At 45.1% G+C, this 288,358-nt stretch overlaps 1 protein-coding gene across 1 annotated transcript; it reads left to right on the top strand.

Moving 5' to 3' along the window:
- The first annotated feature begins 106,134 nt into the window (after positions 1–106,134).
- Positions 106,135–271,454, top strand: RMDN2 (regulator of microtubule dynamics 2). The gene is made up of 11 exons (XM_088477642.1): positions 106,135–106,235; positions 116,988–117,764; positions 142,173–142,371; positions 142,907–143,009; positions 149,158–149,218; positions 209,855–209,930; positions 218,023–218,100; positions 229,992–230,090; positions 236,288–236,341; positions 236,446–236,526; positions 271,030–271,454. Exons 2-11 carry the CDS (start codon positions 117,331–117,333, stop codon positions 271,078–271,080), a joined length of 1,236 nt encoding a protein of 411 aa, XP_088333768.1. The 5' UTR covers positions 106,135–106,235; positions 116,988–117,330; the 3' UTR covers positions 271,081–271,454.
- Positions 271,455–288,358: the final 16,904 nt, after the last annotated feature.

The following is a 288,358-nucleotide window of genomic DNA, read 5'->3' as shown; positions in this document are numbered from 1 at the left end:
AGTGGACACAGTATTGGGTGCTGGGTTAGGGGATAAGTGTAGGGTTAGGGGATAAGGACACAGTATTGGGTGCAGGGTTAGGGGGGTAAGGACACAGTATTGGGTGCAAGGTTAAGGCGATAAGGACACAGTATTGGGTGTAGGGTTAGGGGAATAAGGACACAGTATTGGGTGCAGGGTTAGGGAGATAAGGACACAGTATTGGGTGCAGGGTTAGGGGGATAAGGATTTAGTATTGGGTGCAGGGTTAGGGGGATAAGGACACAGGGGGATAAGGATTTAGTTTTGGGTGCAGGGTTAGGGGGATAAGGACACAGTATTGGGTGCTGGATTAGGGGGATAAGGACACAGTATTGGGTGCTGGGTTAGGGGGATAAGGACACAGTATTGGGTGCAGGGTTAGGGGGATAAGGACTAGGGGGATAAGGACACAGTATTGGGTGCTGGGTTAGGGGGATAAGGACACAGTATTGGGTGCTGGGTTAGGGGGATAAGGACACAGTATTGGGTGCATGGTTAGGAGGATAAGGACACAGTATTGGGTGCTGGGTTAGGGGGATAAGGACACAGAATTGGGTGCAGGGTTAGGGGGATAAGGACACAGTATTGGGTGCTGGGTTAGGGGGATAAGGACACAGAATTGGGTGCAGGGTTAGGGGGATAAGGACACAGTACTGGGTGCAGGGTTAGGGGGATAAGGATTTAGTATTGGGTGCAGGGTTAGGGGGATAAGGACACAGTATTGGGTGCTGGGTTAGGGGGATAAGGACACAGTATTGGGTGCAGGGTTAGGGGGATAAGGACACAGTATTGGGTGCTGGATTAGGGGGATACGGACTTAGTATTGGGTGCTGGGTTAGGGGGATAAGGACACAGTATTGGGTGCTGGGTTTGGGGGATAAGGACACAGTACTGGGTGCATGGTTAGGAGGATAAGGACACAGTATTGGGTGCTGTGTTACGGGGATAAGGACACAGTATTGGGTGCTGGGTTAGGGGGATAAGGACACAGTATTGGGTGCTGGATTAGGGGGATAAGGACACAGTATTGGGTGCAGGGTTAGGGGGATAAGGACACAGTATTGGGTGCAGGGTTAGGGGGATAAGGACACAGTATTGGGTGCTGGATTAGGGTGTTAAGGACACAGTATTGGGTGCTGGGTTAGGGGGATAAGGACACAGTATTGGGTGCAGGGTTAGGGGGATAAGGACTTAGTATTGGGTGCTTGGTTAGGGGGATAAGGACACAGTATTGGGTGCTGGGTTAGGGGGATAAGGACACAGTACTGGGTGCATGGTTAGGAGGATAAGGACACAGTATTGGGTGCTGTGTTACGGGGATAAGGACACAGTATTGGGTGCTGTGTTAGGGGGATAAGGATGCAGTATTGGGTGCTGGGTTAGGGGGATAAGGACACAGTATTGGGTGCTGGGTTAGGGGGATAAGGACACAGTATTGGGTGCACCTAATACAGTGTCCTTATCCCCCACACTGGTGGTATGGCAGAAATAATAAGACTTTCCTGTGATTGTGATGTGCTAAGCAGCTCAATATTTTTAGGATGAGATAATAAATGTGTAAAATGAGCGCTAATATTACGTGGACGCAATCATTATTTAAAAACAACAAATACACATGCATACATTGATAACAACATTGAATATATGTTTATATCTCTTATTAGAATATGTGGAAGGGTGGGTCCCTGGTGGTATGGCAGAGTACTTGTATATACCAGCGGATGCCCTAAGTCAACGAACAGTCCAATACTTGTCCAGTACTTGTAATAATTGTCCAATAAGTGGGATGGTTTATACAGCAGTAATGTGATTTGTAGGTCAGTACTCGGTTATGCATGCACACACTTTCTAACATGAAGCGGATCTTGAGCGGATGCAAGTCAACAACTAATGACTGTATATGGGTAGCAATGCAGGTTGCAAGCGGTTCTTACTGGCTGTAACAAGATGGGCTAGCAGGGTCTCTCTGGAGCCAAGCAGGACATGTCCGTGTCCCACCGCGGCTCTCCAACATAGTAAGGAACCACAAGATGGTGCCTCGCATGCACAGAGCTATGGCCATCTTGGTTAGGGATTGAAGCTTCCCTGAAGGAGCCAAATTGGAGTGTGCACAGTAGCGCTGTCCAGCTTCAAGAAGGATGAAAGCTGGAAGGCTTTGATACAGAAGTGGATCTTGAGAGCCTGTTTAAAGCTTTGTAGAGAGGAGGATAGTCTGATAGGGAGAGGGAGAGAGTTCCAATGGTAGAAAGCAAATTGGGCAAAATCAAGCTTACAATCGACCATTTCCAACTTTTTTTTCAGAATTTCTGAAACTGCTGGCACCATGTTGCCAACATTGTTCAAACAGGCTCTCAAGACCCACTTCTTCATCAAAGCTTTCCAGCTCCCATCCTTACCTTCTGCTCCTTGCTTCTTCCTCACTCCCCATCTGTGTCACCCCTGTCTGTCTGCCCCTCCCCTCAAGAATGTAAGCTCTCACGAGCAGGGCCCTCTTCCCTCCTGAGCTTCTCCTTCCCTTACTTATACTATAATTTACTCCTAAATCCTCACAACAGCACCAAACACTTGGTTGCTGGCACCCTGCTGCGTATTTATGTGTTATGATCACTGATGTACCAATGTTTGCAAACCATGTCCTTGTTCTGCATTGTTTTGTACTGTTAATAACTCATTTGTTTATGTAAAGGATAATAATAATAATTGTGGACATTATAATGCAGTAGGGTCTGCAAGTCTCATGTAGCATTTAATTTTATTTCAGCCATAGTTTGGAAAGATGGGCAAACAGATTCTTTTTTTTTGGTCCATCTGTTTATTCTATGTGGTCTTTTAACAATCGCTGTCCTTCAATTTGCATGCGGAATGCTGGTGCTGACCACTGTAACCTAATCAGAATGTCTGAAATGATGTAATTTGCTGCTATAGTGATGCTAAATTTGGGAAGGCTATCTGTGTCTGGCTCATTCTGGACAGATTGCATGACCATCCGTGGCTGTAAAATAAGTCTGTTATGTGTGCATTGAGGCTGTCTATGTAGCTAAGGCCTTTTCTTGGTCACTTTCATAAGCTAAGTTCAGCCAGGAGACAGCTCTGCAGGGCCTCATTAATAATACCACAAACCAGACAATCTCTGCATATCATGAAGGAATTCTCCAAAATTGCAATGCTGTGTTATATCCCTTAGCCCTGCTATTTATAAAAATCAGCCTCATTCGTGTTTCAATTTCATTTATGGAACCAAATTATTTGCATTATTTTTTATTAGACTATTGGAAAATAGCCCTTAGTATGGCAAGCAGTTCCCCATAATTGGATTTATTTTTCTTTCTGGTGTAACCAATGAGCGTATAATTATACCACTCAGGAATTTCAATTGTACATTCCTTTTCTGATTATGGTTGTAAAGAGATCCATGATGCTAATTATTATAACATAAAGCCACGTGTGTGTGTTATGGTAGCCATGCTGTAGCACAGGTTTCAGTAAACAATTTTTCATCAGAGAACCCATAGTGAATGTATTGTTTGCACTTTCCAGTCATCCTGCTTTGTTCCTAACTAAACAGAAGGATCTCATTCTCGTCGCCAGAAATAATTGTTGTATATTATGTGTAGTGTGCTGGAGAATCAGATTTACATACAATATGTAGTTCACTTGCAGAATATTTTAGGTGCAACTCCCTGGCACCTGCCTCAGGATTAGACACCTTCAGGCAAGTATAATAGCAAGTTAGTTGGTAATCAGACATAGGTATAGTAGCGCAGTACACTCACAGTTGTTGAAAGGAATGGACACCAGGCCAACACACTTGATGAAATATATGCACACCTTTATTACATTGAATTTTCCTGTTTTGAAGTAAGCATAGACACTGTGGCTCATAAGGTGGTCACAAGAGCTGTCGTTGTCTCTAAAACTGTCTTCTATACTACCAGTCTCTGCAGTGTTATGCATGCCTAGATCACCACTCGACTCCTGAAGGTTTTCACCTATAAAAGCCACCTTTCCCAGGTGAAGTAAGTTTACCCGATACTAGGATGCCACTAGGACTTAACACAGATACACAGGGGGCGATTCAATAGTTTTTTATGTTGTAGTAATTAATGGGCACCCAATGTTGCAATTCATTTGATTTGGGCACTCATTAATTATCAAGCTTAATTAGACCAGGTTTAGCTGTGTAAAATGGCTAAACTGGTCTAAAGTCCAGGTTAGGGCCCAAAACCAGGATTTATCACACATTTCTGCTGGCCTCCTCTGGGGGGGGCAGGCAGAAATGCCGGAGGTCAAATGGAGCAACAATTGAATTGTTCTGTTGGACACCAAGTAGTTAAAGCCGCCGGAGCAAACAATTGAATCGCCCCCAAAAGGTCAATGTGAAAACTAAACAGAACAAGGAATGGGCTGAGGAGGGAACAGAAATAAAGCAGGAGAGAATCCAGGTCCAGAAAAAAAGTAGATTACCAGGCAGATGCAGGACTGGCAAAGACAGAGTGCAAGCAGGTATTCCTACAAGCAGGGACCAGTAGAATGTAAGAATTACTGGCAAGATCTAGCAGAAAACTACTAGAATACTACAGCAGGGCAGGTGATTTCTGGCAGGACAGAAGCTATAAATGGAAATGCACCAAGGCTCTGACTGTGCTTTAACTATTCATGGAGCCAATCAGAACCCCAGAACAGAGACAGGCCCCTTGCAATTCATTACACTGCAGCTCAGTAGCTACAGGTACAAATAAAGCAAGCCGGCTGTTAGTAAGAGCAGGACCAACAAGCAGTGTGGCCACAGAGATTCCCAGTTGCCTAGTAACCGTCAGGACCATCGGCATTTGCGGCTGGCATGATGTGGTGTCCCAGTCGACCCGCCGGACCTGTGAGCCACTGCAGCGGCTCCTAACATGCAGGTCTACCCAGCTCCCTTTGAATATTGGACCTCAAAACTGGATAGACCAGAGAGCAGCTCCACAAGCTCCCCTCTTTCTGATGTATTGACAGATATTTCCAAAACAACATTGGATACAAGCCGCACCACATCTGAGACAATATCAAAGATACACAGAGATGGAATCAGTAGGGCTTGAATATTTGACTTCAGCAGTGTAACCCTAAGTCATTTAGCATAAACAACCTGTCTATAGTTCTAAAGCAGATGAATAAAAGGAATAAGCCAAAGGTCCATAAGTTGGTGTGTTAAAAATTTTGGGCCAAATGTAATAGGGTGAGAGTTTAGAAAATGTGAGAGTTTAGCAGTAAACTCTCACATTGGAAGACTTTTATCTTCAAAATGGGAAAACATCTGGATGTGAGTTTAAATTGTGAGAGTTTTTGAGTATAAAAACATGGGAGTTTGCATGTTCTCGGACTCTATTACATTGGCCGAGTTTAAAAAGTGTGAGAGTTTACTGCTAAACTCTCACATTTTCTAAACTCTCACCCTATTGCATTTGGCTCTTTGTATATACCTTATAAATTGCCAAACTACTCACTCTCAAGCTGGGTACACACTAGACGACCTAGCAATCTTGCCGATGGTCGGGACGATTTACCTTTGCCCGGACCATGCAAGATTTAATGTACAACAGAACGATATGTCGTTCCGTCCTTCATTAATATGCACTGCAACACATTAAGATGAAAGACGCACAGGAGCATGCAATAGTGCATACAAAGTTAAACTGGACGATGTGGACGATTTGTAGTTCTGACTCACCTCAAAATGACAAATCGTCCAATATATCGTCTAGTGTGTACCTAGGTAAATTTGTACTGTTTACTGCATTTACAGCAGAGGTGGCCAAAGCATTGATCATGATCGACTGGTCGACTGCAGACACTCGACCAGTTGATTGTGTTGGCCTGTCCAGCAGCAGTTAGCAGCATCAAATAAGAATCAGTGTGTGGATGAGAGATTTGTATTGCAGCATTATCAGCAGCATGTCCCCGGGGCTGGGGCTCCTGTATATATTTCCGCAGCCTCCATCCGCATCCCTCCCAAGCTACCAAACATGGCGGTGAGCAATGTCCTCTTTGCACACTGTAGCCTGAATTTTCTGCTCTTCCTTTTGAGCTTCCATGCCGTGGTGCCCCTGTCCGAGAACAGCACTAACTTCCATAGGAAGTTCCTCCTGCTCTCCAAGGGTGTATGGCTGAGTAGAACATCATGCTGGAGAGGGAGCACAGTGGAGTAGTGGTGTCCTAAGTCCATCTACAGGTTCAGCAGTGGACATTGGCATCCTATGGTTACTAACTATCAATATTTTTTTCCAAGGGTTGTGTTTTTGTCATTTGATCATTTGATGGAGGCGGTTTGATGTTTGCTACATATAATGGAAATCATTTGATGGTGTTCAGATGTGTGTTTTTTTATTCCTGACAGCTTGCCTCCCCTGGCTCCTTCCTGGCTACTGTGTCCACTCTCTCTGTATTCATAGATGGCAAGGCGACTACTTGAGTCTTGCTCTGCCTCTGTTGGCTTGTGGGCAGCCTCATGGAGGAAGTCACTGGGTTCATTGGAGGCTATCTCTCACTCTCTGTCTGCCTGAGATATGACCCTGCTCAGTCCTTGACTCCCTCCCCTCTCTACTGCTAAGGAACAGGGTATATTGCTATCTCTGTCTGGCGCTCACTGTCGCTTGCTGTTTCAGCACACATGCCAGCTCCTATACTACAGCTTGGTGCAAGATTGTTTTCGGTGACCTTGCTTCACTAAAATCGTCAGTGCCCGGCTCCCATTTGTCACCGAACCTTTCTCGACCAATGCTGTATAGAATAGTGAAAACCCCATCAAAATCTGTCCAGTGGTTCAAGAGAGTAGTCCGAATGATCACGCAAACTAAACCGGTGACTTTATTTATATATAGAGAGAGATAATAGTCATTGTTATATATAGAGAGAGATAATAGTCATTGTTAATCTTTGAGCCTGCTACCATTTCTCTGTATTTATACTCCCCCTCCTGTATTTTGCCCTTTCCTTCTTTTTTGTACCCAAATGTTCTTTTGAAAAAATCAATAAAAATTCATAACTAAACAAAAAAGAAAAGTGCTTTGCAGTATGCCCATTTATGGAGATGAAACTAACGTGAATTTCCTGTCTTTTTCTGTTAGATAATTTATAGGGAGCAGCAGCAATCTATTATATATATTTTTAATTAAACATAACACTCACACTGTAAACCAGCTAGTGACCTATTTTAATTTGCTTCTGGGTGTTACATCTCACAGCAGGAGGTAGTCAGTCACATGGAATGGTGGGAGTCCACTTCAATAAATAGAAACTTCATACATTCATATTACAAGCAACATGCTAGTAGAGAGGGACCTTGTGACAGCAGTAAAAAAGACTGATGAATCTGTATCCTCTTACAATAAACACCCCTATTATGACACATTTAATGAAATACACATATAAAACAAATTAAATCATACATCCTTAGTGTCTACTGTGTTTAATTTAATTATCTCCAATGAGTAATATACTTTCATAGGTGTAAACAGATTTACACATTAAATAAGAGAATAAGAGGAAATGTCTCACTGTCCAGCATCTCTTGATTTATTGCAACAAATTGGAGCCACAATACACAAACTGCATTCCCAATTCATAGACCGGATGCTGTCCTGTCCAGGTTACAGAGCCTTTGTTGCCCTGACTTACCGACCATACCTGCTTACCATAGCCAAAACGTAAATTGCAACCTTTATCATCTCCCCCTAATATCCAGAGGTGTCTGCACCTCAATGACCAGGCAATGTTTTACCGTATCAAGTCAAAAGTGAGAAACAAACCGCATATACTAGTGTTAAAGCATATATAAGACAATCAATAAAAAATAGTTTATCTTTAAATTCATCTGTTCAAGAATATCTCATAAGTCCAATTGGACATTTTTTATTGCGGCACGCATTTCTATTATAAGAAAAATATCTTATTATATGTTCTTCTGCATTCCGCACAGTTGCGCTGTCGAAGTGACGTCAGTGCTAAATCTACATTCCGCTGAGCCGCGAGAATGGAAGTGGCTAACGCTCGATCGCCGTGTCACCTGCATTTACACAGAGGAAATCTAACTGTGTCTATATTTTATGAAGTGTTACAGTATGTTTAATTCCTTGCCATCTGGAATACTGGATTGAATGAGCCCTGTGGACAACAGTATATACAGTAGTTGTTTTTTTCATTAGTGATCAGGGCGACGTCACCAGAAGTGATGTACAGCAACGCCAAATTCCTTTTGTTGTCTTATTATTACCCCTATAAATAACAGTTAAATACCAGTCATGGTTATCCCCTTGGTGAAGTCTGACCTGCAGACGAAACGCGTTTGGGCGGATCTATTGCCTGGAATCCTTGATTGGACAGATAAGCGCTACTATTGTACTTTCTTGTACATTTGAAACCTACCATTTGTCCTGTGGGCCTGATTCAGAGATGGACGATGATGCGATTGCACGCAACGGATATGCATTCACAAACACAAAACCGTAACATACAGAAAGCCAAACCCAAAGAATGCACAAACAACCAACAAATGTGAATTTTCTGGTAAACACACCCACTATGTGTAAGTGCGTATGTACACCAATCCAATTACGCATGGTTTCGATTTTCCTTCAGTTTAATATGTATATGGAAATGCAAATGTTGTAAGGTGATAATTTTTTATATGTGTAGACAGGTATCCACATTTAACTAGATTATTTGATGTATTTTGCTTACGCAGATGCATTTAAATGTGCTTATAAGTTGTATGAAAAACAATGTGGGCAGCAATTAAATAAATTGTGCTAGAACAAATGTAGTGTTTCCAGTAAATAATTCTATTACACTGCTTTAAATGTCAAGCATTATTTATGTTACTAATATACAAAGTTGTTTAGTGGAGTCCAGGTATACATTGTTTGCTGCAACGTAATCAGGACTAATAATGATGAGTTTAGTTGCAAACACCTGCTATAGTCCTTGTTATATACAGAACATCGATGTGTGGGAAAGGTAAACACTTTCAGTTAAGGCCCCCATATATCAGCAATTGTGCAATTTGCCATCGATTGTGTATAAAAATCTTTCTCTTTTTCAATCGATTGTAGCAATTCTGCAATCGATTGAAAAAGGAAAAGATTTTTATACACAATCGATTGCAGGGCAGTTTCTAGGGTCTGAGGCTCCCAGTGCGAGCAGTCAAAATGCGCCCCCCCCCCCCCGAAGCAATAATATTGTGGAGTGAGTGTGGCGTCATCGTGAGGGGGTGTGGTATCACAGTAAGGGAGCGTGATCTAGAAAGACCACAGAATGACAGCCACCGTGACTACTGAGTACAGGGATGTCTAACCTGTCAGAGGCAAAGCGCTGAAAAATATATGTAGCTAAACAAAAGATAGACAGCATGCACTGGGGTGTGGCCTAGCTGTCACAAGCCCACGCCGCATTTCTGTGTGCATGCCTTTGGTGTGACATTTGCAGAAGTATGACCTTGCATCACACCCGGTTTTAGTCGCGTTGGGAGCGAGCCCAGCCAGATCCACATAAAATACACTGCAACAAACCACTTCCACATAAAATATATTGGAAAAGCCAGAGGCACATAAACTACGTTTTAAAACCACATCCACCTCAAATACATTATTAAATCCAGAACCACATAAAACACATTGAAAAAACATGATTCACATAATACACACTTCATTCCAGCCCCCTCCCTTGCCATTCCATCCCGACAGGTCTTAGGCTCCCCCCCCACTGGCTCTCAGGCAAAAGTGCCCATTATGCAGTGCCCCCTGTAGTTGTCCCCATATGCAGTGTCCCCTGTATTTATGCCCCTTATGCAGTGCCCACAGTGGTAGTGTAACTTATGCAGAGCCCCCATTAGTAGTGCCCCCTGTAGTCATGTCCCCTGTAGTCATGCCCCCATCAGTAATGCCCCCAATAGTAATGGTCCCTGTTGTAGTGCCCCAGTAGTAGTGTCCCCAGTTGTATTGCCCCCAATAGTAATGCCCCCTGTAGTAGTGTCCCCTTTATAAATTCCGCAGTATTAATGCCCCTGTATTAGTGCCCCCAATAGTAATGCTCCCTTTGTAGTAGTGCCCCAAGTAGAAAAGCCCCAAGTAGTAGTGCCCCCAGTAGAAGTGCCCCTGGCCCCTGAGTAATGCACCCAGTAGTGGTGCCTCCTAAGCAATAACCCCAGTAGAAGTGCCCCCCGAGTAATGTCCCCAGTAGTAGTGCCCGGGTGCCCCCAGTAGTGGTGTCTCCCCCAGCAGAAGTGCCCCCAGAGTAATGTCCCCAGTAGTAGTGCCCGGGTGCCCCCAGTGGTAGTGCCTCCGCCAGTAGAAGTGCCCCCTTATAATGTCCCTAGTAGTAGTGCCCGGTTGCCCCCAGTAGTAGTGTCTCCCCAGTAGAAGTGCCCCCCTTGTATTTACCCTAGTAGTAGTGCCCGGGTGCCCCCAGTAGTGGTGTCTCCCCCAGTAGAAGTGCCCCCAGAGTAATGTCCCTAGTAGCTGTGCCCAGGTGCCCCCAGTAGTGGTGGCTCCCCCAGCAGAAGTGCCCCCAGTAGTAGTGCCCGGGTGCCCCCAGTGGTAGTGCCTCCCCCCAAGTATTGTCCAGGCTGCCTGCACACAAAAAAAAAAAAAAACAGTACTACTTACCTTCAGCCCCGCTCTGGCGTCCGCTCCGCTCGGCTGCTCCTCTCTCTGCACTATGGGAAAGACGTCATGACGTCCTCCCATAGTGCACATTGTGGGAGCCGGAAGCAGGAGCCTCCGTCTCCATCTCCGGCTGCTCTGCCGGGTGCCCGCTGGTAACTGAATCTCAGCGGGCGCCCGGCAGTTAACAGGCTGTTTCTGCAGCAGGGGTAGGAGGCAGAGCGCCCCGTGCGATTGCACGGGTCGCCTGCCCCTAGAAACGGCCCTGATCGATTGTAAATTGCACAATTGCTGCAATCAATTGCTGATGTATTGGGGCCTTAAGCTGTGCTGTCACGCTGTGCGTAAGTTCATCCTTACTCTATAAAGTCTTGAGCATTGCACTTTTCAGCAGGGCTATAGCTAGGGTAGTGCGGCTGGTGCCATCGCACAGGGCACCACAGGGCAGGGGGCACTGTTTGGACCTGTCAAATTTCTGTTTATTATCATTCTTGCTTGTAGCTTCCTCTTATTTCATCCCCAGGCCTCTCCTATCTCTTCCCTGGCCCTTCCCCATGAGGCAATTCCCCTTTATTTGGGTGCATCATGTCCCTTTGAAAAATGAGGGGGCGCCAATGCTCTTTCTGGCACAGGGCACCAAAAAGTCTAGTTATGGCTCTGCTTTTCTGTGTGCGAGTTCGCATGGTTCTTTCTGCAACCGACATGAATGCTGACGCCCCGTTCACTCCCCTTCACTCCCTTTTCTCGCAAGCTCTGCGTGTGCTGTGCGTACACACACACACCCCAACCCACCTACTGTTTGTATATCTGTGCGTGATGTCCTGTGCACTGTCGTTGATTGACATACGATTGTGTAGGTAGTGTAAAGTGAAAGTATGGGCCTTCGCGGTAGCTTAATTGTGTGCCAGACGCATTCGTAATTTTCCAATAATCGCCCGCTATGTGCGCATACGCATTTGCATTTTGCAAACAACTTTGAATCAGGCCCTCTGTCCTATCCTTGTATTTTTATTGTTTAATAAATTCTTGTGTTTTATTTATAAATATACCTGTACTGGGTGAAACATTTATTGAACCCTTGGGGCAAAATTTACTAAGCAGCGGTTTGGCGGCGGTTTCTATTATATTCTAAACCCCGACGGTTTGGAGGTGGGTTCTATTCTGTTCTAAACCCCGGGGGTTTGGTGGCGGTTTTGTAGCAGTTTCTAAATGACAGCCCTGGTCTATTCTATTCTAAAATGTGTTTTAACTGTGGTTTGGCGGCGGTTTTGCTATCTGCAGATTTACTAAGACCAAAACCACCACAAAACTGCCATCAAAATACATTTTAGAGTAGAATAGAACAGGGCTGTCATTTAGAAACCGCTGCAAAACCACCACCAAAAGCCCGGGGTTTAGAACAGAATAGAACCAGGCACCAAACCGCCGGGGTTTAGAATAGAATAGAAACCGCCGTCAAACCGCCACTTAGTAAATTTTGCCCTTGGTGTGTTATATCGCCTTTTGTTAGTAATATTTCTTGTGTATAAAGGAATACATTTTAAATAAATACACACAATGTTGTGATTATTCTAATTTATTTTTCTTTTCTTTTTGTTTCACACAATTCTATAAATGTACAATTGGAATCATAAAATAATCAGCAACAGACAAATTTAAAGATAAGCTATTTGTTTCACACAATTCTGTAAATGTCCAATTGGACTCATGAGATATTCCGGAACAGACAAATTTAAAGTTAAGCTATTTTTCTATTGTTTGCACATTGCACAGTGTTATGCATGTTTTAGCACTGGTAGGTGCTGTTTGCTTCTCACTTTTCACTTGATTCATTTATGAGTGTGGTTCACTACTCCACGATTCAGCAACCACCTATTAAAGTAGGGAGTGTCCATTTATTAATTTATTATATGCCATTTTATTAAGGCGTGGGGTAGCAGCAGAGGCAGATTTAGACCTCATGGGGCACAAAGCGAGACACAGACTTGGGGCGCCCCTTTCTCTGCCCCCCTTCCCCCATTATAGCAAGCAGGGCCAGGCTCTGGCACAGTCAGTGACAGTGTATGCCCTACCATTTGTAGCAAGCAGGGCCAGGCTCAGTCAGTGTATACCCACCCCCACTTGTAGCAATCAGGGCCAGGCTCAGTCAGCAACAGCCCCCAATCTATTTCAAGCAGAGCCAGGCTCTGTCAGCAACAGCCCCCAATCTATTTCAAGCAGGGCCAGGCTCAATCTGTGTATACCACTCCTCTCCCCTAATTGTAGCAGTCAGGGCCAGGCTGGCTCAGTCAGATTATGTGCCCCCTCCTCCCCTACTCGCACCCCCCATTTGTAGCTGGCAGCTGAAAAGCACTCAAAGAATTCAGGAAGGCGCAGCTTGGCAACCGCTGCACCAAGCACATACCTAAGGGCTCAGATGCACTCTCTCTACTCGGTTGCACCGTTGCAGACAGTTCTCCTTCGAAAGATGTATCCTGACTTCTCTCTACTCTTCTGGGCACGTCCCGGGCCGGCTCCTCTCAATGAGCGTGTGATGTCATACGCGTGTGCGTAATGACGGCTCCTACACACAACACAATGATCGGGATGCAGGCATGCGCTGGAGCTAGTCCCCCCAGTAGTAGGCCCCCCACAGTAGTAGCCCCCCCATAGTATGGCCCCCCAGTAGTATGGCCCCCCCCAGTAGTATGGCCCCCCCAGTAGTAGGCCCCCCCAATAGCAGGCCCCTCAGTAGTATGCCCCCCAGTAGTGTGGCCCCCCAGTAGTATGGCCCCCCCGCACCCCCAGTAGCAGACCCCCCCCAGTAGCGCCCCCAGCCCTTACACAAGTAAAAAAAAAAATAAACTTACTTGTATTCCCGCTCCCGCACCGTCCGCTCTGCATCCACGCGCTGAGGAGGGACCCGGAAGACGGAGCTTCTGAGTGACCTCCAGCCGTGCAGCAGCCAATGAGAGTCTGTGTGACTCTCATTGGCTGCTGTAACAAACACACAGCTGCCGCTGGCGGCTGTGTGTTTGTTCTGTGTAGGGCAGACCGCTATCACAGCGGTCTGCCCTACACAATAGGAGCCCTGATGTCGGATTCTCTAGCGAGAATCTGACATCAGGCGGCCGCCGTTCAGCCCCGAAAGGGGATCCGAGTCAGGCGGTGAACACCCGAAAAGTTGTTGCCCCAGGGCCCACTCAAACCTTAATCCGGCCCTGTGCTCGTGCGTATGCATTGCAGTGTGCATGCGCATACCTTAGCAAAAGTTCACAATGCATTTGCTCGCTGCGCATAGACAGCCCAGCAGAGTGAGTGACAGGGGAATCCGTTTGTAGGTGATAACAAGGGCTGGCCATTAAAAATGGGGGAGTGGAGGTGCACACAGGCGTGCCTGAGCATCTCAATGGCGTTTTAGAGGTGTGCATAATTAAAAGACAGCATCATAGTATACGTCACCTGGCTTGTTTTTACAATGCTTGCGGCAGGGTATGGTCAACCTCAAGCGCTGCAATAGTGATGTTACCCGATGTACCAATGGTTGCATACACTTCCTGGTCATGACGTGCACAAGTGGGCGTCTTAAAACAGGCTGGTGGGTGTCTGCAAACACTATGTGATTGCTCTCTAAGAAATACTGGGCATGCTAATGCATTGCTGTGTGGTAGCACTGCCTACGCAATTTGCATACACATCATGCGAGTGGCTCTGAATCAGGCCCTTAGTTCCACCAAATTTGGGATGGTGGTGTAGTTTGACCAGGATTAAGTTTTTGCCTATGTTTAAACTTCGTCACTGTCGCTAAAAATGGGGACACTCTTAAATTACACAAGTTCCGGGACTGGCTCCAGTGGAAATTGGCACACTGATGAAAAAGCTACAGAAGTATACTTTTAACCTGTTTGAGCAAACTTGATGACTCATGCAAGTTCATATTAAATCCAGAGCCTCTGTCTTTGCATGCAAGGGCGTAACTACAATTTTGTGGGCCACATTGGAAGATCTTAAAAGGGACTCCCAGAGGTAAAAAACAACAACATGTAAAATAATACCAGACAAAGCTTTGCAAAAATAACGCCATCTACAGATGGCATATGCAGGCTACCCTCCATTTCCCCTGCCCCTGCTCTGCCCTTCCTGCATGTTGATAGAGAGAGCAGAGTCTGGAGCCAGCTTCTGTGACCAGTCAGTGTGTCTATAGACAACAGGCTGATCACAGAGAAAATAATTAGTTATAATAGAAAATAAATAAAACTTACTGGCACCCAGAGATCGCTGATCTCCCTCTGTGACCCGGTCAGCTGATCTGTGTGATCAGTTGATTTGCAGCAAAAGTCCCGTGCGGCATCTAGTCTGACTACACAGATCAGCTGACCGAGTTAAAGAAGGAGTTCACTGATCACTGTTCCCTAGGTGCAGGTACGTTTTATTTCATTATTTTCTATTACAGATGGGATAGGGGTAGGAGAGGAGGCTGGGAGCCGGACAGCAGCACAGGGGAGATCCCGAGGGCCAAGGCAGATTCCAGGAGCACAGTGGAGTGTAAGCCAGCACATGCGCATACACATTGTATTTTTTGCAAAAACTACCCGAGAAGTGCGGGGGGAGCTTTCTGGATAACTATGCAAATTAGAAGTAAATGACAGTGCAGACAGGCATATTCTCATACTGTTTGGAATGGGGTACAGGTAGATCAGGAGCAGACTGACTTACATAACAGAGGTGGTGATTCAACTACGGACGGATATGCTATCGCAGCTACTAACATTTTAGCAGCTGCGATACCTGTAATATAGTAATGCAGTAGGAGGCATTATGATTCCTGCATGCATTACTGATCCGAGCTGCATCCAAGGACGCAGAATTGGATCATCTGCGATCCCTTCGGCCAGCTGAGTGACCACCGCAGATGAGTAAAAGAGGCCAGGAATGCTCAATCAGCCAAAACGGAGGCCGTCGACTCACTGCCCAGAACTAGCAGGAGATTGTCAATCCTTGACTGTCTGCTGCCAGAATGCATGCGAGATTGCAGGCCATACTGCACATACGCAGTACAAATCCCTGTCACTGCGTCTGCAGCTGAATCATCACCTGATATCACTCTGAAGACCAACATTGAAGACTATGTCAAGCAGGGCTGCCATCAAAGGGGGAATGCAGCGACTGGAGTCCCATTCCCGGACAGAAGGGGGCCCGTCTGCAGTGGCACTGTGTTGCTGCGATCAATCTCCCCTGCTGTTTTTAATCTCTGTATGCTAATCTTTTCCAGGATCAAAGATTGTGGATTGATTATGCTGTCTGCCACAGTCTGTTTGTACAGAGTGATGAGCTGCTCATGAGCCTGCTGGAGTGTGACAGTGTGTGTATGAAGCCAGCCCCTCAGCCCAGAACCTGTGTAGATTAAGAGTGTGACAGTGTGTGGACCTGACAAAGTTCAAACCTAGGTGAAAACCTAATCCTGGTCAAACTACACCACCATGCCAAATTTGGTGGAGCTACAGTACAGTAGGTCAAAAACTTTGGCCGTGCATAAAGAACAAAAAGACTGACAGACAGACACGCTTTCTCAATTATTATATATATTTGATTTTAATAAATCTGAAATTATTACATGTATGGGAAATGTGATCTACATTTGGTGGAGCTAGGTACAAAACTCTGGCTGTACATATAAGACAAACAGACAGACACACTTTCTCGCTTATTATATAGATATCATGCATTCCATTTGAAATGCATTGGTCAGCTAGGTATGCCTATCATCTTAAGCAAATAACTTATCTTCCTAGGTTAAACACCATGACCTAATGCTAAGGCATATACTGTGTACTACAGGTTAGTGAAATAACATGTTGAAAACCGAGGTAAACATTCTTATATAAATGACCTCCTATGCAACATCTGTAACTATGTAAATAAATAATGTATCTGCAGTACAATAATGTACAATAATGTTAAATAGGCAAAATAATTTTTGAGTGGTGGTACCGTTAAAAACGTTTATTATTCTCGGTAACAAAAATGGCATTAGCACTGCATTGAAGCCGGTACCACAGCTGTTTGCAGAGACGCCTGGGCTGGCACCCCTGCCCTTGCACCTTGGGCAGTAACATCGGTCCAGTCATTTTCTGCATTAACAAATTAACCCTAATAACAAACTTTTTTTATGTAGCTAATTAATCACTATTGTGAATAGTGAATACGATTAATCAATCATGTTACTGACAAACCAGTGCTTAACCAATTACTGCATCCATTACAATTACTCAAATTTGCACACTGTTCTAAATCATGCAAGAAAAGAAGGCTTACCATCTTTGATCTTTGAGCAAATCTCATACTGAACTGGGGACTTCGGGCAAAATTTACTAAGTGGCGGGTTCTATACACCGGCGGTTTGGTAGCGATTTGACAGCGGGTTCTAAACCTCGGGGGTATGGTGGCGGTTTTGCAGCAGTTTCTAAATGACAGCCGTGTTCTATTCTATTCTAAAATGTGTTTTGACGGCAGTTTTGGCCTTAGTAAATCTGCAGATAGCAAAACCGCCGCAAAACCGCCACCAAACCGCCGGTGTTTAGAACCCGCCGCTTAGTAAATTTTGCATTTTATTCAGGACTACATATCACAAGAGTTAAAAAAAAAAACAAAGAAGGTGGCGTCGCTATTTTCAAGATGTGTCTGGTAATAATTGCATAAATATGAAGGTCATTGTATGAGCTCCTTATTCTTTTATATAGCATGTCCCAGTTTGTTTGTGAATAGTAAAGACAGAACATGTACATATTTCGGTATCTTTAGATATATCTTGTCTGTCACTCTGCTGACATCTAGTGGTATAATATAGTAATTCTAAATTAGCAATTGCATCTCTGAAGAGCAAAAAAAGTATTCTGGTACAGTATATCCTGCAAATAGGGTTGCCATCTGAACAGTAATATGGGACTCTGTAGCAATCTTTCTATTTGGGACGATTCATAACTGAGATCAAGATATACTATAATAAAAAAAGCTGCAACCAGACCTCCTCGGTGACATCACACAGATATGGCCAACTGCTTTTACTCTGCTTGTTATGTGACATAGCGATACCACATTTCTGTGGAAATAAAACTCTCAGAAAAGTGAATACTAACATTAGCAGAACTTAATGCTTCCTTTCTAAAATATTAGTTTTTTTTATTTTAGGGCAAAGTTTTTCTGGTGCAGGGTATTTTTTATCTGGAAAGATCACTTATTTGAGCATGTAAATGAAGCAAAAGGTAGAGAAAGATGTGGGTCATTTGATAGATCTCCAGAAGCACTAACTATAATTTTTATCCTCTTTATTGCAAGTTTTCAAGGGAAGGGGTTATAGAGTGAAGGAATTGGAGGGAGGGAGGGGAACATATCACACTTATTATATTTTTAACTCTACCTGCACAATTGTAATCCATATACATGCCCTGTCCTCTTACAATGTTACATTAGTGTTCATTCTACCATCCTACACCCTGCAATTATGTTCTCATTTAGAGAAAATAGGAAAGAATTTTTGGAAGATTTGTTTGGCACTAATCAGGGTGATGATAACATTTGTGATGAAGATTTAACCTCAGTTTTGAATAAATTAGAAAATGCAGTGTTAAAGGAAAATCGTGTATGGTGGGAGATGATAACTTTGGAAAAATATGCAGCTGACCAGTTAATTCCAAAGGGTCTGAAATTCACCAAGAACCCCTCCTTTAATAAAGCAAATGATGAGTTCAAAAAAGAATGGGAAATCATTTTAAATCAGTGTTCATTTAAATTAATGGAATTCAATTTTAAAGAAATTAGGAAATTATTACTTTACAAGTCATGGTAGAACCTTTTTGTGAGTTGGGGGATTTTAAAGAGACAGAAATTGAAATTGTTAGAAAACTAAACAAAGAGACAAGGGAAATTAAAGAAAGAAAATAGAAAAAATACTATAGAGATGGATACCAGATAGATGATGGTAAGAAGATAAGGATTTAATAACAACGCCAGCGGACAAGTGTGGAGGGGTGGTCCTTATGGATAAAGAGCAGTATATGGCAGAGATAAATAGACAACTAGAGGAAGGAGGTACAAATAAGAAACTAAAAAAATTATACAACAATGAGAATCTCGAAAGTTACTGGAGATAACAAGTAAAGCCTTAGAAAAAGGTATTCTTAATAAATCAGAATATGATTATATTAATATCAAATATCCTTCAGTGCCTACTATATATGTCCTAACTAAAATCCATAAGGACCCCCTCCACCCACCAGTCAGTGGCACAAATAGTATCACTTCTAATCTATCAGCCCTAATAGATTTTTATCTGCAACTGCTACTTAGAAAAACCAAAGCTTATTTAAAAGATACAGGTGATGTCCCTAGAAAGTTAGAAAATGGAATGAAAAGAAAATGTTATTCTTATAAGTGCTGATGTCTCAACTCTTTATACAATCATCAATATGGACAAGGGCCTGCAGGCAGTCTTATTTCTAGAGACCTCTGATTACCCTGTTGAATTGAGATAATTTATTTTAGAAGGGATAAGATTCATTTTAACCAATAATTATATTATTTTTATTACAATGGATTTTACTATATGCAGGTAGTTGGGACTGCCATGGGGACTATGTTTGCTCCCAGCTATGCCAATGTATTCATGGTGTTTTGGGAAGATCTCATGATTTGGCAAGATGAACAACTGGGAGTGAACCTAGTCTCATGGTTTAATTTTATATATGACATATTTTTTGTTTGGATGGGAACAGAAGAAGAACTACAGAGTTTCTGCCAAAAGTTAAATTGTAACGATTTTAATATAAAATAGTTTTTTACTGTGAGTACTCAAGAGGTTGTGTTTTTAAATGTATGTATATATATTAAGGAAGGGAGGTTACATACTAAAACCCACATACTAAAACCCACAGAAAAGAAACCTATTCCAATGGTTATATTGAAAAAAACAGCCAGCACCACAAAAATTGGCTCCAGCAGTGGTTCCCAAACTTTTTTGACTCATGGCACCCTAGAGTATCAGAATTGTTTTCACGGCACCCCTAAGTTTAAGTTTGTTATTGAGAAATTCAGAAAAAATGTAGTAAAGTAGTAAAGTGAAATAAATTGTGCTTACCTGTCATTCCTAGGTTCAGTTATGTGGTGATACACAGGTTTGTGCTTCTGTTTGTTTACATATTTACATTACATTGACTATAAATATTTTTATTTGGTGCTGGACCCCTGTAAGTTTCCCAAGGCACCCCAGGGTGCCACAGCACACAGTTTGGGAACCACTGGGCTGGATGGAATTCCTTTCAGCCAATTTATGTGTATTAAATGCAACTGTACAGAAACTGAGATCTGTGAGACTCAAATTGAAGAAATGGGAAACCGTTTTAGAGAAAAATTATATCAGAACTCATTGATAAAAAAGGCACAACAGAGGTTTAGAAATATGGAAAGAAAAGAGTTACTGGGTGAAAAAACAGTGAAGGAATCAACCAGTAATAGTCTTCAATGGTCATTTATTAGTAAATATAACTCAAAACATAAGGAAATAGAATCTATATTTAGAAAGCATTGGAAAATTAAAAAAATTACCCTGTAATTGGAAATGTAATACAAGAGAAACCACGCTTCATATATAAAAGGGCTTCATCCTTAAATGATAAATTAGTTAGAAGCTCTATTGAAGTAAATAAAAAAGTGAGTAGTAGGAGTTTGGGTTTCCATAGGTGTGGAATGTGGCTGATGTGCAGAACAGTAAAGGGTTGTAGTAGAATAAAAGAATTTGTGGTGGGCGGAGTAAGTTACCCGATAAAAGATTTTATAACTTGTAATTTTAAAAATGTTATATATGTATTGCAGTGCGATTGTGAATTGTTATATATAAAAAAAACTTCACGAAACTTGAAAATCCATTTATCGGAACACATACTATATATAACATAAAAAAACATACTGTTTCATCCCATTTTATACTGAAGCATAAGTGCAATCCATGTAATTTAAAATCATTTTGGGGTATCCAAACATTGAACTCCACTTGGAGATGTAAAAATGTAGAAATTAAACTTGCTCAAGCTGAAATGGGTTGGATTTATAAATTAAAAACTTTAGTCCTGAAAGGTCTTAATGGCTAATCTGAAATCAAGTGTTTTTTTATGAATATATATTTTTTTATTTTAATATGGATACTATATATAATGGACAATATGGACCACATGACCTATGCCAATGCACTTTGTACACCCACTGGAACGCAAGCTAAACCAAAGTAATGTGAGTTCCGGGTTGGCGCCAATCTTCTTCTGGTCCCACAACATCCGGCCACTGTCTTCCGGTCTGATGAGTGACAACCTCTGGCCGGATAGACGGCCTCTCCTAATGGTCTAGAACACAGGTTCTCAAACTTGGTCCTCGGGGACCCCAAACAGTGCATGTTTTCCAGTTCTCTTGAAGAATCATGAGTGAAATAATTAGCTCCATCTGTGGATCTTTTAAAATGTGTCAGTGAGTAATGAATACACCTGTGCTCCTGCTGGGTGACCTGGAAAACATGAACTGTGTGGGGTCCTGAGGACCGAGTTTGAGAACCACTGGTCTAGAATATGACATGATGTGACTACTTCCAGCCAAGATGGCTGGAACGCATAGGAAGTTCCGATTTCATCACTTCCTCCATGCGGCTGAGTAAGTTTGGCTGGAAAAACGGAGGTCAACTGGTGGGCATTATCCTAAGTATCCTTATTGATTTAGGTATAAGTAGGTGGACTAGGTGAGAATGTCATCAAGCTTTTGATGAAGGACATTTGTTCCAAAACACATTAAGCTCATGACACAAGGACGTCAGGGAACCACCATAACCATCTATTTGGATCCTTAAGGGAGTTTGGAGAACAGAGATCCAGAACTCTAAATGCCCCATTGTTCCTTATACCATCTGGGAGGGTAACTAAGTGTGTGGACATCCCTTGATACACCTTGTTGGTATTGTATGCCTGTTTTTAATTTTTTAAATGTAAGTGAGATGTGGACACTATTGTACTTTCGTTGACTGTGATATGCGCCATTGTGAATTTTTAATCTAGTATATAAATTACCACCCTGCACCTGTCACAACCTGTGCAGTACCTCTTTCCTGCCTGGGGTGTCACTCTCTGCTCTGGTGCTTCTAGGAGGCAAGTGTATGTGATGTATACAATAGCACACGAGTGTGCATAGGCAAAACTAGAGATCTGGTAATGGGTGGTCCCAGTTTTAGCATATTATGTATATATATTCTAGAGTTACATGGGACAGGGAGCCTGTTAGTGAAAAGGGACCTTTTGCATGCACTGGCGGAATTTCAAACATTGCGTTGGCTGCAAGCCAATCACAGTTCATGAAACAGCAGCCAATCAGGAGTGGTCACTGTTATTGGCTCGCGGCCAGCGCCATGTTTGAAATGCCTGCGGCGCTGTTTAATTGTGCCATGATGATGACGAGTATCAAACCAAGTGTATGGCTAGAGGGAGGATGTACTTCAGAAAAACGTACAATCTGTGTGCTACCCCGCCTTCCGGATCTCACAGGTTTTGGATTATATAAAAGGTCCCCGCGTTGGCGCCATTTCTCACTCCGGCTATGAACAGTGAAGAGGGAGGGTGGGAGCTAGGGCTGGCTGGGCTGTGTTGTGCTGCTGTTGTCCATAGGGGCTGGCTGGGCTGTGTTGTGCTGCTGTCATAGGGGCTGGCTGGGCTGTGTTGTGCAGTCAGTTGTCCATAGGGGCAGTGTCCACTCCAAAGTCTATAGGGGCTGGCTGGACTGTGTTATGCAGTGTCCCATAAAGGCTGTAGTCCTAGAGGGGTGCTGTAGTGTTGTCTAGGGGGTGATCTGTGCATCAGGGGTGCTCCCCCAAAGTGCACTCCAAAAAAAAAATATATTTTTTAATGTGTTTGTGAATTGTGTGCGCAGTATCCGCACGTGCATCAACAAAGTAGCGCCAAGTGTGCACCTGTGTCATAAGTAAAGGGCCGGCTGGCTCATCTGTTAAAGGGTGGTGTAACCCCCAAAGTGCACTCAAAACAAAATTAAAAAAAAAATTCTGTGTTTGCGAATTGTGTGCACTGTGGCTGCATGTGCATCCACAAAGGAGCAGCGCCAAGCATGCGCCTGTGTCATAAGTAAAGGGCCGGCTGACTTGTCCACTAAAGTGTGCTGTAACCCCCAAAGTGCACTCCAAAAAAAATATATATTTTTTTTGTGTTTGTGAATTGTGTGCGCAGCAGCCGCACGTGCATCAACAAAGTAGTGCCAAGCGTGCACCTGTGTCATAAGTAAAGGGCCGGCTGGCTCATCTATTAAAGGGTGGTGTAACCCCCAAAGTGCACTCCAAACAAAATAAAAAAATATTATCTGTGTTTGTGAATTGTGTGCACTGTGGCTGCACGTGCATCAACAAAGGAGCAGTGCCAAGTGTGCGCCTGTGTCCCATAAGTAAAGGGCCGGCTGGCTTGTCCGTTAAAGGGTGCTGTAACCCCCAAAGTGCACTCCAAAAAAAATATTTTTTTGTGTTTGTGAATTGTGTGCACAGTAGCCGCACGTGCATCAACAAAGTAGCGTCAAGCGTGCGCCTGTGTCATAAGTAAAGGGCCGGCTGGCTCATCTGTTAAAGGGTGGTGTAACCCCCAAAGTGCACTCCAAACAAAATTAAAAAAAAATTTCTGTGTTTGCGAATTGTGTGCACTGTGGCTGCATGTGCATCAACAAAGGAGCAGCGCCAAGCATGCGCCTGTGTCATAAGTAAAGGGCCGGCTGACTTGTCCGCTAAAGGGTGCTGTAACCCCCAAAGTGCACTCCAAAAAATATATATATTTTTTTTGTGTTTGTGAATTGTGTGCGCAGCAGCCGCACGTGCATCAACAAAGTAGTGCCAAGCGTGCGCCTGTGTCATAAGTAAAGGGCCGGCTGGCTCATCTGTTAAAGGGTGGTGTAACCCCCAAAGTGCACTCCAAACAAAATAAAAAATTATTTTCTGTGTTTGTGAATTGTGTGCACTGTGGCCGCACGTGCATCAACAAAGGAGCAGCGCCAAGCGTGCGCCTCTGTCCCATTAGTAAAGGGCCGGCTGGCTTGTCCGTTAAAGGGTGCTGTAACCCCCAAAGTACACTCCAAACAAAATAAAAAAATATTTTCTGTGTTTGTGAATTGTGTGCACTGTGGCTGCACGTGCATCAACAAAGGAGCAGTGCCAAGTGTGCGCCTGTGTCCCATAAGAAAAGGGCTGGCTGGCTTGTCCATTAACGGGTGCTGTAACCCCCAAAGTGCACTCCAAAAAAAATATACTTTTTTGTGTTTGTGAACTGTGTGCACAGTAGACGCACGTGCATCAACAAAGTAGCATAAAGCGTGCGCCTGTGTCATAAGTAAAGGGCCGGCTAGCTTGACCATTAAAGGGTGCAGTAACCCCCAAAGTGCACTCCAAACAAAATAAAAAAATATTTTCTGTGTTTGTGAATTGTGTGAACTGTGGCCGCACGTGCATCAACAAAGTAGCACCAAGCGTGCGCCTGTGTCATAAGTAAAGGGCCGCCTGGCTTGACCGTTAAAGGGTGCTGTAACCCCCAAAGAGCACTCCAAACAAAATAACTAATTATTTTCTGCTTGTGAATTGTGTGCACTGTGGCCGCACGTGCATCACAAAGTAGCGCCAAGCGTGCGCCTGTGTCCCATAAGTAAAGGGCCGGCTGGCTCATCTCTTAAAGGGTGGTGTAAGCCCCCAAAGTGCACTCCAATAAAAATAAAAAAATATTTTCTGTGTTTGTGAATTGTGTGCGCTGTAGCCGCACGTCCATCAACAAAGGAGCAGCACCAAGCATGCGCCTGTGTCATAAGTAAAGGGACGGTTGGCTCATCCATTAAAGGGTGCTGTAACCCCCAAAGTGCACTCCAAAAAATATATTTTTTTTCTGTGTTTGTGAATTGTCTGCACTGTACGTGCATCTTCAAAGCAGCAGCGCCAAGCGTGCGCCTGTGTCCCATAAGTAAAGAACCGGCTTGCTCATTTCTTAAAGGGTGGTGTAACCCACAAAGTGCACTAGTCTCCAACAAAAATAAAAAATTATTTTCTGTGTTTGTGTGTGCCTTAGCCGCACGTATATATCAATATAACATAAATGGAGAACCAAACTTTCTCCGATAAAAATAAAATAGGGAAAGATCAAGAACCACTTCCTCCTAGTGCTGAAGCTGCTGCCACTAGTCATGACATAGACGATAACATACCATCAACGTCGTCTGCCAAGACCGATGCCCAATGTCATAGTAGAGGGCATATACAATCCCAAATGACAAATTTCAGGAAAATGACCTTAAAAAAACATTTAAATCATCTGAGGAGAAACATAAACTTGCCAATATGCCATTTACGACACGGAGTGGCAAGAAACGGCTAAGGTATTTCCCTATGTTCATGACTAGTGGTTCAGCTTCACATGACGGTGGAAGCCCTCATTCCGCTAAAAAAATGAAACGAGTTAAGCTGGCTAAAGCACAGCAAATAACTGTGCGTTCTAAGAAGATATCACAAATCCCCAAGGAGAGTCCAAGTGTGGTGGCGGTTGCGATGCCTGACCTTCCCAGCACTGGATGGGAAGAGGTGGCTCTTTCCACCATTTGCATGCCCTCTGCAAGTGCTGAATGGAGCACCCACAGTCCACTTGCTGATATGCAAATTGAAGATGTCACTGTTGAAGTACAACAGGATGAGGATCTGGTGTAGCTGGCGCTGAGGAGGAAGTTGGTGACGAGGATTCTGATGGTGATGTGGTTTGTTTAAATCAGGCTCTGGGGGACACAGTTGTTGTCCGTGGGATGAAAAAGCCCATCCCGGTCATGCCTGGGCAGAAGACCAAACATTCCACCTCTTTGGTCTGGCAATATTTCTATCCAAATCCGGACAACAACTGTCTTGCCATATGTACCATATGTAAAGGTGAAATAAGTAGGGGTAGGGACGTTAACCACCTAGGAACATCCTCCCTTATACGTCACCTGCAGCGCGTTCATAAAAAGTTACTGTCAAGTTCAGAAACTTTGGCTAAGACCGTAAGCATTCCAGGGACACCTAAATCTCTTTGTCCTGTTGTATCCAAGTGCCTGCAAACCACACAGTCAACTCCCTCCTCGTCAATTTCCTCTTTAGGATTGGAAGTAGTCCTGCAGGCCATGTCACTGGCATGACTGACTCTCCTATCCGGGATTCCTCCGGAGGATCCTGCATTGCTACGCCTACTGCTGCCGCTGCTGTTGCTGTTGGGAGTCGTTCATCATCCCAGAGAGGAAGCAGGAACACCACTACTTTTACTAAACAATTGACCCTCAAACAGTCCTTAGCGAGGAGGATGAAGTACGACAGCAGTCATCCTGAAGCAAAACGTATAACTGAGGCCTTGACTGCTATGTTGGTGTCAGACGTGCATCCAGTATCCGCCATTAGTGCAGTGGGATTTAGACAATTGATGGAGGTAGTGTGTCCCCGGTTCCAAATCCTGTCTAGATTCCACTTCACTAGGCAGGCGATACCGAGACTGTATAGAGACGACACAAAAAGTGTCCTCAGTGTCCTGAAAAATGCAGTTGTACCCAATGTCCACTTAACCACGGACATGTGGACAAGTGGAACAGGGCAGACTAAGGACTATATGACTGTGACAGCCCACTGGGTAGATGTATCACCTTATGCAGCAACAACAGCAGTGTCACCAGTAGCAGCATCTCAGAAATGCCAGCTCGTTCCAAGGCAGGCTACGCTGTGTATCACCGGTAAGAGGCACACCGCCGACAACCTCTTAAAGAAACTGAGGGAAATCATCGCCCAGTGGCTTACCCCACTTAGACTCTCCTGGGCATTTGTGATATCTGATAACACCACCAATATTTTGCGGGCATTACATCTGGGCAAATTCCAGCACGTCCCATGTTTTGCTCACACAATAAATTTGGTGGTGCAGAATTTTCTGAAATGCGACAGGGGCGTGCAGGAGACGCTTTGGGTGGCCCGAAAAATTTCTGGCCACTTTTGCCATTCAGCGACTGTGTGTCGAAGACTGGAGCGCCAGCAAACACTCTTGAACCTGCCCCGCCATCAACTGAAGCAAGAGGTTCAAGCCTATACATCCACCTATGACATAGGCAAAGGAGGGGGTATGCACCTGACTCAAGCACAGTGGAGAATGATTTCTGTGTTGTGCAAGGTTCTCCAGCCCCTCGAACTTACCACACGTGAAGTCAGTTCAGACACTGCCAGCTTGAGTCAGGTCATTCCCCCTCATCAGGCTTTTACAGAAGCAGCTGAAGAAAGTGAAGGAGGAGCTAAGATGGAGCGATTCCGCTCGGCATGTGGGACTTGTGGATGAAGCCCTTCATTCGCTTTGCCAGGATTCCAGGGTGGTCAATCTGTTGAAATCAGACCACTACATTTTGGCCAACATGCTCAATCCTAGGTTTAAAGCCTATGTGGTGTCTCTCTTTCCGGCCGACACAAGCCTGCAGAGGTGCAAAGACCTGCTGGCGAAAACACTGTCAGCTGAAGCGGAACGTGACATGTCAACAGCTCCTTCTTCATTTTCTCCCGCAACTGGGGCTGCCAGGAAAAAACTTAGGTATCCTAAGCAACCGGCTGGCGGTGATGCAGAGCAGGCAGGACCAAGTTTGGACATCTGGTCCGGACTGAAGGACCTGGCAACAATTTCTGACATGTCTACTGTCACTGCATATGATACTGTCACCATTGACAGAATGGTGGAGGATTACATCGGTGACAGCATCCAAGTAGGCATGTTAGACAGTCCGTACCTGTATTGGCAAGAAAAAGAGGCAATTTGGAGGCCCCTGTACAAACTGGCTCTATTTTACCTGAGTTGCCCCCCCTCCAGTGTGTACTCCGAAAGAGTGTTTAGTGCAGCCGGGAACCTTGTCAGCGAAAGGCGTAGGAGGTTGCTTCCACAAAATGTGGAGAAGATGATGTTCATAAAAATGAATTATCAACTCTTCCAGGGAGACTAGCCTCCAGAACGTACAGAGAGACCTGTGGTGGTGGATTCCAGCGGGGACAAATTAATACTCTGTGAGGATGAGGATGTACACAACACTGAAGAGGGTGAGGAATCGGTGGATGAGGAGGATGAGGACGACATCTTGCCTCCATAGAGCCAGTTTGTGCAGGGACAGATTCATTGCCAGCTTGTTTTGTGGGGGCCCAAACGAACCAATCATTTCACCCACAGTCGTGTGGCAGACCCTGGCGCTGAAATGATTGGTTTGTTAAAGTGTGCATGTCCTGTTTAAACAACATAAAGGTGGGTGGGAGGGCCCAAGGACAATTCCATCTTGCACCTCTTTTTGTTCTTTGTATTATGTACTGTTTGGGGCCTAGTTTTTCAAACTGCCATCCTGTCTGCCACTGCAGTGTCACTCCTAGATGGGCCACGTGTTTGTGTCGCCCACTTGTGTCGCTTAGCATAGTCATCCAGCTACCTCGGTGCAACCTTTTGGACTAAAAACAATATTGTGGGGTGTGAGGTGTTATTGAGGTTAATAATAGCATAGGAGCAGAAAAACCCACAAATTCTGTGATTGTAGCTGTTTTTATGCTTTTTTTTAAAAAAATACAGATCCAAAACACAAACCCAGACCCAAAACACGGAAGGGTGGTTTTGGCAAAACCAATCCAGATCCAAAACATGAAGAAAGATCCAGATCCAAAACCAAAACACGAAAAGTAGCCGATGCACACCCCCAAATATAATCATGGAAAACAGCATTTGTGCCAACTTTACTAGTTTATATTTATGCATATTCTCTGTAACCACTAGAGGTCACTATTAGGAAGCTGCCAGTGTAACACAATCCACATTCCTCACATAAAATGCAACTGGAAGATGCAAAAGATATCCTATTTAAAATATACAACAATGAAAGCATCACACCTCCTAAAATTAGATCCAAATGCTCTGTACCCCTAACCCCGTGCCCCTTCTTTTGCAAGGAAACATGTTGCGGCCACCCGTGCTACTCTGGGCCCTCTCCCTTCTGTGAGATATGCTGCAGGGCTCAGAGAAGAATACTGATGTGATCCCCACAAGACGTTTGGAGCTCCAGAATAATGTGCACAGTAAAAATCTAATCCTGGAGATTAGAAAGTGTAGAGACATTGAGCAGAGGCAAGAAACTGAGGGGAGGGTGTCCTGTTCCTACTTAGAAACTTTATAAGCCCTTTCTAATGTTTATAGGGGCTTCACAAATTTCTGGTTACATCCTTGCACATATCTTATAAAAGTCACTATTATGCTAACAACGGTTGGGTACGGGATGCCGGCACTCAGGATCCCAGAGGTCAGAATCCTGACGGTGGCTTCCCTACAGGGTTAGGAAACTGACACTTGTCGGTAAGTATCCTAACTCTACCATAACCCTCCCCACAGCCTCACAGCATTCATCTAACTCTCTCACCCTAGTGCCTAAACCTAACCTCCCCTTTGCCACCCCCCCCGCTGCCTAAACCTAGCCCGTCCCCCCCTAGTGCCTAACCCAGCCCTAACCCTCCCAACAGCCAACACCTAACTCTCTCTCCCTAGTGCCTAAACCTAACCTCCCCTTCCCCCCACAACCTAAACCTAACCCTTCCCCCTATTGCCTAATCCGAACCTTACCCCTTCCCACAGCCTACGCCTAACTCTCTTTCCCTACTGCCTAAACCTAACCTCCCCTTCCCCCCCAGCAGCCTAAACCTAACCTCCCCTTCCCCCCCAGCAGCCTAAACCTAACCTCCCCTTCCCCCCCAGCAGCCTGAACCTAACCCTTCCCCCTAGTGACTAACCCTACCCTAACCCTCTCCACAGCCTACACCTAACTCTCTCTCCCTACTGCCTAAACCTAACCTCCTCTCCCCACAGCCTAAACCTAACCCCTCCCCCCTAGTGCCTAACCCAACCCTTACCCCTTCCCACAGCCTACACCTAACTCTCTCTCCCTAGTGCCTAAACCTAACCCCCCCACAGATTAAACCCAACCCTTCCCCCCTAGTGCCTAATCCTAACCTTCCCCTTAGTGCCTAACCCGGCCCTAACCCTCCCCCTAAGCCCACTACTTACCGTTGGGATGGCGGAGGTCTGGATGCCGGTGACGGGATTCTGACTGGTGTCGGGATTCTAGTGCTGGCATTCTTAGCGCTGGCATCCCAACAGTTGGGATTGAAATTACATCTCACTAAAAATATGACTTATTAGTGTTAAGAGGGCAGTGCACCAAGCGCTGCATTACCCTCTGTCTGTGGTCGCCAGGTCCCCCTAGTGCTCCATATCCTGGAGACAAAGGTGTGTCTCAGACACGAACTCCAGCCCTGACCAAAGTGAGGTACTGCACATTCGTGGCTTCTTTGCGCTTCTTCTCACCTCTGTCCTCCATTACATACGTTCATCTGACTGTGGGGCTGATTCAGACCCGGTCACTAAGCTGTGCGAACCAGTCATTGCGTCTGGGAATCGTGCACTCGTAGTACACAAACTGGACGCAACTTTGAGTGACAGAATGTGCCATTTGTGGGTGATGACAGGGGAAGGTGCTTGTGAACGGGGGAGTGGATGTGTGAACGCAGGCGTGTCTGAGCGTCAAAACGGAGTTTAATGTGTATGCATAATTAGCAAAGTAGCGTCATTGAACACGTCACTTAGTTGTATTTTAGCCGGAGCCGATCGCAGTGCTTGTGGTGGGGTAGGGTCTTCCGCAAGCGCTGCGTGCAACTCCGATGGCACTCAATGTTCCCGATTAATCACACACTTCCTTGAGATGACGTGTGCTAAGAGAGAAAGGTGGGCGGCTTTATACTCCTGCGTATGCTCACTGCCGTCGCTCTCTAAGACGTTGGATGTGCGTAAGCCACTGCCACTACAGAGTATACTTGATTAGTCTGTGCTACACTACATCTGTATTAACCCCATACATTGCTTGCTGCATCTGAGTCCCTGTCACACCTGCATAAACTAGGGGTGAGCGGGTTCGGATTTCTGAAATCCGAACCCCCCCGAGCCCCCCCGATCCGAGTCCGATCCGAGTCAGGCTCGACTTTTCCCGCCTGACTCGGATCTGAAATCGAGGCAAAACGTCATCATCCCGCCTTCCGAGTCTCGCGGGTTTTGGATCCTATATAAGGTACCCGCGTCGGCGCCATTTTCTCACTCGGCTGTGGACAGTGAAGAGGGAGGGTGGGAGTTAGGGCTGTGTAGTGTAGTGTAGTGTAGTGTAGTGTAGTGCTGCTGTTGTCCACTACTTCAAAGTCCATAGGGGCTGGCTGTGTTGTGCTGTGCTGCTGTTGTTAATAGGGGCTGTGTCCACTACTTCAAAGTCCATAGGGGCTGGCTGGACTGTGTTGTGCAGTCAGTTCTCCATAGGGGCTGTGTCCACTCCAAAGTCCTGTGCAGTGTCCCAGTCCTAAAGGAGTGCTGTAGTGTTGTCCAGGGGGTGCTCTGTCCATCAGGGGTGCTCCCCCCAAGTGCTAAAAAAATAATATATTTTCTGTGTTTGTGAATTGTGTGCGCAGTAGCCGCACGTGCATCAACAAAGTAGTGCCAAGCGTGCGCCTGTGTCATAAGTAAAGGGCCGGCTGGCTTGACCGTTAAAGGGTGCTGTAACCCCCGAAAGTACACTCCAGTCCAAACCAAAAAAAAATTATTTTCCGTGTTTGTGAATTGTGTGCGCAGTAGCTGCACGTGCATCAACAAAGTAGTGCCAAGCGTGCGCCTGTGTCATAAGTAAAGGGCCGGCTGGCTTGACCGTTAAGGGTGCTGTAACCCCCGAAAGTACACTCCAGTCCAAACCAAAAAAAAAATTATTTTCTGTGTTTGTGAATTGTGTGCGCAGTAGCCGCACGTGCATCAACAAAGTAGTGCCAAGCGTGCGCCTGTGTCATAAGTAAAGGGCCGGCTGGCTTGACCGTTAAGGGTGCTGTAACCCCCGAAAGTACACTCCAGTCCAAACCAAAAAAAAAATTATTTTCTGTGTTTGTGAATTGTGTGCGCAGTAGCCGCACGTGCATCAACAAAGTAGTGCCAAGCGTGCACCTGTGTCATAAGTAAAGGGCCGGCTGGCTTGACCGTTAAGGGTGCTGTAACCCCCGAAAGTACACTCCAGTCCAAACCAAAAAAAAAATTATTTTCTGTGTTTGTGAATTGTGTGCGCAGTAGCCGCACGTGCATCAACAAAGTAGTGCCAAGCGTGCGCCTGTGTCATAAGTAAAGGGCCGGCTGGCTTGACCGTTAAAGGGTGCTGTAACCCCCGAAAGTACACTCCAGTCCAAACCAAAAAAAAATTATTTTCTGTGTTTGTGAATTGTGTGCGCAGTAGCTGCACGTGCATCAACAAAGTAGTGCCAAGCGTGCGCCTGTGTCATAAGTAAAGGGCCGGCTGGCTTGACCGTTAAGGGTGCTGTAACCCCCGAAAGTACACTCCAGTCCAAACCAAAAAAAAAATTATTTTCTGTGTTTGTGAATTGTGTGCGCAGTAGCCGCACGTGCATCAACAAAGTAGTGCCAAGCGTGCGCCTGTGTCATAAGTAAAGGGCCGGCTGGCTTGACCGTTAAGGGTGCTGTAACCCCCGAAAGTACACTCCAGTCCAAACCAAAAAAAAAATTATTTTCTGTGTTTGTGAATTGTGTGCGCAGTAGCCGCACGTGCATCAACAAAGTAGTGCCAAGCGTGCGCCTGTGTCATAAGTAAAGGGCCGGCTGGCTTGACCGTTAAGGGTGCTGTAACCCCCGAAAGTACACTCCAGTCCAAACCAAAAAAAAAATTATTTTCTGTGTTTGTGAATTGTGTGCGCAGTAGCCGCACGTGCATCAACAAAGTAGTGCCAAGCGTGCACCTGTGTCATAAGTAAAGGGCCGGCTGGCTTGACCGTTAAGGGTGCTGTAACCCCCGAAAGTACACTCCAGTCCAAACCAAAAAAAAAATTATTTTCTGTGTTTGTGAATTGTGTGCGCAGTAGCCGCACGTGCATCAACAAAGTAGTGCCAAGCGTGCGCCTGTGTCATAAGTAAAGGGCCGGCTGGCTTGACCGTTAAAGGGTGCTGTAACCCCCGAAAGTACACTCCAGTCCAAACCAAAAAAAAATTATTTTCTGTGTTTGTGAATTGTGTGCGCAGTAGCTGCACGTGCATCAACAAAGTAGTGCCAAGCGTGCGCCTGTGTCATAAGTAAAGGGCCGGCTGGCTTGACCGTTAAGGGTGCTGTAACCCCCGAAAGTACACTCCAGTCCAAACCAAAAAAAAAATTATTTTCTGTGTTTGTGAATTGTGTGCGCAGTAGCCGCACGTGCATCAACAAAGTAGTGCCAAGCGTGCGCCTGTGTCATAAGTAAAGGGCCGGCTGGCTTGACCGTTAAGGGTGCTGTAACCCCCGAAAGTACACTCCAGTCCAAACCAAAAAAAAAATTATTTTCTGTGTTTGTGAATTGTGTGCGCAGTAGCCGCACGTGCATCAACAAAGTAGTGCCAAGCGTGCACCTGTGTCATAAGTAAAGGGCCGGCTGGCTTGACCGTTAAGGGTGCTGTAACCCCCGAAAGTACACTCCAGTCCAAACCAAAAAAAAAATTATTTTCTGTGTTTGTGAATTGTGTGCGCAGTAGCCGCACGTGCATCAACAAAGTAGTGCCAAGCGTGCGCCTGTGTCATAAGTAAAGGGCCGGCTGGCTTGACCGTTAAAGGGTGCTGTAACCCCCGAAAGTACACTCCAGTCCAAACCAAAAAAAAATTATTTTCTGTGTTTGTGAATTGTGTGCGCAGTAGCCGCACGTGCATCAACAAAGTAGTGCCAAGCGTGCGCCTGTGTCATAAGTAAAGGGCCGGCTGGCTTGACCGTTAAGGGTGCTGTAACCCCCGAAAGTACACTCCAGTCCAAACCAAAAAAAAAATTATTTTCTGTGTTTGTGAATTGTGTGCGCAGTAGCCGCACGTGCATCAACAAAGTAGTGCCAAGCGTGCGCCTGTGTCATAAGTAAAGGGCCGGCTGGCTTGACCGTTAAAGGGTGCTGTAACCCCCGAAAGTACACTCCAGTCCAAACCAAAAAAAAATTATTTTCTGTGTTTGTGAATTGTGTGCGCAGTAGCCGCACGTGCATCAACAAAGTAGTGCCAAGCGTGTGCCTGTGTCATAAGTAAAGGGCCGGCTGGCTTGACCGTTAAGGGTGCTGTAACCCCCGAAAGTACACTCCAGTCCAAACCAAAAAAAAAATTATTTTCTGTGTTTGTGAATTGTGTGCGCAGTAGCCGCACGTGCATCAACAAAGTAGTGCCAAGCGTGCGCCTGTGTCATAAGTAAAGGGCCGGCTGGCTTGACCGTTAAAGGGTGCTGTAACCTCCGAAAGTACACTCCAGTCCAAACCAAAAAAAAATTATTTTCTGTGTTTGTGAATTGTGTGCGCAGTAGCCGCACGTGCATCAACAAAGTAGTGCCAAGCGTGCGCCTGTGTCATAAGTAAAGGGCCGGCTGGCTTGACCGTTAAAGGGTGCTGTAACCCACAAAGTACACTCCAGTCCAAACCAAAAAAAAAATTATTTTCTGTGTTTAGCCGCACGTATATATCAAATCGATATAACATAAATGGAGGACCAAACTTTCTCCGATAAAAATAAAATAGAGAAAGATCAAGAACCACTTCCTCCTAGTGCTGAAGCTGCTGCCACTAGTCATGACATAGACGATAACATGCCATCAACGTCGTCTGCCAAGGCCGATGCCCAATGTCATAGTAGAGGGCACATACAATCCCAAATGGCAAAGTTCAGGAAAATGACCTTGAAAAAGACATTTAAATCAGCTGAAGAGAAACGTAAACTTGCCAATATGCCATTTACGACACGGAGTGGCAAGGAACGGCTAAGGTCGATCCCTAGTATGTTCATGACTAGTGGTTCAGCTTCACATGACGATGGAAGCCCTCCTCCCACTAAAAAAATCAAAAGAGTTAAGCTGGCAAAAGCACAGCGAAGAACTGTGCTTTCTAAGAAGATATCACAAATCCCCAAGGAGAGTCCAAGTGTGGTGGTGGTTGCGATGCCTGACCTTCCCAGCACTGGACGGGAAGAGGTGGCTCTTTCCACCATTTGCACGCCCCCTGCAAGTGCTGAAAGGAGCACCCACAGTCCACTTGCTGATATGCAAATTGAAGATGTCACTGTTGAAGTACAACAGGATGAGGATACTGGTGTAGCTGGCGCTGAGGAGGAAGTTGGCGAGGAGGATTCTGATGGTGATGTGGTTTGTTTAAATCAGGCTCCGGGGGAGACAGTTGTTGTCCGTGGGATGAAAAAGCCCATCACGGTCATGCCTGGGCAGAAGACCAAACATTCCACCTCTTTGGTCTGGCAATATTTCTATCCAAATCCGGACAACAACTGTCTTGCCATATGTACCATATGTAAAGGTGAAATAAGTAGGGGTAGGGACGTCAACCACCTAGGAACATCCTCCCTTATACGGCACCTGCAGCGCGTTCATAAAAAGTTACTGTCAAGTTCAGAAACTTTGGCTAAGACCGTAAGCAGTCCAGGGACACCTAAATCCCGTTGTCCTGTTGTATCCAAGCGCCTGCAAACCACACCGTCAACTCCCTCCTCGTCAATTTCCTCCTTAGTTAGGATCGGAAGTAGTCCTGCAGGCCATGTCACTGGCATGACTGACTCTCCTATCCGGGATTCCTCCGGAGGATCCTGCATTGCTACGCCTACTGCTGCCGCTGCTGCTGTTGCTGCTGCTGGGAGTCGTTCATCATCCCAGAGAGGAAGTAGGAACACCACTACTTTTACTAAACAATTGACCCTCCAACAGTCCTTAGCGAGGAGGATGAAGTACGACAGCAGTCATCCTGAAGCAAAACGTATAACTGAGGCCTTGACTGCTATGTTGGTGTTAGACGTGCGTCCGGTATCCGCCATTAGTGCAGTGGGATTTAGACAATTGATGGAGGTAGTGTGTCCACGGTTCCAAATCCCGTCTAGATTCCACTTCACTAGGCAGGCGATACCGAGACTGTACAGAAACGTCAGAAAAAGTGTCCTCAGTGTCCTGAAAAATGCCGTTGTACACAATGTCCACTTAACCACGGACATGTGGACAAGTGGAACAGGGCAGACTAAGGACTATATGACTGTGACAGCCCACTGGGTAGATGTATCACCTTACGCAGCAACAGCAGCAGCGTCACCAGTAGCAGCATCTCAGAAATGCCAGCTCGTTACAAGGCAGGCTACGCTGTGTATCACCGGTTTCAGTAAGAGGCACACCGCCGACAACCTCTTAGAGAAACTGAGGGAAATCATCGCCCAGTGGCTTACCCCACTTAGACTCTCCTGGGGATTTGTGATATCTGACAACGCCACCAATATTGTGCGGGCATTACATCTGGGCAAATTCCAGCACGTCCCATGTTTTGCTCACACAATAAACTTGGTGGTGCAGAATTTTCTGAAAAGCGACAGGGGCGTGCAGGAGACGCTTTGGGTGGCCCGAAAAATTTCTGGCCACTTTCGCCATTCAGCGACTGCGTGCCGAAGACTGGAGCGCCAGCAAACACTCTTGAACCTGCCCCGCCATCACCTGAAGCAAGAGGTTGTGACGCGGTGGAACTCAACCCTCTATATGCTTCAGAGGATGGAGGAGCAGCAAAAGGCCATACAAGCCTATACATCCACCTATGACATAGGCAAAGGAGGGGGTATGCACCTGACTCAAGCGCAGTGGAGAATGATTTCCGTGTTGTGCAAGGTTCTCCAGCCCTTCGAACTTGCCACACGTGAAGTCAGTTCAGACACTGCCAGCTTGAGTCAGGTCATTCCCCTCATCAGGCTTTTGCAGAAGCAGCTGGAGAAAGTGAAGGAGGAGCTAAGACGGAGCGATTCCGCTCGGCATGTGGGACTTGTGGATGAAGCCCTTCATTCGCTTTGCCAGGATTCCAGGGTGGTCAATCTGTTGAAATCAGACCACTACGTTTTGGCCACCGTGCTCGATCCTAGGTTTAAAGCCTATGTGGTGTCTCTCTTTCCGGCCGACACAAGCCTGCAGAGGTGCAAAGACCTGCTGGTGAACACACTGTCAGCTGAAGCGGAACGTGACACGTCAACGGCTCCTTCTTCATTTTCTCCTGCAACTGGGGCTGCCAGGAAAAACTTAGGTATCCTAAGCAACCCGCTGGCGGTGATGCAGGGCAGGCAGGACCATGTTTGGACATCTGGTCCGGACTGAAGGACCTGGCAACAATTTCTGACATGTCTACTGTCACTGCATATGATACTGTCACCATTGACAGAATGGTGGAGGATTACATCGGTGACAGCATCCAAGTAGGCATGGCAGACAGTCCATACCTGTACTGGCAGGAAAAAGAGGCAATTTGGAGGCCCCTGTACAAACTGGCTCTATTTTACCTGAGTTGCCCCCCCTCCAGTGTGTACTCCGAAAGAGTGTTTAGTGCAGCCGGGAACCTTGTCAGCGAAAGGCGTAGGAGGTTGCTTCCACAGAATGTGGAGAAGATGATGTTCATCAAAATGAATTATCAGCTCTTCCAGGGAGACCAGCCTCCAGAAGGTACAGAGGGACCTGTGGTGGTGGATTCAAGTGGGGACGAGTTAATACTTTGTGAGGATGAGGATGTACACACTGAAGAGGGTGAGGAATCGGTGGATGAGGAGGATGAGGATGACATCTTGCCTCCATAGAGCCAGTTTGTGCAGGGACACATTAATTGCCAGCTTGTTTTGTGGGGGCCCAAACGAACCAATCATTTCAGCCACAGTTGTGTGGCAGACCCTGGCGCTGAAATGATTGGTTTGTTAAAGTGTGCATGTCCTGTTTATACAACATAAGGGTGGGTGGGAGGGCCCAAGGACAATTCCATCTTGCACCTCTTTTTTTTCTTTGCATTATGTACAGTTTGGGGCCTAGTTTTTCAAACTGCCATCCTGTCTGCCACTGCAGTTTCACGCCTAGATGGGTCACGTGTTTGTGCCGCCCACTCGTGTCGCTTAGCATAGTCATCCAGCTACCTCGGTGCAACGTTTTGGACATAAAAACACTATTGTGAGGTGTGAGGTGTTCAGAATAGACTGGAAATGAGTGGAAATTAAGGTTATTGAGGTTAATAATAGCATAGGAGCAGAAAAACCTACAAATTCTGTGATTTTAGCTGTTTTTATGCTTTTTTAAAAAAAAATACAGATCCAAAACACAAAACCCAGAACCCAAAACACGGAAGGGTGGTTTTGGCAAAACCAATCCAGATCCAAAACACGAAGAAAGATCCAGATCCAAAACCAAAACACAAAACACGAAAAGTGGCCGGTGCACACCCCTAGCATAAACCCTGTGTTACCTGCATCCTGTGTGGACTGACTTCCACACTGCTGACACTTATACCATAGGTTCTGCCAATAATTAGCCAGAAAAAGTCAGAAAAATTAGTTGTAGCATTATAGAAAATTGAATAAAAAGTAAACCAATTTTGTATAGAATATCTTTCATAACATACCATAAGACATAAGAGATTATATTTTATATATAATATATATATATATATATATATATATATATATAAAGAAGAAACCAATGTCTTTATCTTGTGCTAAAACAAGCAGTTGTAAAAACCTGCACCTCTCAGTAAATCCCGTTAGTAAGGATCAAACAGTAATACACAAATGCAAAAGCCAGAGGGCGCTAAACAAGAAATATTAAAATATTTGCGTGATGAAATCATATGATAAGAACAGTAGGTCGTCTTTGCAGTGTCTACAAGTCCTTTCCACTAGGATACCTCAAGGTGTGAAACCTTGGAGGCTGATATGTCCTGGGTGTCCCTAAAAGTACTCTCTTACCAAAGTTCATCCGACAAGACAAAAAAGGGCAAATAGGCGATCAGTAAACAGTTGGCAATTTTTCACATTTTGATAGAATACAATGCATGATTTATAAATAAAGAACGTGACAAAGTATCCACAATCACTATAGAGTTGAGGTGATGATATATTCCTGCCACCACCCTTACGTGTGTGAGCTTGATTGGCAGGATCCTCCAGCTTAGTGTATGGACACGGCACCAGAAACCCTATGTTTTTCGTCCATAAATGAACTTCTTTAGGGGTAAAAAATCTAGAATTATAATGCATTGTCATGATTGATATACTGGAAATTGTTTCTAAATCATTCATAACTATAGGAAAAAATAGTTTGCATGATCACACAAAAATATGAATTCAAATCCAGTGAATAAGTGGATCCCAAAAAATGGACTGGACATTTGTCTGTTCTCCAAGTGCAGTGAAAGTTTTCAATGCATTTGGAGAACAGACATATGTTTGAAGTACACTTTCACATTGTTCTAAATCACTCCTTGAATCCAGACCAAATTCTGGTGAAAGTTTAAATAATGCGACCGATGGTGCTGGCTAAAAACGCACAAAGCTTGAATACTGCATCTGTAGACACTGACTACTTAATTCAGAGGCGGCCGTGCGGACTACGACCGCACGGCCGCCTCGATGTTTGGCCAGTGCGCATGCGTGAGACTCACTACGACCGACAGCGCCGGTCGTAGCGGGTCTCTTTCCAAAGGGGGCGAGCTGTCGATGTTGATTGACAGCTCGCCCCGTTTGGAAGGCGGGCTGGGGGGGTGGCAGGCCAAACGGAGGCGTTCCCATGGGAACGCCTACCGTTTGGGGGAGGCCCCACTGACATCACTAGTGATGTCAGTGGAGAGCTTCCGGCTCTGACAGAGCCAGAAGCTCTCCGGGGCTTACGACAAGTGAGACCCTACCCTAGGGTCTCGTCGTAAGCCCCGATGGTCGCGATGGTCTCTGACAATCGCGACAATCACCCGAGCGGTCGTTAGAGCTGTGGGTGTAAACCCACAGCCTAACGACCGAAACAGAGGCGGGCGGTCAGGATGCAAGCGGCCACCCAGTTTCTGAGCGACCGCTTGCATCCTCCGACCGCCTCTGAATGAGGCCCTAACATCCCAAATGTAAATTTGGAATGTCCAGATGATCATTATTCTGATATATTGTTGGTCGATATTTGAAAAGTATAAAAGTTATGTGTTTAGTGTTTACATTTTTTTTTTAATAAAATCGTGTTGGATACATTTTAAATAGGTGTTCTTGACTTAGTACAATAAAACAAAAAATTCTGTGCGGTTTTTTGAAAAAATTCTAGCCAGTTAAGATAACCAGTTTTAATGGCCACATGCAAAATAATGTAAGACAGGGATGGGGAACCTCAGGCCCGGGGGTCGTATAAGGTCCCCGGAATCATTTGGTCTGGCCCCCTGAGCTTTTTTATGCTAGCCTCATCCGGCTATCAGGGTGCCTAGAATGGCATCCTGCAGCCAGAATCTTTGCAGCAGTGCTGCCTGGAGTGTCCTTAGGGCGCTTCATGTGGTCACACCACTGCCCTTACAGCTCCCCCAAGCCTCCTCAGGATGCTCCAGGCATTGCTGTAATCACCGCTGATTGTGGCCCCGCCCCCGTGTGTTGTCACACGGGGCGTGGCCTGCACCATGCCCGCAAATAATGTTATATATGTCAAAATGGCACTCGGCAGAAAAAAGGTTCCCCACTCCTGATGTAAGACATGGTTCTTATAAAACTGAGCATAGAAACTTATGTATAAAAATGTATACAAGCGATCCATGGTGGATGTACTTACCTAGTCTGATGAAAATATTGTTTTTTTCTGAAAACCGTGCCCACCCGAACGTCCCCGATCTGAGTAAATCCGAGTGGCGGCCGGGTGTTCCCACCTTGCTCGGATTCTAAATTGAGGCAAAACATCATCCTGGAGTTGAATTATCGGGGGTTTTGGACACTATAGAAGTCTCCCACGGTGATTCGTGTGCTATTTAACACTGACTCCAGTCTAGGATTACATATCCAGTGGCTGCTGTGCTGTGTCCATCCTCTCCACCTCCAGTGGCTGCTACTGTGCTGTCTCCACTTCAGTCCTTGGGCCTGATTCATTATGGATAGCAACTGCGATTACGCACGCAATCGGGCGATTGTTGCGCTCTGCGTATGCTCAAACATTGCGCATGCAAGAACTAGTCACTGCGATCGGGACTGTGATAGCAGTGGCTATGCAGAGCCATCGCAGAGTGATTGACAGAAAGTGCCGTTTGTGGGTGGTGACGGAGGGGTGGTCGGCGAAGTGCAGGCGTGTCAGTGCGTTTGAACGCCGTTGCAGGGGTGTGCATAAATTATCCAGTGCGATGCCATATGCAGCTCGAGTGCTCAGTGCATGCGATGAGGTTAGCAATTCCTGAGTGAGGTCAGAGCTTGTGAAAGTGTGTGAGGCTACGATGATACTCGTGTGTAAGGTGAGGTGGGCGTCCCTATGTAGTGCTGCGACGGCATAACGATCACAATGGTATAACATATCATCGCAGTCAGACTGCGTGCGTTATCGCAGCCGTGATCGCAGTTGCGATCCATAGTGAATCAGGCCCCTTGTGTCTAGTAGCTGCTGCTGTGTCCATTCACTCCCTGGGTTCAGTGTCTGCAGTGGCTGCTGTGTCCATCCTCACCATCTCCGGTGGCTGATGCTGTGTCCACTCCAGTCCCCTTAATGTTAAACACTGTTAATATTGGCCGAGTTAGATTTACAGTACAGGCAGATAGGAAATCATTGTTTATTTTTTTTTATAGTGCAAGAATTATTATAGTATTATTATTATTACCAGTTTGTCACACAGTGGTGCTGCACTGTGACTCCGCAGTCCATACCCCACTGCGAGATAAGCAGTGTGACTCATCAGTTGTCATTTGTGGAAAAAGTTTAATAAAAATGAGTAAGTTAAAAAAAAAAATTGTTGACTGACGGCGCTGCCGAGGATCGCCGCCCGGAGGTGCAGCCACCTGGGGTAAGAGGAGTTCTCTCCCTCAGACTACTTATCTCCACTCCAATCTCCTCAGCTCAGGTTTCCTTCCTTGCCACAGCATGCTGCACCACAGCTTATCAGTTGGCCAGGGTGATTGGGGCCAGGAGAGGTCTGACAGGCGTCCCTGCTATCTCCAGGGAGCCATCCTCAAGTACTCCCCCCCAGGGCTACTGTATATGCATACCGGACTCCGAAGTAATTTTAGTCCCACCATCACACTATTATTGTGCTATTTTATAATTAACTTTGCCACCCCTTACTTGGGTTGTCTCCTTATTACATTCTAGCATACATTATTAATAATTTATTGAAGATTTCAGATTTTGTCCCTTGCAATGTGGGGTTGGAGCGCCATCCACTGCCATTTTTGCATATTGCTCTATATATGAATATTACGCATCATTAGCCGACTAATGGTGGGTAGGGTACACACTGGGCGATATTACTGAGCGACTGCACGATTACGACATCGTAATGATGCAATCGCTCAGTAATCGTGCACAAATCGTGCACTTTTATGTCGGAAACGCCCAGCGAAGCGCACTCCCGCTAGTCGTTTCCGACATTGTCCATCGCCTGATCATGCAGCACAATCTGCCGATAACGACAGATTGGCATGTTCAGGAATGATGGACAGTGCCTGCACCGAACGACTGATCGTTCAGTGCAGACACTACAGGGGATCAGGAACGACGGTACGATTACGATGTCGTAATCGTACAATCTTTCCTGATCGCCTAGTGTGTACGCACCTTAACTCCCTATCTAGAGATGATATTCCAGATGTTTTTTTACTACTAAACTAAGCTGTGACCTGCGCTTGCCCAAGAGAATCTATCGTTCTACAGGGTTTTACATTCACTAGCATTCCCTTTTTCTCTCCTCTGGATATCTTTGTGTTGCTACCGAGTGACCACTCCTATCATTTTTTCACACCAACATGTCGCAGAAAAATCGCAAAAATTCTTCAGCTCCCAAACCTAGAATTCTTAGAGAATGGGAAAAATCTGGTGCTTTAACCTGCAAACTCCGGTCGCAGGCCCTGTCTCTGACTTAGAGGAAGATACCTCTACAGATACCGCCCTGTCTACCAAAGACATTATAGCTATTGTCACCAAGACTATCCAATCAGAAATGAGATCGATGCTCACAGAATTTAAAACTGAATTAACTGAATTAGCAGACCTTGGTTCCCATACGGACGCCCTGGAACAAAAGATGGGCAAAATCTGTCAATACCAAAGCTTAGCGGAACAGCAACTTGCTGACCTTCACTCGGAGTTTGATACATATAAGGACCAATTAGAGGATCTTGAGAATCGAAATTGACTGAATAATATTCGTGTCCGCAATATTCCCGAGAACATATTGGCCAATACCCTTGCTGAGTTCTTGGAGGGACTTTTTCTACACTTGATACCTGATATGCCTAAAGACATGCTCCACTTGGATAGAGCTCATAGGGCGATACGTCCGAAACCTTCACCAAGCCAACCTCCGAGGGATGTCATTCTACGCTTTCATTATTGCAAAGCAAAAGACCGGATCATGCAATCTGTCCGAGGCGCTGTTACAATTTCCTATTTGGGGTCCCAACTTCAAATATTCCAAGATCTAGCTCCATCTACTCTCAAGAAACGCCGTGACCTTGTTAACATCACTAAAACCTTGCTAAATCATTCAATTAGATATAAATGGGGTTTCCCCTTTCAACTCCAAATCACAAGGAATGGGGGCACATATATAAAACCCCACACAAGGCTACGAGCTTCTAAAAAAGTTTGGTCTTATTGAAGAACTACCTGATTCCATCCGTAGACAGCTTTCCTCACCACCTCAAAGCCCTTCAGCTCCATCCCCGGAGTGGTCCCAGGCCTAATTGACGTTTCTTGTTTAATATTGACATCGGTCCAATGTTTCACTTCAATGTATTCTATTTGTTTTTTATGTAGGTGTAGTCAATGATCCCTAATTTGGAAACATCCAGGGTCATTCACCTTTCTCAATTTATAATGTTCATATATCTACTGATAATGATACGATTTCATAGTTTATCTGTTATGTTAATTATTTACTTATTTACATGGCTCATGTTCTGATATCTGGTTTTAATATACAGTATATAATACTTGAAATATGCTGTCCTCTAACCATTTTTATTTCAGGTAGAGCCATTTTCTTTTTTTTTTTTATCATTATTTTTTGGAACGTCACTGTTTACCCATCCTTCCAAGTTTATATTGTCTTCACATATTTTATTGTGCTCTTACTGGTTTTTGTTTTTGCACACGATGTCAACAGTAATTTTTTCTTGTCATTTATATTATAATCTCTGGCCAAGTGGTCACGGATTTTACACTCCCTAGTATAAGTATAAATGTGCTTTTTATTTTTAGTTCATATACTTCTAATTTTTTCTTTCTGCTATGTCCCCCACCAAAGGGAAGGTCTTTGCAATGCCTTCTCTTTTCGTTTTAGGCCTGTCCTCTGTGTTGGTAATGGCCTTTTCTTCTCTACTACCTCTGTAGTTCTTAGTCTTTTTTTTTCTCCCTAATTTGTTTTTTCTTTTTCCCCTGATCTTCAACCAGTCATTGTGTCCATTTCATAAATTGCACAGCTACTTTCCCATTTATCTGCCATGAAGTTAAAGGTTCTTTTACGCTAAATGTCAATTGGTTAAATTCCCCCACTAAAAGGGCCATGGCCATCCAATACTTCCACCGTCACAAACCTGATTTCATTTTCTTGCAAGAGACGCACCTTAAAACCCCTCACCAATCTATAATAAGCAAACAATATTCACAGGTCTACTATTCGAACATGTCAGCTAAGCGTAGAGGCATGGCAATCATGCTACATCGGGACCTCCCTGTCATTATAGATAAAATATGAGATATGGTAAGAACTTACCCTTGTTATCTCTATTTCTACGAAGTCCATAGGTTTCCACAGGATACCTTGGGGTATAGGTGTGACGTCAGTCGCAGGGCACCAAAGAGTTAAGCTTTCAGCCTCCCAGGATGCACTAGGTCCCCCTCCTATACCCCGCCCCCGGGCCAAGGCACCTCAGTTAGTTACCAAGCCATAGGCCGGAGGAGGAGAAGGAAGAGAGAGAACAAAGATCTGGACACATACAAGAATCACATTCTCACCAGAGGGAGACGGAAAACCGGTGACCAGAGCAAAGCCCATCTGCAGCACAGGTGCGACAGGGCGGGAGTCCTGTGGAACCCTATGGACTTCGTAGAAATAGAGATAACAAGGGTAAGTTCTTACCATATCTCATATTTTCTACTTCAGGGTCCATAGGGTATCCACAGGATACCTTGGGGATGTCCCAAAGCAGTATCCTTTAAGGGTGGGGACGCTCCTGTGCAGAAAGGAGAATCCGCCGCCCGAAGGAAGCATCCTGAGAGGCGAAGGTGTCAAACCTGTAATACCTCACGAAGGTATGGACAGAAGACCACGTAGCAGCCTTGCAGATCTGAACTGCCGAGGCACCACGTCGAGCTGCCCACGAAGGACCCACAGACCTAGTGGAATGAGCCTTCAGAGAAGGAGGGACCGGTAGGTCTTCATGAAGATAAGCTTCAGAAATAGCCATACGGATCCAGGCTGCCAAAGTTTGCTTTGAAGCAGGCCAACCCTTTTTACAGAAGCCATAGAGGACAACAAAGCGTCCGACTTCCTAAACGAAGAAGTGCGGTCAACATAAGTCCTTAAGGCCCGCACAACATCCAAAGAGGCCTCACCCACGGAAAGACCCGGTGAGTTAAAGGCCGGAACAACTATTTCCTCATTAACATGAAACTGGGAAACAACTTTGGGAAGAAACTCGGGCCGAGTGCGGAGCACTGCCCTGTTCCCATGAAAAACCAAGAAAGGGGGTCTACAAGAAAGAGCCCCTAACTCAGAAACACGTCTGGCCGAAGCAACGGCCAGAAGGAAAACAGTCTTAGCTGTTAGCCATTTAATATCCACTGAGCCCAGTGGTTCAAAAGGCGGTCCTTGGAGAGCACTCAGGACCACAGCCAAATCCCAAGGCGCCACAGGTGGAACAAAGGGCGGCTGAATACGGAGAACACCTTGCATAAAGGTGCGCACATCCGGGATTGTAGCAATCCTACGGTGAAACCAGACAGATAGGGCCGAAACCTGTACCTTCAAAGAAGCAAGGCGAAGCCCATGATCTAGTCCCGCTTGCAGGAAGGCGAGAATCCGAGACAGACGAAACTCCCGCGGTGCATAACCTCTCGGTCGACACCACTGGAAGAACGTATGCCACACGCGATGGTATATCCTCGCGGAAGACGGTTTCCGAGCTCGTAACATGGTACGCACCACAGAGCTGGAAAACCCCCGGGACCTCAGCATGGCCGTCTCAACAGCCACGCCGCCAAAGACAGCCGAGTCAGGTCCGGGTGAAGACAAGGACCCTGAGACAGAAGGTCCGGTCGTAGCGGCAACCGCAGAGGACTGTCCACGGACAGACCCTGAAGGTCTGAGAACCAGTGCCGTCTGGGCCACGCGGGAGCTATCAACAGGAGCGTCCCTCCTTCCTGTTTGAATTTCCGGATTACCCGTGGAAGAAGGGAGACCGGAGGGAACAGGTATGCGAACCTGAACATCCACCGGACGGACAGAGCATCCACCAGAGATGCCCCTTCGTCTCTTGTGCGAGACCCGTACACCGGCAACTTGTTGTTGTGCCGGGATGCCATGAGGTCGATTTCTGGAAGACCCCACCTGTCCACCAGTAGTTGAAAAACGTCCGGGTGCAGGGACCATTCCCCTGGATGAACGTCCTGGCGACTTAGAAAGTCCGCCTCCCAATTTAGCACTCCCGGGATGAAGACCGCTGATATGGCCGGAAGATTGCGCTCCGCCCAAACCAGGATCCGAGAGACCTCTACGAGAGCCGCCCGACTGCGAGTTCCTCCTTGCCTGTTTATGTAGGCCACGGTGGTAGCATTGTCCGACTGGACCTGCACCGGGTGACCCTGGAGAAACCGCTGTGCCTGCAGGAGAGCATTGAAGACCACACGGAGTTCCAAGATATTTATTGGAAGCTCCGCATCTGTCGGCGTCCACCTGCCCTGGAACAAGTGTGGACCCGAAACTGCTCCCCAGCCCCGAAGACTGGCGTCCGTTGTCAACAGGACCCAATTTGGAACCCAGAACGGACGTCCCTTGTTGAGGTGGGTCGTCTTTAACCACCACGCAAGGGACAGGCGAACCTCCGGGGTGAGCACAATCGTCTGGAACTTCAGAGACTGAGGCAGCCCGTTCCACTTGGACAGGATCAGGTGCTGCAGAGGTCTGGAGTGAAACTGGGCGTATTCCACCATGTCGAACACCGACACCATGGAGCCCAGTAACCTCATCGCCGAGTGTAAGGACACCCGGCGGCTGTGCAGACAACTGCGCACCCTTGACTGTAAAGCAGAGATCTTGTCCTCCGTCACGAAGATCCTTTGCTGTCCCGAGTCCAATAAGGCTCCAAGATGCAGAATCCTCCGAGACGGGATTAGAGTGGACTTCTGCCAGTTGATTAGCCAGCCGTGCCGTTGCAGCAGTGCAATGGTCAGGTCCAAGTGGTGTAACAGGAGCTCTGGAGATCCTGCCACCAATAACAGGTCGTCCAAGTACGGCAACATGCGGACTCCTTGCAGCCGCAGAGAAGCCGCCATGACCGCCATCACCTTGGTGAAAACACTTGGTGCTGTCGCCAGGCCAAAAGGTAACACCCGAAACTGGAAGTGGTCGCTGCGGATTGCAAACCGAAGGAACTCTTGATGGCGCAAAAGAATAGGGACATGCAGGTAAGCGTCCTGTATGTCCAATGACACCATGTAGTCCCCAGGTTCCAGCGCCAGAATGATGGACCGTAGGGTCTCCATCCGAAACTTCGGGACCCGCAAAGACTTGTTGAGTGCTTTGAGGTTGAGAATCGGACGATATGACCCATTGGGTTTCTGTACCAAAAATAGATTTGAATAGAAACCCTGGCCCCTCTGGGAGAATGGAACAGGCACTATAACTCCAGCCTGGAGCATAGTGTGCAATACCTTCCGCAGCTCCGTAGCCTTGTTCCGCCTGATGGTAGACCCGTGGTGAAGAATCGAGCCGGGGGTCTGTGCCGGAAGGAGAGGGCGTACCCATGGGAGACCACCTCCAGAACCCAAGTGTCTGTCGTAGTGAACGACCAACACCGGGAGAACTGCAGCAGGCGGCCTCCCACCCTGGGATCCCCCAATGGGAGACCCGGACCGTCAGGCCGCAGGCTTGTCATCTGGCTTGGGGGCCGGACGTCTGGTACTCCATGCCTGTTTCCGGGGCTTGACCGATTTCTTAGGGCCAGCCTGTCGAGGAAACGACTGTGGTTTGGGCCTGCCCTGGGCCCTAGATGACCGAAAGGACAATGGTCCAGAACCAGAAGGAGCAGCGGCCGACGGGAGACAAGCAGATTTGGCTGCCGCCAGCGTGGCCACAATCTTATCCAGATCCGGACCGAAGAGAACTTCTCCGGTAAACGGCAACGCTTCCAGACCTTTCTTGGAATCTGCGTCCGCCTTCCAGGATCGCAGCCACAAGGTGCGACGAGCAGCTACCGCTGCTGAAGAAATTCTAGACACCAGAGTACTAATGTCTAGAGCCGCCTCGTTGATGTAGGTGGCCGAATCACGGAGATTGCCAATCAACTCCGCCTGTTCGGCCGGACAGTCGGATTCAAAAGAAGCCTCTAATGAATCCGCCCAGCGCTCCATCGCTCTGGCAACCCAGCAAATGGCCATAGCCGGCCGTGCTGCCCCCCCTGCAAGGGAATAAGCGAACTTCAGGCAGATTTCTACCTTGCGGTCCGTAGCATCCTTAAGGGAGGACATGGATGGCATCGGCAATGTGGCACTACGGACAAGACGGGTCACGTGAGAATCCACCTGTGGAGGGGATTCCCACTTAGCAAAATAATTATCCGCGAACGGATAAGCCACCGCCAGGCGTCTCTGCGGCTGGTATCTTTTGCCAGGTTGTTTCCACGCCTCCTCTAAATGGTCCACCAACTGACCCGAAAGAGGAAAGACTGTGGCATCGCCCTTCACATCTTTGAAAAAGGCATACTTAGATTTAGCCGCTGGGGGAACTTCGTCCTCAATCACCAAGGCTGTGCGGACCGCCCGAATAAGTCCAGGAATATATACTTTGGACTTAGCATCAGCGTCCTTAGTATGGAGAGGTTCCTGATCGTAAGGATCCAGAATCTCCCCATCATCAGACGTCCCTTCGTCATCCTCATAAGGAGCGGACAGAGACGCCACCGGCCTTTTATGAGGCCGCATCACAGACTCCCCTTGCAACACATCCGACAAGTGCTGTACAGAACTCGTCAGGGAGTTAACCCACGCTGGCTCCTGAGAACCCGGGAGCGGGGAAATAGGGAGACTGTGGGGTACCACCAATTGTCGTGGGAACCCCTGCATGGGTGACGACACCACAGACTGCTGGGACAAACCCATCGGAGTAAACGCGGGCTGCGGAGCTAACTGGCCCACTAAAGCTGTTAACGCCTGAGCGAAACAAGCCCAGGGCGGCTCCTGTACCGGTGCTGTAACCGTAATAGGCCGCGCCATGGACAAACACTGCCGGCAAAGGCCCTCCGTGCTACCCTCCCCCTCCGCTAACGGTACTTTGCACGTGGTACACTGTAGCCGGAGGGGAAAATCACTTTCAGACATGATGGCACCACGTATGTGACCTCTCTCACCAATTAAGTATTAAATAGGCGAGAGACCACCCTGCAGCACCGCACCGCAAGGGCTTTAGCAGAAAGAACAGGGACAGTAATAAAGCTGACAGTTTAGAGAAGAAAAGTTACAGGCAGCGCTAGCACAGTCACATACAATGCAGAGAAATAACAATTCCTGCACTAACAGCGCTGATCACTCAACTACACAGACACAGGGCCTGGTAGGACACAGCGCTGCATACACAGACCTGAGCCACAGCGGAGGAGAGGTATGCGGGGGGACCCAGACCACGATGCTTCCTTCCAGACTTCCAGCAGCGTTCACCATGCGTTGCAGAGAAGATGGCCACCGAGGAGCAGAGAGAAGCTGGCCTGGGGGAGGAGCGCTGACACAGGACCAGTCAGCACAGTGCAGAGAGGGCTGTGTGCAGCGGGGGAGGCGCCGGCTGTGAGACAGGGAAGGCGCGCTCCCCTGGCATGCATTTAACCCCTGGGACGCCGCAGCGCTACCGCTCTGCTGCGGTCCGCTGTCCCAGGGGGTAGTGGAAGCGCAGGTTGGTCGCCTGGCTCCACGCTGCAGCCAGTCCCCAGGGAGCCCCCTGCCTGGGAACTTAGGACCATGTGATCAGCGGGGACCCACCGCGGGACCCCGCTGCTTACCTCTGTCCCCCTTGAATCCGGCCATGGTCCGGAGCATCTGGGGTCACCGCTAGCTGTGACCCCAGACGCCCACCAGCATCCCCGGATCAGTACCGGCGTTCTGGTACCGGCGGGGTGTAGGGAAGACAGCATGGACGTCAGGACTGACTGTCCATGCTGTTCATCCAGATGTGCAGCCACAGCTGCATGAAGAAAAAGCTTCAGGGGCTCTTCTAGCCCCCACTCCAACAGGTGCACCCGACTCCGGCCGGGCACCAAACTAAACTGAGGTGCCTTGGCCCGGGGGCGGGGTATAGGAGGGGGACCTAGTGCATCCTGGGAGGCTGAAAGCTTAACTCTTTGGTGCCCTGCGACTGACGTCACACCTATACCCCAAGGTATCCTGTGGATACCCTATGGACCCTGAAGTAGAAAGTGTTTTCTGATAAACAGGGTAGATTCATTATCATATCAGGGACCTACAGCCATACACTGATTATATTAGCTTCGATATATGCTCCGGCCATGCAGCAGGGCCCCCTGTTCACTACTTTCTTTAATCATATCTCACAGCTTCCACGGGGCCTCACCATTTTAGGGGAGATCGCAATACTATTTCAGATCATAACCTAGATAGATCCCGCCCCATCACAACTTGTTCCACTCAATCTAAACTCTCCAGATGCCTTCACTCCCATATGTCACACAATGATCTCTATGATGCCTGGAGAACTCTATACCCCTCAGCTAGAGGTTACACACACTATTCTCCGACACATGACACCCATACATGAATTGACTACTTCCTAGTTGATCGGACTTCCACCCAAATGCTCTTGGGGGCCCAGACTCTACCTATTCCATGGTCAGATCACCTGGCTATCGAGATGGAGCTTTTGGGTTCTAGCCCTACTCCCCCGACCCGCTATTGGCACCTAAATGAGTCCTTGTTACTTAAACAAACTCATATTAAAGAAATTACATCTGCCCTAAAAGATTTTTACAACACTAACTCCACTCCATTGATTTCTCCTTCAATAATTTGGGAAGCTCATAAGTCCACACTGCGAGGTTTCTTTATCAGCCTTGCCTCTGCTCAAAGGAAGGCAGAACTCGTGCGCATACATGAACTGGAATCTTCATTATCCTTCCTTACGCAGCTTCACCAACGCTTTCCCAAAAAACACACGTACCTTACAATTCAATCAGTCAAGGGTCAGCTTTCTAAGATTCTCTCTAAAAAAGTGGTGAACACCCTATTGTGGACACACCAGAGGTTTTATGAGAAATCTAATAAAGCAGACACATTGCTAGCCCGCCAATTAAGAGCCAAGCGTACTCGCAACAGGATAATCTCTGTGAGAGATTTGAACGGTACTCTTATTCATGATCCCCAAGCCATGGCTAATTAGTTTCGAGATTATTAGTCATCTTTATATAACCTCCCACCTGTTGAAACAAATACCCCTCATAAGCTTGATAGAATACGCCAGTATTTGGAGTCCTGCCAACTACCTAAACTCTCTGAATCACATGTTGCCGTCCTCAATGCCCTTATCACTGATGAGGAAATTATAGCTGCCATAAAACAACTGCGTAGGTCAGCTGCCCCTGGTCCCGATGAATTTTCTGCTCTTTACTATAGAAAATTCACAGAACCCTTACTCCCTATGTTTAAGTCACTATTTAATTCTCTGTTGGAGGGTAAATCGCTCGATGCGGCCACCACCAGGGCCAATATAGTTGTCATCCATAAACCTGATCGTGACCCCCTAGAGATGAAAAACTGTCGACCAATCTCACTTTTGAATATGGATTTGAAGCTATTTGCTATAGATATTAGCTAATAGATTAGCCCCAATATTATCCCACCTGGTCCATCCAGATCAAGTGGGCTTTATCCCCAATAGACAGGCCTCGGATAACAAGAGACGCCGAATCGATCTTATACAACTCGCACAAAACAGATCAGATCCGCCCCTGGTGGTGGCTCTCGATGCTGAGAAAGCCTTTTCGACAGAGTGGCTTAGCCCTTTATTCAGCAAACTTTGCTCAACATGGGGTTCTCGGGCGAGTTTTATAACGGATTACTTTTACTATATCACAATCCTTCAGCTTCCGTTTTTAGTTACCGGCCTATCCTCCGACCCTTTTCCCATCTACAATGGCACCCGTCAGGGATGCCCTCTTTCCCCTCTTATACAGTATTTGCATTGGTGATGAGATTCAGTGCGAATATCTCCGGTATCCGGGTTGGCAACTCTGACCACAAGATCGCTCTATATGCTGATGATGTGATCTTAACTTTAACTGATCCCCATTCCTCCCTCCCAAACCTATTTTTCGAAATAGACAAGTATAGCACATTCTCTAACTATAAAATTAACACGGACAAGACGGAAATCTTAGACCTACAGACCCCCCTCGCTGACCTTCGTATTTTACAATCCGCTTTCCCAGTTCATGGCAAACGTATAAGCTCAAATATTTAGGTGTTTATTTAACTAGGACATAGTCCACCATATATGCAGCCAATTTTCTCAGACTATTTGCCTCCATTAAGTCTGACCTTCATACGTGGAATAGGTCTTTAATCTCTTGGATAGGACGAATGTCCGAAGTTAAAATGAACATACTGCCTCGACTACTATATCTCTGGCAGACTATACAAGTGGAGATATCACACTTCATTTGGGCTGGGAGATGACCCAGAGTAAAAATGCGATTATTGCAAAACCTCGCAGTGAGGGAGGGCTGGGCATTTCTGATCTAATTAAATATTATCGGGCAACCCAACTGGTCTCATATGTTCTTTGGCATGCCCCGCCTGACCAGAGAGTCTGGACGTCTGGACATCCATCGAAGCCAGAGCACTATCTGTCTATTCCCCTTATTCTTTCCTTTGGTACCCTGCTCTTTCGCGATCACCCAAACTCACCATCCTACCCACTGTCCGTTTCACGATCTCAGTTTGGAACCAATGTTCCCGTCTATATAAGATACGCTCTTTTCATCCCCTATTGGTTCCCCTATGGAACAACCCAGAATTTGACCCAGGTATGCAGCATAAACTCTATCGACAATGGACTAAATATGAAATTTTATACTTATTTGATTTAGCTCCCTTGCGGGCTTTCCCAGAATTCGCTGAATTGCAAACCCAATTCTCCCTACCCAACATTTTTTTTCAATTCCTTCAATTACTCCACTTCTATCACTCCCAAACGCAAACCTCCCCAACACCTGATAAAACTACACTAGAATCACTCTGTTTGCATCATCATTCTACTAAGGGTTTTATTTCTACAATTTACCAAACACTAATTCAGTATAATCAACCCCTAAAAGAAACCCATGAGGAGGCCTGGGAGAAAGAGGTGAGAGAGACACTAACCCATGAGGAATGGTTGGATATAAGAACTGAGATCGCAAAAAGCTCTATTTCGGTCCGCATACAGGAAAACTCATATAAAATTTACTATAGATGGTATCTGGTCCCTAATCGACTGCACTCTATATACCCCTCCTCTTCCAAACTTTGTTGGAGGCTATGTGACCAGGTGGGAGCCATGCTGCATGTCTGGTGGTCCTGTCCTAGCATCCAAAAGTTTTGGTTGGACATTCATAACTTTATTAAGGATATAGTAGACATTCAAGTTCCAAATACTCCCTTATACACCCTCCTCTCACGTCCGATCCCAAACACCACACGAGCCGAATAGAAATTAATTAAACATATATTGAACGCAGCCAAATGTATGATAGCCTCTCATTGGAAGTCTACCACCCCCCCTTCTGTACTAGCTATTATCAACGCAGTGTGGTTCACATACAAAATGGAACGAATCTCCTCTGTCCTACATGATACGCTGGATTATTTCATTAAGATATGGTCCCCATGGACTACTAATTTTTCAGCTGAACCTCCCTTGACAACGATTTAAAGCTTCTCCCTGGATATACTCTAATTGAGAGAATTCGCTCTATAACTGACTGGCATTTCCCTTCCCCCCTCTCCACTACCCTACCTATCCTACTCTTCTTCTTCTTTGCTTTCAACCTTTTCTATTTTTCTATATATTCAAAACATATTCCCTATTGTAAAATGTAGTGTTTTATGTCTGTTAATTTAAATGTTTCAGTAACTCACACGATCTTGTTATTCTGTGATTACATCATTTTATCTTCTATGTTACTAATGGTAATGTTTTATATTTCAAATGGAATATGAAATTTTTTTTCAATAAAAACACTTTTAAAAAAAATAAAAAAAAAATGTTTATACAACCTGTGTGTGCTGACCCTCAGTGTGTTTTGTTCACTGACATATAAGCTCTGTGACCGCACGTAGTTCGCGAATTCAAAGTGGAAAAAATATAATTTCTCCTATTTTTGTTTGTTCAGTACTACGTCTGTGCACTGTCTCCTATTGTGTTTTGTTCACGTACATATAAGTGCTGTGACCACACGTAGTGCAGTGCCAGCTGAGCTGCGAATTTAAAAAAGTGGAAAAATAATATTTATGTCTATTGTAGTTTGTACTACATTTATGAGCTCTCCCCAAGTGCATTTTGTTCGAGTACATATAAGCACTGTGAACGCACGCAGTGTCAGCTGAACTGCGAATGTAAAAAAAAGTGGAAAAAAAAATAATTTATCCTATTGTTGTATGTACGGTACTACATATGTGCACTGTCCCCCAGGACACTTTGTTCTCGTACATATAACTTTTTATACAATTTTTTTTCTTTTTGCACGCACGCCCTTGGTACCATGATCCCATACTTACCAGTGTTGGGAGTTATGCATTAGAGTGTGGGGCATTGCTGGGTTCTCAACGTAATGAAAAAAATATTCAATACAAATATACGCATTGGTGGGCGGTGCGTGGTGTTTGACAGCACCATAGCGTCATTATAGCACCAACACGCCCAATACAATTTTTAGGTTATATCATTTTAAAGCAGTGGGTGGGGCTACGATGACAGGATCCGCGCAAATTGCAGCATCGGCTGTCCGGACCACCCACTTCACTTGGGACTTGAATACTCTTCCAGGAGGTTGGGATTGCCACCTGAGGTACTGGAGCCTTAAGGAGTAGGTAAGTCTGTATTACTGTGTGGGGCATTAGTGGGATCCGAATGTAATGGGAAAAAAAATACAAATTTACCTGAATTAGGGACCTAGGTCTGCATTAATTAAAATATTAAATATTGCGAGACACCCAGGGTTTTGAAGAACACAGTGTCTCTCACCATTTTAAAACCACACACAATAAAGACGCCACAAAATTGTCGTTTTTAGGCATCAAACTAGTCAAACCCAACTGGAGAGGCGGAGACTTCAACAAAGTCCTGAGTAGAGAAGAAATTAGATGGATCATCGACTTAAAGACTCTAGTTCCTGATGGTCTAAATATCGATTTGGAAATGCAAACCATCCTATAGAATTATATAGGAAAGATTCCTGGACTGCACACCCAGAATATATATATGGGAGGTGCTACCTGTTGAGACTTATTGCAGGCACAGAAACAGACAGATCGTACAGACAGTAATTTGGAGTTGTGCACCTGTGATCTGTCTGTTTCTGTGCATCCTATAGAATTATGCTAGAGGTTCCCCATAACACTAATTTAACGGAAAATGGCAATCCTCCACATTTACAGGGGGTGTAGTAGGTTCAAATCCCGACAGCGGCAGCCCTGCAAGGGTGAAAATCCCGATCATCCCTAAGGTAAGTATCACTAACCTAATTCTGCCCCCTAACCCTCCCTTAGGGGTACCTAACCCTAATCTCCCCCCCAAGTGCCTAACCCTAACCCCCCCCAAGTGCCTAACCCTAATCCCCCCTCTAAGTGCCTAACCCTAACCTCCCCCCAAGTGCCTAACCCTAATCCCCCCTCTAAGTGCCTAACCCTAACCCCCCTTCCCCTAGCCTAAACCTAACCGTCCCGTGGGGGTGCCTAACCCTAAGTCCCCCTGGGAGCCCTAAACCTAACGCCGCGGCTGCCTGCGTTGGTTTTCCAGCGTCTGGTTAATGACAGGCGTCTGTCATTAGTACCACACCGGGATTAGAGAGTCTGGAAGCTGGCTGTCCCGTCGGCTTCCAAACTACATCCCTTTAAGGGTTATATGACTTTTATTGGTTACTAAGTACATACCAGTAATTCAGAATATTATTTTGGGCTGTACTGTGTGTACACACATATTTACTACATTTTAATATTAACATTTAAGGACTTTAGACAAGTCTGATGTTGTATATTATTATCATACATACAACATAAGGTTAGGCTATCAGTCATGCACAGCATTTTAACAGATCAATTTATCTATTTTTCTTTTCATTTATTTATTCATATACTGTAGTTATTTTATTTACTTTATCACTGTCAGTAAGTCGGGCCATTACAACTAATGCTGCCCATCCACTAGACGATTAAGTTGAGCGACTGAACGATAACGATCGTTCAATCGTTTGCAAATCGTTTGCAAAAGTGTCTAAAACAACCAGCGATGCGCGTCCCGCTGGTCGTTTAGACATCTATCATCTTTCCAACATGCTGGTCAACCTGACGATAACGTCAGGTTCAGCATGTTGCCAGATGATTGATGAGACTGCACTGAACGACTGCTCGCTCAGTGTAGGCTTATCACAGACATAGAAACGACAGCACTATTACAATGTCGTAATCGTGCTGTCGTTTCTATGGTCTGCTAGTGGATGGGCAGCATAAGCCTAAGCAACATCTTTATTGTATTAATTATTAATAATAACTCAGTGTGTTACCCTTATCCACCCTCCCTTACCCTGACTGTATTCCTCACTTCCCCTTCTCTATGATAACGATTCTGAAACCCACTGATTAACATTGATTAGGACAAATGATCTGCATTTCCCTCAGCGAATCAGATCTAAGCCCCAATTATCATGTCACCTGCGTTCCATCCAATGAACAGCAGTGGCAGGTTTTCCATCCACTACTTATATAGACACATGTAACCCTACGAGCATCCTAGAAAAAGGCCAGCTTACATCACTAGCTTCCAAATTACAAAGTGCGCCGCAACGACTAAGTAAAGAGCCCAGCAACAGACGGACCACCACGAGAAACCGGTACTGTACTTCCGCAGCCACTCGCTATTACAGATCACCGCTCCCCAGACCCCTTGCCGCATGCTGCTCAAGTCAGACCCAGCCGGTGAGTAAATACTCCCTGTGTGAGCCCGTGTGCACATCCTGGAGCTCCCCCCATACATTGCAGGCACGGGGGCATTCCCTCCATATCCGCAGTAGTGTGGGTTACCTCTGGGATTGGCCACATATACATAGAGCAGGAGTACCTGTAACGGAGGGTACACACGGTCAGATTTTCTGGAAGATATGAACGGTAACGATTGTAAAAATCGTTACATCGTTCGTATCGTTGACATGTTTGGCATGCATCGACGAACGATGCGCGTGAGCGCATGTCAGATAACGCTATCTGAAATCGACTGTGTTTGCAGCCAGATTTAGACGATATCATTCCTTTAAATACTGTCAGAAATCATTCATCATTCATGAAATCGTTGGTAAAATCGTTCAAATCGTTCATCGTTGATCTAGCAAGTCTGACCATGCATACAGTGGCGTAACTTCATCCCAGGTGCCCGGAGGCAGGATAAATGGTGGTGTCCCCCCCCAAATTAAAATGTAAGACCCCCCAACACCTATGCCAGCCTCAGCTGCCGCCGCCCCCTATGCAGTTCCTTTTATACAATGACCCCAGTAGTAGTCCCCCGAAGCAGTGCCCGCTTATGTAGTGACCCCCAGTAATGGTCCCCCTATGCAGTGCCTTCAGTAGTGAGCCCCCGGTAGTTGCCCCCTGTAATGAGCCCCCTGTAGTTGCCCCCAGTAGCGAGCCCCCAGTAGTTGCCCCCAATAGTTGCCCCCAGTAGTGAGCTCCCAGTAGTTTCCCCCAGTAGTGAGCCCCCTGTAGTTGCCCCAAGTAGTGAGCCCCCTGTAGTTGCCCCCAGTAGTGAGCCCCCGGTAGTTGCACCCAGTAGTGAGCCCCCTGTAGTTGCCCCAAGTAGTGAGCCACCTGTAGTTTCCCCCAGTAGTGAGCCCCCCCCCCGCGCGCGCGCCCACACAAAAAAAAATAAAAAGCACTTACCTTTACCCCTGGCTCCAGTGCTGCTGCCGTCCATCATGACGTCACTCCCATAGTGCACTGCGGGACTCTGAAAACGGAGGGAGCTCCATCCTCCGGCTGCCGCCGGGGGTTTGAAATTGAATAGGAGCCGGGCACCCGCTGGTAACGCACTCAGCGGGCGCCCGGCAAATGGAGGGTGCAGGCACCCTCCATAGTCACGCCAGCGGCGCTCCATCTCCATGCAGCTCCGGGGACAATGGAGCCAGGTGCCCCCTTCAGGGTTAGCGCCCGGCGGCTAATGACTCCATTGTCTCCGGACTTCCACCACTGCGTGCGTATGCACCATTAGGTGCATGCTCCAGCAAGGTGGTTAGTTTATCCACCATACCATCATGTTTGTAGTTCAACACACAGAACCTGCACCCGCTTGACTGAACCTCCTCTTTTCTTTTTCCCCTTTGACCCACACCCTCACCTTTCCACATCCTACCCTCTTGTGACTCTGTGTAAACCCGCATATGTTTTTAGCGCAGCTGTGGGACAAGATTACCTACTCTTTGACAATTGTTTGTATACATCGTTATTAACATTTCTTTTAATAAATAATATATTCTTCAACTCATATTAGATTCTTATGCTGGTTTTAATAGGACCCTTCTAAATGATTTAAGTTACTTGGCGAATTGCAACATTGCCTCTGGTATACTGGTTTATTATACTACACTTTGATCTGTGATTGAGCACTTATTGGCTAAACACTGCACAATGTGTTTTTCCTTATATAGCTGCCTAATGGTAGCACCGGCCCTGATCATAGTGACTAGAAGTCATGTGACTCTTTTGAAGGCTACATGTGGCCCATGGCATCCCACGGTGCCCACCACTGATCGTATTTCCCCATATTCGGGCCTCTCACTATAAAAGCAAACAGTTCTGTCATGTGTACTTTATAACTTAGACATAACTTAAGTAAATATCCCCTATAGATAAACTATTGGCTTTCTTGCTTTTGCTACGCTTCGATTGTTTTCCCAGTTCCTTTAGTGTATTTTGTAGAATGTTCTCCTTACATTTAGTTTATAGAGTTTTCGTTTGCTCTGATGACCCATTTCTCAGCATTTTATCTTACCAAGTTGTAACTTCCATACTGACTGTCACAGACTTTGAAAACATCTATTGTTAATAGCTACTTTTCTTGGTAAAGCTAGAACAGAATCCAGGAAATACCATGCACATAATTATGCAGAGGGGAATGTTTTGTTTAGAACAAAAATTGCAAAGTGACAGACAGACATGACTGTATGAGAAATATGTGGTTCAGAAGTTTCAGAGGAAGAAAGTATAGTACTGTAAAGGTACTAGGTAAATATTTTTCCTGTTGAGGGGCAGAATTTCCCTTTAGATGTTACTTGATCCTTTTCAGCTTTTATGGATGGAATTTACAAAATCACTTTTAAAAATCAAAATGTCACATTTAATTATGTGGACAATGACATGTCTTGTATGTCTGACAAGCACATATTTATTGGCCTGGAATGGACAGAACTTATAATTTTACTTTTTATTTGATTTTGATACAGTAATAGCTTTATAAAAATGGCTGTTATCAGCTCAGTATTAATTTGTGTTCTGTATGTTGATAAATTGTGTGTGATGATGGTCTCATATTCTCTGCGTAACTGTAACTTGTGCAGAAAACAGGGTCCAGAACATCTTATTAAGCAATAACTGTTTGGCCAGACAGTATTTTCCTACCCCCTACCCTAACCTAAACCTCCTTCCCCGATGCCTAACCCTAACCTACCCCTCTAGTGGCTAAACCTAACCTCCCCCTCACCCCTACCCTAATTCTAACACCCCCTCCCCTAAGCCTAAACCTAATCTCCCCCCCCCATAGTGCCTAAACCTAACCTCCCCCTCCCCGCACCCTAATCCTAACCCTTCCTCCCTGATGCCTATCCCTAACCCTTCCCCTAGTGCCTAACCCTAACCCTGCTAGCTAATGCTACCCTCCCCTTAACACCCCGATACTTACCTCTGGGATGCTGACGCTCGGGATACTGGTGCCGGGATCCCGATCTGTCGGGATTTCGGGGCCGGTATTTAGACAGTCGATTACATCATATATATATATATATATATATATATGTTTACATATATATATTAATATATATATATTTACATATATAAAATTATTATTTTTTTAATGGGAAAAAATTTTGGTTGTTTATTTGAAAAGGAAAACATTTTTTTTTTTATATTTATATATGCCTATCTCCCTGAAGGTCTAGTAAACACCCAAATCTCAGATGGCTCTCCCAGTACTTCGAGCAAGTCTCCCGGAGGCCTATGTAAGTACTGTAGGTGGTTCGATTGGGTTGATGATACGATTCGCACTGGATTACCTCATAGTGGACCCACTCCCCACTTTACAATGCCATTAATCGCAGTATTTTATAGTGATGGGCATCACGTCCCCGGTATCACCCACTTGACTGTGACCACCGTTGATTTTTTTTATTGCCAAGTTCAGACTTCAAGTTCACTACGTACATGTTTTCCAACTTGCCTCCACACTGGCCTGCTGAAGCGGTAACCTTACTGCTGCCAAGCCGAGATATCTGAAGATTGAACAGTGACAGAAGATGTTCTATTCCTGAGATTAGCAGCAATAAAAAATTATTTCACTTTGGTTGCCAAATTTTTCTTACATCATAATTCCATTGGTTGGCTTGTTACAATATTTGATATTTTTACCACAAAAGTATATCTGGCATTGGTAGGTTATTATTATAGCAGATTGTAGTTGGGTAAACTAGTATTCAGTGGTGTCAGCAAGAAGGAAATAGATTAATTCTCCCAACAGCCTTGATTTAATAAGTAGTTGCTGGTATATGGTGTTGAACTCCAAAAAACTGAGCAATGATGAGGGTCTCTGCACACATATGTTTATAGACTCCCTTTATCATTACCATTAGAGTTCTCTGCTCTCGTGTCCACAACCCGCCAAAGGAAGTGAGAAGTTCATTGTATTTATACTCAGTTTCTTCTGTTCTAATGCACAGGGGGCATTATATAGGCAGGGGGGGGTTGAGCGGGCATGTGCCCTGGCACTGTGTCGGACCCAGCAGAGGTGGCGGGGGGGGTAAAACAAAAATGCCGGTGCTGGGTAGTACATTCACTGACAGTGAGTGTACTACCTGGTGTCGGTGTGTTTGTTTTACAGTTATTGTGTAGTGCAGGGGTGGCCAAAAAGCAGACTGTGACAAGTTGATCATGGTGGATGTCTTATTGGCTCCAGCAGCAACCAATAAGAATCAGGCAGATTCTCATTGGCTGCTGCAACCAGGGCCGGAACCGGGCTGGAGAGGTGCCGTTACTGCCTACTCCATTTGCCGGGTGCCCGCTGAGATTTTGTTGCCAGCGGGCGCCCGACAGCTCCTTTCCTGCAGCAGCAGCTGGAGGCTGGAGCTCACTCCTGAGCTCCGCCTTCTGACTCCCGCAGTGGGTGAAGGTAGAGACATCATGATGTCTCTCCGATAGTGCTGAGCTGGAGGAGCAGTAGGACGATGGCGGGTGCAGGGTTAAGGTAAGTATAGTATTGTGTGTGTGTGTGTGTGTCTGTGTCTTTTATGTGCAAGGGGCACTGCATAAGACGCACTACTGGGGGCACTGCATAAGACGCACTACTGGGGGCATTGCATAAAGGGCACTACTAATGGGGGCATTGCATTAGGGGCACTTTTACAGTGGGCATTGCATAAGGGGCACTACTACTAGAAGCCTTGCATAAGGGGTACTACTACTGGGGACATTAAGGTGCATATGGAATGGAAAGGAATGTTCCCAGAGTACAGAGAAACGGTGGCGTGTCATGTTGACACGCCCCCATTTTTCAGTGGCCACGCCTGTATTTTGTCAACTTGCCCAGAGCTCCAAAGACACTAGTTACGCCAATGATAATGCAGTATATAGTGCTGCAATAAATCCAGTATTGATTTAGCGATACAGCACATGAACATTCCAGATAACGGTATACATTTACTAAGTGGTGCCTTTCAAAGCCGCTGCATTTTGGAACTGCTTTTAAAGGGGCAATAATATTAAATACAAAACCAGACATGTTTTGTACTTAACATTATTGCCCCTCTGAAGCCATTGGCCGAAATGGTCAAAAACGCGGCAGCTTTGAAAAGCGCCACCTAGTAAGTTTACCCCAAAGTGTTATCTTATAGCCCCCATCTGCTAAATTCTAATAATTAAATTAGGGTTTGGATTTGTTTTGCTATTTGGTAGAATCTTGCTTAAAATTATTTGATATTCAGTCATACTCTGAAATACAGTTTCAGTACTCCACATGCATTATCATGCGTTCATGTGTAAGTAAGCCTGCAATGTAACAGCTGATTGTCTCCTCCTAACCCACACCTCTGCACCCCGCACACTGACTCACCCCTCTGAGTCATCCATGCCTGACCCATGTCTCCCCATTAGACTGTAAGATCTGAGGAGCAGGGCCCTCTACCTTTGTGTACTCTTTCATATGCTGAGAAAGGAAAACTTGCGCTTTTCTGTTCCTGTAAGTTTGCTTTGAACAAATATTTAAAAGTAATTTCTATGTAGATGGAAATAGAGAAAAACAAATATTTTATTTTCTCAACATTAAAAATCATATAATATAATTAAAAAATTCCACATGACCCACGGTTACTTTATTCCCTCCTGGAATGCAAGCAGAAATCTGACAAAAGTACAGGCACGATGCTGTTTTCTGCCCTTAGCGCGGCGGAAACAGTATCGCGCCGGGAAGTTTAGTCTGAGAATGCCCGTTCTCGTGACTAAACACCCTGTTTAAGGTATGAGGGGCGGGAGAACGGGCATTCCCCGACCTAACAGCGAGCAGAATTGAATAGCACCGGGAGGTCATTCCCGGCGCTATTCAATTCGCGCTGATTTGAATCTGGGTGTTTTATTTAAAAAAAAAAAATCCCATTTCAAATTGACACTTTAAGTCCTGAGGCAGAATCACAGAAATATTGTCACTTTTGCCAAATCAGGACCTATTATATTTGGCCCATAGTTCCAAGGGAACATATGCACAGTGCTCTTCAGTTATACAGTATGTTTATCACTTCATAGCTTGTTACACAAATTCTAAACAACAGTAAGAGAAATAGTGGCTGTCTCAGATGTGTACGCTAGAACAATATTTACAAAGTTAGCAGATTTTTTTTTTTTAAACTGGCCTTGCAAGGGAGCAGTAGTGTGCATCGCCAGCGATGGTGCTGCAGCTCCAGTCGCAGTGTTCTAGACGCCACAATCTGATTGAAAGGCTGCGGACATTTTGGGGCGGGACGACGGGAGCGTGTAGACCCCATTTTGAGTCATTCCAAGGCCAGTGTCTGCTTCTATTTTAGGCTCACTCAGGTGGCCGATGTTGCGACCGATGGTTACGATAGTTACGATAGTTACGATGATGTGTCTTTGGACGCAGTACTCAGATCTGAGATGCCGGCAATGGGTATATTTTGACTTCAGGCACCTCTTACGGCATAAGCATATTTTAGTACATCAGCTGCTGTGCCTTTAGTGTACATCTCTGAATCAGGCCCATAGTAATGTCATGGATAACCTTGCAGGCTCACTTAACAAAATAATCATCTTCAAGATAGAGGTCAACCATTTCAGAAATATTTTAAGTAATCAATATTTATGACATGTAAGGGAGAGTATAAATAGCACCATCTATTCTCCATGCAGAAGTCTCCATCACTCATTCTTTAAATATCTAAATGAATAATAATTTGTAGCCATTACTAAGACATTAATAGCAGCACAAAAAGTAAACTGACTGCTATTAAACTGTGGTTTTAGGTACAGACTCCCTCTGCTATTGATCTTTTAAGATAATATATTGTCCAGGAAATGGAAACAGTTACTTGGTCAAACAATTTCATACAGTAAGTTCCCTTGTTCTTCAAATGATTATTTTTTATATTTAAATAAAAGTTACATTAAGATTTTTGAACAATATAATGGGGGGGGGGGGCATTTGTTGAACATTGCACTTGTAACTTTAAAGGGGCCTATCCATTTAACGACATGAAAGTCTGAACGAATCAGGGCGGGCTGTTTTTTTTTTAAAACCCCGGCCTCCAGACCGCTTTCTAAGCTGTGGGTGACCACCCACAGCTTTAGCGGGCGGCCTGGCGATGGTCGCGGTATCGTAGGGTCTCGTCCATCGCAAGCCCCAGTGAACTTCCTGCTCTAATAGAGCAGGATGTTTACTACTGACATCACGTGTGATGTCAGTAGGGCTGCCCACAAACGGCAGGCGTTCCTAAGGGAACGCCTCCGTTTGTGCAGCCACCTCCCCGACCTGCCTACAAAACGGGGTGAGCTGTTGATCAACATCGACAGCCACCCCATCTTGTAGCGAGCCCCGGAGCGAGTGATATCTCGCTCACTCCGGGGTTTGCGCATGCGCACTGCCCGGCCATCGACCCGTTTCGAGTGCTATGCGCTCGCGAGCGGGTCTGAATAGTCTCAAAAACCCTTACTGCGCACACACGAACAAATGTGAGCATTACCTTTCGTAATTGCGTACGGAATCGCTAACACTTGAGAAAGTATTTGTGAACCCTGGTTGTTTCAGGGTGGAGACTGGGAGGTGAATAAAGCCTGGCAAGGACCCGTCACTGTTTCAAAACGGAATCAGTATGCATGATCGCCGGACATCAGCCAGGCGGATGAAATCCCGATGCCAGCAGCCCGTAGGGAGTAGCTCCTGACAGGGCAGGTAAGTACCCTATCCCTACCCCTCCCTCCTCTAACCCTCCCTTAGGGGTGACTAACCCTAACCTCCCCCCTAGTGCTTAACCCTAACCTTCCCCCAGGGGTGCTTAAACCTAACCCTCCCCCCTCCCAGGACCCTAAACCTAATCCTCCCGGGGGGGCCTAACCTAACCTCCCCCCGGGGCTGCCTAACCCTAACCCCCCTTCCCCTGGCCTAACGCTAACCCTCCCAGGGGGGTGCCTAACCCTCAGTCCCCCCGGGAGTCCCTAAACTTAACCCCCCCAAGCGGCTATGATCTCCCCATTCCTGGCTTACCTACGTTCGGTATGCTGGACTTCGGGATTTCGGCGTGGGGCTAATGATAGGCATCAGTATTTAGACGCCTATCATTAGTCCCATGCCGGGATTTCACTGCCGGGCTTTTTGACTACATACGGTCAAAAATACAGGCTAATAGCTCTGTTGAACTCCAGCATTAAAATCTATGAGAAGCTAATAGCCAACAGGTTGAATCCTATTCTGCCCGGATTTGTGTCATATGATCAAGTTGGCTTTACTTTAGGAAGGCAGGCACCAGATAATATTAGAAGAGTTTTTTCCCTTCTGGAAGCTCTTGTTGCCCAACCTGTCCTCCTCTCTCTCGATGCAGAAAAAGTTTTTCATAGGCTACACTGGCTATATACTGTATGTCCCGGGTTTTTGCTAGGTTTGGATTCTCTTATGTAGTGCTAAAAAATAAGTGAGTATTGATAGCGCTCTGTTCAAAATGGACATTAATCATGTGATAACTATAAATCACATAATCCCTTTAATCAAAGAATGGGACTACAATGTAAGAAAATACAGATACATTTATTTATGGAATATTATACAAAACATTGATAAAAATCACTCAAATGGATAAAATGAATTCAGGGATGATTGGATAGACAACAACGTTATACATATATAAGATATATAATATGAACCCTCTGGATTGCACACTTTATTAGCGGTGGTGTGAGAAAACATGATGGTAACTGTCCATTGTCTGGATCCAAGGCCAGTTTAGCATCACACCACTTAGCTTTAGCCTGTAATAAATGGGGAAACGTTCAGAAGTAAGGGGTTGTTGAAGATCATCCAGATCCCAAATCCAAGTCCTTAAAGTCTGCAGCACAGTGCCGACACAACAAGTTTCGGATTATCAAATCCTTTTTCAAGCGTGGATCCTGTGCTCCTGCTGATTCTTCTATTTGTACTGCCATGCCGGAAGTAGCCGCTCACCGCGTGGTTCCTAACTTCCGGTCGCGTGCGTTTCACCGCCGGACCGGATCTGACACACCAGACGCATAGATTGCGTTTCACTTTATCGGGAGATGGCGCTTTGCATTCCAGCTCCATATTGTAGGTTTGGATTCTCTATTATTTATGAAAGCTATTTTCAACTTATAAACTAACCCTTTGGCCCATATCTTTAGTAACGGTTTTCTCTCAAAAAGTTTTAATATTACCAATGGGACGCAACAGGGGTGTCCTTTATTGCCTTTAATATTTGCCTTAGCTATGGAACCACTTGTTGAAAAAATCAGATCTCCCCCCTCCTTTAAAGGTTTATCTGTTGGCTCTATTGAGCATGATATTTCTCTTTGCAGATGACATTGTTACAAAACCTGAAACTTCTTTACTTCCCCTTCATACTGTTCTCCCAGAGTATTCCGCAGCATCGTACTATAAGTTAAATACCTCAAAAACTGAAGTATTGACTTATAATATTGATCAAACCTCTCTACAGCAACTTCAGACTTATGCTTGGCAGGCTACTGATACTTAGGAATTAGTATACCAATAAAACTGCAAGATGTTATAGTTAGTAATTATCAGCCATTATTAGATCAATTTTCTAGACTTACTAAGATGTGGGTAAACTACGAAATTTCATCGATGGGGCACCTTTCTTCTGTAAAAATGATGTTACTCCCTAAAATTCTCGACCTCTTTCGAGCTATACCATACTTTGTTCCATTACGCTTCCTAAATAAATTCTACTCAGTTATTTCCACATTTGTTTGGAAGGGTAATCCACCTCGAATGGCTAAAGCCTATTTAGATTTAAGGCTAGAGGTTGTTTAACTGCACCTAATCTTGAGTTATACAGTATCAACATGCCTGTCTTCTTGACCAAGTGAAAGATTGGTTTTCTCCTCAGCCCACTAAGCCATGGGTGGATATACAAAATTCTATGTGTAATACTACAAGATTTGTTATGGTTTAAGGCTATGGACAGACCTTATTCTCTTACTCTGAGGAGTGTGTGTGATACCCTCATAGTCTGGGATAAACTAATTGGTTCACATGGTGATTTTTCCCTTCCATCGTCTAACATTTCCATATTGGCACAAAATTGATTCCCGATTTATCCCTACTTAATTAGTATGACCATGGCATCCTAACTGTTAAAGATCTGTACAATGACCAACACCTTAAGTCTTTTCAACACCTTCAAGACCAATACTCTGTTCCTAAGAACGACTTCTACACATTTTTACAAATAGGACACTGGGTGCTATCCAATACCTCTCTAGTACAACCCTCTCTTCTCCACCTCCATACATAATGTCTAAATTTCACTCTCCATGTCATAACGGCGGTATATCTATGTAGTACGGAGCGCTTAAGTCCCCGTTAGAAGATAAAAAGCTCTTAATACAAGCCTGGTGGGAGACAGAATTTAAAATTTCCCTAACATGAGGATTGGATTATATTATTTTTGAATATCTATAAAATAGCCAAATGTCTGAACCACACTGAAATTATGTTTAAATTAATACACGGTCTGTACCATACTCCAGATAAATTACACAAAATATGGTCTGAGACTTCAAAAGTCTGCTGAAGAAATTGTGGATCAGAGAGCACACATATTTTTTGGTCTTATCCTCCTATTAATTCTCTTTGGACAGACGTTTTTAAGAGACTGGGAAGTGACCTAAAATGATCTAAAAGCAGGAGTCGTTTCATGGGCATGTTATGGGAGTGTCATGTTCATGTCTAGAAACGCTGCTGCATTATCAACAGTATATACAACCAGGGGCGGGATGGGCCGGGGGGCAGGGTGCCTTCTGCCCCCTGGGCCAGTGAGATTTAAGCCCTGGAGGGGCTGCCAGCTTCCTGCAGCCACACGCTGCATACACAGGGCCAGCGCTTAATATAGGTGACCCTTGAAACCAGCTGGCTGCTGCCGGGACCAGGAAGCTGAGCACTGTGAGGACTGGAGTGGAAGTGGGGCTGCCTGATGACTCCTCGGATCTCTCAGCCAGTGGTGAAATCAGTTGAACTGTCTGAGAATTTCATGGAGTCATCAGGCAACCCCGCCTCCAACCGAGTGTTCAGGCTATTCAGTCCCGCCCAGCAGTAGCACTCACTGCCACGGGGCCTGCACTACAGCTGGGTGGCTCAGGTAGGGGCCGCCTAGGGTAGGGGGTTATTTGTGCGATTATGATGAGGGGCAGGGGAGCACGATGGGGAAGGGAGGCACAGTGAGGGACTAGGTAAGGGGAGGTGGAAGGGGAGCACAGTGTACGATGTATATTATTATCATATACTTATATACATGTCAGTGGCCTTCTTATGGGGGGGCTGCGTACATAGATAGAACAACCTCCTCATCACCCCATACTGATATCACTACCTTCTGATATCGACTGCAGCATGTTCCACAGGCACACGTGCAGCATACTGCCAGCTATAGAAGTGATGGCAGAGCACAGAGCAGCTATTCTGTTTGAAGAGCGCAGACCCCCGACCCCCAGCTCTACCTGGGTGATCTGTGCTGTTTTAAACTGTTTCCTGGTCCATATAGCTGCAGCATCTACCCTGCAGCATTCAGTATTGGAAACAGTACGAACGTGTGTTAAGTACCTGCTGCTCAATCTGATTTAAGTACGTAGAATCTCACTACCTCCCCATGTATGCCTCTACCCCCTAACACACATCTTGTATGTCTGTGAGCACATTTCTCTCCCCTTTGTCTTCTCTAATTCTCTCCCCATGTCTGCTCCCTTCCTTATAACCCTTTGGGCTGTATTCAATTGCCGGCAAAAAGTCCCGGAGTTTTCGCCTGCCGGGGTTTTCGGCGTCATCGCTTGTTTTGCCCCTGGAAAAGTATCGCGTTCGCCACCGGGATTCGCCCTATTCAATTCCAAAGGACGCAAAAAGGCTCAAATCAACGAAAAGTCCTGTCAGATTTGGGGAAATCACCCTGACACCCCCCAAAAGATGCACTGACATGGAGGATCACTATGGATACCTCTGAATAGCCCTGCTGAAGGTATTTGAGGTACTTAAATGGTCTCAATTTGTGCTCTTTTGTGTCTTTGCACAAGTGGTGACGAATAGCATTTAGCAGGGTTTTTTTGGCAAAAATAAGTAGTCCCAGCAAATTTGGGGTACATGAAAATGGGTGCGAGCATGGTTAAAATTTGCTAAAGTGAGTTTTTAAAAAACGCACCTTCAGCATGCACCTGCAATCAAAAAAAAAGCTTGGACATACTCTGGAGTCGATTTCGCTAGTTTTTAATTTTGTCCCCCAAAACGAAGGTACTTTTTTGAGGGGTTGTAAAGTATTTTTTCTTTACTTTTTTTGATGCAGTGTACCTTTGGGGGACTGTTCCAAGGCTGCAGGTGTGTTCCCACAACTTTGCACCCCAAACCCCCCATTCTGCAGTTTTTTCCGCCTCCATTCACAGGCAAATCTTTTCCGCTGGTTAAAAGGCGCAGACTTTTTGAACAGGCGAAAAGTCTTTGCAATTGAATACGGCGGAAAGATTCCGACAGGCGAAATGACGTCATCAGCGAAAACTATTCATTGAGAACGGCTTTTCGCCGGCAATTGAATACGGCCCTTTGTGTATGTACTGTATATATCTCTTCTATTCTCTCAGCCCATCTGTACATCCATTGTACACAGAGCATCTTCAAGGTTCCCCAAAACCCACTCCTAACCCTACAGTAACACCCTCCTGAAAATGCGCAGACACTGATTGAATTTATTTAAAAACAAATAATAATACAAAACTTTTATTCTTTTAAAAATATATTTTCAGAAAATAAAGCTTAATTTTAATTATTTTAATCTGATGCTGTCTTCCTGAGATGGCGATAACAGGTCAGGTACTGCTCTTATAAAAATGGAATTGAGTAAGAAAATATTATTCCAGTGTCTACACATATGATATGCGAGTGTCATCAGTATGGTGGCCATCTTGGATGCAACTCTAATTTTTTAACTGGAAAGGTATCTATCTATCTATCTATCTATCTATCTATCTATCTATCTATCTATCACATTTCATTTAATAGAAAAGCCAAGGCCACTTGCTTATGTTTGCCCCCCAGCCGGAAATTTGCCAGCCAGCCCCTGAATACAACCCTAGGCTCCCGCAAATGTCGATGGTGCAACTGATGTTGCGTTGATGTTGGAGTGTTTACAATCTCCATCACAAATGCACAGACCACGCAGCCTGAAAGTGGGCATCTCACACACTCTATTACACCAGGAAGCACAAAGGGATGGCTGAGATTAGCATTTGCATATTCTGGCTGCCCCCACCGGGAGGGAGCTTCCAGGTCGGCATAGGGGGGGCACGGACGGGAGTTTTACTCGGCATCAGGGGCGGAGCGGGGGGAGTGACCACGCGATCACGTCATATTGGCCATGCCCCCGCTATACAATGCCGAGATTACCGGCATTGTGAATCAGGTGGCGGGGTCAAAATTACGTAATTCAGCGCGAAAATTTGGAAGGGTTCGCAAACTTTCAAGCACCACTATGTTTATATATATATATATATATATATATATTTATAATGTTATGTTCTTTACGCTGAGAAAAGCAAATATTGTGTTGTAAGACTAGAGATAAGTAAATATTTCATCTACCCAAGATGAAAAGAAATCATATAAATTATATATTTAGCATGACCAATGGTGGTTTTCACTTGTGTACAATTATTTACATTCAACGGGATCCCAACGGTCAGAATACCAACAGATTTTTGTAAGTATTATAACCCTTACCCTAACCCTCCCATTAACCCTGACCCATCCCTCCCGCAGCCTAACCATAACCCTCCTGACCCGCAGCATAACCCTAACCCTCCCGAAACGCAGCCTAAAAATAACCCTCCCCCTAGTGCCCTAACTCCCCTCAATCCCTAACCCTTCTCTATAAAGCCACACCCCTTTTTTGGGTAAGAGTCTTATGCCCTATTTGAAAATGGAGGGGGGGCAATGCTATGGCCCAGGGCACCAAAAACTTTAGTTACGGCTCTGTCATAACATCACAGATTTAGGGGGCACGGCCGACACTAGGCAGGATAGAGCCCTGTTACAGCACTGCCAGAAACCTGCCATTACTGAGCATGCCTCACTCTCAATCCTGATTGATCTGATGTTGAAAGTACATGTCGCCAGATGCGATAGGTAGCGATTTGTAAAGAAATGTGCCAGTAAAAGTCGCCAAACAATATAGGTGCCTATGGCCGCAATGATAACTGCATTTGCAACTATCTCGTCTGACACCGTGTAAAAGAAAAGTTATAAATAACTAAATACATTTTTAAAATTATCTCCTCCCACACACTTGGAAAAAACAGGGGGGAATATGAAAATAGTGCCCTCCCACCCACAAATTTTCCACAGCCAGCACTTTGGCAGGGAAACACACAGTGTATCAGTGCCTACCCCCCACCCTCCCCCCTCCTTCCACCATAGCTTAGCTGCCTACCCTCCTGGGAGATTCCTGGATTGTTGAGAGACCTCCTGGACTCCCGTATTCGTAGGCAAAGCTCCCTGATTTCTCCACACCCTGCAGCACCCTGCCCCTCCCCCTCCCCCCACCACATGAAAATGCAAGACGTGCATGCTCATTTATTCACCTTCCTGCGGTGCTTCCTTCCCGTAGGTTCCTTGTACTGAACTTCAATTAACTATCATGAAGGGACAGGGAGTGAGTGCTATCATACAATAGCATTATACTACCAGTTTATAGCAGGTAAGAGACTACGGGGCAATTCAGTTGTTTTCCCCAGTGGTTGTTACTAGTGGGTGCCTGAAGGAGTAATTTGATTGGTCCTCCGTTCAGATGCAAGAGCCGCCGGCGCCAACACTTCTTCTCGCAGCCTCCTGTGGTGGCGACCGGAAATTTGTAAAACCTCTGTGATTTGGGAGTTTAAAACGGATTAGCCACTTTAAGCTGTAAAATCCGTCTTTGGGGTATAAACATGATAAATGAATAGGCACCCAAAAACAATTGAATTGCTCCTTCAGGAACCCGTTAATTATCGCTGCCCAAAAAAACAATTGAATTCCCCCCTGTGAGTCCCGTGTGAAATATACCCTAACCTTGCTTCAAGCGCCTGCATGCTGACAGCGCTAAAGAAACAGAAGGCAGTGGCTTAGATCAGGGAATTGCTATTTAGGCAGCAGTCTGAATAGATCAACAGGAGATGGAAATGGAAGGGGTCCATCACTGCTATGAATAGGGGAAACTCCTGGACTGAAGCTGATGTCTCTGGGCCTTATTCAGAGATGTACACAAACCTGATGGTTTACATACATCTTCCATGGTGTGAAACCTGTGCACACAGATGTGGACTGCAGTTCACTTGTCCACACAGAGGTATGTTCACATCATACTTGCCTACTTTTAATTTTTCCTCCCCCGGAGAAGCCCAGGGAGGAGAAGCTATGGACGGCCATGGGGGGCAGGGCGTGCTGGTTTGCGTAATTAAGCCCCACCCCCTCACTGCAAATTGAACTTTTGTCCAGGAATGATGATGTTTGACCATGCAAGATGATGTTTTGCCTCTTTCTGAGTCCCGTTTTTTGGAAGGAAAAATCCGAACTCGGGCCCTGATTCAGAGCCGGACGCTCTGACAGAGCGCTCGCTCTGAATCAGGGCCGTCCCTGCTCCTTTTTGGAGCGGCCACCTGGCCGCTCGCATAGCTGTGGGTGACCACCCACAGCTATAGCGAGCAGCCAAAATGATGGTCGCGATGGTCAAGACCATCGCGACCATCGGGCATGCGACGAGACCCTGCGGTAGGGTCTCGCTGCCGCAAGCCCTGGAGTGCTTTTGGCTCTATCAGAGCCAAAAGCACTCCCACTGACATCACTAGTGATGTCAGTGGGGCCGGCCCCAGACGGTAGGTGTTCCCATGGGAACGCCTCCGTCTGTGCAGCCACGCCCCCGGCTCGCCCACCAAAGGGGCGTGCTGTCAATCACCATCGACAGCACACACCCATTGGTGCGAGACCCATAACGACGGCTTGGCCGACGTTGTTCGGGTCTCGCGCATGCGCACTAGGGCAACATCGACCCGCTTGCGAGCGGGTCTGAATCAGGCCCTCGGTGTGCAAATTTAAACCTATCCGAGCCTGCACATCCCTAATTTAAATACTAAACTATATATTTCAATTGTAAACTCTAATTCATACTTGCCAACTCTCCCTCATTGTCAGGGAGACTCCCTGAAATAGTAGCAATCTCCCTGTCTCCCTGAAGAGTCTAGCAATCTCCCTCATTTCATCCTTACCCCATTGTGAAACTGTTATAGTAAAAAACAGAGATAAATACATTCAAATGGGATCATTAGTGTAATTTCCTTGCATTGGTTATTATAAGGCACAATGATCCCTATCAATTTCTGAAAAGTATTAGGGTGTTTTCATCAACAAACAGATCTTACTAACTGCTTTTGGGCTTGTTTACATAAGTCAGGTTTAGGACACGCCTCTCAGATTTATCAGTACACGCCCACTGTAACACGCGCTCATAGGTGCTGCTTTCACAATCTCCCTGAAATGCTTTTTCAAAAGTAGGCAAGTATGCTCTAATTTCACCTGTAGTGTTCCCAAGCCAACTCTGGCGGATTTCATAGTAATAGTGTGGCTTGGGTGGAGACATTGCTGTCCAAGAACGAGAATAAATCCTCCTTCATCAACAGTCAGCAACCCTGAAAGTATAAACTAGTAAGGTGTATCACGGAAACAGGGTTACATGCGTAATGTCCCTCCACCAGCCTGGACCTAGTAATCACCTATGCAGTGGAACTTGCTACATTTCAGATAGGCTCCTATAAAATAAAGCAGTAATTTCCAACTTCATATACTGTAGGTGAGAAATGATGATGAAAACTGGCAATTCCAAGCATTTTGCCTCTAATAATTAGCTAGTAGAGGGAACAGAGAATATATAGGTTAAGATGGGTACACACTAGACGAGATTTTTTTACGGTCTGACGGATCGGAACGACAAATCGTTCAAATCATGCAGTGTGTAGCCACTATGTTGGGCGGTGCGGGCTCCTGTGGGGTCGTCAGCCGTATCGTCAGGTCAGCTATACATGCAGCTCAATCTGACGATGTGGTAGATAATTGGTGTACTTTCCCATTTATTAAGGCTTTGAAGGTCACGTGAAGATTTGTTTTGCAATCCACAAATATAGCCTTCATAATTTCAGCAAATCTCATACGTTTCAGTGCAGATTGATCTCTCCCTGAAAAGAGTTGCATCAGAGAGATAAACACTGACGTTGTTACATAAGTAGAACAACTCAGAGATGAGGAAGAAATTATCTTTGTTCTGGGGGCACTCAATTGAAATATAGCATGTAAAACATAACATTTATTGAATATGCATTCAAAAATTATAACCACCGTTCATATATCAGAAGCAGATCATTCATAAAAACACACACAGCAAAATAATCATCTCATGTAAGAGAAAGCTAGTGAAATATAGCAGAATAAAATCACAATATGATAACTAGATTGCTCAAAATAAACCACATTCACGGTATAATAACCAGTTAATTCTCAAGGTGTTTCACAAAAATAGAGGTACAATGACCAATCAAAGCAAAGTATCGCAAATAAAGGTATAACGACCAAAGTATAGGCAGTCACAGTGATAGACACATTCCATTTCTTGATAATTATAACACTCTGTACACTTGTGTCAAGGAAATAGTATCAATCATAGCCAAAATCATGTTTTGCTTCATACACCTTTCAGACATCTCGAGATTCCCGGGAATTTGGCCTGCCTCAGCCAAATTCCCGGGTACTGTCTGAAAGGTACCTACTCAGGAACATGTTCCCAGGTAGCCGCCCCTTCAATCGACCAGGGTTTTTCCCGGGACCTAAGTCCCGAGAAATTACCCTGCTTCTGTCTGAATGGTGCTACCCAGGAATTTACTACTCCCGGGCAGCACCAAGCAGCTTTGACATGGAGTTGACAGCGCAGAGCATCCTATAGGACGCTCAGCGCTGCTGCTTTGAGTTGACAGTGCAGAGCGTCCTATATCACACTCAGCGCTGCTGCTTTGAGTTGACAGCGCAGAGCGTCCTATAGGACGCTCAGCACTGCTGCTTTGAGTTGGCAGCACAGAGAGTCCTATAGGACGCTCAGCGCTGCTGCTCACCACACCCAGCGCCAACCGACTGTGTACAGAGAACCCCAGCCGGACGGTGTGGACACCCGCCGGCGGGACTCTGCCACAGCGGGCCGCCTGCCACACCGGTCGCTGTGTCAGCGGCACAGGACCCCAGGCGGACGCCGGGGACACCCGCGCTGGAGACCGCCGACTGGTTCCAGCCATAGCGGGCCACCCACACTCCTGCTGGACCACCAGGGAATTAAAAGACACTTTTAAAAAATTATAAAAAAAAATAAAATAAAAATCTGCATTATGATTGACTGGCTTCCGGCAGCTGAATGATGACATCATCATCAGCCAGAGAGGGGATAGGCTAGAAGGAGCAGACGGCAGAGAAGAGGCAGGTAAGCAGAAAAACCCTGCTCTTGTCTGAAAGGGGTCTACCTGGGAATTTCCTGGGTAGACACTGTAATGTGAAAGGGGGGTCTCGATCAAATACCCGGGAATTTGCACAGGAGAAATTCCCGGGTCTGAGCAGGAAATTTCCTGGGTTGCATATCTGAAAGGGGTATCAGAGAGAAATATGTGTAACAATAAACAGCAAGATATCTGCATATCATTTCTACTACAGGTACCCAAACCAATTTGGTTACAGAAATGTACAGTAAAGTAGGATCAGATAAAGGTATAGATAACCACCTTTACATAGTGACAGGGTAGCAGCTGCTGCATGTCATTATAGCCAGTAGTGAATGGCATGTGAGCGTGCTATCCATACACCAAGGGGTGGGAACAGGGGCATTTCTAGAGAAGAGGGGGCCCGTGTGCAGGGGCCCCCTCCTCTCCGTCTGGCGGCAGGCAGCGCACTGTGCGGTGCGCGGCCAGCGCTGCACTTTATAGAGCCGGCGCAAACGATGGGAAAATGGCTGCGGCGGCCATTTTCCAGACTTTTTTACAATGCAGACACCGGCGCCGACGTGGGACTCCGGAGAGGTAAGTATCATATAGGTGCGGGTAGTGCGGTGCAAGCCCCCCTGGACCCAGGGACCCGTGTGCTCTGCACACCCTGCACCCATTATAAATACGCCACTGGGTGGGAATAAGTGCATTGAGCATCTGCTGTTGAATTGAATCCGAGATGAGATGATTCTTTTACTGTGTGTGTTTTTATGAATGATCTGCTTCTGATATATGAATGGTGGCGGTTATCATTTTTGAATGCATATTTAATAAATGTTATGTTTTACATGCAAAATTTCAATTCAGTGCCCCCAAAACAAAGATAGTTTCTACCTCATCTTTGAGTTGTTCTACGAAATATGCTACATACTCTCCAGGGAGCACCTCCACCTGTGTTATTATATCACCCTGACAAGGGTCTGTATAAAGTAATATTGTGGAATTTATATTATTAGTATCATTCCAAAACATCTTCTACTAAAGTTTTTTTCACAATTTCCCTTTTCCTGGTATTTACATTGTTATATAAGTGACAGATGCTCATGCATCAGTCATAGATATAGGTACTATTGATATGAATTACGTGTGTGGAACAATTGAACGCTTGACTTCCATAATCTCTGCAACAATGTTTCCACTGAAATTAGCAATGTTAAGATGAAAGAGGAAAAGTATATTGTTATGGTAAGAGGACAGTGTTGTTGGTAGACTGTGTGAGGTAAACAACACATGGTGAAGTTCATCTGACTTGATATTACATTCATTCTACCTCAAGGGGAGGGTACCGCACAGAACCTAATATTGCCAAACCATGGGATGATACACACAGTGACCCTTAATTAAGAGGTGAATTGGGATAGAGTGTTTACATATGGTTATACCTAAGAGTCATGTCACTTCAGGATCACTGTGGGTATCATCCCATTGCATAAGTGTTATATGGTTATGATAAGATATCTAGAATCTGTTAGAACCATGCAGTGAGATTGATTACTAGGACTGATGTTGATTATTTCGCCATATCCATTGGAATCTATCATGGTTCAGCAAGGAGACTTAATTAATTTTAATAATTAGGATTAAAAGTTATATTTTACACATAATTTGATACAAAGTGTGCCCCAACGACAAGCCCTTCTTGTTTCTTCTTTTTTTGGTAAAAATATTCATTCTACCTCTGCAGCTAAGTGAAAGTTATTGTTCTTCACGACCACACTTAATTTAGGCTCTGAAAGTCTCACTACATGGCCCTTTCATAGAAAAGGCAGTAGACTGGATAAGGAGCTGCCTAGCGATGTGGCATTCCCACATCATGACATGGCCACACCGTTAGCATTAGCAGAGGAGAGAAGTTAACATTATTGGGTTGTTAAAGTGAATTAGACTGCCAGCAGTCATTAATGACTGAAGTAGGACAGTCTGGAGAGGGGAAGGTCAGTTAACAAACAGATTTATCAAGCTAAAATATAGTGAGTGCTAACATCTTGGTGGTTTCTTATGTCAGACAATGGCGTCTATAAATGGTGTATTTTCCTAAACTCGATCCTCAAGGCTCCCCAAAAGTTCAGGTTTTAGAGCTATCCATGGTTGAGAACAGGTGACTTAATTAGTGCCTCAGTCAATTTGATTTAATCACCTGTGCTCAACCATGGATATCTCTAAAACCTGAACTGTTGGGGAGCCTTGGGGACTGCGTTTGGGAGCCTCTGAGCTATATTTATGGTGGATTGCCATTATTTCTTCCAACCAAGCAACAATTATATAATATAATAAGTGGCTGTCCCCACACACCACTCAGCTCTCCACCTGGAAGACTTAGGATAAATATTGGGGCAGCAGTGTTAAAAGCAGAAATAAAAAAATAGGTAAATGTGATGTCCTAGAAGTGGATGGCATGTGACTCGTAGTGGCCAGCCACACAAGACAGCAAGCTTTACACCTCTGAAATCTCTTTGCTAGTATAATTACACTGCACCTTTTGCTTTTTTATAACCAGAGTTTACTTTCAATATTCTTACTTTTCCCTTTCAAATTGCAAGCTACAACTATCAGGGCCATCAATAACCTTGGCTTCATTATGTACTTGTTTGCACAGTCTCTACACATTTTACTGTGTTAAATAAATGTGTAATGTTGCATAAAATGTTGTTTTGTAAATACTGTATAAAAATTATTCATTTTTTATTCTGTTTACATACACACACATACACTTTGGTTGTCTATACAGTATCAAGTAAGATTGAAAGAGCAAAACAATTAGTATGTATAATACCATAAATACAGTTTACAGTATTGTGGCCAAAATTTGGGATCTGTTGCACTCATTCAAAGCCAGGGGATGTGCATGGAAACTAGGGGTGAGCGGGATCGGTTTTCTGAAATCCGAACCCCCCCGAGCCCCCCCGATCCGAGTCCGATCCGAGTCAGGCTCGACTTTTCCCGCCTGACTCGGATTCTGAAATCGAGGCAAAACGTCATCTTCCGGCCTTCCGAGTCTCGCGGGTTTTGGATCCTATATAAGGTACCCGCGTCGGCGCCATTTTCTCACTCGGCTGTGGACAGTGAAGAGGGAGGGTGGGAGTTAGGGCTGGCTGGGCTGTGTAGTGTAGTGTAGTGTAGTGCAGAGTAGTGTTGTGCTGTGCTGTGCTGTGCTGCGCTGTGCTGCTGTTGTCCACTACTTCAAAGTCCATAGGGGCTGGCTGTGTTGTGCTGTGCTGCTGTTGTTAATAGGGGCTGTGTCCACTACTTCAAAGTCCATAGGGGCTGGCTGGACTGTGTTGTGCAGTCAGTTGTCCATAGGGGCTGTGTCCACTCCAAAGTCCTGTGCAGTGTCCCAGTCCAAAAGGGGTGCTGTAGTGTGGTCCAGGGGGTGCTCTGTCCATCAGGGGTGCTCCCCCCAAGTGCTAAAAAAATAATATTTTTTTTGTGTTTGTGAATTGTGTGCGCAGTAGCCGCACGTGCATCAACAAAGTAGTGCCAAGCGTGCGCCTGTGTCATAAGTAAAGGGCCGGCTGGCTTGACCGTTAAAGGGTGCTGTAACCCCCAAAGTACACTCCAGTCCAACCAAAAAAAAAATTATTTTCTGTGTTTGTGAATTGTGTGCGCAGTAGCCGCACGTGCATCAACACAGTAGTGCCAAGCGTGCGCCTGTGTCATAAGTAAATGGCCGGCTGGCTTGACCGTTAAAGGGTGCTGTAACCCCCAAAGTACACTCCAGTTCAAACCAAAAAAATAATATTTTTTGTGTGTTTGTGAATTGTGTGCGCAGTAGCCGCACGTGCATCAACAAAGTAGTGCCAAGCGTGCGCCTGTGTCATAAGTAAAGGGCCGGCTGGCTTGACCGTTAAAGGGTGCTGTAACCCCCAAAGTACACTCCAGTCCAAACCAAAAATAAATTTTATTTTCTGTGTTTGTGAATTGTGTGCGTAGTAGCCGCACGTGCATCAACAAAGTAGTGCCAAGCGTGCGCCTGTGTCATAAGTAAAGGGCCGGCTGGCTTGACCGTTAAAGGGTGCTGTAACCCCCAAAGAACACTCCAGTCCAAACCAAAAAAAAAATAATTTTCTGTGTTTGTGAATTGTGTGCGCAGAAGCCGCACGTGCATCAACAAAGTAGTGCCAAGCGTGCGCCTGTGTCATAAGTAAAGGGCCGGCTGGCTTGACCGTTAAAGGGTGCTGTAACCCCCAAAGTACACTCCAGTCCAAACCAAAAAAAAAATTATTTTCTGTGTTTGTGAATTGTGTGTGCAGTAGCCGCACGTGCATCAACAAAGTAGTGCCAAGCGTGCGCCTGTGTCATAAGTAAAGGGCCGGCTGGCTTGACCGTTAAAGGGTGCTGTAACCCCCAAAGTACACTCCAGTCCAAACCAAAAAAAAAATTATTTTCTGTGTTTGTGAATTGTGTGCGCAGTAGCCGCACGTGCATCAACAAAGTAGTGCCAAGCGTGCGCCTGTGTCATAAGTAAAGGGCCGGCTGGCTTGACCGTTAAAGGGTGCTGTAACCCCCAAAGTACACTCCAGTCCAAACCCAAAAAAAAATTTATTTCTGTGTTTGTGAATTGTGTGCGCAGTAGCCGCACGTGCATCAACACAGTAGTGCCAAGCGTGCGCCTGTGTCATAAGTAAATGGCCGGCTGGCTTGACCGTTAAAGGGTGCTGTAACCCCCAAAGTACACTCCAGTTCAAACCAAAAAAATAATATTTTTTGTGTGTTTGTGAATTGTGTGCGCAGTAGCCGCACGTGCATCAACAAAGTAGTGCCAAGCGTGCGCCTGTGTCATAAGTAAAGGGCCGGCTGGCTTGACCGTTAAAGGGTGCTGTAACCCCCAAAGTACACTCCAGTCCAAACCAAAAATAAATTTTATTTTCTGTGTTTGTGAATTGTGTGCGTAGTAGCCGCACGTGCATCAACAAAGTAGTGCCAAGCGTGCGCCTGTGTCATAAGTAAAGGGCCGGCTGGCTTGACCGTTAAAGGGTGCTGTAACCCCCAAAGAACACTCCAGTCCAAACCAAAAAAAAAATAATTTTCTGTGTTTGTGAATTGTGTGCGCAGAAGCCGCACGTGCATCAACAAAGTAGTGCCAAGCGTGCGCCTGTGTCATAAGTAAAGGGCCGGCTGGCTTGACCGTTAAAGGGTGCTGTAACCCCCAAAGTACACTCCAGTCCAAACCAAAAAAAAAATTATTTTCTGTGTTTGTGAATTGTGTGTGCAGTAGCCGCACGTGCATCAACAAAGTAGTGCCAAGCGTGCGCCTGTGTCATAAGTAAAGGGCCGGCTGGCTTGACCGTTAAAGGGTGCTGTAACCCCCAAAGTACACTCCAGTCCAAACCAAAAAAAAAATTATTTTCTGTGTTTGTGAATTGTGTGCGCAGTAGCCGCACGTGCATCAACAAAGTAGTGCCAAGCGTGCGCCTGTGTCATAAGTAAAGGGCCGGCTGGCTTGACCGTTAAAGGGTGCTGTAACCCCCAAAGTACACTCCAGTCCAAACCCAAAAAAAAATTTATTTCTGTGTTTGTGAATTGTGTGCGCAGTAGCCGCACGTGCATCAACACAGTAGTGCCAAGCGTGCGCCTGTGTCATAAGTAAATGGCCGGCTGGCTTGACCGTTAAAGGGTGCTGTAACCCCCAAAGTACAATCCAGTTCAAACCAAAAAAATAATATTTTTTGTGTGTTTGTGAATTGTGTGCGCAGTAGCCGCACGTGCATCAACAAAGTAGTGCCAAGCGTGCGCCTGTGTCATAAGTAAAGGGCCGGCTGGCTTGACCGTTAAAGGGTGCTGTAACCCCCAAAGTACACTCCAGTCCAAACCAAAAAAAAATTTATTTTCTGTGTTTGTGAATTGTGTGCGCAGTAGCCGCATGTGCATCAACAAAGTAGTGCCAAGCGTGCGCCTGTGTCATAAGTAAAGGGCCGGCTGGCTTGACCGATAAAGGGTGCTGTAACCCCCAAAGTACACTCCAGTCCAAACCAAAAAAAATAATATTTTCTGTGTTTGTGAATTGTGTGCGCAGTAGCCGCACGTGTATCAACAAAGGAGCAGCGCCAAGCGTGCGCCTGTGATCCATGAGTAAAGAGCCGGCTGGCTCATTTCTTAAAGGCTGGTGTAACCCACAAAGTGCACTACTCTCCAGCAAAAATAAAGAAATATTTTCTGTGTTTAGCCGCACGTATATATCAAATCGATATAACATAAATGGAGGACCAAACTTTCTCCGATAAAAATAAAATAGAGAAAGATCAAGAACCACTTCCTCCTAGTGCTGAAGCTGCTGCCACTAGTCATGACATAGACGATATGCCATCAACGTCGTCTGCCAATGCCGATGCCCAATGTCATAATAGAGGGCACATACAATCCCAAATGACAAAGTTCAGGAAAATGACCTTGAAAAAAACATTTAAATCAGCTGAAGAGAAACGTAAACTTGCCAATATGCCATTTACGACACGGAGTGGCAAGGAACGGCTAAGGTCGATCCCTAGTATGTTCATGACTAGTGGTTCAGCTTCACATGACGATGGAAGCCCTCCTCCCACTAAAAAAATCAAAAGAGTTAAGCTGGCAAAAGCACAGCGAAGAACTGTGCTTTCTAAGAAGATATCACAAATCCCCAAGGAGAGTCCAAGTGTGGTGGTGGTTGCGATGCCTGACCTTCCCAGCACTGGACGGGAAGAGGTGGCTCTTTCCACCATTTGCACGCCCCCTGCAAGTGCTGAAAGGAGCACCCACAGTCCACTTGCTGATATGCAAATTGAAGATGTCACTGTTGAAGTACAACAGGATGAGGATACTGGTGTAGCTGGCGCTGAGGAGGAAGTTGGCGAGGAGGATTCTGATGGTGATGTGGTTTGTTTAAATCAGGCTCCGGGGGAGACAGTTGTTGTCCGTGGGATGAAAAAGCCCATCACGGTCATGCCTGGGCAGAAGACCAAACATTCCACCTCTTTGGTCTGGCAATATTTCTATCCAAATCCGGACAACAACTGTCTTGCCATATGTACCTTATGTAAAGGTGGAATAAGTAGGGGTAGGGACGTTAACCACCTAGGAACATCCTCCCTTATACGGCACCTGCAGCGCGTTCATAATAAGTTACTGTCAAGTTCAGAAACTTTGGCTAAGACCGTAAGCAGTCCAGGGACACCTAAATCCCGTTGTCCTGTTGTATCCAAGCGCCTGCAAACCACACCGTCAACTCCCTCCTCGTCAAAATCCTCCTTAGTCAGGATCGGAAGTAGTCCTGCAGGCCATGTCACTGGCATGACTGACTCTCCTATCCCGGATTCCTCTGGAGGATCCTGCATTGCTACGCCTCCTGCTGCCGCTGCTGCTGTTGCTGCTGCTGGGAGTCGTTCATCATCCCAGAGAGGAAGTAGGAACACCACTACTTTTACTAAACAATTGACCCTCCAACAGTCCTTAGCAAGGAGGATGAAGTACGACAGCAGTCATCCTGAAGCAAAACGTATAACTGAGGCCTTGACTGCTATGTTGGTGTTAGACGTGCGTCCGGTATCCGCCATTAGTGCAGTGGGATTTAGACAATTGATGGAGGTAGTGTGTCCCCGGTTCCAAATCCCGTCTAGATTCCACTTCACAAGGCAGGGGATACCGAGACTATACAGAAACGTCAGAAAAAGTGTCCTCAGTGTCCTGAAAAATGCCATTGTACCCAATGTCCACTTAACCACGGACATGTGGACAAGTGGAACAGGGCAGACTAAGGACTATATGACTGTGACAGCCCACTGGGTAGATGTATCACCTTACGCAGCAACAGCAGCAGCGTCACCAGTCGCAGCATCTCAGAAACGCCAGCTCGTTCCAAGGCAGGCTACGCTGTGTATCACCGGTTTCAGTAAGAGGCACACCGCCGACAACCTCTTAGAGAAACTGAGGGAAATCATCGCCCAGTGGCTTACCCCACTTAGACTCTCCTGGGGATTTGTGATATCTGACAACGCCACCAATATTGTGCGGGCATTACATCTGGGCAAATTCCAGCACGTCCCATGTTTTGCTCACACAATAAACTTGGTGGTGCAGAATTTTCTGAAAAGCGACAGGGGCGTGCAGGAGACGCTTTGGGTGGCCTGAAAAATTTCTGGCCACTTTCGCCATTCAGCGACTGCGTGCCGAAGACTGGAGCGCCAGCAAACACTCTTGAACCTGCCCCGCCATCACCTGAAGCAAGAGGTTGTGACGCGGTGGAACTCAACCCTCTATATGCTTCAGAGGATGGAGGAGCAGCAAAAGGCCATTCAAGCCTATACATCCACCTATGACATAGGCAAAGGAGGGGGTATGCACCTGACTCAAGCGCAGTGGAGAATGATTTCCGTGTTGTGCAAGGTTCTCCAGCCCTTCGAACTTGCCACACGTGAAGTCAGTTCAGACACTGCCAGCTTGAGTCAGGTCATTCCCCTCATCAGGCTTTTGCAGAAGCAGCTGGAGAAAGTGAAGGAGGAGCTAAGACGGAGCGATTCCGCTCAGCATGTGGGACTTGTGGATGAAGCCCTTCATTTGCTTTGCCAGGATTCCAGGGTGGTCAATCTGTTGAAATCAGACCACTACATTTTGGCCACCGTGCTCGATCCTAGGTTTAAAGCCTATGTGGTGTCTCTCTTTCCGGCTGACACAAGCCTGCAGAGGTGCAAAGACCTGCTGGTGAACACACTGTCAGCTGAAGCGGAACGTGACACGTCAACAGCTCCTTCTTCATTTTCTCCCGCAACTGGGGCTGCCAGGAAAAAACTTAGGTATCCTAAGCAACCCGCTGGTGGTGATGCAGGGCAGGCAGGACCAAGTTTGGACATCTGGTCCGGACTGAAGGACCTGGCAACAATTTCTGACATGTCTACTGTCACTGCATATGATACTGTCACCATTGACAGAATGGTGGAGGATTACATCGGTGACAGCATCCAAGTAGGCATGTCAGACAGTCCATACCTGTACTGGCAGGAAAAAGAGGCAATTTGGAGGCCCCTGTACAAACTGGCTCTATTTTACCTGAGTTGCCCCCCCTCCAGTGTGTACTCCGAAAGAGTGTTTAGTGCAGCCGGGAACCTTGTCAGCGAAAGGCGTAGGAGGTTGCTTCCACAGAATGTGGAGAAGATGATGTTCATCAAAATGAATTATCAGCTCTTCCAGGGAGACCAGCCTCCAGAACGTACAGAGGGACCTGTGGTGGTGGATTCAAGTGGGGACGAGTTAATACTTTGTGAGGATGAGGATGTACATACTGAAGAGGGTGAGGAATCGGTGGATGAGGAGGATGAGGATGACATCTTGCCTCCGTAGAGCCAGTTTGTGCAGGGACACATTAATTGCCAGCTTGTTTTGTGGGGGCCCAAACGAACCAATCATTTCAGCCACAGTTGTGTGGCAGACCCTGGCGCTGAAATGATTGGTTTGTTAAAGTGTGCATGTCCCGTTTATACAACATAAGGGTGGGTGGGAGGGCCCAAGGACAATTCCATCTTGCACCTCTTTTTTTTCTTTGCATTATGTACAGTTTGGGGCCTAGTTTTTCAAACTGCCATCCTGTCTGCCACTGCAGTATCACGCCTAGATGGGTCACGTGTTTGTGCCGCCCACTCGTGTCGCTTAGCATAGTCATCCAGCTACCTCGGTGCAACCTTTTGGACATAAAAACACTATTGTGAGGTGTGAGGTGTTCAGAATAGACTGGAAATGAGTGGAAATTAAGGTTATTGAGGTTAATAATAGCATAGGAGCAGAAAAACCTACAAATTCTGTGATTTTAGCTGTTTTTATGCTTTTTTTCAAAAAAATACAGATCCAAAACACAAAACCCAGAACCCAAAACACGGAAGGGTGGTTTTGGCAAAACCAATCCAGATCCAAAACACGAAGAAAGATCCAGATCCAAAACCAAAACACAAAACACGAAAAGTGGCCGGTGCACACCCCTAATGGAAACTTCCTTAGGGAGGGAGCCTATAGTAATTACTGTAGCTGGAAGTTTTTTAGTGTCTCTATCTTAAAATAACTGGCTTTCAAAGCACTGTACAGATGGCGCTGATTGGTCAGTTCATGGCAGTTCCCACATTCTGACTAATTAATTCCTAAGAAGGGTATCTCTGAGTGACCTCTCATTCACGACGGGGCTTTTGGAGGAGCAGTAGCAGCGTTTTTTTGTGTGACAAGATTCGGGGATGCTAAACATACCGAAGAGTAGATGACCCCTTCAGTTTGTGAGTAATAAATGGGTAAACAAGGGTTGTGTCGGGATGTCTTTATTTAATAAAATATTAAAATATTAATTTATATATTTGTTTTACATATGGAGGATAGGTGCCAACCTATCCTTATTGATGCCCAGGGCTGGTTGGCGAGACGGAACCCCATATTTTTGGGGTTCCCACTTTTCTCGGGGCTTCAACCCTGGGCCAATCGAGGGTTGGTTGACCTTGATAAACCATATAACAGCAAAGGCACGTCAGCATTTGCTGCTGTGCACCACTTTGTTCCTATCCTCTATGTATCTGATAGATTAAGATTAGTACAGAAGGTGGGCTTAGCCTGCAAGGGCAAGAATAGTTAGAGTGTGGCTGACTTTGACATACTGAATATTGCTGTTTTCATACCACCTTGTTATTAAGATCAGCGTCTCTTATCAGAACACAGCATTAACCTTATCAGTAACATCTGTTGGGCATAACGCTATTCTTTCCTCTTGCAAACATATATTACACGCCTTACATTTTTATGGGTCTACACAGATACTCCACAGAATTGCTATTTATATGTAAAGTGTCCAGGAGTTCTAAAACAACAATACCTTAGATCATCTATAATAAACTACCCAAATAAAACTGGAAGTTGTAATTACCCCAGACGCTATGTTTAATCCAATTTAATCCAGTTGGGAGTTATTGGTTGAAACAGGATTTTCATACACTTAAAAGGAGGCACCTACATAAATGGGACATTAAGTTTTTGTTAGATAAAGAAACAGGGCCTGATTTAGCAGTGCACGTTAGTGCACTGCTGAACGCAGATTCCTGAAGTTCGGCAGGCGCATGACCTGTTCTGAGCATGTGTAGAACGGGTCTGCGATCCCGCTCGCAGAATGTCAGTCATTGACAGTCTGCTGCCCTTTGTGGGCAGCGATGCCCTCCGTTCCCCGAAACTGAGGCGTGTCGCCATCATTTGGGGTGAGGGAAGAAGCCATGATCTCCGTCGGCTGACAGAGATTTCCTGGCTTCTTCATCTCAACTGCGGCGGCCGGCTGTGTGGGTCACTTTAGCCGGCCAATGTCCCGCAAAGTATCCAATGCTGCGTTGGACAACACAGCTTGGATATGAAATGCAGCAGAAGGCGTAATGTGATGCCTCCTGTGCATTAGCATATCTGCACAGATGGAATAGCTAAGCTGCTTGCGAGCAGCTGAGCTATTCCGTCTGAAGCTGAATCAGGCCCATAGAACAGAAGGTGGGCATACCCTGTGAAGGCAAAAATAGTTAAAGTATTACTGTTCCTTAACCTTGACATTATAGGATTGCTTGTTAAACACCACTTTATTATCAAGACAAGGGTCTTTTTATAGAATGTACTATCAACCCTTTTAGTACTATCTGTTGGGTACTATTTTATCCACTTCTTATAAAAACACAAAAAATGTACATTGCACACCATATATATTTTGTTATTGGAGTGTAAAAACATAGTGTACAATTTATCTATATGGAGATTAATCCAAGAGATTATTCATATTATAGGGCCTGATTCAGACCCGGACGCAAGTGGCCGTTCGCTCGTTCGGCGTACGAGCGTAAAAATGTAAAATCAAGCGCTCGCTCGTATGTTCGCTCGCAGCTAATCTTCCGCCCCATAGTCTCCCAACCCCTCCTCTAGCTAGCGAACGTTCTAAATAGCGACCGTCCGTCTCCTCTTTGGTTGCAGTGAATACTCGCACAAGTCAATTCCGGAAGTGGCCCTGTCAGTTTTCGATTGCCTGCTATTTCATTCAGCAAACATACTTGAATCAATTAATGGCAATCACTATATTAATTACCTTAATTGGTTTTCACATGTTTGCAATCCTTTTTTTTTTTTCAATGTCAATAAACTTTATTATTGTTAGTGTGTGTCATTGATTCCGCAGAATACGTACGGTTGGACCAAGGGGATGGTTGTTCAAAATTAAAAGTTTGTTTGAATGCTACTGTTGTTTTGCGTTTTTTTATATGCATAGTTTTCATCTTTTTTATTAATATTTAAATTAGCTAATGCATGTCACTGCATGAAGCCTATCATAGCTCACATTATATTTGTGAGGGTGTAGGTCACATGACTCATACAATAACCAATAGAATGCTTTCTGTTAATTTACAAAGTACATTAGCCAATCAAAATTTTTCTAGGCCCTTTATTAAAACTGTTTGGTGTAAAAAAAATCATTGCCATCATGAGAGCCGCAGCTTTTTGCCACAGAGAACTCCTGGCCCTCAATGATGTGATGGACCGGAGATTAACGAACTCCACGGGCCCCATCACTAACCTCCACAAGTGGCTTGCCTACGCGGAGGTGCGGCGCTGCCTGCGTAGGATCAGATTCCAGGAATGATGATGTTCGTCCATGTAAGATGACGTTTAGCCTCTTTCTGAGTTCCGTTTTTTTGGAGGGAAAAATCCGAACTCAACGTGCAAACTCGAACCTATCCGAGCCTGCACATCCCTATTTTGGACATACCTGCGTGTGCATGTTTCCCGTATAGCCCTGTTTCTTTATTTTGGACATACCTGCATGTGCATGTTTCCCGTATAGCCCTGTTTCTTTATTTTGGACATCCCTGCGTGTGCATGTTTCCCATTTAGCACTTTTTTTTTGTTTGTTTTTTGTGTGTAAATTTTGGATTCAAAATGTAAAATATGTAATAATATAAATTTATCAACATCATTTAGGGGCTGAGCGCAGACTACGATGTCTCCAACGTCACCGACGTCGGGCTCGTCCCCTCTCCCCCACTCCCACCCAAACCACCTCTCCCCACTCTTCCCCAAATTCCCCCTCCACCCCAGACCTTGCAGACCATGAGGCCCCTCCCTCTCCTCACATTCCCATCCCTCCAACTTCACCCTCCCCTCCACCCCCCCTCTTTTCCTCACCCTCCCCTCCACCCCCCCCTCTCTTTTCCTCACCCTCAACATCTTCCCAAATCACCCCTCCTCCCTCCGTGCAGCACTGGCCCACCTCAGAGGAGGACGATTTCGGGGCACCTGGCCCAGGCAGCATTAGGCCCGGTATGTTTCCCTTTTAAACTATAGTTGCTTTTGCATTTTTTGTTTTTTGGGTGATGTTGTCCTTTTGCCTGTGCAGTTCAAAATTTTAAAGTAGTTCCAATGTTTTGGATATATATCTTTGTAAAACAATGTCTAGGATGTTTTCCCCTTACACATATGACACATGTCCAAACACTCATACTTGTGTCTTTCTTGTTTACGGTAACAACAAATGTAGTATTTTTGCGTAGTTGTAACTCTCCTTTATGTTATCTTGTCCAAAAAATTTTTGTCTTTGTTTTTTCACAATCTTTTCGTTTGGCATTCATTTTGTTTGTTTGTTTTTTTGTGTCACCTTTTTTTGTATAGTCTGTTTTTTTAGTTGTTTTCTCACATGTAAATTAAGGTGTCATTTTAGTAATCCGCACATTTTTTTGACCCACAGAGGACCAGAGGCGTTATGAAGACATTTATGCAGGATTGCAGATTATGAGGGGCCATGTAGTTGGGCTGCTTGTGGCGTTGGATCACATTTTGGCGCGCCTGCGCCACTAATTTTTTTTTTTACACCACCAAAAATGTTGAAAAAAATATATTATATTTTGGTTTATTTAAGTCTCATTCCTTGTGTGTCAATTTTAGATTGTTGAACCTTACATAAGTCTACTATTTGTCCATGTTTTTTAAAGAAATGTAAATGTGTTTGGCGAAAGCTCAAGTAAGTATGTAAGCTTGCACATTAAACACATAACAATACCAATAGGTTTGGAGAAGTAACCTCAAAATGTGAAGATTGTTTGGTGTGGGTAATGTTACATTTAAAGCTACCTGCTTAGGCCTACAATTGCAAACATACTGATTCACCATAATACCTTTGGTGTTTGTTTTTAGCAACAAAGCAGGGTACTAAACTTTTCCAAATAAGAAATTACAGTATTAGGCATTAAGCAACTTTGCATTTTTAGAAACAGGTTACATTTGGTTGTAATTTACGATGGAAATGGTTGGTGAACGTCAAATAAAATTTTAATGCACACAAACAACACCAAGTGAATACACACAATAATTTCAAAAAACCAAACCACACACACAAGTTAAAAATCACACCCAAAACTCCAGAAAAACACAATCAGGAACTGTTTGAAGAAGTAGCATGCCAACATGAATCCACAAATGAGGAGAAGAAATCATTGTTCCCGAAGTTATATCGAATGTGTCCACATAAAGTCATTTGTGTTGATCAGGTAGTAGGCATGGTTTTTTATGGTCATTTTAGGGATTAAAAAGAAAGAAAAAAAAAACTGTTAAAAGTGAACTTTAAAATATTACATGTCTACATTGTGGCATTTTTAAACATTATGAGGAAATAATTACCTAAAATATCTGGCCACAACTTCATCGTGTATGGCCCCCCCACATACTGACCTCCGACCAAACTCGGGGGGGCCGTCCTCAGGCAAGGCATCCTCTGGCTGCATTGGGACACCACTCCTTATGGCGATGTTGTGAAATATCCCACACAGGACAACAATTTTCGAAACCATAGCCGGCAAATACATGAGGTCGCCACTAGAGCGGTGGAGGCATCTGAATCGGCCTTTTAAAAGGCTGATACAGCGCTCCACCACCTGCCTGGTGGCTATAAGTGTGGAATTATACTCACTTTGTGGCCCTGGTGTGGGAACCAAATAAGGAGTGAGCAGCCAGGGCGTGCAAGGGTAACCACTGTCTCCTGTGAAAAAACGAAAACAAACATCAGGACCATTGTGTAACAAGCTTTGCATTGGTTTCAACAGAAGGTGTCAACTTACCCAGAAGCCACGGATCACCAGCTTGTAGGTTGTTTAATTTGTGCCAAATCCCTGATTGCCGGATGACGAAGGAATCATGTGCACTGCCAGGGAATTTGGCATTCAGGGACAGGATCTGGAGGGAGGCATCACATACCACCATTACATTCAGTGAATGAAAGTGCTTGCGGTTAATAAAAATAGCCTCCAGCCTTGCTGGAGGCTGAAGTGGTATGTGAGTGCTATCCACAACCCCTATGATGTGTGGGAAGCCAGCTATTTGGTAAAAATTGGCCTTCGCCACATTAAGGGTACTCATATCCAATGGCATTTTAATAAAATGATGGAGGTGTTTAAAAAGGGCCTCCATCACTGCCCTCAGGATCCTTAAAAAGAAGGATTGGGATATTCCCGCAACTATTCCCACAGTGGTTTGAAGGGATCCTGAGGCATAAAAATGTAACACCGACATTAATTGAGTAAGTGGTGGTATTGCTGTAGGACTGTCAATTTGCCGTTTAAGATCACTCTCTATTAATGAGAGAGTGTCTATGATGATTTGGAGCGGCAGACGGTATCACCTTAATACCTCATCATCTGGCATTCCATAAAGGGTGACACGTGTTCTATATATCTGGGGTCTTGCACGCCTACGAGGCCTACGCCTGGGACAAAGTTGAGGTTGGTCGGGTTCTGGAACCATGGCCAATATAATACGACCAACATCAACCTGAAATGGTAAGGCAGGTAGTTATTGTTTTAGACAAATGTGTAAAGAAAAATATACTTATCTTTTCTCAGAAATCCAAAGATGCTTACAGGCCTGGAACGTGTCATGTGCAGAACACCCTACATTTCAAAAGTGGAAAATATGTTTAAGATTCATTCAATAAAATATGATTGTAAACAAATTGTTTTCATGAAAAAAAAAAGAAGGGAGCACACATTAGTTCAGAAAATAGTACGCTACATTTAGTGTTAAGACATGATTTTACACTGAAAATTTAAAAAAACATTAGTTCGCAAAATAGTACGCTACTTTTACAGTTAAATCAAGACACATTAGTTGGCAAAATAGTACGCTACTTTTACAGTTAAATCAAGACACATTAGTTCGCAAAATAGTATGCTACTTTTACAGTTAAATCAAGACACATTAGTTTGCAAAATAGTACGCTACTTTTACAGTTAAATCAAGACACATTAGTTCGCGAAATAGTACGCTACTTTTACAATTAAAACCACTCAAACATTATTTCGCAAAATAGTACACAACATTTAGTGGTAAGACATGATTGTTCCCAGAAAATAAACAACATTACTTTGTGAAACATATGCTAAGAACAACACAGCTAATCTGTAAAATCAGGAAAACAAAAACACTTAACAAAAACAGACAAATATCCCAAAGTTCAAAAACTCCACTGGGGCAATGCCAAACTAACTGTAAACCAAAAAAAAAATTATTAAAAACATTTGTAAACTATTTACTATTATTTTTTAAGGTGATTTTTTAAAATACTTACTCAAAAAAACACCAAAAAATAACCAAACAATAAAAAAAATAACCAACGGAAAAGAAAGAAGCTAGAAAAAAAACAAAATATCGCTCCAAAAATGTCCTCCTTCTACTCACTAAGCCTCAAAACCACTCCAACGCCAAACCTCCAACAAACAACATTCCACATCGACTCCAGTCACACCAAGCCATAAATAGTCTTTATTTTCCCGCTCAAATTAAGGACGGACAATAGGAACGCACAGTCAATGATGCGGCCGAATAATGCTGATGCATGTATAAAAACGTCACTGAAAAGCCAAATCGGTCTGCTGTAGTGAGACCTGAAAGTCCAAAATGACTACAGAGCAGCAAAGCAGTGGCCAAGAGGCGCAAGGTAAGTATTTCTCTTTTTTGGGCAAAAGGATTCTGTTTAACAATAATTTTGGGAACATTTTACATTTTAAATTTTAATCCCATTTTCAAAAAAGGTGTTGAGGATGCCATGGAAGAGGCTGCTGGGCCTACTAGGCCAACTAAACAAAAAAAAAAAAGAAAGGAGATGGAGGTTTTGGTGCAAATGTGCAATGACAACCTGCCACAGGCAGCAAGGAATATGGGTGCAAGCCAGAAATGGAAAACGTGGGATGACATAGCCAGTGGTGTCAATAGGGTGGGTGATTTTGAACGTTCAACCCGGGAGGTCAAACGCCGGTACGTAAAAACTAGAATTTAGTAAAAAGTGTTTACAGGTCCAAATACTGCCGGAATAATGCCAACTTTTTACCCCACAGATGGAGCGACTTCAAATATCGTCTTAAGCAAAAACTGGCTGATAGGGCTAGGCATGCAGGGGGGACAGGTGGGGGTCCCACCCCTGTGTCACTGGAGCTCACAGATTTGGAGGAGATGGCCCAGGGGTGTGTGCAGGATGAGGAGGTGTTTGGCGTGTCGAACATGGATACCGACATGCCAGACTTTGCGGCTCCTCATGTTGCCCCAGGTAAATGTTGTACAACTCAGAAATGTGTTTGGGACAATATCTAGATTATAATGTTACTCTTTTCTCTTTTTTCTCACAGAGACACAGGCGGATGAGTCTGCTCCAGAGGGGAGCTTTGGCCGCAGAATTTCTGCTGGCTCTGCAGGGGAGGAAGCAGTAGATCCGGCTGGGGACCCTGTGGCAGACAGTCCAGGGCATTCCCCCTCGCAGGCAGTGGGCCTCCTCACTGATCTCAATATTAAAACGGTACAGCAGACCGAGATTCTGCTGAGGATGGACGCCAATCTGCTACGGGTAGCGGACGCCCTGGAGCAAAGTGCTGCGGCCAACGTGACCATTGCTAAGGCCCTTGCGGAAAATACTGGGGCCAACGTGCGAATAGCAAATGCCCTGGAGCAGCTCGTTCGCCAGCACATGTTGGAGCCGGCCTCCCTTCCTGCCGAAACATCAGGACCCTCCACCTCTGGCACAACAACAGCCATCCCTCCAAATGTGCCTAGCCCTATGCCTAGTCCAGAGGCCACAACATCTGCCTCTGGCCAGGCCAGCAGAAGGACATCCCGGACCCGTTCAGGCTCCCTCCCTACCCCGGCCAAAAGGCGATGACAGCACTGGCTAATTTTCCCACAATCCTTCTCAGTGTTTGCCCCATATTCCTTAATGCCCAAAACCTCCCTCTCCTTTCTTGTGAATTTTTTATTCATTGTGTTTGTTTGTGGATTTCAAATGCCACTTACTTTGTTTGTGTGTTTCTAAAATCATTTGTTATTTGTTTTTACGTTAGTAAAGTTTTTATTATTTCCCAAAAAATTAAAAAAAAATAAATAAAAATAAAATAATGTTGAAAATCTGCACAATTTTATTGTTAATTTATTCAAAAACTGGTTAAAAGGTAATCCCGCAAACAACATTACAAACAATACAACGTAAATCTAAACATTATTTTTGAATAAAAAAACCAAGGGTTAAAAACAATTTATGAGTTTTAATTAACACTTAGCAAAAAACAAAAGGGCCGTAAAAAATTTAGAAAAACAGCAAACATGCGTACAATATTGTTGCCCTAAAAAAAGAAGAAAACAAATTTGGCAAAAACACGCAAATGTAAAATAAATTTGAAAGCTAATTGATTGTCTAACCCAGAAATTAGCAGCTGAGTAGTTCACCTGCGTACGGTTTTTTGCTACAAAAAAAGGCTATTGGCTAAACACCTTACAAGCATTTTTGCAATTCAAAACTGATTATTTTTGAGGCCTCAATTGATAAATCAGAAAACCATCGATGAGCCTCGGGAAGAACGAGGAGACCATCGTCATTGCGGTAGAGAATACCAGACCACAAGCTGAGCGAGCAGTTTTAATGGAAAGTGGATCAAACAGTGACGTAACACTTGTTCCGTTCACATTGGCCGTTCGATTCAGATAATTTATGTACGCCCAAAAAACACCTTGACATGTCTGCGTTTTCCCATGTCCACCCCCGTCACCGCCCCAAAACGGACAGTTCTGTCAATCACATTTGACATGTCACTTCCTGTTCGCTATTCGACGAACGACTGAAAAAATTATCGCAATCAGCCGTACGCACATGCGCACTGTTACACCGACGCATGCGTGGTTTAACAACATCGGATGACTACGAGCGTACGACCGCTTACGAGCAGCTCTGAATGAGGGCCATACTCCCTAAATAAAACTGGAAGTGGTAATTACCACAGATGCCACGCATAATCCAGTTGGAAGTCCACTTGTTTAAATAAGAATCACCTACTCAAATAAGCGGGCATTATAAGGCACATTATGGCCCTCATTCAGAGCCGCATGTTAACAACAGTACGCTCGTTGCGTTCCGATGTTGACTAACCGCGCATGCGTCGGTGTTACACTGCGCATGTGCGTACGGCAGATTGCGAGTTTTTTTTCTCTCGTTCCTAAAATAGCGTACAGGAAGTGACATGTCAAATGTGATTGACAGAACAGGGCGTTTTTGGGTGTTGACGGGGGTGGAGATGAAAAAACGCAGGCGTGGCGAGGCGTTTTTGGGGCGTACATACATTAGCAGATGCGAACGTCAAATGTGTTCGGACCGTCTCATACGTCACTGGAACATCCGCTTTCCCTTCAAAATGCTCGCACAGCTTAGGGTCAGGATTACTCGACCACATTGGCGATGGCCTTCTCCTCCGTCCCGGGACTCAAGGATGGTGCTGCGATTAATCGCGGCTGGTCAGTAAAGTAATTAGTGTTGGATTGAAAACCGGCTTGGTATGTGTTTGGAAAGCAGTTTATTGGGATAGCACAAAAGCGTACGCAGGTGGAAATCAGAGCTGCTAATGTCATGATTACACAATCAATTAGCGTACATTTTTGGTGTTTTATTTTGGCCACAATTTGTTGGTTATGGCCTATTGTAACAATAATGTCATCATGTTTTAATTAGCTCCCCTTTTTTTTGGTTTACTGTGGAATTTGCATCGCTATGTGATTTTTTAAACGTTCCTTAAAGAGGCCTTTTTTTTTTTTTAAGAGGGTCAGTTTTTGCCTTTAGGGCCAGGATTAAATGTAACCCATTTGTACAATAATGTCACAATACAATGTCAGTTTTTTGTTTTAAATTTATTGTTTAAACACAAACAAATTGGCCTAATATTTTGTTGCCTTTTTTTTGTGGCAAAGATATTTGTAAAAAAAAAAAAAAAAGCCATAACTGGTAACATAAACGTAAATACCAAATTTAAAAAAATTTCACAAGAAAGGAGAGGGAAGTTTTGACCAGAAAGGAATATGAGCCAAGCACAGAAGGAGTGTGGGAAAAGTCGCCATTGCTGTCACCGTTTTTTCGCCCGTTTGGCTGGGTGAGGGTGGGCGCCAGACCGGGTCCGGGATGCCATCGGGCTGGCCTGTCCAGAGGCAGATGTTGTGGCCTCTGGACTAGGCACAGGGCTAGGCACATTTGGAGGATTGGCTGATGTTGTGCCAGAGGTGGAGGATCCGGATGTTCCGGCAGGAAGGGAGGTCGGCTCCACCATGTGCTGGCGAACGAGCTGCTCCAGGGCATCGGCGATGCGGATGTTGGCCCTGGTATTTTACGCCAGGGCCTGAGCAATGGTCACGTTGGCCGCAGCATTTTGCTCCAGGGCCTCAGCCACCCGTATCAGACTGGCGTCCATCCTCTGCAGAATCTCCGTATGGAAATCCGATTTAAAATTGAGTTCTGTGAGGAGGCCCACTGCCTGCGAGGGGTCACGCCCTGGACTGGCTTCTGCAGGGTCCTCAGCCGGATGTACTGGTTCCTCCCCTGCAGAGCCAGCAGAAATTCTGCGGCCAAGGCTCCCCTCTGGAGCAGACTCATCCGCCTCTGTCTCTGTTAGGAAAAATGCGAAAAGACTCACATTAGAATCTACATATTGGCACAATAGCATTTCAGAGTTGGTGACATCACAAGACTTACCTTGGCCAACATGAGGAGCCGCAAAGTCTGGCATGTCCGTATCCATGGTGGACACGCCAAACACCTCCACAGCCTGCACACACCCCTGTGCCAGCTCTTCTAAGTCTGTCAACTCCAATGACACAGGGGTGGGACCCCCACCTGTCCCCCTTGCATGCCTAGCCCTGTCGGCAAGTTTTTGCTTGAGACGATATTTGAAGTCTGCCCATCTGTGGAATGAAATTGGAACCATTATCCTTTTTTTTACAATGGGGTTTGTTTATAGGATGGGAAAGTGTTTACTTACCGCCGTTTGACATCCCGGGCTAGACGGACATAATCACCCACCCTATTGACAGCAACGGCGACCTCCTCCCACATTCTCCACTTCTGGCTTTGGCTCATATTCCTGGCTGCCTGGGGCAGGATGTCAACGCACTTCTGGATCAAAACCTCCATCTCCTTGCTTGTGAAATGTGGCTGCCTTTTTTTTTTGGCAGCTTTGGCGGGTTGACTGGGGCCAGCAGTCTCTTCCATGTCATCCTCCTCACCTATTTGGGTAAATATGCAGATTTAGCCACTTCACAACTTGCACAATATTATGTTTTAAAAGAATCATTGAGACAAAATGCATGAAGGCCTTACCGCCGGAATTTTGGCCATTGTTTCCCTGGTCTGAAGCCATGTCTCTGCTTCCAGAATGAAATCAACCAGAAATTAAATGTGATTTTGTGACGTATTTATACATGCGTCCTTAGTTTGCGGCCGCATCATTGATTGTGCGTCCCTATGATTCATCCTTAATTTGTGCGGGAAAATAAACACTATTTATGGCTTGGTGTGTGTGGAGTCGAGGTTGCGTTGTTGGATTGTTGGCGGTTAAGTTGGTTGGATTTGGTTGTTTGCGGTTGGAGGATTTGGCGGTGTTTGTATTTTTTTTGTTTTGCTACAGTTGTTTTGGTTTTCCGTTCGCATTTTTTTGGTTTATTTTTTGCCATCGTTTCCTGATTTGGTAAGTTTTGTGCAGTCTAATTTGTGGCCAATTGGTGTCTACTTCTGGTTTTTTGTTTTATTTTTTTTTTTTTACACTAATTTCATCTATTTTAGTTTGTTTTGGCTTTCGGACCCAAAGACCTTTTTGTTGGAAATCTTATATATTCGATTTTGGTAAGTCCATTATTTTTCTTGCATTTGCGAACTAATTAACGCATTTTTGACTGTTGGTGTAGTGACTTGCATTTGCGAACTAATTAACGCATTTTTGACTGTTGGTGTAGTGACTTGCATTTGCGAACTAATTAACGCATTTTTGACTGTTGGTGTAGTGACTTGCATTTGCGAACTAATTAACGCATTTTTCGAGGCTTATTCATCATGTAAACCAGTTTTGCTTTTCCCTTTTCCATTTTTGGGGTCCATTTGACCCCTATTTGACGTACGGTGTGCAATGTCGTTTTCATCGATGGCCAAATGTGTGTTTCGCCTATTTTATGTGTTGGCTTGCACCAATTTGACAAACATAAAATCACCCTCTAAATTTTTGATGTCTCATTTTTGGCTTTTTTACAGTTTATACGTATCATGACAATACCCCGGCATGTAAGCAGCTATGGATGGTATCATAAAGCTAAGTTGTTTTATGTTACTTTTGGGGTGGCTCAAAAGCCTTACATTGTAAACTTTGAATTTCAGGTAGATCTGGGGCGAATTGTTCTGGCCCTGCTCCCGGAAGACGACCAACCTCAAACTCGTCCCAGGCGTAGGCATCGTAGGCATGCAAGGCCCCAGATATTTCGAACACGTGTCACCCTTTTTGGAATGCCCGATGATGAGGTTTTAAGACGCTACCGTCTACCTCCCAAAATCATCATAGACACTCTCTCATTAATAGAAAGTGATCTTGAGCGGCAAATTGACAGTCCAACAGCAATACCACCACTGACGCAATTTATGGCGGTGTTACATTTCTGTGCCTCAGGATCGTTTCAAACAACGGTGGGAATAGTGGCGGGCATCTCCCAATCCTCCTTTTCCCGGATCCTGAGGGCAGTGATGGAGGCACTTTTCAAGCACCTCCATCATTTTATTAAAATGCCTTTGGATATGGGTGCCCTTAGTGTGGCCAAGGCCAATTTTTACCAAATAGCTGGCTTCCCACACATCATAGGGGTTGTGGATGGTACTCACATACCACTTCAGCCTCCAGCACGGCTGGAGGCAATATTTAGAAACCGTAAACACTATCACTCCCTGAATGTAATGGTGGTATGTGATGCCTCCCTCCAGATCCTGTCCCTGAATGCTAAATTACCAGGAAGTGCTCATGACTCCTTCGTCATCCGGCAATCAGGGATATGGCAGAAATTAACCAACCTACAAGCTGGTGATGCGTGGCTTCTGGGTAAGTGGAGACCTTTAGTACATAACAATGTTAAGCTTGATACACAGTGTTCCTGATGTTGTCTATTTTTTTTCACAGGAGACAGTGGATACCCTTGCATGTCCTGGCTGCTCACTCCTTATTTGGCTCCCACACCAGGGCCACAAAGTGCGTATAATTCCGCATTTACAGCCACCAGGCAAGTGGTGGAGCGCTGTATCGGCCTTTTAAAAGGCCGATTCAGATGCCTCCACCGCTCTGGTGGCGAGCTCATGTATGTGCCGGATATGGTGTCTAAAATTGTGGTCCTGTGTGGGATATTTCACAACATTGCCATAAGGAGTGGTGTCCCAATGCAGCCAGAGGATGCCTTACCTGAGGATGGCCCCCCCGAGGTTGGTCGGAGGTCAGTATGTGGGGGGGCCATACGCGATGATGTGGTGGCCAGATTTTTTAGGTAAGTTGTAACAAAACTACAGTGTTTATACCTAATGTGTTTGTGTTTGTTTGCGAACATCTAATTTTGTGTTTTTTTTCTCACCATCTTCTGTTTGTTCACATAATCTTTGGCACTCCAACGCTCACTACTTCCTGCTACCCTTACCAAACCTGGATCTGGTCCTTTTGGGCATATATTCTGGAACCCATATTGCAACGCCATGTTTGTGGAATCATGTTGGCATGGTCCTTCGTCAACCAGTTCTTGATTTTTTGTTTTTATTTAATTATTTCTTGGTATGTGTTGTATTTGAATTTATCACTGTGTTCTTTTTTTGGGAGTGACCACTTTGTTTTCTCTGTTATGTTGTGAATAAATGTTTGGAGAGTGAAATGGTCTTTCTTTTTTGGGACGTTAACAGCAAGTGTAACCAGGTTAACACAAGTTACATTTGACTAAGGGGTAATCCAGTACTGACGCCAGTTGAGCTAAACTGAAATATGTTTTCAGCTTCCCAACCCACACCAAAAGGAAGCCTGGCCCAACCTTGGGATTTGTAAGATTGGCCTAAGCAGCTTGCGCACCAACTAGGAACCTGTAAAATGTAGAAATATGTAATTGACACTACACCCAAAAAGGGAAATGACATTGTTACTGTTATGTGTTTCTTGTGTCTGTTTGACATACAAAGACAAAACACAATCTAACTTTTAAAAAAGGGAAATCCTTGCAGGAACAGTCTACTTATGTCATGCTAAACTATCTTGGTTTTGGATTTAAAAAATGAGCCAGAACGTATATTTGTCTGAAAAAATTTATTTTGAAAAGTTAACAAAAATAAAAAAACTACTGGGGAAGGAGGCCAGACAGCCGGTCGAGGGCCACAAGAATGCCAATTACATGTTGGCGCATCTGGCCAACACAATCCGCCACCTCTTGCCGACGCCTCTGTTCCTCTGTGGGTGAGAAAAGTGTGTGGGTTAATACAACAATAGGGAATCCACATTAAAAAAACAAAAACACAACGAAATCACTCCTAAACCTAAAAAAAAAAAAGGGGGTGCTGCCAAAAATACAAGGCCTATGTACAAATTCCCACAGGTGTGATATGTGTATGTTGAAATCACCAGGAAGAGGTAAAGGCAAACTGCAAAATCACCAAAAGTCAAGCCACAAAAACACGAAGAAAGGCACGACACATGATTACATACAAACAGTTTGTGCTTTAAAAAAAAACAAAATAAAAACATACCGGGAGCCAAAACGGGAGCTCCGGAAATGCCTCCATGATCCTCCTCGGAGGAGCCGTCATTCCCCAAAGAATGGGGAGGAGTTATGATGGACTCCGGGGAGGGGGTAATTGGAAGAGGGGTGGGTGGAGGAGAGGGGGAAGTGGGAAGGAGGCCCGACATTTCCGGGAGAGGGTCTGGGAAGGATGGGGAGGAGTGGGGAATAGGGGAAAGATTTGGGGTGGAGTGTTGGCTGGGGGTTGGGGATAGTGGCCGGGAACGCCGTCTGGACGGACGGTGACGGCGGAGTCTTGGCTGTCCCCCTAAAATATGTCAAAGAAATTGCGGTTAGTTTATGGACAAATCCGGGGACCAAAACTAAAAAAAAAAAAACCCCCAAAAATAAGCCAAATAGGAGTAGAATGAATAAATCAGAAATAGAGGGAAAACATGCACAAGCAGATATGAGTACAAATAATAAATAGGACAGACAGGAAAACATGCACACGCAGATATGAGTACAAATAATAAATAGGACAGACAGGAAAACATGCACACGCAGATATGAGTACAAATAATAAATAGGACAGACAGGAAAACATGCACACGCAGATATGAGTACAAATAATAAATAGGACAGACAGGAAAACATGCACACGCAGATATGAGTACAAATAATAAATAGGACAGACAGGAAAACATGCACACGCAGATATGAGTCCAAATAATAAATAGGACAGACAGGAAAACATGCACACGCAGATATGAGTACAAATAATAAATAGGACAGACAGGAAAACATGCACACGCAGTTTGCCCCACAAACACAAACATTAAAACCACAATACATAACACTTACTTTCCTCGATCTGCATGCGAAAGCATGCCAGCAAGCGGGGCGTTCGCCGTTGCAGGTCGGACCACCTGCGCTCCAGCTGCCCGATGTTGCGGCGTGAGCCGAAGGACCGCAGGCGGGACCGTGCCTCCGCATACGCGGAGCGCTTCTGCCGGTTGGTGATGGGTTGAGGTTGGCTGGTGATCCGGCGATCCATGACCTCCGTAAGCACCAGCAGCTCGCGCCTGGTGAATGCGGAGGCTCTCATGATGGCAATGGTGTTTTTCTTAAAAATCATTTTTGATAAAGTGTGTAAAAATTTACTGATTGGCTAATGTATTTTGGAAATTAACAGGAGCAATTTTATTGGTTAGTGTATGAGTCATGTGTTCGACAGGGCCAGAAATCTCTGGAGAGTTATGATAGGCTTGATGCAGTGACATGCGTAAGCAAATTTAAATAAAGAAATGAACCCAGGGAAATATGCGGGGATCCACAGCAATAGAACAATTGTTTAATTGTGGTTCACATGTTTTTTGAACAATAAAAGCGAATGTTTCATCCGTACGTATTCTGCGGGTAAACACAAACACGGACAAGAGTAAAGTTTCTTGCATTGTGTTGAAAAAAAACAAACAATTAAGCTAATTGATACATTGATTGGCATGATACGATTGATGGAGGTAGGCAGAATAAAGGAGCAGGTAATCGACATCTGACAAGGCCACTTCCTGTTTATACTTGTGCGTGCGTTCCTTTCAAGCCATTTCGGGGATGTACGCTCGCTATTTCGTACGCTCGTTAGTTAGAGGAGGGGTCGTCAGAGTTTAGGGAGGAATTTTAGATGCGAACGAAAATACGAGCGAGCCATTGAATTTAAATATTTTTGTACGTACGCCTAACGTACGTGCGCCCGCTTGCGAGTGGCTCTGAATGAGGGCCTATATCTGTATATTCAAGTGATCCAACCTCCTGGTTACAGTACATACAGTACTCTGCAAAATAAAGAAATCCATATGCATCTTAGGAGCAATACCATCCTCCTTACCGTCTTACCAAGGAAATAATACAAGACTAGTACCAAGCATACATAGGTGCGATCACAGTGTGCACACCATTTTTAATTACACATTTCAGATCTTTATACACTTTCTATCAATTTTAGCTTCAATGCACTGAATTTTATAACTCTAATGTTTATCAACAAAAACTAATAAAAGTTAAATTTTATAACTGTGTGCACCACAACAAGACAATTCTCTTGTCTTTCTTGTATATAGATTAAACTTTTCAATTATCATTGGTTGCACCCCCTATCAATAATGAACTTAATAATTTTATAGGGGTCTTACACTCTTACTACTACTTGTTCTCTAAGATTTCCAGTGTGGTTGGTTCAAACAATTAAACACCTGATTGCCATTACGGTACCTGGATCCGAATTTGTGTGTCCATCTGCTATAGCATCAACTTCCTCGGCTGGTTCTACCTAGTGCTGATTATTGGAAAATAGGGGTCCACAAGCCATTCCAACCCCTCCCTGTAGTTTTCAATACTATAACATGCTCAGAGGCCCGGGCCTGGTTAATATTTTGCGGTGGGGACATCGCCATTTAAAAAAAAATTATACTTTTAAAGCATTTTAAAAAACAAAGCCCGCACAGTTCATAGTGGTTGGTGCAGTGCTTCACACCAACTACTCTGCCAGAGGTGGGTCTATTATTTGGGCGGGTTTGCCGTCATATTTGTGGCGAGTTCTAAACCTGCCGCATAATATATCTTCTATTCTTCTAACTAAAAAGCATTGATACTTAGCCAATGTTCTATTGCAGGGTTTTCAACCTTTAAGACACTGTGGGCCACATTAAATAATTAAACGAAGCTCGAGGGCCACTAAGCTATACTGCGGTATTTAGACTCTGCTCCTCACACAATTATGTCCAAGAACGGCCCCCCTCCTCCCACAATTATAATTATGCCCCATAACTGTCCCTCCTCCTCCATTAATTATGTCAGATAGTTGCTCCCATCCTCAAACAATTATGTCCCATAACTTGCCCCCCTCTGCAGTGCCCCCAGTATTGCCCCTTATACAGTGCCCCCAGTAGTTGTCCCCCCTATACAGTGGCCCCAGTAGTGGTCCCCATTAGGCAGTGCCCCCAGTAGTAGTCTTCCCTATTCAGTGCCCCCAGTAGTGGTCCCCCCTATGCAGTGCTCCTAGTAGTGCCTCTTATATAGTGCCCCCAGTAGTAGTCCACTCTATGTAGTGCCTTTTATACAGTGCCCCTAGTAGTCCCCCCCATGCAGTGCCCTTAGTCCCTTATATATTTCCCCCAGTAGTGGTCCTCTCTACGCAGTGCCCCCACGACTATACTGTGCCCCTTACATATATAGGACAAAGACACACACAAAAAAACCCCACTCATATGAATCCCTGTGCCTGCCGCTGTCCGCTCCTCCGTCCTCCCGGCCCACTCTGCACTATGGGAGACGTTTCTCTCATCACCCACTCTGGGAGCATGAGTGAGCTCCAGCCCGGCTACAGGCGTGGGTGCAGCAGCCAATGAGAGTCTGTCTGACTCTCATTGGCTGCTAAAACAAACACACCGCCAGTGTTTGTTTCTGTCGGCGGATTATGGGGAACAGCTCCACAGGCTGAAGACCCCTGTTTTATTGTGTTCTAATCAGTGGTTAAAGTGGGAGTATGTAAATATCAGGAGGGCTTTACTTAGGCAGACCCAAATCCTAAGCCCCCTAATATTTCCAGGCCCCCACTTCCTCTCCTCACAGCACAACTCCCGCCACACCTCACAGCAAACCTTACAGCACATCGCCTTTCCCAACACACCTCAACACACTGCACCGGTGACCGCTGTCTTCCCTTCACTCCTCAGCGCCATTTTGAATTTGGCACCAGGCGCCTGTAAATGACATCTCGCGGATCGGCAGCCAATTAGAGGGAGCCACCCCTAAGTGGCTGCTGGTCTGCGAGTTGTGATTGGCTCACGGACAGCGCCAATTACAATATGCCACCGGTCCCCGCTTATTGGCCGCTGGTCTGCAAGCCAAGTTTGGCTCGTGGCTGCCATCAAATTCAATATGCCGTCGGGTGCTGCTGATTGGCTGCCGGTCCGCGTGCCAAAATTAAACAGACAGCAGCTTGTTAACTGGCGCTGAGACAGTGCTGAAGTGAAGTGCCGGTATGACATACCCTTTAATACCTGCACACTTACCCTTTATACCGGCACACTTCGAGCACTGGTTCTAATGTCTGCATTTTCGGCGGATTCCCGTCAGATTTGACTTAAGTAAATCAGCGGATTCCATACGCTTCAGGAAGCCACAAAAAAAATTATCATTTGAATTGCAAAGCGGAAAACAACAGGTATTTGTATTTAATTTAATTTCTGTACTTATTTCCATTTCATATTGAAAATTTGCCAAAAGCATTTATTAATAATGGGACGTAGCCAGGAAGCCAGCGGTCGAAATGCCGGCCGCCGGCTTCCCGACAGTAAAAGCCCGGCATGGTATTAATGATAGGCGTCTAAATACCAATGCCTATCGTGAGCCCCAAGGCCGTAACTAGGGTGGCTCTGTGTACATAATAATAATGTATGGACAGGGCCGGCTCCAGCGGTCCAAGCACCCTGTGCCGTCCCGGTAAGCTGCGCCCTGAAATCGCCCGCGGCTTCTCCACGCGCCACTTGAGGGTGTGGCCTATGGTAATTAGACCACGCCCCCTAAGTGGCGTTATTTAGAGGCGTGCCCGCATGGCACGCCTCCAGATAACATCAGGCTGGGGGTAAAACCCAGCCCTCCGTCACTGGCTGGGCTTCCCCCATGCTCGCAGCATCCATTCACACTCCTGGGGTCCGGTACCGCTGCACACCTGCAGCAGTAGGGGTCCCCAACCTCATGATTTGACCACCCACGGGACAGTACTGTCCCGCTGAAATTGGGATGCTGGGGAAGGGTGCGCCCTCTATGGGTGGCGCCCATGTGCGACCGCACAGGTCGAACACCCCTAGAGCCGGCACTGTGTATGGAAGTATTATGTACAGAAGCGCAAGTGTGTACACACCTATACATCAAGAGATATGGTTTTATTTGTGGGATAAGTAACAGAGAGATGGCGATAAGTACGAGAAAAATGAAGTCACTTGTAGAAGGTGTACTTACTTTATGACTGGATGGCATTGCTGATTTTTCTATTCCTTTACACAGTGTTTTAAGGGAAAGATTAAAAAATATTTAGCTTAAAGCATGAAGGCCAGTTGTTAATGCTTCAATAAAAATAAAGTGATTCCTGTGTATTGTACACGTAATGACATGTAAATAAACCAAGAAATTGTTAGTCAGTCACTTGCTGCTATTATCACACTGCCTTCAGGAATGTTGCTGTATATTACATATTGACTGTCAGTGTCAGTGTCATCTATAAGACCGCCTCTTCTGTGTGTCAGAGGGGCGGAACCTTGTCTCTTCCGGAACTAATGTTACTTTGTCCTAAGTAGCAACCGAGACCAGCTGCCCTGCACACACAGAGGTGTCAAATACAACTTGCTGGTGTGAAAGACGTACAGTGGGTGAGTAATGAGGGTGTTTTGGTGTGGGTGGTTAGTGGTTAGTGGTTAAGGTTCTCACTGCAGCCTGCTAGTCATTGAGTAACCTGGTAACTGCTGATATGTCACAGCCTTACAGGAATCTATGCATACAGCTTTTCATGTAAATAAGTTATGTGCAGGGAAATTTCTAGAAAGACAAACTAAATGGTGTTATTAATCTATATGGTGTTAATCTATACACATTGATATAAACGTGAGCATAATAATGTATATACACACACACAGTTTATTTTATGTGTATGATTAGTAATTAACACATGGAGGCAGTCAAGTTGTTTAATAAGTTATTTTCCAGAGCTGTGAGGTGCAATACATAATGCTTCAATATTACAATTTATTTACTATGTAACATTTGGTGCCTATAGTTATTGGGCCTTGAACTGCAATATTCATGTATAGCAGGTAATAATCTCCCTAAGGACTCTGATTATTTGCTCTAGTTTAAATATCAGATGAACACCAACACCTTCAAAAATAATAGTAATGAAGGTTTCTATATATTTATACACACACACTTTATACCCCCACAGTGTGTGTGTATATAATATACAGTGTGTTAGTAATATATTAAAGAGTCTTTATTTTCAGGACAAAATCATGTTTTCATTTGTTTTGCTTGAATTGATTTCCAGTTTCTTAAATATATAACAATAAAAATGGTTTTCATGTGCAATAGGGTGATGACACTGGTTACCATTGTAGCCTCACAGTACTAGGGCTATGGCTCAGATAACCGTCGGGAAGCCAGGCTTGTATTTTCTACCCAAACTGGTTTTGCCTTTAAAAAAAAAAAAAAAAGATGCTTTAAATTCTGCAGCAAAATCACAGAAGAATCCGCACTTTGTGCATATTACATTTGGCTTAAAGCAAGTTTTGTACACTTTAGGACAACTATTTGTTTTTCTACTTCAGGGTCCATAGGGTATCCACAGGATACCTTGGGGTATAGGTGATGACGTCAGGCATCAGACACCATAGAGTTAAGTTTTCAGCCTCCCAGGATGCACTAGGGTCCCCCTCCTATACCCCGCCCCCGAGCCAAGGCATCTCAGTTTAGTTTGGTGCCCGGCCGGAGTCGGATGCACCTGTTAGAGGGGGCCATGAAGAGCCCCTGAAGTTTTTCAACAATGCAGCTGTGGCTGCACATCTGGAAGTACAGCATGGACAGTCAGTCCTGACGTCCATGCTGTCTTCCCTACACCCCCGCCGGCACCAGAACGCCGGTAATGATCCGGGGATGCTGGTAGGCATCTGGGCTCACAGCTAGGACCGCAGCAGAGCGGAAGCGCTGCGGCGTCCCAGGGGTTAAATGCATGCCAGGGGAGCGCGCCTTCCCTGTCTCACAGCCAGCGCCTCCCCCGCTACACACAGCCCTCTCTGCACACGCCGACTGGCCCTGTGGCAGCGCTCCTCCCCCAGGCCAGCCTCCTCTATGCTCCTCGGTGGCCATCTTCTAGAACGCATGGTGAACACTGCTGGAAGTCTAGACGGAGGCATCGTGGTCTGGGTCCCCCTGCATACCTCTCCTCCGCTGTGGTCAGGTCTGTGTATGCAGCGCTGTGTCCTACCAGACTCTGTGTCTGTGTAGTTGATTTATCAGCGCTGTTAGTGCAGGAATTGATTTTCTTTGCATTGTATGTGACTGTGCTAGCGCTGCTGCCTGTACTTTTTACTTTCTAACTGTCAGCCTTATTACTGTCCCTGCTCTTTCTGCTAAAGCCCTTGCGGTGCGGTGCTGCAGGGTGGTCTCTCACTATACAAAAAAGTATTGGTGAAGAGGGGTCACATACTTTCCACCATCATGTCTGAAAGTGACTTTCCTCTCCGGCTTCAGTGTACTACGTGTAAAGTACCTATAGCGGAGGGGGAGGGTAGCGCGGAGGGTTTATGCCGGCAGTGTTTTTTATTGGCGCAGCCAATTACGGTCACAGCATCTGTACAGGAGCCGCCCTGGGCTTGTTTCGCTCAGGCGCTTACAACCTTGGTGGGCCTGTTAGCTCCGCAGCCTGCGTTCTCACATATGAGATTGTCCCAGCAATCAGTGGTGTCGTCACCCATGCAGGGTTTCCCGAGGCAATTGATGGTACCCCGCAGTCTCCCTATTTCCCCTCTCCCGGTATCTCAGGAGCCGGCGTGGGTTAATTCCCTGACTAGTTCTGTACAGCACTTGTCGGATGTGTTACAAGGGGAGTCTGTGTTGCGGCCACATAAGAGGCCGGTGGCGTCTCTGTCTGCTCCTTATGAGGATGACGAAGTGACGTCTGATGATGGGGAGATTCTGGAACTTTCCGACCAGGAACCTCTCCGTACTAAGGAGGCGGACGCTAAGTCCAAGGTATATATTCCTGGACTTATTCGGGCAGTCTGCACCGCTTTGGTAATTGAGGACGAAGTTCCTCCGGCACCTAAATCCAAATATACCTTTTTTAAGGATGTTAGGGGTGACGCCACAGTCTTTCCTCTTTCGGGTCAGTTGGTGGACCATTTAGAGGAGGCGTGGAAACAGCCTGGCAAACGATACCAGCCGCAGAGGCGTTTGGCGGTGGCTTATCCATTCGCGGATAATTATTTTTCTAAGTGGGAATCCCCTCCACAGGTGGATTCTCATGTGACACGCCTCGTCCGGAGTGCCACTTTACCTATGCCATCCATGTCCTCCCTTAAGGATGCTACGGACCGCAAGGTGGAGATCTGCCTAAAGTCAGTTTATTCCCTTGCGCGGGGGGGGGGGGGGGCAGCGCGGCCAGCTATGGCCATTTGCTGGGTTGCCAGAGCTATGGAGCGCTGGGCGGATACGTTGGAGGCGTCCTTTGACTCAGACTGTTAGGTTGAACAGACGGAGTTGATCGGAAATCTCCGGGATTCGGCCACTTATATCAACGGCGTCTCGAATTTCTTCGGCAGCTGTAGCTGCTCGTCGCACATTGTGGTTGCGATCCTGGAAGGCGGACGCTGATTCCAAAAAGGGTTTGGAAGCGTTGCCTTTTAACGGAGAAGTTCTCTTTGGTCCGGACCTCAACAAAATTGTAGCCACGCTGGCGGCAGCCAAATCGGCATGTCTCCCGTCTGCTGCAGTTCCTTCCGGTTCAGGTACGTCGTCCTTTCGGCCTTATAGGGCCCAGGGTAGGCCTAAAGCACAGTCCTTTCCCCGACAGGCTGGCCCCAAAAAATTGGCCAAGCCCCGGAAGCAGGCCTGGAGTACCAGACGTCCGGCCCCTAAGCCAGATGACAAGCCTGCGGCCTGACGGTCCGGGCCTCCCTTTGGGGGATCCCAAGGTGGGAGGCCGCCTACTGCAGTTCGCCCGGTGTTGGTCGGTCACCACGACAGACACTTGGGTTCTCGAGGTGGTCTCACACGGGTATGCCCTCTCCTTCCAGCACAGACCCCTGTCTCGATTCTTCACCACGGGTCTGCCATCAGACCGGAACAAAGCCGCGGAGCTGCGGAAGGTCTTGCACACTATGCTCCAGGCTGGAGTTATAGTGCCTGTTCCATTCTCCCAGAGGGGCCAGGGTTTCTATTCCAATCTCTTTTTGGTGCAGAAACCCAATGGGTCGTATCGTCCGATACTCAACCTCAAAGCTCTCAACAAGTCTTTGCGGGTGCCGAAGTTTCGGATGGAGACCCTACGGTCCATCATTCTGGCGCTGGAACCTGGGGACTACATGGTGTCATTGGACATACAGGACGCTTACCTGCATGTCCCTATTCTTTCGCGCCATCAGCGGTTCCTCAGGTTTGCAATGCGCAGCAACCACTTTCAGTTCCGGGCGTTACCTTTTGGCCTGGCGACAGCACCACGTGTTTTCACCAAGGTGATGGCGGTCATGGCGGCTTCCCTGCGGCTGCAGGGAGTCCGCATGTTGCCGTACTTGGACGACCTTCTCTTAGTGGCAGGATCTCCGGAGCTCCTTCTACGCCACTTGGACCTTACCATTGCGGTACTGCAACGGCACGGCTGGTTAATAAACTGGCAGAAGTCCACCCTGATCCCGTCTCAGCGGATTCTGCACCTCTGAGCCTTATTGGACTCCGGACAGCAAAGGATCTTTGTGACGGGGGAAAAGATCTCTGCCTTGCAGTTGTGGGTGCGCAGTTGTCTGCAGAGCCGCCGGGTGTCTCTACACTCGGCGATGAGGTTACTGGGTTCCATGGTGTCGGTTTTCGACATGGTGGAATATGCCCAGTTTCACTCCAGACCTCTGCAGCACCTGATCCTGTCCAAATGGAATGGACTGCCTCAGAGTCTAAAGTCCCAGACGATGGTGCTCACTCCGGAGGTTCGCCTGTCTCTTGCCTGGTGGTTGCAGACGACCCATCTCAACAAGGGTCGTCCGTTCTGGGTGGCGAATTGGGTCCTGATAACAACGGACGCCAGTCTTCGGGGCTGGGGAGCAGTCTCGGGTCCACACTTGTTCCAGGGCAGGTGGACAGAAACAGAGCTTCCAATAAACATCTTGGAACTCTGAGCGGTTTTCAATGCTCTCCAGCAGGCGCACCGGGTTCTCCAAGGTCACCCAGTGCAGGTCCAGTCGGACAACGCTACCACCGTGGCCTACATAAATCGGCAAGGAGGAACCCGAAGTCGGGCGGCTCTCGTAGAGGTGTCCCGAATCCTGGTATGGGCGGAGCACAATATTCCGGCCATATCAGCAGTCTTCATCCCGGGAGTGCTAAACTGGGAGGCAGACTTTCTCAGTCGCCAGGACGTTCATTCGGGGGAATGGTCTCTACACCCAGTCGTGTTTCAACTACTGGTGGACAGGTGGGGTCTTCCAGAGATCGACCTCATGGCGTCACGGCACAACAACAAGCTGCCGGTGTACGGGTCTCGCACAAGAGACGAAGAGGCGTCTCTGGTGGATGCTCTGTCCATCCAGTGGATGTTCCGGTTCGCTTATCTGTTTCCTCCGGTTTCCCTTCTTCCGCGAGTGATCCGGAAATTCAAACAGGAAGGAGGGACGCTCCTGTTGATAGCTCCCGCCTGGCCCAGACGGAACTGGTTCTCAGACCTGCAGGGTCTGTCCATGGATAGTCCTCTGCGGTTACCGCTACGACCGGACCTTCTGTCACAGGGTCCTTGTCTTCACCCGGACCTAACTCGGCTGTCTTTGACGGCGTGGCTGTTGAGACGGCCATGTTGAGGTCCAGGGGGTTTTCCAGCTCTGTAGTGCGAACCACGCTAAGAGCTCGGAAGCCGTCTTCCGCGAGAATATACCATCGCGTGTGGCATTCGTTCTTCCAGTGGTGTCGACCGAGAGGTTATGCACCGCTGGAGTTTCGTCTGTCTAGAGTGCTAGCCTTCCTACAAGCGGGACTAGACCATGGGCTTCGCCTTGCTTCTTTGAAGGTGCAGGTTTCTGCCCTGTCGGTCTGGTTTCATCGTAGGATTGCTACAATCCCTGATGTGCACACCTTTATGCAAGGTGTTCTGCGAATTCAGCCGCCTTTTGTTCCACCTGTGGCGCCTTGGGACTTGGCTGTGGTCCTGAGGGCTCTCCAGGGACCGCCGTTTGAACCACTGGGCTCAGTGGATTTTAAATGGCTAACAGCTAAGACTGTTTTCCTTCTGGCCATAGCTTCGGTCAGATGTGTTTCTGATTTAGGGGCTCTCTCTTGAAGACCCCCTTTCTTGATTTTTCATGGGAACAGGGCAGTGCTACGCACTCGTCCTGAATTTCTTCCCAAAGTTGTTTCCCAGTTTCATGTTAACGAGGAAATAGTTGTACCGGCTTTTAACTCACCTGGACTTTCAGTGGGTGAGGCCACTTTGGATGTTGTGCGGGCCTTGAGGACTTATGTTGACCGCACTTCTTCGTTTAGGAAGTCGGACGCCTTGTTTGTCCTCTATGGCTTCCGTAAAAAGGGTTGGCCTGCTTCAAAGCAAACTTTGGCAGCCTGGATCCGTATGGCGATTTCAGAAGCTTATCTTCATGAAGGCCTGCCGGTTCCTCCTTCTGTGAAGGCTCATTCCACTAGGTCTGTGAGTCCTTCCTGGGCAGCTGGACGTGGTGCCTCTGCAGTCCAGATCTGCAAGGCGGCTACGTGGTCCTCTGTCCATAAGTTTGTGAGGTATTACGCGTTTGACACCTTTGCCTCTCAGGATGCTTCCTTCGGGCGGCGGATTCTCCTTTCAGCACAGGAGCATCCCCACCCTTAAAGGATACTGCTTTGGGACATCCCCAAGGTATCCTGTGGATACCCTATGGACCCTGAAGTAGAAAATATGAGATATGGTAAGAACTTACCCTTGTTATCTCTATTTCTACGAAGTCCATAGGGTTCCACAGGACTCCCGCCCTGTCGCACCTGTGCTGCAGATGGGCTTTGCTCTGGTCACCGGTTTTTCCGTCTCCCTCTGGTGAGAATGTGATTCTTGTGTGTGTCCAGATCTTTTTTCTCTCTCTTCCTTCTCCTACTCCGGCCTATGGCTTGGTACAAAACTGAGATGCCTTGGCTCGGAGGCTGGGTATAGGAGGGGGACCCTAGTGCATCCTGGGAGGCTGAAAACTTAACTCTATGGTGCCCGATGCCTGACGTCATCACCTATACCCCAAGGTATCCTGTGGAACCCTATGGACTTCGTAGAAATAGAGATAACAAGGGTAAGTCCTTACCATATCTCATATTTTTAACTTCTAATCCCTCTTGACAAATGCTCTCGTTTTGCAACAAGCTCCTTGTAGTAATTCTCTTTTGTGGGGCTACAAAGCTGTAATTATGTAATTGCAAATATTGACCAGCCTGTTTTACAACATGAGCAGAATCTAGTAGAAGTACTACAGTCATTCATACTGTGTATTTTTCTATACTTAGGGACTCATTCAGAGATTTACGCAAAGCTGATATTTTCGCAGATTGCATGCACAACGTTTTGCACTTTGATTACGTCTGTACGTAGGAAACATTCGCAAAGTGAGTGACGTGGTCAGCGTTTGTGGGTGGTAACGGGGGGTTAGAAGAACACAGGCATGTCTGACCATTTAAATACTGTTTTGTCATTGCGATCTCCTGTGCAGCATGAGAGCTCTCTGCGTGTCAGGAGAGCTGCAGTGTTTGCGGCTGATGGTACAGATGGGTTTACGCTTTTACAAGTCATCGTACGGATATGAGAAGGCAACAGTGGGCGTCCCTATGCTCGGCTGTGCTTTGGAGAGCATTAGCATATTTTAGCGACTGCAGTCCGTGAGAGAATGCAGTTGCGAATGCATTACTGTCCGTCTCTGAATCAGGCCCTGAGTGTTTCCACCTCATCTTCTACTCCAATGCTGAAATCATGTTTATTTGAATGCCTCGAAATTCAGTGTACTTATTCCTATTAATTTGGAACAGTTATGGTTATTCAGGACATTTCTGGATTTAAAAATATGTATTTGAGTTTTGAATAAACTTGTTTTTTTTATTAGCTGACATTTATAAACATGTCAAATCTGTATATAAAAACACACTATAAGAATTCTAATGTAATAATTCTGCATAGACATGTAAGTCCGCAAGGTTATTTTATTAAGAAGTTTATAAAAAAAAAAAAAAATGTTAGCTCTGCTCCAGTTGCACAAACTGATTTATATTGCAGAACATTTCCTTTAACAAAAGATTATTCTAAAATAACATGAATTAGAAAATTCATTTCCTACTAAAATAACGGTGCCCAATCACAAATAGTAGCAGTTCAGAGAATTTACAGTACCAAATAACAGGTATTTGGGAAGCTCTTTATGAAATGTATCGTAATATATCACACACACCTTCTAGGGAACGATTGTGTCAACAACACTGGGGATCATAAGGGGAGGAATAAAAATTTCAGCGATAATAATACTTGGATTCAATGATAGTCCCTCTGCTATACTATCCAAGCAAAGGCTTACTGTGAAATGACTCTTGTAAGTGGGGTGCCTTTGACTGCACTCCCTAATTCTAAACATAATAAGAGGTGATTCTTGCTGAGACTAGTAGTTCCACACAGAAAAAAAAAGAAAATGCAGGTGCACACTCAAAGCACTAAAGGTGGGTACGCACCTGAACAACCGGCAATCGTGCCGATGTTCAGGGAGATTTGCCTTCACCCTGGACTTCGCATGAATGCCAGGACACACTTAAAAGATTTAATGAACGATGGAACAATTGCTGTTCCGTCGTTCATTAATATGTACAGCCTTGTATGTGATTACGTGTGGTTGGCCGTGCAGTACAGCCAATAATACGATATCGCTTGCAACAGCGGGAGCGTGCAAATCGGGCATACACACTGCATGATATGCTCGATTTGTCTTTCCAAATTGTCCAAATCAGGCCAATATCGTGCAGGTGTGTACCCGGCCTGAGAACTCTGACAATCAGATCCATTATAGTAATCTCTTTGAGATAACATTGCGTACAAATGAGGTTGTTAGGACATCTTTTGTCAAAAATGCATGCCCACCTACTGCGCCAAGGTGACCTCCTCATCGGGTTGGGTCCCTAACATTCCCATGGTTCAAATCCAGAACATGGGACCCCCTGGGCCAATACAACCAACCCACCCCAGAACACCACCAGTGAGTAATATGAAGCAGTTAAAAAGTGTTACCCGAGTGGTAAGTAAACTGGTTTCTATAGTTCCCAAATTAGCTCAATTAAGCTGTAATCAAGTTGACAGTATACCTTTCCCAACCATAAAAGTAAAAGAGAGCTGTTTCCCAGACAGAATATTCTCTTGCAAATGAATAGTTTAAAACACTTGACGTGTTTCACTTGCCCTTTCTGTAGAAGGAAACTTATTTAAACAACTTCATTATTCATGTTATTTTATTAATTGAATTTTGAAGTCTAACTGAACACATGGCTTCACTGCTCTAAAGCTGGGCATACACTCTATAATTATCTGTCAGATATCTCTCCAATCTGGCTGGTTGGAATGAAAATCAGGTAATGTATGGGAGCCAATGACAATATGGTCTTAAACACTAAAATATGGACAAAAATGATTAGTCAAATTGGATAAATTCATTTGATTTAACCAATTTGTCTGAATGACAATTTTTGCCTGTTTTCCAGATTTTTGGGACCATATAGTCGATTGTCATTTGCTCCCATACATTACCAGGTTTTCAATGCAACCATCCAGATTGGACAGATATCTGACAGGTAATTGTATAGTGTATGCCCAGCATAAGTAACCACGATAAATAGCAATAAATAGTTTAATTAGTTATGTTATTGCTAATTGCAGGAGCACCATTTCACTTTGAATCCATTGTGGCTTCATTGCTTGAACTCGTGCTGTTTTTTTTTTTTTGTCTAAAACCACTTATTAATAGCATTGGCTCTTCAGACCTGCTATTATGAAGAACCATAACCAGAGAGATGGTAGTTAATGACTTAAACAATATTTGCGGGCACTATATTATTGCCAATGGCATTGCTGACACTATCTTTTTAGTTAATAGGCTTTGAGTTGGGGAAGTCTGATACATTCAGAAACAAATAGAGAAAGAAGAGATGGGGAGAGAGCAAAAGGGTTGTGACAAAGAGGTGGGCAGGAGTAATGCTGGGTACACAATAGACGATTCTGGATCATGGCCGACGAGACGACACATATATTGGTCGCCCCTACACACAGACCGATATAGAGCATATCGTTCAGTGGCCACATCCAGAAGCATGCCGTCGACCGCTGGTTCGTCAGTTCTGTTGTGCAGATGTGACTACGTCGCTGCCGATCCGCGGGAGCGTCAGTCATGGGAACACATTAGATGATGTGCCTGATTATATTGTTCTGATTCGCATCAAATAATAATGTAATGCAGTCCATGGGTCTATTATGCAGTGTTTGTACAGCATTATTTACTTTTTTGCCACATCATATGCAAGGCAGGTTATTTTATTGATATTTTGTGTGCTGTGTAATGCAAGGTGCACTACTGTAGTGTTCATTCTAGCACCCTGCACCTGTCACAACTTGTGCAGTTCCTCTTTCCTGCCTGGGGTGTCGCTCTCTGCTCTGATGCTTCTAGTACACTCTGGTCTGTATCTCAGCAGTTTGCTCTATTAGCTGAGTGTGCTAGAAGCACCAGAGCAGAGAGTGACACCCCAAGCAGGATAGAGGAACTGCACGGATTGTGACAGGTGCAGTGTGCTAGAATGAACACTACTACCGTAGTTCTCTATTTTTGCTGTACTGCACATGCTATTAAATGTCCCACTATACTACTTGTCATGCTATCCCTTCCTGCACCATTCTACCATATTGTTCTACCAGGTAAAACTACACTACCACTGTTATCCTTACCTTAACTGGAGCTCATGGGGCTGTTCTGTACAGATGCTTTTCCTGGGGAGCTGCCAGTCTGTATTGCACCTGTCAGGGGAAGAAGTTATTAAGCTGTAAGATGTAGGTGGTAGTGCTGTTTAAATTCTGTAAAGTGATCATTAAATATTTGTGTATCTTGTGTGATGAGCTCTATACGTTTTAGAATCAATCACTTAACAATCTGAAGCATTATTACAGAAATACTTAAGGATATATTTTGCATAAAAATATACATTAATAAAGATAGAAACTCACAATAGTGTTGAATTTTGTACCGTGTAAATTGATTTTATTGATATTTGTGTGTGTGTTTTATTTTTTTCAGTATTTCAGAAATTGCAGCTCTGAGCACGATCAAATTTTGTTAATTCCTGGTTACTAAACAACCTGTCTCTTAACTTTTTGTTTTGTTTGGCAGGTACAGAAAGCTTTGAAGTTCAGGGGTGACTTTGGACTTTGAAAAAGTGAGATGCTGTGTTTCATAGAACTCGGATTCATGTCTACCCTACGACAATTGTGTTCTTGATGGCAGCCTTCATTAACAGAACGTTATCTCATGATAGAAGGTTGTGTAATTAATCTAGTAAAGGAAGAATGTAGCCTTCTACGCTGTGAACTTTGTAATTCCAAAGCTGCCTGCTTGCTGATAAAACCATCACGATAAAAATCATTATTTGCTTAGTTCTTAGTTGTGCTTAACATGAGCAATAGTTTTCATTTCTCATAGTAATAAAGAGAAAAAAAGCACAGTTTAAAGAAAAATGGCTCCTGCGGAGTACAGAGGCTTATATTTGGGAGTCCTTGCTGGGGCTGCAGGAGCGAGTATTGCCTGGCTGTGGTGGAGTAAGTATGGAAAACATGGCTACTTTCCTAGCTTGCTTGACAAATTGCCATCAAGTGGAGAGAACCAATTTGAGGACAACCAAGGGGCGGTCACTATCCTACAAGGTCGTCAACTGCAGATTCTGGAAAAACTTGGAATCCTTTTGAAAAGTGTGGAGGAGCTCAAGGAGGAGGTGAAATTTCTAAGAGAAAGTATTCCAAAATTGGAAGAGCAAATTAGGGATGAGTTAAGAGGAAAGAATGATGCTCGGAAGACCAGTCCCCTGCACAGAACTCCTAAAAGGAAGAAAAGTGAAGCCGGCAAAGGAGAAGGGGACTACCCTAGCTCTGAGGATGCAGAGAGTGAAGGAGGGTAAGGTTTAAATACAGTAACTATTATGTCACAACAGTACATGCCAACAATTTTATTTTCCTTTTTTTTTTTTTCTTAATCTGTCTAATAATTACACTCTGCTTCATTGTTTGTATATCACATTTATTTGGCTGATGTCATAGCATGTGAAAAACTATAATTCTTATCACTGTGCAAAAGTACAAATGCTTTTTCATAGTAACATGGATCTATTTTTGTGCTAGTGCCCCTATTTTTTTTTCATAATTCATATTATAATTTTTTATTAACAGCAAATTCCGTTGCGCTTTAATTCATATTAATCTGCAGGCCACAATAGTAGTGTCTGTGAAGGTGTAGTTGGCTGAATATGGGTTTGTGCTAATGCGCCTAATTTTGCACAAAATTACAATTTTGGAAAATTTTGGGGAAAATAAAATTTTGTTTTGCAGGATGGGACTACTTAAATTAGTTCATAGGATAGAGGCAGGGCCACCGATACATCGGACAGGCCCGGGTACTGTGGGATAGGGGGGCATGTTTGCTGGAGGGGGCACAGCTCTACCCTGTCCTAGTATACATTCCTTTGGTGGCAATGAAGGGGTGTAGTAATGCCACCCCTTCTGGTCCCCTACCGATTCCTGGGTAATTTGTACCTGCTCCCTTTGGACAGAGTTGGAGTTTTCTAGTTTTACTGGTGGGAACACATTATCTGCATGCCTGTAAAAGGATATGATCTTTGTGGCTGATCAGAGGTGATGTAAACCAGGCCACATCCCTAACATGGAACACATTTTGCACTTTTGAGCAAAACTTTTATCAATCTAAAAAAAAAAAAAAAAATTCAACAAACTAAATTGTCACATATAATAATGATCATATTGATGTCTCCACACTCTCATGACTAATTTACCACACAAAGATAAACCAAGCAGTGATTTAGGAGAAAACCTTATAAGTTTATGTTAGTGTGTAAGAGGTTATCCTATTGTGGAAGTAGGTTGGATGTTTTTACTGCATCCACCATGTATGTTTTCTGCAGTAGAACGAAATTGATTTAAGGGGAGATCATCCATGAAACGTTGTAGAGAGACAAGTAGATCACTTGCACAAATAAAGCAGTAGTATAGAACTGCATTTTTAGTTATTTGTAAATGAGCCTTCATAGCTGATAGCAAATTGTTACAGTAGTTTTGCTCAGATACGGCGTGTCTGTGACAATGGGGAAGAGGTATTTAACCTTATAAAGAGGACGAGTGGAGAAGTTTCCCGTAACAACCAATCCAATTCCACCTATCATAATATGAAATGTACTGGATAAATTATCGCTAGAAGCTAATTGGTTGCTATGGACAAGTTCTCCACTTGTATTCTTTAGAAGACTTGTATCTCCCGCAATATTTTTTTAAAGCTATGTAGTGATCAGTGTACGTAGTAACGCAGGGCTCGACAAATCCCGGGTGCCAGGTTGCCATGGCGACTAAAATTTTAGTCCTGGCGACCGGGATTTCCAAGCCACCCCCCACCGCTGCCGCAGAGAAGCTCCATTTGTCGGGCGCCCGCTGATATGTTACCAGCGGGCACCCGACTCCCCGCAGCTGCAGCCGGAGCTCACTCCTGAGCTCCGGCGTCAGGCTTCCCCATGGGCACTATGGGAGAGACGTCATGACGTCTCTCCCATAGTAACGAGGAGTGGCGGCAGCCGGAGCTCACTCCTGAGCCCCAGCGTCCAGCTCCCCCCACGGGCACTATGGGAGTTCCGAAGAGCGGCAGCGAACGCAGGATCCTGACCTAAGGTAAGTATTCTGAGGTTTTCTTGTGTGTGTTTGCGCCGCACACTTAGAGGGGGCTTAGTACTGAGGGCACTTTTAGACTGGGCTTAGTACTGGGGGCACTATTGCAGGGGGCTTACTACTGGGGGCACTATTTCAAGGGCTTACTACTGGGGGGCACTACTACAGGGGGCACTATTACAGGGGGCTTACTTCAGGAGCATTATTTCAAGGGGCTTACTACTGGGGGCATTATTACAGGGGGCTTACTACTGGGGGCATTATTAGAGGGGGCTTACTACTGGGAGCACTATTACAAGGGGCTTACTGCTGGGGACACTAATACAGGGGGCATTATTTCAAGGGGCTTACTACTGGGGGCACTATTACAGGGTGCTTACTACTGGGGGCACTATTAGAGGGGGCTTACTACTGGGAGCACTTTACAAGGGGCTTACTGCTGGGGGCACTAATACAGGGGGCTTACTACTGTGGGCACTATTACAGGGAGCTTACTACTGGGGGCACTATTGCAGGGGGCTTACTACTGGGGGCACTATTTCAAGGGCTTACTACTGGGGGGCACTACTACAGGGGGCACTATTACAGGGGGCTTACTTCAGGGGCATTATTTCAAGGGGCTTACTACTGGGGGCATTATTACAGGGGGCTTACTACTGGGGGCATTATTAGGGGGGGCTTACTACTGGGAGCACTATTACAAGGGGCTTACTGCTGGGGACACTAATACAGGGGCATTATTTCAAGGGGCTTACTACTGGGGGCACTATTACAGGGTGCTTACTACTGGGGGCACTATTAGAGGGGGCTTACTACTGGGAGCACTTTACAAGGGGCTTACTGCTGGGGGCACTAATACAGGGGGCTTACTACTGTGGGCACTATTACAGGGAGCTTACTACTGGGGACACTATTACAGGGGGCTTACTACTGTGGGCACTATTACAAGGGGCTTACTACTGGGGACACTATTACAGGGGGCTTACTACTGTGGGCACTATTACAAGGGGCTTACTACGGGGGGCACTATTACAGGGGCTTACTACTAGGTTGAGGGGCACGTGTGGTGGTCTATACAAGCTTTCATAATTTTGGTAATGGACGATGGTCTGGCTCCTAAACTTTTAAGATGGCTCTTAGATTTTACAAAAATTTGTCGAGCCCTGTAGTAACGTTCCTACAAGCATTATTATACATGTTCATCAACACATATATCTGTTATTTATTTATCATTCGTGCACTGTTTTGGAAACTGAACAATTCATGTTTGAAAAATGGTTTCCATAGAGATTTGTGTTCATACAAATACTTCCTGCATAATCTTCTTATTCCTGAGCCCAGATTAGTAATGAAGCGCTTATTCTACCTGCCAGCATTATTATGCATGGTATTGAAGTATTTGAATTTAAGAAGACAATTTGAAGTTGTTTTTGATACTTATTTTCTGAGTTGGACAGAAAGCTGTGTTTAAAAGTAGTTTTAATAGTTAAATTCCAGAAACCTTTGCTGGAATTGTTTTCATGAAAATTTAAATAGTGCATATTAAGCCTATTTCAGGTTTGGGAATAGCGTAAGATAACGCAAGTAATTGCGCACCTGGACATGTTGCAATGCAAGGGGTGCAAACACATATATTGTTTTTGCATGCAACCCACAAATTTTGGACAGCTTTATTTTTGCACTGCAATTTATTTTACAGTTTGGACCAGGGGCGTTTCTAGAGAGGAGGGGACCCGTGTGCAGTCTCGGACACGGGCCCCCGCCTCTCTGGCCGGCAGCACACTGAACTGTGCGCAGCCAGCGCCGGAGTTATAGACTCTGGGCACTAGAGTCTATAGAGTATACGTAGGTCACCGGAAAAATGGCCGTGGCGGCCATTTTCCCTGTAGTGCGCGTGCACAAACAAAGGGAAAATGGCCGCGGTGGCCATTTTCCTGTCGTTTTTACAGCGCCGGACCCCCACGCCGACATAGGACTCCGGAGAGGTAAGTAATACTATGGGTGCAGGGTGTGCGTTGCAGGGCCCCCCTGGACCCAGGGGCCCGTGTGCCCCTCACACCCATTATAGATACGTCCCTGGTTTGGACACACCCCATCCAAATCTATATCACTCTGCACATTATAAATCTGCGCCACCTGCACACCTGAATGGTTTTACCAAGACGCACAGTTACTTGCTATTTCTTACTCTATTCCCAAATCTGAATCTGGACCATTGTGTCAAGCAAGAAAGGGGTACATTAACCGTGCCCCTTGTCACTACACTGATGCAATATACTCTCTTGCTTATCTGCAGTGAGTTCAAACTGTATTCTTGGAGAACTGCCACTATGCATCTATCTTAGGTTTTCAACAGATGTAGTAATCCTAACAACTGGGCTGATTATTGTGCCACTATCCATGAAACATGCACTGTCTTATCCTCCAGGAATGAATGTTCACTCCCCGGCTTTCTTACTAGAAATAATATCCTAAAATAATGATTCATGATATCACCATTGACTGCAAGTATTTGTTTCTTGGCTGCTGTGATGAGGGTTAGTGTATAAAGCTGTTTAGTCTAGGTTTTTGTTTTGTCTGTTGTGTTATCTTGAGATTCAGAAATAGCACATAACTCTGCATGTTGTACATTTTTATTCAAAAGATGATCATTTTTTAATGATCTATTGCATAGAAATGGCGGTAGATCTGTTATAATATTGGGAATAGAGCTAATATAAGTGTGTGTGTGTTTTACAACCATTAAATACAGTGTTTATTTAGATAGGACAACATGGTCAGCAGTACTTTAAAAATTGGAAAGGCTATATCAATATGTATACAATTTAACAAGGGAGACAGGGGCTGCAGACAGACATGCAGAAAATTATGCAATTGTTGTATTAGCCCAGGAGACCATTTGTCTCTGAGATTATCCAGCTGCTCTGTAAGAAGTATGCTCCTCATGGGTGAGGAACTGTACACAAGGCATGCATGCATACACCATGACACAAACAGATGCTGCATACATAAAGATATACATGCAGTTATGTGTATATACAGCCATGGCCAAAAGTTTTGAGAATGACAAGTATTGGTTTTCACAAAGTTTGTTGCTTCAGTGTTTTTAGACCTTTTTGTCAGATGTTACTATGGTATACTGAAGTAAAATTATAAGCATTTCTTAAGTGTCAAAGGCTTTTATTAACAATTACATTAAGTTTATGCAAAGAGTCAATATTTGCAGTGTTGATCCTTTTTTTTTTTTCAAGGCCTCTCTAATTTGCCCTGGCATGCTGTCAATCAACTTCTGGGCCACATACTGACTGATGGCCGCCCATTCTTGCCTAATCAATGCTTGGAGTTTGTCAGAATTTGTGGGTTTTTGTTTGTCCACCCACCTCTTGAGGATTGACCACAAGTTCTCAATGGGATTAAAGTCTGGGGAGTTTCCTGGCCATGGACCCAAAGTGTCTATGATTTGTTCCCCAAGCCACTTAGTTATCACTTTTGCCTTATGGCAAGGTGCTCCATCATGCTGGAAAAGGCATTGCTTATCATCAAATGGTTCTTGGATGGTTGGGAGAAGTTGCTATTGGAGGATGTTTTGGTACCATTCTTTATTCATTGCTGTGTACTTAGGAAAAATTGTGAGTGAGCACACTCCCTTGGCTGAGAAGCAACCCCAACATGAATGGTCCCAGGATGCTTTACTGTTGGCATGACACAGGACTGATGGTAGAGCTCACCTTTCCTTGTCCGGACAAGCATTTTTCCAGATGCCCCAAACAATCTGAAAAGGGAATCATCAGAGAAAATAACTTATATCCCAGTCCTCAGCAGTACAATCCCTGTACCTTTTGCAGAATATCAGTCTGTCCCTGATGCTTTTCTTGGAGAGAAGTGGCTTCTTTGCTGCCCTTCTTGACACCAGACCATCCTTCAAAATTCTTCGCCTCACTTGCATGAAGATGCACTCACACCTGCCTGCTGCCATTCCTGAGCAAGCTCTGTACTGGTGGTGCCCTGGTCCCACAGCTGAATCAACTGTAGGAGAAAGTCTTGTCGCTTGCTGGACGGTCTTGTGCGCCCTGAAGCCTTCTTCACAACTATTGAACCTCTCTCCTTGAAGTTCTTGATGATCTGATAAATGATTGACTTAGGTGCAATCTTACTAGCAATCTTTGCCTGTGAAGCCCTTTTTGTGCAAAGCAATGATGACTGCACGTGTTTCCTTGCAGGTAACCATGGTTAACAGAGGAAGAACAATGATTTCAAGCTCCACCCTCCTTTTAAAGCTTCCAGTCTGTTATTGTTACCCAATCAGCATGACAGAGTGATCTCCAGCCTTATCATCGTCAACACTCTCACCTGTGTTAACGACAGAATCACTGACATGATGTCAGCTGGTCCTTTTTGTGGCAGGGCTGAAATGCAGTTGAAATGTTGTTTTTGGGATTAAGTTAATTGTCATGGCAAGAGGGATTTTGCAGTTAATTGCAATTCATCTGATCACTCTTCATGACGTTCTGGAGTACAGTATATGCAAATTGCCATCATAAACACTGAAGCAGCAGACTTTGTGAAAACCAATACTTGTCATTCTCAAAACTTTTGGCCATGGCTCTATATATGCACACAGGTATACACTAATGCAAACTCTGTCCAAGCTCTGTCCTCTTGTGAGTAATACTCTAAGGCCCACTCTTGTGGTTGGCAATGTGATCATTGCAGGAGGGCCATTGATAAGATCAGTGCATGTGCATAACACTACATCTGCACCGATAGTGTGTTTTTTTTTGGATTTGCACAATTTTCTCCAGCAGGCCTGGACTAATGACTCCAAATATTAGGTGCCAGCAATGTTCTAATGATAATGTGATACATGTTTAAAAAAACAAAACCAACAACAATATGGGATGCGGACTGTGCACATTAGCAGTTGTGGCTAATTCAGATGACTAGCTAATTATACCAGTCATACCCCCACACAATAAGCTATGATATTCATTGCATTATATACTATACTATGCCCACTATTTAATATGAGCTATATGTCATTACTGATTGTTTGGCATACCTATTTTACCAGTAGTTTTACTATATTATTGTACCACCCTGTAGCAAATAGATTATACTGTGCCCTTGTGAAGGAGTGAACCATCCTTGTCTATATAATACGCCCCCTACACCCCAGAATGATGATGTCATATCTTATAACAGATTAATTGTTTAGTGGCTTTGTCGGCAATGTGTTGATACCAACTAGTGCCCATATTTTATTTGTCCTGTGTCACTATACCTGGCCACTAATAGAATGTGCACCGAAACATTGTCACCACCATCATTACCACACCTATATCTGAGGAAAAATCGGATTTGGTTCCGGGAGTAAATACAGTCAGGTGCATAAATATTGGGACATTGACAGAATTTTCATATTTTGGCCTCTAATCACCACCACAATGGCTTTGAAATGAAGCAAACAAGATGTGCTTTAACTGCAGACTTTCAGATTTAATTTGAGGGCAATTACATCCAAATCAGGTGAACGGTGTAGGAATTACAACGGTTTCTATATGTGCCTCCCACTTTTTGAGGGGCCAAAAGTAATGGGACAAACTAAACAATCCTAAATCTAACTTTCACTTTTTAATACTTTGTTGCAAATCCTTTGCAGGCAATTACAGCCTGAAATCTGAAACGCATAGACATCACCAGACGCTGGGTTTCATCCCTGGTGATGCTCTGCCAGGCCTCTACTGCAAATGTCTTCAGTTCCTGCTTGTTCTTGGGGCATTTTCCCTTCAGTTTTGTCTTCATCAAGTGAAATGCATGCTCAATCGGATTCAGGTCAGGGGATTGACTTGGCCATTGCGTAACATTCCACTTTTTAGCCTTAAAAAACCTCTTTGGTTGCTTTTGCAGTATGCTTCGGGTCATTGTCCATCTGCACTGTGAAGCGCCGTCCAATGAGTTCTGAAGCATTTGACTGAATATGAGCATATAATATTGCCCGAAACACTTCAGAATTCATTCTGCTGCTTTTGTCAGCAGTCACATTATCAATAAATACAAGGGAACCAGTTCCATTGGCAGCCATACATGCCCACGCCATGACACTACCACCACCATGCTTCACTGATGAGGTGGTATGTTTTGGTTCATGAGCAGTTCCTTTCCTTCTCCATACTCTTCTCTTCCCATCACTCTGGTACAAGTTTATCTTTGTCTCATCTGTCCATAGGATGTTGTTCCAGAACTGTAATGGCTTTTTTAGATGTTGTTTGGCAAACTCTAATCTGGTCTTCCTGTTTTTGAGGCTCACCAATGGTTTACATCTTGTGGTGAATCCTCTATTTTCACTCTTGTGAAGTCTTCTCTTGATTGTTGACTTTGACACATATACACCTACCTCCTGGAGAGTGTTCTTGATTTGGCCAACTGTTGTGAAGGGGTTTTTCTTCACCAGGGAAATAATTCTTCTGTCATCCAGCACAGTTGTTTTCTGTGGTCTTCCGAGTCTTTTGGTGTTGCTGAGCTCTTCGGTGCATTCTTTCTTTTTAAGAATGTTCCAAACAGTTGATTTGGCCACACCTAATGTTTTTGCTATCTCTCTGATGGGTTTGTTTTGATTTTTCAGCCTAATGATTACTTGCTTCAATGATAGTGACAGCTGTTTGGATCTAATAATGAGAGTCGATAGCAACTGATTTCAAATGCAAATGTCACACCTAGAATCAACTCCAGACCTTTTACCTGCTTATTTGATAATGAAATAATGAGGGAATAGCCCACACCTGTCCATGAAATAGCTTTTGAGTTGATAGTCCCATTACTTTTGGCCCCTTTAAAAAGTGGGAGGCACATATAGAAACCGTTGTAATTCCTACATCATTCACCTGATTTGGATGTAATTACCCTCAAATTAAATCTGAAAGTCTGCAGTTAAAGCACATCTTGTTTGTTTAATTTCAAAGCCATTGTGGTGGTGATTAGAGGCCAAAATATGAAAATTCTGTCAATGTCCCAATATTTATGCACCTGACTGTATTTACTCCCGGAACCAAATCTGATTTTTCCTCAGATATAGGTGTGGTAATGATGGTGGTGACAATGTTTCGGTGCACATTCTATTAGTGGCCAGGTATAGTGACACAGGACAAATAAAATATGGGCACTAGTTGGTATCAACACATTGCCGACAAAGCCACTAAACAATTAAAAGGTAATCTGTTATAAGATATGACATCATCATGCTGGGGTGTAGGGGGCGTATTATATAGACAAGGATGGTTCACTCCTTCACAAGGGCACAGTATAATCTATTTGCTACAGGGTGGTACAATAATATAGGAAAACTACAGGTAAAATAGGTATGCCAAACAATCAGTAAAGACATATAGCTCATATTAAATGGTGGGCATAGTATAGTATATAATGCAATGAATATCATAGCTTATTGTGTGGGGGTATGACTGGTATAATTAGCTAGTCATCTGAATTAGCCACAACTGCTAATGTGCACAGTCCGCATCCCATATTGTTGTTGGTTTTGTTTTTTTAAACATGTATCACATTATCATTAGAACATTGCTGGCACCTAATATTTGGAGTCATTAGTCCAGGCCTGCTGGAGATAATTGTGCAAATCCAATGCACTGATCTTATCAATGGCCCTCCTGCAATGATCACATTGCCAACCACAAGAGTGGGCCTTAGAATATTACCCACAAGAGGACAGAGCTTGGACAGAGTTTGCAAAAATATGAAAATTCTGTCAATGTCCCAATATTTATGCACCTGACTGTAACTGTTCCAAAACACTGTGTTATTAAAAGCAGAATAAGCAGCATTGCTTCAATGTGGCATCGTCGTTACCCACCATCCATAATGACACAAGTCACCCCGCCCACCACTGTGGCCACCGGCTGCATCTCTCCTCCAGGAGTTTTCCGGTTGAAATCCACTTTCTCACAGTTGTTACCATGATCACAGACACTGAAATGCCCTGTGGATTTAACTTCAATTATTAAAGGCTTACTAGCAGGTATAGATGATATTGGAAATTACTACAACACAGTCAATGTAATACTTACACTGGAAGTAAATAATGGAACCAGCCTGTACGTACAAGATGAATTATAGTGTGATGATACAGAAGCTGCGTGGGGTGAAGTAATTAAGGAAACTGGGAAAGAACTGGAACTGTGTCTTGATGAAGCACAGGTGTAGAGGCCAGCGTTCTTAGCACATATAAAGTGGTAGTTTGGATTTGCATCTATGTATTTGCTGACCAAAGCATTGCTCAAGTCCAGGAACACAGATAGATAGTATAATCTTAAATCGTAGTACCATTTTAAAAATAATCCCAAATCGTAGTACCATTTAGAAAATAAAGGTGAACAAGCCAGATCTTTATTAGTATATCAGTCTGAGAATAGTGAGCGCAAGCTGGGGTCAAAGCAAATATATCAGTACGAGAATGGTAGCGAGACACCCGGGTTAAAAACAGTATATCAGTCCTAGAGTGGTGCGAGGCAGCCTGGGTCAGATCTGATAAACACAGGAGCACAACCCGCACAGGTGCAAACTGAGCTGAACGAACGGCAACCAGTAAGCAGGAATACCGCTATCGCTGGCACCTGCATAAAGGTCTGAGGGCTCGATAAAAGCAAGTGTTCTATCAACCGAGTGCAATGCCAGACAGGTGATCATGTGATGAGAGTAATAGGACTCAGACCAACAGCCTGACGTGAGTGGCCAGTTGTCTGATCATTACAGAATCTACCAGTCTACGCATTGCATAGGAGTCTCCTAAGCTGGCACTCCCTCTCATCCTATTACAGATATGCCCAGCTATAGTGTTAACGCTAGTGCGGAGAATCGCGCTACCGATAGAATGAGATGCACAACCATTAGCGAGACTCCAGTTCTGCTCTCGAACCAACTGAGTGGAACTCAACCCCTTACCCTGAAAGTAGGGATAAGGGTCTGGAACCAGTGTTTGAGAACTCAGGGGACAGAATCTGCTAACAAATGCTACAGACCGATTATCAGAGCTGAGTCATGAGAGATGTACTCAGAGGACTTGCTAGTAGATGAAGGCTTAACTGGAGTGAGACTGGAGGTAGCAGCAGGCAGTGTAGGGATAATGATAGGCGTCGGGATTTCGACGCCTATCATTAGTGCCCTGTCAGGATTGCACAGTCGGGAAGCCGGCTTTCAGCATTTTTCGACCGTCAGCTTCCTAACTGCATCCCAGAGCAGGCAGGCAGGTTCAAGCAGTGCAGACCTCTCAGCATCATGATGTCTGTCACTGAGAGGAGCCGGGAGCAGACAGCCGTAGACTCCGTAGGATAGGAGACAAGAGGAAAAAAAGACCTAAGGTAAGTAAACTACAATGATTACAGAGAATGTGTGAAAAAGGTGTGTTTGGTAAGTAAAGAACCTTTGGAGTGTGTACTATAAGGTTAATTTACATTTATATCTTTAAAAGTTTGTGTCACACATATGTGGGTTTTACTCTTCAGTGTGTCGCAGCAGAAAAAAGTTTGAGAACCAATATTCTAGGGTTTCCATTTCAAAGTTATACTGAACCTTGGAAATCACTTTGGCAATGGAGGAAGAGAGAGGTTATTTCCAGTGTTGTGCTAGGGCAACCCAAGCCACCAGAAAAATGTGATCCAATGCATAGCAGTCCAATTTGGGGACCGAAAGAGGGTACCAGTGAAGTAGCGCCAAGGATTGTGATGGGGGCACAGGGATTTTTAGGACTGAAAAGATTAACTGGAAAACCTCTACCCAGAATGGATGTTTGATTTGGCAGCTCCAGAAAGTGTAAAACACGTCACCACTGTATTGCACTGCTGCCAGCAAAACTTTGACCAGGTTGGCCACATTGTATGTAAACTAGCCGGTGTAAGCTAAAGCCTGTTCAGGTGTTTAATGTGCATTTACTCATGGTTAGTGCTTTCAGAGAGGTGGAATGACGTGGTGTGGATACATTCCCACTGCTTAGGGGTGATGGTGCATTGAAGATCTGTCTTCCCAAGCTGTAGAGAGAGATACTGGTATGTAATCGCTCCTTTAGACTTACAGGTGAATAACTTACTCAGACGTTATGCAGGAGGCAGGCTCATGGCAATGGCAGTTTTACGCGCTCCCTTCACATTCTGAGGGGTGATGGGTGAAGAAGACTCAAGGTGGCCTGGAGATGGGCAAAAGGTATCAGTGACTGCAGGGCAAGGATATCGGCAAGAGTAGTAAGTCCTCTGGTCCGCCAGGAGGTGAGGTTCATTTACGGTATGAAACAGCTGAGAGTTTTTAAAGATAAAGACCCCGTGGGTAATGACCAATCAGTGCCATCCCAGAAAACAGTACGTCCAAAAACTGAAGTGACTTTTACAAACTGAACAGTACTGTCAAGAACCAGGTAGAGAAGTCCTGCAAAACTGGTTTCCAAAAAAGGGCTGGCAGCTCTCATCTCTGTAAAATAATGACATTAAATGCACTGAATGCACTATGGGCCTGATTCAGAGCCGCTCGTAAGCGGTCGCTTGTTCGCTCTGAGCGATGTTCGCACAACTGCGCATGCGTATGGGTCGTAATGCGCATGCAAAACAGTCATTGCGGTCGGAAATCGTGCGCTCGCAAAACAGCGAGGGGCTGCTAATTTGATTGACAGAATGTACCGTTTGTGGGTGGTAACAGGGGAAGGTGCTTGAAAACGGGGGAGTGGATATCCGAACGCAGGCATGCCAAACGGTCAAAAGGACGTTTAATGGGAGTGCATAATTAGTAAAGGAGCGTCATCAACCATGTCACTTGGTTGTCTTTTAGCCTGAACTGCTCGCAGTGATAGCGGTAAGAAAAACCTACCACAAGCACTGCGAGCAGTTCAGATGCCTTTCGATGTACCCAATTAATCTAATAAATACCGGAAATGACGTGTGATGCGAACGGCAAAGGGGCGTCTTTACAAAATAGCGAACGCATTTTTCGTTCCCTCGCTCAGACATAGAGGCGTCAACAAACCGCAAAGAGCGAGCGCTCAATTTAAATAGCCGGCCTCTTTTTTGGAATGACCGTCCGCAAATAGCGCCCGCGTCTGAATCAGGCCCTGTGTCAGCTGGAATTTTGTGGGATCGAGGTAAGTTTTAGAAGGTACTCCGACAATGTCTGCCTTTTGTTTAGCAAATTGTCATCCAATTTCCTTGTCACAATATTAAAATTATTTGCACACACTTTGCTGTGTACAGTACAACAACAATATTTAAAATGTAAAATATCCACATAATTCTTAAGGTGCATACACAAGTAACGATTTTTTGAACGATTTGTCGTTAACGACGTCGTTATCGTTCAATCGTTCAAAAAATTGTTCAGTTATAATGAACGATGATCGTTCAAGCGCGCTCCCGTTTGTAGTTTGTAGTTATCGTTCATCATCCATTTCAGACTGTCCAACATAACGATTTTCATTAAGGGAAGGAACATTTTTCGTTCATTGTTGTAAAAATCGTTCATTACACTACAAAAATCGTTCACCTTTTCAAGGGAAAATCTGGCAGAAAATCGTTGGTTTCAAAATCGTTACGTGTGTATGCACCTTAAGAGAGACATTATGTTGAAGCATATTTTAAAACTAGTAAACCCATTTTGTACAGTTATTACTAAATTTTAACATACTAGAAGCCAGGGTCAGACTGGTCTACAGGGGTACAGGAGAAATCCCTAGTAGGCCCCACCCCCTGTCAGGTTCCAGACCAGCACTGAAATTATACATTAATATACATTGTTCCTTTTATTAGAGAGTTTATCTGATAGAACTGGAACATGGATGAACATGGGTGCTTGGTTTGTTTCTATAGAAACTGCATCAAGATTCACCCTCCTGACAATCAAAATTAGCAGTTAGGTTAACAGATTGATGTTTTCTTCTGTCATAGTAACATAGATATATAAATATAGCATTGAGTTTTAGACACTGACTGGTGTGTTTGGGAGTCGGCTATAATATGCACAGTGCATTAATGTTTAATATACAGTACATAGACTGGTTCATAATCCTGTGCTTTATTATACATATGTTATACGATTATACTGCATTCCCAGGAATATACTATATTCACTACAGTGCATAATCTGTTAGATTATACTGCAAGAACTATCAGTATTTATTATATATATATATATATATATATATATATTAGGGGTGAGCGGGTTCGGATTTCTGAAATCCGAACCCCCCCGATCCGAGTCCGATCCGAGTCAGGCTCGACTTTTCCCGCCTGACTCGGATCTGAAATCGAGGCAAAACGTCATCATCCCGCCTTCCGAGTCTCGCGGGTTTTGGATCCTATATAAGGTACCCACGTCGGCGCCATTTTCTCACTCGGCTGTGGACAGTGAAGAGGGAGGGTGGGAGTTAGGGCTGTGTAGTGTAGTGTAGTGCTGCTGTTGTCCACTACTTCAAAGTCCATAGGGGCTGGCTGTGTTGTGCTGTGCTGCTGTTGTTAATAGGGGCTGTGTCCACTACTTCAAAGTCCATAGGGGCTGGCTAGACTGTGTTGTGCAGTCAGTTCTCCATAGGGGCTGTGTCCACTCCAAAGTCCTGTGCAGTGTCCCAGTCCTAAAGGGGTGCTGTAGTGTTGTCCAGGGGGTGCACTGTCCATCAGGGGTGCTCCCACGAAGTGCTAAAAAAAATAATATATTTTCTGTGTTTGTGAATTGTGTGCGCAGTAGCCGCACGTGCATCAACAAAGTAGTGCCAAGCGTGCGCCTGTGTCATAAGTAAAGGGCCGGCTGGCTTGACCGTTAAGGGTGCTGTAACCCCCGAAAGTACACTCCAGTCCAAACCAAAAAAAAAATTATTTTCTGTGTTTGTGAATTGTGTGCGCAGTAGCTGCACGTGCATCAACAAAGTAGTGCCAAGCGTGCGCCTGTGTCATAAGTAAAGGGCCGGCTGGCTTGACCGTTAAGGGTGCTGTAACCCCCGAAAGTACACTCCAGTCCAAACCAAAAAAAAATATATTTTCTGTCTTTAGCCGCACGTATATATCAAATTGATATAACATAAATGGAGGACCAAACTTTCTCCGATAAAAATAAAATAGAGAAAGATCAAGAACCACTTCCTCCTAGTGCTGAAGCTGCTGCCACTAGTCATGACATAGACAATAACATGCCATCAACGTCGTCTGCCAAGGCCGATGCCCAATGTCATAGTAGAGGGCACATACAATCCCAAATGGCAAAGTTCAGGAAAATGACCTTGAAAAAGACATTTAAATCAGCTGAAGAGAAACGTAAACTTGCCAATATGCCATTTACGACACGGAGTGGCAAGGAACGGCTAAGGTCAATCCCTAGTATGTTCATGACTAGTGGTTCAGCTTCACATGACGATGGAAGCCCTCCTCCCACTAAAAAAATCAAAAGAGTTAAGCTGGCAAAAGCACAGCGAAGAACTGTGCTTTCTAAGATGATATCACAAATCCCCAAGGAGAGTCCAAGTGTGGTGGTGGTTGCGATGCCTGACCTTCCCAGCACTGGACGGGAAGAGGTGGCTCTTTCCACCATTTGCACGCCCCCTGCAAGTGCTGAAAGGAGCACCCACAGTCCACTTGCTGATATGCAAATTGAAGATGTCACTTTTGAAGTACAACAGGATGAGGATACTGGTGTAGCTGGCGCTGAGGAGGAAGTTGGCGAGGAGGATTCTGATGGTGATGTGGTTTGTTTAAATCAGGCTCCGGGGGAGACAGTTGTTGTCCGTGGGATGAAAAAGCCCATCACGGTCATGCCTGGGCAGAAGACCAAACATTCCACCTCTTTGGTCTGGCAATATTTCTATCCAATTCCGGACAACAACTGTCCTGCCATATGTACCTTATGTAAAGGTGGAATAAGTAGGGGTAGGGACGTTAACCACCTAGGAACATCCTCCCTTATACGGCACCTGCAGCGCGTTCATAAAAAGTTACTGTCAAGTTCAGAAACTTTGGCTAAGACCGTAAGCAGTCCAGGGACACCTAAATCCCGTTGTCCTGTTGTATCCAAGCGCCTGCAAACCACACCGTCAACTCCCTCCTCGTCAATTTCCTCCTTAGTCAGGATCGGAAGTAGTCCTGCAGGCCATGTCACTGGCATGACTGACTCTCCTATCCGGGATTCCTCCGGAGGATCCTGCATTGCTACGCCTACTGCTGCCGCTGCTGCTGTTGCTGCTGCTGGGAGTCGTTCATCATCCCAGAGAGGAAGTAGGAACACCACTACTTTTACTAAACAATTGACCCTCCAACAGTCCTTAGCGAGGAGGATGAAGTACGACAGCAGTCATCCTGAAGCAAAACGTATAACTGAGGCCTTGACTGCTATGTTGGTGTTAGACGTGCGTCCGGTATCCGCCATTAGTGCAGTGGGATTTAGACAATTGATGGAGGTAGTGTGTCCCCGGTTCCAAATCCCGTCTAGATTCCACTTCACTAGGCAGGCGATACCGAGACTGTACAGAAACGTCAGAAAAAGTGTCCTCAGTGTCCTGAAAAATGCCGTTGTACACAATGTCCACTTAACCACGGACATGTGGACAAGTGGAACAGGGCAGACTAAGGACTATATGACTGTGACAGCCCACTGGGTAGATGTATCACCTTACGCAGCAACAGCAGCAGCGTCACCAGTAGCAGCATCTCAGAAACGCCAGCTCGTTACAAGGCAGGCTACGCTGTGTATCACCGGTTTCAGTAAGAGGCACACCGCCGACAACCTCTTAGAGAAACTGAGGGAAATCATCGCCCAGTGGCTTACCCCACTTAGACTCTCCTGGGGATTTGTGATATCTGACAACGCCAGCAATATTGTGCGGGCATTACATCTGGGCAAATTCCAGCACGTCCCATGTTTTGCTCACACAATAAACTTGGTGGTGCAGAATTTTCTGAAAAGCGACAGGGGCGTGCAGGAGACGCTTTGGGTGGCCCGAAAAATTTCTGCCCACTTTCGCCATTCAGCGACTGCGTGCCGAAGACTGGAGCGCCAGCAAACACTCTTGAACCTGCCCCGCCATCACCTGAAGCAAGAAGTTGTGACGCGGTGGAACTCAACCCTCTATATGCTTCAGAGGATGGAGGAGCAGCAAAAGGCCATACAAGCCTATACATCCACCTATGACATAGGCAAAGGAGGGGGTATGCACCTGACTCAAGCGCAGTGGAGAATGATTTCCGTGTTGTGCAAGGTTCTCCAGCCCTTCGAACTTGCCACACGTGAAGTCAGTTCAGACACTGCCAGCTTGAGTCAGGTCATTCCCCTCATCAGGCTTTTGCAGAAGCAGCTGGAGAAAGTGAAGGAGGAGCTAAGAAGGAGCGATTCCGCTCAGCATGTGGGACTTGTGGCTGAAGCCCTTCATTCGCTTTGCCAGGATTCCAGGGTGGTCAATCTGTTGAAATCAGACCACTACATTTTGGCCACCGTGCTCGATCCTAGGTTTAAAGCCTATGTGGTGTCTCTCTTTCCGGCCGACACAAGCCTGCAGAGGTGCAAAGACCTGCTGGTGAACACACTGTCAGCTGAAGCGGAACGTGACACGTCAACGGCTCCTTCTTCATTTTCTCCCGCAACTGGGGCTGCCAGGAAAAAACTTAGGTAACCTAAGCAACCCGCTGGCGGTGATGCAGGGCAGGCAGGACCAAGTTTGGACATCTGGTCCGGACTGAAGGACCTGGCAACAATTTCTGACATGTCTACTGTCACTGCATATGATACTGTCACCATTGACAGAATGGTGGAGGATTACATCGGTGACAGCATCCAAGTAGGCATGTCAGACAGTCCATACCTGTACTGGCAGGAAAAAGAGGCAATTTGGAGGCCCCTGTACAAACTGGCTCTATTTTACCTGAGTTGCCCCCCCTCCAGTGTGTACTCCGAAAGAGTGTTTAGTGCAGCCGGGAACCTTGTCAGCGAAAGGCGTAGGAGGTTGCTTCCACAGAATGTGGAGAAGATGATGTTCATCAAAATGAATTATCAGCTCTTCCAGGGAGACCAGCCTCCAGAAGGTACAGAGGGACCTGTGGTGGTGGATTCAAGTGGGGACGAGTTAATACTTTGTGAGGATGAGGATGTACACACTGAAGAGGGTGAGGAATCGGTGGATGAGGAGGATGAGGATGACATCTTGCCTCCGTAGAGCCAGTTTGTGCAGGGACACATTAATTGCCAGCTTGTTTTGTGGGGGCCCAAACGAACCAATCATTTCAGCCACAGTTGTGTGGCAGACCCTGGCGCTGAAATGATTGGTTTGTTAAAGTGTGCATGTCCTGTTTATACAACATAAGGGTGCGTGGGAGGGCCCAAGGACAATTCCATCTTGCACCTCTTTTTTTTCTTTGCATTATGTACAGTTTGGGGCCTAGTTTTTCAAACTGCCATCCTGTCTGCCACTGCAGTGTCACTCCTAGATGGGTCACGTGTTTGTGCCGCCCACTCGTGTCGCTTAGCATAGTCATCCAGCTACCTCGGTGCAACCTTTTGGACATAAAAACACTATTGTGAGGTGTGAGGTGTTCAGAATAGACTGGAAATGAGTGGAAATTAAGGTTATTGAGGTTAATAATAGCATAGGAGCAGAAAAACCTACAAATTCTGTGATTTTAGCTGTTTTTATGCTTTTTTTCAAAAAAATACAGATCCAAAACACAAAACCCAGAACCCAAAACACGGAAGGGTGGTTTTGGCAAAACCAAACCAGATCCAAAACACGAAGAAAGATCCAGATCCAAAACCAAAACACAAAACACGAAAAGTGGCCGGTGCACACCCCTAATATATATTAGGGGTGTGCACCGGCCACTTTTCGGGTTTTGGATCTGGATCTTTCTTCGTGTTTTGGATCTGGATTGGTTTTGCCAAAACCACCCTTCCGTGTTTTGGGTTCTGGGTTTTGTGTTTTGGATCTGTATTTTTTAGAAAAAAAGCATAAAAACAGCTAAAATCACAGAATTTGTAGGTTTTTCTGCCCCTATGCCATTATTAACCTCAATAACCTTAATTTCCACTCATTTCCAGTCTATTCTGAACACCTCACACCTCACAATAGTGTTTTTATGTCCAAAAGGTTGCACCGAGGTAGCTGAATGACTATGCTAAGCGACACGAGTGGGCGGCACAAACACGTGACCCATCTAGGCGTGATACTGCAGTGGCAGACAGGATGGCAGTTTGAAAAACTAGACCCCAAACTGTACATAATGCAAAGAAAAAAAAGAGGTGCAAGATGGAATTGTCCTCGGGCCCTCCCACCCACCCTTATGTTGTATAAACAGGACATGCACACTTTAACAAACCAATCATTTCAGCGCCAGGGTCTGCCACACGACTGTGGCTGAAATGATTGGTTCGTTTAGGCCCCCACAAAACAAGCTGGCAATTAATGTGTCCCTGCACAAACTGGCTCTACGGAGGCAAGATGTCATCCTCATCCTCCTCATCCACCGATTCCTCACCCTCTTCAGTGTGTACATCCTCATCCTCACAAAGTATTAACTCGACCCCACTTGAATCCACCACCACAGGTCCCTCTATACGTTCTGGAGGCTGGTCTCCCTGGAAGAGCTGATAATTAATTTTGATGAACATCATCTTCTCCACATTCTGTGGAAGCAACCTCCTACGCCTTTCGCTGACAAGGTTCCCGGCTGCACTAAACACTCTTTCGGAGTACACACTGGAGGGGGGGCAACTCAGGTAAAATAGAGCCAGTTTGTACAGGGGCCTCCAAATTGCCTCTTTTTCCTGCCAGTACAGGTACGGACTGTCTGACATGCCTACTTGGATGCTGTCACCGATGTAATCCTCCACCATTCTGTCATTGGTGACAGTATCATATGCAGTGACAGTAGACATGTCAGAAATTGTAGCCAGGTCCTTCAGTCCGGACCAGATGTCCAAACTTGGTCCTGCCTGCCCTGCATCACCGCCAGCGGGTTGCTTAGGATACCTAAGTTTTTTCCTGGCAGCCCCAGTTGCGGGAGAAAATGAAGAAGGAGCTGTTGACGTGTCACGTTCCGCTTCAGCTGACAGTGTGTTCACCAGCAGGTCTTTGCACCTCTGCAGGCTTGTGTCGGCCGGAAAGAGAGACACCACATATGCTTTAAACCTAGGATCGAGCACGGTGGCCAAAATGTAGTGGTCTGATTTCAACAGATTGACCACCCTGGAATCCTGGCAAAGCGAATGAAGGGCTTCATCCACAAGTCCCACATGCCGAGCGGAATCGCTCCTTCTTAGCTCCTCCTTCACTTTCTCCAGCTGCTTCTGCAAAAGCCTGATGAGGGGAATGACCTGACTCAAGCTGGCAGTGTCTGAACTGACTTCACGTGTGGCAAGTTCGAAGGGCTGGAGAACCTTGCACAACACGGAAATCATTCTCCACTGCGCTTGAGTCAGGTGCATACCCCCTCCTTTGCCTATGTCATAGGTGGATGTATAGGCTTGAATGGCCTTTTGCTGCTCCTCCATCCTCTGAAGCATATAGAGGGTTGAGTTCCACTGCGTCACAACCTCTTGCTTCAGGTGATGGCGGGGCAGGTTCAAGAGTGTTTGCTGGCGCTCCAGTCTTCGGCACGCAGTCGCTGAATGGCGAAAGTGGCCAGAAATTTTTCGGGCCACCCAAAGCGTCTCCTGCACGCCCCTGTCGGTTTTCAGAAAATTCTGCACCACCAAGTTTATTGTGTGAGCAAAACATGGGACGTGCTGGAATTTGCCCAGATGTAATGCCCGCACAATATTGCTGGCGTTGTCAGATATCACAAATCCCCAGGAGAGTCTAAGTGGGGTAAGCCACTGGGCGATGATTTCCCTCAGTTTCTCTAAGAGGTTGTCGGCGGTGTGCCTCTTACTGAAACCGGTGATACACAGCGTAGCCTGCCTTGGAACGAGCTTCCGTTTCTGAGATGCTGCGACTGGTGACGCTGCTGCTGTTGCTGCGTAAGGTGATACATCTACCCAGTGGCTGTCACAGTCATATTGTCCTTAGTCTGCCCTGTTCCACTTGTCCACATGTCCGTGGTTAAGTGGACATTGGGTACAACAGCATTTTTCAGGACACTGAGGACACTTTTTCTGACGTTTCTGTACAGTCTCGGTATCGCCTGCCTAGTGAAGTGGAATCTAGACAGGATTTGGAACCGGGGACACACTACCTCCATCAATTGTCTAAATCCCACTGCACTAATGGCGGATACCGGACGCACGTCTAACACCAACATAGCAGTCAAGGCCTCAGTTATACGTTTTGCTTCAGGATGACTGCTGTCGTACTTCATCCTCCTCGCTAAGGACTGTTGGAGGGTCAATTGTTTAGTAAAAGTAGTGGTGTTCCTACTTCCTCTCTGGGATGATGAACGACTCCCAGCAGCAGCAACAGCAGCAGCGGCAGCAGTAGGCGTAGCAATGCAGGATCCTCCGGAGGAATCCGGGATAGGAGAGTCAGTCATGCCAGTGACATGGCCTGCAGGACTACTTCCGATCCTGACTAAGGAGGAAATTGACGAGGAGGGAGTTGACGGTGTGGTTTGCAGGCGCTTGGATACAACAGGACAACGGGATTTAGGTGTCCCTGGACTGCTTACGGTCTTAGCCAAAGTTTCTGAACTTGACAGTAACTTATTATGAACGCGCTGCAGGTGCCGTATAAGGGAGGATGTTCCTTGGTGGTTAACGTCCCTACCCCTACTTATTCCACCTTTACATAAGGTACATATGGCAGGACAGTTGTTGTCCGGATTTGGATAGAAATATTGCCAGACCAAAGAGGTGGAATGTTTGGTCTTCTGCCCAGGCATGTCCGTGATGGGCTTTTTCATCCCACGGACAACAACTGTCTCCCCCGGAGCCTGATTTAAACAAACCACATCACCATCAGAATCCTCCTCGCCAACTTCCTCCTCAGCGCCAGTTACACCAGTATCCTCATCCTGTTGTACTTCAACAGTGACATCTTCAATTTGCATATCAGCAAGTGGACTGTGGGTGCTCCTTTCAGCACTTGCAGGGGCTGTGCAAATGGTGGAAAGAGCCACCTCTTCCCGTCCAGTGCTGGGAAGGTCAGGCATCGCAACCACCACCACACTTGGACTCTCCTTGGGGATTTGTGATATCTTCTTAGAAAGCACAGTTCTTCGCTGTGCTTTTGCCAGCTTAACTCTTTTGATTTTTTTAGTGGGAGGAGGGCTTCCATCGTCATGTGAAGCTGAACCACTAGTCATGAACAAACTAGGGATCGACCTTAGCCGTTCCTTGCCACTCCGTGTCATAAATGGCATATTGGCAAGTTTACGTTTCTCTTCAGCTGATTTAAATGTTTTTTTCAAGGTCATTTTCCTGAACTTTTTCATTTGGGATTGTATGTGCCCTCTATTATGACATTGGGCATCGGCCTTGGCAGACGACGTTGATGGCATGTTATCGTCTATGTCATGACTAGTGGCAGCAGATTCAGCACTAGGAGGAAGTGGTTCTTGATCTTTCTCTCTTTTATTTTTATCGGAGAAAGTTTGGTCCTCCATTTATGTTATATCGATTTGATATATACGTGCGGCTAAACACAGAAAATTTTTTTTTATTTTTGCTGGAGAGTAGTGCACTTTGTGGGTTACACCAGCCTTTAAGAAATGAGCCAGGCGGCTCTTTACTTATGGGACACAGGCGCACGCTTGGCGCTGCTCCTTTGTTGATGCACGTGCGCCTACTGCGCACACAATTCACAAACACAGAAAATATTTTTTTTTTTGGTTTGGAGTGTACTTTGGGGTTACAGCACCCTTTAACGGTCAAGCCAGCCGGCCCTTTACTTATGACACAGGCGCACGCTTGGCACTACTTTGTTGATGCACGTGCGGCTACTGCGCGCACAATTCACAAACACAGAAAATATATATTTTTTTGGTTTGGAGTGTACTTTGGGGGTTACAGCACCCTTTAACGGTCAAGCCAGCCAGCCCTTTACTTATGACACAGGCGCACGCTTGGCACTACTTTGTTGATGCACGTGCGGCTACTGCGCACACAATTCACAAACACAGAAAATATTTTTTTTTTAGCACTTGGGGGAGCACCCCTGATGGACAGAGCACCCCCTGGACAACACTACAGCACCCCTTTAGGACTGGGACACTGCACAGGACTTTGGAGTGGACACAGCCCCTATGGACAACTGACTGCACAACACAGTCCAGCCAGCCCCTATGGACTCTGAAGTAGTGGACACAGCCCCTATTAACAGCAGCAGCACAGCACAACACAGCCAGCCCCTATGGACTTTGAAGTAGTGGACAACAGCAGCACAGCGCAGCACAGCACAACACTACTCTGCACTACACTACACAGCCCAGCCAGCCCTAACTCCCACCCTCCCTCTTCACTGTCCACAGCCAAGTGAGAAAATGGCGCCGACGCGGGTACCTTATATAGGATCCAAAACCCGCGAGACCCGGAAGGCGGGATGATGACGTTTTGCCTCGATTTCAGATCCGAGTCAGGCGGGAAAAGTCGAGCCTGACTCGGATCGGGGGGGTTCGGATTTCAGAAATCCGAACCCGCTCACTCCTAATATATATATATATATATATATATATGGACCCAGACCATGCTGTGTAGTATCTATGTTGTCCACAGGCTATGTCCTCTTTAATGATTTGTCCAAGCCTCTGTAGCGAATGGCCACACCCCTTAAGTATGGGCTTCTACCACTGTATTACACCAGTGTGCCCTTCATACTCTATCTGACACTGCAAGTACCATTACTTTGTCTGAGAGATGCTTTCTTCAAAAGTTAAAGTGCACTGGATGCACACCACCAAATTAATTGTTCTGTCCACTCTCATCTTTTGGGAAAATCCAATATTTCAGTCAACTGCCCAACCTTCACTACTTTATTACCACTCCCAACATAATTTAGCTTTCTGTTTGTTTTTATTTTGCTCCTAAAATATAGTTTGGTATGTAGGGTGGGGGAGCGGGAGGGTATCAATACTGTTATGATGACATATGACACTTTTTTTTTTTAGATTGGGAAAAGTGCACCTAGCAATGGGTATCCCCACCAAAATAGTACCACCCATTACTAGATGCATCTATCGCCACCAAAATACAAGTCCTATCTCCGGTAGTTCACAGCACAACAATTTCAAGTGTTGTTTCTGATCCGTAAGCGCTGTGCAGCCTTATGCAAAGCAAGAAATTATGCTAAAATGACACTCTCCATGCCTTTACCTCATTTCAGTTAATCTGCTTCACAAAGCAGAATTAAGGTTTTGTGTTATAAACTTACTATGCACACAGGAGCATCTAGTTCTGTTTGCAAGTTCTGGTCCGCCACAAATCAGCTCTGTAAACTGATGCCACCAGACCATTTTGGGCCTTTTAAATTGGGCACTCCGGCTAAAGTTTAATTTTATATGTTGAAATAAGAGGTTCTCTAATACATAACATATATATATATAATATATATATATATATATATATATAATATATATATATATATATATATATATATGTTGTGCTGAACAGTTCTAGAATAAGTGAGAAAAAAGCACATTTATAATATCCTTTAAGTTTGTCTTCTAGAGACTTTTGGATCTTTCTCTTTTAGATACATCACTGCTCAAACGGACACAGAAGCAGAATCCGAAGATGAGCCGGGAGTGGGAAATGTCCGATCCGAAAATGCTGAAGTCACAGAGGAGGAATCTGAGCTGCTCTCTCTTCTCCAGCGAGCAGATTCCATCCATAACGGCTCAGATTCAGAGAAGCCGGAAGGGTTTACAATGATGCTCAGCAAGCAGGAAAAGGTAAAGTATTTTAGTAGGAAGCTGGACTGTAACATTACCTACAGGGTGCATCCATAACTTTCCTCCCTGGGCTGCATTTTTTCCCCTATGTAAAACAGTCGTCTGTGGTACTGCTTACACTCATTCCCAGGATGGTGAGGTTTGATATGTTCAAAATGTGTACAGTCTGCATGGCATCATATCCATGTATTCACTTTCTGAGCATGCACAGACCGACTCTTTTAGATAAATAAACTTTTTATGGTTATTAAAGCTAATCTAGATGAAATACGTAAAATATTTTTCAATGAATTTATTCATGTTTACTTCCAAACAATTACTATACCACTTTAAATGTGTCTGTCTATTTTCCATTTACTCTGATAACTTTGATTTATTACAAGCCTAATACTCCAACTCTGACATTTGTTCATAAATAATATGTAGCATGGAAGATCACAGTTCATTAGCTGCCTTACATAAAAGTTTTCTGCTAGGAACGTGGGCGTGAAGAACTTGTCACCTATATAATGGGAACTTTTTTATTTTTAATCAGTATGGAAACAAAGTGGAGTTCCTGTGGAGGCTGGCGCGGGCGTACAGTGACATGTTTTTTCTTACCAGTGATGCCGAGGAAAAAAAGGGTTATGCTTCCAATGGTAAGATCTCCATGTAAACACAACACACATGTAAAGGTAGTGTAGCACATATGCATTGAAAACTTAGGTCCATTACATTAAACTGTATTATCTTTAACAGCTGTGCCTGGGTTATTTTGTATAGAAAAAGATAAGTACAAACTCCCTGCAGTTGATATGTCTGCAGATATTCTCCCACAGGGTCAGTGACTTTTTTTCACTGTGCTTATATAACTCATAAGATGAAGACAAACACTGTCAGCTAAAAACCGATTGACTAGTCACTAAACAGTAGAAATCTGGGAACACAATATCACAAAATCCCACTGGGTTTAACTAAAATGCATTTTTCCGATGATCATATACTGTGCAATATACACTGTGTTGACAAAAGTGATTGGACACTGACAGCAAATAGATCAACAAGATTTTATTGACGTCAGTACTTTGTAGATCCACCACGTGCAGTGATTACTGCAGACACCCTTCATGGCAAACTGTCCACAAGTTCCTGGACAGCAGCAGGCGGTATGTTTTTGCCATTCCGTCTTATGTACAGTGACCAACTGTGACACTGAATAAGATCGCGTCGGCCTAGAACGCACCCTTCGCGCCAATTTGTCCCAGAGGTTCTTAATGGGGTTAAGATTTGGATTCTGTGCTGGCCCATCCAGGTTACCGAATTCTCTGTATACCAGTCCAGCGTCGCCCTGGAAACATGACAGGTGGCATTGTCGTCCTGATAAAAACATTTGTTGTTTCCATAGAACTGCCACAATGCAGGGAGCACAGAGGTATCAAGAACATCTCTATACTCAGAGTTAATGTGACCATGCATTACAACTAGTGGACACATGCCAAACTAGCTTGCCCAGGGGTGTCCAATCACTTTTGTCTATATAGTGTAGTCACTGTGGCTGACCACCATTTATTAGATCTGTCTCATTTGATTTTGATCACCCACATGGGCACAGACCTTAGGAGAAGCAACTGGGTTCTTGCCTGAGCAAGGTTATTGTAAACAAATTTTGGTCATAATAGTGTTTTTCCCCCCCCCCATTCATTGTAGAGCACACAATTCTGGGAGTATGGAGGAGATGTATCAAGCCTTCTAAAAAGTGGATATGTTGCCATATCAACCAATCAGCTTCTACCTTTCATCATTTTATAGATTCAGAATGTACGTGATAAATGGTAGCTAGAAGCTGATTGGTTGCAGCGTCTTCACCTCTCCACTTCTCTGCTCTTTAAGAGAATTCTTACATTTCCCCATATTTGTTTTGTTATGTTTTTTTCAAAATGTTCAGTTTCCTAAAATATTCTGCCCTATTCATAGACTGGATTGTCTGTACATTATACAACTTAAAACTCCTGGAAGAAGATAGAATTACCTATATGCTTGAAAAAAATCATGTACGTTATTTGTACATCAGTATTGGCTATTACTTCACCAATACGCAAACAAATTCCCTTCACGTTTTGTAATCCAGCTATTTTGCTCAACTGATGAGCAGCTAGACCTGTGGGTACACGTTTTGATCACCAGTATGTGCACATCGTGATGTAGTGCATATGCTGGCATACGGGATGTCAACCGTCAAAATACTGATGCTGGAATCCCGCTGCCCGGCAAAATGCCGATGCTGATATCCCGAATGGGATCAGGATACCGGCGTCTGCATCTCAGCCGCTGGAATCCTGAACGAAGCATCCGGGTAAGTATCTGCGGCAGCTCGGGGATGGGGGGTTAGCTTTAGGGACCCCCAGGGGACATTTAGGGTTAGGCTGCAGGGAGGGGGGTTAGGGATAGGCATTACCAGGGCATGGATAGGGTTAGGCACCCACCTGGGAGGGTTAGGTTTAGGGTGTGGGAAGAAGGGTTAGGGCTAGGCACCGCCGGGGGGTGTAGGTTAGGGTTAGGCACCCCCCCCCCCGGGGAGGTTAGGATTAGGCACCACCAAGGGAGGGTTAGGGGGAGAGTGGGGAGGGATAGGGTACTTAACAGCCGCAGGTATTTCATACCCAACCCCTGCACATCTGTATGCATTTCATTAAATTAGTTGATCACTGCACACATCTAGGGGCATATTCAATGCCAGGCGTAAAGTCCAGTAGCTTTCGCAGTGCCAGACTTTTCGCCGACATCGCTGCATTTCAATGCGAAAAAGTATCGTGCGCGTGCCCGCTTTTCGCGTATTCAATTAGAAATCGGCAAAAACGGGACCGGGCAAAACTCTAGCATGCGAAAAGTACTGTCAGATTTGGGGAAATCAGCCTGACACCCTTAAGATGCACTGACATTGGGGATCACTCTAGATGCTCCCGAATAGCCCTGCTGAAGGTACTTAAACGCTCTCAATAGCTGCTATTTAGCGTCTTTGCATAAGTGGTGAAGAATTGCATTTAGCAGGTTTTTTTTGGTGAAAATAAGTAGTCCCAGCAAATTTGGGGTACCTGTAAATGGAAGCTAGCATATTTTTAAGTTGCTAAAGAGAAATTTTAAAAATCCACCTGACGCAAGCACCTGCAAACTTAAAAACACCTGGGGCATACTTGGGCACCCCCCTGGAGTCTATTTTGCTAGTTTTTAAGTTTTGTCCCCCAACTTTGGACTTTTTCGCCCCCAAAATGAAAGTACTTTTTTTGGGGTGATCTAAAGAATTTGTAAAAAAAATTTTTTACGCAGTTTACCTTTGTGGGGACTGTCCCAAGGGTGCAGGGGGGTTCCCGCAGCTTTGCACCCCAAAACCCCAATTCTGCAATTATTTTCGGCACCTATTCATAGGCAAAACTTTTTCGCAGATCCCATTGCATTGAGTTTCTGCACCAGCGAAAAGTCTTCTAATTGAATATGGCGGAAACTTTTTGCAAGGTGAAATGTCACTTGCGATACTAATTGAATACGGCCCCTTAACTTCGTGCAGTCAGATTTTCAGCCATATCCGCTTGAGTCAAATCACATTTTATTACGCAAGATATGATTGTGTGCCCCAGCAATGCGCGGCGACCCATGTAACGATACATCGCACAATGTATCATTACATGCTGCATGTAACTGCACCGCGTCGCTCATTGCAGTGTCCCATTTGATGTGCAGGACATCAGATGGGACAGTGCAATGAACGATGGATCGGGTGTATACACTATACGATGTGTACGTTATATCGTCCTGATCGGCATCGAAACGATTAATCGTATAGTGTCTACCCATCTTAATTTGTTGTAACCAACCAAAATCAATCAGCAACATTTGTGGCCAAGACAAGGGTGCTCTGAATAAGTTGTTGCATAGAGGTGACTACAAATGTTTCCATTCCTTAATGTAGAACTACCTCTCTGCTGGATCTTAAAGGACACGACCACGCACATTGTAAAAAAAAAAAAAAAAAGTATAAAGTGTACAGACAACAATGGTGTTCATTACGTTTAGTTAAAATACAGAATATTTCCTACAAGACATATCTTGTTCATATCTTGCAGACTTTCGCGTTGCTGTAATGATCGGCTCTGCTCTAGCCTGGCTGGCCTGACCTACAAATGTGTACTCTTACATCTAGCCTCAATACGCCACGCAGCGCTACCTACCTGGCATGAGTGAGCCGACAGGTCCCATGAGACTAATTTTTGGTGAAAATATGTATAAGTGGCAATGTGATGAGACTAGGACGCACCAGCAGACTGTGCTGATTTAATGTGATATGTGACACTTGTATATCTGTGTGCACCTGAGTCTGTATATGAATCACAACGGAATGAAAAAAGCTGCGGCCGCTACATTGTAGCACTTTATATACAGATTCAGAGACTTAGTCGCACACAGATATACAAGTGTTACATACCAAATTACTCAGCACACATTTTCAGCAAATTAAGATGCAAAAAACATGCCCGGTGCTGGCAGAGTCTCACGGGACCTGGCGCTCCAAGAGGGGATTTTTAGCGCGACTGCAGCAAAGATGTATAAGGACACATCTGTACTGTAGATGTTCTGCCCCTTTCCTGCGTGCTACTCATTCAAATAAGTGGGAATGTGATCACTGCAGGTATATTTTTGGATATCTGTTTACCAGAACTGAATGTGTCGTGTAGAGAATAATTTCTTAAATACTCTGTGAAATATGTAATTTCATAAAGTGCATCAATTTTGGCAACAATTCAAATAGAACCTTCGATTCAAATACCAGGTAAATGAGCATCCTATAAAAGTTATGAATAGCACCTACTGTGTAATAAAAAAAAAAAAAAAGTAGTTTAGCGCCATCTGTTGTCAGGTTTTAGTTATTACCAAAATGTTATTTACTTATCCGTTATTTTCAAAACGTCAAAGAATATTTGTTTTATTATTTAATAAGAAATGACTGTATGATAATAAAACAAATAATTCTTCAAATGTCAAATTATAAAAACAGAATAATGATAAATATTTGGTTACAACACGTGTAGTATTAGTTTATAATGAAGATGGCAAGAGCCTGCTTGATATAGTTTGTAATCTAAAATTAAGATTGGAAAGGTTACAAATAAATACAGATGTGTATTCAGTATATATTTAAAAAACTATCACTGCTTGTGCTGTTAAAGTAGCAATCTCATGAAAATATGTGTTGTGTATTTTTTTTTTAATATAACTCACTGTTGCAGACAATAATAATGATTTTGGCATTTACCAGTTGACATTTTTTTCCCCTTTGGACCACTATTAATGATCTATAACTCTGGATTATCATGATATCCACTGTCACATGCACATGATATAAGGGCCTATTTATCAAGCAATTCTGCCCTTAAAATATACAGAAACTGCTGTTTCCGCATGTTTAAGGGAGGTACTCAGTCTCACTGTCATGTAATATATCTCCTGTCATCACAGCAGCCACCCCCATAGTTTTCTATAGGGACAGTATGTAACAAGTGTAGCTTTCTGTATCGTACATGTGTGGGCTGACAGCTCCTTCAGATGGTATTAACACACTAACTTTAATAGGGCAGCCTTGCCGGAGAGGGATCTTCCAATCCCTGTCTGGTCGGTTGAAACTGTTCGCAATTCCAATTGTGATATTTTTGCATTGTGCATGTGCAACTGGATAGCCACATACAGTATACAAACTTGCCTGGGTCTGAACCCAGAATTAAAGTGATCATGTATGTGATCACTTCTTACTGATTCCCCCAAAAAAGATTCTTTATTGCCGTGGTATGCAGTGATAGGGATTCTTAATTTTCTGGGACTGGCTGCAGGTTTAATAACTGCTCCATAGTGGAATGCACCCCCTGTGCTCTCTCTGCACTCTGGTATCCTCCTCCTCCCCACTCTGTGGTCACATGAATTGCTGAGAGTTGTGAACCTGTGTCTGTGTCTATGTAGCACACTGACTGTGTCTGATGGCCAGTTTTGTTAGCAAGCTAGAGAGATTTTAAAACGGAGAGAATCATTTGAATTAGGATAGTTAAGACAAAGTATTCATGCTTATAATGTCCTTAACTTGCTTTTTAGAGAAAATAAATCAAATCAACATTGAATTGCTGCTTTAAGGGCCTGATTCAGAGCCGCTCGTTCGCTCCGACGATGTTCACACATCTGCGCATGCGTATGGGTCGTATTGCGCATGCGCCAACCAGTCAGTGTGGTCGGAAATCGTGTGTTCGCAAAATAGCGAGTGCCTGCTAATTTGAGTGACAGGATGAGGCGTTTGTGGGTGGTAACAGGGGAAGGTGCTTGAAAACGGGGAGTGGAGATCCGAACGCAGGCGTGCCAAACGGTCAAAACGGGCGTTTTAAGGGTGTGCATAATTGACAAAGCAGCGTCATCGACCACGTCACTTGGTTGTTTCTTAGCCTGAACTGTTCGCATGATTCCGGTAGGAAAATCCAACCACAAGCACTGCGAGCAGTTCAGACGCCTTTCGATGTACTCGATAAATCAAATAAATAGCAGAGATGACGTATGATGCGAGCGGCCAGGAGGCGTCTTTACAAAATAGTGAGGGCATGTTTCGTTCGCTCGCTCAGACATAGAGGCGGCCCCTTTTGCTGAACGAGCGAGCGCAAATAGCGTCCGGCTCTGAATCAGGCCCTAAGATCTAAGTTATGTAAAATATTGTATTTGAGTAAGCATTGTGTTTGACTGATACATTGCCTCTACCTATTTATATATTTATTTTTCCCACAGGAAAAACTGTTGCTGGGAAAGCAATTCAGTTAGATGACTGTAGTGCTGGTAGCCACAGATGGTAGGTAAATATTTTAATCAGTGATACTATTCCAATACTACAATGATAGAGATGTACAATGTGTCATTATTCTTGTTATTTACTGTATTCAATATTGTACAGTATGTAGGGGGTCTAAGTATCAAGCTGTTTTTTACGTAAAATTATACAGAAAATGTTATGTATTGTACCTATAAACTAATGACACAATGCAGAAGATTTCACAGATATCTCCAGCAAAGTGATAATTATCGTTGCAGATTGCAGTCCTCATTATTATCAATGAGGACTACGATCTGACCCATATGTACTAAACTCCAAAAAGCAAAGCTCCAGATGGTGTAAACTGCTTTAAGCCTATGGAGGCTCCAGGTGCAGTAGAGAGATAATGTGATCTCTCTCTCACAGCCCCCAGCCGGCTCTGGAAGCTGACACTGTACACATGCGCAGTGTCCTCTTACCCCAGAGAAGTTCTGCAATTTGCCAGGCATATAACTCGCAGGGACAGCGGTTACCGCAACCGCTGTCCTTGCGAGTTCCCCTTTGTACATAGCGGGGATATTTTCATTATAAATTTAAATATCCCTGGCGATATGGACAGATAATAATCATGGCTGGTCCTCAAATACTATAAGCTATTCTGACAAGAGATACATGTGTAGATTTGCAGAATGTCTTCAGAGTGTTACTAATATATAAATAGAGAGAGAGAGAAACAGTTGATCAATAGAGTCAGTGTTTTTTTTGGAAGGGGGGGAAATTTGGTCGTAATCCAGTTAACGCCACTGTTTTTAATAATTTTTTTTTATGCATCTGTATAGACACAGGGCTACAGGAAAATATAATGATCTATAATACTGTATGTACAGGGCGTTTCCCAAAATTTGTCTTATAACATAAAGTAATTGACGTAATTTAGTGAAATGTGACAGACATACAGTACCTTGGTCTGAGAAACATGAGCAAGTGTTGGAGGTGTTCACCATTAGCAATCAGGCCAGCTGTTCACGCATGCGCGAAGTGAGGGTCAGCTGTTCAACACCCTAATCACCAGCGCAGTCCAAAATTCAAATAAGGGAGCCACACCAACTGCCAGCGAGGATGCCAGTGAGGATGGCAGTTGGTGTGGTTCCCCTATATAATTTTTGGACTGTGCTGCAGACCCCCCTCTGGAGCCGCCACTGGAAGTCAGTAGGTATTCCTGCTTCTGACATTGGTGTTGTGTACTGTGGCGTCCACATTCATCGTGTCTGTGTGTTACGTGCCGATATGAACCTTTATAGACGCAGTTTTTCCAGTACATCTGGACCATAAAAGCGCGTTGTTCAGCATATCTGCACGTAACACACAGACATGAGGTGGAGCTGTGTCAAATTTTACTAAATTATGTCAATTACTTTAAAAGTTATAAGAAAAACTTTTGGGACAATAGCGAGTGAAACACCCTGTACATAAATCCGCATTGTAATCTTTACATGACATTCCCACTTTTTTAAAATCTTTAAAAAAAAAAAAAAAAATTCCGGGATGTATGTGGAAAAGAGCCCTAGACTGCACACCCTGAATATATATAATTGGAGTTGCTACCTGTTGAGACTATTGTTGCAGAAACAAAAGGTACAATTGCACAACTCCAACATTACTAATTATATATAATACATTTTGCAATAAAATTTAGCAATAATAAATAGAGGTTTTAGCATAATCATGGCTAAGGTTATGGGCCTACTCACCGCATCCAGGTAACCTCTTAGGGTAGGTCCCTAACATACTGGGGTTGAAATCCAGAGCGCAGGACACCCCCAAACTAGCCCAGCTAAGCCACCCCAGGGCATAACTCTAATGAGGAAATGTGATGAAAAGTGTTAGATAGATAGGAGCAGCTACTGCTGCATATATTAGAAGTAAGTTGAAAAATAAAGATGTTAAAATAGTACATATATAATAAACAAACAATAGAGGTGCAAAAAATGTGTTATAATGTGGTGCCCTGAAGCAGCCCAACCAAAGCAATCCAGGGGACCCATGCCCCAAAAACTAACTCATGTCTGCAATACAGTATATAAATTTGTAGGACTTACCTAAATTGTGCCTTTTACTAAAGTGCAGTCAAAATGCCAGAATTCCTACTTAAAACCAATAAGGGACAGGTGGGAAGGGGTGCTAGCCTAGACTGAAGGAGTCTCATGCCTTCAGGTGTGCATATGAGCACACTAAATAGAGTATATGGAAAAGAGGCCCTAGACTGCACACCCTGAATATATATACAGTATATAATGGGATGTGCTACCTGTTGAGACTATTGTTGCAGACACAAAAAGAAAAAGTACAAGTGCACAACTCCAGCCTTACTAATTATAGATAATACATTTTTCTACTTCAGGGTCCATAGGGTATCCACAGGATACCTTGGGGTATAGGCGATGGCGGAAGACATCCAGGCACCACAGAGTTAAATTTTCAGCCTCCCAGGATGCACTGGGGTCCCTCTCCTATACCCCGCCCCCGAGCCTCAGGCCACTTAGTTTTCGTCGGTGCCTGGCCAGACCAGTCGCACCGTACAGAGGGGGGTCTTTTTAAGGCCCCTGAATATTTCTTCGCAGCTGTGGCTGCACAACTAGAGTGCTCCAGCATAGGACAGTCAGTATTGACGTCCATGCTGTCACTCCTACACCCCACCGGTACCAGAACGTCGGTACCGATCCGGGGATGCTGGTAGGTAGCTGGGGTCACAGCTAGCGGTGATCCCGGCTACCTGGACTGTGGCCGGATGCACGGGGAACAAGGTAAGCGGCGGGGTCCCGCGGTGGGCACCCGCTGGTAACACAGTCCTGTTTGGTCCCCAGGCAGGGGGCTTCCTGGGGACCGGCTGCGCGTGGGGCCAGGTACTGATCCTGCGCCTTCCACTAGACCACCAGGGACAGCGGACCGCAGCATGTGCGGTACAGCGCGGCGTCCCAGGTGTTAATAGCAGGCCAGGGGAGAACGCCTTCCCTGTCTCACAGCCGGCGTCTCCCCCGCTGCACAGTGCCATTCCACAGCGGTCTGAGCGGGCTGTGTCAGCGCTCCTCCCCCGGGCCCTGCCTTCTCTCTGCTCCTCGGTGGCCATTTTCTCACTTCATGTGCTGGGGATGGCAAACGCTGCTGGAAGCTGATACAGATGCCATTGCGGTCCGGGTCCCCCGCATACCTCTCCTTCAATTAAGGTCAGTGTATGCAGCACTGTTTCCTACCAGGCTCTGGTCTGTGTAGTTGATCGCAGTGCTTGTAATGCAGGATATTATCTGTGCATTGTATGTGACTTAAATGCTAGCGCTGTTTGCCTGTACTTTCATTTCTGACTGTCAGCCTTTTTCCTATCCCTGTTCTTCTGCTACAGCCCTTGCGGTGCGGTGTTGCAGGGTGTTTATTACCTCACAGTAAACATGGTTTTTCTGTGTGGGAGGTCACATACGCTCCGTTCACATTCCTCATGTCTGAAAGTGAACGAGGATATCCTCTTCCAGCTATAATGTACTGATATCATGTGCAGTTAGCGGAGGGATATGTAGACGCTGAGGGTTAATGGAGGGCATGTTGTATTATATATCACGCCCCTTTTCTGTCACTGTGCCTGCACAAAAAAGGGGACCGCCCTCGGCTGGCTAAGATGCTTACAGCCTTTGTGGGCAACGCCCCCTGCGTTTCCCCATAGGGGTTATCGCAGCCTGTGGTGGTCTCATCACATGCAGGGGTCCCTGGACAGTTGATGGTACCCCAGTGTATCCTGTTTTTCGCCCCCCCAGGTCTCGCAGGAGCCTGTGTGGGTGAATTTATTGTCCAAATGGTATAGCACCTGATGGACGTTTTACAGAGGGAGTCACCATTTTGGCCTTCTAAATGGCCTTTCGGGTCTCAGACGGGTAAAGACGTGACGTCTGGTGACGGTGACATTATTGACTTTTTCAGACACAAGCCCCTTAGTGCAAAGGAGGCGTAGTCTGGGTCTAAAATCTATATACCTGGGCTTATACGGGCAGTCCGTGCGGCTTTGGTTATTACATATCCCCCGTGGCTAAATCCAAATATGCCTTCTTTAAGGATAAGGGTGTTGCCACTGTAATTCCTCTTTCTACTTCAGGGTCCATAGGGGGTCCACAGGGTTGACCTTGGGGTTATAGCTGGAACAGGATCCATGGGCACCACACAGTTAAGCTTTTAGCTCCCAGGATGCACTTGGGTCCTCCTATATACCCCGCCCCCGAGCCACAGGCACCTCAGTGTAAGCTGGTGCCCGGCCGGAGTCGGTCACCGCGCAGGGGGGCTGCAGGAGCAGCCCCCAGAAGCTTTTTTATTTATTTATTTATTTTAGTTTCTTTTACTACAGACGGCAGCAAAGGGCTGTCTGTACAGACGCCCATGCTGCCGCTCTGATCCCCGACTGGCGCCGCGACGCCAGTACTGATCTGGGGATCGCGGCGGGAGGGCAGAGTCCGTACTAGCCGGACTCTGTCTACCTCCCAGGACTGCTGTCGGAGTCGCCGGGGATGCATGTGAGCCGCGCGTCGCTGGCTAGCGGCGGCGCGCGGAATGCCTTAAATGCAGTCATTTAGCCTCCGGTCCTGGGGACAGACCGGAGGCTGCTGGCAGTGGCGGCGGGCCCCCCCCATAACCCGTGGGACCACTAGACCACCAGGGATAAAGGGGCAAGCGGGAAGCCAGCATCCCTGGGGTTATGGCCAGCCAGGGGAGGAAGCCTTCCCTGTCAGCGGCTCCTCCCCTCAGCTCAGCGCGCCTTTCAGCACGCAGTCTGGCGTCGCTGAGCTGCAGACTCTTCGGCCACTCCTCCTCTGAGGTCTCCAGAGGCCATTTTCTCACAGTGGCAGCGCAGATCTCTCAGGGAGCATGCGGACCGGTCCCCCTGTGTACCTCTCCCCTGATTAAGGACAGCGTACACAGCACTATAGCCCTCCCAGACACTGAATCTGGGCAGGTTGATTGTAGTGTAAAGGTGCAGTGAGTATTACTTCTGCATGGTATGTGACTTTTGCTAGTGCTGCCTGTCTGTGCTTATTTTCCGCTTACTGTCAGCTTATACCTATCCCTTTACTTCTACAAGCCCTACAGGTGTGTGGGGGAGGGGCGTTTCTACTGACCTCACTTATATAGATCACGTATTTGTGAGGTCCGTCACATACAGTTGTGTGCTACTCAGTGCCATATTGTGGGCTGTTGTTCAACACACCGGTGAGTGCGTTTTACTTCTACCCTGGTGCCAGATATATAATATATTCTGTCATGTCAGACGAGGAGGTTGAGCGCTCAGTGGCTCCGATGTTGGCCTCCTGCGGACGCTGTTCTGCAGGAGTGGATAGGGAGGATTTGTCACAGGAGGGTCTGTGTAGTCGGTGCCAGGTGGCTCCTGGCCCATCCAGACCTTCTCGGACGCAGGAACCACCGTGGGCGATGTTTTCTCAAGTGCTGGTGTCTATTGCGGACCGTCTATCGGTCCCGACTGCTCTCCCTACTAGGGCGTTACCCCAGCCGACCATCCCCCATTCCCCGGGTGTCCCGCAGTTATTGCAGAGTCCTCCTGGGTCTCAGTCGGTGGGTCCCTATGCGGGGTTGCCTATGTATATACAGGCTTCCCCTGTGCCGCAGCAGCCTGTGGTACCTTTTCAGGCCCCTATGGTGACTCCTCCACCCTGGGTGGATGTGCTCTCCAACTCAGTACAAAATTTGGCGGCCGCTTCCTCGGTTTTTCAGTCAATGTTGCAGACTGACATGCCTTCTAGGGTTTCAAAACGCTCACTCATGGCACGGGCTGCTTAGGTATCGGACTCAGAGGGTTCCTCAGATGATGGGGAGGTCCCTGATGACACTGACTCGGACGCCTCGGTCCAGGAAATGGATACCAAGTCATCCATTAATGTGCGAGCACTGGTTAGGGTGGTGCGAGCTATTCTTCTTATAGAGGATGAGGCACCGGTTCCTAAGTCGAAGTTTCCAAGTTTCAAAAAAACTAGGGTGGCTTCTGCGGTGTTTCCCCTGTCGGATCAGTTGACGGATCATATGGCGGTAGCTTGGCAGGCGCCCAGTAAGAGATTCCTTCCTCAGAAGCGGTTGGCTTCTAATTATCCCTTCCCTGAGGCACATTGTAAAAAATGGGAAACTCCACCGGCGGTGGATTCCTATGTCACCCGTTTAACTCGGGGCGCTACTTTACCATTACCGTCGATATCCTCGCTGAAGGATCCCACGGACAGGAAAGTTGAGACTTGTTTAAAGTCTATTTACTCTCTCTCCGGGGCGGTGACCCGACCGTCCATGGCCATCTCCTGGGTGGCCAAGGCCATTGAGGGGTGGGCCAATGCATTGGAAGATACCTTCTCGGATGACGCTCCGGATGTCAAGCGGGCGTTGTTGGGACAGATGAGGGACGCTGCTTCTTACATTGGAGAAGCTTCTTTAGATGCTAGTCTGCTGACTTCGCGGGTATCGGCTGCAGCGGTGTCTGCCCGCCGATCCTTATGGTTGCGGTCCTGGAGAGCGGACTCTGATTCAAAGAAGGGCCTGGAGGCCTTACCTTTCAATGGGGAATTACTATTTGGTCCGGACTTGGACAAAATTGTGGATACCCTGGCTAAATCCAAGTCAGCCTTCCTCCCTTCGGCGGCACTGCCTGCTAAGGTTCGGAGTTCGGCTTTTCGTTCCTTTCAGGTTCAGGGGAAGGCGAAAGGTCAGTCCTTCCCGAGACAATCTGCGAGTAAGACTGCCTCTAAGCCCAAGAAGCAAGCCTGGAGTGCACGGCGCCCTTCTTCCAAGCAGGAAGATAAACCTGCGGCCTGATGGGACGGGCCTCCCTCTGGGGGACCTCAGAGTGGGAGGCCGACTTCTTCTATTTGCCCAGTGCTGGCACAATACCACCACGGATGCCTGGGTTCGAGAAGTGGTCTCCCAGGGGTACGCCCTGTCTTTTCGGTACAGCACACCCCACCAGTTTTTCTGCACGAGTCCTTCTCAGGACAAGACCAAGGCGTTACGGATTCAGGAGGCTATAGAGTCCTTGCTGAAAGCAGGGGTCATTGTTCCCGTTCCTCAATCACAACGAGGGTCGGGGTATTATTCGTCTCTGTTTCTGGTGCAGAAACCCAATGGTTCTCATCGCCCTATCCTCAACTTGAAGTCTCTGAACAAATTCCTCAGGGTTCCCAAGTTCAGGATGGAGACGTTACGTTCCATCATTCTGGCGATGGAACCGGGGGATTACATGGTGTCCCTGGATATCCAGGACGCCTACCTCCATGTTCCGATAGCACCTTCGCACCAGCGGTATCTGAGGTTCGCTATCCTTCAACACCACTATCAGTTCCGGGCGCTACCCTTTGGTCTCTCCACGGCGCCGAGGGTGCTCACGAAGATTATGGCGGTCATGGCCGCAGATCTTCGGAACCAGAATGTACGGCTGCTGCCGTATCTGGACGACCTCCTGTTGCTGGCGAGCTCCCCAGAGGTACTGCTTCAACATCTCCACCTGACGATCGCTTGCCTGCAAGCACACGGGTGGTTGATAAATTGGAAAAAGTCCTCCCTGATTCCATCACAGCGGATGGTTCATTTGGGAGCGCTGCTGGATTCGCGTCAGCAAAGGATCTTCCTGACTCCGGAGAAGGTCGCCTCCCTACAGCTGCGGATACGCAGTTGCCTGAGCAGTTGCCGCCTGTCGGTCCATTCGGCTATGAGAGTTCTGGGGTCCATGGTGTCGACATTCGACATAGTGGAATTTGCCCAGTTCCATTCCCGGCCCCTGCAGGGGCTGATTCTATCAGAATGGAACGGGTTACCTCACCGGATCCGCTCTCAGGTGCTGGTGTTGTCTCCGGACGTTCGGCAATCTTTGGCTTGGTGGCTTCAGACAGCTCATCTGGTCGAGGGGCGCCCCTTTTGGATCCCGGACTGGGTCCTGCTCACGACGGATGCCAGTCTCCGGGGTTGGGGGGCAGTGACTGGCTCATTGTCTCTCCAGGGTCGTTGGTCTGCGGAAGAAACTCTTCTTCCCATCAACATCCTGGAACTGAGGGCTGTATACAGGGCCCTGCAGTCGTCCGGCCCCGCTCTTCACGGAAGGGCGGTACAGGTGCAGTCCGACAACGCCACCACGGTGGCGTATATCAACCACCAAGGAGGAACTCGCAGTCGGGCAGCGATGTTGGAGGTGTCTCGCATCCTGACTTGGGCGGAGGGTCACATTCCAGCGATCTCGGCGGTCTTCATCCCTGGAGTCCTCAATTGGGAAGCGGACTTCCTCAGCCGTCACGACGTGCATCCCGGGGAATGGTCGCTTCACCCAGAGGTGTTTCAGCTACTCGTGGACAGGTGGGGACTGCCGGAGCTGGACTTGATGGCCTCCCGTCACAATCACAAGTTGCCCGTTTACGGGTCAAGGACAAGAGACGCAGGCGCAAGTCTGGTGGACACGCTGTCGGTGCAATGGACGTTTCACCTGGCGTATCTGTTTCCTCCGATATCCCTACTTCCTCTGTTTCTGCGGAAATTCAAGCAGGACGGCGGCACGCTAGTGCTGGTAGCTCCGGCGTGGCCCAGACGTCCTTGGTACTCCGATCTCAGGAGCCTTTCCATCGACGCTCCGTACCTTCTTCCTCAGCATCGGGACCTGTTGTCTCAAGGGCCCTGTCTTTACCCGGATCTGGGTCGGCTGTCTTTGACGGCGTGGCTCTTGAGACAGCCGTCTTGAGGTCTCGGGGCTTCTCCAGTTCGGTTATTGGTAATATGCTGAGGGCACGCAAGCCTGCTTCAGCACGGATTTATCACAGGGTGTGGCACACTTACTTTCAGTGGTGTGAGTCCAGATATTATGATCCTCAGGTGTTCCGAGTTTCTAGGGTCTTGGAATTTCTTCAATCAGGATTGGACCTCGGCTTACGCCTTGCATCTCTGAAGGTTCAGGTTTCCGCCTTGTCTGTGTGGTTTCAACGGCGGATTGCAATGCTGCCGGACGTTCACACCTTTTTCCAAGGTGTTCTCAGGATCCAGCCTCCCTTTGTGCCTCCTGTGGCTCCTTGGGACTTGGCGGTGGTTCTACGGGTCCTGCAGGGTCCTCCGTTTGAGCCTCTTGAGTCGGTGGAGCTCAAGTGGCTGACATTTAAGACCGTTTTTCTCCTGGCAATTGCTTCGGCCAGGAGGGTGTCTGAATTGGGGGCGCTTTCCTGTCGCCCTCCTTTCCTGATTTTTCACCAGGACAGAGCGGTGCTCCGCACTCGTCCTGAGTTTTTGCCCAAAGTGGTCTCGAAGTTCCACATTAATCAGGAACTTGTTGTGCCAGCTTTTCAGTCCCCTGATATTTCAGCTGGTGAGACTTCCTTAGATGTGGTCCGGGCGCTTAGAATCTATGTGGACCGGACGGCTTCGGTTAGGAAGTCTGATTCCTTGTTTATCCTCTTTGGTTTTCACAAGAGGGGTTGGCCTGCCAACAAACAAACGTTAGCCCGTTGGCTTCGTTCCGTTATTTGTGAGGCTTATGCACAGGAGGGTTTACCTGTGCCAGCCTCTGTTAAGGCTCATTCCACTCGTTCTGTGGGTCCCTCTTGGGCTGCTAGATGTGGCGCTTCTGCTGTTCAGCTGTGTAAGGCGGCCACTTGGTCTTCTATTCAAACGTTTTTGAGGTTCTATGCGTTTGACACCTTCGCCTCTCAGGATGCATCCTTTGGGCGCCGGGTGCTCCTTTCAGCACAGGAGCGTCCCCGCCCTTAGTTGAACTGCTTTGGGACATCCCCAAGGTCAACCCTGTGGACCCCTATGGACCCTGAAGTAGAAAACAAGAGATATGGTAAGAACTTACCTTTGTTATCTCTGTTTCTACGAAGTCCATAGGGTCCACAGGGCGCCCGCCCTGACGCACCTGGCTTCAAATGGGCTGTGTGGCTGGTCACCGGTTTTCCGTCTCCCATTGCTGTGAGTATGGTTTCTTGTGTGTTCCAGTCTTCCTTCTCTCTGTTCCATATTCTCCTCCGGCCTAGGCTGCTTACCAACTGAGGTGCCTGTGGCTCGGGGGCGGGGTATAGAGGAGGACCCAAGTGCATCCTGGAAGCTAAAAGCTTAACTGTGTGGTGCCCATGGATCCTGTTCCAGCTATAACCCCAAGGTCAACCCAGTGGACCCTATGGACTTCGTAGAAACAGAGATAAAAAAGGTAAGTTCTTACCATATCTCTTGTTATCTGGTCAGGTGGATCATTTAGAGGAGGCGTGGAAAATCTGGGTAAGCGGTTCCAGCCTCAAAAACGGTTGACTTTTTGCATACCCCTTTTGCGGATAATTACATTTCCGAATGGGAGTTACCTTTACGGGTAGATTCTCATGATACACGCCTAGTGAGGAGTGCTGCGTTGCCCATGCCCTCCAGGTCCTCTTTGAAGGAGGTTCCAGATTGCAAGGTGCAAATATATCTAAAATCCAATATTCCCTTACTGGAGGGGCTTCCAGGCCGGCTATGGCCGTGTGCTGGGGGGCCAGAGCCATGGAGCGCTGAGTAGGTAACTGGATCTCTGCACACTGACTCTCCAGCAGAGCAGGTGGATAGTGGCAAATTCTCAGAGACTTTGCCACGTTCATAATGAGATGGTCTTACATATAGCCTACTCCTTTCCAGAATCTCCTCGGCAGCAGTAGCGGCTTGCCGCTCCCTGTGGTTGTGCTCTTGGAAAGCGGACGCAGATTCCATTTGGAATGCTTTGCCTTTTACGGGACAAGTCCTGTTTGGCCCTCGTCTGGACGCAATTGTGGCCCCGCAGGCAGCAGCTACGTCTGCGTGTCTGCCACCGGCTACAGTCCCATCAGGGTCTGGGGCTTTGTATTTTCGGCCCTGTGAGGCCAGGGTAAGTCTAAAATACAGCTTTCCAAGACAGTCAGTAGCCAGGAAATCTGTTCAGCCATAAGAACAGGCTTGGAGTACAAGACGTCCTACTCCCAAGTTGGACTATAAGCCTTCAGCCTCACGGGACGGGCCTCCTCTCGGGAGACCCCAGAGTTGGAGGCCGGCTTCTCCAGTTCGCCCAGTGCTGGTGTCTGACCACCACGAACACTGGGGTAAGAGAAGTATTTTCTTGAAGGTATGTCCTCTCCTCCCGGTAAAAGCCTCCCAGACGGTTTTTCGTTACAGGTCTTCTGTCAATTCAGGACAAGGCCCTGTAATTTTTGAGGGTGTTACACTCTATGCTCCAGGCAGGAGTTATAGTACCTATTCCGTTGCCCCAAAGGGGAACGAGGTATTACTCCATCCTCTTTCTGGTACAGACACCCAATGGGTCTTACCAGGACATGCTCAACCTCGAATCCTTCAACAAATTCTTAAGGGTTCCTCGGTTCGGGTGGGGGACCCTGCATTCCATCATTCAATGGAGCCTTGGAATTTTGTGGTGTCGTTGGATATATTCAGGGTGACTACCTGAATATCCCTCTTTTCTTAGCACACCAGTGTTTTCCTCAGGTTTGCAGTGGTCGATAAGCATTTCCAGTTTCTGGCATTGCCCCTTGGTCTGGCCTCCGTGCCTCACGGTTTACCAGGGTCATGGCAGTTATGGCAGCCCACCTGCGGATGCAGGGGGTCCGCTTGTTACCCTATCCGGGCGACCTCCTGTTGTTACCACGGTCTCCAGAGATGCTTCAGTGCCATATGCAACGGACAATATCTGTGTTGCTACGTTATGGCTGACTGATAAACTGGAAATGGTCCTCTCTGATTCTTCACAGAGGATGCTCCATATCCTAACATCTGAGGATCTTTGTGATTGAGGAAAAGATCTCTGCATTACAGGCAAAGGTACGCAGTTGCCTGCAGAGTCGCCGAGTGTCTATTCACTTGGCAATGTGGTTCCTGGGTTCCAGGGTGTCGCTGTTCGACATGGTTGAGAGTACCCAGCTTCACTCTAAACCTCTGAAAAACTTGATCCTCTCCGGATGGGATGGGTTGCCCCATAGGATAAAGTCAATAGGCTTTCCCCGGAGGTATGTCTCTCTCCGGCCTGGTGGCTGCGGAACGCTCACCTAAACAAGGGGCACCCCCTTTGGGATTGCGGACAGGGTCCTTCTGACGATGGACGCCAGTATCCGTGGCTGGGAAGCAGTGACGGGTCTACACTTGTTCCAGGGCAGGTGGACACCAGTAGTTTTTGCGCTTCCCATAAACATCTGAGAACTCTGAGCAGTATTCAAGGTTCTCCAGCATGCAGGATGGGTCCTCCACAGAAATACCGTGCAGGTACAGTCTGACAACGCCATCATGATGGCTTATGTAAACCACCTAGGAGGTTCCCGAAGTCAGGCGACACTAACAGTGGTGTCCCGAATTCTGGCTTGTGTGGAAGGCTATATCCCTGCCGTCATCGGCCGTGTTCATTCAGGAATCCTCAGATGGAAAACTGGCTTTCTCAGCCGTCAAGACGTGCATTCAGGGAAATGTCCTCTTTATCAGGAGGTGTTCAATCTTCTGGTGAACAAGTGGAGCCTTTCAGAGATGAGACTCTTCTGATAGACGTAGGTAGGTCCAGTGGACCTTCCAAGTTGTGTACCTCGTCCCTCCGTTATCCCTTCTTCCTCCAGTAATAGCAAGAAGGGGGCACGCTCCTGCTGATAGCTCCAGCGTGGGCCAGATGGCACTATTACTCAGATCTTCGGAGCCTCTCAGTTAACACTCCGAAGCTGTTGCCTCTACGCCCAGACCTGTTGTCTCAGGATCCGGGCTGATACCCAGACCTGGGTTGTCTGTCCTTGACGGTGTAGCGGTGGAGACTGCCCTCTTAAGGTCTAGGAGTTTTTCCAGCTCTATAGTTAACAGGGGCTCTGTCCATGCTAAGAGCTTGGAAGCTTTTATCTGCAAGAATTTACCATTAGGTATGGTATACTTTCTTTCAGTTGTGTCGCCCTAGAGGATAGGCTCCTCGGGTATTCCGGATATCCAGAGGTTGGCTTTCCTACAGGTGGGCTTAGATAACGGTCTTTGCCTTGCTTACCTGAAGGTGCAGGTTTCTGCCCTGTTAGTATGGTTCAGTGTAGGATTGCTACTCTTCCTGATGTCTGCACCTTTGTGCAGGGTGTACGTTATATTCAGCATCCCTTTGTTCCACCTGTGGCTCCTTGGGATTTGGCTGTGGTCCTTAGGGCTCTCTGAGGACTGCCATTTGATCCACTGGGCTCAGTGGATTTCAAATGGCTTACGGCTAGGAATGTATTCCTTCTGGCTCTTAATTTGGCCAGTAGGATCTCAGAATGGGAGGCTCTGTCATGTAGACCTCCCCTTTTTCTCATCTTTCCTAGGAACAGGGCAGTGCTTCGCACTTGCCCTGGTTTTTTTTACCAACGGGGGTGTCTAGTTTCCACATCAGTGAGGAAATTATAGTACCGGCCTTTACTTTCCCAGTCCTGTCTGCTGGTGAGGCCTATTTGGCTGTGGTACGGGCGCTAAGAATTTAAGTTGACCGTACCAGTCCATTTAGGAAATCAGACTCTCTGTTTTGTCCTTTCTGGTTTCCATAAAAAGGGTTGGCCTGCCACTACGCTAACTTTGGCAGGATGGATTCACAGGTCTTCCTGTTCCATCCTCTATTAAAGCTCTTCCACTAGGTCTGTGGGTCCTTCGTGGGCAGCTCGACGTGGCGCCTTAGCGGTGATTGGCAGCCACGTGGTCATCTGTCCATATTTTTGTAAGGTATTATGCTTTTGATACCTTCGCCTCTCAGGATGCTTCCTTCGGGCGGCGGATTCTCCTTACAGCACAGGAGCGTCCCCACCCTTAAAGGATACTGCTTTGGGACATCCCCAAGGTATCCTGTGGATACCCTATGGACCCTGAAGTAGAAAATATGAGATATGGTAAGAACTTACCCTTGTTATCTCTATTTCTACGAAGTCCATAGGGTTCCACAGGACTCCCGCCCTGTCGCACCTGTACTGCAGATGGGCTTTGATCTGGTCACTGGTTTCGCCGTCTCCTTCTGGTGAGAATGTGATTCTTGTGTGTTCCAGACTGTCTTCTCTCTCTTTTTTGCTCCTGCTCCGGCCTATGGCTTGTTTCGAAACTGAATGGCCTGCGGCTTGGGGGCGGGGTATAGGAGAGGGACCCCAGTGCATCCTGGGAGGCTGAAAATTTAACTCTGTGGTGCCTGGATGTCTGCCGCCATCGCCTATACCCCAAGGTATCCTGTGGAACCCTATGGACTTCGTAGAAATAGAGATAACAAGGGTAAGTTCTTATCATATCTCATATTTTCAATAACATTTTGCAACAAATAGAGGCTTTAGCATAACCATGGCCAAGGATATGGGCCTGAAGTCAGCATCCCAGCATGCGGGATACCGACTGGCGAAATACGGCACAGAAATCCCGACTGCAGAACCCTGACAGCCGGCATCCCGAAGGTAAGTATCGGGCGTTAGGTTGCGGGGTTAGGCATTAGGGGGAGGGTTAGGCACTAGAGGAGAGGGTTACGTTTAGGGTGCAGGGAGGGGGAAGTTAGGATAAGTTTAGGCACTAGGGGGAGAGGTTAGGTTTAGGCACTAGGGGGAGAGGTTAGGTTTAGGCATCGGGGAGGGAGTGTTATGTTTAGGGTGCAGGGAGGGGAAGGTAAGGGTTAGGCATCGGGGATGGAGTGCTATGTTTAGGGTGCAGGGAGGGGAAGGTAAGGGTTAGGCATCGGGGATGGAGTGCTATGTTTAGGGTGCAGGGAGGGGAAGGTAAGGGTTAGGCATCGGGGAGGGAGTGCTATGTTTAGGGTGCAGGGAGGGGGAGGTAAGGGTTAGGCATCGGGGATGGAGTGCTATGTTTAGGGTGCAGGGAGGGGGAGGTAAGGGTTAGGCATCGGAGAGGGAGTGTTATGTTTAGGTTGCAGGGAGGGGGGGAGGTAGCACCGGGGAGGGAGGGGTAGGGATAAGGGTTAGACGTACCTTCTGTCCTTATGTGTGTTTGATTCTGACTGTCGGATTGCCTCTGTCGGTATTCTGACCAGCAGCATCCCGACCGCCGGGATCCCATACCCAACCCTGTAACTCCACCTTGTCCCATACTTGAATTCTGGTAACTGACTCCAAGGCCTAGAAGCCTTTGCACTGGACTCTCTGTGAAATCAGGGCTCCACACTTTGGATGACTGAAGTAGCAGAATGATGCAGTGGGTGGCTGATGGAGGAGTAGACCTGACATTACACTCCGGTGTACATTGGGCCCTCTTTTGTGGAAGCCTGACTTATTCATGGGTCACACATGCACCTGACAGATGCAACAGCACTGTATCAAATTCTCCAACTTCATTCATGCTATGCCAAAGATAATGATAGTAGTGTTAGCTACAAGTCACTGTTAGTGCCCTGGTAAGTACAGTAAGGCTGGTTCCCAAGAGTAGGAACTTCGCTAAAGTACCAAAGGGGGTAGGTTAATTTCAATAATAAAATTAAGATCCCCTCGGAAAGGGGGGGGGGGTTGTTGCTATGAAACAGTTAAACAAGGAGCAACACTTTTTATATAATCTAATATAGCAAACTTGCTGGTAGATCCTGACTGACCATCATCATAAATCACCTACGATTTTCCCATTACATTGGCATTAGCCTTCTTTGTTCTTCATCAGTTGTAAATTAATTTATAATTTTACTCAATGTAAAAAGTGCAATGTGCGATTTTGTATTGAAAATAAATAGTACAGTCAAAATGTGAAAGTGGCAGACAATTGTGTGGAACAGCTAACATTCTGCTGGGGATCGGACAACAGTTAATTATTTGCCGTCTATAGATGACTTTGGGAATGAACAGAGAGATTCTGATATTATTTACTATGGCCTGTATTTGTTAGTGACAGTATGTATGCAACATACAAGCTGTGTGACTAAAATGGCTGTACAGTATATTCCTTGCATGTTACAGACTTCTTGACAACTCCAGGCCATATTACGTATCATAGCTGTTCTGTTTAATCTAGTCGCCCTCTCAAAATAATCATAATGAAGCACAAAGGATCTTTACTTTCATGCATCAATTTGTATTGTACGTAAGGCAAGTGTATGATCTCTATTTATGAAACAAAGCCTCCTTAAAGCTTGTAATTATCAGTGAACGCATGCTGCACAAGATCTAAGGCACCATATTTAATGTCCCACTTCTTTTACAATTACCTAACCACTATTTCTGAAAGCACTGTGGGTTAATTACTTAAGCATATGGAAAGCATACGTCACGTAACTCTCAATCCTTTAGAAGGGATTAGACGGGTATCAGCAGTATTGTTAAATCACAATAATTAGACTGAAATTACAATGTACAGTTCCTTATTGTCGTACTGTATCTGGGAACTGGCTTTATAACTGGTAATACAAAGGTCTTATGTATGAAATATGTTTCAGGTGCTACAACCGCCCTGGTGATATGTAAAGCTTCTTTAAGAAAATGTCTAACAGAGTCAGGTATGGGGAACAGGATGTCCTGTTGTGGAACTACAAGTACAGATGTTCTCAGCAAGCCCAATCAGGGGAAAACAAGACAGCCTGTCTCCACCTAGGCCAACCTGAGGCTTTCCAACTGTTGTGGAACTACAATTCCCAGCATGCCCTGCCACAGTATTGCAATTAGTGAATGCTAAAACTGTGGCAGGGCATGCTGGGATGTGTAGTTTTACAACAGCTGTAGAGCCACAGGTTGGCTATTTACATCAGGTGGTTAAAAAAACTCTTCCACATCATCTGCTCTAGATGATGTGGAACAGTTTTTTTTAATCTTCTGATGCAAATAGCTTTTCATGCGGAGTGAAGTGTACGCCTGTTTGCGGAGCATAACTTACGTCTTTTCGCACTCCGCATGCTCTGCAACCAAGTATATACAAGTGCGAGTGATGCAGAGTCCTATGCATTTCAGTAGGCGTAAGTGGACTGTAGCAGGGCGTTCTCACGTAGGCAAAGTTCAGTGAGGGTGTGTCAACGGGTTGGATATGGGATCCCGGCTGTCGGGATGCCAGCTGTCAGAATGCCAACAGCGGCATCCCGACAATCACAATCCCGACACTAACAGGTATGTTCACTAACCCTTAACCCAACCCCTAACCCTCCCTCCCCGTGCCTGAACCTAAACCCCCCCCCCTAGTGCCTAAACCTAACCTCCCCGCACCCTAAACCTAACCCTCCCCCCTTAGTGCCTAACTCTAACCCTCCCCCTAGTGCCTAACCTTAAACCTAACCCCCGATACTTACCTTCGGGATGCCGGCGGTCGGGATTCTGTATTTGGACCATCTGCATCCTGTTTGCCGGGATGCAGACTACATCCCTGTGTCAACACCACTGCAGGCTATACAGAGTTGGGCTGGAACTTGTATGTGTACGCTTGTATTCAGACTTATTATTTACACCCAGTATAGGACTGGTGCAGGTGTGTACTGATGATGAAAGCTATCAAACCAAGCGTATGAATAGCGGTCCATTCACACAGATACGTACAACCCTCCATATTGTTAAATATACACTTTTTATTCCATGCACACAAAGTAGGAGCACCTGCTGTACTCTGCATCAGGCCTTATGTACCTATCCATACCCACCAACCATCCCGCTTTTCAAGCACTGTCCTGCCATCCCACCTGCGGGGCCCCAGTGTCCCAGAAGCGTGTGTGTGGGGGGAGGGGGTGAGCTCTCTCATAAGCAGTGGGGGAGAGCCTGGGAACAGCCTAGCATCTCCAGGTGTGCCGGAGATGGCTGCGTGCAATGAGGCGCGCGTACAGGGCTCAGACTTTCCACTCCCATATGTCGGGAGGTATGACCTAACAGTCATGCATATTAAGTTGAAAGTACTCATACTCTTATAATTTCTTATTGTATTTATTTCTGCTTTCATTGAATTCGTCTGCATTAACCTGGATGAAAAATGATTTTTTTTTTTTTAAATACTATAAGTTGATCATAAGTCAGTGATCCATTGTGTGCAAACAATATGCTGCATATTTCTTCCTTTGAAACCACAAGTCGCCCGTTTCCCATTAGGTGTTATGGCATTTTGTGTGCACGAACAAGCTAATGAAAACAACTCCCTTTGTCTAGTTGTTCTGTGTGAGTAGCACAGATCAGCAAAACTCTTCCCCGGTACATGAGCAGTTTGTCATGTGAATTCATGTGTTCTGTACTTTGTCTTTATTGCTTAACTCCAAAATATTAAATTTCAGCGAAATATATATTTTTTGGCAAGTGAGCGGCCTCATCAGAACCTTTCATACATACACCCGTTCACTTGCTGCTTTATTCCGCTGCCAGCACAGCACATTTCCTGTCCTTTAGTGGTGGAGACGTGTTCCTTTTAGACATTAGGAACCTAATTGAAGGGAAAAGGTTTTGTCTTGTACTCTGTCATTTTTGCTAGCATTCCATAACGATATATAAACTTAGCCTAGGTTTGAGATCTTAGAGAAGATTGATAATGTAACCACATCTAGAGGCAGAATGCCAGTGTCCATGGAGAGGTAAGGAATGTCTGCAGAAGCAATGCCTAGTGAGGTGCGAAAAGTATTTTTTACATTGAAGTGGCTGGAAATCATCTCATTTCTTGCAAATATGCAGAATACGTTCCCAGCAGAGCTAAAAAATAAGAATGGAGATATCAGTAAATATTCCTTATGCATTTAGGGAGTTATTCATTTATAGGCAATGTACATGATATGCCATTCTGGAACAACACTATCCAAATTTTCCTTTGTACCCCACAGAGGTGCATGCACTGTAAAACTTGCAATGTGGAAGGTTCTGATGCTTGTTGGTACGTCGCCTGTGATTGGATTGACCCTTTATTTATTTATTGACACTTCTATACAGGGGCGTAACTAGACCTAGGAGGTCTGACCCCCCTCGGTCCATGGCCCGCACCCTCCTCACTCCCCTCCCCTCGCCTCGCCTTACCTGCTCTGTGGTCACGCTGTAAAGGGCAGACACTCCTCCTCTCAGTCAGCTCCATGACTCCTCACTGACTGATGCTGGGAGGAGGTGACCACGCCTCCTCCCAGTATCAGTCAATGAGGAGAGGCGGAGACGACTGGGAGGATGCATCCATGGAGGGGGAGGGCGCGACTACGGAGCAGGTAAGTTGAAGGGAGTGGGGGGACGCGGACCGAGCCAAGGCAGGAGGAGCCCCATTGCAGCTGCAACCCCTGCACCTACGGTAGTTTCGCCACTGCTTCTATAGCAGGAGCATATGTCACCCTGCTTTACAATTGGGAAGAAAACGGTAATAGGACAGTAATAATAAAAGGCTGGGTAATAGCAGGCAGAGAAAGGGCAGTATTCAATTGTTGCCCCCCTGTACACGCCGAACAGAAGCTATTCAATTGTTCCTCCTGTCGTGTGCGATCAGCTGCCGGCGCACCATTTCAGCTCGCAGCCCCAGCGGGGTGCAAGCTGAAATGGGCGAAAAGTGACATATTTGGGCGCCCAAACGTCACTTTTCGCGGTTGCGCCCAGCACTTTGGTCGGGGGTAGCTTATTTACGTGGCTAAACTCAATCACTTTGGACGCGATCAGTGCGAAGAACTGCAACAATTGAATAGCGCCCCGCAATCTCCCGTCACTTTAGACGGGAGATTGGGCGGTATTCAATTGTTATAGCGCACCCAATGAGGTAAGAGTGTCCTGCTCGCATGTTTACAATCTATAGCCCCTTAGTTTGCAACAAACCACTCAGAGGATATTTCCTTCATCTAATATTCTATTCAATATGTCTGTCTGTCTGTCTGTCTGTCTATCTTCACATTTCTGGCGGCCATGCATGGATTCCACTTCCATCTGTCATTCTTGAGGTTGACATTTATGCAATATTTACGGTGCTCGGGGCCCTGCCCTTACTTTTGTTTCCACCAATGAAAGGTCAGTGAGTTGCTCAGGTTAGCTAGTTCTATTTGGCAGGACAGGGGAATGAGTAGCAGTCTGTTTGTGTGAGGATGGAGCTCATGTGGACTCATGTAATATTCCAGAATAAAGATCTACATACGCATAAATATTGTCTAATTGTAGATTGTCATTGTAGAGCTGGTGCCTACACAGTCTGTAGTCCTAAAGGTGCTCTGCTTGCTCAGGAAAATACCAGTTTCCATGTTTGCACATTTCTGCACAGTACCAGTTGAGTTCTGCGGATTCAATTTACAAAAACTTGTGTAACTCTGAGTTACTTCTTTTTAGCTATATAATATATCAGTAGTTAGTGTAATCCTAATGGCATCCTACTCTTGCACTTTCCTTGGTAATGGCATTCCACTATGGGCCTGATTCAGAGATGTATGCCAGTGCCATCGCAGCTGCATTCCTGTACACAGCTGCTGTACAAAAAAATGCAAATGTCTCAGACGCCAAGGAATATATTGAGACGCTCACCTGCAGCTTTGCAAATCCAAGCATTTGCGTACAAATACACAGCATTGGTCGCAGATCATTCGAATATCAGTCTTCTGAGTAACCCTATGGTCGTGCAGAATGGCCGCAGGAGCTGAGACGCCGGAGCCATTTTTATTACATACGGGAAAGCAGGCGCAGACTGTGACACTCCCCAAAAAGGGTCGCAACGTGTCTGCATTTTTTGCAGCCACTACTTGCTACCTCCCCTAAATGCTCCCTGACTGTCAATTGCACTGCGAGTAAATAGTTGCTGCAAGCAGCTACGGTAGTGTACCTTGACGTATGTGCAATGCGACTTGGACACATGCATAGTGTGCCGATAATCGCTCAACTGTGTAAACATCGGAATAGTGTACATCTCTGAATCAGGCCCTATGTTAGATAATGTAAGCGTTAGTGAAGATATACTGTATGTGTTGAGGTTAAGGATATTTAAAGTAACTAAAACTATTCTTGTCATTTAAAGACCCATTTATCAATGATCGCGTTTGCAATGTGATCTGGGAGCGATATTAGCGGCCATGATCGCATCGCAGGATGTGATTATAGCGTCAGGATGTATGATAAAGCACCCGCAGGGACATGGGCTCCGAAAGGACCTCCTCCCTGCAATGTGCTGGCGCGTCAATGGTCTGTTTACTACTGTGTCGGGGATCCTGCACATGAACGGCCTACAGACCACACATGCGCGGCGGCCATTGACTATAAACTACATCTTCAGATGGCGTAAGCTGTAGGGATCAGTTTCCGGAATGCTTTGCGTAAATCTGACAGTATTGCATCCAATATAGAAACTTATGGGAGTTGCAGCTGGTGGCGGAAATGGAGTGACCACAGCAGATATTGGGGATATCCCTCCTCATACATTCAGGGGATACTAAATATTTGCAGGTAAGACGGGTGTTTTCGGGAAACCCTGACTTACCATCCTTTTATATATTACTTTGATGACTTTCTCTTTTTGCATTATTTTGTTATTTTATCCGGAATGCATACGAATTACCGCTGGACACAAGTCCGGCGGTTCAAGTCCCGGCAGCGGCAGGCCGACACGGCTGAAAATCCCAATCGTCCGCAGGTAAGTATTATCTAACCTAACCCCCCTAACACTAACCCTCCTTAGGGGTGCCTAACCCTAACCTTCCCCCCCCAGTGCCTAACCCTAACCCCCCCCTTCCCCGCCACCTAAACCTAAGTCCCCCGGGGGGATGCCTAACCCTAAGTCCCCTCGGGAGCCCTAAACCTAACCCTTCTCCCCCCTACGGCTGTCCGCAGCGGCGCACGGCATTACTTAGATCGGGATGCCGGGCGCCGGTCTCCCAGCGTCGGTAAAATGACAGGCATCTAGAATTAGACGCCTGTCCTTTAACCCTCGCCGGGATACAGCAGTCGGGAAGCCGGCTGTCGGGCTTACGTGCGCCGGCTTCCCGATTGCATACTATTTTATCCATTTAAGCAGGTCATGTTAGAGTTGTTGGTGTGGTTTTTTTTGTTTTGTTTTTTTTAACTAATTTCTATTTAAAAATGTATTGTAAATTTTGGCCTCTTCCCCCACACTCCAGAAGAGGATGCCAATTTCCAAAGAATTTTACCATAAATATTCTATTATAGTTCAGAAATAATGCATACAGTAGGCATTGTGTGGTGAACATCATCCAGCAGAGGGTACTGTTATTGCATAGGTCCAGCTCTAGTGAACTCAATGGAGAAACAAAAAAATGTTATGGGAGATGAGTTTTAATGCTAGCCGACAAGGATTGAACACCATTGCTTGTTTTGTGAGTTAAATAATAATATTTCTGTAGTTCGTGTTTATCCTAAACAGAATGTAAATGGGCAGCACGATTAGCATTACTGTCTCACAGCACTGAGGTCATGGGTTTGTTTCCCACCACGGCCTTAACTGTGTGGAGTTTGTATATTCTGCCTGTGCTTGCGTGGGTTCCCTTCGGGTGGTCTTTCCACACTCCAAAAATATACTGGTAGGTTAATTGGCTTTCAACAAAATGAACTCTAGTGTATAAGTATGTGTGTGAGCATGTATAAGGGCCTATTGATTGTAATCTCAATCGGGGCAGGGACTGATGTGAATTATTATTACATTTTATTTATAGGGCACCACAAGTGGTCCGCAGCGCCATACATATAGTAAAGTGTATACAGAACATTACATTACAATACAGTAACCAAATTTTAAACAGAGCACAAGTAACAATTAGCAACACAATTCTCCATAAACAGTACAGCTGGGAAGGTAAAGGCTGTCATAGAGGTGCTAGAGAAGAGGGCTGTGACGGTATGCAGTCAAGAAACCGGTTGCCTTAATACCGACAGCCAGCTTCCCGACTGCTTTATCCCGGGGTGGGATAAATGACCGGCGTCTATATCTGCCGCGAGCGGACAGTCACGGGGGGAGGGTTAGGTTTAGGGCACCCGGGGGGGACTTAGGGTTAGGCTAGGGAAGGGGGGGGGTAGGGTTAGGCACCCCCGGGGGTAGGTTAGGGTTAGGCACCCCCCCGGGGAACTTAGGTTTAGGCAGCGGGGAAGGGGGGGTTAGGGTTAGGCACCCCTAAGGAGGGTTAGGAGGTTAGGTTAGTTTTTACTTTATACAGCTGCCGGGATCTGGTATGCTTTAATGAACAGGTGGGTTTTCAGTGCTCATTTGAAGCTCTGCAAGGTCAGGGAGAGCCTGATCTTGGGTACGAGCATGAGATGAAGGCCAAATATTCTCTGTAAAGCGCTGCAGAATATGTGTGCACCATTTATTCAACTGCATTATGAAATTGTTATACAGATTATCTACCATCCAGTAGAATACATGTTTTTTTATAAATACTCAGGTCTGTAGACCTTATGGGGACGATTCAGTTCTGAGCAATGTGCGGATACGCACAATTCTCTCTAATTATGGTAGTCCAATATTGGCGATTTTCCTGCGCATCTCAATAAGGAAAAAATCTACGTTGGAGGACCAGGTATTGGCAAAACGGTGAGATTGCCAGCAACTCGTGCCATAACTCACAATTGAAATGCTCCCTTCTTATTCAAAAGAAGGGACCCTCTGCATCAGTCATTTCCCTCTACTCTGATGTCTGAGAGTGAGCTGCAGTGTATTCATATAATTTCAAGGCTACTAATTTCTGCTACTACTAGTATGTATTAAATGTACATACTAGTAGTAGCAGATTAATCTATGATTGGATGATTATGTGGTTTTACCTGCTGTGCTTGCCAACAATAGCTTAATCATATGCTCTTTCAGAATCTAACTCCAGTTGGTCCAGTGGTCTGAGCTCTACCACCAAGGGGCCCATTTATCAATGATCTCTTTTGCAATGCGATCAGGGCATGCCAGTAACGCCCATGATCGCATTGCAAAAAGCGATCTCTTCATCCGGGACATGCAGGGACACGGCCTCCGAAAGGACTCCAGAGAGTGGCCGGCCAGCGCAGGGGGTGGTGCGCATGCACAGTCCCGTAGACTGCACATGCGCATCTGCCATAGTCGGGGAGGGTTCTGGCGGATCCCTCCGCCGGCTAATGGTGCGCGGTGTAGCCTATAGACTACAGCGGCTAACGTCATATTTAGATGGCGTTAGCTGCGGGGGCCAATATCTGGATGCATTGCATACCGGATATTGGTAAATTTGGCAGCATTGCATCCCCCATAGAAACTTATGGGGGATGCGGCTGCCAGCGGTAATGGAGGGATTGCAGCAGGTATCGGAGCTGCGGTCCCTCAATACATATGGGGGATACTTGGTATTTGAGGTAAAACCCCAAAAATGGGTGTTTTCGGGGATTTTACCTCAAATACACTTTGATAAATGGGCCACCAAGTCACAGAGCTGTGATCATCCACTGGGATATATGCTGATAGCAGCTCCATTTCCTATTCTTTCTGACAATGAGCGGCAGCAGCAGAGTTGAGTGTAGGATGGGAAACTGATTGCTATCTACCTGATTTATTATTAGTTGATAACGTTCTGTCCTCTACTGAAATCAAATTGGCTCCTACAATTGAGTAAATTTATATAAATGGAGATAAATGACACTAGCCATCAGAGAAGGGATTCTAGGCCTAATTCGTTACCGTTCGCAACTTTAATTACACACACAATCAGCCGACTGTTTCGTTTTGCGCATGCGATAACCGGCCACTGCAATCGGGACTGCAATTGCAGTGACTACACAGACCCATTGCAAAGTGATTGACAGGTAGTGCTGTTTGTGGGTGTTGACGGGGGGTGGTTGGAGAAACGCAGGCGTGCCAGTGCATTTGAACACCGTTGCAGGGGCGTGCATAAATTAGCCACTGCTATGCCCTATATAGCCTGAGGCCTCATAGTGTGCGATGAAGTCGGCAATTTCTGGGTAAAGTCATGGCGTGTGCAAGTGTGGTACTCAATGTTACTGATGGTTTTGCAGTCTTGCTAAGTATTACGGATGTGTGTAAGGTAAAGTGGGCGTCTTTATGTTGTGCTGTGGCCGCATAGCGATCGCAATGAATTAGCATGCTATTGCAGTTGAACTGTGTGCGTAATCGCTGTTGCATTCGCAGTTGCGATCGGTAGTGAATCAGTGTATTATGCAGTTCTGGTATAATTAGCTATTTGACACCGTGGGGAGCCGTGTATGGTATCCTGCTGTCCTTTAGGTAGTTATTATGGTGGTGCCACCCCTGAAGCTGGGGTCTGCATGATTGTTAAGAAGGAGGAATAGAATTGTTGTGAGGCCTCGGCAACCACCAGGGCCGCAGCTAGGGTGGTGCGGCCGGTGCCATCGCACAGGGTACCACAGGTCAGGGGGCGCTGTTTGGGCCTGTCAAATTTCTGTTTATTATCATTCTTGCTTGTAGCTTCCTCTTATTTCATCCCCAGCATCTCCTGACCTCTCCAGTCTCTTCCCTGGCCCTTCCCCGTGAAGCCATGGCCCTTTTTTGGGTGCATTATGTCCCTTTGAAAAATGAGGGGGGCGCCAATGCTTTTTCTGGCACAGGGCACCAAAAAGTCTAGTTACGGCTCTGGTAACCACCATATGGACACAAGTCGTGACACAACTAGAGACCTCAGCCTGCAGGTTAGCGTACACTGCGTTCCAGGATGACAAACTGTTAAGTTTCACTGTTATTAGATATACTAGATGGAGGATATTGTGTTTTGTAGCACATGTACTTTACACCTCCCACTAAAGCTAAATGGATTAGTGCTCCCAACTTGTTTTCCAGTTTTGCTCTGGAATAAAGTATCCCTTTGGGACAGTGCACAGGCTAACTGCTAGGTTTTGTGTCTGCTATGGCTCAGTTCACTGTAATGTGTGGATAGCAGTGAATTGAACAAATAGAGCTTGCAGCAGAGAGGGGTAACATTTGTTAGTATAAATGCTGATTTGGCGCTCAATATTTTTACATTCTACTAGGTGTAGTACCCAGTGTTGCCCGGATAAGCTCGTGACCAAACATCATTAGAATGTATTGTATGCAGACATCTGAGTGACGTTTAAAGTAATATTATGAAGAACAAAACATTATGTGCCCTGTAAGGACGTCCGAACCGCGCATGCGCATTGAAGTTGGTACGCCAAAATCTCCAAAAGTAGTAATATCTGAAAATTAAGCAAAGTGAAGAAATATTTGTTGAGGGTAATAACATTTAAATGAATTCTAGAACCAATGCTAGTATACTTATTGCCTGCAGCTGCAATTAATCTGCCAGACAGCAGTGCTAAGGAGCTATAAGTATCAGGACTGTTTCAACAGTTTTTCTAAAACAGATCCCATCATCTCCTAAGAATTTCCTTGTAATGCCGAGCCACTTTCAAGTTATCTGCGTTGTGAGGACTGGCAGCTTTTATAAATAGCGATCTCGGACAGTATCCACATTAATTTATGGCTGAAGACTAGCTATAATTAACAGGAATCAGTAGACATGACATGTTTATTGTAGCACTCCTACATCCTACACATTGTGCCCAAAGACGCTGACATACTATAAGCTACAAACATTGTGGTTTTTACTACGTGCCGCTACTCCATTCAGAAGTTCTGTGGTAAGCAATTTCAACCTTACTTACTGCTGTGCAGCACATTGCGTGATACCTGTGTATTTGTACGTTTTTTTTTACTTGAGCTCACTATCCACTTGACCTTTAGTATCTCTGTGATACAAACTAACTGGATCAATTTGGAAATTTGGATGTGCTAAATATTTTTTTTTCTTTATGGCACTAGCCATTGGAATGTAACAGGCGCGCGACTGGCAGCCCTACAGATCTCTCTATTCTGTGCTCTGTGCAGGTGCCTTGCTGCGCATGCGTTTTGAAGTTGGTACACCAGTACCTTGAAAACGTGAATGTGACCCATTTGTATCACTTTTGTTTGTGGTGTATTGATAAAATGCTTTTAAAAAGAAAAAAAAAAAAGTGAATGTGAGTGGGAGATATGGGAAAACGCACAGCCCATGTTCTAATCCGGCCTGTAAACTATTCTTATGCAACTTGTCAAGTCAATCGATTCAAAGGTTTGGCCGTGATTGAGTAACAAACATACAACATTTAATTTTTATATATTAGTAGTGATTACGTTTTTGTCAGCAAATGTGTTGCTTATTCCAAGGTTGCAGGACAGGTCTCGGGGCCTGATTCAGAGATGGACGGAATTGCAGAGCCGCACACAAGCGACTGTGCAATTCCGTCCATTTAAAATGCTAATGCAGCAGAAGGTGTCTGTAGAAAACTGACGCCTTGCTGCATCTGCAATCCCAGCGCTGCGACCGAGGTTGCAGACTGGGATCAATATTGCAACCATCACGCCTGATGGCCACGATGGTTGCTCCTTTGACCAGGCTGCGATGGGTGAAGCTTACCGTAGTCTGGCCGGTTCCAGGTGACTTGCAAGGCCAGGAAAGCTGCGTTCACCGATTCAGACCCTGGCCTCGTCCCTCCCAGTGTGTGTGTGTCTGTTTCTGGTTACGGTTACTAGCCACACCCCGGGTCCACCCACCAAAACCCGCAGCATGTCAATCATGCTGTGGCTTCGGAGTGTCTGCGGGCGAGATTGCAGGACCCATTCTACACATGTGCAGACCACTTACCATCGGAGATGTACGCTGACCATTGGATTAGCGTACATCTCTGAATCAGGCCCTCAGTTTGATCTACTCTTTTTGTATGCAGTTATCAAGGTCAGTCCCTCACCTCCTTTACTCTTTGACAGAACTAACCTTTCCCCTGCCCCACAAGTCCGCTGCCTGTGAGTAATGGAGCATACACTCGGTCAGATGAACGATTGACCGATTTTACCAGTGATTTGAATGATTTTTGACTGCATTCAAATGACTGAAATCGTCCAAAACTGACTGCAAACACATCAGATGTCAGATATCGTTATCTGACCATCGGGAACGCTCATCGTTCAAATATGTCAGATTTTCCTTCAGATATGAACGATTCAACGATTTTTTAAATAGTTAACGTTCAGATCTGAAGAAAAATCTGACTGTGTGTATGCACCATAATCCTCAGCTCCTCTCACTCCTTTATTTCCCACATCAACTGCCTCTTAAGGCCCCTACACACTATGCAATATCTTAAACGAGTTGGCCGATTCCGACACATCGGAATGACAAATCATTAAAATGTGTAGTGTATATGCATTACATCGTGTAGTGCGCGCCCCCTGGGGTTCTTCAGCCTCATCGTCTGATCTTATGTGCAGCATGTAAGTTCAGGCGATGCAGCTGACGATCCCATGCAGCGCTATGCGGGGGGGCGGCATATACGGCGGTCGGGCACCAGATCGCCCAGTGTGTACGGACCGCCCGATATGTCGGCCTGTCGGCAGCTGGGCCGACATCGCATTGCTGGGTACACACATCAATTAGTGTGTACCCAGCTTTACAGTCATACTGCTTCCACTTTTATAACAGCTTCATGATCTGATCCTTTCTCACCTGGACACAACTAAAGCTAGGTTATACACTTGTCAATATATCGTTCGTTCAGGCAACAAATTATATATCGCTAGTGCATCAGCGTATGCGTACACCGGATATGTCTGTGTATGCAGCACAGGTCCCACTGACATCACAACTGGATGGACAACTTTAAATGCCCGCTTAGTTGTGATGTCTGGCCAGACGTATCGAGCGGCCGATGGGTAAGTGTGTATAGCTTTCCAAATTGGCTGCTGGGTTAGTGCGACTGCCGCTGTGTCGCTCAAGTGTGTACCCAGCATAAGACTCTCTCATCCCCTTACTTGTCATCTGTCGTCTGGACTATTGCAACTTTCTCTTCACCCATCTCTTCCCATTTAAATCCACTCTTAATGACGCTGGTTGTCTTATTTACTTCTCTCGATGCCCTGCACCAGCCTTCCTTTTCTGCACTTTGTCCTTATCGTCTTAAAGAATTCTGATCAAACTCCTCACCCTCACCTATAAAGCCATCAGTCACTACTCTCCTCCCTACATTTCCAGGCCCCTTTCCGCCAACACTCCTGCACATCAAAGACTTTTCCCACCTCTGGAATTAAATCCCACGTTCACTAGTCTCCAAAGCTTGAGACACTCCCTAAAAATTCACATAAAAACTCTCACTTTAATAAATTTACCCCCAAGTCTAGTAAATGCCTACTTCTGTGGCTGTACTTTGAGGTAGTCTATCTGCTGCCTATCAAACACTGTGTGTGGCATGAAGTTGGGTACCTATGGGAGTGGTGATCCTGATTGTGTCCCCTCTCTCCAGGGTCTCTGCTGACCTGCTGCTCTCACAGTTAATATAATCTCCGGCTAAGCTGCCAGGTGGCATGAAGTTCACTATCAGCCCTTAGCTGTCGGACTCCCCATGGTGGCTAATCAGGAATTCAAACCTGACGCATCCCCCACATTTGACACACCATATGACAAATGCATTTATAGCACTCTTGCCTGATTTTGCATGTAGATAGTGAGTACTGTAGCTCTAGTTTTACTCCGTGATTTAGTTAATAAAATTGCACATTCTAGCTTTATTTATTCCTAATTCTATATGAAGGCCTAAATCCCTTGCTAGAAATGTGGTGCTTAGTGTAGATTTTGAGTGACCCCCCCTGGCTTTAAACATTATTACAGTTTCTTTGTATCAATCTGTGCAACACATTGTAATGTGTGGTGTATATTAGGTTCTGCAGCCGGCTAATAGCAGATAATTAGCCGTGCGTGTTTGTTGGTGGAATATATGACAATCTCTTCAGACCACACATCGTAATTATCTTAAACACTTTGGCCTTATCCAGTTTTAACTAGTCTAATTTTATCTCCTTGTCACGCAAAGAAAAACAAAGTCTAAGTGGAGTTGGATAATCCTGTTCGCTTTTCGTTGTTTTCTTTTTAGTTGCAATCCGTTTAGTTATGGTATGTTGAGTTTATATGATTAGCTCCTGCAGAGCAAGGGACTCGGAGGAAGCGTTTTCCTTCCTAAGACAGATGTGGTACTGTAAGATTACCCAGGTATGTCCCAGTGCTGTGCATAGGTGCTTCAGACTTAAACACAGCATTTATTAAGGTTCTTTATTACATAGAAATATGCCAAATTCAAAATGTAGGCTTTTATTTTCTATACATTTTCAGATCTCAACTCTTTACGTTGGTCGTGGTCCTGGGGCATGTCCAGCATTTCCGGTATGCCTCTATAGTTCTAATTGAATTAGTAGGTTGAATATTGGCTTGGCCCCTCGGTTTAGCTGCCACCACAGCACGGGTGACGGAGTACTCTAAGGGTCGTATTCAATTAGGTGCGAAAAGCCGTTTTCTGCAATAAAGTATCGTGAGTGACGTCATTTCGCCATGCGAAAGAGTTCCTTCGCATTCAATTCCGGAGACTTTTCGCCGGTGCGGAAACGCAATGCATTGGAACCTGCGAAAAAGTTTTGCCTATGAATAGGTGTCGAAAAAAAGTACAGAATTGGGGTTTTAAGGTGCAAACCTTTGGAAAACCACCTGCACCCTTGGGAGAGCCCCCCAAAGGTAAACTGCGTCAAAAAAAGGTAAAAAAAATTAGATCGCCCCAAAAAAGTATTTTCATTTTGGGGATGAAAAAGTCCAAGGTTGGGGGACAAACTTTAAAACTAGCGAAATAGACTCCAGGGTGCCCCCAAGTATGCCCCAGGTGTTTTTAAGTTTGCAGGTGGTTGCGGCAGGTGGATTTCTTAAGTTTTTTTAAAAGTTCACTTTAGCAACTTTAAAATATCCTAGCACCCATTTTTCATGTACCTCAAATTTGCTGGGACTACTTATTTTAACAAAAAAACCTGCTAAATGCTATTCTTCACCACTTATGCAATGACGCTAAATAGCACCTATTGAGATCATTTAAGTATCCCAAATACCTTCAGCAGGCCTATTCGGGGGTATCTAAAGTGATCCCCAATGTCAGTGCATCTTTTGGGGGTGTCAGGCTGATTTTCCCAAATCTGACAGTACTTTTCGCATGTAATGGAGCATACACACGGTCAGATTTTTCTTCAGATCTGAAAGATAACGATTTAAAAAATCATTCATATCTGAAGGAAAATCTGACATATCTGACAGATCTGTCAGATGAACGATTTGAACGTTGCGCGTTCCCGATGGTCAGAGAATGATATCTGACATCTGATGTGTTTGCAGTCAGACTTGACGATTCCATTAATTTTAATGCAGTCACAAATCGTTCAAATCTTTGGTAAAATCGTTCAAATCGTTCATCTAACAAATCTGACCGTGTGTATGCTCCATTACAGTTTCGGGTCCTGTTTTCGCTGATTTTGAATTGAATACAGGGATAAGCAGGGACGAGCGCAATACTTTTTCGCATTGAAAACCAGAGATGTCGGTGAAAAGTACGGGACTTTTTGCCCTGAATTGAATATGCCCCTAAGTGTTGAAGTAGAAAGTTTATTGTAAACTTCAAAGCATCATCTTAAAACAGGGATACAGTTTATGTACCATACTTTACAACATTGCTACAAAAAAGTTCTAACATTATAGGGGCAGGTTTCAGATAACTTATTAAAGCGTTGTCTTCTTTACAATTGCTTCATGTAATTTTTTTCTATTAATACTTTTTTTTTTAGTTAAGTGTTTGTTGGACATGACATCATTTTCCCTTTCATTTATGAAAGACAGAGGATCTATTAAGATCATCTGTGTTTATTTAATGTTGCACAGGCATGGGCAAAAAAAAAGGATGCAAAAGAAACAAAACAACCTACAATATTTGTAAATGTTTGATTTAGATGCATGGAACAAAAATAATTTAAGACCTTCTATATATTTTTTATCCTGGAACTTTAAGGGCTCGTTCTCACATAAAAAAGACAAATGAAAGTTAATGAGCGCTTTAGATTCATTTTAGGCACGTGGTTTTTTTAATGTGTTATTTTTAATGTGTTATTGTGCTTTTTTTTCTGCATTGAGATTTTGCAAATACAATGCAGAATACTTTTATAATAAATTATTGTGCACGTTAATGCATGACAGGTTGTATTGCGTTCCAAAATGTTTAAACTCTGTGATTGGAACAGCATCATTGACTCTTTGTGATCAATTTTGAATATACTTTTTATACATATGTTAGAGTGTAACATGGGCCCAAAATTGTAAACAAATCCTTAGGGACCCATTTATCAGTTTATATTTGAGGTTTAATTCCCAAAGGTTAACCACAAATATTAAGATTCCCCCGCATGTATGAAGTAAGGGCCGCAGTAGAGATCTCTGATTCCTGCTGTGATCCCTCCATTCCTGCTGGCAGCCGCATTCACCGTAGGTTTCAATGGGGGGTATGGTGCTGCCAAATTTACCTACATCCAGAATGCGATGCATTCCGGATATTGGCCCCCGCAGCTAACAACATCTGAAGATGGCGTTAGCCGCTGTAGCCTTTGGCGGAACCCTCCCCGGCAATGGCGACCGTGCATATGTAGTCAGCGTGACTGCACATGCGCAGCAGCCCCGGCGGCTCTCCGGGCACATCGCAGTGTGCCGGATTATACATCCAGGCACTATGATCGCATATTGCAATGCAATCATGGGCGGTAATGTCATGCCCAGATCGCATTGTAATTGTGATCATTAATAAATGGGGGCCTTAGAGTTCTTTTGCACTAACCTATGATAAGTACACACATGATTATATACTAGGAACAGCGATGGCAATTAGAATAATTGTAAAATAAACTTAGGTGTTCTTCCTTTAAATTCAAAATGAAAGGAGTAAAGAAACCAGATAAAACTGGTTGCAAAAATAGTATTTTCCTGCTGCATAGTTTAAGGAGCTGCCTCTTTAATGAATGAACTCTATTGACCCTACTAGCTACTATACCCCCTCCTTTTGAGCAGTGCTTGCACGCCACTGCTGCAGCTGACAGGAGCACCAGCAAGATTAGCCAGATTCTTTTCCGTGCTCTTTGATCACAGTCTGCATCCTTCCCCACAATGTTTGACAATCTCGCCAAGACTCATGCAAAGGCCAACTACTGTGTTTACTCTTTGAGAAACTGTAGTATTGCCTTTCACTGGCAGATTAATAGCAACCACATAATTAGTTTTGTTCCTAGTTGTTTTCTGGGTTGATTTTGATTCATACACACAATTTTTACCCCATATTAAACAGAATGAAACTTTAGTGCTCTTGTGCCAGATGCTGAATTCACAACAGATTTTTTTGTAATGGTTAATGTATTAGCTGCTGAGTGAGGAAATAGCGGACATCTGAAAGTGTTTGGATGGCTTTGTTATATGAGAGAATGACCTGTGCCTGGTTCTCAGTGGGTAAAGCAGCATGTGTGAGCGATTGTATTGAATGTATTTCGTGAGGGGCACAGGGTGAAAAGACACGGGAACAGACTGCCTCTGTCTAGGAATAGGAATGTGCTCTTCAGAGCACTGTGTCTCAAGTAGCTAAAGGCATTGGTCAAGACATTGATTTACATGCAAATGCTATTCTCACGTGCAAAGGTGACTTAGCATTGCTAAGTTTTTCTGGTAGTTGAACACCACATACATTTTCACTGTTTTATAAAGTATATTCTAGACTTAGACACTTTACACAAAGACATGCCCCATGTTTAGCATGTACACACATTTAATGAGCAAATAAACGTAATTTTTGTAAAATATACAGTGTTAGGGTGGGTACACACCTAAACAACCGGCAATCATGCCGATGTTCAGGGTGATTTGTCTTCACCCTGGACATGGCATGATTGCCGGTACACACTTGAAAGATTTAATGAAAGACTGAACAATCACTGTTCCGTCCTTCATTAACTTGTACAGGCTCACATGCGATATCATGTGATTGGCTGGGCTGTACAGTCAATCGCACGATATTGCATGCGACCACGGGAACGCACAAATTTGGCATACACACTGCACGATATGGCCAAATCGGGATGATATCGTACAGTTGTGTATGCACCCTTACTCCCTCGCTTAGAGCACCCATAATATAACGGACTGAATTGTGAGTGTAATTGTTGTAGATTGTCAGTCATTATTATCTAATAGTAAGTATTTTGTATGTAGAAGAATTTTAGTGCGGGAGAATACTGACCTGGGAAAGCCACAACTTCTGGAACAAACAAAAAGAAGAACAAGTTTAGTAAAATTATTTCAATGTAGGTATAACAGAAAGTACCACACGGAGGATAAGTGTCAGATTCTGCCAAAATATACCACCAAATCTGACTCCTTGACTATCAGGCTGCTTACAGATGTGAAAATGTATATAAATACTAGGCATTTGCACATGAGTTTATGTAATTCACATGCGGTATACCCTCAATTGTGTTTGAAGTAGAAATGTGCAGTTTGGTTTTACTTTATGTTTGGATCTCAAAAATGGCATCATATTGGCTATCCGGCTGTCACGTGTTTTGGATAGCCAATAAAAGAAATCCGAACTTGCGATAATTTGGTGATAAGAATTGAATAAAACCGAACCCACACATCTCTAGTCTGAAGAGTTTATGTGCACATGGAAAGTGACATGGAATATTTCCCATTAACTTCAATAGCCCATCCGTTTAAATTGGGTTCCTAGGGCATGATTCGGACTTGGAAATAGAGTAAGATGTAGCAAGTAACTGTGCACCTGGACAAACCATATTGCAATGCAAGGGGTGTAAATATGTAGCCCACGAATCCTGGACAGATTTTATTTTTACACTGCAAAAATAATTAATTTTGAACACGCCTTGGCCAAATCTGAAACTCTCTGCACATTTTAAATCGGCCCCACCTGCAGTGCAGCATGGTTTTACCGAGATGCTGGGTTACTTGCACTATCTTACTCTATTCCCAACTCAGAATCAGGCCCCTAATGTACTATGCCCATTGTACTGAATGAACTATTTAAATTAATGACCGAAACAAATAATTAAAATATAAAACAGCTTGGGTCCACACCAGCTAGACAGCTTACACTTGTTCTCACTTAATAGAGGAAACTGTGAAGTCCCGCTATGAGAGTGAGATCCAGGCCCGGGCTGCAGGTCAGGGTATGGAAACAAAAGGGCACAAAGAACAGTGTGCTCATTCAGAGATCATTACCGATGTTTGTGGAGTTGAGCAGTGTTTGTAATGCACATGTGTCCCAATGGATTGCTCAAAACAGTCGCAGTGAGGATTTGGATGGAGAGTGATTGACAGTGAGCATTGTGGGAGGTAACTGGGGGGAGGAAGTGTGGAGAGTTAAACGCAGGTGTGCCACGACCATTTCGGGGGCATGTCTCAGCCTGCAACTGCGTCTGTATACACTGCTACAATGGCTCTGGCGGCTGACTTACGACTGAGCAATTCTACGGTTATGCAGGGTGTATGAGGATCCATGGTACAACCGATGTGGGACCAACGGTGTGTCTTTTTATGCCACTGAAGGGCGTCTCTGTACAAATCTTGGCAGCAGTGGCATTTGCATGTTTTTTGCAGAACCACTGCATACAAACTCACAGCCGCAACGGGATTAGCGTCCACCTCTGAATTAGGCCCCATGTCTTCCTCCCCCTCCTAGAGATTACCACCCCTGTACTTCCCAGCAACCTTGGGCTGGTGGTACAGGGATTACAGGGGTAATATTAAGAGTTACCCATGCCCATTATAGAAATAGCGTAATCAGTGCTGGATTTCTCCCTAGACACGTGTGCCTGGGGGTGGCACTGAGGTCCCTCTGCATCAGAACATTCCAGTGCCCCCATTCAGCCGCAGCTATTTAGACAAAGACTAAATTCCCCTATGATGCGTTAGAGGAAGTTTCAGGAGCAGTCCAGGAGCCCGTAAATGGAGCCATGTGCAGTTCAGGAGCCCGTAAATGGAGGTTCTTTGGTCACAATTTAAGACTGTGAAAAGCTAAAAAACAGCCCAAGTAGCTGAAATGAGCAGAGTTTCATCAGAAGCCCCATGGAAAGGGGGGGGCACACATTTATAAAAATATAGTCTAAAACAAATACCAGATTCCCTCGTTCACCACTTAGATAAAATCTTGTGTTATTTCTTGACCTGCTTTAATCTGGTCAAAGAGAAATGTGCTTAATTTGTATTCCAAACGAAAATCAAGACAGATCTGCTTAAGATAAGACCAACTGCTCCACTTGGCGGGAAGAATTAATTGACCAGGACAAGCAGTTTTCACATGTTCTCTTATGAGATTACCTGATGGTAAAGGGAGGTGATGACAGATAAACAGAAATTTATTGAATCTCTGGTGATGTTTGGGGATATATTTACCAGTGCTCTACAGCTGAATTGATATCTAAGGTCATTTATTAATGCTGTTAAACCGCTTGTATGAAGCATTAGCAGGTATGTAAATAATGGTCAATAATATAATAGACAAACATATGAGTTGTCTGGCTATATATATTTTATTTCATCTATATATTAATTCAACTAATGAGTGCTTATAACTCATGCTGATATAAGTATTTAAAATGTATGTGAAGCATATAAGGTAGAAGAAGGAGATAGATAGAATGAAATATCCCTACAAATCGCCTGTGATTGCAGCTGCTGCATGTCATCATGTGTATCATAGGATGACATGTGAGCGTACAAACTCAGCATGGTAGGGAAGGGAATAAGTAAGATGAGCATCTACTGTTACACTGTATCAGCAGGATAGATCCTGATAACTAAATTGCAGGAAATTTCCCTGAAAATCTGTAATGAGAGTGCTCATGCAGTTGACACAGCTCTTTTAATATTGCTGTATTTTGGATAATTCATTTTGAGGTGCCGAGACTCATGCATGTACATAGTCGTAGATATTAAGTTCACATACATATAAGGTAATGTACCCTGCATGGGAACTTTTTGTTCTCAACCCACATTGAAAAATATTCTCACCAATTTCTTATATATTCATGTGCTCTACGGATGTTTGTTTGATGTATGTTATTATTATCTATATATTCTATTATGGTATGTAAATATTACTGTGCATAATATTCACCTTCACCACTACGACTACTTTTGTATATATGTGTGGTTTTGTGATCAATATACCACTCTATTTTTGATGTATTTTCTCTGTTACACAAATCTTGGAGTCTTGCGTAGTGGACACATTACTCCTATTTTCTACTTCAGGGTCCATAGGGTATCCACAGGATACCTTGGGGTATAGGTGTGACGTCAGTCGCCGGGCACCATAGAGTTAAGCTTTTCAGCCTTCCAGGATGCACTAGGGTCCCCCTCCTATACCCCGCCCCTGAGCCAAGGCACCTCAGTTTAGTTTGGTGCCCGGCCGGAGTCGGGTGCACCTGTCGGAGTGGGGGCTAGAAGAGCCCCTGAAGCTTTCTCCTATGCAGCTGTGGCTGCACATCTGGATGTACAGCATGGACAGTCAGTCCTGACGTCCATGCTGTCTTCCCTACACCCCCGCCGGTACCAGAACGCCGGTACCGATCCGGGGATGCTAGTGAGCATCTGGGGTCACAGCTAGCGGTGACCCCAGATGTTCCGGACCATGGCCGGATTTAAGGGGGACAAAGGTAAGCAGCGGGGTCCCGCGGTGGGTTCCCGCTGATCACATGGTCCTGAGTCCCCAGGCAGGGGGCTCCCTGGGGACTGGCTGCAGCGTGGAGCCAGGCGACCAACCTGCGCTTCCACTACCCCCTGGGACAGCGGACCGCAGCAGAGCGGTAGCGCTGCGGCGTCCCAGGGGTTAAATGCATGCCAGGGGAGCGCGCCTTCCCTGTCTCACAGCCGGCGCCTCCCCCACTGCACACAGCCCTCTCTGCACGCTGCCGACTGGTCCTGTGGCAGCGCTCCGCCCCCAGGCCAGCCTCCTCTCTGCTCCTCGGCGGCCATCTTCTTCTGGACGCATGGTGAACGCTGCTGGAAGCGCTGGACGGAAGCATCGTGGTCTGGGTCCCCCCGCAAACCTCTCCTCCGCTGTGGTCAGGTCTGTGTATGCAGCTCTGTGTCCTACCAGGCCCTGTGTCTGCGTAGTTGAGTGATCAGCGCTGTTAGTGCAGGAATTGATTTTCTTTGCATTGTATGTGACTGTGCTAGCGCTGCTGCCTGTAACTTTTCTTCTAAACTGTCAGCTTTATTCTGTCCCTGTTCTTTCTGCTAAGCCCTTGCGGTGCGGTGCTGCAGGGTGGTCTCTCGCCTATTTACTATATAATTGGTGAGAGGGGTCACATACTTGGTGCCATCATGTCTGAAAGTGATTTTCCCCTCTGGCTACAGTGTACCACGTGCAAAGTACCGTTAGCGGAGGGGGAGGGTAGCGCGGAGGGCCTTTGCCGGCAGTGTTTGTCCATGGCGCGGCCGCTTACGGTTACAGCACCGGTACAGGAGCTGCCCTCGGCTTGTTTTGCTCAGGCGCTTACAGCCTTAGTGGGCCAGTTAGCTCCGCAGCCCACGTTTACACCGATGGGTTTGTCCCAGCAGTCAGTGGTGTCGTCACCCATGCAGGGTTTCCCACGACAATTGGTGGTACCCCACAGTCTCCCTATTTCCCCGCTCCCGGTTTCTCACGAGCCAGCGTGGGTTAACTCCCTGACGAGTTCTGTACAGCACTTGTCGGATGTGTTGCAAGGGGAGTCTGTGATGCGGCCGCATAAACGGCCGGTGGCGTCTCTGTCGGCTCCTTATGAGGATGACGAGGGGACGTCTGATGATGGGGAGATTCTGGATCCTTACGATCAGGAACCTCTCCACAGTAAGGACGCTGATGCAAAGTCCAAGGTATATATTCCTGGATTTATTCGGGCGGTCCGCACAGCCTTGGTGATTGAGGACGAAGTTCCCCCAGCGGCTAAATCTAAGTATGCCTTTTTCAAAGATGTGAAGGGCGATGCCACAGTCTTTCCTCTTTCGGGTCAGTTAGTGGACCATTTAGAGGAGGCGTGGAAACAGCCTGGCAAAAGATACCAGCCGCAGAGACGCCTGGCGGTGGCTTATCCGTTCGCGGATAATTATTTTGCAAAGTGGGAATCCCCTCCACAGGTGGATTCTCACGTGACCCATCTTGTCCGTAGTGCCACATTGCCGATGCCATCCATGTCCTCCCTTAAGGATGCTACGGACCGCAAGGTGGAGATCTGCCTGAAGTCCGCTTATTCCCTTGCGGGGGGGCAGCATGGCCGGCTATGGCCATTTGCTGGGTTGCCAGAGCGATGGAGCGCTGGGCGGATTCATTAGAGGCTTCTTTTGATTCCGACTGTCTGGCCGAACAGGCGGAGTTGATTCGCAATCTCCGTGATTCGGCCACTTATATCAACGAGGCGGCCCTAGACATTAGTACTCTGGTGTCTAGAATTTCTTCAGCAATGGTGGCTGCTCGTCGCACCTTGTGGCTGCGATCCTGGAAGGCGGACGCAGATTCCAAAAAGGGTCTGGAGGCGTTGCCGTTTACCGGAGAAGTTCTCTTCGGTCCGGATCTGGGTAAGATTGTGGCCACGCTGGCGGCAGCCAAATCGGCTTGTCTCCCGTCGGCCGCTGCTCCTTCTGGTTCTGGACCATCGTCCTTTCGGTCATCTAGGGCCCAGGGCAGGCCCAAACCACAGTCGTTTCCTCGACGGGCTGGCCCTAAGAAATCGGCCAAGCCCCGGAAGCAGGCATGGAGTACCAGATGTCCGGCCCCCAAGCCAGATGACAAGCCTGCGGCCTGATGGTCCGGGCCTCCCTTTGGGGGATCCCAGGGTGGGAGGCCGCCTGCTGCAGTTCGCCCAGTGTTGGTCGGCCACTACGACAGACACTTGGGTTCTCGAGGTGGTCTCCCACGGGTACGCCCTCTCCTTCCGGCACAGACCCCCGGCGCGATTCTTCACCACGGGTCTACCATCAGACCGGAACAAGGCTATGGAGCTGCGGAAGGTATTGCACACTATGCTCCAGGCTGGAGTTATAGTGCCTGTTCCATTCTCCCAGAGGGGCCAGGGTTTCTATTCAAATCTTTTTTTGGTACAGAAACCCAATGGGTCGTATCGTCCGATTCTCAACCTCAAAGCACTCAACAAGTCTTTGCGGGTTCCGAAGTTTCGGATGGAGACCCTACAGTCCATCATTCTGGCGCTGGAACCTGGGGACTACATGGTGTCATTGGACATACAGGACGCTTACCTGCATGTCCCTATTCTTTTGCGCCATCAACAGTTCCTCAGGTTTGCAATCCGCAGCGACCACTTCCAGTTTCGGGCGTTACCTTTTGGCCTGGCGACAGCACCACGTGTTTTCACCAAGGTGATGGCGGTCATGGCGGCTTCTCTGCGGCTGCAGGGAGTCCGCATGTTGCCGTACTTGGATGACCTGTTATTGGTGGCAGGATCTCCAGAGCTCCTGTTACGCCACTTGGACCTGACCATTGCACTGCTGCAACGGCACGGCTGGCTATTCAACTGGCAGAAGTCCACTCTAATCCCGTCTCGGAGGATTCTGCATCTGGGAGCCTTATTGGACTCGGGACAGCAGAGGATCTTCGTGACGGAGGACAAGATCTCTGCTTTACAGTCAAGGGTGCGCAGTTGTCTGCACAGCCGCCGGGTGTCCCTACACTCGGCGATGAGGTTACTGGGCTCCATGGTGTCGGTGTTCGACATGGTGGAATTCGCCCAGTTTCACTCCAGACCTCTGCAGCACCTGATCCTGTCCAAGTGGAACGGGCTGCCTCAGTCTCTGAAGTCCCAGACGATTGTGCTCACCCCGGAGGTTCGCCTGTCCCTTGCTTGGTGGTTACAGACGACTCACCTCAACAAGGGACGTCCGTTCTGGGTTCCAAATTGGGTCCTGTTGACAACGGACGCCAGTCTTCAGGGCTGGGGAGCAGTTTCGGGTCCACACTTGTTCCAGGGCAGGTGGACGCCGACAGAAGCGGAGCTTCCAATAAATATCTTGGAACTCCGTGCGGTCTTCAATGCTCTCCAGCAGGCACATCGGTTTCTCCAGGGTCACCCGGTGCAGGTCCAGTCGGACAACGCTACCACCGTGACCTACATAAACAGGCAAGGAGGAACTCGCAGTCGGGCGGCTCTCGTAGAGGTCTCTCTGATCCTGGTTTGGGCGGAGCACAATCTTCCGGCCATATCAGCGGTCTTCATCCCGGGAGTGCTAATTTGGGAGGCGGACTTTCTAAGTCGCCAGGACGTTCATCCGGGGGAATGGTCCCTGCACCCGGACGTTTTTCAACTGCTGGTGGACAGGTGGGGTCTTCCAGAGATCGACCTCATGGCGTCCCGGCACAACAACAAGTTGCCGGTGTACGGGTCTCGCACAAGAGACAAAGGGGCGTCTCTGGTGGATGCTCTGTCCGTCAGGTGGACGTTCAGGTTCGCATACCTGTTCCCTCCGGTCTCCCTTCTTCCACGGGTAATCCGGAAATTCAAACAGGAAGGAGGGACGCTTCTGTTGATAGCTCCCGCGTGGCCCAGACGGCACTGGTTCTCAGACCTTCAGGGTGGACAGTCCTCTGCGGTTGCTGCTACGACCGGACCTTCTGTCTCAGGGTCCTTGTCTTCACCCGGACCTGACTCGGCTGTCTTTGACGGCGTGGCTGTTGAGACGGCCATGCTGAGGTCCCGGGGGTTTTCCAGCTCTGTGGTGCGTACCATGTTGCGAGCTCGGAAACCGTCTTCCGCGAGGATATACCATCGCGTGTGGCATACGTTCTTCCAGTGGTGTCGACCGAGAGGTTATGCACCGCAGGAGTTTTGTCTGTCTCGGATTCTCACCTTCCTGCAAGCGGGACTAGATCATGGGCTTCGCCTTGCTTCTTTGAAGGTACAGGTTTCGGCCCTATCTGTCTGGTTTCACCGTAGGATTGCTACAATCCCGGATGTGCGCACTTTTATGCAAGGTGTTCTCCGCATTCAGCCGCCCTTTGTTCCACCTGTGGCGCCTTGGGATTTGGCTGTGGTCCTGAGGGCTCCCCAAGGACCGCCGTTTGAACCACTGGGCTCAGTGGATCTTAAATGGCTAACAGCTAAGACTGTTTTCCTTCTGACTATTGCTTCTGCCAGACGTGTTTCTGATTTAGGGGCTCTTTCTTGTAAACCCCCTTTCTTGGTTTTTCATGGGAACAGGGCAGTGCTCCGCACTCGGCCCGAGTTTCTTACCAAAGTTGTTTCCCAGTTTCATGTTAACGAGGAAATCATTGTTCTGGCCTTTAACTCACCGGGTCTTTCCGTGGGTGAGGCCTCTTTGGATGTTGTGCGGGCCTTAAGGACTTATGTTGACCGCACTTCTTTGTTTAGGAAGTCGGACGCTTTGTTTGTCCTCTATGGCTTCCGTAAAAAGGGTTGGCCTGCTTCAAAGCAAACTTTGGCAGCCTGGATCCGTATGGCTATTTCTGAAGCTTATCTTCTTGAAGGCCTGCCGGTTCCTCTTTCTGTGAAGGCTCATTCCACTAGGTCTGTTGGTCCTTCGTGGGCAGCTCGACGTGGTGCCTCTGCAGTCCCGATCTGCAAGGCTGCTACGTGGTCTTCTGTCCATACCTTCGTGAGGTATTACAGGTTTGACATCTTCGCCTCTCAGGATGCTTCCTTCGGGCGGCGGATTCTCCTTTCTGCACAGGAGCATCCCCACCCTTAAAGGATACTGCTTTGGGACATCCCAAAGGTATCCTGTGGATACCCTATGGACCCTGAAGTAGAAAATCTGAGATATGGTAAGAACTTACCCTTGTTATCTCTATTTCTACGAAGTCCATAGGGTTCCACAGGACTCCCGCCCTGTCGCACCTGTGCTGCAGATGGGCTTTGCTCTGGTCACCGGTTTTCCGTCTCCCTCTGGTGAGAATGTGATTCTTGTATGTGTCCAGATCTTTTTTTCTCTCTCTTCCTTCTCCTCCTCCGGCCTATGGCTTGATAACTAACTGAGGTGCCTTGGCTCGGGGGCGGGGTATAGGAGGGGGACCCTAGTGCATCCTGGGAGGCTGAAAAGCTTAACTCTATGGTGCCCGGCGACTGTCGTCACACCTATACCCCAAGGTATCCTGTGGAACCCTATGGACTTCGTAGAAATAGAGATAACAAGGGTAAGTTCTTACCATATCTCATATTATTACTGTATTTTGGATAAACTTATTACATCCATGTGTTTTGACACATCCAATAAGTCATAGATACTCAGTTTACCCATATAAAGAAGGAAATGTACCCTGCATGAGAATTTCTGTTCTCAATTTATAATGAATAATTTTTTCGCCATTTTTTCTTGATAGAATCTTATCTTAGAATATTTATATGGTTTATGTATGTTTTTGTCATATGTCTGTATGTTCAAATAAAGTCCCACTCATACTGGGCTTACCCTTTCATTTACCCTTAAGGAACTACAATTTTAGATTGAATAATAAGTTATATTTTAGTATAGACTATTTGATACAAGAATGCCCCACAAAAAGAGCCTTCTTCTTTCCTTTCTTTTTGTTCAGATTACAATTTGGCTCCTGGGAGCACCACCAACTGAGACATCATATCTCGTATGACTACTCTATATTTTGGTCTAACTATACTAATATCTAATTTTTACTCTGTGCTGAGTAAAAAAAAACCCTTCTTCCCTCAGTCTATCTAGACATTGTCGAGCTTTTTATTGTCTATAGTTCGTATACCCAGTTTTGGTGTGGTATGTTATTTTTTTTCAGCATATAAAAGATAGGATAAGCAGAGCGCATTACTCTTTGGGGCATATTCAATTGGGTGCGAGGTTTAGCAAGGTAAAAAACCTTGCGCCCAATTTTGGATTACCGTGGGTATGCGAGCTCCCGATACCCGCGGTATCCAATTAAAAATAAAATTGGTCGCAGGGTTTTCAGAGCTAAAAACCACGAGACGTGTAAAAAAATAAATATACTTGCATGTCTGGGGGCCTCCGCGGCTCCCGGTGTCCTCCCCTCCATCTTGTCACTGGGGAGGGGGGTACTGGGAGGCTCCGGGGGCTGGTGGGAGGACCAAGGGCTGCTGGGATATGTTCTCCCAGCACCCGTTACAGGGAAGGGGAGACACACTCACTCACAAACACTTACACACACTGACATCCTCACCCTGCTGCAGGAGACTGGGTCCCGACGCCACTGGCGTCACTAGGGGGGTGCAGGCCGCACTGGGTGACACCATCCGAGGGGGTGACACCAAAATAGCAGAGCTGCTCTGCTATTTTGGTGTCACCCCGTCGGATGGTGTCACCGTGACATGGAGACAGGCAGGGAGAGATTGTGGTCTCCTGTAGCTGCTGGGGAAGCCCACTGTGTGCAGAGACCGGGAGGCGGTAACGCCCCCAATATCGGCACACATACGGGGGCGTGGCTTTGCGGGCGTGGCCACGCCTCTGTTTTGCGAAGCCACGCGCCCTTTTGAGATCGCGCGCACAGCAATTAAGCCTTGCCGCATCGGGTGTCACGAAGGTAAGTGACGCCTCTGCCCGACGCTGGAGGAAGAAGACACCGCTTCGGAAGGTGAGAAATTTAGGTCTAATTAAGCTCAATGGAAACTTCCAATTGCTTAGTTAGACCTCGGGGGAGGGGGGCGCCAGGGTCCCAGAGCAAGTCCCGCTGATTTTTCCTAAAATTAATGAGTTTAGGAGAAATCACACTTGCTCTGTAGGTGCTCAAAAATACAAAACCTCCCGACTCTCAAATAGCAAAAGCCCTGCACCTAATTGAATATGCCCCTTTAAGCGACAGAAAATCACAAGGAACCAATTTGTCAATAGCCTCTAGCTAAAACTACAGATGAGATTTATCATTTAGGGGCCACCCTCTAACTTAATGTTAATATAAAAGTTACAGTTTGGATTCAGTTTGTTGTTCTAAGAACATGACCAAACAATGCAGTATTATTACTAAGCTATTTTTAATCTGTGATGCATGCTGTATCTATAAATGTGAAATTGAGAACATGTTCTTCATTTACCTATTTGATTCTATTACCAATGCAGTATACTGATAATACTGTATATATGATCAATACCCTTAGAGAGTTAATGTCTTTGCCAAAAGCAGTCACTTTCCTGATTACGGTTTATGTTCTTACCTGTATTCTGATGCCAAGAAAAGACAAATGTTTTTTCCCCCAGCACACTGCAATAAACCAGCAAAAATTACCTGCACGATACATGATAATACATTGCATGACTTATTACAGTGTGCTGGGGGAAAACTTTTGTAGTATTTCTTGTCTGGATTAACACACACCTGCAGTAAGGCAATAAATTGATTGAGCAACTTGCATTTTGTATATCACTTCACTCAGATGCAACTAGGCCCAGATTCTAAAGGATTATTAGCCCAGAGTATTGACTCCTGAGTTGTGTAATGGATGGAAAACTTAAAAGTATACAAGCTAGGTACAGTATACTGATGGACTAAGGACAGCAAGTAGTCTAGCACCGGTTAGAGAACAAGATAGCTATAGATATAAAGCTAGCGGCAGACAAGATTGGCAAGTACACATAGAGTAGTAGCAAGGGCGGTACAGCCACTACAGTGGCCCACACCAGGATGCTATTGCCACCTTGCCAGTCTGCAACAAAGTGCCGGATGCCTGCTGTGATGGTAACATGTGAACAGCCAGCTCCTCTCCTCCTGTGCTTTGAGTGGTGCCATGCTAGTAACACGCAGTAAGGAACAAGACATCATGGCGTCTTAGCCCCCCCCCTAGAAGATGAGGGGCAGCTACAGCCTGCAGAAGCTGAAAAGGGGAATAAACCCAACTTTTCCCAGCCAGAGCATAGACAAGAAAATAAAAAAACAAGAAAAGCAGAAGAACTTAAGGGGAAGGATAAGTTCATCTTTCCCGGGAAAAAATATTCCAATATACTGTAGGGGTCAATTCAAGTACCCGCGAAGGATGCGAGTTACCATTGCCACAACGTTAAAACTCCTTTTAATTTTTTAAGTATGGTGGATATACAAAGTTCTTTAGATGGTAAAATTCACCAGACTCCCTTAATTACAGTCCATTGTGCAGGTTGTGGGTAAGGTAGTTATTACTATTATCCTTTTATTTATTTATATGGTGCCACAAGGTGTCTTCATTACCGATCAAAGTACATAAACAAAAAAAGCCAGTACAAAACATTGCAGAACATGGACTTGCAAGGTTTATAAACAAACATTGCTGTATCAGCAGTCATAATACTCAAATAAGCAGCATCAGCTAAACCCAAAAGTTTGTGGCATTGCCAGTGGGGAGAAGATTATGATATAGGTGAGGGAAGGAAAAGCACATGAGGGAAGTGGCAGACTGACAGGAGTGACACAGAGGGGGGAGATAGTTAGCAGGGAGCATGGGCCACTGGGTTAGGATTGTTGGAATATGTGTGTACTATTGGCGGTGGTATGGCAGAAATAATAAGACTTTCCTGTGCTTGTGATGTGCAAAGCAGCTCAATATTTTTAGGATGAGATAATAAATGTGTAAAATGAGCGCTAATATTATGTGGACGCAATCCTTATTTAAAAACAACAAATACACATGCATACATCGAATATATGTTTATAGCTCTTATTAGAATATGTGGAAGGGTGGGTCCCTGGTGGTATGGCAGAGTACTTGTATACACCAGCGGATGCCCTAAGTTAATGAACAGTCCAATACTTAACAAGTGGGGTGGTTTATACAGCAGTAATGTGATTTGTAGGTCAGTACTCGGTTATGCATGCACACACTTTCTAACATGAAGCGGACCTTGAGCGGCTGCAAGTCAACAACTGATGACTGTATATGGGTAACAATGCAGGTTGCAAGCAGTACCACCGGCTGTCACAGGATGAGCTGACAGGGTCTCTCTGGAGCCAAGTAGGACATGTCCGTGTCCCACCACGGTTCTCCAACACAGTAAGGAACCACAAGATGGTGCCTCGCATGCGCAGAGCTATGGCCATCTTGTTTAGGGATTGAAGCTTCCCTGAAGGAGCCAAGTTGGAGTGTGCACAGTAGCGCTATCCGGCTTCAAGAAGGATGAAAGCTGGAAGGCTTTGATAAAGAAGTGGATCTTGAGAGCCCGTTTAAAGCTTTGTAGAGAGGAGGATAGTCGGAGAGGGAGAGAGTTCCAGTGGTAGAAAGCAATTGGGCAAAATCTTGGAGGCAGCAGTGGAAGGAGGTAGTCAGTTGAGAGGAGGCATATGTTTGTGGAGTGAAGTGGGCTGGCAGAAGTGTGAAGGGAGATGAAGTCAGAGAAGTAAATAGGAGAGGGCTGGGTGAGGGCTTTGTTTGTAAACATAAGCAGTTTGAATTGGGATCAGAAGGGGAATGGGCTTGTAGGAGAGGAAAGTCAGACACAGTACATTTGGAAAGGAAGATAAGCTGGGCAGCAGCATTGAAGGCAGATTGGAGTGGAGAGAGGTAGGAGACATAGAAGCCAGATAAGAGGTTACAGTAGTCCAGTCTAGAGATGACCAGTGAGTGGATGAGGGTCTTAGTTTCCTCTAGGGTGAGAAAGGGTCTGATCCTGGATATATTTCTGATATGGAAACAGCAGGACTGCAAAAGGTGCTGAATATGTGGTTTGAAGAAGATGCTGCAGTCAAGGATATCTACAAGACTGCGCACTTGCGGGCTAGAAGAAATGGTGATGCTGTCAAAAGATGACAATCAGGGATATGAGGCTATTTGGGAGGGTGAGAAACACAGTCTTAGACATGTTAAGTTTAAGAGAGAGCTGGTAATGTTAAATATTTGTAGTCCCTGCTCTCTCCCGCACAGAGGGCCTAATTCAGACCCGCTTGCGAGCTCTGAGCGCTCGCAAGCGGGTCGATGTCGGCCCACTGCGCTTGCGCACGACGGACCCGGCTCCGCTGTGCGCATGCGCCAGACCCGGATAGCGACGGGCAAGCCGTCTCTCTACAAAGGGGGCGTGCTGTCGATGGTGAGTGATGGTGGGAGTGCCGGGGGGCGTGGCTGCCCAGACGGAGGCGTTCCCATGGGAACGCCTACCGTCTGGGACCGGCCCCACTAACATCACAAGTGATGTCAATGGGAGCGCTCTCAGCTCTGATAGAGCCGAAAGCACTCCAGGGCTTGCGGCAACGAGACCCTACCACAAGGGTCTTGTCGCAAGCCATCTTCCTGGCCACTCGCTGTAGCTGTGGGTGGTCACCCACAGCTATACAAGCGGCCAGGAGGCCGCTCTTAAATTAAGAAGGACGGCCCTGATTCAGAGCGAGCGCTCTGTCAGAGCGTCCAGCTCTGAATCAGGGCCAGTGAGCCAAATGTTTAGTTACGGCTCTGAGTACACAGCCCGAGGTCAGTCTACACTGGTTCTAATTTCTATGCCTTACAACAATATTTAACTGGATGGTGAGTTTTTTTCCTTTCTGAGCAACCTGTCAGAAAGCAACATGAAGCTACAGCTGTGTGATCATGTTGCCCTCCTTCTTCCTTGTAATATTGTAGGGGCTGTATGGGATTTAAGTACACCTAAAATGACCATGTTTGCTGCTGGCTTAACTAAGGATCATACTCTGTGAATACTAGCCATACTGTATACTACCCCCCTTAGAATCTAATCTGTTTCAAGAAGGGCCCTCTCTCCTCATGTTTTGTTACGCATTCTGGGCCTGATTCAGCATGGATTGCTATTGCGATCGCAGCTCCGTGATCTCCCGAAGATATGCTAATGAATGCAAGCGCAAAGCTGTTGCACAGCCAGCATAGAGATGCCCACTACCGCTATCTCACATTCGTAATAGTTCTGGGTATACATCGAGTAACATCGGCCCCTCACGCACATTTACAGCAGGCCTGACCTGCCGCAGAAACCACAAGTCTTGTTGCACACAGTGAGTACACAAGCTGCGTATGTCGTCTCAGTGGCTAATTTATGCACGCCCATGCAACGGCGTTCAAACAGACAGATGCCTACATTTCTCTGACCACTCCCCTGTCACCACCCCCAAACACTTACAGCCTGCACTCACTCAGCAATGGCTTTTATTCTACTTGAGTGATCTCAAAGCGATCACAATGCTAACTCCCGTACGCACACTGCACTGCATATGCACGCGCAGTACGCACCATTGCTGCGTACGCTGTTGCAATGGCGATCCATGCTGAATCAGGCCCTCTGTTGTAATTGTAAATCTATGTATATTTGTCTCTTGTCTGTATCTGTCTATAATATTCACTGTATAACGATGTAATCCTGTATGTTATTTGTATGTATAGCAATGTGGAACTTGTATGTTGCCACAGAAATAAAAGATCATATACATATAACCTACATAATGGCTGATATAATAAAAAATGTGTTCTGTAACATGATCACTATGTTTAGATTGATTAGAGGAAACTGCTAAACTTGATATCTGGTTGCTGGTGGTTGTTTGCGACATGTTATTAAATACATCCCATTGAGGCTAAATTACATATAATACCATCTGTGTTTGTGGTTAACAGAAATAATTAGAAAGTATATGATGTCACACAGTTTCTGTGAAAATAATGGACATAATAAAGCACTATTTCCTTTAGCAATATGTTGTAGTTCTTTAAAGGCATGAGCAATAGTACAATAATAAAATCCTTTTTTTGAATTGAAAAGGATTATTTCTACTTCAGGGTCCATAGGGTATCCACAGGATACCTTGGGGGGTATAGGTGTGACGTCAGTCGCAGGGCACCAAAGAGTTAAGCTTTCAGCCTCCCAGGATGCACTAGGTCCCCCTCCTATACCCTGCCCCCGGGCCAAGGCACCTCAGTTTAGTTTGGTGCCCGGCCGGCGTCGGGTGCACCTGTCGGAGTGGGGGCTAGAAGAGCCCCTGAAGCTTTCTTCAGTGCAGCTGTGGCTGCACATCTGGATGTACAGCATGGACAGTCAGTCCTGACGTCCATGCTGTCTTCCCTACACCCCCGCCGGTACCAGAACGCCGGTACCGATCCGGGGATGCTGGTGAGCATCTGGGGTCACAGCTAGCGGTGACCCCAGATGTTCCGGACCATGGCCGGATCCAAGGGGGACAAAGGTAAGCAGCGGGGTCCCGCGGTGGGTCCCCGCTGGTCACATGGTCCTGAGTCCCCAGGCAGGGGGCTCCCTGGGGACTGGCTGCAGCGTGGAGCCAGGTACTGAACCTGCGCTTTCCACTACCCCCTGGGACAGCGGACCGCAGCAGAGCGGTAGCGCTGCGGCGTCCCAGGGGTTAAATGCATGCCAGGGGAGCGCGCCTTCCCTGTCTCACAGCCGGCTCCTCCCCCGCTGCACACAGCCCTCTCTGCACTGTGCTGACTGGTCCTGTGTCAGCGCTCCTCCCCCAGGCCAGCTTCTCTCTGCTCCTCGGCGGCCATCTTCTCTGCAACGCATGGTGAACGCTGCTGGAAGTCTGGAAGGAAGCATCGTGGTCTGGGTCCCCCCGCATACCTCTCCTCCGCTGTGGCTCAGGTCTGTGTATGCAGCGCTGTGTCCTACCAGGCCCTGTGTCTGTGTAGTTGAGTGATCAGCGCTGTTAGTGCAGGAATTGTTATTTCTCTGCATTGTATGTGACTGTGCTAGCGCTGCCTGTAACTTTTCTTCTCTAAACTTTTAGCTTTATTACTGTCCCTGTTCTTTCTGCTAAAGCCCTTGCGGTGCGGTGCTGCAGGGTGGTCTCTCGCCTATTTAATACTTAATTGGTGAGAGAGGTCACATACGTGGTGCCATCATGTCTGAAAGTGATTTTCCCCTCCGGCTACAGTGTACCACGTGCAAAGTACCGTTAGCGGAGGGGGAGGGTAGCGCGGAGGGCCTTTGCCGGCAGTGTTTGTCCATGGCGCGGCCTATTACGGTTACAGCACCGGTACAGGAGCCGCCCTGGGCTTGTTTCGCTCAGGCGTTAACAGCTTTAGTGGGCCAGTTAGCTCCGCAGCCCGCGTTTACTCCGATGGGTTTGTCCCAGCAGTCTGTGGTGTCGTCACCCATGCAGGGGTTCCCACGACAATTGGTGGTACCCCACAGTCTCCCTATTTCCCCGCTCCCGGGTTCTCAGGAGCCAACGTGGGTTAACTCCCTGACGAGTTCTGTACAGCACTTGTCGGATGTGTTGCAAGGGGAGTCTGTGATGCGGCCTCATAAAAGGCCGGTGGCGTCTCTGTCCGCTCCTTATGAGGATGACGAAGGGACGTCTGATGATGGGGAGATTCTGGATCCTTACGATCAGGAACCTCTCCATACTAAGGACGCTGATGCTAAGTCCAAAGTATATATTCCTGGACTTATTCGGGCGGTCCGCACAGCCTTGGTGATTGAGGACGAAGTTCCCCCAGCGGCTAAATCTAAGTATGCCTTTTTCAAAGATGTGAAGGGCGATGCCACAGTCTTTCCTCTTTCGGGTCAGTTGGTGGACCATTTAGAGGAGGCGTGGAAACAACCTGGCAAAAGATACCAGCCGCAGAGACGCCTGGCGGTGGCTTATCCGTTCGCGGATAATTATTTTGCTAAGTGGGAATCCCCTCCACAGGTGGATTCTCACGTGACCCGTCTTGTCCGTAGTGCCACATTGCCGATGCCATTCATGTCCTCCCTTAAGGATGCTACGGACCGCAAGGTAGAAATCTGTCTGAAGTCTGCTTATTCCCTTGCAGGGGGGGCAGCACGGCCGGCTATGGCCATTTGCTGGGTTGCCAGAGCGATGGAGCGCTGGGCGGATTCATTAGAGGCTTCTTTTGAATCCGACTGTCCGGCCGAACAGGCGGAGTTGATTGGCAATCTCCGTGATTCGGCCACCTACATCAACGAGGCGGCTCTAGACATTAGTACTCTGGTGTCTAGAATTTCTTCAGCAGCGGTAGCTGCTCGTCGCACCTTGTGGCTGCGATCCTGGAAGGCGGACGCAGATTCCAAGAAAGGTCTGGAAGCGTTACCGTTTACCGGAGAAGTTCTCTTCGGTCCGGATCTGGATAAGATTGTGGCCACGCTGGCGGCAGCCAAATCTGCTTGTCTCCCGTCGGCCGTTGCTCCTTCTGGTTCTGGACCATCGTCCTTTCGGTCATCTAGGGCCCAGGGCAGGCCCAAACCACAGTCGTTTCCTTGACAGGCTGGCCCTAAGAAATCGGTCAAGCCCCGGAAACAGGCATGGAGTACCAGACGTCCGGCCTCCAAGCCAGATGACAAGCCTGCGGCCTGACGGTCCGGGTCTCCCCTTGGGGGATCCCAGGGTGGGAGGCCGCCTGCTGCAGTTCTCCCGGTGTTGGTCGTTCACTACGACAGACACTTGGGTTCTGGAGGTGGTCTCCCACGGGTACGCCCTCTCCTTCCGGCACAGACCCCCGGCTCGATTCTTCACCACGGGTCTACCATCAGACCGGAACAAGGCTACGGAGCTGCGGAAGGTATTGCACACTATGCTCCAGGCTGGAGTTATAGTGCCTGTTCCATTCTCCCAGAGGGGCCAGGGTTTCTATTCAAATCTATTTTTGGTACAGAAACCCAATGGGTCATATCGTCCGATTCTCAACCTCAAAGCACTCAACAAGTCTTTGCAGGTCCCGAAGTTTCGGATGGAGACCCTACGGTCCATCATTCTGGCGCTGGAACCTGGGGACTACATGGTGTCATTGGACATACAGGACGCTTACCTGCATGTCCCTATTCTTTTGCGCCATCAAGAGTTCCTTCGGTTTGCAATCCGCAGCGACCACTTCCAGTTTCGGGCGTTACCTTTTGGCCTGGCGACAGCACCACGTGTTTTCACCAAGGTGATGGCGGTCATGGCGGCTTCTCTGCGGCTGCAAGGAGTCCGCATGTTGCCGTACTTGGACGACCTGTTATTGGTGGCAGGATCTCCAGAGCTCCTGTTACACCACTTGGACCTGACCATTGCACTGCTGCAACGGCACGGCTGGCTAATCAACTGGCAGAAGTCCACTCTAATCCCGTCTCGGAGGATTCTGCATCTTGGAGCCTTATTGGACTCGGGACAGCAAAGGATCTTCGTGACGGAGGACAAGATCTCTGCTTTACAGTCAAGGGTGCGCAGTTGTCTGCACAGCCGCCGGGTGTCCTTACACTCGGCGATGAGGTTACTGGGCTCCATGGTGTCGGTGTTCGACATGATGGAATACGCCCAGTTTCACTCCAGACCTCTGCAGCACCTGATCCTGTCCAAGTGGAACGGGCTGCCTCAGTCTCTGAAGTTCCAGACGATTGTGCTCACCCCGGAGGTTCGCCTGTCCCTTGCGTGGTGGTTAAAGACGACCCACCTCAACAAGGGACGTCCGTTCTGGGTTCCAAATTGGGTCCTGTTGACAACGGACGCCAGTCTTCGGGGCTGGGGAGCAGTTTCGGGCCCACACTTGTTCCAGGGCAGGTGGACGCCGACAGAAGCGGAGCTTCCAATAAATATCTTGGAACTCCGTGCGGTCTTCAATGCTCTCCTGCAGGCACAGCGGTTTCTCCAGGGTCACCCGGTGCAGGTCCAGTCGGACAATGCTACCACCGTGGCCTACATAAACAGGCAAGGAGGAACTCGCAGTCGGGCGGCTCTCGTAGAGGTCTCTCGGATCCTGGTTTGGGCGGAGCGCAATCTTCCAGCCATATCAGCGGTCTTCATCCCGGGAGTGCTAAATTGGGAGGCGGACTTTCTAAGTCGCCAGGACGTTCATCCAGGGGAATGGTCCCTGCACCCGGACGTTTTTCAACTACTGGTGGACAGGTGGGGTCTTCCAGAAATCGACCTCATGGCGTCCCGGCACAACAACAAGTTGCCGGTGTACGGGTCTCGCACAAGAGACGAAGGGGCGTCTCTGGTGGATGCTCTGTCCGTCCGGTGGACGTTCAGGTTCGCATACCTGTTCCCTCCGGTCTCCCTTCTTCCACGGGTAATCCGGAAATTCAAACAGGAAGGAGGGACGCTCCTGTTGATAGCTCCCGCGTGGCCCAGACGGCACTGGTTCTCAGACCTTCAGGGTCTGTCCGTGGACAGTCCTCTGCGGTTGCCGCTACGACCGGACCTTCTGTCTCAGGGTCCTTGTCTTCACCCGGACCTGACTCTGCTGTCTTTGACGGCGTGGCTGTTGAGACGGCCATGCTGAGGTCCCGGGGGTTTTCCAGCTCTGTGGTGCGTACCATGTTGCGAGCTCGGAAACAGTCTTCCGCGAGGATATACCATCGCGTGTGGCATACGTTCTTCCAGTGGTGTCGACCGAGAGGTTATGCACCGCGGGAGTTTCGTCTGTCTCGGATTCTCGCCTTCCTGCAAGCGGGACTAGATCATGGGCTTCGCCTTGCTTCTTTGAAGGTACAGGTTTCGGCCCTATCTGTCTGGTTTCACCGTAGGATTGCTACAATCCCGGATGTGCGCACCTTTATGCAAGGTGTTCTCCGTATTCAGCCGCCCTTTGTTCCACCTGTGGCGCCTTGGGATTTGGCTGTGGTCCTGAGGGCTCTCCAAGGACCGCCGTTTGAACCACTGGGCTCAGTGGATATTAAATGGCTAACAGCTAAGACTGTTTTCCTTCTGGCCATTGCTTCGGCCTGACGTGTTTCTGAGTTAGGGGCTCTTTCTTGTAGACCCCCTTTCTTGGTTTTTCATGGGAACAGGGCAGTGCTCCGCACTCGGCCCGAGTTTCTTCCCAAAGTTGTTTCCCAGTTTCATGTTAACGAGGAAATAGTTGTTCCGGCCTTTAGCTCACCGGGTCTTTCCGTGGGTGAGGCCTCTTTGGATGTTGTGCGGGCCTTAAGGACTTATGTTGACCGCACTTCTTCGTTTAGGAAGTCGGACGCTTTGTTTGTCCTATATGGCTTCCGTAAAAAGGGTTGGCCTGCTTCAAAGCAAACTTTGGCAGCCTGGATCCGTATGGCTATTTCTGAAGCTTATCTTCATGAAGGCCTACCGGTCCCTCCTTCTCTGAAGGCTCATTCCACTAGGTCTGTGGGTCCTTCGTGGGCAGCTCGACGTGGTGCCTCGGCAGTTCAGATCTGCAAGGCTGCTACGTGGTCTTCTGTCCATACCTTCGTGAGGTATTACAGGTTTGACACCTTCGCCTCTCAGGATGCTTCCTTCGGGCGGCGGATTCTCCTTTCTGCACAGGAGCGTCCCCACCCTTAAAGGATACTGCTTTGGGACATCCCCAAGGTATCCTGTGGATACCCTATGGACCCTGAAGTAGAAAATCTGAGATATGGTAAGAACTTACCCTTGTTATCTCTATTTCTACGAAGTCCATAGGGTTCCACAGGACTCCCGCCCTGTCGCACCTGTGCTGCAGATGGGCTTTGCTCTGGTCACCGGTTTTCCGTCTCCCTCTGGTGAGAATGTGATTCTTGTATGTGTCCAGATCTTTGTTCTCTCTCTTCCTTCTCCTCCTCCGGCCTATGGCTTGGTAACTAACTGAGGTGCCTTGGCCCGGGGGCGGGGTATAGGAGGGGGACCTAGTGTATCCTGGGAGGCTGAAAGCTTAACTCTTTGGTGCCCTGCGACTGACGTCACACCTATACCCCCAAGGTATCCTGTGGAACCCTATGGACTTCGTAGAAATAGAGATAACAAGGGTAAGTTCTTACCATATCTCATATTTTTGAAAATTGATACTTAGCCTAACTTGCCTCTTCTTGTAGGAAATCGTTAAGTCTGATGTAACTAAGAAGGTGCTAATAGGAATATGTACTGTAGATCACCAATACAGAACCACACTTCCATGTGCAAAGCTTGTAATAAATAGACTACAGGGACTATTTTATAAATCGTATTATGTTATAAATTCTTCAAAAACTGATGTATTTGCAGGATTAGGGCAAAGTTATGTAACACTGCTATTTATTGTTTCTATAATATCTCCAGCATTATAGCAATAAAAATAGGGTGCTATTTAATATTGCCATAAACACCTAATTACCGCTATCGTCATAGTACACTATTGGCATGACGAAATGGGGCTATTTAAATAGCTTCGAAAAGCTTAGTTGGTGTTAGAGGGTTCTTCCTAATGGGAAAGTCCAGCCAGAGAGGAATCTCCTGGTGCCTCCCCAGTAAGTTAGGCGCTCCTCTGCTTCCTCCAGCGACTAAGGTGTCTATGCACATGCATAGTGGGTAAGCCTCTATCGCTATCACTGTACTGTAAACTCTGTACCAGGACAGCATCTTTTTGAAATTGCCTCGACGCAGCATCTCTTTTCACTGCGAAAAATGATAAATATGCTCCTTCATATCTTAGTGTTTTATATATTTATTGTTTAAGGGTCATTTGTAAAAATCCCCCTTATGGAATGGGTGGAAGCTTCTCTCCAAAAGGAAAAATGTGTACAGCAATTGTTTGACACATGGGAAAGCTTTATAGATATATAGGGCCTGAGTCAGAATTATACGTAAATCCGATAGTTTGCATACAACTCTAATGGAGGCTAAACGGCTGATGCTCGCAGCCTGACTGACTGGCTGCAGTCGTTTGGGAGCATAGCAGGGGTGGCGTCAGGCAGCGTCCCAGAAAATGGTGGTGCGTTTGCCCCATTTTCTGGGCATGCTGAAGCTAGTGGCTGCGTCCTTTGTATGCAGCTTCAGCTGCGTGAAAACACTGGCATCCTGAGTAACCTGAAGGTTATTCAGATGACCCATGGTTACTTAGAGTGATTCGATGCTGCTTTCCCGGACGTAGCAGCAGATCACAGAAGCCGGCAGGAAGCGTCTATTTACACAAGGCGTCCACTGTCTCCTCATGTCAAGGCCAAAATTTGTGTTTCCATTCCATAATGTGGTTTGAAACTCAGCTGCTTATCCTGGATGATCCGATATCCTCCTCCTAATAACGGTTAACCCTCTTATTCTCTTGGGGTTCCCAGCACACGCCTGCCTGACTTTCTTTTTCTGTGTTTGCCGGAACCTTTTCAGATTTTATTTGTTTATTTTGCACAGTTGCCTTTTACCTTTTTATTTATTTTTTATTGTGCCAATTGTACTTGGTTAATGCCATTGTGATCTCATTATTATTTTATCTGAAGTTCTGTCTTGATGTATATGTCTGATAGGGTGGTACGATGATTGTACTCTTAGAATTTTTCCTATGTGCATTGCTTATGTACTTTTGATCTTAAGCTTCCAATAAAGATGTTTTTTTTTTTTTCAAATCCCCCATTACATTTTTGAAAGCTTTGTAACTGAATAGAAGTGTTGTCATTTCAATAGCTTTCACATAGTGTGTTTAGAGTGAGAAAGAACCCTTGTTGTGACCTTGGTTTCTGTGCCTTGTTGGGGGCTTGAACGGAAGCAGCCTAACTGAAGTCAGTCAATATAGTTATACGTTTATTTTAAGCTGGACTATCCAATTGGAGGCTGACAAAAATGATTTTCTGGTGACACATTCCCCGATAGCCTTAATAGACTCTGTTTTATTAAATATTTTTTTTATAGTATTTGGTCTGCAAAAAGTAGCTGCTTCCTCCGTGAACAAGCCATTCCGGCGAAACGCGCATCGGCAGGAGGGTGACTGCGTTGGCGCCACGCAGGACACCCCATCTACCAGTCAGTATACACGTTGGTTTATTGTTGTTTGCTGCCCCTTCCCGTCGACTGCATGTCCCATGTGCATAGACATGGTGAGTCGCTGTGCGGCGACCGCCCCGTTCAGGTATGGGGGATGTGATCGGCTGCCATAGTTGGAGGGTTTACATTTAACGACTTGGACCACAATATATACCTAAAGGTATTGTGCTTATACACAGTTTTTGACTGCTACACATGCAGAGTGTGATATCATTTAGGCAGGGGGTTGGATCAGAACATTGCCCTTGATATGATTATATAACTATTTATAGTTAATATGTTTGTTACACTCTGCGCATACATACATTGAAAGTGAGATACTTTTTATCTAGGATATCATTGTTAGGTATACTGCTGTAATTATTGCAGGACCTGGTTAGTACGTTGGAATTACTATTTACTTGGTTACCATGTGACAGGGCACCTAGTTACCAAGGAATTGCCTTATTTAAGGCTGTATCTTGTCATTTTTTGTTTCCCATGTTCTACCAGTTTTATGTTTTAGTTGACTTCTTGAAGGTCAGACGTTGCTCCAACACTACTTTATATTTGATTTCACTATCAAAAGGTAGTTAATGATATCTCTTCAAAAAACTGTGTGTATGTATATTAAACCTGTATATGATTTCCTATCAATTTTTATTAGTCCAAGTCCATCATAAGCAAACAAATATGTTTATCAGTGTGTCAGTAATTTTTTAGCACCGGGTATCTTCATTTATGAACTCACAGTCCGGGTTTACTATGAATAATAAGGCATATTTTTCCATGCTTCCAGTACTATTTGCTTGTGAAGGGCCTTATTAACAAAGGATTTAGGGCCTGATTCAGACCCACTCGCGAGCGGCTGTCCGCTCGCAAGTGGGTCGATGGTGTGCACTGCGCATGCGCACGACGGAGGGAGCTCCGTCGTGCGCATGCGCGAGACGCGACGAGCGAAGGACTTTCCTTCACTCGTTGTGTCTGATCAAAGGGGACGTGCTGTCGATGTTGATTGACAGCACGCCCCCTTTGGTGGGCGTGCCTCCCAGACGGGGGCGTTCCCAAGGGAACGCCTACCGTCAGAAGCCGGCCCACTGACATCACTAGTGATGTCAGTGGGAGTGATTTTGGCTCTGATAGAGCCAAAATCACTCCGGGCCTTGCGGTTGAGAAACTCAACCGCAGGCTCCGGCTCGCAGTGGCGATGGTCGCGATGGTCAAGACCATCGCGACCATCAACCTGCACGCTCGTATAGGCTGTGGGTGTTGACCCACAGCTATACGAGCGTCCAGGAGGACGCTCCATAATTATGGAGGTGGGCCCTGATTCAGGGCGAGCGCTCTGGTCAGAGCGTCCGGCTCTGAATCAGGGCCTTAATCTGTTAACATATTATCCGTAATGCCAACTAAAGACCTTTCGCATACAATATTACAGGACGAGACCTTCACTATGTATTACTGTCAAAATATTTGTGATTAAGGTTTAACAGCATCATTATCTATGATAGTTTACTCACTTCCTTTCCTATCTACTCTATTAACTGATGACAATCTCATTCAAAGTAACTGTCTCATTAAGGGTCCAATGCATGATGTAAGACCTTTAACAGCAGAAGCGAAATAGTGAGTAACGTTGCGGTTACACTGTTGTTTCTAGGGGTTTAACTGCCACTGGATGATCTCTCACCCCTCATTGATGGCCTTTTTGCTAAGTGAGGGGAAGTAGAATTATAGGTGGATTAATCTTCACCCTGACCGTCCTGTTACTTCGTTCTAATTAGGTAGCATGTTATTGAGACTGGTGTGACTTCAATTATTGCTATTAAGTTGTTATGTGATAATTATGCTGCTTTAGATGTTCGCCGTTTGTTTATGATAAAATAAATCCTTGAATTATGTGATTATGTTTTTCTTGAGATATTGATTTCCATTTACCACCTATTTAATTTAATATAGATTTAAAAGGAGTCGTACATCCTTAGACCTCCCTATTGGTCATATTGTGGGTGGATTCATGTTATTTGTCTTGTCTTTTGTCCTTTGTCATAGATATATTAGTCCAGATTTATTAAAAGTTATGTTTTAATTATTTCATTTTTACAAGAGTGCTCACAAAATAGAGTTTCTTTTTCTTCTTTGGAGGCTGACAAAAATGAATTTCTGGTGACACATTCCCTGATAGCCTTAATAGACTCTGTTTTATGAAATATTTTTTTTTATAGTATTTGGTCTGCAAGGACCTTGTCATAACACAAATGTGTTCCATTTCATACAGAGGAGCCTATTTATCATCACTTAATTTTCACAAGAGCAGGTGAAAAGGCATTTTCACATGCAATTCACAGGAGTTATAGGGCCATTCATTAAGGAGGTAAAGCAGGAGATATCACAGATTACTTACCTTCCTCTTGCGGAATGGCCCGCTGTCCCCATACACTAGTATCACAGATATCTCCTACTTACCTTCCTCTTGCAGAATGGCCATTCACTTGTATGGGGAGAGAATTCATCAAGCTCCGAAAATATTATATTTTCTGAGCTTGACTGCGGGATGCTCCTGCTCCAGCATCACAACCTGCTCCTTCCCTATGGGAAAGCAGTCAGGGTTGCGATGAGTCCTTTAGGAACCCTCCGCCCCTGTCCGGCTCCTTCTGCCGCACATGTGGGCTCTTGTGCGCATGCACATTCCCGTCAAAAGATTCACTGCTCCGAAAAGGAGCAGTGTAGCGGCTCACGGGATATCGCATCAGCTGTCACCACGCCGGAGCAATGATGAATTGCTTCGGTAGAGTCAAAATGTTAATTATCCCTATAATTAATATCATGAATTAGGCCCCAGAGTGTTTAGGGCCTGATTCACAGATGTACGCTAATGCCACCGCTCCTATGAATTTGTACACAGCGGCTGTGTGAAAATATACAAATGTCGCAACCACCGGGATTTGTATTGTTCAAGCGACTGTGTACAAAGACACAAAATTGGTTGCAGATCAGTCAGTTAAAGAGCTCTAAGTAACCCTATGGTTACTCATAATGGCTGCTGCAAACGATATATTTTGTAATGCTTACGGGATTGTAGTCAGTCTGACACACACCCCCGAAAATGCTTGTGACACAGCTGCATTTGAGTCACAACGTTGGCGCCCACAACGTTCTCAGCCTGTCAATAACTTTGCGACAACGGTAATGAAACTTGACGCGTATGCGCAGATTACCGATAATAGCTCAACTGCATAAGCATGGGCATTGCGTTCATCTCTGATTTAGGCTTTTAGTTGGACCTCATTGTTCTAAAATATCTCTTTATAACATGACTAATCATGGTAGACGTTTGTAAAATGTTGACATTTTGATTTCTGATTTCCAGGTATGCAATAATGTGCGGCTACTTGTCTGAATTCGACAGTGTACAGAATAAAATCAAGAATGGCTATCTGTTTAAGGTACGTTTAATCAGATTTATAGAAGGCTAAATAAAACTAAACTTGTCGACCGCCACGTTGGCCTATGTCATACTGAAAGACACTCCTATACGGAATTGTTAGAATAGCGGTCTGCTTTATAACCGTAAAAAAATGAGAAGCTTCATCTCTTACATATGTTCAATACTAAAGTCAGAAAATTATCAATTTTATATATGTATTAACCAAAAAACAGAGTAATTTCCAAACACTTAGGTACAATCCCCCATTTCTCTATTAGCGTCTGCCCAAGATTTTTGAGACCATTTGAAGGACTGCCATCCATGATAGGACTACTCAAGAAGCCAAAGTCCAGTCTACAATCTATTTGGACCCATCTCTTAATTAAAATGCTTCCATCTTTATTCCAAAATACATCTTGTTGGGGTCTCATTAATGTAATATATAGTACAGTATGCCACAATCGTTTTAATTAGAATGTCATCTACATACATATAAGTGCATTTTCTCATATAAAACTTGCCAGGATAGAGGATAAGATGTCCCATTGAAAGTAATGACTGACTTCTGATCTCTGACACCTCTGAGCCAGCAAAATCAAGTTGTTCTGTGGGACTAGGAAGTGCCTGTTTGCACCCAGTAAACATATAATGTGCTCTATGTTGGGAGAGAGTGCCCTGAGCTGTCTCTGCTTGGCACTTACGTTATCTATCATGTGGACTACCCTCCGTCACACTCCGCTGCCATCTATATCAAATAAAGGATCTGCCAATACATCAGAGATCCATGCTATTATAGTGTAGATAAAATCACTTAAGCTGGGTACACACTAAACGATTCTGTACCCAGCAATGTCGCCCATGATCCTGGCATATCGGGCGGTCCAGTGCCCAACTGTCCGATATGTAACCCCCCGCATAGCGCTGCATGGGATCATCCACTGCATCGACTGATCTTACTAACTGTACAAAAGATCAGTGACCCCACGGTAGAGCGCACTATACGATGTACTGCATACACACATCACATTTTTAAAGATTTGTAGTTCCGATGTGTCGGAATCGGCCAATTCGTTAAAAATATTGTGTAGTGTGTAGGGGCCTTTAGCCACATTTAAGTAACACACATAGGACTGAGTCTGAGTTGGGAGCAAATCTAAAAGAGCAACTAACTTTGTATCTGGAACAAACCATGTTGCAATGCATGGGATTTTTTTTCTTCGATTTAAATATTCCCGAGTCCACCAATTTGCGCCCATACATTGCGTATATTTTTCAGTGATTTGCAGATCATTTTCTGTAAAGACAGATATGCCAGTCTTGAAAGGCCCATCATTTTACTAGCAACAATCAGCAAATCAGCTGATCGTTACCATACACTAGCAATCTACAGCCCTGACTGTTATGTTGGATTTCCTGATTTACCGATTCCGATCACCCTTTGGTCGGAATCGGCGATTAGTGTGCCCAATGCATTTTGCTCCAACCCCCCCCTCAATCCTCTGCAAAACAGGGAATTGTCACAATCCAGCCTTAGGTCTCTCTACACCTTTTAAATCTGCCCCACCTGCAGTGCCGCATGGTTTTATCAAGGTGAAAAGTTACTTGTTCTTTTTTGCTTTACTCTCAAATCAGAATCAGCCCATTAACGTCACAAATCGGATAAATCATGTCTGTGTGCCGACATTCTTTCTAAGTTTTAAATGACTTGTCACTGTAATGTTTTTTGCAGCAGTTAATTGCATAGCCTACCTCATACTAAATTATAATTTTACATAGGTTGTAGCACTTTCATGTATATTGTATGAGAAAGGGCTTCTGTGTGAAATGAATGTGCGTCTCCCATTTCATTGTGAAAGTGTGTGTTTTTATGTTTAAATGTCTTGTTTAAACAAGATTTTACACTAATGTTGTCCTTTTACAAGTATTTGGCCATTTGCAGGGTAACACTATTGTTAATTGTGATTTTAAAGCTCTGGAATGGAGTTATAGGTAACGCACTATAATAACTAACTTGTATTAAGAGTATGAGACCCCTGAATTCTTGCTCTATAAAGAAGTTAATGATACCCCTTTCACACATAGCCTAAATACCCCGCTTTTTGCCGGTGCGCGCTCACCGACCCGGGTCTAGACTATGTGTGAAAGGGACAGACTCTGGTCAGAGTCCCAGGTCTGTGACCCTGCTCTGTATCCGGGTCGGGGACTGAGATCCAGGAAATTCACGTGTATTTCCCAGGTCGTCAGTCTGAAAGGGGTATTACAGTGGCTTGCAAAAGTATATACCCCTGAAAAAAAGCAGCATTTCTTCTTTGGGGTCCATAGGGTCCACAGAAATTACCTTGGGGTATGTGGTTGGAGTGATCCAGGCACCAAACAGTTAACAAGCTCCCAGGATGCACTAGGTCCTCCTCCATATATACCCCGCCCCTGGCTACAGTTATTTAGTTTTTTGTTTGGTGTGCAGGAGTGCACCTTACTGAACAGTGGGACTGCTGCCGCAGTCCCAAAGAAGTTTTTTTTTTCATTATGAGTAAGCAGCACTAGGCATCCGGATCGACTCCCGTGCTGCTGCTCCGTCTTCCCCCGCCAGCGCCGCAACACCAGTGAGGGAACTGATGATTTCGGCGGGTGTCAGAAGCTGAGCCCAGGACTGCAGACGGGAACATTGGGGATGCAGGTAAGGTGGTTCCCCACAACCGCTGACGGCGGGAAACCACGTGGCAGTCCGTGCCTCCGGCGGTGGAGACCCGCCAGAGGACGCTGTAGTGAGGAGCCAGGTAAACTACCTCCCACACTAGACCACCAGGACATGAGGGATCCTGACAGCCGGGGGCAAAGTAAATGGTGGCGGCCATGTCAGTGTACCGGGTGGATCTATACAGCAGAGGGGAGGTATGCTCCCCCCGGCGGACCCTCCCCCAACCCAGACGCTGGTCCAGAGTCGAGGTTTCCCGCGTCTGGGTTGCTCCATCCAGCCTCCCTGTATGAGTCGGCCAGAGACCACTCTCGGTTACTCTCGGTGGCTGTGTTCTCAGGAGGTTGGGTCTGTCTCTCTGTATACCTCTCCTTAGGTGATCAGGTAATACAGAGCTCAAATATCCCACTTGGCCTGAGGCTGTTCGCAATTGACTAAAGAGCTTATTGCATATATATAATACATATTGTATATCTTTTGCATTGCATGTGACTTGTGAAATCTGCTGTGTGTTATACTGCCATTCTTCTTCAGGGTTCATCAATCAGGATCTGTTTTTTTTTTTCTTCTCTCTTACCTCAACTTACAGGTGTATTCAGGGGTTTTTCTGTGCCTCACATTTATAGAACTAAGTATTTGTGAGGTTTTGTCAAATACATTTGTTGCACTGTGCCATATTTGGGCTGTGTGCTCCTGCAGCTTACCCAGGCATAAGACAGGACCAGTATATTGTTTCCTACTAGTATCCTATATACACGGTGGTTGCTTTATACCCAGTGCCATATTGTGTGCCATTTACTCTGCAGCTATGTTCTGCAAAGGTAGGAGTATTAACAGTCATCTGCCCCCATACTGCTCAGGCAAGTTATGGGCTGCAGGCTTAAGTGATGAGGATTTAATAAGGGCTATATATATTTATAGAGGAAAATGTGTAGTGCTTAGTGGCTCTCAAAAATACAAGAACTCAATCTACCAAAAGAGATATTTATTTTAATAATGGAAATAAATAAAAAAGACATATAAAGAGGACATATAAAAACATATAATCCAAATTCAACTACAGTATAGATAGCTCCCGGGAGTACATATAATAAAAATAGAAAATCACATAGAGACAATTAATCTTCCACAATTATTTTGACAGTAATACCATCTCAATATGATGCTCTATAAGAGAATTTAAATGTAACAAAGTGGCAAATAACCTGTGGTCAATGGAAAACATGTAACTAAAGAGCCAGCCTGTTCTTATTGTTCCATGGACACTGAAGTCATTGGGATATCCCAAAGTGCACGTGTTATTGTCTTGTAATTAATTTCTGTGCTCTTTAAACTTGAAGTAAGTAGTTTAGAAAATGTACTCACATTTGGGATATGTAGATAATTGTTATCCCCATGGATGATCATCCTAAATGTCGGATAATAGTAATTAACCCACAGTGGCCTAAGGGTGCTCCAGTGGCTCACGCTGTCAGTGTACCGTACTGGGAGAGTGGAAAACGGAAGGAGCAGCGTCCAGTATACAGGTGTAAACAGCTCCAAAGATTGCCCGTGATGGTAGGCAGCGGACCCGCTGTGGTAATGGCGGCGGCAGATGGGGGCTCCAGCCGTGAATACACTTGAAGTGGAGGTCTCACCTGCGGGCGGCCGATCACACAGCAGCTTGTGGCCGGAATGAAGTTGCAATGTTCCGGCTTCAGCAGCAGCAAGCAGGCAGGACCAGCCGACCCAGACAGTGGCCTCCAAGAAGGCTACAAGTCCACTTTGTAGTCCCAAGTGGACGTAATGCCCCCTTTGGGGTTGTCACATTAGGTTCAGGCGATACAAGTACCTCCTGTACCCCCACCATGGGTAGACATCAGACGATGGTGCTCTCTACAGAGGTGCGTCTGTCTCTATCTTGGTGGCTACAGAAATCTCATCTAACCAAGAGTCGTTCCTTTTGGTGTTCGGACTGGGTAATCCTAACAACGGACGCTAGTCTCCCGGGTTGGGGCGCAGTGAACGGTCCGCGCTCCTTTCAAGACTGTTGGACATCGCTTGCATCAACCCTGCCAATCAGCATATTGGAACGTCAAGCTATCTGCAGGGCCCTCACCCTGGCCCAGCACATACTTCACGGAAAACCTGTACAGGTTCAGTCCAACAATGCCACAAAGGTGGCTTACATCGCCCATCAAGGAGGCACTCGAAGTCGGGCAGCAATGACAGAAGTGTCACTCATTCTGACATGGGCAGAGGGTCACCCGCTGGCCATCTCTGCGGTGTTCATTCTGGGAGTTCTCAATTGGGAAGCAGACTTCCTCAGCCGCCGTGACGTGCATCCCGGGTAATGGTCACTCTCCAAGAGGTGTTTCAACTCCTAGTGCATTTATGGGGCCTCTCAAGAGGTGGACCTCATGGCCTCCCGACACAATTACAAACTGCTAGTCTATGGGTCCAAAACATGAGATGCCGAGGCAACCTTTGTAGACGCACCAGTGAAGTGGACCTTCCAGTATGCATACCTATTCCATACTCTCTAGCTCAGTACAGAGGGCCTGATTCAGAGGCACTCACTATTTGCGAACGCTCGCTCTGAATCAGGGCGGATTTAAAAAAATTAAATAAAAAAATCCGCCTCCAGGCCACTCGCATAGCTGTGGGTGACCACCCACAGCTTTTGTGAGCGGCCTTGCGATGGTCGCGATTATGCGCTCGCGAGCGGTTCTGAATTAGGCCCAGAGTCTGATGGCTACATCTAATGCCTTTCATACCATGTTGCAAGGTGGGAAACCACTACTCAGTAAATCCTTTACACGTCCTGTGTTATTGTCTCAGTCCACGCACTAACCCTGACTCCTCTCCAGAGGAGGATGAGTCAATCATAAATTAATATTCCTGCCTTGGTGCGAGCTGTCAGATCCATCTTATTAATAGAAGATGATGAGCCAGCCCCTAAATCCAAGCACCCACTGTTTAAATGACAAAAAGTAGCTTCAGCAGAATTTTCTCTCACAGATCATCAAGCTGAACTCATGGCTGCAGCCTGGCAATCGCCTGGTAAGAGGTTTCATACTGACCTCATGTTACCCTATTCCTGTGGCTCATTGTGCAAAATGGGAAACACCCCCTGCGGTGGATTCACATGTTACGCGTTTAATTAAAAGCGCTATGTTGCCTGTTCCTACAGTTACTTGCTTGAAGGGTCCTATGGATAGGAAAGTAGAAGCTTGCCTCATTTCAGGGACTGTTGCCCATCCAACATGGCTATTGTATGGGTGGCTAAAGCTGGGCTGACGCACTTGGACTCTTTTCCCTCAGATGCTTCTAGGGATCAGATGTCTTTTGTTGCTCACATTCAAGATGCAGCTTCCTATTTTGGTAAAGCGACATTAGATGCCAGTCTCCTAGCCTACCAGAGTCTCGGCCGTGGCTGTGTCTGCCCACCGTACCCTGTGACTACGCTCATGGAAGGCTGATGTAAATTCCAAGAACCTTCATTGGGGAGATCTTGTTGGGCACAGACCTTGACAAGATTGTAACTACTTCTGCTAGGCCTAGGAAAGCCTAAAGGTCAGTCCTTTCCTACGAAGTCGGCTTCCACTAGAGCCGCCAAAACCAGGACCAAGCGGACCTGGAACTCCAGACGCCCTGCTTCAAAGCCTGAGGATAAAGCCTCAGCCTGACGGGACGGACCTTCCCCTGGGATATCCTAGAGTGGGAGGTCGACTTCTTCAGTTCGCCCAGTACTGGTGTCAAAACACTACAGATACTTGGGTAAGAGAAGTGGTCTCAAATGGGTACGCTCTCTCATTTCTCAGATGTCTCCCCACCAGTTTTCTATACACAGGCCCTCTTTCAGACCCGAACAAGGCCTTACAAATCCAGAAAGCCATGCAGTCCTTGATGCAAGCAGGGGTAATTGTGCCAGTCCCACTATCTCAGTGAGGGAGTGGTTGTTATTATTATATTTCTACTCTTTCTGGTTTAGAAGCCGAATGGGTCTCATCAGCGTATCCCCAACTTCAGATCCTTGAACAAATTCCTAAGGTTGCCAAAGTTCAGGATGGTACCCCTACATTCCATCATCTTAGCTATGGAGCCTGGGAACTTTATAGTATCTCTGGATATTCAGGACTCGTACCTATAGCACCCTCAGATCAGTGATATCTCCAATTTGTTATACTACGGCAACACTTCCAATTTCAGACTCTGCCCTTTGGACTTTCCACAGCTCCACGGGTGTTTGCAAAAATTATGGCTATCCGGGCGGCCCACCTGTGTAGTCAGGGTGTCCGACTGTTTCCATACCTGGACAACCTCCTGCTCCTAGCAGAATCCCCAGAAGTTCTTCACCGCCGTCTGTAGTTAACCATTGCTTTCCTGCACAAGCATGGATGGTTAATCAGCTGGAAAAAGTCCTCCCTGAATCCCTCACAGAGTTTCATCTGGGAGCCCTGCTGGATTCTCTGGATCAGAGAATCTTTCTGACATCAGACAAGATCTCCACACTTCAACTACGAGTGCGTAGATGTCTCCACACGTCGCCGAGTGTCGATCCCCTCAGCAATGTAGGTTTTGGGATCCATGGTGTCCGCCTTCGACATGATGGAATATGCTTAGTTCCATTCCAGGCCTTTGCAAAGGCTGATCCTCCCCAGGTGGAACGGGTTACCACCATCGGCGGGTTACCTTCCTAAGGTTGTGTCTCTGTTCCAAACACAGTGACAGCACATACTACTCGATCTGTGGGACCATCGTCGGTGTTTTGTCGTGTTGCCTCTGCTGAACAGTTGTGCAAAGCAGCCACGTGGTCTTCCATCCACACCTTTGTCAAATTTTAAGAATTTGACACATTTGCCTCTCAGGATGCTTCCTTTGGGCGTAGGATTCTCCTTTCAACTGAAACACAGAACTGTCCCCACCCTTAAGGGAACTGTTTTGGGACATCCCCAAGGTAATTTCTGTTGACCCCCAAAGAAGAAATTAAGAGTTATGGTATAACATACCTTTTGTTAACTCTTTTTCTTTGAGGTCCATAGGGTCCACTGGACACCCACGCTAACGCACCTGGTGTTATTGGGTAATATTTTCTTTTGTATTTCTTATGATTCCCTCTTCTTAGAGAGAGTGGTTCTAAAGTACATTTGTACTTCATTCTCATCTTTTTCCTTCTCCTGCTGTGGGCTTGGTAACAAACTAACTACCTGTAGCCAGGGGTGGGGTATATATGGAGGAGGACCCAGTGTATCCACATACCCTAACGTAATGTCTGTGGACCCTATGGACCTCGGGAAAAAAAAAGTTAACAAAGGCATGTAATACCATAACCAAATATGTTGACTGTTTGGGGGGGTTGAATACTTTTTGCAAGTTACTGTATATGCTGTTGTCATCCTCTATAACAATACTATAATGTATTTTTATCTTTCAGGAGCATTTGGACAAAGCAATAGAACTTCACCCAGAGGACCCTCTTCAGTACTACCTCTTAGGCAGATGGTGCTATGCTGTAAGTAGCTTTCATTTCTCTGCAGCATTGCACAAAATCCCTATCAGCTTCATATATTTCTACTAAAATAGGGTCAGATATAGCCAAGAATATATGTGACATCCATACTTTCATCTGATAATTAACTGATATTACTGTATTGTGGAACAGAATATGCCTTTTATATGTATATATATTTTTCTCTTTTCCTAGCACATCTACAGGGAATTTATATCCTGTATTATTGCTATATAACTACGGGAAATGTTATTTGAGGTATGAAATAAGAATAGTTTATTTTCGTGTGACTAATACAGTCCTCTCAGGATACTGCAGAATGCCCATGGACGTTAATACAAGCTACTAAAAATAGATGCCTATATTTTCTGTTAAGAGGGGAAAAAAGATCAGCCTGCCTCACACCCTGACACCTACAAGACACTTGACTCACGCGTACAGTATTTGAACTTAATGAATTTCCTTTTTGACTGTGATTCATCAGGGTATAAAAGTCATCCCTCTAAATCTGGCTACTGCTACCCAGTCAGTAATGTGTTTTCTCCTACGCTTGCATAGTGAAATCAGTTTTGTTTGTCTTTCTGTCACTTCATCAGTTTGCGAAAACAGTCATTGATATGATTGTTATCATTTGTATTTTAGAGTTTTGAAAATGCCCAGAACTAAACCAAAGGAGAATTCTAGAATTGTACAAAATGTAGAATATAGGATCACCTGTTATAATAATACAGGAAAGTTGTTAGCAAGGCGGTTAAGAGAACCAATTGTTAAGTAACAACAGTGTAATATTTGATGCAGTATGCTGCTAATATGCAGAGCCGTCCACATACAGTGTCTTCAGTCTCACCAAACAACCCCTCTCGGTGCACAGGGACCCAGTAGAGCGTCTTTGTCGCTTACCATGTTAGTATTATTCGCACATTAAAAACAACTGGAAGGGGACTTCCGCTTCCGGCTGCATGGCGTGAGCATCTCACTCACGGAGCTCCGCCGATATCCCGATTAGTCACACAGTTTAAAGGCTTTTTCTAGCCTCCATCGGGTATTCCCTTCCGTGGCTTACCTCTCCGAGCAGCTGGTATATGGAGAGATTCTTCCCTCCCGCGTCTGTACCCGCCGCTAAGCCGCTCCAACCGCGACAAGAGAAACGCAGGGCTGGAATCAATATGGCGCCGGACCCTGACAGTGAAGCTGCCTCTCCAGCACACAAAAAATCTGCGGCGGATGCCTATGATGCCCCGCAGGTAAGGAGAAGATCTACCTCCCCTGTATCATACAATGAAGTGGTAGATGCTATTACAGCCACCATGGGACCTCTGCTCAAGCAGGCTGTCAGTGATATCACTGTACAATTGCAGCAACTAACACACAGAGTGGCAGACTCGGAAAACAGGATCGGATCACTGTCTCATCATATGGCTGAGGTTCAGGGATCTGTAATCAAGCTGGAAAAAGAAAATTTCCAGTTGAAAAATAAGATTGATGACCTAGAAAACAGGTCAAGACGGAATAACTTGAGGTTAGTGGGCCTTCCCGAATCCGTCAAAGGTCAGGCACTAGCACAGTTTGTTCAGTCCACACTACCTTCCTTGCTGGGAATTACTGAAGAATGTAAAGATCTTATTATAGAAAGAGTACACAGATTGGGCCCCTTTTCCAGAGCCACAGAGGCCAGACCTAGGATCATCTTATTCAAGTGCTTAAATTATCTTCACAAAATAGCCTTTTGGGATGCTTCACGGAAAAAGCGAAATATTACATGGGAAAGCAATAAGTTATTCCTCTTCCAGGATTTTTCAGTGGAGCTAACGCGTGCTCGAAAGATGTTTTCACCCATTTGCACACAATTAATTAAAGATCGTAAGAAATTTGCTATGATATATCCTGCCAGATTACGTATATTCGATGGAGACTCCTTTGTGGATTTTACCAATTCAAAGGACGCGCAGGCATATTTCCAGGAAGCGGCCCAGGAACGTAATTGGGACATCTCGGATCCGATATCCTCACAACAGTCCTAAGATCTACAGTGTTCCTTCTCTTCAAGATTCCCTGCTTTGCTACCTTGGTGAGATGTCGCCATATACTGGACTTTATTTTAAGTTTTATGTGCAGATATCGGACAGCTGTCTTAACTGCAACAGAAGTTCAGTCTATAGGTTAACTTGCTTTGATCCATTTTGTTATTTAAATTCACCTATACGTGGTATATAGGTTTTGTTTACTTCTTTAAATTGGTGGCGGGACATTATAGATTGCCTTAATTTGATCCCGTTAGTGGCTCATAACACAATATAAGGTACTCTCTATCTATGTCATGTTTGTTACTTACCATACTATCCCCTATACGGTTTATGCTATCGGGATATCAGGTCGGAGCTTAGCGCCGGAATTATTTTAGTTGTTGTACTACTGTTTTTGATATAACAGGAAGTTCGAGATCTAGGTATATTTACCTACCCTATTTTAGGGATGTTATTTGTATGCTTATTATTACTGTTGTTTCATATTACTTTGTACCCCTTGTCTATTTTTATTTGTTTTTCTTCCTTATGTTTTATCCTCTCCATTCCTTGCCCCCCCCCCCTGGTCAATGCGGTCTTAGGTACGTCTGGGATGAAGTATAGAAAAGCTCCTTTTTTCCCTTTCAAAGTTTCATGATGTCGCAGCTCAATATAGGTTCTTGGGACGTTGGGGGAATCAACTCCCCTGCCAAGCGACGAAAAATTTTAATGTATCTGTCTAAACAAAATATTGATATAGCGTTATTACAGGAAACCCATCTGACGGCTTCAGAAACGTGTAAACTACAAATGTTACAATGGTATTTAGTTGCTTCGGCTCCATTTACTTCAAAAAAGAGAGGCGTTGCTATATTGGCCAAACGTTACTTACAATTGAAGGTTTCTTCTATATACTCTGATCCGGAAGGCAGATATGTTGTAACTGAGTTATTATATAATAACACGCCTTTAGTAATATGTAATGTCTATGCCCCTAACATATACTCTAGACAATTTTTCCAGAAATTATTAGCCAAACTCATTACTCATAGTAATTCTAGGTTAATAGTAGGAGGAGACTTCAATCTAATTTCATCTCCATATCTTGATAGATCGAAGCCCACTTTGCACTCTTCTCCTCTCCCTAAATTAGGGATTCCTCTTTTTGCTTCTAGATTGCAACTAATAGATGCTTGGAGAGCGTTAAATCCTACCGAAAAAGACTTTACTTGTATCTCAGCCATTCACAGTTCTTTATCTAGAATTGATTACCTGTTAGTATCCAAATCTATATTCCCACAAGTAATAGAAACCCATATAGACCCTATTGTTATCTCAGACCATTCCTTGATTAGGATTAAGATTCACCTACATATTGATAAAGGTCCACATAAGTTATGGCGCTTTCCTTCTCACCTCCTGCGCTCCCCCAAATTCAAAAACAGACTTGAGGCGGTTTGGGAAGAATTTCGAATTAACAACTCCGAACATGCTGAAACGAATCCTCCCTTGTTTTGGCAGGCACCTTATTCTCCAGCTGCGCTATTGCATTCAAAACCTCAAGATATTCCTCCTTGTATTTTATCCCATATCATTTTTAAAGATACATATCTCGCTTGGAGAACCTTAAATAAAAGATTACACAGACATTTTAACTCCTCACCCTATATTCCTCTCTGGGGCAATCCCTCCTTTCCACCTACTCTGACCAATACAGCCTTTCGAACCTGGCGTGCAAAAGGCTTATCTATTACAGCCAAAGTTTTTGATCCAGGAGGATCTTTACTAAGTTTTTCGGATCTTAGACAACAATTTAACTTACCTAACTCAAACTTTTATATGTATCTCCAGACGAGACATTTTATCTCGTCCATACCCCGGGCCATGCAAGAGATTTCCTTGAAAGACCCTATAACGGTGCTGCTAAAAAATAATCTTAATATGCCATATAAAATTAAATATCTCTATACGATTTTGGTTGATCTAGCTCATGATACTCAGAGGGATAGAACATTATCCTTATGGAAATCGGATTGGTCTGATATGGGAGATGATGAGAATATATTTCTGCACTACGACTCCACTCTCAAGATTTTAAGATCCTCTTATCTGCAAGAAGTTCACATAAGGACAGTATTTAGAGCCTATGTAGCACCTATTCAAAGACAACATTTTAATGTCTCATACACTGCAGAGTGTACTAAGTGTCATATCTCAGTCGCAGGTTTTCTGCATTGTATGTGGACATGCAGGAAAATCAAAAAATTCTGGCATAAATTAATAAACTATAAATTCCATATGTTCACTCCTGTTAACTCCAGACCCGAGGGCCTGCCTGTGGTCAGATTTTACGAACTGGGATCTGGGTACCAAAAAAAAGCAGTTGATCCCATTCCTCACGATTACAGTTACTGTAGCAAGGAAAGTAATTCTATGTCACTGGACAAAAACGTCCTCTCCTTCAATCTCGGAAGTTAAAATAAAACTTCTACAGCTCCTATATTTTGACAGAAGAGACACCTTTCCGGATATCAATAGAGGAGCTGAAAACTTCTATTCTAAATGGCACTTTTATATAGAATCCTTAGAACCTCCATCTCGTACTCACATTCTAAAAATTTTTAAACACACAGAGTGGTTCTTGTCTAGACAACTCTTGGAGTCTACGCATGTGGAAGTGTAATATTCTCTCATCTCGTTTATGGAAATTAGCATTAAGGACAGCTCGTACATATTTACTTTATCATTATTTGCTTATGTCTCTATTACTCCTGATATATAAATATTTGCAAATCTAAGATGGATTGATATTGGATATTGACATTCATATAAAGTGATAACATTTATTTGAGAGGATCCTATGATGTTATTCTATACCTGCAATAGATAGATAAATAGATCTATGTTACTCTATGCCTCTAACAGATTGATTGATAGAGTTCTGTTATTGACATCTATATAAAGTTATACATTTATATGATATGATGTCATGATGTTACAATATACTTGTGATCTCTAATCATATACGTATGACCAGGCCCTTTCCCTTCTTCCCTACACCTTTCCCTTTCCTACCTATCCAATTTCTTTTTATTTTTCGTTGAATGTCTTGTCCATTGTATCCCCCCCACTGTAGTTATACTATTGTGTTTCATATTTATTATACAAGTTCGATTACAGCGAGGTCATATGTTATTATAATTGACTTATTTTATGTCTGTTATAATACAAATGTGCAAGACAAAAAAAAAAAAAACAACTGGAAGCGACAAAACTACACTGCTAGACTGCACTGATCAATTTGATGTGCGACATTTGTACATCTTTGTGCGACTGCATCTTAATCTATATATGAAGTGCTACGATGCTGCAGCTTTTTCACACGCCAGGTTCATTCATCTGTGACTTTGTACATGTTTAAAACTAATTCCTGTGTGAGTAAAGTCACAGCCAGGGGTTAAAGTGGGCAGGAACGTGGTGGAACTGAGTTCCGTCACCTCTAATGGAAGGTGGAACTAGTTCCACCTTCACCAAATCCCTGCACAGAAGTCCCACAGACAGAGTCACTCACTGTCTGCCTAGGGAGTCTCAATTTCTTCAGAGGTCGCTCATTTCAGAGAAACCAGCATATAGGGAATAATCAAGCGAAGGCAATACAAAGGGGTTGAAATAAAAACATTAGGCATCCAAGTGACATACAATAGTTTGTGGGGACCCCATAAAAAAAACTCAGAGGCACGGCGTAAAAAATAACACATAATATAGAACTTTATTTTTCTTTTAAAGTGATCTAACATTGTAGTCAGCTGATGGCAGGAGTGCTAAAGATCGCATCTAAATGTATTTTACACTGTCATAGCCCCAAAAGCTTCTGGGGCCTAGGCGGCCCCAAAGCCCCCCGCCATTCACTTTAGCGTTTCCTATACACAACAGTGGGTGTGTGTAAAGAACAGTTTCACACTTGTTTTGGCCTATCAAACTAGCGTAGCTATGGGGTTGGGGAGTAGAAGGCGGGGGAGATGAGTTCCACCAACTCTCCAAGACCACTTTAAGCCCTGGTCGCAGCCCAGCGTCTCTAGTGCACTGTGAGTGGTGTTTGCTTCATTTGGGTGAGAATAAGAAGCAAGAGATCTGATCAGTATAGAGAGGGGCATGTGCAGAGATCTGATCCGTATGGAGCTGGGCATGTGCAGATATCTGATCAGTATGAGGAGGGGTATGTGCAGAGATCTGATCCGTATGGAGCTGGGCATGTGCAGATATCTGATCAGTATGAGGAGGGGCATGTGCAGAGATCTGATCAGTATGGAGCGGGGCATGTGCAGAGATCTGATCAGTATGAGGAGGGGCATGTGCACAGATCTGGTAAGTATGGAGAGGGGCATGTGCAGAGATCTGATCAGTATGGAGCGGGGCATGTGCAGATATCTGATCAGTATGAGGAGGGGCATGTGCACAGATCTGATCAGTATGGAGAGGGGCATGTGCAGAGATGTGATCAGTATGGAGGGGGGCATGTGTGGAGTCTGTGGTATGGAGAGGGGTATGTGCAGAGATCTGATCAGTATGGAGAGGGGCATGTGCAGAGATCTGGTCAGTATGGAGAGGGGCATGTGCACAGATCTGATCAGTATGGAGCTGGGCATGTGCAGAGATCTGGTCAGTATGGAGAGGGGCATGTGCAGAGACCTATCAGTATGGAGAGGGGTATGTGCAGAGATCTGATCAGTATGAGGAGGGGTATGTGCAGAGATCTGATCAGTATGGAGAGGGGCTTGTGCAGAGACCTGATCATTATGGAGAGGGGCATGTGCAGAGATCTGAGTGGTATGGAGAGGGGCATGTGCAGAGATGTGATCAGTATGGAGGGGGGCATGTGTGGAGTCTGTGGTATGGAGAGGAGCATGTGTAGAGGTCTGAGCAGTATGGAGAGGGTGAAGCAATGGTACAATGGTATGTGTAGTGGTCTGAGTAGTATGTGGGTCATGTGCAGACGTCTATGTAGCATATGGGAGTTGGATGTCAGAGTACATGATGTGACCTGAGGGCTTATGGCAGCCTGAGTTCGTGTAAGGGGTCTAAGTGGCATGTGGATCTATTTGGAGCAAGTTGCAGATCTGATATGCTGGGATTTTGGAGCTAGTGAGAGTCATATGGGGAGCATTGTGCCTGATTTATTAGGCTATATTGTTGTCTAGCTATTTTATTTATTATTGAAATGAAGGGAATTGGCTGCTTTGGAGGTTGCAGGGCATGGTGCAATTGAAGTACATCAGTTTGCCCATCACTTCATTTAGATTTAAGAGATACTTATGAAAATAGTGCACAGATTACAGCTAATTCTAGTCGTGCACTTTTGATAAAAGACTGCAGATAGTTGCTTTTTGTGGACAACACCAATGTTGTCCTGTGCACTAGATTTTATGAATCTCAGCAACTCTTGCACTCCCCTTGTTCATGTCATCATTAGGTTGTATTTAGCTATACAACAGGGCAAACAAAATTCCCTAATACAGGTGTAGTTTACTGTACTGCAGAAGGGGCAGCAATAGCTCCACCAAGGCAGATAGATGGGGATGAAGGTTATTTTATTTTATTAACATTTACTTATACAGCGCCAGCATATTCCACTATTATTGGGATGAAGACACTAATAAAATAAGACAGCGTAATAGAGGTTTACATTTAGTTAATAATTACACTAGCCCGACCACTACAAGTAGAGACACTTAGGGCACACTGTTTAACAAAGGTGAGGAATAGAACATTGTGTTCCCCCACCCTACAAACTCACCAGCAGATGGCTAGGCTTTGGTTTATTAATTTACCCAGTCAACCACCATTCCTCACTACTTATCACTGATTGCTGAGATGCTGGTTGTCGGGAAAGCAATGGCTATTTATTTAGCAATAGGACACCTCTGTTTTCAAGGGCATAACTACCATAGGTGCAATGGGTGTAGCTGCTATGCTACCCACAGCTGACTGGGGTTGTCTTAATTGTCTGTCCCATGTGTCTATGTGAGTTTTTTTTTGCCATTGGGCTGTACATGGGGCCCATAAATGACTAGTAACACCCCTGTCTGTTGGCATAACCACTACATTGCTGACCTGGCCAGATAAGATCAGAGCTTTTAAACTCATGCACACCTCTTAATCCTGTTCAGCAGTGGCGTAACTATAACTTTGCTCCCCCCTGCCAAAAAAGTTTCTGGTGCCCCCTCCCCCCCATGGCATTCTGGTAAAACAAACAGGGCTGTTTCTAGGCAATTTGGCTCCCAGTGCGAACAGTTAAAAATACGCCGCCATACACATTTTAAAAATACACGTACTCCAAAAGGGGATGTGGCCTCATTGCAAAGACTACCTTATACCCCAGTTTTGCAACCTGCACGCCCAGACATTGGCCACCACAGGAAAAAAAAAATCCTGATTCATGCCCCTTACATTATTAGTATTTTCTTCTGTATAGTAATTCCCCTTACTCATTATGCGACACACTGTAATGCCCCTTACACAGTTTGCCACAAATCATAATGCCCATTACACATTGTGCCATACACTGAAATGCCCCTTACACAGTATGCCACAAATCATAATGCCCATTACACATTGTGCCACACACCGTAATGCCCCTTACACATTATGCCACACATCGTAATGCCCATTACACAGTATGCAAACAAACATTTATGCACCTGACACCATTTTATGTCCCCACAGTAAGGCTTTTACTTACTTTTAAATTACCTGCTCGTTGTCAGGGGTCTCTTGCTCGTTGTCAGGGGTTTCATGCTCTGGGTTTGATGCTCGTTGTCAGGGGTTTCATGCATCTGTCTCCTCGTAGGCATTGGCGATTTTTGGAGGGACATTTTCAGCAGATTCCATGCAGACTGCTAGACCGCATGGAATCTGCATAAACACTGGCTGCCAGCATGTGCCCCCAAACCTCTGCAGGGGCTATTGTTACGCCACTGCTGTTAAGTAATATTCGTAACAGCATTAACTTTTTAGCATTGAACATCCCATAAACCGTTTGTTCAGGCCATGTGTAACATTTCAGAAAGCACACTGTTGACTACAGCTTAAGTCTACAGATTTGTTAGAAAAACTCCGCTTGTTGGCTTTTGTGTAAAGTGTTTGTGTATAGTTTTGCATTCTTAAGAAGTGGAAACGTCATGTCTGGATAGCTATAGTTAGACAGAAAGCCTCTTGTGTGTGTATTTCTTAATGATATATTATGGACGCGCCCAAATTTTAGTCAGAATTTCTGTCCTGTTTATTCACGCTTGCTCACTTAGAACGTCAGATTTGGTTTTGTATAATAAGTTGAATATACTTTACAAGTATGTGCTTCATTCTCCTTAATCCTAGCAAGAATGGTCCTCTTACTTCTCTATATCCTGGTATTTACATTAGTTCTATTTATCATTGCTGCCTTGCTCATTTTACTTTTCTGAACTATAATGCATCACAAATGTGCATAATGTATTACAATTCCATTAAGGCAATATACTTGTCAAAAATGTTACATTTTATTTACATAGAGGTCACAGCTAATACATGCGTATACTATTCTAGGATTATTTGTATCAGTGATATGATCCATGAGAGTAACAGGACAAGTGCTAATATTAATAATACCAGTAAAAATGTGCCCTTTGTTTGCACCAATGGTCAAACTGCAATATTACGATAAATGACTCTTCTAAGAAGCTTTGATAATTTGTCTTTATAAAGCAGAAGTTGTCATACATTACTTACACCACAATATTAGAGACTTCACGTTCTTTACCACCTCTCCAAACCCATTTTTCAGCTTAGGCCCGTATTCAATTAGAGACGAAAAGTTGGAAAGGTTTTGCCTATCCGACTTTCCGCCTCCTTCGTCTGTTTCAGAGGCGATAACTTTTTGTGTGTGTCCCCGCTTTTCGCCCTAATCAATTCCAGACCACGCGAAAACGGAAGTCGGCGATTGCAGAACAGGCGGAAAGTACTGTCAGATGTGGGGAAGTGAGTATGTACCCCCCAAAAAAATGCACTAACATAGGGAATCAATGTAAATGTGTCCTAATACCCCTAATAAAAGTATTTGGGATACTGAAGTAGGTTAAATAGCTTCTTATTAGCATCTATGCAAAAGTGGTGAAGAATGGCATAAACAGTATTTTTAGGTGAAAATAAGTAGTCCTGTCAAATTCGGGGTACTTGAAAATGGGTGCTAGCATATTTAAATGTTTCTAAAGTGAACTTTTAAAAAAAATGTCAAATACGCACCTGCTACATGCACCTGCAATCCCAAACACACCTGACCCATCCTTGCAGACCCCCAAGAAGTCTATTTCGCTAGTTTTTATGCTTGTCCCCCACTTTTTACTTTTTCACCCCAAAAATGAAAGTAATTTTGAGGGGTTTTCTTAGGGTTTTTTATGTTTTTTTTTTCTTCAAGATTTGGCCTTTGGGGGACTGTCCCAAGGGTTCTGGGTCGTTTCCCCACGTTTGCACCCCAAAATAAAGATTTTGCACTTCTTTTCACCTGCTATTCATAGGCGAATCTTTTTCGCCTATTACAGTGCATTGAGTTTCCGCGTAAGCGAAATCCGGTTGGAATTGAATTTGGAGATAAGTTCTGACCAGGCGAAAAGCGGCAAAAGGCAAAACTTTTTAGCTGATTTCGGCTATTCGCCTCTAATTGAATACGGCCCTAAATCAGAGTTGAGGACCAGCAGCTCTAAATTGAGGATGCAACACTCTTGTTTGCTTATTTTTTAAAAATGTTAATGACAAACACGTTCTTAATTTTGACTTGATGCTGATTCTGGCAGAAAAAATACAACATAAAGTTTGTTATATAAAAGTGACATTTTATTTTGACATTAAGTAGATGACAGACACTTTTTATACAATAGCAATCGAAGAGGTGAAAGTGGCAGAAACATGGCAATGCCAAATTATAAAATATGTTGCACAAACAATTGTAGAGACAAGTGAATTTGATAAAATGTCCCACAATATGGTTCATACTGCATCACTGTATTTAGACAAAGGGATTCATCTATGTTCTGTAATCCTCTATCCCTTCCATTATGCCAACATTCTAAACGTATTCATAAGAACTGGCGCAGTAGCAAGACATCTGGGTGCCCTGGGCTCACCGTGCCACCCCCACATCATGATGTCACGGATGAGGGGTGCTAGCACCAGGAAACTGAATGCCAAGCGCTTTCTAAGGATGCACCGGGCAGCTCTCCAGATTGTAAAATGCCCTCCCAGACACTCTGCAAGCCAAATACAGATGCAACCGGGGTAACGATGGTGCTACCCTCTCAGCCTTGAATTCTGGACGGCGGCACTACCCACACACCACTAGTTACAGCCCTAATTAGAAGTTTCTTCTAACTAACCAGCGTATAAAATGACACTAATATCTGACTGTGCATTATCTTTTAGAAGTTGGTGGTTTTTTTACAACCGCATATCATAAACCACGTCTGTCTGTCTGTCTGTCTGTCTGTCTGTCTATCTATCTAATCTCCTTGTCTCTCTCCTCTGTGTAATTTGTCACTGATATTTTGGTAGAAATGACAGAGGTGGTAGCTTGAGCAGGCATTTTCACATTTCAAAAGGATGGCTTGTGCCATTGTATATTCCAGGACAGAAAGATAACATGTAATTACAACATTTCATGTAATGGCTTTCAGCATTATTTGTAGCTTTATTAACCTCAAATTGCTTGTTGACAATAGAATCAGCATCATGTCCCTGATCTGGCATATTGTTGTTCTGTTGGAAGTGATTATAGCTGCACAGTACTAACAGATGTAACAGCACACCGAAATAACATCTTGTGTATTAGAATATAAAGACAATATAATGGTTCTGTCTTCTCAGGTTTCTCAATTGTCCTGGATTGAGAGAAAAGTTGCTGCTACTCTTTTTGGAAATCCTCCCAGTGCAACAGTACAAGAGGCCTTGCAGAATTTTCTTAAGGCAAATATTTAAACTTTCTTTTCTTTAAAAAAACAAACATGGTATGATCACATCTGTGTGCTTGTGTTATTTTCTTATATAAATAAATGGCATCATACCATTAGCACAAGGCACAATCATTCATTAGTTATACGTGACAGTAGCACATTAACAGGAATGCAGGATCGCAGTTCTCAACTACTATATAAATGCTTTGACAACATGCGTAAGCACAGTTATGAAAATCTAGAAGCTTTAGATAAAATTTACAAATGTACATAGCGTTCCTTTCCCTTTGCAGAACATTTTGTTTTTGGTGTGTAATACATCCCCACCAGATTATATACACTCTGTTAGGACAGATCGCTTACGCTGGTAGTCTACACATTCTCAAAGCATGGTTTTTAAAGACTGATGGGGGAATTCAATTCAAACCGCGCACATATCGGCCATTTATGGTAGTGCTGACATTGCATCTTGCTATGCCATTGGACCTAATGTGCTGTTTCGGAATAGCACATTGCATCCTTTATGCATTATTGAATTCTGAAACATAAAATCGGCAAATGATGATTCTCTTTTCCAAAAACTGAAGATGAAATTTGCACAAAGTCCAGTTAATAAGCCATGGTCAGGGCAGGTACAGTAGCGGGCAATAGCAGTCCGAGTTCAGGACTAGTGACAAACAAAATAAGGTTAGTTCACAATTTGAGGTTGAGGTCAAAAGAAAAGCATCGGTGTATGTGAACTGGCTAGGTAATGACGAGTGTGGCAGTGCCATCCACTATCTCTAACAATAGGTTTGGATTATTAAAGAATATGCAATGTAAATAAAATTCCTCAATCTGTAAAAACATACCAAATATTATGAATTTAATAGACTTATACTCAACAGGATATAGTGGGTGTAAGTTTTTATTTTCAATGCATACAATAATACAAGGTCAAAATCAAAAAAAACATCCATAATAAGTGGACATAATCCCCCATGTAACAATGAGACATTACAAAGTCAATGCAATGGAAAGCGATCGGGATGTGTCAGTCAAATATTAACAAAAATAAATACTGAAACAAAGGCAAAGAGGGAGGGGAAAGGAATGCCCATTGGTGCGACACCTTGAGATATAAATTAAGTTAATTGCCTATACCAATACCAGTTGGTTGTCTCAAATAACTTAAATATAGACGATAGTTGATGCGAGTTCAACTTATAAATAAAAAATGCTACATTTTTTGTGGAACTTAACGACTCCACTTACAGTCGCAGGTCAGGTGGCTCTTCTATCATAGTATAGTAATTGTAAAAGTAAACTTTTAACAATGCTTAAAAAGGGGGGAATCCTCACCATCCAATACTGCATTATTACCTTTTTCGCCACTGTCACAATTGTAGTAAGTTAGCATAGGATTTCTCTTTTATGGGCTTCCAGGGCCAGTTATCATAATTAGAACACAGCAATGCCAATGGATTGGCATACAGTTGCAGAGAAAACAAATCATTAATAGAAAACATAACCCCAAACTGTACGTATTTTCCCACACTCCAGGAGGGTATGAAAAAGAGTAGCGGAGGTAAAGCGACATTTGGGGCATTGACCCAATTCCCCTGCAACCTTATGCCTCCTCTGGGTTTGTGAAATATAAATCCAGTGAAGTACCTTAACATGTATCTCTTGTAATGAGGCAAAAGAAAGAGAATGAAGCGTTGTGTCATAATATTTAGTAAGGGGGTCTTGATTTTCTAAGGATGGAATTAAATATTTCCCACTGGCAACTGTTGAAGCCCAGAAAGATGATGGATAACACTGGAGCAATAGTGAGGTGAGCCATCGAATTCTACAAGTCAGAGAGGCATGTGAAGTAATCAATGAGGCCAGGTCATAGGTATCATTGGCATTATTAATAGGAGGAGGGAGAGAACATGCAAAATGACGGACTTGTAAATACATCAAAAAATTATCATTCAGGATACTGTATTTCTCTTTAAGGTCTTGAAAAGAAAGCAAAGAACCATCTGGATCAAAAATGTCACGAATAGCAACGATACCTTTAGATCACCACTGCTGAAATTTGATATCATCAAGCCCCGGAGTAACTAAGGGGTTACCCCAAACTGTGGTGAATCTGAAACTTTGGGGATTACGATGTAATTTACAGTGAATAACTAACCAGGAAAAATGTGTCTCTAAAAAGTATATTATCAAGCATGCCCGACAGTATAGCCGAATGAGGTGTATGTAATAGTGCACATGGGCAATAATGCGAGAAAAGCGCCATTTCTAAAGACGTCCATATACGTACATATATTATTATTATTTTATTATTATTACCAGTTATTTATGTAACGCACACATATTCCGCAGTGCTTTACAGAGAATATTTGGCCATTCACATCACTCCCTGCCCCAGTGGAGCTTACAATCTATATTCCCTATCACATGCGCACACACATAGACACTAGCGTTAATTTGTGTTGGGAGCCAATTAAGCTACCAGTATATTTTTGGAGTATGGGAGGAAACTGGAGTACCTGGAGAAAACCCATGCAAGCACAGAGAGAATATACAAACTCCGCACAGGTAGGGCCGAGGACCGCCTTATTGAAAGCAGCCAAATCGGTTACCCCTAAACCACCCTGAGAATGGGGAAGTTGGATTTTCATTAATGATACCCTAGGTTTCTTGTTATTCCAAAGGAATTTTGAAAATAGTTTCAAAGTCTTCTTTGAAAGACTCAAGGGCAGCATCTGCATTAAATAGGAGAGTTTGGGGAAAATTATGCTTTTGTGCACCGCAACACGACCTAACAATGATAAGGGGAGCAATTGGTAACTATCTAACAAATGTTTGATTTTAGATAACAAAGGTGTGTAACTGACTTTATATAAACCAGATAGATGCGGAGTAATAGAAACCCCAAGATATTTCATAGAGGCACCCGCCTTTAGAGAGCTGAACCGCCAGAAAAGGGGAGGGGTCAAAAGCAGATGGGGAGCCCAAAGGTAGAAATTCTGACTTATGAAAATTGACTCTATATCCTACAAAAGATCCAAAATGGGTTAAAACATCGATCACAGTCAGAACAGAGAGGCTGGGTTGCTCAGAAACAACAGCATGTCATCAGCGAATAACGCTAGATTTGTTTCCCACGGCCCAACTCTTATCCCTGTAAAGGATGTAATATTCCTTAGAGCAACTGCTGATGGTTCTAGGGCTAGTGCAAAATAGAATGGAGAAAGTGGACAACCCTGTCTTGTGCTGCGCTCCACCTGAAATGGAGGAGATATATAACCATTACATGCAATCTGGGTTAATGGTACAGAATTTAAAACTTTTAACGTCTGGATGAAGTCCTCCGGGAACCCAAACCAACCCAGAACTTCCTACAAATTATCTCATGTTACCATGTCAAAGGCTTTTCGGCATCTAGGGACAAGAGAACTGCATCAGTCCGATCCTCGGGGGACTCCAACCATTGTTGTACAGCAAGAACGTTGGGTAAATTAACCACCCAGTGTTGCCTCACACAAAACCAGTTTGATCAGCATGAACTATAGAAGGAAGGATCAATTTAAGAGTGTCAGCCATAATTTTCGTATTTTATAATCTAAATTTAGAAGAGAGATAAGTTGGTAAGACCCCGACAGCTCCCGATCACGCCCAGGTTTGGGGAGCATTTTCAGGGAAGCAGAATTGAAATACAGAGGTAATGCTTTCTTTTCAAGAATGTCATTATACAAAGTTACAAGCGTTTCACCAATACGAGGTAGTAAAAGTGTGTAATATTCGCCCGTATTGTCTTTCATCTAATTAGTTGAATTGTAATTGATTTGCTTGTTAATGGGCTGGACTTTTTTTTTTTTTTTTTTTAAAGCATGATTTGTATGGAAATAAAAAAAAGTTTAGACACTGTATTTGTACAGTTTAGCTCTATTTAATTGTGGATGGAGCAGTAGTTATCCCAAATTGATTTCCCAAATACTTTTCTCTTAAACTACCTGTCAGCCTGCATTTTCTATCTGGAAATTGGATAAAGATCAAAACAAGAAAATTACATTCAGGAATTATCCATTTTTTTTAGTCACAGTGTATTCTATTGTGCTCCATTCTTATTTCCCCTTAAAGAAAGTCTCCATTTTAAAGATCATTGATACCCAAACAGCCACCTGACAAGACATCCCACAACCTGACTATCCAGGTGAATCCCAGACAGGCGGCAAGCCTAGCGCCATATATTTCTTGTATTAATTTTGGGAAGGTTTTGCTTTGGTACATCAGAAATTGTTAAAGAAAAAAATTATGCTCAATATTACATCAGGTTATTTAAAAATGCTGCATGCTTTGCTTTACTTTAATTAATGAAGAACTCCACATTGAGTGTAGATTGCATTGTAATTAACAGCATAACCCCAACTAACAGAATTGCATTGTTCAGGGTCTGGAATACCTACTTTTTGTCAGATACCCACCAGTGAGGTGAGGCAGAACCTTTCCTGTTATACTTGGGTATACTCCAGAGTTTTGACTATAAAAATTATAAGAAAATTGTATTATTCTAATCATTTTTATAGTCAAAACTCTGGAGTAAAAAGTGTATGGCAGGTGAGGCACTGCCTCCCCTGTCTACCTTTTCCGCACATGCCTGATCAAAACTCACCAAATTTCCAACACTATATACTGCTGCACCTTTGTATAATGCCCACATGAACCCTCTGGTTCATTTACGTATCTGTAAATCTGGCTCTAATACTAGCCAGTGTCTCCCCAGCCATTTACCTCGCCGCACATCACTGATGCCCACCCCATTGGCCACCTCAGACACCAAAGGAGAGATTTGTCTGAGGAGATCGGAAAGAAAATTATAGACAAGCATGTTAAAAGTAAAGGCTATAAAACCATCTCTGAGCAGCTTGAAGTTCCTGTGACTACAGTTGCAAATGTTAAGTACTGTAAAGTCCATGGGACTGTAGCCAACCTCCCTGGATACAGCCGCATGATTAACATCAACCCCAGAATAAGCAGGATAGTGAGAATGGTAGTAAAAAAGAAAAGGAAAACTTCCAAAGAGATACAAGCTGAATGCCAAGGTCAAGCTCTATGTTCACAGACGCAAAGAAATTAAGCTTTCAAAGAAGAGACCACCATGCTTGACACATGGGGAAGGTCCAGTTCTGTTTTGTAGTTGCTTTTCTGCATCTGGCACAGGGTGCTTTGAATCTGCGCAGGGCACAATGAAATCTCAGGACTATCAAAGCATTCTAGAGTGAAACATTCTGCCAGTCGCAGGTCATGGGTCCTCCAACAGGATGATAACCCAAAGCACATAGCCAAAAGCACCCAAGAATGGATAAGAACAAAACGTTGGACTATTCTGAAGTGGCCCTTTATGAGCCCTGATCTGAATCCTATCGAACATCTATAGAAAGAGCTGAATCATGCAGTCTAGAGAAATTATCCATCAAACCTGAGACAGCTGGGGCAGGTTGCTCAAGAAGCCACTCTACCTGTTGTCAGGTGCAGAAATCTTATTGAGAGCTACAGAAATCGCATGATTGCCTCTAAAGGTTGTGCAACAAAATATTAGGTTAATGTTTAGTCCATGCCATTTTAATTTGTTTTTTATTTAAAATATTCTGTTGAATCAAAAGCAAAGTCTGATTTCTATTAAATAAACAATGTTGGATGCCAAGTTATTTCAGAGAAAAATATGGGTTCTTCTTTTTTCGGGAGAAGTCCATGTCTGTATATAGATCAGGGGTGGGGAACCTTTTTTCTGCCGAGGGCCATTTTGATATATATAACATTATTCGCGGGCCCGGTGCAGACCACGCTCCCTCCATGTGACGTACCACGGGGCGTCGTCACAATCGCCGGTGATTACAGCAATGCCCGGAGCTTCCTGAGGATGCTCTGGGGAGCTGTAAGGGCAGCAGTGTGACCATTTGAAGTGTCCTAATGACACTCCAGGTGCCAGTGCTGCATAGATTCTGGCTGTAGTGTGCCATTCTAGGTACTTTGCTAGCCAGACGAGGCTAGCAGAAAAAAGCTCCATGGGCCAGACCAAATGATTCCGCGAGCCTTATACGGCCCCCGGGCCTGAGGTTTCCCATCCCTGATATAGATCATATATTGCAAAGGAAATTTGCATTTCTTTCATACTCCTCTTTTGTTGCCTTGTCATTTTATTATTTTAATATTTTGCTTGTTATATTATAGGCTGAAGAGATGCATCCTGGATACTCCAAATACAACTATGTATTTCTGGCAAAGGTAACCAGAACCTGTCGTTCTAACATCAGACCATGAATAAAATATAATGTAAATATCTGCAGTTAGATCAATTTTTCATTGTTGTCTTAAAACTTTCTCCCCAGTGCTATAAAGATCTTGGACAGAAACCTCTTGCTTTGAAGTACTGTGATGATGCATCCGCATTGCCATCTGTTACTAAAGAGGTGAGAGCTGTAAAATATACAATGTAATCTTGTAGCCTGCGCACAGTTCATCTAATAAATGAATTGAGTGAGAAGGCCAGTCTCCGCAATGCAGTCATTGAGAAGATCATTATGTTCCTTTGGTTTGATCTTTTTGGCTAGTTGACCTGAACATTTTAACAGAAATACAGCTTGGAGTACATCAATTGTGTTATCTGCTGACCATCTCAGAATTTAGCTTAACACAGTAATGTGCTATATCTGTAGTTGGGATGGACTGAATATATTTTAGAACTATACATATAAGTCTAATTTGCAGGCCACTGATTAAATAAACAGTCCTCTCAGAATCAAACTTAATTTCCTGACAATTACATTTAGTATTGAACTAATTATTGGGGCCTATTCATCTAACGCTGCATTAATGTTATGTTAGTTAATTCTACAAATCACATTTTTCTTATGCATTATAATTGTGTAATAAGTAGGAATTTGTGGACACCTACCTACTCCGGAATGCAATCCGGTATCCTGGGTCCCCGTGATCCTGCCTTCTCCTTTCTTCTGTTTATTTACCGTTCTTGACGGGTTGTTATATTTTACTACGCATGCGCCATCTACTGTAGTTGGACTTTTCCTGTGCATGTGCTGTCTGGTGTTGTAGATGTACTTGTCTGCGTATTATTGAGAAACGGCTGCTGGGAGCTATGAAGAAAGGGCTAAAAGACAGGAAAGTATACAACTTCCCTGTTATTATTATTATTATCCTTTATTTATATGGCGCCACAAGGGTTCCGCAGCGCCTTACAAAGTACATAAACAAATGAGCACACAAGACAAGTACATAGACACACGATAACACAAGAAAAACAGTTATTAACAGTACAAACAATGCAGGACAAATACACAATTTATACATTGTTGCATGACACTTAAATAAGCAGCATGGCGTCAGCAACCAAGGGTTAGGTGCTGTTGTAAATTAAAGTAGGAGTAAGTGAAGAAGTACATGAGGGAAGAGGGCCCTGCTCGTGAGAGCTTACACTCTAAAGGGGAGGGGGCAGACAAACAGGGGTGACATAGATGTTTTGTCAATTACACATTTTATTTTAAATTGCAATATATGACAAATATCTATGTTAGGGGTACAAATAAAACAAAAGGGCTACCAAGTTGTAAAACATTGCAGTTTTCTAGAAAAGTAATTCTCAAAGTACATGGATGACAATGAATTTTGGCCAGAGAAACAATTATATTAACTTAGGCCCTGATTCAGAGCCGGACGCTCTGACCAGAGCGCTCGCTCTGAATCAGGGCCCACCTCCATAATTATGGAGCGTCCTCCTGATGCTCGTATAGCTGTGGGTCACCACCCACAGCATATACGAGCGTGCAGGATGATGGTCTTGACCATCACGACCATCGCCACTGCGAGCCGAAGCCTGCGGTTGAGTTTCTCAACCGCAAGGCCCGGAGTGATTTTGGCTCTATCAGAGCCAAAATCACTCCCACTGACATCACTAGTGATGTCAGTGGGGCCGGCTTCTGACGGTAGGCGTTCCCTTGGGAACGCCCCCGTCTGGGAGGCACGCCCACCAAAGGGGGCGTGCTGTCAATCAACATCGACAGCACGCCCCCTTTGATCAGACACAACGAGCGAAGGAAAGTCCATCCATTTACCTCATGGGCGTCAAACGGAATTAGATCAGTGGGATGTCTATTGGACTATAATACGATAAGGCCTCTCACATTCCAACAGGCGGTGGGGAAATATAGTTTTCTCTCATCTTTCCCATTTGCATATTATCAAGCCCAACATTACGTTGGTGAAACTATTAAAATTTTCTCTGCACAAGATTGGTCCAACTCTTTAGACCCCTTTTTGGCCAATCCTCCGCCCATATCTAAGGCCATTTCTATCCACTACAATTTTCTTAGAGTAAAGCTTGATTATGAGCGTATTCAAACAGGGCTGTCTCGTTGGCTGTGCCATTTTCCAGAATTGTCAATAGATTATTTACTTAATGCATTAGAAAAATCCTGTCATCTCATACTAGCTAGTTCCTACAAAGAACTATTTTTAAGCCCTCACAGAAGTTTTTTGATGGGGTCTTCCTCTTCGCACAGATGTTATAGATGCCAGTGAGAAAATGCAGATATATTTCACTGTCTTTGGGCATGCCCCTTAGTAAGAATCTTCTGTTTGGGTGTCAGAAAGTTTGCAATTGAACACCTAGTGAACTATTTACCCTTTAATGCGGAGTGGGCCATATTGGGCATTAGTGCTGCAGCACGGAAAACTATTCTTCAGATGTGGATTCAGCCGGCTACCCCTCCTTTATCTCTGTTTCGAGAGAAGTTGTTCTATCTTTTCAGGATGGACTGGAGAGGGAGACCAGGGTTGGAAGGTTTTTTGAGATGTGGGAGAGTTATGTGACCACTCTGCCACTAAGTACAAGGCAGCTGCTCCACAAGTGTTTTTCTCCTACATCATGGTTCGAACTCAGAATGGTGGATAATGACCCGCCGATATTGATTTAGAGGGGCGGGGCCATTATCCGCATGGCGGCAAGATTCAATTGTTGAAATCTGATAGATAATTTTTCAGTTTCTATAATATCAGAGATATGTGTTATGTTATAGCGTTGGAATTTTGTATGGTATCAAAACTATGTTATGTGTTGTACAATGATATCTGTTATGTATAATTGTGCAATACCACAAAATATTGTTATTTTTGTGCTAAAGAGTCATAATAAAAATATTTTTGAAAAAAAATGGCATAGAGGCAAGTGTTTCTGGGTCGAAATATACCAACAGGCGGCAGCAACAAAGGTATTCTCCCTGTGCATGCTGTGGGCTCCAACTGATCCTCTGCACAGTTGGCCACATATAGGTGCGTGATCACAAAAGACGGGGGACTGCAGCAGATACAGTATCTCCGATATCTGCTGTGGTCCCCCTAGATACATTCGGGCGATATTGCAAATTTGCAGATGTCTCCCGAAAATGGATGTTTTCTCCCGGGGGATATCCTGCAAATTTATTTTAGTAAATAGGCCCAAAAGAAACATTCTATTTTAGTGTGTTTGTACAGATTGATAGATATGCACCACATTTATTTTCCCTTGTTTTCTTTGGGGAGGTGCGTAAAATCTAGAATTTGCCTCCGTGCGACTGGGATGAACTTATGCCACTGCCCCTATATACTGTAGAATTCTGAGGATTATTATATTTATTCCCATATCACACTTTTTGCCACATTTTAGTTCATCAAATGATGTTTCATTATGAGCTCTGGATATAAGAGATTTTTAATTTTTACTAATAATGGCTGATAGATTTATGTAGTAGGCTTGAGCATGAAAATAATGACAAACATTCATCCAGTATCCTGTAATATGGGAAGCAATCTTCACATTGCTACTAATAACATAGTCATCATCTTTGTTGCTTTTACTATTTGTAACATAAAGGTTTGCTTTTTCCCTACGGTCGATGATACACTAGGTTCCCAAAAAGTTTCAACATATGTGCCCTCATACACTATAACTGCAGTCACCATACAGCCATTCTCTGCGCACCAGGACCCTTCTTTTTTTGGCTTGTGTTTTAGTCACAATCAGATGTGACAAACCACTTCATGAAACTGCACTGATTAATTTGATATCCGACACTATTATATCTGTGTGTGTCTGAATCTGTATACAAAGTGCTACCATGCAGAGGTCGCTGCTATTTTTCCATGACAAGGTCCATTGTGCTTCATATACAGATTCAGTCACACACAGATAGATATACAAGTGTTGCATATCAAATGAATCAGTGCAGTCTCATGAAGTGGTTTGTCACATCCGTTTGTGAATAAGACGTTTGGTACCTACCAGCTCACTCTTTACAGGCAACTCGCACCACATGGCATATGGAGACTAGGGGGTATATTTACCAAAGTGCGGGTTTTTAGAAGTGGAGATGTTGCCCATAGCAACCAATCAGATTCTACTTAACGCTTATCTAGCACCTTCTAGACGATAATAGCTAGAATCTGATTGGTTGCTATGGGCAACACCTCCACTTCTAAAAACCCGCACTTTAGTAAATATACCCCCTAGGTGTATGACACCTCTGTAGCTATCAGAACAGTCAACTGGATCCTGTTTTTTGGTACTCAAACCACAACAGCTGATTTCCTACCTGTTCAATTAACATCTGGTAGTTCCAAACTGCTGGTTGCTTGGGGCCCAAACACAGTAGAGTTTGTTTATTTCAAAAAGATCAAGTAAGCTGGTTGTCACTGCAGGCAGCTTTTTTTATCATTTTTCTTTTAATTAACAATAGATCTACAGTATTTGTTTTTGGTAATCACATATTCTTAGAGCTATGTTTTTATCATTAAACAAGCTTAGAGAGCTTTTTCCTCTTGTGGTCCATTTTAATTTTCTTTGTGTATGTGCACTAAACTATTTTAATGGAAAAAACCCTATAATCGTACATTCCAACAGGGCACTGTTTATGTGGTATGTTCTGCCCACCTTTGCGTGGGTTTGCTCTATGTGCTTATGTTTCCTCCTACATTTAAGAAACCTAATGGTGGGTTAATTGGCTTCTACCAAATGCAACAATATGTTTGTTTGTGGCAGGGAATATAGACTGTAAGCTCCACTAAGACAGGGACTTGTGGGAGGATGGTCATGTTAATTATTAATTATATGTCAATTGTTCTATTGTTTTTTTATTAACAGAAGCAAAATACAGCAGAAAACAAGCTTTCTCCCAATTAATTTGTGCACACTGTAGTTTTCTATTCCATATTGTTTTTAGCATAATCTACTATAATATAGTGTAACTAGGCAACCTGCCACACTCAAGTTGCTGTAGAACTTCAACTTTCACCATGCCCTGCCACAGTTTTGCTGTTAAGGCATGTGGTAGGGCATGCTGAGATATGTAGTTCCACAGCAGCTGCAGTGCCACAGGTTGCCCACCACTGTAATCTACTATCGTGAAAAAGTACATACTCATCCACGCCTTCCTCTCAAAAATTACATTATCAGGTATCCAAACACAATCTTATATATTAGATATTCCGGTATATTTATTGCTGAATTACGCTACCTGAGGCCCAGTGGGTATGTTTCAATTAGTTTTGCTAAATTCACACAGTGTAGTGAATGCAGTATCCTATACTTTTTCTGTACTTAAGAAATGATAGATAAATGTTCTAAAAAAGCATGGATAAGACCCAAAACTGTTGTGGATGATGCCAGTGAGAATTTATGGTGGCATCACTTAAAAATCTTACACTGCGAGGCACTTTACTTGTGTTGCCTTCAGCTTTTAGATTATTCGATGGTGGGAAAAAATCACAGTAATAGAATCTGTAAAGAAAATATAAAATGAGTATTTCTAAAATATATCATAAGTGTGTAGACTTTTCTTTCATTATGCAGTATTAGTGACATACTGTATATTAACTATTTATACATTTACAGTTGTGTTATTAATTATTGGGTTTCTTTAAATAGAACAGCTGTTGAAAAACAAGCTTTTTTTTTTTAAAGTAAATATGAAATAATTAGCTCATATAAAATAGACATGAAATATACTATATGTTCATGCCAAACACTTCACCGTAACCTCATTTTTGGCATGTTATAAGGCAGTACTTGTATTATTATGCAGCTGAGTCAGACCTGAGATTAATTCATGCTGTGGTGTAATGCTCACATTCTAACCATGTTTGCTTTACTGTCGTATAGTTTCTTGCTTTTATATAGATGTTTTGCCTTTTTTTTTTGTTTGTTTATACAAACAATGTATTGAATTTGTTTTTATCCAATATAGCTTCCATATTTTATTACACCTAAAGCTGGCCATACACGCTACAATTATAGGGGCGATCCGCCTGATATCGGCGGATCGCCCCGATAATTGTAGCGTGTGGGAGGGCTACTGGGGGTTAAATATTGCTCGGTCGGGCATGCTGAATTGTCCAGCATGCCCGTCTGATGCGGTATTTACCGGTAAACTGTCGGCCGCATCAGGCAGTGTATGCCGCAGCCGACAGACAGACATTTCCAGGGAAATGTCTCCTCCCCCGGGGGCGGAGCGCAGATGTCGGGGCTAATACACTGTGAGAGAAATCTCACAGTGTATGCCGGCGACATCTGCGGCTGGCGGGCTTCCAGATAAAAAATGTCTGTCGGTCTGACAGACATTTTATCTGGCCATGTATGCCCGGCATAACTGATAGTTGTGCGTTTTAAACATATAGCACATTTATCATTTTTAATTTGTGTGAGTGCTCCTTTGCAAAGCAAACAAAGTATTTCAAAAGCGACGTGGCACGAATCGGCATAGAATAGAATGCATATTACCTACTCTTCAGAAAATATCATATTGTAAAATGTGCTGTGAAAGCAGTCCGCATTACTTTTCCAGAAATCCATTGTGAGATCCGGAAATAGGATGAACAGTGTCAGCTAGGAATGGATGTTCAGAGGGTTTGATCTCTATGACCAATCGGGATCAGCACTGTGTATTGATAATGGAGCACTTATCGTCAGAGGAAAATCGATAATTTTTTTTTTTTGCCGACAAATTGCTAATTTGCATATGAGTAAAATAAACCCACTTCTTACAGAGAACATTAACAGTGCAAATAGGGCAATTATCAAACCAGCCGATATATCGTACGGCTTGTATCGATTAGGTCTTAAATATTGTATTTCGCAATGTATCAATATTTAATGTCCATCCCTAATGTCCCCTGCATAGTGGGACTGGAGCATGACTATATGTGACAGAGCTTCTGACAATCATCTGATAGGCCACACTGAGTGTCTGCGATCCTTTGGGAGGAGCTAATTGGGAGTTGAAAGAGAATCTGCTCTATCCCTTGGCCTCCAGCTGTTGATAGTTTTTTCTACTGAAGGTGCCATCACCAAGCAGACTGACGTTGATGAGCAGAGCCCCTACTTTCCTCCTCCAGCCTAGTTCAGTACTTGCTACTTCTAAGACCCTTGAAAGCTGGGGTCATTACTTCCCCTCTTGGTACAGGTTTGCCAGCAAGTATGCTATATTGCTACTCAGCGCTCTGACAGACTGCAGAAGATTTACCTGCATCACTTGTCCATCTTTGCATCTGGCACGAGTATAGGAAGCTACATCTAATAATTTGCCTCAAGGTATGACTAAAGCTGAGAAAATCCTGCCTCATTAAGGGGAGCTTTAACATACTGCTAGGTACACAGTACATATGCTAGTTTAAGTCACACACACTTTCATCTAGTCTGTATATTACCGCAAGCAGCTCGGTAATAGGATGTCAAAGAATCCTTCACTCAAACACTAATGGGTTTCATTTGACAAGAAAGCTGAGATCCTTTAGCAACAGTCATAGAGGACTGTTACTAAACCACAGTCTGCTGGCACCATGTCAGTCATAATAGAACTATGGCCCTCATTCAGAGCCGCACGCAAGCGGGCGCACGTACGTTAGGCGTACGTACAAAAATATTTAAATTCAATGGCTCGCTCGTATTTTCGTTCGCATCTAAAATTCCTCCCTAAACTCTGACGACCCCTCCTCTAACTAACGAGCATACGAAATAGCGAGCGTACATCCCCGAAATGGCTTGAAAGGAACGCACGCACAAGTATAAACAGGAAGTGGCCTTGTCAGATGTCGATTACCTGCTCCTTTATTCTGCCTACCTCCATCAATCGTATCATGCCAATCAATGTATCAATTAGCTTAATTGTTTGTTTTTTTTCAACACAATGCAAGAAACTTTACTCTTGTCTGTGTTTGTGTTTACCCGCAGAATACGTACGGATGAAACATTCGCTTGTATTGTTTAAAAAACATGTGAACCACAATTAAACAATTGTACTATTGCTGTGTATCCCCGCATATTTCCCTGGGTTCATTTCTTTATTTAAATTTGCTTACGCATGTCACTGCATCAAGCCTATCCTAACTCTCCATAGATTTCTGGCCCTGTCGAACACATGACTCATACACTAACCAATAAAATTGCTCCTGTTAATTTCCAAAATACATTAGCCAATCAGAAAATTTTTACACACTTTATCAAAAATGATTTTTAAGAAAAACACCATTGCCATCATGAGAGCCTCCGCATTCACCAGGCGTGAGCTGCTGGTGCTTACGGAGGTCATGGATCGCCGGATCACCAGCCAGCCAGAACCCATGACCAACCGGCAGAAGCGCTCCGCGTATGCGGAGGTACGGTCCCGCCTGCGGTCCTTTGGATCACGCCGCAACATCGGGCAGCTGGAGCGCAGGTGGTCCGACCTGCAACGGCGAACGCCCCGCTTGCTGGCATGCTTTCGCATGCAGATCCTGGCAAGTAAGTGTTATGTATTGTGGTTTTAATGTTTGTGTTTGTGGGGCAAACTGCGTGTGCATGTTTTCCTGTCTGTTCTATTTATTATTTGTACTCATATCTGCGTGTGCATGTTTTCCTGTCTGTTCTATTTATTATTTGTACTCATATCTGCGTGTGCATGTTTTCCTGTCTGTTCTATTTATTATTTGTACTCATATCTGCGTGTGCATGTTTTCCTGTCTGTTCTATTTATTATTTGTACTCATATCTGCGTGTGCATGTTTTCCTGTCTGTTCTATTTATTATTTGTACTCATATCTGCGTGTGCATGTTTTCCTGTCTGTTCTATTTATTATTTGTACTCATATCTGCGTCTGCATGTTTTCCTGTCTGTTCTATTTATTATTTGTACTCATATCTGCGTGTGCATGTTTTCATGTCTGTTCTATTTACTATTTGTACTCATATCTGCGTCTGCATGTTTTCATGTCTGTTCTATTTATTATTTGTACTCATATCTGCGTCTGCATGTTTTCCCTCTTTTTATGAATTTTTAATTCTACTGCTATTTTTTTTTGTTTGTTTTTTTTTGATCAAATATCTTGGCCACAAAAAAAGGCAATACAATATTATGCCAATTTGTTTGTGTGTAAACAATAAATTTAAAAAAAAACACTGACATTGTATTGTGACATTATTGTACAAATGGGTTACATTTAATCCTGGCCTTAAACGCAAAAACTGACCCTCTTTTGTTAAAAAAAAGGCCTCTTTAAGGAACGTTTAAAAAAACACATAGCGATGCAAATTCCACAGTAAACCAAAAAAAAGGGGAGCTAATTAAAAGATGATGACATTATTTTTACAATAGGCCATAACCACCAAATTGTGGCCAAAATAAAAGCCCAAAAATGTACGCTAATTGATTATGTAATCATGACCTTAGCAGCTCTGATTTCCACCTGCGTACGCTTTTGTGCTATCCCAATAAACTGCTTTCCAAACACATACCAAGCCGGATTTCAATCCAACACTAATTACTTTACTGACCAGCCACGATTAATCGCAGCACCATCGTGGAGTCCCGGGACGGAGGAGAAGGCCATCGCCAATGTGGTCGAGTAATCCTGACCCTAAGCTGTGCGAGCATTTTGAAGGGAAAGCGGATGTTTCAGTGACGTATGAGACGGTCCGAACACATTTGACGTTCGCATCTGCTAATGTATGTACGCCCCAAAAACGCTTCGCCACGCCTGCGTTTTGTCATCTCCACCCCCGTCAACACCCAAAAACGCCCTGTTCTGTCAATCACATTTGACATGTCACTTCCTGTACGCTATTTTAGGAACGAGAGAAAAAAAGCTCGCAATCTGCCGTACGCACATGCGCGGTGTAACACCGACGCATGCGCGGTTAGTCAACATCGGAACGCAACGAGCGTACTGTTGTTAACGTGCGGCTCTGAATGAGGGCCTATGCTCCTATAAATGTACCTGTTGCTTTGTGTAGCAGCATATCTAACACCTGGGGATTGTTTACTGGTGAGCCTGAGACTTAGCACTGGGCTTTGCCTCCAATTGTATGGCTAATTTTACCCACTGTGACAGGAAATATAATGCAAACTGTGGCCACAGGGGCATGGCTCTAAGGGTGTGCATGTTGTTCCTCAGCCAATATCTCTGGAGACATGCCAACAAACCCTGCAACAACCCTCCACTTCACGGAAACCTTCAGGGACTGAACCCTCTCTGGCTGTCACCGATGGGTGATTACTTAAACCTGGTAGGAATGTAGGAGGGATATTTTGATGACGTACAGTTTGTTTGGGACTCTTTTAAAGGGTTTCTCAGGGTATTGAGCCTTCAAACAAATTAAAAAAACATAAGGAAACTCAACTCAAGCAAGTTTGCTATGGCTTGGAGTGTGCATATCTTTCCTTGCGTGCTAAAGGCAGGTCAGAGGGAGGTTTGGTGACTTCTTTGATAAGTCCAAATGCAGATTGCTTTTCACCAGGCATGCTCATTATACCCAGGGCAGAAATACCAAACAAAACTACTCCCATAATGTTAAATGATTTGTGTACAAGACAATTGCTCTGTGATAAAATTGTCAAAGTTTTATAGAAATATAATATTCCATCATCCAAGTTAAATTACTCTGTACTGTAGATAAATTGCTTGCTTATTTGTATCAGACTAAACTGCCCATGACTCCATAGAGTATCTGTATAATTCTCCTTTTCGAAAAACAGAGCGACCAGCAGCTGCTTGCTTTTCTACTAGCATTGGACACAGAATTCAATTTGTATTATATAAGAAGATGAAAGTCTTTTTTTTTTTTTATCCTAAAACATGTTGATCATTTTGTCTAATTAGTATCTGAGGAGGTATTACCCCATTCCATGTTGGAAACAATTATTATGATGACAAAACCTGGCAAAAACTTACTTAATCCTTAATCAGTGTTGGAAATGTAACATATGTATAATTTCAGTATATCATGGTTATCCTGTCTATATATACCACATTAACGCACAGTACATGTACATGTGTTAGGGGACCCCACAGCATGGACAGTCCTGTGTCTAAAACTCAATGAGCACTACATTAGGTGTAGTAAAGGTGAAATATATGCCTTTGTAACAAAAACAATTCAACTATCTAAGATCTTAACACTGGAATTACTTAATTATAGATTACTGAATGAATGCTATTCCAATCACAGGCACCCATGTCCATCCGTGGTCCTGCTCTGCCAAGTAGCTGGCCCTCTAACAATGTATAATTTGAGTGCACAGTCTGGAACCTGGCCCCTAGAGGAGGGCATGGGGCCCTCAGGCGGTGGGGCGCACCAGGGTTTTTGTTAGCTATAGATGTTAAAATACACTAGACTTAGTAAAATAATAGCAACAAACTCTCATCTCAGCCATTAATCTATACAGCTACAGATTATGCATGAGGTAGTAGTGGGGCCTCTTCATGTCACCAAGGTTTTTCATTTGGTTCTGCAAGATTATACATGGTCTTTCGAGGGGTGAAAGCACCAATACCAGTGACCTTTATGCGGATGCTATACTGTTTGTTTTCTTTGGCAGGTGCAGGAGACTCTTTTTGACAGCCTGCTTGGAATAAATTGATGGTTTGGGATTTATTTTTAATTTAATATACACCATGGGATTAAGGACCCAACAATGAACACAAAAATATAAATACCTATGGATCTGGGTAACTAATAAAATGAAAAATTATGCTTCATTTAATATTTAACCAGTTACTGTCTTCAAACAAATCTATGCATGAAGAAAGGGTATGTAGTAAGGAAGCTGGCGGTCGAAATGGCGATCACTGGCTTCCCGACTGTGAAATCCTGGCATGGGACTGATGATATTATCCACCCGCCGAAATCCTGACGCCCGGCATACCGAACTAAGGTAAGCTGGACGTCGTGACCTCTTAGCCGCAGTAGGATGGGGGGTTAGGTTTAGGGACTCCCGGGGGACTTAGGGTTAGGCACCCCCCCCCCCGGGAGGGCTAGGGTTAGGCTAGGGGAAGGGGGGGTTAGGCTTAGCCACCCCCGGGGGGAGGTTAGGGTTAGGCACCCCCCTGGGAGGGTTAGGTTTAGGGTGCGGCGATTCCTGAAGAAAGATCCTCTCAATGTCTGATGATAGTGTAACCTAAATTCTTGTTCCATCTATAACAGAGGTTCCCAACCACGGTCCTCAAGGCACACTAACAGTCCAGGTTTTAAGGATAGCCATACTTGAGCACAGGCAACTTAATTAGTACCTCAGTTATTTTGATTAAACCATCTGTGCTTTAGCATGGATATCACTAAAACCAGGACTGTTAGTGTGCCTTGAGAACCGAGGTTGGGAATCACGGCTCTATAACATGCACAGATGTGTATTCCTATATCGCTCTTTCCGAGAAACTAATATATCCTCTTTGATCTGGAGTAAAGAGAGGGTAAGAATTAATATAGATAGTACATATAGTAGAACTAACTCGCTTCCTTTTCTGAAATATACTGTATTACTTATCTGTACCACTGACCTATCTAAAAGAGTGGGTTATAGACCTTAATACATTTCCTGAGTGAGTAGATGGGATTCTCCCTTACAAGTCCTGCCAGGAGGAAAGTGTATAGGAAAGTCACCCCACTCAGACAGTTTGTGCTGCTATGGGACTTGCGGCCCAATTCAGACCCGCTCGCTAGGCTGCGTTCGTATGTACCCTGACGATTTTTGTAATCTGCACATGCGTATAAGACGCAGTGCACGAACTTGTCCATGTGATCAGGAAGCGTTCGCACCCTGTACATAGACGCCTCGCTAGAATGAGTGACGGGACGAGCCGTTTGTGGGTGGTGACGGGATGGTCGATGGAAACGGGGGTGTAGTGGTGCAAATGCAGGCGTGTCTGTGTGTCTTAACGCCGTTTCAGGGGCGTACATAATCAAGACGCAGCGTCATAATATACGTCACATGGCTGTATTACACACTGCAGCACTAGCAGTGCTTGTGGTAGGGTATGGTCAGCCACAAGTGCTGGGTATGGGTCCGATGTTACCGATTGTTTAATACAGTTCCTGGAGATGACTTTTATTACAGGATGAGTCTCCCAAATCCAAATATTCTGAAAAACGGAATATTCCAAAATACAGAATTTTTTTGGCATGACTGAGATAATGAAACCTTTGATTTTTGATGGTTCAATGTACACAAACATTGTCTAAGGCACAAATTATTAAAAATATTGTATAAAATTACCTTCAGTCTGTGTGTATAAGGTGTATATGAAACATAAATTAATTTAATTTCTGTACACAAACTTTGTTTGAGCCACAAAATTATTGAAAATATTGTATAAAATTACCTGCAGGCTGTGTGTATATGGTGTATATAACACAAAAATGCATTCTGTGTGTATATTTTGGTCCTATTCCTAAGATATTTCATTATGGTATGCAAATATTCCAAAATACGGAATATTCCGTTATCCAAAATACCCCTGGTCCCAAGCATTTTGGATATGGGAGACTCAACCTGTACTAAGAGAAAGTGGGCGTCTAAATACACACTGCGATCGCACGGCAAGACATAGTGGGTGTGCTAATGTCTTGCCATGCGATCGCAGGATCTGCATACTTTGGCTGCTGCATGCGAGCGGGTCTGAATCGGGCCCTTGATGCATTCAATTGTAGAGAGCCCAGGTGTAAACCTGAATGTCTCTGGAATAATGGGAAATTACGGGAGTTAGTCAATTTGGGGAAAGTTGTGATCTGGTTTAAGTATGGCATTACTAACCTTTTGGATCATTTTTAATTACTATTATTTTAAATAATTTTAACAACTGATTATATAATTCACGGTTCCCAATAAGTTATTTTACTGATACTTGTAATTGAGACATATATTAAGAGCACAGTTTGGTGGTGTGGTGCCCATATTTAGCAATGCAGGAATTAAAATAGGATGTAGTTATGAGATCGGTGGCTGCATGGCCGCCAGTCTCAATCCCGACAGCATAATCCCAGAAAGGAATTTAACAAAGGCGTCGAAATACCGACGCCTATGTTAATCCCGATGCCGGAACACCGAGGACGCCGGACCGATCGTCCTCTCTGCTGGGTAAGTATACACTTAGCCAGGGGATTGGGGGCTTAGGTTTAGGGACCCCCGGGGGATTTAGGGATAGGCACCCCCCCGGGGAAGGTTAGGCTGGGGGGAAGGGGGGTTATGGTTAGGCACTAGGGGGGGAGGTTAGGGTTAGGCACATCCCAGGAGAGTTAGGGTGTGGGGAAGATGGGTTAGGTTTAGGCACCCATGGGGGGGAGGTTAGGGTTAGGCACTAGGGGGGGAGGTTAGGGTTAGGCACCCCTAAGGGAGGGTTAGCATACTTACCAACGGCGTTGGGATCTTCACCTGTCGGCCTGTCACTGTCTGGATTTGAACCGGCGGCTCTTGAGCCACCGGTATTTCAATCCCATTCCCTTAAAATCACCCTTCAAAAACTGTGTTCTAGTCATTTCTTTTTCAGGATCCATAGGGATACCATGGGGATATTATGGTTGGAGAGATCCAGGCACCAAATGGCAGAGCCGAATTTAGACCTAGGCAAGATACCGGTTTGGAGTCCCCCTCCTTCAAATAATCTATAGTACTATATTTTCATTAAAAAAATAACACTGCAACACATCATTTACCTTGAGTTATGCTGGTTATAAAGTAGGTACACACTGGAAGATGTGTAACGGGACGATATGTTGGCCCATCAGGCCGACATATTGTACCACGGGTACACATCAGAAGAATGTAATGAACTAAGGAACGATCACTCGTTCAGTCCTTAATTAACATGAATGGGGCCGCATGCGATATCGTCAGGTTTAATGTGCAGTACTTCAAACCTGACGATGTTGCATGCGACAGCGGGAGCGCACATATTGTGCATATACACTGACTTATATGTCGTCACAATTTGACCAAATCGTAACATCATTATTCCAGTGTATATCTGGCATTATACTAGAACAACCATCCAAATGACCAACCGTCCAGCTTGTATTTCTAACTAAAATGGTGACCCACACACCTAACCACAGGGTGACAGGAGAGGGGTGTCACATATTATATGGTTGATTAACTGTCCTTGACTGTCATTCTGTAGCCATACAAGTTTATACCGCAAAAAAACCTAATCAGCTGAAGAGCTGATTGAACTAGCACACCCTACTGTACTGATGAGATCTTCAAATAGTAAACTAAAATTTGAGTGAAAAATTACCAAACCAGAATAGCTCATCTACAGCATATAACAATTTAATATTACTAATCATAAAAAAAAAATCTGAAAATTTCAGTAATTGAATAAACAGCAATTATATAAACTAGGGGTTAGCGGGTTCGGATTTCTGAAATCCGAACCCCCCCGCGCCCCCCCAATCCGAGTTGTATCCGAGTCAGGCTCGACTTTTCCCGCCTGACTCGGACCTGAAATCAAGGCAAAACGTCATCATCCCGCCTTCCGGATCTCGCGGGTTTTGGATTCTATAAAAGGTCGCTGCGTCTGCGCCATTTCTCACTCCGGCTGTGGACAGTGAAGAGGGAGGGTGGGAGCTAGGGCTGGCTGGGCTGTGTTGTGCTGCTGTTGTCCATAGGGGCTGTGTCCACTCAGTCCATAGGGGCTGACTGGGCTGTGTTGTGCTAAGTTGTCCATAGGGGCTGGCTGGCTGGGCTGTGTTGTCCATAGGGGCTGGCTGGCTGGGCTGTGTTGTGCTGCTGTCATAAGGGCTGGCTGGGCTGTGTTGTGCAGTCAGTTGTCCATAGGGGCTGTGTCCACTCCAAAGTCCATAGGGCCTGGCTGGACTGTGTTGTGCAGTGTCCCATAAAGGCTGTAGTCCTAGAGGGGTGCTGTATTGTTGTCCAGGGGGTGATCTGTGCATCAGGGGTGCTCCCCCAAAGTGCACTCCAAAAAAAAAATGTTTTTTTTCTGTGTTTGTGAAGTGTGCGCAGTAGCCGCATGTGCATCAACAAAGTAACGCCAAGCGTGCGCCTGTGTCATAAGTAAAGGGCCAGCTGGCTTGACCGTTAAAGGGTGGTGTAAGCCCCCAAAGTGCACTCCAACAAAAATAAAAAATTATTTTCTGTGTTTGTGAATTGTGTGCACTGTGGCTGCACGTCCATCAACAAAGGAGCAGCGCCAAGCATGCACCTGTGTCATAAGTAAAGGGCCGGTTGGCTCGTCCGTTAAAGGGTGCTGTAACCCCAAAAGTGCACTCCAAAAATATATTTTTTTTTCTGTTTGTGAATTGTGTGCACTGTACGTGCATCCTCAAAGCAGCAGCGCCAAGCTGTCTGTCTGTTAAAGGGTGGTGTAACCCCCAAAGTGCACTCCAACAAAACTAAAACACTTTCTTCTGTGTTTGTGAATTGTGTGCACTGTACGTGCATTAACAAAGGAGCAGCGCCATGCGTGCGGCTGTGTCCCATAAGTCTGTTAAAGGGTGGTGTAACCCCCAAAGTGCGCTCCACAAAAATAAACAATTCTTTTTTTTTTCTGTTAGTGTGTGAAATGTATGCGCAGTAGCCGCACGTGCATCAACACAGCAGCAGCGCCAAGCGTGCGCCTGTGTCAAAAGTCAAGGGCCGGTTTGGACATCTGGTCCGGACTGAAGGACGTGCCAACAATTTCTGACAAGTCTACTGTCACTGCATATGATACTGTCACCACTGACAGAATGACATCCCTACTTGGATGCTGTCACCAATGTAATCCTCACCAGACAGTCCGTACCTGTACTGGCAGGAAAAAGAGGCAATTTGGAGGCCCCTGTACGAACTGGCTCTATTTTACCTGAGTCGCCCCCCCCTCCAGTGTGTACTCCGAAAGAGTGTTTAGTGCAGCCGGGAACCTTGTCAGCGAAAGGCGTAGGAGGTTGCTTCCACAAAATGTGGAGAAGATGTTGTTCACCAAAATGAATTATCAACTCTTCCAGGGAGACCAGCCTTCAGAACGTACAGAGGGACCTGTGGTGGTGGATTCCAGCGGGGACGAATTAATACTCTGTGAGGATGAGGACGTACACAACACTGAAGAGGGTGAGGAATCGGTGGATGAGGAGGATGAGGACGACATCTTGCCTCCGTAGAGCCAGTTTGTGCAGGGACAGATTAATTGCCAGCTTGTTTTGTGGAGGCCTAAACGAACCAATCATTTCAGCCACAGTCGTGCGGCAGACCCTGGCGCTGAAATGATAGGTTTGTTAAAGTGTGCATGTCCTGTTTATACAACGCAAGGGTGGGAGGGAGGGCCCAAGGACGATTCCATCTTGCACCTCTTTTTTTTCTTTGCAATGTGTACTGTTTGCGACCTAGTTTTTCAAACTGCCATCCTGTCTGCCATTGCAGTGTCACTACTAGATGGGCCACGTGTTTGTGCCGCCCACTTGTGTCGCTTAGCATAGTCATCCAGCTACCTCGGTGCAACCTTTTGGACATAAAAACACTATTGTGAGGTGTTCATAATAGACTGGAAATGAGTGGAAAGTAAGGTTATTGAGGTTAATAATAGCATAGGAACAGAAAAACCCACAAATTCTGTGACTTTAGCTGTTTTTATGCTTTTTTTTTTTTCAAAAAAATACAGATCCAAAACACAAAACCCAGAACCCAAAACACGGAAGGGTGGTTTTGGCAAAACCAATCCAGATCCAAAACACGAAGAAAGATCGAGATCCAAAACCAAAACACAAAACACGAAAAGTGGCCGGTGCACACCACTAATATAAACAATGAATGTTATTATTCAGAATCAAACAATGTCTAAGATAAAATATAGTACAGTTTAACCTAAAGAACATGCAATTTCAGGCAGCAACTGATACAGTACTTCAGTTAACAGCAGCTTTTTATGCGGAGGTGGGGGCACTCGGGGGAGGGTGGCGGAGGGGAGGGTGATCGAGGGAGAATGGAGAGCAATCTCAGGGGGAGAGGCTGCCAGATGAGAATTGAGGCAGACAACGACAACCAACCCTGAGGAGAGACTCCTGTTGAAGAAGGGGATCTATCCACTACAGCAGCAGGGCTGACACAGCAGCAGCTACACCGATCCACCTCTCCCACTCAGCTGCCTGGGTTGACAGGTACATAAAGATGTGCGAGAGGGGCGGTGCGGCACCATGTGATGTCATGACGACGAGCGGTGCTCTTCTGGGATATGTTTCACAGAGGCACAGGCAGTTACGGAGCCGTGGCCAAATGCCTGTATCAGTGATGTTACTGGCCTGGGCCCCATTATGGACCTCTGTGAAACATTAAAATGAGAGAAGCCTATGTGATAGGGCCGGATTTGAGGGAGCCAGAGGCCCCCTGGGACCACCGGGCCCTAGGTGGGTGCCTAGGTTGCTTAGTGGTAAATCCGGCCCTGCCAAACCGTTAAAGCTTCAGCTCCCAGGATGCCTCTGGTCCTCCTCCATATATACCCCGCCCCTAGCCATAGGCCTTCAGTTCTTTGTTTGGTGCGGCAGTACTGAGCTTCTGAATTAAGACTCATGTACTGCGACTCCATCTACCTCCGCCGGGCCGCAACACCAGTAACTGGGCTGGTGATTCCGACGGGTCGCGGCTGAGCTTGCCAGCAGCAATGCTGTGACCCGGACTGCAACTGGACACACGGAGATGTCAGGTAAGGCGGTTCCTCGCTTAATGGGAATCGCGTGCGGCTGTCCTTGCTTCTTGTGTCAGAGACGCACCAGAAACCTCTGCAGTCAGGGCCCGGGATTGTCTGCATGCTCACTAGACCGACGGGTCCTTATCGGCTGATGCCAGGGATCGGCAGCAGACTCTTCTGCTGCCACGAAGCCAGCATACCCGGCTGGTTGATGCAGCTTAGGGGAGTGTCTAGGAAAGAATGTGGGAATATGTAGGAAATATCTTGGTATCTGTTGTGGTGATGCCAAAAAGTTCAAATATTTTGTTAGATATTTCATGAATGATTTATGGATCATTATTATTATTATTATCATTTATTTATATGGCGCCACAAGTGTTACGCAGCGCCGTACAAAGTACATAGACAAATAAGTAACCAGTGACTTACATTACAATATAATACAATACAATATAATACAGGACATGGATAATAAACATTGCTATATTAGCGACCTTTACGCCCACATAAGCAGCCAAGTGTTAGTTGCCCTAGTGGGGAGTAAGATAAATTAATTTACAGTATGGAGAAGCACAAGAGGGTAGAGGGCCCTGCTCGAAAGAGCTTACATTCTTTAGACAAACAGGAGTGACACAGAATGGGGTAGGCGGGGAGAAAGGAAGATGTAGCAGCAAGTTAGGATGAGAGCTGGAAGGCTTTAATGAAGTAGTGGGTCTTAAGAGCTCGTTTGAAAGATTGTAGAGAGGTGCAGAGTCTGATGGGGAGAGGGTGGGAATTCCAAAGGTGGGGAGCAGCATGGGCAAAATCTTGGAGGCAGGACTGGGAGGAAGTAATCAATTGGCATGAAAGGTGACATGTATTAAGTGAACGAAGAGGGTGGACAGAAGAGTGAAGGGAGATGAGATCAGAGATGTAAATGGGAGAGGAATGGGTAAGGGCTTTGTAAGTGAGTGTGAGAACCTTGAATTGTGTTCTGAAAGGGAATGGGAGCCAGTGGAGGGCTTGCAAAAGAGGGGAGGCAAATGTAGAGCATTTGGAGAGGAAGATGAGCTGAGCAGCAGCATTGAGCACAGACTGGAGAGGAGAGAGATGGGATTTGGGGAGGCCAGCTAGGAGAAGGTTACAGTAGTCCAATCTAGACATGACCAGTGAATGTATGAGGGTTTTGGTAACATCCTGGGTGAGAAAGGGTCTGATCTTGGAAATATTCTTGAGATGGAAACGACAGGACTGCGAGAGGTCCTGAATGTGTTGTTTGAAGGAAAGGGAAGAGTCCAGGATGACTCCAAGACAACGCACTTTGGGACTAGATGAGATAGTTATGCCATCTATTAATAAAGAAATAGTGGGACATATGTGGGAGGGTGGGAAGACTATCAGCTCAGTCTTAGACATATTAATTTTAAGAAATCGCTGGGACATCCAGGAAGAGATAGCAGAGAGACAGTTAGAGATACAAGTCAGTAGAGAGGGGGAAAGATCAGGTGAGGAAAGGTAGATCTGAGTATCATCAGCATAGAGATAATTGAGGTCAAAAGAACTGATGAGTTTACCTAGAGAGGACGTATAGAGAGAGAATAGGAGAGATCCAAGAACAGAACCTTGGGGAACACCTACTGTAAGAGGCTGTGGGGACGGAGTCGTCATGAGAGGAAACAGAGAAGGAACGGTCAGAGAGGTAGGAGGACAGCCAGGAGAGAGCAGTGTCATGTAGACCAAGGGAATGAAGGATTTGCAGCAGTAGAGGGTGGTCCACAGTGTCAAAAGCAGCAGAGAGATCAAGGAGAATGAGCAGGGAATAGTGGCCCTTGGATTTGGCAGCAAGGAGGTCGTTGCTGACTTTTGTGAGGGCAGTTTCAGTGGAGTGGAGAGAACGAAAGCCAGACTGAAAAGGGTCAAGGAGGGAGTGGGAGGAAAGAAATGTGGTGAGGCGGTTGTAAACAATACGCTCAAGGAGTTTGGAGGCAAAAGGGAGGAGAGAGATTGGTCGGTAGTTAGAGAGAATGTTCGGATCAAAGTTAAATTTTTTTAGAATGGGGGAGACAAGGGCATGCTTGAATGCAGAAAGGAACAGTGCCAGAAGAGAGGGAGAGATTAAGGAGGTGGGCAAGATGGGAGCAGGCAGAAGGAGAGAGGTAGCGGAGGAGGCAGGAGGGGAGAGGTGGAAAGGGGGGAGGACTGGATAAGGGCCTTAACTTCCTCTCCACTCACAAGGGAGAAGGATGTCAGAGTCGGTAAAATGGATGGGGAGGGGCGATCCGGGAAAGGAGGAGGTGGAGATCTGGGGGACTGGTTGGATATGATGTCCTGACGTATGGAATCAATTTTAGATGTGAAATAGGTAGCAAAGTCAGTGGCAGAGAGTAAGGAGGGGAGACAAGGAGGGGGTAGGCAGAGGAGGGAGTTGAAGGTGGAAAAGAGACGCTGAGGATTTGACAGGGAGGAGATGAGATTCTTGAAATATGACTGTTTAGAGAGGGAAAGGGCAGCACTGTAGGATGACAGCATGAATTTGAAATGGAGAAAATCTGCCTGAGAACATGAACTTCTCCACTGTCGCTCGGCGGTTCGTGAACATTTTTTGCAGGTATCTGGTGCATTTGGAATGCCAGGGTTGAGGTGTGGATTTGCAAGGGTGAGTAGTGATTGCCGGAGCAACAGAGTCAAGAGCAGAAGTAAGGGAGGCATTGTATAGGGAAGCAGCTTGTTCAGCGCAGGAGAAAGAGAGGATAGGGGAGAGAAGTGAGTCAAGTAGGGAAGAAAAGACAGCAGTGTCTATAGCTTCAATGTTACGCTTAGTGATGGTGGCTTTAGGAGGTAGAGGAGGGGAAGGAGAGAGGGATAGGTTAAAAGAGAGGAGGTGATGGTCAGAGAGGGGGAATGGGGAATTGGAGTAGGCAGAAATATCACAACGGTGAGTGAATACCAGATCAAGCAAATGCCCACTCGCATGGGAGGGTGAGGAGCTCCATTGGGAGAGGCCAAATGAGGAAGTGAGGGTGAGTAGTTTGGAGGCAGCAGATTCTGTGGGGATAGAGTGACAGAGTTGATAGGAGAGATGTAAATGAGATTATCAGGGTTGCAATAGCATGGAGATGAGATTACTTTGGGAGAGCGAGATGAATAGAGTGTAGGGATCATGTGTGCTCCTGTGCTAGGAGGTGTGGAAAACTAATTTACAAGAAACATTATATTTTACATATTTCCATATGCTTTATAATGAATACAGTTCATGAAATTCAAAATGGCCTTTGCACAGCCATTTTTGCTTTGTACACATTTAAATGGAGGAATGAGATGAGAAGTCTTTAGGACAACTCCCAATGAAGTTGTTTATCTGCAGAATGGGATAAGAGCTTGACCATTTATGTATAATTTTGTGCTAGAGATACATTCGCACCAAATATAGTGATGCAGGACACCATGATCATCTCATAAAGGAACATTTTTCTCTTTAACTGCCAAGCACAGGAAGAGACTATAAAAGCAAACTTTGGGGGTCATTCAGACCCACTCGCGAGCGTCAGTACGCTCGCAAGTGGGTCGATGTTCCCCACTGCGCATGCGCACGACGGAGGGAGCTCCGTCGTGCGCATGTGCGAGACCCGGCGAGCGAAGGACTTTCCTTCGCTCGGAGTGTCTCATCAAAGGGGGCGTGCTGTCGATGGTGACTGACAGCACGCCCCCTTTGGTGGGCGTGCCGGGGGCGTGCCTGCCAGACGGAGGCGTTCCCAAGGGAACGTCTACCGTCTGAAGCCGGCCCCACTGACATCACTAGTGATGTCAGTGGGAGTGATTTTGGCTCTGATAGAGCCAAAATCACTCCTGGCCTTGCGGTTGAGAAACCCAACCGCAGGCTTTCACTCGCAGTTCCGATGGTCGCGATGGTCAAGACCATCGCGACCATCTTTTTGCACGCTCGTATATGCTGTGGGTGGTGACCCACAGCTATACGAGCGTCCAGGAGGACGCTCCATATTAATGGAGGTGGGCCCTGATTCAGAGTGAGCGCTCTGGTCAGAGCGTCCGGCTCTGAATCAGGGCCTTTGTCTGTCTGATGATGTCAGTGTGTGTACAGGGGGCGTATTACCTGAAGACTGTAATAACATATAAAATACTCTATAATCTAATCAATCGTGGTTATTGCTGCATTAACCCTGGGGGATATGTGCTCCCACTTAAGGGCTAGATCTATTTATTTAATTAATTAATAAATGACAAATTCTTAAGTATACTGGATTGGAATCTATTACTTTATGCAACAATGAGACAGGTAAAAGGTATGATTAAACAGAGGGGACCCTGTAGGAAGTGGGCAGGGAGGTAAATTAAGGATACGTGGATGAAAGTGGAGAGATTAGTAGTGGGGTAGTAGGATCCTTGGGGGTATAACAGAAAGAAAATGGAGTAATGGGAGAAGAGGGGGAGGAAGGCAGAGAGAGAAGGGGAGATAGGAGGAGGTGAAGGAGACCAGGGGAAAAGGATAGAGGTGGAATTAGAGGGCAGAATAAAAGATTAGTTAGAAACTGAGTGAAGGGAGGAGTTGAAGACAAGATGGTCATGGTAAGGATGAGGTAAAGTGTCAGCACAACAAAAATATATTATTGAGTTCTGAAAAAGTGGAGATTAGATGGGAGCAGAAATTGAATATTAGAGTAGAGAGTGGTAGTATCTAGATGATGTAAGACTAGGCAAAAGAGCTAAGGTAAAAAGACATTATTAGAGCGTTAACCTGACATTAACAAGATTAATCAGTAAGATTATGTATTAAGCATAGAGGCAGCACAAATAGTAGCAAGTGATGGCCATAGTTTTTGTAGCATCCTGAGTTCAGTGTTGAAAGTCCAGGTTATGCAGTCAGCAGGAACTTGTAGCAGTGAGATTTTGAAATCACCTTTGTTGTTGTTTTTTCTCCAAATGTAGATCAGGTTTTTAGAAGTGCAGATCGGTTGTTTCCCTTCGGTTCAACGCCGGTCTAACGCCAGTATTAATTTAAAATTGCACTTTTAAATTGTGCACTTCTGAAATAGGGCACTTCCAGCCAGGCTATTCCAGCCTACTAATGACCCATATGTAGGAGACCTGGCATGTTAAATTACTGATTGCTTACAAGCCCAGCACCTTCCCACTAATATGGCTAGCAATAAATTGAGTAAAACAAACGGGATGCAATCAGGAAGCCGGCTGACATTATACCGACAGCCGGCTTCCCGACTGTCATATCCCGGCGAGGGTGAAATGCCGGGCGCCGCGAGCGGACAGCTGTGGGGGGGGAGGGTAATGTTTAGCGCACCCGATGGGGATTTAGGATTAGGCACCCCCCCGGGAGGGTTAGGGTTAGGCTAGGGGGAGGGAGGGTTAGGGTTAGGCACCCCCGGGGGGGAGTTAGGGTTAGGCACCCCCCCCCCTTGGGGGACTTTGGTTTAGGCAGCGGGGAAGGGGGGGGTTAGGGTTAGGCACTTACAGGGGGCATTATGGTTAGGCACTTGGGGGGGGAGGTTAGGGTTAGGCACCCCTAAGGAGGGTTAGCAGGGTTAGGTTAGTCATTACTTACCTTACAACGATCGGGATTTCCAGCGCTGTCGGGCTCACGCTGCCGGGATCTGTCCCAGTGTCGGGCTGCCGCTGCCGGGAATCGATACCGATTCATACCAATTCCAAACAAACACACAGCATATACCACTAGGCTAATAACAGGCTCAATGAACTAACTAACAAAGAAACTAAAAACATCAAACTAATGTACTATGCAGTGATATGCTAAATAATACCTCTTTTCCACCAAAAACCCAGGTCCGACCTGGGTTTTTGGACATGGTTCCTACCCTGGTCAGACCCAGGTCAGACCCATTTACACTGCACCTTTGATCTGGGTTACTCCCAGGTCAGCCCTGTTCACACTGAACTCAGGTCTGCCCTGCTAAACCTGTGAGGTCATAAAAAGTGGGAGGTGAATGCTCCACAACCACCAATCCATTTTAGGCATGATCCAGGTCAGATAACCCAGGTTGCACCGTTTACACTGCACCATTACCTGGGTCCATCCTGGGTCCAACCCTGGTAGCTACCTGGGTTGGATTGCAGGGTCACTTGACCCAGGTTATTTTTCAGGGACCCTTTTACACTGAGCTGCAACCCGGGTAGACCCAGCAAAAACTCAGGTTTTTGCTCTGGTGTAAAAGGGGTATAACATTGCTTATCAGCAAAAGTCTGAGACTTGTAGTCCGTTACCTAAGTTGTTAAAACAGCTAGGCTGTTTTAGCGGGGCGCGGCACCCTGCCCTCCTTCTGGAGGGCAAAAAGTGCCCTGCCCTCACAGCTTGCGGGTGCCGTCTTCACCCCCGGGACGCTGTGTCCCGCGGGTGGAGAAATGTGCGGTGACCCGGTCACCGCCGGAGAATAGACGCCGGGCGCATGCGCCCGGCATCTATTCTCCCTGTCTGCAGCGCTTGGGGGCTTCCCGGCGTGTCCGTAAGCGCCGGGCACGCCCCCAAGTATGACGAAAAAGGGACACTTCTTATAGACACGACCCCTTTTCATGGCCACGCCCCCTTTTCGGGCTGGAGCTAGAGTGAACACTAACACCCTGCACCCATTATAGATGCGCCACTGAGGCACCCAGTTCTTGCTCACTTATTTCATTGCTTAGATCACAATGTACTGCTCTGTGTTATTTTACCAGCAGCTGCCAGAAGTCTTTTAATGCTGTCATATGCAGTGGCTTAACCGGGGGAGTGCATGTGAGGCACCTTGCCCTGGGTGCCCCGGGAGAGAGACGCATCTTACCGGACTGTTCCTAGCGGCGCCGCCTGCGAGCCGGCTGCAGCTCGCGGACTGGCAGCCATTTGAATTTGGCACCGGCTGCGAGTGAATTACAGCTTGTGGCCCGGCAGCCAATGAAAAGCGGCCGCGGCGAGCCAATGGCGGCTCACCGCGTTATGGCTGGTTCTGCCCGCGGTGTCTGACGACAGACGCCACTGGGCGGAGAAGTCAGTTCATCAGGAGCGGCCTTGGAAAAGGCCAGAAGACGCCGGGCTCAAGACAAAAGCTCCGGCGGCGCCGCTGGCCAGGACGGGCCAGCGGTAGAAGACTGCGGCTAAGGACAGGTAGGTTCTAATCAATTCCTACTTTGAAAACTAGGTTGTCAGACACTAGGCCCGTGGGGTAATTTGGACGGTGGGGGGAACGCTCTTTATTTCCTTGCCTTGGCCGCCAAAGCCCTTAGTTACTCCACTAGTCATATGTATTACACTTTCTGCACTCTGCACATCATGCAGAGACAATCTCCAGAATTATCCTTAATGCCATACCAAAATTTTAATGATATTCAATAGCCATGTCATTTTGGCATAATACAGTATATGCAAAATGTGCATTTTTTTTTAGATAGTAAACAGTTAACTGCTTGGATAACCAGATGTAACATTGTATCTCTGGGTAATTATCTAGTTGGGGGTTTATATTTATTTTCTTTCTTATGTTTTTTGTTCTTACAATTTTTAAAATTCTTCTTTAAAAAAACTGATTTTAAAAATATTTTTTTTGCGAAAAAAAAAGATTGCTGTGTTTTTTTTGTGTCTTCAGTCTGCAAGAGAAAAGGAATAGCCTAAACCCATATTTACCATCAACAGTAGCTGTAACATAGCTATTCGTGAATTCTGGCTGAAAACCTGTTTCAACCACTCAAGACCACCCTATTACATTTCTGCTAGTCATGTAAGCAAATGAACATGTTTTCGTGTGGTACAGTATATAGCCAGACACGCATAGGATTATAGAACATTTAATTTTTAGTAGGCTGCATTCTACTTAATATTGTTTCAGTACACAAAATGGCTGCCCCGCCAAGATCATTTCTCAATGTACATCTTGTTACTTTAAAAAAAAAAAAAAAAAAAATCTCCAAAAATGTGTTTTTATGTCGACACTGTAAACGACGGGTGTCGCAGCTACTATAAAACAGCTGGGATATCAAACTGAAACAATCAGAAATATTGCATCTATGATCTCTCCTTTCTACCTAAAGGTGGGTACACACTATACAGATATATCTGCAGAACGAGCGATCTGCAGATGATGGTCGTTCATACACACTGAATGGCCATCATCTGTGTCTGGCTGCGGGTCCCGGCGATCAGGGGGAGTGTCCCGCCCCCTCTCCCCGAGGCTGCCGCTGTGTGTGTACAGGTATGTCTGCAGACCGCTCGTAAACACCTGCCGATGGACAGGTATGTCTGCAGACATATCTGTCCATTGGCTGTGCAGCACAGCCAATGCGATATGTCGGTGAACGACGACATTCACTGACATATCGCGGGTGCACACTGGCCGATGGGCAGCAGATATATTGGCCGATCAATTGATTGCCTAATATATGTCAGTGTGTGCCCAGCAACCGTAACACAGGTAAAGATGTCTTACTAATTTGTACACAGATATAGCCTCAGGGAATGCTTTACAGTGACATTGCACCTAATGACTAAAAGCAAGCAGTAGCTACAGGGCCGTAGCTAGGGTAGTGCGGCCGGTGCCAACGCACAGGGCACCACAGGTCAGGGGGCGCTGTTTGGGCCTGTCAAATTTCTGTTTATTATCATTCTTGCTTGTAGCTTTCTCTAATTTCATCCCCAGCATCCCCTGGCCTCTTCTATCTCTTCCCTGGCCCTTCCCCATGAAGCCATGGCCCTTTTTTGGGTGCATTATGTCCCTTTGAAAAATGAGGGGGGCGCCAGTGCTCTTTCTGGCACAGGGCACCAAAAAGTCTAGTTACGGCTCTGAGTAGCCATGAGGAAAGGCGTAATGGGATTGCCTCAACCAATAATCAGCAGTAAAGCATGTTAAATAGTTCACTTTTATTTTACTGGTAATTGACTTGTTCAAACATATCTGCAGTCAGAAGTGGTTTGTTAAGATTTAGTTTGCTTTTGACAAGTGAATCACAATATTCTAATTTCCATTCATAGTTTCTTTTTTTTTTCATCTAAACCAGTAGCTAATAATGATGTTTGCATCTGTGCCAAATCTACTTGGGTGGTGGTGAATTTCCTGCACATGTAATATGGCAGAAACTTTTTTAAACTTTTAACTTTTAAATGCGGGCCTGAAGGCATATGTGGGTCTCATAAAGATATTGTTTTCATCAATAATGCAAAGCAAGAAAAGTATGTGATATTTATGCTAGCATTGAAAATCAAACAAATTGATCTTCCCTCTTGTGTACATGACAAAAGGGGGAACACATCTCAATTTTCTAGATAAAACTTTCCCAGGAATCCTTATATTAAATTTAAAACCAAGAGCGGGTAAGAAGAACAGACCTTTTTTTGTTTGAGGAGTACAAAGAGAACATTGCCATAGTTACCAACCTTTTCAACATATCTGTTTTATTTTTGTGCCCAGTCTATACCACTTGTTCACTTTGACCTGTTGCATCAGTAACACATTCTAGGCCAGGCTCAGAACATGTGGCAACTTCAGAAACCAATTAGATTTCTAAGAACTTGAGTTCAGCACAATGTATTTTTGTTGTAATCACAAACTGCATTGCTTAAGTGTTTAATCTTTACTACAGAAAAGTGTATAGATTTTATTTAAATAAGGTAATCGAATAGTGCCAAGCTGCTTCACATAGGTCAGATATGCTTTATTGATTACAAATAAAAATAAAAATACATTTTTACCTGTTTTTTTGCATTCAGATCTCTTTGTGGTTTTCAATAGTTGCATTGCATTTCTAACTGACAATTGCTAGGTAAGCACTGCATCCACACATTTATTAGTGAGCATAATAAACTTATTTGTAGAAAATATATTTAGATTTCTAAAGTAAATGTGTGTTTGTACTGATGCTGTTTACATCACATTTAAATGTGTTTGAAGTAGGGGTGTGCACCGGCCACTTTTCGTGTTTTGGATCTGGATTGGTTTTGCCAAAACCACCCTTCCGTGTTTTGGATCTGTGTTTTTTTGGAAATGGCATAAAAACAGCTAAAATCACAGAATTGTTTTTGGGCCAAAAGGTTGCACCGAGGTAGCTGGATGACTATGCTAAGCGGCACAAACACGTGGCCCATCTATGAGTGGCAGACAGGATGGCAGTTTATAAAACTAGGCCCCAAATAGTACATACTGCAAAGGAAAAAAAGAGGTGCAACATGGAATTGTCCTTGGGACCTCCCACCCACCCTTATGTTGTATAAACAGGACATGCACACTTTAGCAAACCAATTATTTTCACCCCATGGTCTGCCACACGACTGTGGCTGAAATGATTGGTTAGTTTGGGCCCCCACAAAACAAGCTGGCAATTAATCTGTCCCTGCACAAGCTGGCTCTACGGAGGCAAGATGTCGTCCTCATCCACCGATTTTTCACCCTCTTCAGTGTTGTGTACATCCTCATCCTCACAGAGTATTAATTCTTCCCCGCTGGAATCCACCACCACGGGTCCCTCTGTACCTTCTGGAGGCTGGTCTTCCCGGAAGAATTGATAATTGATTTTGATGAACATCATCTTCTCCACATTTTGTTTAAGCAACCTCCTACGCCTTTTGCTGACAAGGATCCCGGCTGCACTAAAAACTCTTTCTGAGTACACACTGGAGGTGAGGCAACTTAGGTAAAATAGAGCCAGTTTGTACAGGGGCCTCCAAGTTGCCTCTTTTTCCTGCCAGTACAGGTACGGACTGTCTGACATGCCTACTTGGATGCTGTCACCGATGTAATCCTCCACCATTCTGTCAATGGTGACAGTATCATATGCAGTGACAGTAGACATGTCAGAAATTGTTGGCAAGACCTTCAGTCCGAACCAGATGTCCAAACTTGGTCCTGCCTGCCCTGTATCACCGCCAGCGGGTTGGTTAGGATACCAAAGTTGTTTCCTGGCAGCCCCAGTTGCGGGAGAAAATGAAGACGGAGCTGTTGACATGTCACATTCCACTTCAGCTGACAGTGTTTTCACCAGCAGGTCTTTGTACCTCTGCAGGCTTGTGTCCGTCAGAAAGAGAGACACCACGCAGGCTTTAAACCTAGGATCAAGCATGGTGGCCAAAATGTAGTGGTCTGATTTCAACCCTCGAATCCTGGCAAAGTGAATGAAGGGCTTCATCCATCAGTCCCACATACTGAGCGGAATCGCTCCGTCTTAGCTCCTCCTTCATTTTCTCCAGCTGCTTCTGCAAAAGCCTGATGAGGGGAATGACCTGACTGAAGTTGGCAGTGTCTGAACTGACTTCACGTGTGGCACGTTCGAAGGGCTGGAGAACCTTGCACAACACGGAAATCATTCTCCACTGCGCTTGAGTCAGGTGCATACCCCCTCCTTTGCCTATGTCATAGGTGGATGTATATGCTTGAATGGCCTTTTGCTGCTCCTCCATCCTCTGAAGCAATAGAGGGTTGAGTTCCACCACGTCACAACCTCTTGCTTCAGGTTATGGCAGGGCAGGTTCAAGAGTGTTTGCTGGTGCTCCCGTCTTCGGCACACAGTCGCTGAATGGCGAAAGTGGCCAGAAATTTTCGGGGCCACCCAAAGCATCTCCTGCACGCCCTTGTCGTTTTTCAGAAAATTATGCACCACCAAATTTATTGTGTGAGCAAAACATGGGACGTGCTGGAATTTGCCCAGATGTAATGCCCACACAATATTGGCATTGTCAGGTATCACAAATCCCCAGGAGAGTCTAAGTGGGGCAAGCCATTGGGCGAGGATTTCCCTCAGTTTCTCGAGGTTGTCGGCGGTGTGCCTCTTACTGAAACCGGTGATACACAGCGTAGCCTGCCTTGGAACGAGCTGGCGTTTCTGAGATGCTGCTACTGGTGACGCTGCTGTTGTTGCTGCATAAGGCGATACATCTACCCAGTGGGCTGTCACAGTCATATAGTCTTTAGTCTGCCCTGTTCCACTTGTCCACATGTCTGTGGTTAAGTGGACATTGGGTACAACTGCATTTTTTAGGACACTGAGGACACTTTTTCTGACGTCTCTGTACATTCTTGGCATCGCCTGCCTAGTGAAGTGGAATCTAGATGGGATTTGGTACCAGGGACACACTACCTCCATCAATTGTCTAAGTCCCACTGCACTAATGGCAGAAACCGGACGCAGGTCTAACACCAACATAGCTGTTAAGGCCTCAGTTATCCGCTTTGCAACAGGATGACTGCTATCGTACTTCATGCTCCTTGCTAAGGACTGTTGGAGGGTCAATTGCTTAGTAAATGAAGTAGTGGTGTTCCTACTTCCTCTCTGGGATGATGAACGACTCGCAGCACTAGCAGTACGCGTAGCAATGCAGGATCCTCCGGAGGAATCCCGAATAGGAGAGGAGTCAGTCATGCCAGTGACATGGCCTGCAGGACTACTTCTGATCCTGACTGAGGAGGAAATTGACGAGGAGGGAGTTGACGGTGTGGTTTGCAGGCGCTTGGATACAACCGGACAAAGGGATTTAGGTGTCCCTGGACTGCTTATGGTCTTAGCCATAGTTTCTGAACTTGGCAGTAACTTTTTATGAACGCGCTGCAGGTGACGTATAAGGGAGGATGTTCCTAGGTGGTTAACATCCTTACCCCTACTTATCACACCTTTACATACGCTACATATGGCAAGACAGTTGTTGCCCGGATTTGGATAGAATTATTTCCAGACCAAAGAGGTGGAATGTTTGGTCTTCTGCCCAAGCATGACCGTGATGGGCTTTTTCATCCCACGGACAACTGTCTCCCCCGGTGCTTGATTTAAACAAACCACATCACCATCAGAATCCTCCTCGTCAACTTCCTCCTCAGTGCCAGCTACACCAATATCCTCATCCTGTTGAACTTCAACAGTGAGATCTTCAATTTGAATATCAGCAACTGGACTGTGGGTGCTCCTTCCAGCACTTGCAGAGGGCGTGCAAATGGTGGAAAGAGCCACCTCTTCCAATCCAGTGTTGGGAAAGTCATGCATCGCAACCGCCGCCACACTTGGACTCTCCTTGGGGATTTGTGATATCTTCTTAGAACGCACAGTTCTTTGCTGTGCTTTTGCCAGCTTAACTCTTTTTTCATTTTTCTGGGAGGAGGAGGGCTTCCATCATCATGTGAAGCTGAACCACTAGTCATGAATATTGGGAAGGACCTTAGCCGTTCCTTGCAACTCCGTGTCGTAAATGGCATATTGGCAAGTTTACGTTTCTCCTCAGATGATTTCAATTTATTTTTTAAGGTCATTTTACTGAACTTTTTGGAATTTACATGCCCTCTAGTACGACATTGGGCATCGGCCTTGGCAGACGACGTTAATGGCATTTCATCGTCTATGTCATGACAAGTGGCAGCAGCTTCAGCACTAGGAGGAAGTGGTTATTGATCTTTCCCTATTTTATTTTTATCCTCCAATTTTTTCTTCTCCATTATTTTTATGGAGTGAATAGCCCCTGTAAAAATTATTTGTAAGAGCGTACCGCTACAGCAGACAGGGCTGCCCCTGTAAAAATGATTTGTATGACCGTACCCCTACAGCAGACAGGGCACCCCCTGTAAAAATTATATTTGAGTGTACCCCTACAGAAAACAGGGCACCCCCTGTAAAAAAAATATTTGTAAGAACGTACCACTACAGCAGACAGGCCAGCATGTGTTCGTCAGGAAAATAATATCTTGGGGAGGAAGGGACAGGACAAGGAACCCCCACCAATTGGGAAACTGTGCAACTTACCTGGGTGGTCACGCGCAACGTGGGAAATTTGAAGGTTTTAAAAGAGGTCACCAAGGGCAGCTCTTCATGTTAGTCACTGACTAACTCTGCCAAGGTGCTTAGGGGAACGCATCACCAGTCCAATATACATCAGAAATTCCTGTGTGGAAGTATTTGTGCTTCTGTGTGGACTGATCCGCTACAATGGTGCGTTCACACTACACGATATGCTCCCTGAGCGATATCGTGTAGTGTGTCCCCGGCAGACTGTGCTCAATGTCGTTCATGACATTGAGCACAGCCGCTGAACGATATCATTAACGATATCGTTCAACGCCAGGCTCTCTCCCCCATTCCCTGACATGCAGCAACCTGACGAGGTCGTCAGATTGTGCTGCATGTTCAGGCGATGGACAATGTCGGAAACGACCAGCGGGAGTGCGCATCGCTGGTCGTTTCCGACATAAAAGTGCACGATTTGTGCACGATTACTGAGCGATTGCACGATTACGATGTCGTAATCGTGCAGTCGCTCAGTAATATCGCCCAGTATTTACCCACCATAACTGTTGTGTGGAATTTGTGATACTTTCTCCTGTATGGAACTCCGGGAAACTTCTGTGTGGAAGTGCTCGTGCTCCTATGTGGACTAATCCGCTATCACTGCTGTGTGGTATCTGTGATCGTTTCCCCTGTGTGCAACTGTGTGTCTTTTAGCTCTTGCATGAAATTGTTGTGGGACTTTACCCTCTCCATGGACTGGCTCAATCTGGACTGCTACATGCATATTGTTTTCACTACATGTACCTCTTTTCCTTACATATTATCTATTTCTATGTGCAGTGAAAATTAAACCATTACTTCGGTTTCATCTGCTCTATGTCTGGGTGATTAAAAGAACCCCACATCCTCAAAGCCACATACACCTATACTGCATACTTTAGAATAACAACATATATCAGTTAAATGCTATACTATAGCAGCATAAGTTGCATATTTCCTCTCTGACAAATAACATATAACTGAAACTTGCATTGGGTCATCCTGTTCATCTATTGTGCCTTAGCAGGAACTGGAAATATCATGTCTGAACTACCAGAATGATCTGTGCACAGCAAGATGCAGCACTCACCATTCTCGTCTGCTTACTGTCCTTGATATTTACCCGTGCAGAACGACTTTTGTTCCATATACTAGTTCCAGTCTCTCTCAGTATCGGTTAGCCAAATACAAGCTGTCTCTCAGAATCTACTGTCCTTACGAGATGTATCTCTTTTTGATCAGTGGCAATTCATACTATGGGCTCAATCCAGGGGCGTTTCTAGAGAGGAGGGGGCCCGTGTGCATTCTCCGACACTGGCCCCCTCCTCTCCGTCCGGCGGTCGGCAGCGCACTGAGCTGTGCGTCGGAGTTATAGACTCTGGGCATTAGAGTACGCTCAGAGTCTATCGAGGTAACCGGGAAAATGGTCGCAGCGGCCAATGGCCGCAGCAGCCATTTTCCAGTCATTTTTACAGCGCAGGACCCTCGCGCCGATGTGGGACTCCGGAGAGGTAAGTATTACTATGGGTGCAGGGTGTGCGGTACGGGCCCCCCCTGGACCCAAGGGCCCGTGTGCCCCGCACACCCTGCACCCATTATAGATACGCCTCTGTCTCAATACAATTGTCTGCGATGATCTCGTGGATGTGAGTCATCGCGACAACAGACACACTTGATAGTCCGAGCTCGCACAAAAGTGCTCGCAGCCCAGTGGGGCTCCCAGCAAAATTGTGCAAATGCGAGCTTGGAATGGGCCACGAGGAGTGCGAAATGAAATGCCATTGCCATTGACCACTTAAACTATAATTTAATCATAATTTTACAGAATAGCTAACATTCCTGTGTCAGGGTACTACCTTGTATTTAAAGAAAGTAGTAATAGTTTAAGAACCTTTAACATATATTGATCAAGCCGCTAGAAAAATAACTTTCTAATGAACTGAATACTTACTTTATAACCTGATTATTTTGTTTATATAGATTCTTGGTTGGTTTGGTTTTTTTTGTCTGCTATTTGGCTTTTTTTGCCTACTCAATTTAATAATTTCAACCTTTTATTATGGCAATTGTTAATTTTGCTCTGTTAGCATTGTTTAAAATGCCTAATATCCATCCATATTATTTATATAATGTATTTTTAATGAAAATGTTTATAATCAGATTTGTCTTGCAGTATTTAAGACATTTTAGTATGGTGTGTCAAAAAACATTTTTTACGTCAATCATTTGATTAAATTGTAATGTATGTTTTTTTTTTTATTATTATTTCTTTTTAGGATATTGATGCCCAGAAAGATTTGGAGGCCTTAATTGCATCCCTGAAGTAGTAAAAAGAACACATTCCAACAAAAAATTATCGCTGCACAATATTTTCACAGTATATCATACCAGTACATCTGTGGACTAAATACTATTTTTATTATATTGCAAATAACCATTCCCATATTCACCAAAATAACTCTGAGACACGAATTTCTAATATCAATGATTTAACATGATTCTAAATATATAATAATGAAGTATCTCTAAAGATTTTAGGATAATGTAATGTGATGATGACTGCATGCATACAACATTACCTCCAAGATTTTACTGTGATATAATTTTGTATATATTAGTATATTTTATAAGAAAAAAATGAGGATAATGAACTAGATAAGCCATACTTAGAACTTGTATTGGTTCTATTAATAAAAGTATTTCAAACAGTATGTTTTTCATACAAATATTATGTATGTACATGTGGATATATCAATTATTTTTATTTTTAAAATTATAGAAGCCTTCATTACAAAATGAATAACTCAATGTGCAGCTGAGACACTACTACTAATAATATTAAGTGTCATATAAATCCTGAACAAGGTTGCTCAAAAGAACACGAGCCACCTTGGCCATATGGTACTGCTGTAACAAACAGGTTGAGTCTCCGATATCCAAAATGCTTGGGACCAGGGGTATTTTGGATAACGGAATATTCCGTAATTTGGAATATTTGCATATCATAATGAAATATTTTCACTGAATGCATTTATGTGTTATATACACATTATACACACAGCCTGCAGGTAATTTTATACAATATTTTCAATAATTTTGTGGCTCAAGCAAAGTTTGTGTACAGAAATGAAATTCATTTGTGTTTTATATATACCTTATACACACAGCCTGAAGGTAATTTTTATACAATATTTGTAATAATTCTGCCTTAGACAAAGTTTGTGTAAATTGAACCATCAAAAATGAAAGGTTTCATTATCTCAGTCATGCCAAAATTATTCCGTATTTTGGAAAATTTGGATATGGGAGACTCAACCTGTATAAAATGTGCTAACAGATTTTGCGTTTGGAGGAGGACGTGTCCTGTCTTATTTTTAGATTGTAAAAATAAGGTGCTGCAATATTGGGGTGCTACATGCAAAAACAGGCAGAATTTTCTCTGCATGCAAAAACATACATCTGCACTCATACAAACCTGGTTTATTCTGGAGCAAATTTTAACCCTTTACTGGAATTTCTCCTAACTTTTTAAATAAAACCAAGATCAATGTAATAGTAGAGTAAAGTGGCAGAATGCATATTATATGTTATAAGTGTAATGGTAGATAATACAATGAACAATTAAAAACCCACAAAAATGTAAATCAAAAATAATCCTCAAAAATCAAGACCCCAGGGTATTACTGACCTGTGAGTCTGACTTGTGCCATGGGTAGGTTCAGGGGTTGCGATTCTGAAAAAATATATTTTTTAGAGCATAGTATCATCATGGTTTCAGGAGGGACCAATCATGCCTAAAATTATTTTGTCTATATAACAAAGTAATGTTATAACTGTATCTGTGTAGTGCAATTGATGTAATCTATTTCTATTTTCTGCAAGTGTTCAAAACGGTTACATAAGATAGTTCAAGGTCTATGGGCAAATAATTATTATTAACACCCAGTTACTTTTTTTTTTTTCACTTTACATTCACAAGCTCAACTCTCCACCTAGTTGCCTGCCTCCAGTCCTCTCCTGCCTACCAGCCAGCCTCCTTGCCCATTTCCCTGCCCCCATTCAGTCCTCTCCTACCTACCCGCACACCTCTCTGACTCCCATCCTCTCCTGCCTACCAGCCAGCCTCCTTGCCCATTTCCCTGCCCCCATTCAGTCCTCTCCTACCTACCCGCACACCTCTCTGACTCCCATCCTCTCCTGCCTACCTGCCCGCCCGCCTCACCTGCCTCCAGTCCACCCACATCTACCCACTTGCCTCCTCACCTGCCTCTAGTCCTCGCCCACCTCCAGTCCTCTTCCAACTAGTAACATGCCTCCTCACCCACCTACTCACCCCTATCCCCTTTTGCCACTAGTCGGCCTGTGACTGTCATTACTTCTGGACCAAGTGCCCTCTGCAGCTGCTGCTGGCACTGAACTGCATAAACATACATCTCCTCCCTGCCTTTATATTATCCATGACATGTCCTGATGGTAGGTAAGTAGCGGGGTGGGGTGGAGGGTTAGGGTAAGGTACTAGGGGGAGGGTTAGGTTTAGGATGCGGGGAAGGAGAGGTTAGGTTTAGGCACTTGGGGGGAGGTTTGCTTCAGGCACGAGGGAGGGTTAGGGTAGGGAGAGGTGGAAGGTTAGCATACCGACCACCAAGTGTCGGTATATTAACCCTGTTGGGATCCAGGCATCGGGATTCTGACTGCCTGGATCCCGTTTGTCGGTATTGCATACCGATTCCGTCCTAACAGCTGGAGAACAATTGGTAGGTTTGACCCACGACGACTTTAGCAAAATTCAGTAGAGGTAGGGAGGGGGGCGCGTAGCAATAGCATGCTCCGAGCACTATGACTTCACGCTACACCTCTGTAGGGTAGAACACAAAGCATTGTTGAATGGAACATATCCACACTTTTCCAAAGTTATTAGCAGTATACCACACAAAACCGTACCAGGCCCTCTTCTTTTCAATATGTTTTATGAATCAGTGGTGGAAATAGTGAGTGATTGGCCTAGCTGCAAAAATATGCTTTTGGGCCCCCCATCACCAAAGGCCCACAAAAAAACAAAGTGTGGGTAGTAACTTGTGCACATACACATATTGTGCATCGCTTTATAGAGAATATTTTAGTCATTAACATCAGTCCCTGCCCCAATGGAGCTTACAATCTATATTCCCTATCACATGGGCACACACAGGGGTAATTTTTGTTCAGAGGCCTATTAACATACCAGTACATATGTGGAATGAGGATGGAAACCAGAGCAAATCTGGTGCATGCTGGAGAGATGGCTTGGGGTGTCAGAGGATAGGGTGCTGAGAGATGGCTGGGGGTATCAGAATGGGCTGCAGAGATATAGCTGGGGTGTCATAGAATGGGGTGCTGAGAGATGTTTGAGGAAGTCATAGAATGTGGAACTGAGAGGTGGCTGGGGCTGTCAGAGAACGGGGTGCTGAGAGATGGCTGGGGCTGTCAGAATGGGGTGCTGGGAGTGCCAGTGTTCCAAGGAGTCAGATTAGATAACTTGAAAAAATGTCCATAAAATTATCAAGAAGACCCCCCCCCCCACCCTACCAGGTCCCATCTTAGTACTTGTGCCATACCCCCCACGCTCTCGTCATGTTTGATAAAAAGCGTCTCCTGTGCCGCAACCTAAGCCAAAAGAAGGGGCAGGTCCCAGAGCAACAGGTGGGTTGGAGCAGCAGAGAAGGCCTGTGATCCACTGACAGTGATGGATAGGGTGCTGAGAGATGGCTGGGGGTATCAGAATGGGCTGCAGAGATATAGCTGGGGTGTCATAGAATGGGGTGCTGAGAGATGTTTGAGGAAGTCATAGAATGGGGAACTGAGAGGTGGCTGGGGCTGTCAGAGAATGGGGTGCTGAGAGATGGCTGGGGCTGTCAGAATGGGGTGCTGGGAGTGCCAGTGTTCCAAGGAGTCAGATTAAATAACTTAAAAAAATGTCCATAAAATTAGCAAGAAGACCCCCCACCCCACCCTACCAGGTCCCATCTTAGTACTTGTACCATACCCCCCACACTCTCGTCATGTTTGGTAAAAAGCGTCTCTTCCTTCCTGCATGCCAAGCTCCCATCTCCTGTGCCGCAACCTAAGCCAAAAGAAGGGGCAGGTCCCAGAGCAACAGGTGGGTTGGAGCAGCAGAGAAGGCCTGTGATCCACTGACAGTGATATCACCAGTACTGTACTCTGCCATGGGAATCCTGGACAACGCTACCGGAGGAATCCCACTTAGGATTACCACATGTAACCATAGTTAAAGATATTTTGGGGTTAGGGAAAAGCACAGATTTTAACTTGCTATTAACAGAGTTTGTATCAGCTTGAACTGGTATATAGGGTGGCATAGACTGGACAATTTTTTGGTATTGCTACCATATCATATAAGAGGACAATTAATTACAGGTGGTGCATCCTAGAGTTAGAAAAATACCAAACATTTGTATCAGACAAAGTAAAGTCTTTTATTGCTGGGGTACTCTTCAATATAATTAGCTTTTCAATCAATCAATCAAAATGTATTATCACATCCACATTACAAATGTATCAGCGAAATTATAGTGCAAGAAAACTCTGTCAGATAAAATTACATACAATAAAAATGTAAGAATTTAAACTAATAATCGCGGCAGGAAATAATTGTTTCACAGTCTAATAGTTCAACACCCAATACATCTAAAACGCTTACCAGAAGGCAATAAAGAGAACAGAGAATGACACGAGGGGCAAAAGTCATCAACAATATTACTTGCTTTCGAAAACACACCTTTTAGCATAAATTTCTTCTAATCTAGGTAGGGATTGGTCGATTGTTCTTTTGGGTGCTTTACCCAGCCTAGCTAACGAACCACGGTCCGAGCATTTGGAATTTCCATACCAAACAGTGATAAAATATGTTAGAAGGCTCTCAATTATACAAACTGTAAAGATTTACAAGTAATGGCCTTGATGAATAAAACGTGATTTTTTTTTATTGAAATTGATTCACTCACATAATACATACAGTAAAAGACAGACAACATATATACAAAATCAGGCTAGCTCAGCCATATATATTCCAACCACTTATGCATGAAATAATAGCATTAAACTTTTCTTTAAATGTTGACCAAAGTATAGACATCTAGGATCAAGTGAGTCTCACGGATTCCCGAATGGGCAATTGATCATGTTTGACAATGTTTTTTGAATGTCACCACAATTGAATACATAACATCACTCATAGAATTCTGCATTTGTGAGTGTTCAAACTGTGTATAAATAGTAACTTACAGCTGACACTTCATTTGCATCAATACAATAAGCAGTACTATTTCTCCACATAGACATGTATTTTATTTGCTATAGGAATAAACAATAATAATTTTAGTTTCAAAAAGGATATATATTCCAAAAATTCTAGGTGTCAGAGAGAGAGGTAGAAGGAAGTACACATATAGCTTAAATCTGGTTTCTACCGTCTTAGCTGTTTGTCATATGACATTGGACAGCAGAGGTGAGAGTGCCAGGATTGATTTATGCTAATATGTGTATATACTGCATCTGCTTCTGGTTAGGATCCAACACAAAAACACTTTATGCTTATATTTATTGCATGATTATTTGTATAAGGATTGTGCTGTGTTTGGCAGTGGAGTTATTCATATCAATCAGTCATACTGATATATATACTGATTTTAAATGTCTATATTGTTACCGTAGTCTTGTCATTTTATGCTGCTGACTCAATTTGTTGCCTTAACTGCCTCTACTACTCTATCTCTTCTCTTTTCTACTGTACTCTCATTGGTGAGAGGATAAAGTGCAGTATAATTAGCATAAATCAATCCTGGCACTCTCACCTCTGCTGTCCAATGTCACATGACAAACAGCTAAGACAGTAGAAACCAGATTTAAGCTATACAGTATGTGTACTTCCTTCTACCTCTCTCTATGATACCAGCGGGTCTACTCATGATGTTAATTATTGGGGTCCTGAATAATTAACATTCTAATTCGATCCGAAAATCAGTGTCTCCCCGAAGTTTATCACTGCTCGTACAGATCATGCTGGTGCACAAGAGTCCCGGCGTCCCTCTTCGCAACCCGGGACCCCTTCCCATAGGGAAGTAGCAGGTTGCGAGTCCGGAGCGGGAGTATTCACCATCTGAAGATGGCGAATGCTCCCGCACTCAAGTTTCAAAAATATTATATTTTCAGAGCTTGATTAACTCTGTCCCCATATTAGTGTATGGGGACAGCGGGCCATTCCGCCAGAGGAAGGTAAGCAGGAGATATGATCTGTGATATCTCCTGCTTTACCTTCGTGATGAATGGCCCAATAACTTAATTTTTACAATTGCAAGTGAAAATGTTAATTTTCACCTGATGAATAGGCCCCCTAGGATTGTTGGAATATATATCCTTTTTTAAACTAAAATTATTATTGTTTATGCCTATGGGGTCTATTCAGCATTGCTTTTTTACATAAAAAAACTATGATTTCCGTATTTTTTTTTATGTAAATCTCCTATTCAGCAATGGGATAATGGAGAAGATAACGTAATTATCTTGTCCATTAATTCCCATCTCACAGAGTCCTGCACTGATGGGATCAGCCATTGATCTCTACAGTGCTTTAACACTTTTTTGCTATTTAGCATAGAAAAAAATAAAAATCTTTATTTTATATAACGTCATCTCAGAATGGTGTTATATGAAGAAAATACATTAAATTCCCCGAAAACTGCAGGGGCAAAGGGAAATTTTCCCATAAGTCCCTGCAGCATCTTGTAACTCCGCTCAGTTTCTGTCCCTGCTTCCCGGTGACCGCCGGCAACGTAAGTCCACTTAGACCGTGTCAAACCTGCCTAAATAGATTGACGTGTACACAGGCTTTATATTAGTCTGTATACATTTATATTTATGTGATATTATATTTAACATGTATATATAAATTTTAAATATAAAAGCACATAAATATACATGCATTGAGACTAATATAAAGCCTGTATACACATGTCAATCTATTTGGACAGGCTGGAGTTGTACTTACTTATCCGTGGTCACCGCAAAGCAGGGACCGAGACTGACTGAATGATTGAGCAGGAGCAGAAACAGAAGGGATTGTTTTCGGAAACTGAAAACAATGCCTTCTGTAACATCGCAAGGGCAGCCTGTTACCGTGACCGCTATCCCTGCAAAAAATATTGCTGAATAGCAGCAATAACTTAACAATTGATAAAAAAATCGTGACGATGTTGCCCGATAATATTCTGGGCAATATCATCACTGTTGCTGAATAGAGCCCTATAAGACATAAAATACATGTCTATGGAGAAGTAGTGCTGCTTTTTGTATTGATGCAAATTAAGTGTCAACTGTAAGTAACTATCTATACACTAACAAATGCAGAATTCTATGAGTGATGTTAAGTATTCAATTGTGGTGACATTCAAAAAACATTATCAAATATGACCAATTGCCCATCCATGAGACTCACTTGATCCTAGATGTCCATACTTTGGCCAACATTTAAAGAGAAGTTTAATGCGATTATTTCACGCATAAGTGGTTGGAATATATAGGGCTGAGCTAGCCTGATTTTGTATTTATATATGTTGTCTGTCTTTTATGTATTATGTGAGTGAATTTCAATAAAAATCACATTTTATTTATCCATACTTTGGTCAACAATTAAAGAGCGTTAAATGCAATTATTTCATGCATAAGTGGTTGGAATATATAGGGCTCATTCTAGCCAATGTGTGGGGGTATGTCTCAGCTAGATTGGTTGTGTGTTGGGTCTTATTGGGCGCACATTGGAAGTATTTTTAACATATATGGGTAAAGGAATAAAAGTAATATTGCATGATTGATGTTTGAATAATGGGTAATTATTATGAATGTCTTACTGATTTGTAAATTTAAAAACATAAATAAAACAGATCTAAAACAATGTAGCTTGGTATAATTGTACATATGCACAGTTTGAATGTAATAGAATAAATATAACCACACATATAACAATCATACAGTATCTTTCTACAGAAAGATTTTGGCAAAATGGTAAACAGTGCTGCAACCTGGTAGATTAAATGTAAGGTAGATATGCACCTAGAATTTGGTATTATCTATGTTACAGTAATTACACATTAATGGAATACAGATGGTGACATATGAGATGGAAACTTCTTAGGAATTCTAGTTGATAGAAAGTGGAGTAACAGTGCCAGGCAGATTACTGGAGGGGTTCCGTGTGCAGATGTCTGTGGACCCCCTCCCCAATAAAATAAAATGGCGGTGGTGCATGCACAGAAACTCACAAGGACTATGGCACTGTACCACTCTTCTGCACATGTGCCATATTTCTGCCATTATATTTGAAAACATGTTGTCTGTACCATATTTCTGGTGATTGCTTCAGAAATATGTTGTCAAATTGTCCAAATCTGACAGGGTTGGGCCAACTCTAGCATCACAAACAGTGGGGAAAATGATCACAAAAACAGGAGGAGTACCTAATGGTGCATACACACGGTCAGATTTTTCTTCAGATCTGAACGATAATGATTTTAAAAATCGATCAATCGTTCATATCTGAAGGAAAATCTGACGTGTGCAATGATGAATGATGCGCGTTCCCGTTTGTCAGGTAACGATATCTGACATCTAATGTGTTTGCAGTCACAGTCAGTTTTGGACAATTTCCATTCATTTTAATACAGTAAAAAAATCGTTTGCAAATCGCTCATCTGACCGTGTGTATGCACCATTACAGATGCCATCAGATACGTTGAGCCCCAGTATGAAGAGGGATTGTGACCATAGTGTGTTGGCATGATACCACCATTTTAGAATTCTCAATTCACAGATGCTGTGCCGCTAAAGGGACTGTGATCATATCATGTGGGGGGAGGGAGGGGCTACACCTCTTTGGCAGATCTGGCCCAAGTATTTTATACTCACCCCCCCCTCTCTCCCCTCCCAGCAGCCCTGATGTGACTTCTCACTGATTCTCGCTTCTCACAACTCCATCCTGCAGCCATTTTACAGTGGTGATCAATAATGTTCTCATCTTTAGGTGATTGTTCAGCTTTACATAAATATTTGGAATATTGATTGATTTCACCATTTTTATTTTTTTATTCTTCTACTGAAGCCACAGAGAGTTTGTCTTGATATTTTAGAGTTGATCGATGGATGTTGTCCAATATTGTTGACGGCTAACTTCAAGATGACTTTAAAGACTTAAATATTTACAATGAAATAAGTATAGGAAAAAGTAACTGTTTGAGCTGTTAGTTATTAGCCCATTGTGCATTTCCGGTAGACTTCAACCTTATGTAATGGGATGCAAAAGCATTCCTTATAGCATACATTCTTTATTTGCATTTGCAAAGTGTAGTCTAAATTAAGAATGCCTGAATCTGTCAAATGTAGGAAGTCACTATCTAGGAGGCCAAGCCAGATCTATAGAAATTACCCTTATAATGTAGATAACAAAAACAGTTACGTTTCAAGATTACTGGTCTATGGGTTTATTTTTACGTTAGTCTTACTACTAGAATTACTTGTTCTTCAATATTGTAAGTAGACTGTGTAATTCCCCTAATTTGTTCCACATTTTCACCTGACCTTTTTTTATCTTAGACGGCTTTTTAAAGGATCACTAAGCCTTAAAAGTATTATCCATACTCAATATTATTTCCCCACTCCTCTTACATTTTTAGGGCTGTGACCTAATGGGGCCTGATAAAGGTCATAAAGCTGGTTTAAAGTGCTGAGCCACCATTGGCGAACCTGGATTTACATCTCTATACCCCACCAAACTTTTCATTTTCACTGCGTTCCACGGTCCCAATTCCTCCACAACCCCTTAACTACGTGAATAAATCGTATTCTACCACTGAAATGATTATTGTGGGGGTTTTTTAGCGACAAACATACTGTACATGACAAAAATAACTGTATATAGGCCTTCCAGTGGACGAGCTATGTATTGCAGCTTGTCTGAGTTTGAACATAGTTAAACAAAGATACATCTGTACAGTATACCATTTTCCCACATATATTTTAGCTTGTTCCAGCATATGAATATGACAAACATGATGCCCCTTGTGACACTCAAAACAGGGGAAATACATCAACATTTACCTGTTCTGGTGCCTGGAATGTGTTGCCAAGCTGAACATAATAGGAAAGTATAGTATAAATTGCCTGTTCGAGCACAAGAAGTGTTCCCATCTGTGTAGAAGGGAATCAGAAGGTCTGGCAAAGCAGTAACTCTCTTCTTACCACTGCAAGACGGTATTTGTTTTGTTAAACTGCAGTAATATCTGCTCTATTGCCACATATTGATAAATAGACTCTTCAATCTCTGATACCTCTGAGCTGGTGCAGAACTGAAGCTGAGGGGCAATGGCCATGCACAGCAAGGGGTACGGTATATTTCCGAAATTGATGGTTTTTAGAAGTGGAGAAGTTGCCCATCGCAACCAATCAGATTCTAGCTGTTATCTTCTAGAAGCTGCTAGATAAATAATCAGTAGAATCTGATTGGTTGCTATGGGCAACATCTCTTTTAAAAACCCACACTTTAGTTAATATACCCCCAAGAATCCCCAGAAAATGCACCTATTTTATCTCTTTACTACAATAATATTTCCCTGCAATAAGTAAACCTTGTTTCTGCAGTGCACCGCACCTCTCCTAGAGGTATATATACTAAAGTAAGGGTTTTTAGAAGTCATACCATTGTATGAGTTCCAATTGGTCACTAATGTGGCGGTTTTGACAAGAACACTTCATAGGGGGCCCATGTTACCATAGCAACCAATCAGATTCTACTTATTTATCTAGCACATTATAGAATATAATAGCTAGATTCTGATTGGTTGCTGTGGGCAACATCTCCACTTCTAAAAACCTGCACTTTAGTAAATATACCCCCTATACTTCAGTGGGAAAACCTTTACTCTGCCCTTCCCTATACCACTGCCCTAGGGCAGTGGTTCTCAAACTCGGTCCTCAGGACCCCACACAGGTCACGTTTTGCAGGTCACCCAGCAGCTGCACAGGTGTAATCATTACTCACTGACACATTTTAAAAGGTCCACAGGTGGAGCTAATTATTTCACTTGATTCAGTGTGGAGACATGGAAAACATACGCTGTTTGGGGTCCTGGGGACTGAGTTTGAGAACCTGTGCCCTAGGGCATATATCTAGGCACATTCACACAATTTCAGGTAGTTAGAGGGACAAAAGATGTATTTATGCTGCAGAGCAGTCATTGTGCACTTCAGCAACTACATCCCGTATGTGCAAACTGTAACAAACAGCTGTGTGTGTGAAAAAACACCCTGTAAATTCATTACAATGTCTCTCTAGAGGGATTTGTTTAATAATTCTGGTCACATGATGTCATCAAATGGCATAGAAACCGCTGCATTCTAGATTGAGGAGGGTTTCCTGTAGAAGGGAGTACATTTTGAAAGGGGAGAGAGTAAAGTTCTGAAGCATAATTGCAAGAGGATCTGATTCCTGGGAGTAAGGAGGAGGATGATTTGTAGTATGGAAGTCAGAAATATGAAAGAAAAGAGATGGACAGATACACTATGTAGACAAAAGTAACTGGACAGTGGACACTGACAGCAAATAGACCAACAAGATGTTATTGACGTCAGTACTTTGAAGGTCCACCATGTGCAGTGATTACTGCAGACACCCTTCTTGGCAAACTGTCAACAACTTCCTGGACAACAGTAGGCGGTATGTTTTGCCATTCCGCCTTAAGTACGGTGAACAACTGTGATACAGAAGAAGGTCTAGTCAGCCTAGAACGCACCTGTTGCTCCAATTTGTGTCAGAGTTTCTCGAGGGGGTTAAGATCTGCACTCTGAGCTGGCCAGTCCATCCGGCTTACCACATTTTCTGTATATCAGTCCTGCGTCGCCCTGGAAACATGACAGGTGGCATTGCCGTCCTGATAAAAACATTTGTTGTTTCTGTAGAACTGCAAGTGCATGGGCCATCCTACAAAGTGTTTTTGTCTAAATCGCCACATTATTGGCCATTTGGAACTCATGTGCAATTGTATGCATTTCACTTGTGCATGGATGTCCAATGACTTTTGTCTACATAGTGTATCTTCAGTATATATCTTAGAGTATGGTGTTTGTCAGTGAGAGAAGTAGAGGAGAGCGGTTTATAGAAGGAAACATGAATTTTGGATGATGTTGTAGAACAGATAATTGATAAATCTGGACTATATATGTGGCACCTAATCCATGTATCAAACACCTATTGTCCTCCAAATTGTAAGTTGCGAGCAGGGCCCTCTTACCTCTTTCTTTGTTGATGTCCTGTCTTGTTGTCAATTGTAAAGTGCTACAGAATATGCTGGTGTTATATAAATGTTAATCATAATATTAGCAGTGGTGCTCAAGCTGTATTCATACACTTGTGAGTTAATGAAGGACGAGCGCATGCATAGTGAAGCCCCAATTCTGATTACATTTCTGGAACTGAATTCCCAAACTGGGAGTCACTGTGCATGCATTTGCCCCCATGCAGAGTAGGGGTGTGCACCGGCCACTTTTCGTGTTTTGTGTTTTGGTTTTGGATCTGGATCTTTCTTCGTGTTTTGGATCTGGATTGGTTTTGCCAAAACCACCCTTCCGTGTTTTGGGTTCTGGGTTTTGTGTTTTGGATCTGTATTTTTTTTTTAAAAAGCATAAAAACAGCTAAAATCACAGAATTTGTTGGTTTCTCTGCTCCTATGCTATTATTAACCTCAATAACCTTAATTTCCACTCATTTCCAGTCTATTCTGAACACCTCACACCTCACAATAGTGTTTTCATGTCCAAAAGGTTGCACCGAGGTAGCTGGATGACTATGCTAAGCGACACGAGTGGGCGGCACAAACACGTGACCCATCTAGGAGTGACACTGCAGTGGCAGACAGGATGGCAGTTAGAAAAACTAGGCCCCAAACTGTACATAATGCAAAGAAAAAAAAGAAGTGCAAGATGGAATTGTCCTTGGGCCCTCCCACCCACCCTTATGTTGTATAAACAGGACATGCACACTTTAACAAATCAATCATTTCAGCGCCAGGGTCTGCCACACAACTGTGGCTGAAATGATTGGTTTGTTTGGGCCCCCACAAAACAAGCTGGCAATTAATGTGTCCCTGCACAAACTGGCTCTACGGAGGCAAGATGTCATCCTCATCCTCCTCATCCACCGATTCCTCACCCTCTTCAGTGTGTACATCCTCATCCTCACAAAGTATTAACTCGTCCCCACTTGAATCCACCACCACAGGTCCCTCTGTACCTTCTGGAGGCTGGTCTCCCTGGAAGAGCTGATAATTCATTTTGATGAACATCATCTTCTCCACATTCTGTGGAAGCAACCTCCTACGCCTTTCGCTGACAAGGTTCCCGGCTGCACTAAACACTCTTTCGGAGTACACACTGGAGGGGGGGCAACTCAGGTAAAATAGAGCCAGCTTGTACAGGGGCCTCCAAATTGCCTCTTTTTCCTGCCAGTACAGGTATGGACTGTCTGACATGCCTACTTGGATGCTGTCACCGATGTAATCCTCCACCATTCTGTCAATGGTGACAGTATCATATGCAGTGACAGTAGACATGTCAGAAATTGTTGCCAGGTCCTTCAGTCCGGACCAGATGTCCAAACTTGGTCCTGCCTGCCCTGCATCACCGCCAGCGGGTTGCTTAGGATACCTACGTTTTTTCCTGGCAGCCCCAGTTGCGGGAGAAAATGAAGAAGGAGCCGTTGACGTGTCACGTTCCGCTTCAGCTGACAGTGTGTTCACCAGCAGGTCTTTGCACCTCTGCAGGCTTGTGTCGGCCGGAAAGAGAGACACCACATAGGCTTTAAACCTAGGATCAAGCACGGTGGCCAAAATGTAGTGGTGTGATTTCAACAGATTGACCACCCTGGAATCCTGGCAAAGCGAATGAAGGGCTTCATCCACAAGTCCCACATGCCGAGCGGAATCGCTCCGTCTTAGCTCCTCCTTCACTTTCTCCAGCTGCTTCTGCAAAAGCCTGATGAGGGGAATGACCTGACTCAAGCTGGCTGTGTCTGAACTGACTTCACGTGTGGCAAGTTCGAAGGGCTGGAGAACCTTGCACAACACGGAAATCATTCTCCACTGCGCTTGAGTCAGGTGCATACCCCCTCCTTTGCCTATGTCATAGGTGGATGTATAGGCTTGTATGGCCTTTTGCTGCTCCTCCATCCTCTGAAGCATATAGAGGGTTGAGTTCCATCGCGTCACAACCTCTTGCTTCAGGTGATGGCGGGGCAGGTTCAAGAGTGTTTGCTGGCGCTCCAGTCTTCGGCACGCAGTCGCTGAATGGCGAAAGTGGCCAGAAATTTTTCGGGCCACCCAAAGCGTCTCCTGCACGCCCCTGTCGCTTTTCAGAAAATTCTGCACCACCAAGTTTATTGTGTGAGCAAAACATGGGACGTGCTGGAATTTGCCCAGATGTAATGCCCGCACAATATTGGTGGCGTTGTCAGATATCACAAATCCCCAGGAGAGTCTAAGTGGGGTAAGCCACTGGGCGATGATTTCCCTCAGTTTCTCTAAGAGGTTGTCGGCGGTGTGCCTCTTACTGAAACCGGTGATACACAGCGTAGCCTGCCTTGTAACGAGCTGGCGTTTCTGAGATGCTGCTACTGGTGACGCTGCTGCTGTTGCTGCGTAAGGTGATACATCTACCCAGTGGGCTGTCACAGTCATATAGTCCTTAGTCTGCCCTGTTCCACTTGTCCACATGTCCGTGGTTAAGTGGACATTGTGTACAACGGCATTTTTCAGGACACTGAGGACACTTTTTCTGACGTTTCTGTACAGTCTCGGTATCGCCTGCCTAGTGAAGTGGAATCTAGACGGGATTTGGAACCGGGGACACACTACCTCCATCAATTGTCTAAATCCCACTGCACTAATGGCGGATACCGGACGCACGTCTAACACCAACATAGCAGTCAAGGCCTCAGTTATACGTTTTGCTTCAGGATGACTGCTGTCGTACTTCATCCTCCTCGCTAAGGACTGTTGGAGGGTCAATTGTTTAGTAAAAGTAGTGGTGTTCCTACTTCCTCTCTGGGATGATGAACGACTCCCAGCAGCAGCAACAGCAGCAGCGGCAGCAGTAGGCGTAGCAATGCAGGATCCTCCAGAGGAATCCCGGATAGGAGAGTCAGTCATGCCAGTGACATGGCCTGCAGGACTACTTCCGATCCTGACTAAGGAGGAAATTGACGAGGAGGGAGTTGACGGTGTGGTTTGCAGGCACTTGGATACAACAGGACAACGGGATTTAGGTGTTCCTGGACTGCTTACGGTCTTAGCCAAAGTTTCTGAACTTGACAGTAACTTTTTATGAACGCGCTGCAGGTGCCGTATAAGGGAGGATGTTCCTAGGTGGTTGACGTCCCTACCCCTACTTATTTCACCTTTACATATGGTACATATGGCAAGACAGTTGTTGTCCGGATTTGGATAGAAATATTGCCAGACCAAAGAGGTGGAATGTTTGGTCTTCTGCCCAGGCATGACCGTGATGGGCTTTTTCATCCCACGGACAACAACTGTCTCCCCCGGAGCCTGATTTAAACAAACCACATCACCATCAGAATCCTCCTCGCCAACTTCCTCCTCAGCGCCAGCTACACCAGTATCCTCATCCTGTTGTACTTCAACAGTGACATCTTCAATTTGCATATCAGCAAGTGGACTGTGGGTGCTCCTTTCAGCACTTGCAGGGGGCGTGCAAATGGTGGAAAGAGCCACCTCTTCCCGTCCAGTGCTGGGAAGGTCAGGCATCGCAACCACCACCACACTTGGACTCTCCTTGGGGATTTGTGATATCTTCTTAGAAAGCACAGTTCTTCGCTGTGCTTTTGCCAGCTTAACTCTTTTGATTTTTTTAGTGGGAGGAGGGCTTCCATCGTCATGTGAAGCTGAACCACTAGTCATGAACATACTAGGGATCGACCTTAGCCGTTCCTTGCCACTCCGTGTCGTAAATGGCATATTGGCAAGTTTACGTTTCTCTTCAGCTGATTTAAATGTCTTTTTCAAGGTCATTTTCCTGAACTTTGCCATTTGGGATTGTATGTGCCCTCTACTATGACATTGGGCATCGGCCTTGGCAGACGACGTTGATGGCATGTTATCGTCTATGTCATGACTAGTGGCAGCAGCTTCAGCACTAGGAGGAAGTGGTTCTTGATCTTTCTCTATTTTATTTTTATCGGAGAAAGTTTGGTCCTCCATTTATGTTATATCGATTTGATATATACGTGCGGCTAAACACAGAAAATAATTTTTTTTTTGGTTTGGACTGGAGTGTACTTTGGGGGTTACAGCACCCTTTAACGGTCAAGCCAGCCGGCCCTTTACTTATGACACAGGCGCACGCTTGGCACTACTTTGTTGATGCACGTGCGGCTACTGCGCACACAATTCACAAACACAGAAAATAATTTTTTTTTGGTTTGGACTGGAGTATACTTTCGGGGGTTACAGCACCCTTTAACGGTCAAGCCAGCCGGCCCTTTACTTATGACACAGGCGCACGCTTGGCACTACTTTGTTGATGCACGTGCGGCTACTGCGCACACAATTCACAAACACAGAAAATAAGTTTTTTTTTGGTTTGGACTGGAGTGTACTTTCGGGGGTTACAGCACCCTTAATGGTCAAGCCAGCCGGCCCTTTACTTATGACACAGGCGCACGCTTGGCACTACTTTGTTGATGCACGTGCGGCTACTGCGCACACAATTCACAAACACAGAAAATATTTTTTTTTTGGTTTGGACTGGAGTGTACTTTCGGGGGTTACAGCACCCTTTAACGGTCAAGCCAGCCGGCCCTTTACTTATGACACAGGCGCACGCTTGGCACTACTTTGTTGATGCACGTGCGGCTACTGCGCACACAATTCACAAACACAGAAAATAATTTTTTTTTGGTTTGGACTGGAGTGTACTTTCGGGGGTTACAGCACCCTTTAACGGTCAAGCCAGCCGGCCCTTTACTTATGACACAGGCGCACGCTTGGCACTACTTTGTTGATGCACGTGCGGCTACTGCGCACACAATTCACAAACACAGAAAATATATTATTTTTTTAGCACTTGGGGGGAGCACCCCTGATGGACAGAGCACCCCCTGGACAACACTACAGCACTCCTTTAGGACTGGGACACTGCACAGGACTTTGGAGTGGACACAGCCCCTATGGAGAACTGACTGCACAACACAGTCCAGCCAGCCCCTATGGACTTTGAAGTAGTGGACACAGCCCCTATTAACAACAGCAGCACAGCACAACACAGCCAGCCCCTATGGACTTTGAAGTAGTGGACAACAGCAGCACTACACTACACTACACTACACAGCCCTAACTCCCACCCTCCCTCTTCACTGTCCACAGCCGAGTGAGAAAATGGCGCCGACGCGGGTACCTTATATAGGATCCAAAACCCGCGAGACTCGGAAGGCGGGATGATGACGTTTTGCCTCGATTTCAGATCCGAGTCAGGCGGGAAAAGTCGAGCCTG

This window comes from Taudactylus pleione, unplaced genomic scaffold, assembly GCF_031769625.1.
Source record: "Taudactylus pleione unplaced genomic scaffold, aTauple2 ptg000201l, whole genome shotgun sequence".
Classification (NCBI taxonomy): domain Eukaryota; kingdom Metazoa; phylum Chordata; class Amphibia; order Anura; family Myobatrachidae; genus Taudactylus; species Taudactylus pleione.
This window is presented reverse-complemented; position numbering and strand designations above follow the sequence as displayed.

Coding starts and splice junctions, on each gene's coding strand:
- RMDN2 (XM_088477642.1), top strand. CDS start 117,331: ATGGCTCCTGCGGAGTACAGAGGCTTATATTTGGGAGTCCTTGCTGGG. Junction 218,101..229,991: donor TAGGCAGATGGTGCTATGCT/GTAAGTAGCTTT, acceptor CTGTCTTCTCAG/GTTTCTCAATTGTCCTGGAT. Junction 230,091..236,287: donor CCTTGCAGAATTTTCTTAAG/GCAAATATTTAA, acceptor GTTATATTATAG/GCTGAAGAGATGCATCCTGG.